This window comes from Heterocephalus glaber, unplaced genomic scaffold (assembly GCF_053883595.1).
Source record: "Heterocephalus glaber isolate CG9 unplaced genomic scaffold, H.glaber_assembly_v1.0 deba00001773, whole genome shotgun sequence".
Classification (NCBI taxonomy): domain Eukaryota; kingdom Metazoa; phylum Chordata; class Mammalia; order Rodentia; family Bathyergidae; genus Heterocephalus; species Heterocephalus glaber.
The window spans coordinates 9,542,784-9,806,095 of record NW_028258463.1 but is presented as its reverse complement, the minus strand read 5'-3'; the positions used below and the strand labels follow the sequence as shown (position 1 = coordinate 9,806,095).

At 50.4% G+C, this 263,312-nt stretch overlaps 10 protein-coding genes, 1 non-coding gene and 1 pseudogene across 28 annotated transcripts; 5 read left to right on the top strand and 7 right to left on the bottom strand.

Annotated features, from left to right (window-relative positions):
* Positions 1-15,867: 15,867 nt before the first annotated feature.
* On the top strand, positions 15,868-23,018 carry Nr1d1 (nuclear receptor subfamily 1 group D member 1). Of its 2 annotated transcripts, XM_021240368.2 has the most exons (9): positions 15,998-16,567; positions 16,890-17,810; positions 19,049-19,390; positions 19,628-19,716; positions 19,815-19,959; positions 20,304-20,947; positions 21,089-21,274; positions 21,689-21,899; positions 22,529-23,018. In XM_021240368.2, the coding sequence occupies exons 3-9, from the start codon at positions 19,339-19,341 to the stop codon at positions 22,726-22,728; spliced, it is 1,527 nt and encodes a 508-aa protein (XP_021096027.2). In that variant the 5' UTR covers positions 15,998-16,567; positions 16,890-17,810; positions 19,049-19,338; the 3' UTR covers positions 22,729-23,018. The 2 variants fall into 2 exon arrangements, with proteins under 2 accessions (XP_004859514.2, XP_021096027.2); XM_004859457.3 differs by lacking the exon at positions 16,890-17,810 and having other exon boundaries at positions 15,868-16,567.
* Positions 23,019-25,865: 2,847 nt separating this feature from the next.
* Positions 25,866-46,093, bottom strand: Thra (thyroid hormone receptor alpha). The gene is made up of 9 exons (XM_004859455.4): positions 45,909-46,093; positions 34,326-34,672; positions 31,910-31,977; positions 30,958-31,058; positions 29,783-29,930; positions 29,046-29,251; positions 27,379-27,525; positions 26,825-27,083; positions 25,866-26,276 (listed from the first exon to the last, which is right to left on the bottom strand). The coding sequence occupies exons 2-9, from the start codon at positions 34,376-34,378 to the stop codon at positions 26,026-26,028; spliced, it is 1,233 nt and encodes a 410-aa protein (XP_004859512.1). The 5' UTR covers positions 34,379-34,672; positions 45,909-46,093; the 3' UTR covers positions 25,866-26,025.
* Positions 46,094-53,847: 7,754 nt separating this feature from the next.
* Med24 (mediator complex subunit 24) lies at positions 53,848-75,422 on the top strand. Of its 6 annotated transcripts, none has more exons than XM_021240002.2 (27): positions 53,848-53,978; positions 54,219-54,325; positions 54,528-54,730; positions 54,813-54,895; positions 63,199-63,237; positions 63,475-63,548; positions 63,869-64,101; positions 65,425-65,536; positions 65,624-65,774; positions 65,855-65,968; positions 66,644-66,691; positions 67,088-67,170; positions 67,346-67,432; positions 68,208-68,319; positions 68,651-68,793; positions 69,442-69,479; positions 69,854-69,936; positions 70,182-70,360; positions 70,450-70,549; positions 70,857-71,032; positions 72,660-72,924; positions 73,006-73,187; positions 73,287-73,377; positions 73,770-73,869; positions 74,411-74,491; positions 74,830-74,978; positions 75,060-75,422. In XM_021240002.2, the coding sequence occupies exons 3-27, from the start codon at positions 54,601-54,603 to the stop codon at positions 75,174-75,176; spliced, it is 2,970 nt and encodes a 989-aa protein (XP_021095661.1). In that variant the 5' UTR covers positions 53,848-53,978; positions 54,219-54,325; positions 54,528-54,600; the 3' UTR covers positions 75,177-75,422. The 6 variants fall into 6 exon arrangements, with proteins under 6 accessions (XP_021095661.1, XP_012933209.1, XP_012933208.1 ...); XM_013077755.3 differs by having other exon boundaries at positions 53,915-53,978; positions 54,215-54,325; XM_013077754.3 differs by having other exon boundaries at positions 53,925-54,108.
* LOC147821047 (small nucleolar RNA SNORD124) lies at positions 69,688-69,792 on the top strand. Its single transcript, XR_015447847.1, has one exon. It is a non-coding gene; the product is annotated as a small nucleolar RNA SNORD124 (small nucleolar RNA).
* A 1,083-nt stretch (positions 75,423-76,505) lies between the features above and the next one.
* Positions 76,506-78,503, bottom strand: Csf3 (colony stimulating factor 3). Its single transcript, XM_004859463.3, has 5 exons — positions 78,279-78,503; positions 77,993-78,150; positions 77,684-77,791; positions 77,454-77,600; positions 76,506-77,285 (listed from the first exon to the last, which is right to left on the bottom strand). The coding sequence occupies exons 1-5, from the start codon at positions 78,316-78,318 to the stop codon at positions 77,121-77,123; spliced, it is 618 nt and encodes a 205-aa protein (XP_004859520.1). The 5' UTR covers positions 78,319-78,503; the 3' UTR covers positions 76,506-77,120.
* Positions 78,504-80,938: 2,435 nt separating this feature from the next.
* Positions 80,939-92,175, bottom strand: Psmd3 (proteasome 26S subunit, non-ATPase 3). Its single transcript, XM_004859473.4, has 12 exons — positions 91,794-92,175; positions 90,595-90,785; positions 88,230-88,367; positions 86,504-86,640; positions 85,248-85,438; positions 84,836-84,939; positions 82,219-82,333; positions 81,983-82,102; positions 81,797-81,900; positions 81,501-81,656; positions 81,342-81,392; positions 80,939-81,258 (listed from the first exon to the last, which is right to left on the bottom strand). The coding sequence occupies exons 1-12, from the start codon at positions 92,008-92,010 to the stop codon at positions 81,181-81,183; spliced, it is 1,602 nt and encodes a 533-aa protein (XP_004859530.1). The 5' UTR covers positions 92,011-92,175; the 3' UTR covers positions 80,939-81,180.
* A 3,387-nt stretch (positions 92,176-95,562) lies between these two features.
* On the bottom strand, positions 95,563-104,867 carry Gsdma (gasdermin A). The gene is made up of 12 exons (XM_004859468.3): positions 104,758-104,867; positions 103,546-103,764; positions 103,285-103,465; positions 101,303-101,468; positions 100,716-100,812; positions 100,238-100,285; positions 99,612-99,638; positions 99,106-99,126; positions 98,499-98,653; positions 97,698-97,812; positions 96,874-96,947; positions 95,563-96,258 (listed from the first exon to the last, which is right to left on the bottom strand). Exons 2-12 carry the CDS (start codon positions 103,757-103,759, stop codon positions 96,016-96,018), a joined length of 1,341 nt encoding a protein of 446 aa, XP_004859525.2. The 5' UTR covers positions 103,760-103,764; positions 104,758-104,867; the 3' UTR covers positions 95,563-96,015.
* Positions 104,868-110,963: 6,096 nt separating this feature from the next.
* On the bottom strand, positions 110,964-113,241 carry Lrrc3c (leucine rich repeat containing 3C). The gene is made up of 2 exons (XM_004859474.3): positions 112,686-113,241; positions 110,964-112,410 (listed from the first exon to the last, which is right to left on the bottom strand). Exon 2 carries the CDS (start codon positions 112,373-112,375, stop codon positions 111,611-111,613), a length of 765 nt encoding a protein of 254 aa, XP_004859531.3. The 5' UTR covers positions 112,376-112,410; positions 112,686-113,241; the 3' UTR covers positions 110,964-111,610.
* Positions 113,242-122,792: 9,551 nt separating this feature from the next.
* On the top strand, positions 122,793-128,567 carry Ormdl3 (ORMDL sphingolipid biosynthesis regulator 3). 6 transcript variants are annotated; one of them, XM_004859477.4, is made up of 4 exons: positions 122,793-122,946; positions 125,723-125,921; positions 126,674-126,825; positions 127,019-128,567. In XM_004859477.4, the coding sequence occupies exons 2-4, from the start codon at positions 125,748-125,750 to the stop codon at positions 127,152-127,154; spliced, it is 462 nt and encodes a 153-aa protein (XP_004859534.1). In that variant the 5' UTR covers positions 122,793-122,946; positions 125,723-125,747; the 3' UTR covers positions 127,155-128,567. The 6 variants fall into 6 exon arrangements, with proteins under 6 accessions (XP_004859534.1, XP_021095738.1, XP_087058753.1 ...); XM_021240079.2 differs by having other exon boundaries at positions 122,819-122,946; positions 125,728-125,921; XM_087202627.1 differs by lacking the exon at positions 122,793-122,946 and adding an exon at positions 123,210-123,355.
* Positions 128,568-134,604: 6,037 nt separating this feature from the next.
* Ikzf3 (IKAROS family zinc finger 3) lies at positions 134,605-260,756 on the top strand. 7 transcript variants are annotated; one of them, XM_087202585.1, is made up of 11 exons: positions 134,610-135,013; positions 135,363-135,530; positions 137,492-137,645; positions 137,760-137,948; positions 202,303-202,356; positions 204,855-204,956; positions 233,644-233,904; positions 235,013-235,180; positions 237,181-237,297; positions 246,212-246,328; positions 256,926-260,754. In XM_087202585.1, exons 5-11 carry the CDS (start codon positions 202,317-202,319, stop codon positions 257,630-257,632), a joined length of 1,512 nt encoding a protein of 503 aa, XP_087058711.1. In that variant the 5' UTR covers positions 134,610-135,013; positions 135,363-135,530; positions 137,492-137,645; positions 137,760-137,948; positions 202,303-202,316; the 3' UTR covers positions 257,633-260,754. The 7 variants fall into 7 exon arrangements, 4 of the variants coding, with proteins under 4 accessions (XP_012933100.2, XP_087058711.1, XP_087058710.1 ...); XM_013077646.3 differs by having other exon boundaries at positions 134,607-135,530; XR_015447827.1 differs by lacking the exons at positions 202,303-202,356; positions 204,855-204,956; positions 233,644-233,904; ... (2 more) ...; positions 246,212-246,328; positions 256,926-260,754 and adding exons at positions 138,630-140,000; positions 142,907-143,005; positions 143,499-148,213; ... (1 more) ...; positions 152,506-152,578; positions 154,434-156,244 and having other exon boundaries at positions 134,606-135,530.
* Zpbp2 (zona pellucida binding protein 2) lies at positions 154,811-165,139 on the bottom strand. Its single transcript, XM_087202586.1, is given in 9 exon segments — positions 154,811-155,276; positions 156,106-156,285; positions 158,021-158,103; positions 158,682-158,733; positions 158,735-158,901; positions 160,920-161,081; positions 162,486-162,611; positions 164,720-164,785; positions 164,937-165,139. Coding segments are annotated over 9 exon segments (981 nt in total). The 5' UTR covers positions 164,986-165,139; the 3' UTR covers positions 154,811-155,180.
* On the bottom strand, positions 195,778-196,738 carry LOC101703088 (serine/arginine-rich splicing factor 12 pseudogene; annotated as a pseudogene).
* Positions 260,757-263,312: the final 2,556 nt, after the last annotated feature.

The window sequence follows — 263,312 nt, the reverse complement described above, 5'->3', positions numbered from 1 at the left end:
ATTGGTCTCTTGGTTCCAACCCAGACCTTCTCCGCCTCAGTCTGCTCTTAGCAGCCAGATGAGGTAGCTGAGTTCATGGTTTTTTTCTGCCCCAAACTCTCACACGGCTTCGAATCTCACTTAGAGCGACTGGAGCCAAAGTAAAATCAACTATCTGCATGGTCTGTAGGCTTTCCACCCCCAGGTATTGCTTGCTCTCTGGCTTAGCTGTTCCTGCTCTTTTTTTTTTTCTGAGACAGAATCTGGCTATGTACTTCAGGCTGGCTTTGAACTCACTACATAGCCCAGGCAGACCTTGAACTCAAAGTGATCTTCTTTCCTTAACCTCCAGAGTCTTGAGGTTACAGGTGTGTACCCCCGTGCCTGACAGTCATATAATATTAATATAAAAAATAATGAAGGGGCCGGGGATTTAGCTTAGTGGTTCCACCGCCTGCCTTGCAAGCAGAAGGAACCAAGTTCGATCCTCGGTACCAAAAAAACAAAACAAAACAAAAAAAAACAGGTAAGAGCCAAAGCTCTGGAGCCAGGTGTGGTGGTGCATGACAGCAACTCCAGAACTTGGGAGGCTGAAACAGGAGGATCACCATGAGTTTGAGGCCAGCTGGGGCTACAGAGTGAATTCAAGTCCAGCCTGCACAGCATACTGAGACCCTGTCTCAAAAATCCTAAATAGTGCCTGCTTGGCAAGCGGAAGGTCCTGAGTTAGATTCGCAGTACTGGAAAAAAAAAATCCTAATAAATGAGATAGCCCATTTATAGTGTGTATTGTAGTTATGTGGCACCTTACTATTTTTTTCCTTCAACTTCGGGGATTGAACCCAAAATGTTCACACTGAGCTAAATCCCCAGCCCTTATTTTTCATTTTGAAGACAGAATCTCACTAAGTCACGAAGTTGCCTGGGCTGACCCAGAACTTGCAGTTCCGCTGGTTCAGCCTCCTAGAGCTACAGGATTACAGCAGTGTGATGCCTCATTAGTGTCAATCAGCAGAATGTATGTGGGGGGGAGGTGGAGGAGAGGGAGGAGTTTATGGTCAAGATTTGTAAGCAGAGTAGGTGGCAATTCCATGAAAAGGTTACCTGTGTGTTCTTCCTCTCCAGACCAAGTGTGGTCCCAAACCAGCATTATTAGCATTGGCGGGGAAACTTGCTGTATATTCAAATTAGATAAGCAAATCTTCCCGGACCTCACAATCACAAACTTTGCCATGGGATTTGGCAGTCACTGTTCTAAGGAGCCAAGTGATTCCATCCGGTGCCCTTGGACTTGAAAAACACTGCTCGGGAGTGCACTGTCACACCTTTTTTTCCCTCCCCTTTTCCAGTGCTGGGATGGAAGCCAGGCCCCTGTCCATGCTAGGTCAGTGCGGGGGTCACTGAGGAGCAAAGCTTTCAGCCCTGCCTACTATTCTTTTTCTTTTTTCTGGTTCTGGGGATCGAACTCAGGACCTTGTGCTTGTGAGGCAGGTGCAGTGCCACTGAGCTAAATCCCCAGCCCCTGCCCACTATTCTTAAAGGACCACAGAGCGACTTCGAGGGCCTTGGGACCTTTTTTGCACTCCTCAGTTCCGCCACTGTGGTCCAAAAGAAGACCCTCACTCCCCACCTGGCTAGTTGAGGGTGGAGCTTTCACCTACCAATCCAGAGGCCAAGAGTTTGATCCCCAGCACCACCAAAAGCAAAAGGAAACAAGCAGCCTCGGTAAAGGACATGAATGTGGCCCTGGACCAGTACAACCTTATTATATGAAATTTAATTTTCATGTCATTTAGTATTTTTCTTTTTTGGTACCAGGGATCAAACTCAGGACCTTGCACTTGCGAGGTAGGCGCCGGAACCACTGAGCTAAATCCCCAGCCCATCATTTAGTATTTTTAAATTTTCAACTACTTAATAGGTCTTAGAGCCAGGAATGGTGGCACACAGTGTGATCCCAACACTCAGGGAGCTGAGGCAGGAAGATCATCGCAAGTTTGAGGTCAGCCTGGGGTACAGAGGGAGTTCAAGGCCAGCCTGAACTAGTTTCTAGTTTCTCACTAGAAACTGCCTCAAAAAACAAACAGAGGTCTCAATAAGGGGAAGACAAGGCCGAGGACACCGTGTTTAGGGGCCATAAACCAAGTCCCTAAATAATGCTCTATCTTATCCCAAATGGGATAACGCATCGTTTTTGCCTTCTGGCTAAGGGTGAGGATAAAGCCAACCCTTTCAGCCAGGACTGGTGGTGTGCGCCTGTGATCCCAGCACTTGGGAGGCTGAGGGTGGAAGATCCCAAGTTCGTGGCCAGCCTGGGCTACACAGTGAGTTCCAGGCTAGCTAGAACTACACAGAGACCTTCTTTTGAAAAAGCCAACCTTGGGCCAGGGATTTAGCTCAGTGGTTCCGCCACCTGCCTCACAAGTGCAAAGTCCCGAGTTTGATCCCTGGTACCAAAAAATAAGTAAATAAAAAATAAAAAAGCCAACCTTGGGGCCGGGGATTTAGCTCAGTGGTTCTACTGCCTGCTCGAAAGCGCAAGGACCCAAGTTTGATCCCCAGTACCAAAACAAAATAATAATAATAATAACAAACCCAATCTTTTCACCATCCCTCTTGAACTTTTTTTGAGATGGTGTTCAAGGCTGGTTTTGAACTTGCTATGTAGCCCACACTGGCTTTGAACTCACGGTGATCCTCCTGCCTCAGCCTCCTGAGTACCAGGATTACAGGCATGTGTCACCACAGCCGGCTCCCTCTCGATTTTGCACAGAATGTCAAAATTCCAAGTCTATGACCTCCATCCATTCTCTGAAAGGAATATGCTCACAGTGTAGAAAAGGCACAGAGCAAGCCCTTTTACCTGCCTGGGTTGTGGTTTTTCCAGGGCCCCCCCCCAAAAAAGTGGCTGGGCAAAGAGCTGGATGCCTGTAATCCCAGCACTGGGGAGGCTGAAGCAGGAGGAGGTCGGCGAGTCTGAGGCACCCTGGGCTACACACCAAGATCCTGTGTCAAGAACAATACATTTTTTTTAAAAATGGAAACAGTTCACCCATAAGGTCTTTTCCAGCTTTGCAACTACGAAGCTGCGGCTTCCCTGCTCCAGCAGAGCAGAGGCAGGGAGTAAAGCAGAGGCTGGCGCTGGCGGTGTCCCAGGCACAGGCTTCCCGGGGCGGCTTCCTGAGGCTCCGGAAAGGTAAACAGGGACCGAGCTGCAGGCTGGCATCAGCCCAGCCCGCAGCCGACGAGAGCGGGCAGGGGGCCCTCTTTCCCTCCTCGCGAGCTGGGGCCGCGGGGCCCGCACACCCGGCCGCAACTCCCCGATCCACGCGCCCCTAGCAGGGCCTCCCCAGAAGTGGCGCCCCGCCCCCCAGGCCTCCCCCAGAAAACCCCGGCAGCAGCGGGCACTGCGCGCCTCCCGCGGCCCCGCCAAAACTTCCAGCACGCCCCGCCCACTCCACGTGGCCTTGCCTTCCCTGTCCCAGCAGCCCCCGCGAGAACCCCAGCCCAGCACGTGATCGATTGTTGTATTTTCTTCTCGGGGCGCCTGGGTAGGTGGCACCCGCTGGCGTTTGAACAAGAGCGCCGCCTTCAGGCAGATGGTGGGACAGCACGCGGGGCGGGGGCGGGGCCTTGAGTACAATAGGGCAAGGCGTCTGCTTCTGCTTACTATGGTTTAATAGCCACTTAGTTCCCCAGTTCATAACTTTAACAATTCACCATTGAAAGATGAGACAGCCGGGCGTGGTGGCCCATGCTTGTAATCCCAGGACTCGTGAGGCTGAGACAGAAGTACCTCGAGTTCGAGGCCAGCCTGGACTACATAATATGTTCAGGGCCAGCCTGAACTACAAAGGGAGCGACTCTGCCTCAAAAAAACAAAAAACAAAAAAAAGGGAAGGTGAGACACAGCCGGGCATGGTGGCATACGCCTGTAATCCCAGCACTCGGGACCCTGAGGCAGGAGGATTGCCGCCAATTCGAGGCCAGCCTGGGCTACATAGTGAGTTCAAGCCCAGCCTGAACCAGCCAGAACTACAGAGTGAGACCCTGTCTCAAAAAGAAAGAAAAAAAGATGAGACAGAGCCAGGTGCAGTGCCCCGCCCTGTAATCTCAGTCCTCCAGGAAGCTGAGGCAGGGGGATGGCAAATTACAAACCCAGCCTGACCAATTTAAAATCAAGGAAAAGTCCTGGCGTGGTGGTGCATGCCTATAAACCCAGAACTCAGGCGGCTGAGGCAGAAGGATCGCTGGGAGTTCGAGCCCAGTCTGGGCCACATAGTGAGTTCAAAGTCAGTCTGAACTACAAAACGAGACCGTGTCTCCAAAAAAGAAAGAAAACACAGTCTCTCCCTCTTTCAGATTGGGAACATTTGTCCTGGGTGGGAAGAGCCCCAGGAAGTCCAGTAGGAAGCCTCGCTGCACTGAATAAACATGCTAAGCAGGAAACGCTGCAAAACAGGTCACATGAAGCCAAGAGGGAACCAGTTTCCTTGGGAAAAAGTCTGACTTAGGCTCTGTCCATTTTCACCCCACATGGTCTGTGGAATTGAGTTGGATAGGAAACTGGGGGTAAGGAAGGTGCCTCAGTAATATGAGATGGGAAGAGTAATTTTTTTTTAAAGACAGGGTCTCACTATGGCCTTGAACTCATGGTGATCCTCCTGCCTCAGCCTCCCCAGTGCTGGGATTAGAGACTTGTGCCACCACTCCCAACACTTGAAGTGTAAATTTAAAATCAGAATTATCGTGGGGCTATTTGTCCTTCCAAAGTCACAGAGATCGTGAATAGCCGATGGCCCAAGAACTTCAAGCCTCGCAGCTCATGGTCAGGGACTTCATTGTGGCCAAGAAACAAACTACCAGGGACCCGTGAGGAGTAGCGCGGCCACGGGAGGCGTCTTGGGGCTTCTGCGTTCACGCGGAGACTGTCCACAAGCCATCGGGCCAGAAGGCTGAGGACTCTGGCGGGGACACTTGTTGCTCCATAACTTAGCACCTGTCAGCGCCCTCATGACCAGGTGCTATTTCCAGCGTCCTGCGCTGGGGCGGGGCTGCGCCGTGCGCGGCTGCAGTTCTCGCTTTTAGCCACGCGGGGGCGTCCGAGCTCAACCACAGCTCGAAAGGAAGGGAGGGCGGGCGGGAGCGCGCAGGCGAGCGAGCCACCGAGCCTCATAGAGGACCCCGGGGACGTCTGGGATAACCCGCGCTGAGAGGTGACCTCGGGGTCATCCGCTGTGCAGCTGCAGACACTCTGCAGGCCCGTCGGAAGCCAGCCAGTCTCAGCCCTCTTCTTCAAAAGCACGGATGGACGTGGGCGCTGGACCGGTCCCCGTGCTCCCCAGCGCCCTGTGCACTGTGGTCACTTCCTGCCCTGCAGCTTCCTCCCCTTCCCCCACCCTCCTCGGGGGACCCATCCCCCAGCCCGCGCGAGTCCCGAGGAATGCTTCTCCTGGCCGGGTGCCAGGGTGCGGACGCTCTGGGCTGCAGGGTGGGGCTCGGCGCAGGGAAGCCCTCTGCACGGTCCTGCGCCACCTGCTGGCTTTCCTCCCCCTCTGCTGAGCACAGAGCTCATCTGTCGTCTGCAGTCAGCACCACCTATAGATTTCCCTGCCAGAGTAAAACGCCCACGATCTGGAGGCCACAGGCATCCTGGGCATTGTGTCTTACAGTGGGCGCTGGTTTCCCACTGCAGAGGCCTGGCGTTGGGAGGAGAGACTCAGTTGCCAGGGTCCTGAGATCGGGGGTTGTAAACGAGCATTCATCCCTGGCACTCCTTCTGGAGCCTTCTCAGAATCTTGGGTCCAAAGAACCATCTGGTCTTTGTGAGTCAGCAGGTTTTTGCATCTCTGACCTCAACTCAGCTTCCATTTCCCTGAAATAAATCAGCTGCAATCTAAGTTCATTTGTCCAGTCCACATCAAGACCAAGGAAATAATGGTCGAGACTGTAATCCAACGCTTACTAGGCTGAGACAGGAGGATCGATGCAAGGTTGAAGCTGGCCTGAACTCCATAGTGAGACTGTCTCAAACACACAAAACTAAGAGCAAGGAAATCTTGTTGATTTCAGCAAGAATGGGGAGTCTCAGACACCACCCTGATCTCATGAACGCAGAGAGGGGCCTCTTCAGAGACCTCTGGTTGCTCTCCAGGGGGTCACTGCGCAGCAATGGTTTTGCATTTGGGGGAGGAGAATACTCGGACACTGCCGATCACTTGATAAGAATTCAGTCCCGTGGCGCCCCCTGTCGCTCCGAGCCACCTCTGCAGCCTGTGCGCCTGACGTCATCGTCCGTGGTCCTGTGCCAGATTCCCAGTTCTCGTCTTGAAACCTCAGCCCCCGCACCCCGCCCTCGGAGACGGCCAATGTAGGTCGCTGCGGCCGAGCCTGCAGGGCGGGCTGTGCTTGGGGCCTGGGCCTTTCGGGCAAGGAGAGGAAGCCTTGCAGAGAAGAGAAGAAACAGCTGTGTTCCTACAAGAAGAGGCAGGAAACCCGGGTGTGGCGGTGCCTGCCTGTAATTCCAGCACTCTGGAGGTTGAATCAGGAGGATCATGAGCTCGAGGCCAGCCTGGGCTATGTATTGTAGATAGTTTAACACCAGCCTAGATTACATAGCAAGAGTGGCTCGAAAAAAAAAAAGAAAAGAAAATGAGCTGAGCGTGCTGATGCACACCTGTAATCCTAGCCCTCAGGAGGCTGAGGCAGGAGGATTGCTGCAAGTTCAAGGCCAGCCTGAACTATAGCAAGACCTTGTCTCAAAAAGTCAAAGGGGAAAAAAAGTGAATGAATAAAAAAATGAATGAATAAAAAGACAAAATGAGAACTAGGAGTCAGCTGGTGGAGCTCAGACACCATCAGGAGATGCCTGAGAGCCACTGGTGATGAACAGGAAGGCAGAGGAGCAGGCTGGCTGTGGCTCCCACCCTGGTCTCCCTGCGTGTCTGCCTGTGGAAGGGAACCCCATGTGCTGCCTGTCCCCCATTCTCCACTCACTTTCCAGGCTCCGCTTTCACTTCTGGGAGCCTTTGGGATTTGCCTTCGGGACCCTCGTCTTCTTCAGGCAGGTTTCTGGGTCTCAGGAAGCCAGAGTAGGCCAGGGCGGTCCCCACCCTCTCCCATTGAAAGGCTTTTCTTGCCTAGTGTCTGGCAAACTCATTTTCCCCAGGGACCTTCCAACGCTCAAGGACCTCCTTCCTTTACTGGCTCTCCCTGCCCCTGCCTGGCTTAGAGATCTGAAGAGTGTGTGTGTGCGCGTGTGTCCCTTATTCTAGTTGTACCAAGGGAGTCAAGAGCCTAAGGCTATAGTCAGCTTGTGGTCCTCGTGGCCAGCAAAAATAGACAAGGGACCCATTTTCACCTCCAGCCTCGAAACACTTGAAACCACAATCAATTACTGGAATAGGAGACTCAGGACAGGAAGGAAGTAGGCAAGATGGAGGGCAACTTAGCCTTCTCTTTCCTGCCTTCTTCCTCAGTACCCCCCACTCTCCTCTGAGGCCCCAGCAGCTCCTGACTCCACGATGTTGTGCCGTTTGCCCCATTTCTAGGATCCTCACACATAGGACGTGCTCAGTGGGTGCTTTTTCGTATTGAGTCAAGCTAAATATGGTTATGTTCTCTGGCTGAGCTTTTCTTTGATACTGGGGATCGAACTTGGGACCTTGGCTTGAGAGGCAGGTGGCAGCACCACTGAGCTACATCCCTGGCCCTGGCTGAACTTTTTGTTTTGTTTTGTTTCTTTTGGTACTGGGAATTGAATGCAGGACCTTGCACTTTCGAGGCAGGCAGAGCGCCACTGAGCTAAATCCCCATGTTTTTTTTTTTTGGTACTGGGGATCAAACTCAGATCCTTGCGCTTGCAAGGTGGGTGCTGGAACCACTGAGCTAAAACGCCGGCTCCTGTTTTGTTTGTTTTTGAGGCATGATCTTGCTATGTAGTTCAAGCTGGCCTTGAACTCACTACATAGCCCAGGCTGTCCTCAAACTCAAAGGGATCCTCCTGCCTCAGCCTCCCGAGTGCTGGAATTACAGGTGTGGACCATTACACCCAGCTCTCTGGGTGAATTTTGAGATGAAGCGAAGACGGGGGAAGGTAGGTCCATTCCCAGATCCTGGGCTACATTCTCAGGATGGAATGAGATCTATTTTGATGGTTTCTCAGAGCCTCAGAACCACCAGGAAGGGCTCTGGCCCAGAATCTGATTCCATCAGAGGGAAGGGGCCTAAGAATCTGCATCTCTGGCAATGCTGATCCTGAGAAGCATCATTTTGGCAAATTCTTTTTTTTTTTGTACCAGGGATCTCGAACTCAGGACCTTGCACTTGTGAGTCAGGTGCATCGCCACTGAGCTAAATCTCTGGCCCATGCAAATTCTGTTCATCCTGAGGACCTGGATGGTTCTGACTGTGCAGTTTGGGAGGAAGAAGCAGGTGAGACTTAGCTCGAGACTGCGCTCGGCCCTCCCCGCTGGGTGTGCAGGGATCTCAGAAAGCTGGGGCCAGGGCGAGCTAGGCTGGTGTCAGGCTGAGGATCCTGCTCTGTGCACTTGGTTCATTGACTCCTTGCTTCCTGAAAATCACTCCCTCAAAACATGTTTTGCCGTGGTGGCGGCAGCACGGGAGCACTAGGAATTTCCTGTGGCGAGGCAGCCCTGCCAGGAGGGGAGGCAGCAGAGCCACCAGACGTCCTGCTCACTGCTCGCTCGGCAGGGCCACGTGCCCCACCCCCTCGAGCACATGTCTCCGCCGCACCGCCGGCAGCCGGCTGTTTATGAGCGAGTTGTTGTGGTAGAAATGGAGCAGGCTGCACATGCCCCGGCCATGTGACCCGGGCGGCCCGCGTGAGCCTGCAGCCGGCACAAACACAGGGCCCTGTCCTCCAGTGGCTGGGAAGGGAGACAGGAGGGGTCGGAGCGAAAGGGCAGGGGGCTCCCTTCTGGCCTCCTGGCCCTGTATCCTGCTCTCTCCCCTTGGTCCCTCCGGAGCCACAGGAGATCAGACACCAGCAAGGAAACAAGATTGACCCAGTCAGATTCTCCTCCCAGACAGCCGCATGGGGTTCACACACCCGGGTCCCCGAAGGACAAAGGGCCTCACCCCAGCCTGACTGTCGGCCCAGAGTCCAGACTCGGTTTCCCTGCAGGGCCCCACATTTTGGGGAGCCCGTCCCTTTTTTCTAGGAAGGAACGTGGCACACACAGGCACCTGCTGCCCACCTCAGGATGAGAACAAAGGCAATTCACAGCTTTGGGGGTCGGGCACCAGAGGGCAAGGCCCTGCCTACAGCAGTGGTTGGTGAGGTCGCTGCATAGGAAGGGGAAGCGGTGTCTGCCTAGTGTCTGGCGTGCGGAGCGAATGCGGTGCACACGGCACCCTAGGCCCGGACCCCACTTGCAGCCCTCCGCCGGCCCTGCCTTGACCCGGTTTCCAAGCCCGGTGCCCCTCGCTGCAGTCAGGCGGACAGTAGGTTAGCAGGAGCAAGCACACACCGAGTGCGCACGACCCACATTCCCTCCGCGCGCCCAAACTTCGCAGATCCTGCATTGCGGAGCTAGCGTTTTTTTCTCATTTTCTTTTTTTGAATCTCCGCTGGGCCCCTACACGCTCGCGTCTGCATTTTTGCAACCAGCACAATTTTTTTTTCCAGGGTGCAAACTGCGCATTCTAATGAGGCGAAGCTCCTTCCTGCGGCACTGAAAATCTCTCTGGCAAATTGCTTCTCCCCTCCCCCCACCCCGTAATTTAGAAGAGGGGGAAGGATCCCGAATTTGTGAAGTTGCATCCTTTTCTCTCTTTTCCCCTGCCTGCCTCCCCGGAGATTCCGCAGCCCTTCCAGCTGCAGGCCTGGGTGAGGGGTGGGAGGGGGGTGGGAGGGACCCCCAGCCCTTCCTTTTCCTCCTCTCCCCGCGGGCTGAGCCTGAGCCTGCGTGGGGCGGGGGCAGCCCCGCACCCCCTCTCCCTCCTCCGCCTAGCCAGTGTTTACGTAAGCCTCCCAGAGCTGCAGCCCTGATGCCTTCCCCGGCCTCAGCTCCTCTGTGGTGGGTCCTCCTCACGAGGCCGGTCGTGAGCCGCCGCAAGCCTCCCAGGGCAGCTGCAGAGAGAGCTGGTTTGAGATGCAGCTTGGGGGGGGGGGGTCAGAGGCAGGGGCACAGGGATCCCAACATCCACACGCATGCGGGTGCACACGCGCGCGCGCGCACACACACGCACACGCGCGCCCCTGCACCCCGGACTACAAAGGCTTAAGGACAGCTTGCAGGCAGGTGCAGAGGCCAGATGATGCCAGCACCCCTGGCTCTGGTTGCAGCATAACAAAGCACAGCGTGAGACTTTCGGCCTTTCGCCACCACTGTCCTGACAAGGAAGAGGAAGCCGGTGCCAAAGAAGAGGTCCTCCAGAGCTATCTCCCATTGCCCAGGGTGGTCCAGGCCTCTTCACCCAGGCTTGGAAACAGGCTCCCCCCACTTGGAGTTAGTTCCCCAAGGCATCTGCTGAAGAAGCACTGAATGCTGAGCACAGTGGTGGACACCTGTAATCCTGGTTATTTGGGAGGATGAGGCAGGAGAATCACAAGTTCGAGACCAACCTGGGCAACACAGCAAGACTCTCCTTCAAAAAGAGAAAAAAACATCGATCCAGGGCGTTGGCTCTAGAAGTGCAGATTGCTCAAGCAGATACACAGCCAGATGTTCCTTCCTCAGGGCTTTGGGCTCAACTCCTGGCTATCCTTGATGGCCCCCAACCAGTACGTTTCTTCAGCATCCCCTGGAAAGAAGTCCCAAGGGGCTCTCACGGGGCCTGACCCCTTCTCCCATCACCAGCCACAGACCCCAAAGTGCAGGGGTTCAAGCAGGGAGGAGTTCAGCTGCCTGCTTCAGCGACACACCTCTAGAGCAGTCTGTTTGGAAGTTCTCAGCAGGTTGATGTGAGTTTTGGACCTATCCTGGTCTCCTACCTTTACAATGAAGAATGTAGGGTGGAGAGAGGGAAGAGCTTGAGAGGAAACGTTGGAATTAAAAGAGAGGCTCTCAGGGCCGGGGATTTAGCTCAGAGGTTCCAGTGCCGGCCTTGCAATCTCAAGGACCTGAGTTCGATCCCCCGTACCAAAAAAAAAAAAAAAGAGAGAGAGAGCGCCTCTCAACTGGGCACAGTGGTACATGCACAGCTGTGATCCCAGCACTCAGGGGGCTGAGGCAGGAGGACCACTGTGAGTTTGAGGCCAGCTTGGAACTCCATAGCAAGACCCTGTCTCAGAAAGGTGGGGGGACTCTGGGAAGCTGAGGTTCTTAAGGGGCTGAGAACAAGGCATGCTTGCCCCGTTTGTTCTTGGTAACAGACCTCACTTCCGAGCACCATCATTACTTGGGAAACACATAGGATGGGTTTTCGGCTCAGAAGGGCCACCTGGAGTTACCGGTCTTTCTGGGAAGGGCGGTGGAATTTCATCTTCAGCACTGCCACGTTCACTGTGACACCAGAGTGGTCATCCCAAGAGGGACCGAGGAGCTTCAGACATTCCAATAATCTCCATCAGCACCATCATTCTTTGATAAGGCTTTTTTTTGGTACCGGAGATCGAACTCACGACCTTGTGCTTACAAGGCAGGCATGGTGCCATTGAGCTAAATCCCCGGCCCCAGGAGGCTTTTTTTTTTTTAGGTCTCACTATAGAGCCCAGGCTAGCCCTGAACTCCTGGTGATCCTCCTGTCTCAGCTTCCCAAGGGCTTGAATTACAAGGGTGGTCAACCATGCCTGGCTCAGTCCTAAATGCTACATAGGGCCGGGGATTTAGCTCAGTGGTTCCGCCGCTTGCCTTGCAAGCAGAAGGACCCGAGTTTGATCCTTGGTACCAAAAAAAAAAAGAAAGAAAGAAAGAAACCTAAATGCTACATAAATAGTTTCAAGACAAATCACCTAGTCCCTAAAGCACCCTGGGCAAGTTACTAAACATCTGTAATTTTCAGTATCCCCAAGTCTAAAATAAGAATTCAACCTACAGCATAGGGTTGTTGTGATTATTATTATTTTATTTATTTATTTATTTTTATTTTTTGGTACCAGGGATCGAACTCAGGTCCTTGCGCTTGCACAGCAGATGGCGAAACCACTGAGCTAAATCCCGGCCCCTGTTGTGATTATTAAATGAGAGACTGTGGAAAAAGTACATAGCATAATGTCCTTATTGTTTATTTCCTTTCCTTGGAAAGAGCAGTTGAGAGGTAAAGGTAGAATTTAAGGTAAAATGCACCCTTGAAGCCAGGTGTGACGGAACTCACCTGTAATCCCAGCACTTGGGAGGCTGAGGCAGGAGGATGGAGGCAAGTTCAAGGCCAGCCTAGACTACATACCAAGATCCTGGGCCAGGGATGTAGCTCAGTGGTTCCTGCGCCTGCCTCAAAAGCACAAGGACCCAAGTCTGATCCCCGGTACCAAAAAAAAACCCCCAAAACATCGCAAGATCCTGTCTCAGCCACCCCCTACCAAAAATGCACCCATGGAACCCCTCCCTGGCTCAGCCTCTCCTTCTCTTTTTCCTTCACCCCAAAGAACAAAGCAGCTCAGACTTGGCCCCTCTCTGGCATAGCTTAAAGTTCTCCCCAGACACTGTGGCTCTGGGTGGGCTACAGAGTCCTGGCCAGCCTGGTACAGACCAGGAAGAGCATTCAGGAGGGCAGGGAAGGAAGCTGTCCTGGGTGACAACTGCTTTCTGTTTGGGGTCATCCTTGGGTTTCTGTCCCAGTTTTCATCACCTGGACGGACAGGTTCCTACAGGTTCAGGGCGGGGCAGGGGCCCCTTGGAGAGAAGGGAGGGGGATGGGAAGGCACCTGTTTCCAGCAGGACCCACCCCAAGTCGGTCCACGGTTGGTCCGGGAAGTAGGCCACGAAGGACCTGCACAGGGCAGCGCCCACTGACACGGAACCACCTACAAGAGTAAGTCTGGGATCCAACCAGCCTTGTGCCTCCAGCCCTGTCCCACCCCTGTGCTGTAGCCGCTGTCTCCCCATGCAGCGAATCCACACAAAGATCCAGTACAGCCACTCAGCACAAGCTCAGCCCCTGCATCCCGGACTGTGGAACCCAGGGGAGGTGTGTCCCCTGTGGGTCCTGGGCTGGGCCTTCCAGAGCAGTTTACTGCGTCCCTTCCCTCTCTGGGCTCAGTCTGGCTATTCGAGGAATGATGTGTGTGTGTTAGAAGTGAACTGGGGCCAGTGTGGTGACACATCCCTGTAACCCTAGCTACTTGGGAGGCTGAGGCAGGAGGATCACAAGTTCCCTGTGTCCAGTCTCCATTATCCCCCACCACACACATACACAAAAGGAGGAGGAGGAAGCAGAAAAGGAAGATGGCCAGAGGATGTCCAGCTGTGGGAGGGGACGGCAGTTGTGTTGAGATATACTAGTTGGCTTAAAGGCTGAGGTGAAGCCAGGCTTGGTGGTGCACGCCTGTAATTGCAGCAGACAGGGGCCTGAGGCAGGAGGATTGATTCGAGTTCAAGGCCAGCCTGGGCTCCACAGTGAGTTTAAGAGCAGCCTGAACTACATAGGGAGACCCTGTCTCAAAAAACAAACAAACAAAAAAAACCGAAAAAAGGAGGGCCCCTATATAAAGTGCAGAGGAAGGCCTTCACACTGCAGATAGACTGCAAAACCACCCAGCCTCCTGTCCACTCAGGCCGCCGTTCTCAGCTCTTGCTGCCTCTGTGCCCTCCTCCTCCTCATGCTGGGGTGGGTGGGTGGGGCCTGGACCCCTGCTCCTTCCCTAGGACTGACACCCGGAAGCGGCCAGGGAGGGGCAGGACCACGGAGCCTGCCAAAGCCAGCAGAGCAGTGGGCCCCGGGGAGGACCCAGGGCAAAGGAACCATGTGCCAGGCTGGGGCTGGAGCAGTGGAGACCTCACTGGGGACCCTGATTCTGAGTCCAGTCCTGGCCCTGGCTCTAAGACAGAATCAGAAGGTCCTAGAGAGCTGGCAGTGCCAGACAGGGACACTCAGCCCCTAGCTACCCTCCACACACACACTGGCTGCTGGGAGGAGAGCCCGTGGGTGGAGGCTGAGCACAGAACCAAGTTTTCCTGAAAAGCCTCTTTCCTTGTTTGTCCTGGCCCCTCCCGATCCCTCCCACACTCTGTAGCTGCTTCTCAACCTCCGACCCAAGGGCCAGGGCGGGCCCCATTTCGCCCTGGAACAAGGAGCCCAACTTCTGCTGAGAGTCCAGGGTTGGTGGTCAACCTTGAGACAGAGTCTCACTATGCTGCTGCAGCTGGTCTCAAACCCCTAGGTGCAAAGAATCCTCTTCTTTTTTTCTCCCCCCCTCCCGCCCTCCCTCCCTCTCTCCCTCCCTCCCTCTCTCCCTCCCTCCTTCCTTCCTTCCTTCCTTCCCTCTCTCTCTCTCCTCTCTCTGCTTTTTGAGACAGAGTTTTGCTGTGCCTTCCAACTCATGGGGATCCCCCTGCCTTAGTCTCCCAAGTGCTAGGATTACAGGCATGTGCCACCTCGCCCAGCCCATATTACCTTCTCTGCCTCGTCAGTGGCTGTCATATTTCCCAGGCTTCCATCAAGAATGCTGCCCCTAGCGTGGCCCATGACCTTGTAGGGAGGGCTTCCTACTGGGGTAAACTTCCCTTCTAAAAACACTGGAACTGAGGACCTGGCAGGAGGGCAGGGGCTCAGCCTTACCTGGGTGTGTGAGGGAGCTCCTATCTTTTCACACAACTCCAGCTCTCAAAGAGGACAGACCTCTGCTTGAGGCCTGGAAACCTGTTTTTCACCCCTGGGTCTCCGGCTGCTCTGAAGAGAAATGCTGGCTGACTTTTTCTTTTGCAGTATGGAGGATTGAACCCAGGGCCTTTGCACTGAACTACATCCCATTTTTCAGGGTCTCACTAAGTCACTAAACTCCTCAGGCTGGGCTTGAACTTGCAATCCTCCTGCCTCAGCCTTCTAGAGTGGTGGGATTACAGGTGTCCACCACCATGGCTGGCTAGAAACTGGCCATTTCTGAGGCCTGTCCAATGTGTCCTTTGGTCATCTCCCCACCATCTCTGTGATGATGTTCAGGGTGAGCCAATGACACTAGCAATGAATGTCTGACCTTGGGCCAGTCCCTTCTAAGCCTCATTTTCATCTTCAGTTGGGGGGGGGGGAGGTGGTCTTCACGCTGCCCTCTAAGTTGCCCTCTGTGGAATCCATAGACTCCCCTGGAGCGCTGAAGGCGGAGGTGGGTGTCACTGTCCCCAGGCCCCTGCTGCACCTCTCCCCCATCACTTAGGGTCTGAAAGCACTTTCACCACCAAGTTCCTCTCTGCTGTCCTTTTTAACTTCCCAGACTGAGGGAAATGACTCACCCCAAAGTCACCTCGAGTGGGTGGGGGTGGAGGTGTACAAGCAACCAGGGAGTCCCTAGGGACATCCCCACCTCCAGGACACGCCTTTCTCTCTGGGCATCCTCCCTAAATGGAGCAGAAGCGAAAGGGGGTCACGCTGCTTTTCTGGGGCTGTGTCACAAGGCAGCTTCAGCTCTTGACTGGGAAACCTTCCCACGCCTTGTCTCTGCCTGTGTCACCAGTGACCTCAGGGCCAGGTCAGTCCTGCAATCACGTTGAAGCCCTCACGTTTCCAAGGTTTGCAGAAAGGGGCTGCTAGCTTTGATCTCCCAGAGTAGCGAGCTTGCCAACAGTTCCTCCCTAGGAATTCACATGCCCCTGCCTCACAGGCTGCCCGAATACGCCACCCTGACTCTCCGGCGCACTCCACCCGGCACCCCACTCCGCTCTCAGCTCCTCCCCGCTTCCAGCAAGCACTTTTGCAGAGTAGAAAGGGGAAACAGACGCGGTCCGCCCCTTTGTCCGTGGACTACAAATCCCGGCAGTCCGCGCAGTGCGCAGGCGCACGGGGCTCAACGTGCCGGCGGCTGGAAAAGTGTGTCACTGGGGCACGAGGCGCTCCCTGGGATCACATGGTACCTCCTCCAGTGCCGCGTGCGGCCCGGGAACCCTGGGCTGCTGGCGCCTGCGCAGAGTCCTCTGTCCCAGGGAAAGGCTCGGGCAAAAGGCGGCTGAGATTGCCAGAGTGAAATATTGCTGCCGAGGGAACGTAGCAGGGCACACGTCTCTCCTCTTTGCGCCTGGGTGCCCCATTTCTCCCATCACCTACTTACTTCCTGGTTGCAACCTCTCTCCCTCTGGGACTTTTGCACCGGGAGCTCCAGATTCGCTACGCTGCAGCGCTGCAGTGGCACCCGGTGCACTGCAGAGAGCCGACCCTCCTTGCTGCTTCCAGTCGGAGGGATTGCGGGCTGCTTCCCCCAACACACTTCCTCTGCTTCTCCCATGCAAAGCAGAGCTCCGTGGCTGGCTCCGCGTCCGACGTCTCTGCAGAGCTGCAGTCCGGCCACCCCGAAACCTTGCGGCTGCGGGGTGCCCCGGATCCTGATCGCGAGCTGCGGGGTCCCCTCCCCACCCTCAGCCAGTGCCCAGCGGGGGACAGCGGCAAGCGCAACCTCCAGTGTGCTTCGAGGTCCGGTTTGAATGACTGCTCTCGGCCAGTAAAGACATGACGACCCTGGACTCCAACAACAACACAGGTATGAGATCCTTCACTGGCCCTCCCTGCTTGGTCACTGTCGCCCCGCTTCCGCCGGTTCCCCATACCCAGAGGAGCTCTGGGAGGACCTGATAACTCCCTCCGGCCCGGGATTTGCCAGGGAGCAGAGGGGCCCTCGGGTGGGGAATGCGCCCTGAAGCGCACCCACCCATCAGAGCCCCAAAGCTCCCCTGAGCCCGCAGGACCAGAATCCCCGGGCTAGAGGAAATGCCGAGCGGATACAGGGGTGAGCTGGAGTTGAGGGGGGCTAGGGGCTGTGGAGCTGTGCCCTGAAACTCCCTCCATCTGTCCTCCCCTTGCAGCTCTGGACCGCCTCGCTCCGGTTCCCCTGCCTCTAGTTCCCGAGGCTTTAGGCAATCTGAGAAGCAGTGGGGCAAGCAAGACAGGCGGGCTGGGGACACGGGTCGTATCTCACGGGGGAATCCTCAGTCACCGTCAGGAGCGGCACTCGAGGACGCCGGAGCGCGGGGCTCGGCCCCGGGGAGGGCACCCAGAGCACCCGCTCGGGAGCGCTCACATGGCTGCAGAGCCGGGGCCACGTGCTGCGTTTGTTTTCATTCAGCAGAAGCCATGGCCGCCACCCTATTGGTCGCAGCCTACCGGCCCGGTTACATAATGAGCTCCGCCCCCGGTTGTCCTGGCAACGCGTGTTCCTTTCTCTCCTCCCTTAGGTTGTCCCGGCCCAGCTTGAGATCTGGGCTGGGCGCACGACCTAGGACACCGAGGAGGGGCGGGGCGAGGCGGGAACGGGGCGCGGAGAGGGCGGTGCCTCGAGTTCTGGGGTTCCTCGTTGGGGAGCCACGTGCGAGGGGCACACGTGGAGCGGGGACGTGAGGCCGGCTGAGGACCGGGCACCCGCCCAGCCGAGATCTGGGTGAAGCGGGCTGACTCACCGCCCCCGCCTGCCTCTTTTTCCTGCCCGCCTGGCCCCTTCCCTCCATCACGGAGGCGGGGTGAGGGAGCCACCCGGACCCCTCTGGGCCTCACGTTTACGTTTCCGAAGGAACCTCACACCTAACCACCTTCTCCAGGGTCCTCGTCCTTTCACTGTATTCTTTCTGCACCTGCTTCACTGTACTGCATTGGGCCCCAGTTTCTTTTCCCGCCTTCCCAATTCTCCCCGTTACTGAAGCACCACACTTTCACCTGGCAAGAAAAAAACAATGAGATCCAGAGAGGAGACCTTCTTTCCCCTAGGTCACAAAGCCCCTTGGTGGCGATAGGTGAGAACTGGACTCTGTCGTGGAGCCTCTTCACTTGAGAGTGGGAAGTCCCTTTCGACGAAGGTCTCACTCCCTTCGGGGGTGGGTAAAGTAGGTCAAGTTCACGTACCAGCCAGCGGCTTCCCATCCCATCCCCCACCCCAGCCCTGAAACTCTAGGAGCTGCTCTGTTGTGCAACTATTTTACAAGGACCTGGGTTCACCCTGACCAACCTTGAGCTATTTTTAAGGCTGCCCTGCCCAGCGGAGTGTGTGTCAGTGGGTGAGCAAGACATGTGCCTCTGCAGACACAGGGGCATGGCATGTGGCAGATCACACGTGTCCTGGGAGCCTCCCTTCTCCCACCCAGCCCCCTGGCAGGCCAAACTAGGTGCTTGGCAGGGATATGGCAGGCAGGTCACCTTTTAGTTCTGCTCATACCATGGGAGCGGAACCCATGCTTGGCAGTGTAGCCAGAGGGCCAAAGTCCCTGAGTGGCCAGAAAACCGGAGTTGTCACCTGGCTGAGACCAGGAAGGGGGAATTCCAGGGCCGGAGGCTGGACAGTTTGTCCTTCACTCCACAGCAGCTCATGCCGCTGTCCTTCCTCGATCCAGAGTCCCCTGTGACTCATCTTTCGGAGGCCGGGGAACCAGACTGGGCTGGTTCCTTCCCTGAGGTATCTTCTGAGAGTGCGCCTCCTGGTTTGGAGGGATCCTTGCCTTTGTAAGACATCAGCTCTTTGCTGCTGGTTAGCCATCCCTTCACGTGTTTGGTCTCATCCCTGGAATGGGCTTGGTGTTAGAACTGGCACCCAGTTCTTGTTTGTGGAGACTGGGCACTGTGTGTGCCCCTTAGCTATTTATCTGGTCCGGTCAGCCCTAGTTCTGCCTCTGGCAGCTCATCGTTGCTGTGACATTCCCTAGGAAAGCGTCCAGAGCAGGGGGTGTGAGGTGACTACTGGGGTCACACCTCACACCCAAAGCAGAAGCTGCTGTGCCGTGCAAGGGCTGTGGGTTCGGCCCTGCTGTGACTTGTGAGTAGGTTGGAGTGGCCGAGTCTGACCCGTGTGGGAATTCCTTACTGCACTTACATTTCGGCCATGCCAGGTCTAGGATGTGTTGGGGCGTTGCTTATTAACTCCCAGGCCAGGGGTCTACATGGTTAACTTTAAGAGGAGCAGTGTTTTGGGGATGAGCATGGTGGGACCCTAGGACCAAAGACACGGTGGCCGACCTGCCCTTCTCCTGTGTTCTACCAGGTGGCGTCATCACCTACATTGGCTCCAGCGGCTCCTCCCCGAGCCGAACCAGCCCTGAGTCCCTCTACAGCGATAGCTCCAACGGCAGCTTCCAGTCCCTGACCCAGGGCTGCCTCACCTACTTCCCACCGTCGCCCACGGGCTCCCTCACCCAGGATCCCTCGCGCTCCTTTGGGAGCATCCCACCCAGCCTGAGTGAGGATGGCTCCCCATCTTCCTCCTCTTCCTCGTCTTCATCCTCCTCCTCCTCCTCCTACAATGGGAGCCCCCCAGGGGGTCTACAAGTGGCCATGGAGGACAGCAGCATAGTGTCTCCCAGCAAGAGCACCAGCAACATCACCAGTGAGTCACCGAGCAGCTGGACGGGGTGGGGGTGGGGGTAGGAGGCCAGGCTGGGCTGGGAGCTGGGCCACCTGGCCTCAGGGGTCTCTCGGGAATGGCACTATGCCCTGTCCAGCGCAGGCTGGGCATTTCAGTGCCCTCACACTCCAGAGCCCCCCCTTTCCTTCCCTATGGGGGTCCCCAGAGCAGGAAGCCTCTTGGGCCACAGAGACATGCCTCTTCCCCCATCTTCTACAGAGCTCAACGGCATGGTGCTTCTGTGTAAAGTGTGCGGTGACGTGGCCTCCGGCTTCCACTATGGTGTGCACGCCTGCGAGGGCTGCAAGGTGAGGCAGGTGGGGGAGAGGGCAGCCCGGCAACTTCCCCCCGGACCTGACCAGGCCAGCCAGAGATGCTCACTGGCCACCCCTGCACTCCCCTCCAGGGCTTTTTCCGTCGCAGCATCCAGCAGAACATTCAGTACAAAAGGTGTCTGAAAAACGAGAACTGCTCCATTGTCCGCATCAACCGCAACCGCTGCCAGCAGTGTCGCTTCAAGAAGTGTCTCTCCGTGGGCATGTCTCGAGACGGTGAGGGCTGCAGCACCCACATCCTCCTCTCCCCTTCCACCCAGCATTTGACTTCATCCCTCCTTTAAAAAATGGTCCCAGACTGAGACCCAGGGTACCAGTTTCGTTTGCATGGAGCGTACCCATGTGTTACCGCTTGGGTAAAAACATCCCTGTCTCCCATTGGTGGAGAGTGGAGCCCCGCCCACTGGACATCCTACTTGGAAAACCCCGGATGGGTGTGGCCTTGCTGGTTTTAGTAGGATGCAGAACCCCAGCCTCCAGGGTCTTGCTCCTCTGAGGAGAAGAGCTGTGTTAGCGTGCACATGCGTGTGTACTCCCTGACACGGCTCATCCTGTTGCAGCTGTGCGTTTCGGGCGCATCCCCAAACGGGAGAAGCAGCGCATGTTGGCTGAGATGCAGAGTGCCATGAACCTGGCCAACAACCAATTGAGCAGCCAGTGCCCACTGGAGACCTCGCCCACCCAGCACCCCACCTCCCGCCCCATGGGCCCCTCCCCACCTCCAGCTCTGGCTCCCTCCCCCCTGGTGGGCTTCTCCCAGTTCCCACAGCAGCTGACACCACCCCGATCCCCAAGCCCAGAGCCCACTGTGGAGGATGTGATATCCCAGGTGGCCCGGGCCCATCGAGAGATCTTCACCTATGCCCATGATAAGCTGGGACCCTCGCCTGGTAACTTCAATGCCAACCATGCATCGGGTAGCCCTTTGGCCACCACCCCACATCGCTGGGAGAGTCAGTGCTGTCCTCCTGTCCCCAATGACAACAGTGCCTCGGCTGCCCAGCATCACAACGAGGCCCTGAATGGCCTACGCCAGGCCCCCTCCTCCTACCCTCCCACCTGGCCGCCTGGCCCTGCCCACCACAGCTGCCACCAGCCCAACAGCAACGGGCACCGTCTCTGCCCCACCCATGTGTACGCAGCCCCGGAGGGCGAGGCACCTGCCAACAGTCCCCGGCAAGGCAATTCCAAGACCGTCCTGCTGGTGAGGGCCCGGGGTACGGAGGGCCAGGGCGGGGCACCTCCAGCTAGCACGAGTGCTGTTGGTGAACCACCCATGCTGGGGGCCATGGCCCCCAGCCCAGGCTGGCCTGGCTGACGCCCTCCCCTCACTGCTGTTCCCCAGGCGTGCCCCATGAACATGTACCCCCATGGACGCAGCGGCCGGACCGTGCAGGAGATCTGGGAGGATTTCTCTATGAGCTTCACACCCGCCGTGCGAGAGGTGGTCGAATTTGCCAAGCACATCCCAGGTTTCCGTGACCTTTCTCAGCACGACCAGGTCACCCTGCTGAAGGCTGGCACTTTCGAGGTGCGTGACCTTGGGAAGAACCCAGCAGAATGGCTGGGTGTCGGGTGGGCGGAGACTCTGAAGGGCCTTGGAACCCAGTATCTGAGGGAAGGGCAGAACACCCTGGACTCCCGCCTCTGGGTGGCTGGGACTTCTGTCATCTCAGCTGGTGTCTGACCGCAACTTGTGACATGAAGATAATGCCCTGGGGTGCACTGCTCCCCCCATTCTAGAAGTGCCTATCCCAAGCCATTGGATGCTCCCCTTCCTTGCTGGTGCACTGATTGTGGATCCAGTGACCCCCACCCCACCCCTCACCCCTCACCCCCCACCCCTGACAAATCTAAGGCAGCACCACCAAACCCTTTGGCAGACCTCCGGGTGCTGTGGCAGTGGCTCCTCCCACCTTACCCAGGACCATTGCCCCAACTCCAGGTGCTAATGGTGCGATTCGCATCGCTGTTCAACGTGAAGGACCAGACGGTGATGTTCCTGAGCCGCACCACCTACAGCCTGCAGGAGCTGGGCGCCATGGGCATGGGAGACCTGCTCAGCGCCATGTTCGACTTCAGTGAGAAGCTCAACTCCCTGGCGCTCACCGAGGAGGAGCTGGGCCTCTTCACCGCCGTGGTGCTGGTCTCCGCAGGTAGGGGAAGCTCGAGAGCCTGACCCGGGAGGAGGCAGACGCAGTCGGATTCAACACACCTTTTATGGAGTACCTATTCTATGCCAGGCCTCGTGCCGGGCACTGGGGATACAGACATGATTGAGACACAGTCTAGCTTGGGAAACAGACTCATGCCCGACTAATTATAAAACAGTGAGATAAGTGTCACAATAGAAGCAAGAACTAAAGAAGCACAGACAACTATTTCTGCCTGGGGGAACTGGGGAAGGTGGTGACACTTGAGTGGGGCCTCCAAGGACAAGGAAGATGGTGCCAGGCAGAGGGGGAAGGGCATCCCAGGCAAAGGGAACTACAGAGCAAAGGCAAGGGCACCGGCCATGCTGTGTGGTCCATCTGCGCTGTGTGCATGCAGGGAGGAGACTCGGGAGGAGGAGATTCGTGTGGCCCAACTTCTCCTTCGTGCAGGGCCGCTGGGGGGGCTTCAGGGAGCGGCCGAAGTGCCTGGCAGGTCCTCGAAGACCCCAGGGTCGTTCTCCGCCTTCTCCTCCGCCTTCTCCTCCGCCTTCTCCTCCTCCTTCTCCTCTTCCTCCTCCTCCTCCTCCTCCGAGCTCAGGGAGCTTGTCTCGCTGCTGTCGTCATTTCCACAGACCGCTCGGGCATGGAGGACTCCGCTTCGGTGGAGCACCTCCAGGAGACGCTGCTGCGGGCTCTTCGGGCTCTGGTGCTGAAGAACCGGCCCTCGGAGACTTCCCGCTTCACCAAGCTGCTGCTCAAGCTGCCGGACCTGCGGACCCTGAACAACATGCATTCCGAGAAGCTGCTGTCCTTCCGGGTGGACGCCCAGTGACCCGCCCGGCCGGCCTTCCGCCGCTGCCCCCTTGTACAGAATCGAACTCTGCACTTCTCTCTCCTTTACGAGACGAAAAGGAAAAGCAAACCAGAATCTTATTTATATTGTTATAAAATATTCCAAGATGAGCCTCTGGCCCCCTGAGCCTTCTTGTAAATACCTGCTCCCCTCCGCCCCTTCACCACGCTTCCCACCCTCCCCTATTTAAACCTCTCTGGCTCTCCCACCCCGACTCTGGCCCCCTGACTTGCTCTGTTCCTGTCTCAAATCCAATAGTTCACAGCTGAGCTGGCTTCTGTGGTGTGTGCTGTTTGGGGGTGGGGGAAACTACTGCCAAGTCTGGGGGCCGGGGGACACCTCTCCATCTGGTCACTGTGTGGGGCGGGGGGTTGGCCAGCAGAGGGGAGGCTGTAGGGAAACAGCACACAAATCTAAGGGGGTGCCCGAGGGGGTTATTTTCATCATATATTTATTACATAAATATATAGTAAAATAGACGAGCAACAATTACCATAAAAATATCTTTCTTTAAAATCCTGACCCAAAACAAACGGGGTGAAAAATCGCACATAACAGACATACTGATTGTCAGCGTGGGGCAGGAGTAGGAGCCCCTCAAGTCACCCCCAACAGTGCCCCCTCCCGGGGTGGGCCTGGCCTCCTTCCCTGTTTCTGGCCACCACCCCCTCCCCCCACCCCAGCACCAGCTTCTCATACATTCAGTAGCCTCTGGGCAGTGTCCCCACCCCCACCCTGGAGGTCCCAGGGCAGGAAGCACTGTCCCCCTTGTGGCTGGCCGGTGTCTGTCACCCGCCCTGCCCTCTCCCAGCCCTGCAGACCCGCACCGCCCAGGAAGGGGGGCTCCCCCGCCGTGCCCTGCCCAGGTCCCAGCAGGAGGAGGCTGGATGAGGTATGTGTATTGCAAGTGATGGGAGGGCTGTACTGAGATGCAGAGGGGTGGCGGGGCAGGTAGTGGTCATGGCTCTGGCACCCCCTTGTCCTGCCTGGGCCCTCAGCCTACTCCTGGCAACCAGTCAGTCCCCCCACCCCCCAGATACTGCACCTGCTGCCCCACCCTGCCTGCCTGCCCTAGTGCCCCGGGCCAACACTGGAGGAGGTGTGCGAAGCACCCATGGCAAGGCCACCCCCCTCCTTAGCACCGATGGCCCCCAGGAGAGGGCCCTGTCCCTCACTCCGAAGCAGGGACTGGGACAGCTGCCTCGCTAGAGCAGGTGCATGGCACTCCTGAGTCCTGGCTCTCCCCATCCGTGTACTCACGCGCACATTCACGCAGAGAAACGCATACATACATCCCGTGACAATGAAGGGGGAACGGGTGGGGCGGGGGCCAGCATGTCTATGGCAGAGGAAGGGGGAAAGCGGACAGGTCAGGAACTGCACTAGGCCCCTCGGCACGGAGCGGGGCCGGGCTTCCCGAGGGACTGGAGGGTACGGGATCAGTGCCCCAGGAGAGAGAGAGGAGAAATAAGATGGCAAAGCGCTGGGCCCGGAGGGCGGGGCAGGCACATGCACAGCTGACACGATGCTCCCCGGGCCCTGGCCGGGCCGGACACCTGATGGAGGGGAAGGACCCTGCCCGGGCTGGTGGCGTGGCATTGCCTTCTGTGTGCGTGTGCGTGTGCGTGTGTGTGTGTGTGTGTGTGCGTGCGTGCGTGCAGGGGCTGTGGCAGGCTGAGGGTCAGAGTGGAGTGGCAGGTTCCCCACTGCTTAAGACATTTGTGCCCCAATAGTGCAAAGCTCGGGAAGCCCTGACACCCCACCCCCCACCCCATTCCCCATGGCTTCCGGGGGCATCTGCGTCCACCCATCCATCCCTGCCGACGTGCAGCCCTGAGCCCAGGGCCCTCTGGTCTGCTCTGTCCCCCTGCCTGCCTCCTCCCTCCCGGCCTCCCCAGAGGAGTGGGCTTTGGCCAGGGGGAGGAGAAGAGGGGGCAGCTCCCCCAAGTGCAGACCAACAGAGTGCTCCTCACCAGGAGGTCGGGGGCTCAAGCCAAAGTCCCTGAATTAGACAAAAGAGGGGGAAGGGGTTCCGGGGGACAGAGGGCAGCAGGCCTAGAGCTTCAAAGAAAACAGGAGGAGCACCCACTGCCCCCTCCCCGGGCTAGTGCAGGGCTGCAAACACCCCTCTTCCGTGTGCCCACCCCAGGCTGGGTTAGTGTATGGAGGGGGTCGGGGAAGAGGACAGGGGTCAGAGGGAGCCCAGGAAAGGGGGAACACAGCGGGAGTCCCACAGGGTGGAGGCGCCAGGAGCCGCTCACATAACCCCCAGCAGCAACTGGATTGTAGCTAATACTGCAGGCTATGAGGTGGGAAGGGACCGGGCCACCGTTCATTCTGTGGGGGTGCCAAGTGGGGGGCAAGGGGGCCAGGGAGGGGCCCCTGGGGCTGAGCACTTGAAAGGGAGAGCTGTGCGGGTGGCAGGGCAGGCTGGTGAGGCGCCAGCTGGCATCCAGCGTGAGAGGTAGATGGAACTCAGCGGGCACGAGTGGCAGAGGGCAGAGGAAGTGCTGGGGGTGGGGGCAAGGAAGTGGGCGGCCAGGCCTGTCGTGCTGACTCACAGCTCCGAGGGCAGCCATACCCCGGGGGGGGGGGGTCAGGGCCTCTCTCTTGATGGGGGGGGGAGGGCAGCTCTCAAAGTGCATGGGGCAGGAAGGTGCTTCCCCTCTGGCCAGCCTCGGTTAATAACTTAATATCATCTCTCTCTATCGCTCGCTCTCTTTTTTGTCTTTTTCTCTCTGTCTAGTTTTTCTTCATTTATCTTCTCCCCTCGCTTGGTTTCCAAAGTGCAGGTAGGATGACTATCATCTTTAACCTCCAGTGGAGGAGCAAAGCCCAGCCCAAGCCATCCTTTACGCCCAGGCCCAGGCGGTGGGGAGACAGAGGCCCTGAGCCTGGAGGGGAAGCCTCGGCCAAGGAGCCGGCGGACTCTCTCCCTCGTGTGCAGGGGCAGTGACAGCACAGTCCCCAGCCACATGGCTCCTCTCCTATGGTCTCCGTACCTTCCCCCACTTCTCAGAGGACAGGGTCCCTGGAACTACAGGACGTGGGTCCCAGCCTCCCACACTAGCCTCTCATAGCAAGTTCATCTGTGTGCCCCGTCCCAGGGCGGGAGGTTCTGGGTGGACCTGGGCAGTGCAGGGGTGTGTGGGAGCTGCATCTATCCAAGGATGAGAGGGGGGAGAGAGGAGGTGGGGTCCCCCTCAGCCCCAGCTCGGCCCCTCCTCTCCAGGCTCCTCCCCACCAGCTCCGCACACCCTCTGGCCGCCTGAGGCTTTAGACTTCCTGATCCTCAAAGACCTCCAGGAAGAGAGGGGGGAAGAGTTCGGTGGGGCACTCGACTTTCATGTGGAGGAAGCGGCTGGCGTGGCAGGCCCCGATCATGCGGAGGTCAGTCACCTTCATCAGCAGCTTGGGCCAGAAGTGCGGAATGTTGTGTTTGCGGTGGTTGACGTAGTGCTCGAACGCCAGCAGGTATGCCTCCTGACTCTTCTCGATCTTGTCCACACACAGCAGGCCCGAGCGGTCTGAGGGGAAGGGAAGGAGGTGTGGGGTAACGCTGAGGGCCGGGGAAGCCATGGTGTGAGTGATGCATGGGGAGAGGGCGAGAGAAAGGCAGAGGGAGACTGAGGCAGAGAGGGGCGGGCGGTCGGGCTGGGCGTGGTGGCACACACTTGTTAATCCCAGCACTCAGGAGGCCGAACCAGGAGGATCACTGCAAATCCAAGGCCAGCCTGGGCTACACAGCAAGACCCTGTCTCAACCTCCCCAAAAGGGGGGTTGGTGGTCAGGGAGGCGGGTAAAGGATGGGGGTTAGATGATGGACAGGAACAAGTGGAGGGTGAGCACAAAGGGGCCCTGTGGGGGACAGAGAGGAAACGGGCAGACAGGAGAAGGAACAGAGTGGGGAGTGGGTCTGGGGACACAGAGGCAGCCTGGAGAGGGGATGGGACAGACGGGTTTAGGGGACAGAGAGAATCTGTGGTGCTCAGGAAGGACACCAACAGGCCCAGGGTCCAGCCAAGCTCTGGGAGCCCTGGAAGCCTCGGGGTCCCCCCTTCCTATGGGCAGGTACCTGTTGACATTAGCAGCACAGCCTGCAGCAGAGCCACTTCCGTGTCATCCAGGTTAAAGGCAGAGAGTGACTTGCCCAGTTCAAAGATGGCATCAGAGACCACACCCAGGCCGCCGTTCTTGAGCTGCTCCCGCTTGACGGCCATCTCCCCACTTAGTGTCAGGGTGTCGCTCTCGGGGTCATAGCGCACGGCCGCCCGCAGAGACATGATCTCCATGCAGCACCCCTTCAGGAGGATGATCTGGTCTTCACAAGGCAGCTGCAGGAGGCAGGGCCACAGGACCACTCAGCACTGCCTGCCCGAGTCCCATGCCCCTCGTGACTCATTCCACACAAGCCTCTGGGTCACAGTACCTCCCAAGGTGCAGGGGATTCAGGTGGCCAGACAGACTCAAGGGGAGGTGGGTGTGGGGAGCAGGTGGTCCTCGATGGGGGTGCCCAGTGCGTGCGTGTTATTCTGCAGCGGTCACTTCCTGTCCAGAGGACCTCACACGGTGCCTCTGGCTGTCCCTCTAGCATGGCACCATGTCTGTCCCCTCCCACCTGCCACTCACCTCGGAGAACATGGGCAGTTTTTTGGCAAAGTCCACCACGCGGGTGATGGCCGGGGTGATGATCTTGGTAAACTCGCTGAAGGCCTCGAGGTCCACCTTGTCTCCATCCGGCATGGAGACGATGGGTGACTGGCCAATGTCATCCGGCTAGGGGGACAGCTGGGGGTCAGCTGGGGCTGCAGACCCCTTTTTCAAGAGCTCACTGAGGCTCCCTGCCCACCAGGGGGAGCTCCAGGGCAGCTCGGGGAAGAAGCTGGGGAGAATTGGACAGGAAGGCTGTGGCCCAGCCCAGACTTTTCCTTCAACCTTGGGGCAGAAGACAGAGCGGAAGGAGCACTCACTCCAAGTCTGCTAATAATAACAATGGTAAGAATGGTAATGCAGTCAGGCGTGGTGGTGCGCTCCTGAAATCCCAGTGCTCCAAGGGCTGAAACAGTAGGATCACAATTGAGCCCAGCCTGGGAAACAGCGACTTATCAAGGTTTTGTCTCAAGCTGGTTGTGGTGGTGCACCTGTATCCCCAGCATACTCAGGAGGCTGAGACAGGAGGATCACTGAGTTCGAGGCCACCTAGTGAATTCAAGGCCAGTCTGGACTATATAGTAAGATCCTGTCTCAAAAAAATCTCTAGGGCCGGGGATTTAGCTCAGCAGTTTCGCCGCCTGTTGTGCAACCGCAAGGACCCGAGTTCGATTTCCGGTACCAAAAAAAAAAAAAAACTCTCAAAAAAAAAAAGGGGCTGTGGGGGGCGGGATTTAGCTCAGTGGTGCTGCCTCCTGCCTCGCAAGCCAAGAGTCCCGAGTTTGATCCCCGGTACCAAAAAAAGAAAATAAAAGGTCTGGGGATCTAGCTCAATGGTGCCGCCACCTCGCAAGCGGAAGGTTCCAAGTTCAATCCCTCATACCAAAACCAAAACAAAATAAAAAGCCACAAATCTAGAATAGTATCAGGAATTAAAGGTATAAATTGAAAACACTTTAAAAAAATAAATAATAAAAAAATAATTAAGAAGGCTGGGGATGCAGCTCAGTGCATAGACCCTGGATTCAATCCCAGTACTGCCAAAATAATAATAATATTAATAAGCAGCTATAATAATTGAAAACATGTGGCCAGGCATTAGGCTACATGTCCTACATATCTCAATGAATCCTCATCACAACTCTATAAGAACAAACTCATCGCCATTCACAGAGCAGGAAACCGAGTCCTGGCACAGCTAAAGAATAAGCTAAAGACCCAGGACCAGCCCTTCACAGACCCATGTGCTGGGCTCTGGAGCACATTCAACAGCACACATTCCACCCCCTGGCACTGTTCCCAAGAACCAGGTGCCAATTGTCCATCTCCTTCCAAACGATCATCCCCCTGGCAGCCGGTTTTGCCAGGGCCTGACACAATGCCTGAGACCCAGCAGGTGCGCAGAAATACTGTTACATGACTGTGTCCCCGAGGTCCCCTCCCGGTCATGTGGGCAGGAAAACGAGGAGAGGTCACCCTGCACTGGAATTCAAGGAGGAAGGTGAGGCCCTGCCCTCCCGGAAGCCTTATGCGATGCACCAGGCAGGATCCAGACAGCAGACATCACACAACCAGGTGTACAGTGTCAGGATGGCTCCGGGTCGCTCTGGGCCCAGCATCCTCCCACTTCCTACCCATGTACTCACCAGGAATTTCCGCCTCTGCTTCCAATGGCTGCCCTGGGCATTGGTGCTGCGATGGGCCTCCGTGGCCACATGGATCAGGTCCCACTCCTCAGGAGTGGGCTCCGGCCGCTGCTGCAGGGACCGGATCATCTCCTCCTTCCGCCGCCGTTCCCGGTTCTGCTCGATCAGCTTGCGCTTGGCCACGCGCTTCGAGTCATCTAGAACCACTGTGGACAGACGGACATGAGGCCCTTTGCCTGGCACACTTCCACCCTCTCCACAGCCTACTTCCTGGGTGGGGAAACCAAGGGCCAGGGAGGCTGAGACTTCCTACATCACCCAGCAGGTGTGTATGGCCTAGACCATGATCAACCACAACCACTGAGGCCACGTCAATTCCAACTGGGCCACTCTGGGGAAGCCCCAGGTCTATCTTACAGTGACTGGTTACCAGGTGATCCGCCACCCGGGCCCTAGCCAATGAAAGATGCCCTCGCACCTAGAACAAGTGTCCACTCTGGGGGTAGGAACACTTTCAGGGTGGCCCTTGGAGTGAAGGCCGTAGGCACTGAGGCCTTGGCAGGCCCACGGAATCCTCTTTCCTGCCCCCTGGCATTGAGGCAGCAGGGACTCAGTCCCTGAACACCCTGACACCACCCAGTCCACGTCAGGCCTGGACCGTCACTACGCCCCAAGGGCACCCTGGAAGGAAGCTGCTAGCTCTGAGCTGCCCGCATTCCCGGGCCTGTGCCCCTTACGGTCCATGGCCATGCCCACGCTGATGCACTTCTTGAAGCGGCACAGCTGGCACTGATTGCGGGTGATTTTGTCGATGACACAGCAGCTGTCATACTTGCAGGAATAGGTGGGATGGAGGTTCTTCTGGATTGTGCGGCGAAAGAAGCCCTAGGATGGGGAGGACGGCACAGGTTCTTAACCTGACTTCCCTCTTGAAGCAACCTCACAGCTCACAGGGGCGGAAAGAGAAGCGAGATGGGTGTGGAATCTGCCCTGCTCTGATGCCCAGCTAGGCTGGCCAGGCTCTGCCAGGCTGAAGAACAGGAGAAGTACACTCCCCCAGCCCGGAGGCTTCGGAGGGCCAGGGGGCTTGGGCTGGCAGAGGGAGCCTTGGGCCTGGAGTGGTAGGAGGTGCTTCACGGCTTGAAGGAAGCAACAGCAGCTCTGGAAGCCCAACTTACCTTATTTTCCATTCAGGCTTCCCATTTGGAGTTAAACGCAACTAAACCCAACACTAACCTCAAAACCATTTTCATACACAGTATGATGCCTGGTGTTCAGTCAGGTAAGAGTTTATGAAACAGGAGGATCAAAAGTCAAGAAAAGACATTGGGCATAAGCTCTAGTACCTTGAAATGAAAATGGAAATTTTCAGTGCTGTGTATCTGGGTTAGTCTAGGCTTTAAAGGAAAACACTCAAAAATCAAGCCGGCACCAGTAGGAAGAGTTAAGCTTTGTTGAATCTTCATCAAATAAAGATATATGCCTTTTTGTTTGTCTATTTGAGACAAGGTCTTGCTATGTAGCCCAGACTGGCCTTGAATTCATGGCGATCCTCCTGCCTCACACCTCCCAGTGCAGGTGTGCACCACCATGCCCAGCTGCACCCTTCACTCCTAATACACTGCCTGGAGGGGTAATAGCTGACATTTATCAAGTTCTTCTCATGCACCTGGCACATGGTAACATTTCGTGTAAATTAATTCTGCCAACAACTCTGTGAGACAGGTAGTACGATTATCCCCATTTTATAGACGAAGAAACTGAGGCTCAGTGAGGTTAGGCAATTGACCTGTGAGTAGCACAGGGAGTAGGAATGAATGAATTGAATGCAGAAAAGAAGAAAGATGATGAAGTACAAGCAGAGTGGAGGGACTCAGAGGGAGGCTGAGGAGGGCGGGGTCCCTGTCCTTACCTTGCAGCCCTCACAAGTGATGCAGCGGTAGTGATACCCGGTTGCCTTGTCGCCACACACGACACACTGCTCGTCTTTGTCCAGGTAACTAGGGATGTACCCTGGGCAGAGGAAGGGGTGGAGAGAGCGGGCATGGTGCGGGGCCTGCAGAGAGCCTCCTCCCAGGCTCCCCCCAGCCCCAGCCTTTCCTTTCTGCCCCATCTCAGAGCCCAGGCTCGCTGAACGGTTCTGTCTCCAGGTAGAAAGGCAGAAGCCTGGAGATTCTTTTTTTTTGGTACTGGGAATCGAACTTGGATCCTTGCACTTGCGAGGCAGGTGGTGGCACCACTGAGCTAAATCCCGGGCCCCCACCTGGAGATTCTTTTCACTGCCCACTCAAGCCTGGCTGGCTGGTTTCCCTCCTTCCTTCTCTCTCTTTCCCTTCCTCTCTCCCTTTCCATTTTTGCAGTGTTGAGAATCAAATTCAGGGCCTTATGCATGCTAGGCAATGCTCTTATCAATAAGCTATATCCCCAACTCTTTTTGTTATTCAGTTTGGAGACAGGGTCTCACTGTGTTGCCCAGGCTGGCCTCAAACTCCTGGACTAAAGTGATCCCCCTGCCTCGGCCTCCCAAGTAGCTGGGACTACAGGCCTAGAGCACTGTACCCGGCCATACCAAGGGGAGAGATGCAGCAGGGAGAGCAGCTCATTGCAGGAGAATCCTGGCCCTTGTCGCCCACTGCTCAGGCCCTGATTCTGGTGGGGCCCCACAGGGAGGTGGCTCCTGGAGAAGGGAAGAGGCCCTTCTGGACCTAACCCCTTATAAAGGCTGGGACGTGTCCCACGTCACTGCTCTTCACCCCAGGCAACCCCCCACGGCCCCTGGGAGCTCTCCCTGGATGCAGGAGGGGCTGGAGCGAGGCCAGGACCGAGAGAGGTATGGTAAGCAGGGAACACGAGGCCTGGCTCACCTGACATGCTGGTTTTCAGGGAACATTGGCCGTTCTTTCTTTTTCGCTTTCCATCTGGTGACCTGGCACTGGATGGGGACAAAGTGGGCAGAGTAACAGAGCAGTCCTGGGGCAGCCCCTTCTTACCCAAGAGGCGCCTGCAATCCCCACGCCCAGCACCTCCATCTTCTGTCCTCGGTCTACCTCCCACCCCACAGCAGCTGCCAAAGCTTAGAAGGGCCTGGCTATCTGGTAGCTGCAGGGAAAGATAAGGGGCTTGGCTAGCCCAAAGCAGGTTCTAGGGCTCCAACACACACACACACACACACACACACACACACACACACACACACGAGCACTGTTCTAAGGTCTCAACACACACACATACACATTGCAGATCTCAAGCACCCACAATCCACAGGACAGCCTCATATTTAAGACTTCATAGATGATAAATATGCTGAAAGGATCCTCAGAATGTTCTCCAAGCTGTGTAACCTTTAGAATACATTCGCATATATGCAGCACACACCCGCCCGTATGCATAAGAACGCAGCCTGCAGTATAAACCCAAGTATGGTAATAAGTCCCGGGATCTGTATCTCTGACACTTCTAGCCACTCTCAAGGGTGATACATGACCCCTAGGATATGCCGTGTGTTATACAACCCGGTGAACAGGCACCCGGCAATCTCCCCTCCCCTAGGGTGAACGTGTTGCTGATTCCAGGCCACGCCCACATGCTAAATAACCCATAGCCACGGAAAATACTGGATCATCCCGCTTGCATTCTTCCTTTAGCAGAGCCACAAACCAAAGTGCACTTGTGCCTGGCGACACCATGCACTGGAGTCCGAGCTAGGACAAGGACCCTGAGCCCCTCCATGCAGGGCATTATTAGCCACCCTCAGCCACGGCACATACATGTTGCCAGGTTCTGCACATACATGTTACATAATCGCAGTACACGCAGCTTACATAAGCCCTCTGCATGCATGCATGCAAGGATTGTATAACCTTCCACACCCACCCTGCGCGTGGCATGTCGCAGGGCCCCTCCTCTTGGAGCCGGATGCAGCTCCCAACACACTGACACAGTGACCTTGGCCAGGGTCACAGTCGCACACAGCCCTGCGCTCCACGCCCCCTGAGGATCACCCTCCTCTGGTTCCCAGGAGGCTGCAGGGTCAGGCCTCCCGCCCGCCTTCCGGAGGGTGCGCGCAGGGCACCTCGCCCACCTAGGCCCCAGCGGCGCTGTCTTCTTCCACAACTACCCGCCTCCTGGCCTCTGGGTGCAGTCCCAGGGACAGCCACGAGGTGGCGCATGGACGTGGGGGAGGGGAGGGGAGGGGAGGGGAGGGGAAGGAGGAGGGGCTGCCGTCCTGGGGCGCTGGGAACCTGCCTTCCCGCCTTTAAGGGCGGCCTCTGCCGGACCCAGAGAAGTCTGGGCAGGAAAATACAGGGGATGCAAGTGACAGCTCTACAGTGACAGGCCAGACGTTCCTTTTCCTACTGGCTGAGGGTCTGGGGGAGGGGCGTTACCACAGTGCTCCGTGTACACAACAGCAGAGCCCCATCACTTCCTCTACCCCTCGGGGGACCAGGCTTGGGCCCCAGGGCTTGGCCTGGCCTCTAGCCTCCTGGCTCTGCATCCGATCTCCTAGGCAACGGGGAGCCACACTGCTCCCCAGAGCACCCCCACCCCCGCTCTTTCCCTGGCCATAGGCACAGGCTGTACCCGGTTCTTGGGACACCATGCCAACTGGGACAGAGCTCTGTGGCACTTAGAGCTGACAGGAGTGGCAGGGACCCTCTGGGCAGCTCAAGGATGGGGCGGGTCACAGATGCCCATGCCTGTGAGTGCAGAGCTGTCGCCTCACCCACGTGAAAGCAAAGCCTTTACACTTGGCATGTGTTTCCATTTCCTGGGAGGAGCCCCAGAGCAGTGGCCGCCCTGAGCGTGAACAAGGAAGAGCTTGTGGCGCTCCCAATAGACTCCAAGTGGAAGTGTGGGCCGTGACCAGTAGTTACTGGTGCGTGTGCCCTGAAGTGTCATGTTCTGGGCGCCACAGCTGTGGACACCACTTGTCTGTGGTCAGATGGGGAGGGACTGTCGGGGAGGGAAGGTCACACAGGCTCCAGTGAGAGCAGCCATGACAGCGAGGACCCTGGGACCTGGAGACCTCCAGCACTGTCAGGGGCGGGGCCACATGTCTGCCGCCATCATCATTCTGCTGTGTGTCGCTTCCCCTCCCACATGGGCATCTCTCAACCCGAGTGCCTACTTCCCAGGGACCTCAGGCCAGGTCCCCTTGCCTGCTGGCCTCATGCCCATCTCCAGAGGAGCGTGAGGGATTCCCAGCTCTCCTCTGCCAGGCAGGGGATGGTGCCTGCTGCCTGGGATTGACACCAGCAGGCTGCCCGGCCCACGCATTACCTGTTCTCCTCTGGGTCTGACCCACACTCCACCTTGCTTGGCTTCTGTTCCATTCACTTCAATTCCATCCAGGATGCCCTCCAGCACGCCAAGAGACTGGGGCAGGCACGCTGGCCCCCCCGGCACACCCACAGGCCACCCACCCCCGCCGCCCAGGCCTTAGGGCCCAGCACCCATGCTACTTGCCCAGCACTCGGCCCTTTCACACCATACCCTGCGCCCCAAGGGGGGCGGGTGGTGGGAGGGGCCAGGGAGTGGCAGGTGGGGAGCTGGGGCAGGCTGGGTTTGGGGGGTCCTGGGCTAGGGGCTGGGGAGTCGCTTTGGAGTCTTGTCCTGTCGGGAGATTCCTGTGGAGAGAAGACAGAGGCTGGGGTAAGGAAGAGCTGGGGGGGAGTGGGCAGAATTCCTCTGAGAGCAACATTTGGGGCTTCTGGGGCCCACAACAAGGTGGGCACGCAGGGCAGGCACAGGCAGAGGACCAGAATAACGTCAGAGCCTAGGAGCAGCAGGTAGGACGGGAGCGCGCATCCCACACCCCAGACACGGAGGATGGAGGGAAAGAATGAGGTTATACGCATCACAGGCAACTTCACACTCAAATACCTTGCCCTCTGTGAGTGTTAAACATCGGCCGTCATGACCCAGTCTACCCCAGTTTCCTAAGATTCATCAGGATCACAGGGCCAAGAGGGGACCAGAGACCAGAAGTTTCCAGAATGCGGAGGGGGCCTCTGGTGCAGGCTAGGGCGCACAGGGGTAGCGTACAGGGATGGTGAATGCTGACCCTGGCACCTTGATGGAGAGAGTCCCCGAAGGCCAGGACTGATCATCAGACTCTGGCATGCGATCCTAAATGCCACTGCCCAGCTTGAGGACGGGACTTCTCAGCTGGTTTAGCTGAGCCACCACCCACCGGGATAGCAAGGGAAAGAGCAAAGGAAACTAAACTATGTTGGCTGAATAAATGTGCTTTCAAAGTGAGCCTCAGAACTCGACAGTGGAGGAAACTGAGTCTCAGGAAGCATGCTCCTTCCCTCTAGTTCACACCGCCAGGACGCAGGTGGCACAGGGACTGCTCTGGCTGTCTCATGGCCAGGCCCTAATGCCATCCTCGTTCTGCCACCTGGGGCCAGGGAAGTGCCAACCTGGGCCCACCTCCCCAACCTGCTGCCCCTCAGGCCCTGGGTGGAGACCTGTGCTTCTGTCTCCATGTTCACAGGCAGGTGCGGCATGTGGGCAGGGACAAAGGGCTGCAGGTCCTCACACTCAACCTCCCCAGGTGGCCCCTGTACCAGAGACCTTGCCCTGGGCCCCCCAGCCCCACCCCAGGAGCTGATAAGGGGCCAGGGTAAGAAGAGGGGGCAGAGATAAGCCAGGGCACCCGGTGGCCCCGGGCTGGGGAGTGTAGGAGGAGCACAGAAAAGTGGCCCATTCTGCCTCTGAGCCCCCCAGGCCAGAACTGGGCACGGGGGCTGAACTGGAGGCAGGGTGGGGGGGGAGTGGGGAGCCTTAGCCCAGGGAGCCGTCAAGAAACTAGGTCAAGTTTTTCTTGGCTTGTGGAGAAATTCCTGTTATAAATTTATAATGGCGTAGCCAGCCCTAAGGGGTGGAGGTGGGAGAGGAGAAGGGCCGGGTGGGGTGGCCTGGGGTTGGGCACTGGGGCCTGCTGCTTGCAGCCAGAGCAAAGAAGGACAGGGGCAAGAGAAGCCGGGGTGGGCCTGGCCAGGGCTGGTCAGGCCGGGCCGGGCTGGGTGGACAATAGAGGCTGCTCTGTTCCTACTCTATAGGCCCAGGGGCCGCATGGTCAGCCCATCTGCATCTAAGCGCCCCGTCTCTCTCCCCGGCTCTGGGTGTCTCCGTGTGGCCCCCCTACGAGCTATGCCTGTGCTTGGCACACCCTGGCTGCGGTGCTGCCCCCGCCTGTCTCCTGCCTGCCTGGCACACCGCCACGACTTGTTTACAGAAGCTGGAAAAATCCACTCGCCAGCCGGAGGCCCAAGCACCCCCAGGGAGGAGAGGAGGCAGGCCCAGGAGTGGGCACAGAGAGGGGCAGCCCTGGGGAGCAGGTCCTGGGGGCAGGCGAACAGGGCTGGGGCGGGTAGGCTTGGGCACTGGCGTCTGTGGGCCGGGCCGGGCTGGGCAGGGAACCCTGGCAGCAGCCACATGGCACGGGCAGTTCCCGCCCCAGGTCATAGCTCTGAGGGCCCCCTACTCCTCCACCCATGGCTACCAGTTGCTACAGGGGAGACCTGGGGCCATGCCAACCTAAACCACCCTCTGCATTTCCCCTTCCCCCTCCCTGGCCCAGCTTTAACTCCAAATGTGTCTGGGCACTCCCAAGGGCTTGCACGTGCCCGCTGGTGGGAGGGGCAGAGTCCTTCTGTCCCACCTCCGTTCAGAGCTAAACGGTGCCCCAGTGCCAGCTGGTGCAGTCCGGGCTATGGTTAGGCCCCTGGCAGTAGGCAGCAGACCAACGTCTGCTCTCATTGCCTGGGGCACCCTTGCCTGGCACCTGGCAAGAGTCTAGAACCCCTGGGGACTCCTTGAAGTCTCCCCAGGGACACCTGAGCCTCTAAGGCAACAGAGAACCCAGGCAGAAGGCACAGCATGCAGAGAGGCACCAACCATGTGACCCTGCATCTGTGGGGGGCAGAGGGTCCTGGGGGTGGTAGGGAAGCCTACCCCCCCAGGTGTCCAGCTTCATATTCCTAAGCTCCTGCCTGGCACAGCCCTGGCAGGGGAGGCCTGGGCATGGAGCTCTGGGGCTCTGAGATGCATCCGGATGGCATGGACAGCAAGACCCACCTGTCAGCTGGCCCGGCCACCCACTCCCCCTGTCAGATAAGAGCCGCCTGGTGGCAGCATGGGCAAGGTGCCCGAGGAGGGGGAAGCATTTCATTAAGCTTAAGTGCTTCTGGGACGGGGGGGACAGGGACAGGGACTGATGTGGCATCCACGGGCACCACGCCACGCTCCCACTGCCGTCTGTCCTGCTCTGCAGCCCTGTGGACCAGGGGACAACCCACAGAATGTCAGGGCTGCCAGTGGGGAGTCTGTGCCCCCGGGATCCAGCCCCGAGGGTACTTAATACGAGGCTGAATGTCTCCACTTGGCTTTGGTCCCACATTCTGAGGCCCCTGAACTTTGGCCCTAGTGCTCTGAAGAAAGTCCAGCCCTCCTTGTCAAGTCCAGGCAGAGGCGAGCAGGAGGCCGAGGGGCTGGGGGAGGAGGACGGAAGAACAAAGAGATGGGGGGGGCACAACTAGGGATGTCAACCACGTAGAGGAAAGGGAAGGAAGGAGAGGTGAGGAGGGGCCACTGGCCAGGTGGGAAGGGGACACACGAGGGAAGGAGAGCACAGGAAGACAGGACGGAGGGGAGACAAAGGGAGAAAGGTAACAAAGAGAGGTGGGTGGGGGTGCTTCGGGCCCTGCCTAAGTCCCACCCCATGGAGGCGGGGGAGGGGGAGCAGGACTGGTTTCCACGGAGACAGCTGGCTCTAGGTGGCCTGGCATGTGGGCTATTAATAGTGCTGTGGGTAGGTTCACACCTCCCTCTCCCCTTCCCCTCTCTGCCTGCTGCTAGGGTGGGGGGAGAGGCCCCCCCGCCAGTCACCTGGCACCTAAGCCCGACTCCGCACCGTGGGAGCCAAGAAGGGCCATGCCACGGGGCCAGGGCAGCCACCACAGCCCAGACAGACGCAGGCATGCACAGGCAAACAGGCGCTGTGTACAGACGCTGCCTCTGTGCCAACGTGGGCTCCCCGGGCAGCCACCAACCCCGCGGTCCCTGAGGGTCTATGGCCACCCCTGCCCCACGTCGTGGAGGGGCAGATGCCTCCTAGGCCCAGGACCTCCGTCTCCCCCCAGACCCCCTCTCCTCTTCTGTTCTCTGGTAGGATTGGGCTCGGCTGCCCCACCCAACTGTCTGTTACCCCTGTGCCAGGAAAGACAGGAGTGAAGCCGGGGAGGCAGGCACTGTCTGGCAGGTGTGATGAAGAATACGCACAGACCTGGGGCACAGCCTGGCAGGCGGGGGCCGGGGGGAGCCAGCAGCCCTCAGCGGGCTCTCACTGGGGACCACAGGATGGAGTTTCGGAGGGAAAGGGTCTTGACCCAGGAGTCTGACCTAGCCGCTGTCGGATGGAACTCAGGGGCAAGGGAGTGGGATTTGGGGTGGGGGTGTGCAAAGGGGAAACTGGCGACTCCAACAAAGGATCCTCCCTGCCCCCCCAGAATATAACAGGAAACTCTCCCCCTGCAGATCAGAGACAGACAGCCATAAACAGCAGCCCTGCCTTGGGCCAGATGCCCAGTACTAACATCAAAGCTCTGCTTCCTACCCTGCTCCCCTAGAACCTCACCCACCTCGAGTCTCCCTGAACCCCAGTCAGGCATCAAGGGGGGCATCCAGGTCTAGGGGTCACCTCCCTGGCCACATCCAGCCCTCATGCCCACTGACGGACAGTTGTGGCCACACCTGTGCCCCCTGCTCTGCACCCCACGGAACTTCAGGCCCTCTGCCCCAGTTGCCTTCAAAAATGGGAGGCAGGATACCTGGGTGTGGTGGCATATGCCAGGAATCCCAGCCCTTGGGAAACTAAGCCAAGAGGATTGCCATGAGTTCAGGGGCCTCAGCTACATAGTGAGACCCTGTCTCAAAAAGCAAACCTTCCTGGGTTGGAGATTTAGCTCAGTGGCGCTGCGCCTGCCTGGCAAGCACAAGGTCCTGAGTTGTTTTGGTTTTGGTTTTTTTTTTTTTGGTACCAGGGATTGAACTCAGGACCTTGTGCTTGCAAAGCAGGTGGCAGAACCACTGAGCTAAATCCCCCACCCAAGGTCCTGAGTTTGATCCCCGGTACCACACACACATACACACACACACAAATGGAGGCTGGAGATCCAAACAGCCAAGGAGACAGAATGAGGAGCACCCCGAAGCTGGGCTCTGCACAGTCCCCCTCCCCCTGCAGCCAGCCAGCGGGTAATTGGAGCTGGGAGTTGGGGCAGCTGAATGCTGGAGGCATGAATGTCACGGGGTCAAGGCACTTGCTGCAGAAGGCGTCGTAACAAGGCTTGGGGTACTCCCTCTGCACCCTCTCTTCCCGGCCTAGGCGGGAGAAATTGTCTGCCAGCACCCGGGAGAGTGGCCTGGAGGGGAAGGAGTGGTGGGTGGGAAGGAAAGGCAGGATGTTCTCCTGGCACCCCAGGGAAGCAGGAGTGAGCCCCCACCCGGCAGAACTGGCAGAGGCAGAGCGAGGGAAAGAGGAGAGGAAGAGGAGGAGAGACAGAGAGGGAGGGAAGGAAGAAGGGGCGACAGGGCTTAAGCAAAAGAAAGCAAGCATGAGCTAGGGGAGAGAGCAGGAGAGGGAGAGAGAGAGGGAGAGAGAGAGAGAGAGAGAGAGGGAGAGGGAGAGGGAGAGGGGGAGAGAGAGGGAGAGAGGGAGAGAGAGAGAGAGAGAGAGAGAGAGAGAGAGAGAGGGAGAGGGAGAGGGAGAGGGGGAGAGAGAGAGAGAGGGAGAGAGGGAGAGAGGGAGAGAGGGAGAGAGGGAGAGAGGGAGAGAGGGAGAGAGGGAGAGAGGGAGGGGTGAGAGGGGGAGAGAGGGAGAGAAGGGGAGAGGGGGAGGGGGGGAGAGAGAGGGGGGGGAGGGGGGGAGAGAGAGAGAGAGAGAGAGAGGGAGAGAGGGGGAGAGGGGGAGAGAGGGAGAGAGGGGGAGAGAGGGGGAGAGAGAGAGAGAGATCCACGACCCAAATGCAGCTGAGTCCCAGGCACACACTCGGACACGTGCAGACACACATGTACCCCGCATGCGCAGAGCTGGGCTCGGCACCCGTTCCTGGAGTTATTCAGAGCCCTCCCCAGCCCACACATGCACAAAAACACTCTCACATGGGTGCGTGCACAACACGCCCACTCACTGATGTGTACGAAATGCTGATAGCCAGCAGCGCCTACCCCTCCCCTCCCCGCGCCTGGAAGAGAGAAAAGGAAACAGGCAGCTTGCAGGGCTCTGGAGCCGAGCTGGAGCCCAGCCTTCTCTCCGTCTCTCCCGGAGAAGGGGCAGGGGAAGAGGAGGAGGAAGGGGCTAGGGGTGGGCCCTTGGCATTTACTCTTAACCCCCAGATCAGCAGGGCAAGGACAGCAGATTTCCTGGGTAAAGACATCCATCCTGCTCCCCGATTTACCTCTGGCCCCTCCCTCTGGACCACTCCAGGCCACACAGGAGGGCAGTCCCTTGGGGACCCAGCTTTGGCTTCCCAGGTGACACCAAGGGGAAACCACATGTGCCCCCACGAGACACCAGCCCCAGCTGCCTCAGTGAGTGGCAGGACTCTGGGTCCCACCAGCACGGGCACCCCAGCCTGGCATGTGCCAGTCCTGGGAGGAGAGAGAATCCATAGGCATTGCCCACCAAGCCAGGCAGCATGGAGACAGATTGAACACGGGGTCCTCCACCCTATGTTCCTTTTTTTTGGGCAGTATTGGGGAGCAAACTAAGGTTTCACACATGCTAGGCAAGTGCTCTGCCACTCGGCTGCAGCCCCAGCTCTAACCCCCTTATGTTCTTTACTCTTACCCTGACCAGGAAAGACATTCTTGTTTCCACCTGATAAAAATCCAGCCCCAAGACAGCTGCTTCGGTGCATGCCTGTAATCTCAGCACTTGGGAGGCTGAGACAGGAGGATTGCTTCCAGTTCAAGGCCAGTCTGGGGTATATAGTGAATTTAAGGCCATCCCAAACTACACAGTGAGACCTTGTCTCTAAATCACAAAAATCAAACCCAACCCAAACCAGGTCCAAAGTCACACAACTGGTGGGCAGCAAAACCCACCTCCCCCAACTCCCCAGGCAGGGTTCTTTCCTCCCACATGGCCACACCTCCCTTGCCCTCAGGGGCTCCCCAGCCCCCCAACACCACAGCAGCCCTGAGAACGGGAACTGGGGTTGCGGCCACCCCACTGTGGGGCACCCCGCATCGTCCTTGCTTCAGCTTGAAGGGCAGGGTCTTGGGGGACAGGGATCCGGGCCATCAGCCCCACAGAGGGAAAGAGGCAGCTGGGACAGAGCAGGACCTCCAGGTACTGTGCCCGCCAGGCCGACTTCCCGTGTCTCAGTTTCTCCCCGCTCTCCTCTTCCCACTGATGCCTGCCTGCTCAGTCAGGGCAGGGAATCTGGCATCTGTCGCCCAGGGCTGTGTCCTGGTTGAAGGATGGAAGGAGGCTGGGATGCTGGGCCTGGCTCCTCCCCAGCCCAGCTCTGTCCGAACAGGTGGGAAGGGACAGGGCTTGGGCAAAGGGCCTCTCTCCCAGTTACCATCCCACCCAGCCAAACTTGGCCCGAGGCAGATGTGGCGCTGTCCTTGGCTGGGGAGGTGTGGCCCAGAGGGTTTGCACAGGGCCCCTTCTGAGAGAAGGTGAGGGTTAAAGGCAGGGAGCAGAGGGCGTGGCTTGGGCTCTTTTCCATACACTGCCTCCATGCTGCCAAAGCACTTCAGAGAGAGAGTGACAGGCAGAGGCAGGGGGCTGCGACCCATGCAACCCACGGTCCCATGCCCAGTTCCATTCCTCAATGTGTAGGACAGCCGACTCTGCCAACCTTCTCCAAGAAATCTGAGGGAAGCCAGGCTTGGCGGCGCATGCCTATACCCATCACCCTGGGAGGCCGAGGCAGGAGGATCACAAATTTGACCCTAGCCTGGGCAACTCAGTGGTTTAGTGAGACCCAGTTTCAAAATCCCTAGCTACTGGGGATGTAGCTCAGTGCAAAGCTCCTGCGATCAATCTCCAGTACCAAAAAACAAACAAACAAGCTAACAAACAAAACAGCTGGGCATGGTGGCCCACGCCTGTGATCCCAGCACTCAGAGGGCTGAGGCATAGGGGCTGGGGATTTAGCTCAGTGCCACTGCACCTGCCTGGCAAGCGCAAGGTCCTAAGTTCAATCCCCAGTACTAAAAAAATAAAATAAAATAGGAGATACAGAAGGCTGAGGCAGGAAGATTGTGGTGGGTTTGAGGCCAGCCTGGACTATATAACAAGACCTTCTCTCAACAAAACAAAACAAAAGGGCCAGGGATTTAGCTCCTCGAAAGTACAAGGTCCTGAATTCGATCCCTGATACCAAAAAACCAAAAAATCTGGGGGGGGGTGTCTTCAAACCCACAGGTTTCTTCAGACTAACAGCCAATACAGACAGCTCCGTATGAACTAAGCACTATTTAAAGCATTTTATATACTTTAACTCCTCTAAAGGTTTAAAAAACCCCACTAAATAAGGTAGACATTATCACCCCCAAGGTAAGGCAGGAGGGAAGCCAGTTCCTGTGCTTAAGGTCATACACCTAGCAAGATGAGGGGCTGGGATTCAAACCCAGGTAGTCTCTTGCTCCTCTGCACCACCCGCCAAGCCAAAGCTGGGGTCCTCATGGGGCCCTCCCTAACCATGATAACAGCTGAGCTGCTGGAGGACAGCTGCATGTCCCCGGGACCAAGCCTCAGTTTCCCTCTCCGTAGCAGCCCATGGAGTCTCCACGGTGGACTGGTTCCTGGGGCCTCCTTATCCAATGGGCGGAAAGGGGGCATTGGCCAGACATGGGTCTCCTGCCCTGTTTGCCCTCTCAGAGCTGCAGCTGGCACTGGCGGGTGGAGGGCCTCACTGGCCCCACACAAATGAGCAGCTGTACCCGTAGACCCTGGGCAGGCTGGGCAAGAGGGCCACAGCTGTTGGGCAGCTCTGAGGTGGGTCTCAGCTGCCAGAGCTGTGAAAAAAGGACACTGGAGGTCCTGCCAACTCCCACCACTGCCCATGGGGACTGTTCTTTCTTTTTTCTTTTGGTACCAGAGATTGAATTTGGGATCTTGTGCCTTCGAGGCAGGAAGGGGAACCACTAAGCTAAATCCCTGGCCCCTGGGACTGTTCTTTCCTATGCTTGGGCCAGCACTGGGGGGACCTGCACACCAAGGGCTCCCCCAGAACTGCTGCCCCCTGGCTGGGCCAGGAGTGGACCCCCATTCCCAGCCCCCTAAACCTGCTGGGAAGCCACAGCTGCAGCCCTAAGGAAGCGAAGGATGTCCTGCAGCCAGCTGAGCCCCCCTACCCCGCCCCCCAGCCCAACCTCCCGCTGACCCCAGAGGCGGGTGGGGCAGAGCTTGAGTATTAACAACTGGAAAAGTATGAAGGACGTCGCCGCCGCCAGTTCCCAGCTCTGAGCAAAGAGGCTGCAGCAGAAACAGACAAGGGCAGGGTGAGAGGGAGTTACGGACTGGCAGAGAAGCAGACACCCCAAGGCAGAGGAACAGAAGAGCAGAGAGAGATTCTGAGTCAAAAATACTCTTCACTCACGCAGACACTGGCAGCCTCTAAGGAAAGCAGTCAAGTGTGCACAGGAGCGCCCAGGTGGACCAAGCAGAGGACTCACGGGAGGGGGGCCAGAGGCTTCAAAGGGGGGCGGCGGAGGGTCCCCGAAGGGAGAGGCCCAGGTACATTGACTGGGGCAGGGGCAGCTAGGTCCCCGTTGCCTTTTAGGGTAGGAACAAGAGCCAGGCTTGCTAGAAGCCAGCTCTTCCCAAGACACCCCCTCCCCCAGCCAGAAGGACAACCCCAGCTGCTGGAAGCCACTGGACACTGCTTCAGGCCCATCACTCGGCCCTCTGGAACCCCCCTGACCCGGTTTGCTCTTGTTTCTCTATCCCTTCGAAGAAAAAAAAGCCCACTGCCCCCTGCCCTGCCGAGTGCAAACGAAGAGGGCAGACGGAGCCGGAGGGGAAAGTCTACATGCACCTCCGGGCACGCCTGACCGCTCCAGCCACAGGGGTCGGATGGGCACTGCCCTCAGCTGTGCCCACCGCCTCACACAGGTGTCCTCCACCGGAGTCCATGGGAGGGGCGCAAACGTATGCACCTGTGTCTGGAGTTCCCACAGCCAATCAATTAACAAGTGTTTACAGAGCACGCCCTGTGCTAGGCTCGGGTGGGATCCAGATCTCTGCGAGTGCTTCTCCCAGGGCTCAGTCAGGGAGCTGACGTCTAGAAACTGGGAGGCAGGAAAGCAGCAGTGAGAGAGACTGCGTTCTGGGGAATGCGTGTCTTGCAGCAGGATGCAGGAAAGTATTATCATACAGAGGAATTTGATTTCCTCCTGGGGGCAGGGGTTTTGTTGTGTACAGAACCTCAGCGTTCCACAATGAGAGTCCGAGAAAATACCTGTTGCTCTGTTGTGTACACAGGGGTTGATGTGTAGCTGCATTTGTGTTCGACGGAGTGACAGCAACTGTCACGGCGGGCGATAAGGACTGCGTGATGGGGCACATGTGAGCACATGTGTGCCTGTGAGTGACACGGTCTTTTGTAACGGTGGGGCTGTGTGCACGCATGCATGCGACAGTGACTCTGTGTGGGTGACAGCGACTCCTCCCTGCCCCTGCGTGTGACGGCATCTCGGGGTGACCCTGGGCGTGAGTCTGTGCACCCACGCCTGCTGTCTCCGTGGGTGTGTCCTCCCCTGCCCCTGTGAGCTCCACGGTGCTGCAGCCTGCTTCTTCCCTTGTCCCTATGTGGGTGTGTCCAGAGCTCCTGTCCTTGAGTCTGCCTGGCCTGCTGTCGTCGTCCTCGTCCTCGGGTGTGCATGTGGCTGCCCCCTCATCTCGCACAATGACAACGACTCCCTTCATCCCTTCCCCCTCCTGGGGCCGGGCCAGCGTGGAGGGGCAGGCTCCCCAGGCGCTGGCTTCCCCCTGCGCCATCCCCCAGTGGGGGGCTCTTTCCATTGCGCGTCACCCTCCAGCCTCCTTTCACGCTGGACAAGGAGGGTCCTAGGCAGAAGGGCAAGGAAGGCGCTGCAAAGGGTGGGGGCACGCATAATACAGGTCCATTTCTCCCTCCCTTCCCCAGCCACGCCAGCCAGCAACTCTGCTGATCATCTGGAGCCCATGGCGCGCGCGCGCGCACACACACACACACACACACACACCGCGCGCGCACACACTGCCCCCAACACACGCACACGCACACGCGCACTCCCCCCACCCCACCAGCCGCGTTTTTGCAATTAAGAGTGTTGCAACCAAACACCCATGCTCCATTGGGGAGGGGAGGGGGCCTTCCTTCTCCCCCGAGCCCGGGCAGCCCCCCAGGTCCCCCTCTCCGCCCCCGCAGCTGGAGGAAGGTTTGCAAAGGCCACTGGCGCAGGCGGCCGGGTGGCGGCGGGGGGGCAGGCCTCCAGCGCACCGTAAACAAACCGCGGCGGGGGTGGGGGGCTCCGGCCGCGGGCCCGGCCCGGGAATGGGCAGCAGCCCGGAGGGACAGAGGCCGCGCCGGCCTCGGCGGGGGAGCCGGGACGCCATCGCGCCTCCGGGCGCACCCCGGGCCCACCGCCCTCCGCGCCGGAGCTCCCTCCCCCACGCCGTAAGTTGCAAGCTCGGGGGCCGTGACAGGGTCACCGGGGCGCCAGCAAGGGCTGAGCCTGGCAGCCGGGACCCTCTGGGCGCCCCCGGCCCCTCCCGCGAGCCGGGCCGGGCCCCGCGGCTTTGCATAATCCATCGCGACATTTGCATATTAATGCCCCCCGCTCCCTCTTCCTCACCTCAGCTTGGCGCGCGGGCCCGGCCGGGCGGCAACGCGGGGTCTCAGCGCCCCACGCCCGGGGCGTCCATCGGGGGCCAGAGGGGCCCGGGCCGCCCGCCTCAGCACCCGGTGCGAGTGCGAGCGCGAGGGGGGCGGGGGGCGAGTGCGGCGGCCCCGCGGCTCCTCGCACAGGCGGCGGCCCGCAGGCTCCGCCCTCCCCGCCCGGCGCCGCGCCGTGGGCTCGGCCGGCTCCGCGCTCCCGGCCGACTCGCGGCTGCTCCCTGCAGGCCGCGCCGCCGACCCGCCACCCCGCACCCACGGCGGGCGGCTGCAGGGGGGCGGGGGGGTGTCGGGGACGTGCCCGGATAGGTGCTTCAAAGCCAGCCTGGCTTGCAGGGAGCCTGGGGTCCCGCTGGGGGCTGCACCCTGGGGCGGGGGGAGAAGGACTGGGGAGCCCCTGCACCTTTCAGATCAGGGAACAAAACCAAGTTCCGAGCGCTCGGAGGTGCGGAGTTTGTTTCGGAGCTCCGGTCCCTTCTGTGCCAGGAACTCGCGGTGTGACCTTGAGCGTATCCCCACCGAAGTGCTCGGGTAGAGCTTGCTGGGCTACCCAGCCAGGGCCAGCAGGTGACTCTGAGGTCCCCTTGACTGCACTGGCTTAGTGCTTAGTTAATTCCCCTGGGGCCCCTTCGTTGTTCCCCCCTCCCCTCTCATCAACACTCCATCCACTGTCTCCCTTCAAAACCTCACCCCTCTTCCTACAGACTCTTCTTGCTCTGCTCGCTGACACCAGCCATTTCCCCGGCAGTCTGCCTCCCCCCCCACTCCGTGAGCTCCGGAGACGGCACTCGCCCTGGCCCCTCATCTGCCAGCTCACGAAGGTGGCATTTCCTCCCAGGTGGGCCCCACCAAAATCCAGAGCATACCAAGGCCAAGCTAAGAAGGGTGGGCTGCATACAAAAGAAACCCCTAAATTCAAGCCTTGTGTAGTGGTGGCACATGCCTGTAACCCCAGCACTGGGGAGGCTGAGACAGGAGGATCACCCTGAGTTTGAGACTACATAGTGAGTTCAAGGCCAGCCTGAGCTACAGAGTGAGACCCTGTCTCAAAAAACCAAACCTAAAAGGACCCTTTCTCCAAAGGAGAGGACTCTGCTCGAGCCCCACCTCTCTACACGAACACGCGCTCGCGCGCGCGCGCGCGCGCGCGCGCGCGCGCACACACACACACACACACACCCCTGTGTTCATGGACATAAAACATGCTAGTGACGCCAGAGCCCCTTTCATCTCGGGATCTCCTAGTGCCAGGCAGAGGTCTAATTACGCCAGCACCCCCCTCTGGCCCTGCCAGTTCCCCCACTGTCATTACCCCAGTTTTACCAGGGGGGGCCACAGCCTTCCCACGGCTGCCAGGGCGGGGCCCTGCCTGCAGTCCACCTCTGGGGAGGTGTGTGTATGTGTATGAGCTGCTGTACTAACACTTGGCACAATCACCGGCCCAGTGGAGTGAGGCTGCATCCTCCTCTCCACGTCGGCTGCCCTTGGACCCTTAGTTCTGAGCTAGCCACTTCCCTTATGGAGTGTGCCATGCATGGGGCAGTGGCGGGTACCTCTCTCCAGGGGCCCCTAGGACCACTAGGAGGAGAAGAGCAGGTAGGGTGAAATGCATGGGGTGTCCAGCTGTTTGGTGGTGCTGGGGGAGCCTGCAGTGTGGAGTCAGCACACAGCCAGCAAACCTGACTTCCACCTGGGCCTGCATGCAGCGGACATGCAACAGCTGGGCAGTGGGGGATCCAGCTGCAACCAGGGCAGTGTGTGCAGTGGGAGGTCCACGGAGAGTGGCTGCCTGCCAGCGAATGCCACCTCATCCATGATCAGGGTTGCCTGCGACCCGGGTGAGCAGGGCTGCAGTGTGACGTCCTCAGGGGCCATGCTGTACCCTTTGTGGAAATCATCACTTGGCGGCCGGCTGCCAGAGGCGTTGGGAGCTGTCTGGATGCTCGAGGTGCACATGTACATTCTGCCTCGACCCAGCCAAGCTGGGAGGCAAGGGGAGGGGGTCCAATAGGACCCTGGATGGGGCAGGGCTGATGGGACCCAGAAGGACAAGATGAAGATGCTATTGTTTCCTCTCCCTGCATTCTGTGAGGACCACTTCTGTCTCTGATGCAAGGCGCTAGATATTGGGGTGGGGGAGACTTTCTGAAATCCCTCCAAAAAGAAACCCTAAATGCAGAGCTAGAAAATGCAGCATTTCCTGATCCACTTCCCCCAGCCCCATGCCAGGAGCAAAGTGAGCCATCTTGAACTCAAAGACAGTGTTCGGCTGCCTGCCTTCTCCTTACCTCTGCCTCTCTCCTGGGTTCCCACTATGGACCACTGACAGACCAGGGCAAGGGCAAAGTGAAGGGCTCTTGGCCTCTGGAGCAAGCATCCACAGTGGATGCCAGGACCCAGCCTGTGTCCTCGTGTGGCACCAACCCCTTCCCACCCCATTCAGCCTGCCCACCTGTTTCTTGAAGTGTTTAGCTCTTCTTAGATTCAGTTCATCCCAGCTCCTTTTCCCTCCTTGCTGCGAAGCCCTCCACCCAGGCTGTTCCCTCCCTTACCCACCTCTGCTTCAGGGCCCGCCCTGCACCTATGCGGGAGTGGAGGGTGGGACAGGAGCAGCACTGTTAGGGACCCTCCAAGAGGATCCGTCTGGCGGCCCCCTCCCCTGCGCTTCCATTCTGTTGCCAAGGAGGCAGCAGGAACAGCCTGTTCTCTGGGCTCTTGTTGGAGCAGCCACGGCCAGGCCCCTCCTTTCTTCCTTCCCGGCTGTTGCTAGGAGGCACCCCGAGATTTCTCGAGGATCTCACCCCTAAGAGCCAGGAGGTCTGGCTGACTTTTTTTGATACTGGGGATCAAACTTGGGACCTTGCCCTTTCCAGGCAGGTCCCGGAAACAATGAGCTAAATCCCCCGCCTGGCTGACTTTTTGCAGAGCTCCCCCCGAACAAGAACAAGTCTGGCTGCTAAGACCCCACACACCAATAGCACCTGTGCCAGGTACCTTTAGACATCTCTGGCTGTGTGGGGACACAGGGCACAGGCCTGGGCCTGGGCCTCAGTAACTCCCCTCCCTATCTCTTCCATTTCTGTATGTCCGGGTGGGCACTGAAGCCAGGGCCTCAAGCACGTGAAGTGTGCGCCTTGCCGTGAAGCCCACGGCCTGTGTCCCCCCAACCCCTGTCTCCTCTGGACCTCCTGGAATTTGGGTGACATCAGCAAGTGAGGAGCTGTTGTTGACACTCCTGTCTCCACCCCACTTAGGGGTGCTCTGGAAAGACAGCTGAGGAAACTGAGGTACTGCCAGCTAAGAGAACATTAAACCCGGACATTTCTCCCCTTACTGATCTCTCAATCTAGCAGAAATGGAAGCCAGTTGTGGTGACTACTCTATAATCCCAGTACTCCGGGTGACCAAGGCAAGAGGATTGCAAGTTTGAGCCCAGCCTGGGCAATTTACAGACTTAGCAAGACCTGGTCTCAAAATAAAAACTAAACTGGGCACAGTGGCACATGCTTGTAATCTAGTGACTCCTGAGGTAAGAGGACTGCAAGTTCAAGGCCAGCCTGGGTACTTTAGTGAGACCTTATCTCAAAAATAAAATAAAATCGGGCCAGGGATTTACCTCAGGGGCACCACGCCTGGCTCGCAACCGAAAGGTCCTGAGTTTGATTCCCCCGTACCGGAAAAAAAATAAATAAAATTAAATAAAAAATAAACTTGGAATGCTGAGGCAGGAGGTTCCATCCATGTTCAACACCAGCCTAAGCTATATAGCAAGACCTTGACTAAAAACAACAACAACAACAACAAAAAACTGGGCTGGGGATTTAGCTCAGTGGTTCTGCTCCCTGCCCCGAAAGCGCAAGGTCCCAAGTTTGATCCCTGGTACCCACCCCAAAACAAACAAACCAAAAAAGCCAAAATAATAATAAATAAATGAATAAGGGCGGGGCCATAGCTGAGTGATTGAGTGCCTCTGGTTCAATCCCCAGCACTACACATAATGTAACAAGTAAATAAGTACAAATTTTAGAAAGAGCAGGGCATGTAGGTAAGTGGAAACACCCTGAGTTCATTCTTCATAAAATGGAGGAAAGAAAGTTGGAAGCAGTCAGTGGAAGTTGGGGATCATGTGGCTGGAAGAAGTGAAAACTGGGAAATTAGCAATTACCCCCAAGACAGTAAAGTGGCCACTTGCCCCCTACCTATCACCTTTGTCCCATCCAGTGCCCTGGCTATGGATTGGCAAAGAAGGAGCGACGGTAGGGACTGGACCTGCTTAGGCTTGCTTTTATTTTGTTTTGTTTTTTGGTACCGGGGATCGAACTCGGGTCCTTCCACTTTCGAGGCAGGTGGCGGAACCACTGAGCCAAATCCCCGGCCTAGGCTTGCTTTTAGTAGTGAAGGCAAGAAGTAGAAAAAGAAGCCGATATCTCCTCAGTCTGTATTTCAGGATTTCTCATACCTTTGTTCAATCTTTCACCTTTGTTTTTTTTTAGACACGATCTTTTTTTTTTTTTTTTGGTACCGGGGATCAAACTCGGGTCCTTGTGCTTGCGCAGCAGGCGGCAAAACCACTGAGCTAAATCCCCGGCCCTACAGGATCTTGATTTGTACTTTACACTGGCCTTGAACTATGTAGCCCAGGGTGGCCTTAAACTCTCAAACTTGTGGTGATCCTCCTGCCTCAGCCTCTCAAATGCTGGGATCTCAGGGTACATCACCACACCAAGTTTTGTGTTGTTTTCTTTTTCTTTTTTGTACCAGGAATTGAACTTGGGTCCTTGCACTTGCAAGGCAGGTGGTGGAGCCACTGAGCTAAATCCCTGGCCCTTGTTTTCATATTGAATACGTGCCAGGTATTGGATCCCCTAAGTGTTCATAGCCAGCAGGAGAGAGGGGAGGTGTAGGTGAGGATCTCTTCTACCATCCAAACTTTTTTTTTTTTTGGTACCAGGGATCGAATTCGGGTCCTTGCGCTTGCAGGGCAGGTGCTGGAACCACTGAGCTAAATCCCTGGCCCATCTACCATCCGAATTTGGGGCTCTCCAGCCTGCAGCCCTCCTCCTACAGTTAGAGGAGAGGACTGGGCAGTCCAGTGTGGTGGTTAAGAGTGTAAAATAGAGCACCTGATCCTGGCCTGGTCACCCATACCTGTGATCCCAGGATTCTCGGAGGCTGAGGCAGGACGATTGGAAGTACAAGCCCAGCTTGGGGAATTTAGCAAGACCCTGTCTATAAATAAAAAAGGGAGGGCTCAATCCCTAGCGCTGCAACAAAACAAAACAAAACACCAGAAGAAAAAGCTGCTGGGGCTGGAGGGCGGAGCGGTATAAAGGAAATGGCAGGCAGGCCTGGCTTCCTGGCCGCTGTCAGGGCCCCAGGATCACAGCACCCCGCTTCCCTCCGTGCCAGGAGTGAGAGCCCTGGAGGGCGCCTGGTCCCCAGGGTGTTGGAGAGGAAACTGCAGGGAAGGCTGGTTCACGTTTGCCTTGCCCTGGGTGGGGGCAGGCGGAAGTTGAATCCAGGGCCGCCCCATAGGCCTCTTCCCCATCCGCCCCTCCAGATAAATAGGAAGCAGGGGCTTGATTTGGGAACTGATAGGGGGAGGAAGTTCGAGTGGAGCCAGCCGTGTCTGAGTGCCTTAGGGCAACTCTCTTTTCCCAATACACCTGCTGCTCAGAGTCAGGGGACCAGGGCAAGCTTCCAGAGGAAAATGCTCTACCTAGGGGGAATGACTCAGTTTCCCTCCAGAGAGATGAGCAGCTGAAGTGCTCTAGGCCTTGCTGCTTGCTGACGAGTTCCGTGTTTCTGGCCTCTGGGTCTGGATCCTTACCTCTGCCCCTTCTCCATTCTCTACTAGCCTGTATCAGGACTATTTCCCTGAGGTCTCCAAACCCTGTTTCTTGCAGCCTCTCACCCCACTCTGGTCTTGATTTTTGTTGTTGGTGGTGGTAGGTTTGGGCCCCTGTTCCAGATGTCACCATGTCCCTCTGCCTGCTTGTTCCCCTGTCCCTCTAGCCAGCACGGTGACCATGTAGGGTGGCAGAGTGGCAGCCCGGCCTCTGTCGGTGTGGAGGGATGGCCGGGGACAGTGGAGTAAAAGGAGGGGACTTTGAGAGGGCTGAGGATATTTCTTTGTATAGAATCTCTTCTCTCACCCTCTTGAGGATTATCTTGGAGTCTTGTCCTTGCTGTGGTCAAGCCAGAGAGCTCAAGGGCATCCCCAGAAGATAAAGTGTGGAGGAAGAGGTGGTGTAGGGAAAGGCTGTTCCAATATTCAAGATGAGAGGCAGGAAGGTCAAAGTAGAGAAACTGAAAATGGCTTTTTCCCAGGGCCAAATGACTGCCTGTATGTACATGTCCAGTCTTGGGGAAACTGGGCCAAGCCTATAGAGACAACTGCTGGGCAGAGGCTGGGTGCAGGATGCAGGGAAGGAAGATGCCCTGGCTCCAGGCACTGCTTGCTGTCACTATGAATGCAGGGGGCACCTCCCTGGAAATCGGCCTGACTTCCTGCCAGAGGGAGTGGTGTGAGGTCAGAGTAGCACCATCCTCGGTGCTGGAATACTCTCCCTTCCCAGGTGAACCGGACCCAACAGCCAGTTACTCAGCAAGGAGCAGCCACAAAGTTGACCACTTCCCTCCAAAAGGGGGATTTGGTGGTGCACACCTGTAATCTCAGCACTTGGGAGGCTGAGGCAGGAGGATTGCCGGGAGTTCAAGGTCAGCTTGGGCTATACAGTGAGACCCTACCTCAAAAAACAGGAAGAGTAGTATGAGCTGTGAGTAATAGAAAAGGAGCTGCAGGATCCACCAATGGCTCGGGGTGGGGTCCTTAGGCTGCTGTAACAGGAAAGGAATAGGAGGCCGGAGCAGGCAAAGGGGGCATGTGGAGCCTGGGAAAGATAGGAAGACAGGCAGGTGACACCCTGCACCAAGTGAATCTCTGGGTAGTGTCAGGTGCAAGTGTAAATGGCTGGGAAGCCTGCAGGTTAGAGGTGAAGAGCCTAGGTTCTCCCTCCTTCCTGCTTTGAATATCTCCCCCTGCCTCGGATTGAACCCAGATGCTTCATACTGAGCTATACCTGCAGTCTTTTTTTTTCTTTTTTTTTTTTTTGGTACCAGGGATCGAACTCGGGTCCTTCTGCTTTCGAGACAGGCAGCGGAACCACTGAGCTAAATCCCTGGCCCATCTTTTTTTTTTTTTAATTTTGGGACAGGGTTAAACTAAATTGCTAAATTGACCAGGATGAGCTGAAATTTTCAATCCCCCTGCTTCAGCCTTTCAGAGTGCTGGGATTATAGGTACGAGCCACCATGGCCAGCTAGAAGTTTTAGATTTATAGCGAAAAAAATTAAAGATAGTAGAGAGTATCTACATACTCCACACCCACTTTCTTTTTGTTTTGTTTTGTTTTGCTTGGTACTGGGCATTGAACCCAGGGACTTAACCCTGAGCTACATTGCCAGCCCTTTTTTTGTTTTGAGACAGGGTCCTGCTAAATCACTGGGTTGCAGAAGCAGTATTCAGAATTAGGAGATTCTGGGCAAACTGTCCTTGTGGAATACAGATGTGGAAAATGTGAATTCTGGTGGCATCAGAGGCTTTGGAGGAAAAAATTTTAGAAAACTGGAAGAGAACATTATTGCTGAGCCCTTGCTGGGCCTGCTAATTAGACTGGAGGGTAACCAAAGGGTGTCAGAATAACACTGAAAGCTCTGCAGTGACGTCATTGGGCGACGCCCGGTTGCTCCTGGACCCTAGAGCCTCTGTAGTGCCCTAGCTCCTCAGATATCCTCCCTTAAAAGACAGAAGCGAAGAGGCTCGGCTACATTGATCTCTGAGCTTCCTCTCCAGCTAAGAAAAACGCGGTTCCAGAGTAAAGACTACTATTCCCAGAAGGGACTGCGACAAGGTTTTTCTCTTGCTCCATTTCTATTGGCTCCTATCAGTAACGCCCAGCCAATAGAAAATGAACTCCTTGATAGGTGCCAACATGGTGCTGTCTAGGAGGTAGAACTCGGTTGTCCGGTAGGCTTAAATTTGGGGAGGTGGTGGTTGAAAAGGAAATAGGGAATTATAGTTTCAGAGGAAGATAGAGGGGATAGATGGGGGAGCGATCTAGATTTGGGGTAGTAGTGGCTGACGGATACAGCCAGAGGTAAGGAAGTAATTAAGCAACTGGGGCTGGTTTATCCCCTTTGTGAACTCTTTAGTCTTTGTATTAGCTTCTTTTACAGTTTTCCTTATTTTTTTGGCTTTATGAGACAGGTCTCGCTATGTAGTTCAGACTGGCCTTGAACTCATTCTGTAGCCCAGGCTGGCCTATAACTCTTGGCGATCGTCCTACCTCATCCTTCAAAGTGCTGGGATTACAGGTATGCCTAAACCGGCCGTATTAGCTTCTTTGACACCTTTTTCTCAGTGCCCTAGTTCAAAGAAGGATGGTTCAGGAGGGGAGACCCTGACAGGACTTGGACTTCGCCCTCTTCCCCTCTTTTCTATGTAGTTCCTCTACCTTGCTTAAATCTTCCCGAATCTCCATTCTGTATAACTTTGCCTTCCCAACCATTTACTCAGGACTCCATCTCTAGTTCCATTCCTCACACATCAAAGCTGACGGCCCCCGGCGCCACATTCTCAGAGTGAAGTCATGAAGGTGGTGAACCTGAAGCAAGCCATTTTACAAGCCTGGAAGGAGCGCTGGAGTGACTACCAATGGGCCATCAACATGAAAAAATTCTTTCCCAAAGGAGCTACCTGGGATATCCTTAACCTGGCAGGTCTCAAGGGAAGTGGGGAAGAGGGATGGGAGGGATAAACTGAGACAAATACCACTTGGTCTCACTTGTGTTCCCACTGCAGAGGCACTATTGGAGCAGGCCATGATTGGACCGTCACCCAATCCTCTCATCCTGTCTTACCTGAAGTATGCCATTAGCTCCCAGGTAAATGGCTTCCACCCTAGGAGCAAGGATTTGGGAGATAAACACTTGGAATGCATTTGTTAGCTCACACATACTGGGTGAATTTTCTTGACCAGATCCTCTCTGAGCTTCAATATTTTTCTTTCTTTCTTTCTATTTATTTATTTATTTATTTATTATTTTTTAGACAAGGTTTCACTATGTAGTTCAGGCTGGCCTTGAACTCACTATGTAGCCCAGGCTGGCCTCAAACTTGCAGCGATCCTCGTGCATTAGCCTCCTCAGTGCTGAGATCACAGGTGTGCGGCACCATGCCCGGCTCATTTTATTTTATTTATTTATTTATTTTTTGGTACTGGGAATTGAACTCGAGTCCTTGGGCTTGCGAGGCAGGTGGCGGAACCACTGAGCTAAATCCCAGCCCTCATTTTATTTTTTGAGACTGGGTCTTGCTATGTAGTTCAAACTGGCTTGGAACTCTACAGGTACCCTAGGCTGATCTCGAACTTGTGGTGATTTTCCTGCCTCAGCCCTCTGAGTGCTGGGATCACAGGTGTACGCCATTGAGTTTCGATTTTCTTGTAAAATAAGAATACTTAATTTGTTGTGATGAATATTACATTCATTTACTCTAGCCATAAATATTTACCAGTGCTTGTATGTACAAGACAGTGGTAGGCCCTGAGTATATAACTGAACATGAATTAGTTGATCCCTGCACAAGGAATGTCACAGGCAATACAGGTGTCTAAATAGTCACAGATGAGTTTATGGTAAAGTTTAGGACTGAGTGTAGGGTTTGTGAGTGTACTTGGGAGGGCACCTAAGCTGGACTGAGAATCAGGAAAAGCTTCTGGAAGAAGTGATTTTTTTTTGGTACTGGGGACCGAACTCAGGTCCTTGTGCTTGCGTAGCAGGCAGTGAAACCACTGAGCTAAATCTCTGGCCCAGAAGTGATGTTTAAACCAGGACCTGAATGTTGAGAGAAACAAGACAAAACATATAAAAGCTGGGAGGCAGCAATCACATGATGTTTAACAATTGAAGAAATTTTTGCTTTCCGAATCCCTTTTTTTTGTGTGCTTTTGCAAGACAGGGTCTCACTATATAGTTCAGCATCCCAAGTGGTGGGATTACAGGTGTGTACCACCACACTCAGTGAGGATCCCTTTGAACCAACTCTTAATTTCTTTTCTTTTTCTTTTTCTTTTTTGAGATAGAGGTTTTTTGAGGGGATAGGCTGGTCTCAAACTTGTGGCTCTCCTGCCTCCACCTCCGGAGTGCTGGGATCACAGGCATGCACCACCACATCCAGCCATTTTAGATATTAAAAACAAATTAAGAAATATTTATAAATTCACCTAAAAGTTATTTTTAAAAACTTTATTATGTGTTAAAATAAATAACATTATAATGAAAAATTACCATATTTTCTGAAGCAAAACATGCTAGGAAAATGACATTGTTTTACATTTTGCAAATCTTTACTGTGTGAAGACAGCTGAATTCTCACATGTGCTTTTTAAAAAATTTTTTTATTTTTACTTTATTTGTTTTTTTTTTTTCGGTACTGGGGATCAAACTTGGGTCTTTGCGCTTGCATAGCAGGCAGTGAAACCACTGAGCTAAATCCCCGGCCCTTTTTTTTTTTTGGTACCAGGGATCAAACTCGGCTCCTTGTGCTTTCGGGGCGGCAGAACCACTGAGCTAAATCCCCAGCCCTAGGACCTAGGGACCTTGTGCTTTTGAGGCAGGTGGCAGAACCACTGAGCTAAATCCCTGGCCCTTGTATAGGCTATTTCGCTTGAAGTATATGAGGAAAATATGGCCTTGCATGTCAGCTGTTTAACTTGAAAGGGCAGAAATACTTTAATAAGCTTTTTAGGTAATGAATATTCTTCTTCAATACTATACCAAAATTTTCCACGAAGCCTTATCAGTAAACATGTTATAGTTTGTTACTTTAAAATCTATTGAACTCAGGCCGGGGATTTAGCTCAGTGGTTCTGTGGCTTGCTGTGCAAGCACAAGGACCGAGTTCAATCCCTGGTACCAAAAAAAAAAAAATCTATTGGGCCGGGGATTTAGCTCAGTGGTTCCAGCGCCTGCCTCACAAGTGCAAGGTCCCGAGTTTGATCCCCAGTACCAAAAAAAAAAAAAAAAAAAATCTATTGAACTCACAGCGATCCTCCTGCCTCAGCCTCCGAGTGCTGGGATTCTGGACCTCTTAAGGTTTTCAGGGCTAGGGATTTAGCTCAGTGGTTCCCTCTCCTGCCTCACAAGCGCAAGGACTCGAGTTGGATCCCCGGTACCAAAGAAAAGGTCTTCGGAGCCTGACCCTGGCATGGTGGTGCACGCCCGAAATCCCAGCACGCAAGAGGGAGGAGGGTCATCACCAGTTTGAGGCTAGCCTGAACTGTCTCAACAAAAAAAATTAACTGGCTTTTAAATCTGTTGTTTTTGTTTTTTGCATTGTAGGGGATCAAACCCATGACCTCACACATACTAGGGAAATGCTGTACTACTGAGCTATACTCCCAGCCTTAAATGTCCAAACACAATCTATCTTTTTTTCTTTTTTTTTTTGGTACCGGGAATTGAACTTGGGTCCTTGCGCTTTCGAGGCAGGCAGCAGAACCACTGAGCTAAATCCCTGGCCCCACAATCTATCTTGTAATCCTTTATTTATCTTTTAAGTTTCCTGTCACTTTTTTAGCTTTGTAATTTTTCCTAGCATGCAGAAATTTTTATGCTTTGCTCTCTCTCTTTTTTTTTTTCCTTTTTCTTTTTTTTTTGGTACCGGGGATTGAACTTGGGACCTTGCACTTGCGAGGCAGGCACCGGAACCACTGAGCTAAATCCCCGCCCTCTCTCTCTTTTTTTATGGTGCTAGGTATTGAAGTGAGAGCTTCCTGAATGCCAGGCAAGCACTTTCTCAGGAGTCTGCTCCCAGCCTACAAATTCTTAATGTTTCCATTGTCACCTTTATCCCTTTTTTGCAATATGGCTTTTGTCTTGCTTAAGGACTTGTCTACCCCAAGGGTATAAATGTAGTCTCTAATTTCTGCCAACCCTTGACTTTATTTTTTGCATTTATTTTGTTTAATCCATTTAGAATTTATTGTGAAGGATTCAAATTTATTTATTTTTTCAAATAAATGGACAATTTCCTCAACTACCTTTATTGAATAGACCATTTTTTGTCATATCTTTTATTTTGTTTTTTTGAGACAGGGTCTTGCTGTGTAGTCCAGGCTTCAAACTCCTAGTCATCATCCTGCCTCAGCCTCCCAAGTGCTGGAATTATAGGCATGCACCACTGTTACTGGGTATAGTTTTGGTTTTTGAGAGCAGTCACTCTGTAGCCCAGGCTGACCTTAAATTCCAGTCCTTCATCCTCAGCCTCCTAAATGGTGGGATTACCCCCAGGGCTGGTTCTCTGTCATATCTTTTTTGTTTGTTTGTTTGAGCCAGGGTCTTCCTATGTAGTCCAGGCTGGCCTTGATCCCCCTGCCTCAGTTCCCAAGTGCTGAGATTACAGGTGTGCAGCTTCACGCCTGGCTACAAGGGCTTGTCATATTTTAAATAGCATTATAGACTGCTTGTTTCTTTTCACTCTAGCATATTTTACTAATGTATCTGTCCTTTTTGGACCAGTACTTTACTGTTTTGATAACTATAGCTTTATAGTCTGTTTTGCTAGCAAGTTGGGCAAAGTTCTCTCTTGGTTGTTTTATTTTTCCAAAACTTCTTGATCGGATGTATTGGCACAGACCTGTAACCCCAGCACTCAGGAGGCTGAGGCAGGAGGATCAGTGTGAATTCAAGCCAGCCTGGACAACATAGTGAGACCTGTTTTTAAAACCAAAAAAAAAAAGAGGACCTGGGGATTTAGCTCAGTGGTTCCACTGCCTGCCTCACAAGCGCAAGGTCCCGAGTTCGATCCCCGGTACTAAAAAACAAACAAAAAATCTTTTTCTTGGCTGGACTGGGTTGCAGCTTAATGGCATAGCACTTGCCTAGCATGCACAGGGCCCTGGGTTCAATCCCCAGCACTACAAAAAAGAGAGAAAGAATGGAAAATTCTCAGGGGTTTATAGGCATGTTGTTTTCCAGATACATTTTAGGATCCACTTGCTACGTTACTTTAAAAGCCTTAATGTATTATTTTTTTTTTGGTACCGGGGATTGAACTCGGGTCCTTGCGCTTGTGCAGCAGGTGGTGAAACCACTGAGCTAAATCCCCGGCCCTGCCTTACTGTATTTTAATAGAGATTTCCTGGACTTTGTGGATGAGTTAGGGAATTTACAACTTGATTTTAGGAGACTCACTGTGGTTGTCCACATTTGATGAGTTCAAGGGAATTAAGACAGGAGGCAGAGACTATTTAGTCTGGTTTTTTTTTTTTTCTTCTGTAAAAGATGAGATAGTAAATATTTTTAGTCTTGTAGGCTGCATAGTCTCTGTAGCCACTACCCTGCCATTATGATTTGAAAGCAGATAAACACAGTAGGTAAACTGGCACATCTGTATTCTAATAAAACTTTATTAACAAAAAAAGTGGCAAGCCAGATTTGCTTTGCAAGTTATCTTTTCCCAACTCCTGATGTAGGCTGTTGCAGTAATTCAGGTGAGGGGTGATACTACCATAAACAGAAAATAGCAGTGAGCAGTTGGGCGTGGTGGTTCGTGGCTTCATCCCAGCACTCTGGGAGGCTGAGGTGGGAGAATTACCAGTTTGAGCCCAACCTGGGCAACTTAAGGAGTCCCTGTCTCCAAATCAAAAAGGACTGGGACTGTAGCTCAGTGCAAAGGCCCTGGGTTCAATCCCCAGCACTGAAAGATAAAAAATGAAAGAAAGAGAATCTTGAGATGTGTAAACACTGGTGAGAAGCTGAAGACAGGGAGAGAGAAATAAATATCCGGGAAGGCTGTCACGAGCTGTCAAGTGCTTTGCAGATTTAGTCATTGATTCTTCCTTCTGTCAAGAGGCTCTTTGGCCCCAGTGTCGGCCTGGAGAGGCCACTTAGGAGTCGCCAATGTTGGATGTGAAGAGGGAGCGGGCGAGGCAGCAGCTGCAGGTTCAGCCTAGGCCAGTCTCCTGTGTGGCACCTGGCTCTGGCCTTGGGGTTTGCCCTGGGCCTGGGGTGCTGGGGTCCATACCCCTGCGCTGACAGAGGCGGCTGGCCTGGAATAGGTCTGAGCATGCCTTGAGCAGTGCTTCACCCGGCGTGGAAAGTGTGTTCAGGTCTTGGAGCAGTGCTTTTTCCACTTAGCAAAAACTTACAGAACAGATGTAATTCAGAATTTGACAGCAGTAAGTTCATTTTGATAAGCAGTGTGTGTGTCTCAGGACAAACAGAATTAGGGCTTCTTCCCTCACAATGTGGGTCCCTGATTTTAGGACAACGTTCAGCTCCCCCTGCCGGTTGCTATAGGGAGATTTGGTTCTTTGCCAAGCTCTCACTATGGGGACATGGGTTATAAATAAACACGAGCCCAGAACACAGGGTCCTCTGCCCAGGCAGCCACCCAGCCTTCTGGGCGGTGTCAGACCTGGCTGTGGCTCCTCAGTGTGTCTGGCTGGGGGGTTCCCAGTGCTGACCGTACCCACACCCTCTTCATATGTTGCTTCTGTCCATCCAAGAGCATGCAGCTCAAGTGATGGAGAATTTGTACAGGGAAGGAAAACTCACCATACTTAGGGCATTGAGGCCGAGGTAGCTTTGTTGCCAAATATTTGGAGGTTTCTACTCTTTAAGGAGAAAAGCCCAAGAGGGGAGTGACTATTTGATGGTTTTGAGATAGAACTCCCTATGTAATTCAGGCTGCCCTTGAACTCACTGTGCGGGCTGAGTTAGCCTTGAACTGGTAGCAATCCTCCTGCCTCAGCCTCCCGAGTGCTGGGGTCACAGGTGTGTGCCACTGTGCCTGGCTTTGTAATTATTTTTTTTTATTATTTTTATTTTTATTTTTTTTGGTACCGGGGATCGAACTCGGGTCCTTGCGCTTGCGCAGCAGGTGAAACCACTGAGCTAAATCCCTGGCCCTATTTTTTTTAAATATGACAACAGGGCTGGGGATTAGCTCAGTGGTGCTGCCACCTGCCTCAAAAGCATGAGGTTCCGAGTTCAATCCCTGGTTCCAAAAAAAAAAAAAAATGACAACAGCTGGGTGTGGTGGCTCATGGCTATAATCTCAACATTTGGGAGGCTGAAGCAGGAGAACCCTCAGGAGTTTGAGGCCAGCCTGGGCCACATAGTGAGTTCAAAGCCAGCTTGGACTACATAGTGAGACCCTGTCTCCAGAGACCACCCCCCCAATATAAATGTGATGAGATTTTCCGTAAGATTTAAATTTATTCAGGACAACTTACTTCTTTTGAACTAGATCACTTATCTTAAGGTGATGAACAGATTTTACTAGCAGATTTGTTTGAAGGTAAACAGTTTTCAGAATGCATCTAGTCATGCCGGGTGTGGTGGCGGCACAGACCTGTAATCCCAGCACTGGCAAGGTGGAGGCAGGAGGATTGCTGTGAGTTCGAGGCCAGCCTGGGCTACATAGTGACTTCAGGGCCAGCCTGAACTACAAAGGGAGAGAACCTGCCTCAAAACAACAAACAAAAAAACCAGAATGCTTCTAGTTAATAAAATTCATCTATTCAAACAATGAGAATTTCCCAAGGCCTGGGGCCATGTGTGAGAGGGACAGATGTAAACTGTCTCTGTCCTCAGGGAACTTACTGTTAGGTAGAATTCTCCCAGATGGATTTGGAAGTACTAGTTAAATGAATTCCGTGGTCAAATAAGTCTGAAGGTCAAATGAGTTTGTTTTATCTTCAGACATCTTAAGAGAGTCTCATTGTACTGTGGGGCCCGGGATTTAGCTCAGTGGCACTGCGCCTGCCTCCAAAACGAAAGGTCCTGAGTTCAATCCCAGGTACACACAAAAAAATCTACTGTGGCTCTGGGAAGCCTTAGAACTAAGAAAACCCTATGTCCAGATGTTTAATCCAGATTTGTTAAATTTGTTTTCTTGTTTTGTACTGGGGATCAAACTTGGGTCCTTGCACTTTAAATTTGTTTGTTTTTTTGGTACCGGGGATTGAACTCAGGTCCTCGTGCTTTCGAGCCATTTGGTGGAACAACTGAGCTAAATCCCCAGGCCTTAGATTTGTTAAATTTATATCACAGAGGCTTTGTGTGTGTGTAAAATGTTATTTTTACATCTTTTCTGTGTTGCTGGAGATTGAACCCAGGGCCTTGAGTGTGCAAAGACACACTGCACCCCTGAACTACGCCCCGGGCCCCAGGAGCCAGCGGGTGATTGATTGGTTGGTGCTGAGCATCAGACCCAAGGGTGTTCTCCCACTAAGCTACATCCCCAATCCTTTGGTACCGGGGATCGAACTAGGGACCTTGTGCTTGCGAGGCAGGTGCGGTGCCACTAAGCTAAATCCCTGGCCCAGTTTATTTATAATTTCTTAAAAATTTGAGACTGAGGTTCCTAAGCCATCAGGAGTGCGTGTGGTGAAACTCCTGGTTTCCAAGTGTAGTCTCCTCCAGTTGGTGCACAGAATATTTGTCCATCTCTATTTTTGCCCAATAAGATCACTCTTGTAGGAGGGGGCCTGGGGATGTTACCCAGGCTGGTCTTGAACTTGTGACCTCAAGTGGTCCTCCCACCACAGCCTCCCAAGGTGCTGGGACGACAGGTGTGCACCGCCATGTACAGCGAGGTCACCCTTCTCTCTGGACAGTGGTGGGCTTCATGCACAACGGGTAGGCGGGCTGCCACTGAGCTGTACCACCGGCCAAGGTCACTTCCTGACAACCACAGGATTGGGACCGGGGCCAGCTCGGCTGCAGAGCATGTGCGCTGTGTGCACTGGGCCCGGGTCCCACCGCCAGCCCTGAAGAGAGGCTTAGAACCGAGCCACACAGCGTCCATTCTTTCTGGATCTTCCGACCACCGGTGGGCCACTCAGCCTTGCTTATTTTGGACATCGAGTAGCTTGTTACCAAGCAGTAGGCAGGCACTTGAGTGCCGCCTAAGCCTCCGCTGCTCCCTCCGTTACAGTGTCCGATGGGCGGGAACAGAGCACAACACATGATCATGGCCCCTTTTTTTTGTTTTGAGACATTCTCACTGTAGTCTAGGCTGGCCTTGAACTGGGGTGGGGATCACAGGTGTGTGCTGCCACTGGTGGCCTCGTGGAAGAAAGGCTTGAGGTTTCTGCGCTGTGGCCACTCTAAGCAGCCGTGTTTGTTCTTCCTAAGCAGGCGATTAGTTGTCTGACCCTTGTCTTCCTTCCCTCTAGATGGTGTCCTACTCCTCCGTCCTCACAGCCATCAGTAAGGTATGACCACGGCCCCTGGAGCAAGGCGGGGTGGGCACCATCTCCTTGCTGTGCTCTGTAGCCAGCTTCCTCTGTGGGGCAGGCCACCCTGCGGGGTGGGGCTGGCAGGTGGGAGCCAGTTCCCAGGATCCTGAGGAAGCTGAGCTGCCCGCCCGAGGTTGGAGGAAAGGAGTGGGAGCCCTGTGTGCCACTGGGGCTGACGGGGCCTCCCGGAGCCTCTCCCCGTTCTCTCCATAGTTTGATGACTTTTCCCGGGACCTGTGTGTCCAGGCCTTGCTGGACATCATGGACATGTTTTGTGACCGGCTGAGGTAAGGGCTGGGAGAGGACCCGCCCCTCCTGCATTCTTCTGGGCACAACGGGGAGACCAGCCTGGGCTCCCACATTCCCTACACTCGCCGCCTGGCACCATTGCCACTCGCTCCCGGAGCACTGGCTGTCTCTTCTCCCCTTGGACCGGTTCCTTTGAAATCCTGTCTGCTGGAAGCCAGCCAGGCTAGGTGTTTTCCTTCCGGAGACTTGGCTAGTTTTCCAGCGCTTCCCTAGCAGGGAGCCCAAGGCTCTGGGGAATGTCCGCGAGGGTCGGGTTTCAGCCTCTGGAGCCTGGACAGACTCGCCTCCTCTCCTGCAGCTGTCACGGCAAAGCCGAGGAGTGCATCGGGCTGTGCCGGGCCCTCCTCAGCGCCCTCCACTGGCTGCTGCGCTGCACAGCAGCCTCGGCCGAGCGGCTGCAGGAGGCCCCAGAGGCCACCTCACCAGGCACCTCGGAGAAGCAGCTGGCCATGTGCCTGCAGCGCCTGGAGAAGACCCTCAGCAGCAGCAAGAACCGCGCCCTGCTCCACATCGCCAAGCTGGAGGAGGCCTGTATGTCATGGCTTCCTGGAACGGGGAAAGGGAGAAGGGGTCCCCGAGGCCATCGGTCCCTTTCCTCCCCGTGGGCAGTGGACACAGCACCCACGAGAGGGGCTTGAGGCCAGTGAGTCCCAGGCTGCAGTTAGAGGGCAGCCGAGTGGCCGCTCGCTCTTGTCTCGGTTTGCTCACTGTGCGCACACAAATGACTCCCAGCTTTGAGTGACCGGCGCAGCTCTGCCTGCCGCTTCCGACTCAGCCTCAGAGGTTAACTAGGGGCCTCACAGAGAGGGGACAGACAGGGCTGTGGGGCGTCTCCTAGCAGGAGGGTCCCCAGGCCACGGTGTGGCGTGCGCCATGGTAGCGTGGAACCTCCTCGGGCGGTGAGGGCATGCCAGGGCAGATGGTACCCATGTCTCTAGGGCCTGGTCGGAGGAGCTGTTATGAAATTAGTTCATTACTTCTGCACGTAGGTTTTGTCTGGGAAAGCTCAGAAAAAGAATCACAGTGTCAAAATGGGTCGTGTTCAGTTTCCTGCACACTGTGAGCACGTGAGAAATGTCACTGGCTGAAAAGTGGATGAATGCTTAATTTTTCCCCCTATGTACTGGGAACTCAACCTGGAGCCTTCACACTGAGCTACATCCTCAGCCCCTTTTTCTTTTTCTTTTTTTTTTTTTGCTACTGAGGATTGAACTTGGGTCCTTGCGCTTGCGCAGCAGGCAGCGAAACCACTGAGCTAAATCCCCGGCTCTCTATTTTTAAATTTTGAGACAGAGCCTCACTAAGTCACTAGGTTGTGGAGGAATTCAGTTTGCAGTCCTCCTGCCTCAGCCTCCCAGACTGCAGGATTACAGTCATGCACCACTGTGCCTGGTAGAATACTTGATTTTAATGAATCTCCGAGCTTGCCTCTTTCTTCTTCCTGTGCCCCGTGGAGGTCACTAAGGGAGCTGCTGCCACTCTTCATCATTTGGCCCTCTGGGCTTGTGAGAAGTGGCTTATACTTCAGGGCTACCATGCGGTAGAGACAGAGTGTGGCCCTAGGAGAGTGGGTTAGCCCAGCCGGGCAGTGCCAGTGGAACTGGCTTCAGGGCTTGGCCTGGCTGAGAGCCATCTCGGCAGATGGCAGTGAGGGCCGGGCCCCATGAGGTGGCTGGTAGGGAGCCGGTGTGCCCGGGGCAGGGGCTCCGGCCCTTGGTGCTGCTCCCCTTGTGGGGACTCCCATGCTGCCCCGGCCCTGCCTCCGTGTCCCCCTCCGGGGATCTGCCCTGTGCAGTTTGGTGGCCAGGGCCCCCGCTGCCTCTGTCCCTGTCACCTTCTGTGTCCTCTCCGCAGCCTCCTGGACCGCCATTGAGCAGTGTCTCCTGAAGCTCGGGGAGACCCTGGCCAACCTCAGCAGCCCCCAGCTCCGGAGCCAGGCCGAGCAGTGCGGCGTGCTCATCAGGAGGTAGCCTGGGGTGTGGGTGTCTGGGTGTCGCCCTCCGCCCGCCCTGCCCACCCTCAGCCCTGCAGCCCCGGTCTGTCCTGTCCCCAGCATCCCCACCATGCTGTCCGTGCACTCGGAGCGGCTGCACGAGACCGGTTTCCCCACGGTGCACGCGGTGGTCCTGCTGGAGGGCACCATGAACCTGACGGGCGAGACGCAGCCGCTGGTGGAGCAGCTGATGATGGTCAAGCGCATGCAGGTGCGGCCTGCAGCCCTCCCGGGGACAGCCCTCCCATGGTGCTGCTTCCGGCGCACTCAGCACAGCCCACTCTCCCACAGCACATCCCGACCCCGCTCTTTGTGCTGGAGATCTGGAAGGCCTGCTTCGTGGGGCTCATCGAGTCACCTGAGGGCACGGAGGAGCTCAAGTGGACGGCCTTCACCTACCTCAAGGTGCCGGGACCGTGTCAGGAGATGCGTGGCGCACCGGCTTTGCCCCGGGTCCCTGCTGCCACAGGCCCTTCCTTGCTAGTTCCCGGCTCGAGTTCCTATTTCACTTCCGATGTCCCGGGCCATGTGCAGCCCCCTCAGCACCTGGCGCAGCTGGAATGTGGTCTTGGTCCCTGGCAGTTGGTGCCCACTTCAGCTGTACCATTTCCCATCCACAGAAGTGAAAGGCCCCACGTCCTGTAGGCCGAGGGGCATTGGGCACTTGGGTGCCCATAAACTTGCTTTTTTCTTTTCTTTGTTTTTCAAACAGGGCCTCCCTGTGGAGCCCAGGGTGGCCTTAAACTCACTATGTGTGTGTTGTGTTTTTTTGGTACTGGGGCTCGAACTCGGGACCTTGTGCTTGTGAGGCAGGCACCAGAACCGCTGAGCTAAACCCCCAGCCCCTTAAGCTCACTATGTGGCCAGCTGGCCTTGAACTTGCTGAGGTTCTCATGCCTCAGCCTCCCAAGTTTTGGGAGCACAGGGTCCACAGACTTTCTGATTGAGCCCTAGGAGCACTGTCCCAGCCAGGGCAGGAGTGTTCCTACTCAGTGTCCAGAGCTGAGCATGGGGGCCTCAGGACTGGGTGAAAGAGAAATGAAACTGATCTCCCATTTGCCCTCCTGCTTCCCTCCCTAGATCCCGCAGGTGCTGGTGAAGCTGAAGAAATACTCTCATGGGGACAGGGTGAGCTGGGGAAGGGGAGGCTGTTTCTGCCGAGAGGGAGGCAAGGAAGGGTCCCTTAGGCCCAGGTGGGCAGCCTGTGTTCTTGTGGCTAGGAGAAGGCAGGAAGCGTGTGTGTGTGTGTGTGTGTGTGTGTACATACTGGAACACCCATGTGCATCCTTGCACATGCACCCAGCGCCAGATGGAAGGTAGCTCAGGGGGTCCCTCCAGCAGGCAGGGTTCCCCCCAAGGACAGGGCTGGGAAGCCCCAGGGGAAGCAGGGAGCTCGGATCATCTGCCCAGCTCCAGGCTCCTGTTTCCAGCAGGCCGTCCTATGAGCCCCGGGAGTGTGCAGTGCACTGTGGACACACAGGAGGCAGGGAGGCCTGGGCCACAGGGGGTCTGTGACTCTTGTAGGATTTCACCGAGGACGTCAACTGCGCCTTCGAGTTCCTGCTGAAGCTCACACCTTTGCTGGACAAGGCTGACCAGCGCTGCAAGTAGGGACGCCCTGCTGCCCTCTGCACCACTCGGGCTTCCGGAGCCCGCTCCTCGCTGGCCCCCCGTGGCTTCGAGCGCCACAGCCCCTCAAGGAGGGAGGGGCTGGCAGGACCCTAGGTGTCTTCAGGCCCCAGTGCTGAGCCGGAGCCGCTCCTCTTGGCCTTGCTTCCACAGCTGCGACTGCACGAACTTCCTCTTGCAGGAGTGCAACAAGCAGGGGCTGTTGTCCGAGGCCAGCTTCGCCAGCCTCATGGCCAAGTGGTGAGTGGCGCCCGGCCGCCCGGGACCCCCTCTGTCGCCCACCGTGGCTGCTGCGGCTCTCCCTCCCATCTGAGGCCTGGGTTGCAAGGGACTGGGACCTCGTCTTGGGGTCCGGGGAGCAGGAGCCAAGAGGACACTGACCTCCACAGGCCAGACTTTTGTTTTCTTTCTTTTAAAACTTTGTTTCTCACTTCTGCGGAATTGAACCCAGGACCTCATTTGTGCTAGACGAGCACTCTGCTGCTGAGCTGCAGCCCCAGCCCATCTTTGGGGTTTTATTTGAGACAGGGCCTCACCATGCAGCCCAGGCTGGCCTCAGTCTCACAGTGCTCCTCCTGCCTCAGCCTCCCGAGTGCTAGAACGACAGGTGTGCACCACCTCGCCTGGCTAGGCTGGACTTTCTCTTAGTTGCTCTTTAACGCACCCTCCTTTGTGACCAAAGGAAAAAATCCTTGCTCTTTCATCATAAATGAACTCTCACAATAGATGCCATGCCTCATGGCAGGTAGAAGTGATTGCAGCGCTGCACTGAAAGCCCTTTCATAAACTTCAGCCCAACTCCAACCCCAAAGATTCTTTTATTTTCATATTTTTGGAGGTCCTGGGGCTTGAACCCAGGACTTCGTGCATGGGAGGCAAGTGCTCTGCCGCAGAGCCGTGTCCCTAGCCTCCCTGGCTTCCTGTGCACTTCGCTCCCGCTCTGCGGGGGCCCTAGAGTGTGTCAGTGTCTCCCTGCCTCTGTTCCTCTCTCACGGCCACCCGGCTATGGCCATAGCAAGTCAGACCGCGAGCAGGCGCCACAGCTGAAGTCGTCAGAAAATGCCAACATCCAGCCTAACCCCGGGCTCATCCTGCGGGCAGAGCCCACCGTCACCAACATCCTCAAGGTGAGCGCCCAGCTGTCTGGCTTCTTTCCACGGTTGCTTTGGAACCACAGAAAGTGAGGCCGGCTGCTACCCCTGCAGGCTGACCTCTGTGTCCCCGTGTCCCAGTTGCTGAGGGAGGGGCCTCCCGAGACCCAGGACCCAGCGGGACTGTGATGGCCCAGTCAGCAGGGGTAGATCGAAGAGCACGGGAGGACTTCAGGGGTGGTTTTCCAGGCGGGAATCCGGAAGGATTGGTTAGACTGCAGAGTGTGTGCCAGGCAGAGGCGCAGGGAGAAGGTGGCTGGCGGTATCTGGGGTCTTCAGAACCCTTGACTTCCTGTCCTGTTCCCAGACCATGGATGCGGACCACTCCAAGTCCCCAGAGGGGCTGCTGGGCGTCCTGGGACACATGCTGTCTGGGAAGAGCCTGGACCTACTGCTGGCAGCCGCCGCCGCCACCGGGAAGCTGAAATCCTTTGCCCGGAAGTTCATCAAGTGAGGATGGCTGAGCCTGAGCTCAGAGAGGAGCCCAGGGCCCGTCTGGGAGGAGGGAGGCAGCTGGCCAGGTCTCCCCAGGGCAAGGCTGAAGCAGAGCCTCCTGGCCAAGGCCCCCTCCCTTGGCCCCAGGAGCTCCTCCCTCATCAGCTAGAATGGCCTGGAGACCCTGATATGCCAAGGGGCTCAGAGCAGCAGGCTGGAAGAGTCTGGGTTAGCCTGGTTACCAGTAGGGGCTTTAGACTCCCGGCTTTGTGTTAACCTGAATGTTTTCTTTTTCTTTTGTATTGGAGATTGAACCCAGGGACTTTGGACTGAGCTACATCCTTCAGCTGTTTTCTGCTTTTTTACTTTGAGACAGGGTCTCATTGTATGGTTCAAGCTGGCTATATAGTACTCACTATGTAGCCCAGGCCAGCCTCGAACTCATGGTGACCCTTCTGCTTCAGCCTCCTAAATTCTAGGATTACAGGCATGCACTGCCTCCCCTGGCAGTTGACCTGGAATTTGACATAAAGGACATTGTTCCGTTCTGTGAGCCATTCGCTAGGCCTTAGAAATCTCGGGAATTGTAGAAATAGCTCTTTCCTGTGGTGGCCTGTTCACCCTGTGTAACCTGTACGTTAACTGTGTCCATCCTTTCCGCAGCCTGAACGAGTTCACAACCCACGGGCCCGGAGAGAGCAGTAAGTTGGCCTGGGCCTGCAGTCCCGTGGTGCCTCGGAGGGCGAGGGCCCCCTGTGCTCTGCTGGGTGCTGGTGCTGGGTCCTCCCCACCCAGACTGACCGGGGCTCTGGAGCCTGGAGAGCGCAGAGCTGTGGAAGGGACTCCGTCTTTGTCCCACGGGCCCCTTCATCACTTGTGTGCTGCTGAGAACGAAAGTTGTAGAAGCCTCGGACCCCAGGAAGGGATGATGTTCTGACTGGCACTCAAGAAAAGGATTCTGAGCCTCCCTCGGGCGCTGAAGGAGCCCTCTGCTCCTGACCTTCCCTGGGCAGCTCCTCTCTGCTGGTCTGGCCGGGCTGGCCGCCCCGGCTGAGCCCCCGTCCCCTTCCCACAGCCAAAACAGCCTCGGTGCGGGCCTTGCTCTTCGACATCTCCTTCCTCATGCTGTGCCACGTGGCCCAGACCTATGGCTCGGAGGTGAGGCGGGAGCTTGGGTGGCCTCGGGTACCACAGGGGTGGCGGAGGCGGAGGTGACTGGCGACGCCCACGGCCCCTACAGCCTGACAGCCCCAGGCCAATTGGGTCTGTTGGGCCCAGTGGGTCAGTGCAACATCTATGGTGGCCACCGGGTGGCAGCAGAGCACCAGGCCGCCTCCCCGGAGCAGGCTGTCCCCAGGGCCCCTTGGGGCCGGCGCCACCCTCGGCACCCTTCCCCCACGCAGGTGATCCTGTCGGAGGCCAGCTCAGGGGCAGAGGTGCCCTTCTTCGAGACCTGGATGCAGACCTGCATGCCAGAGGAGGGCAAGATCCTGAACCCTGACCACCCCTGCTTCCGGCCCGACTCCACCAAAGTGGAGTCCCTGGTGGCCCTGCTGAACAACTCCTCGGAGATGAAGCTGGTGTGAGTGGTGGGTGACGGGGGCAAGGCCTCCCAGCACCCGAGGCATGCACGCCGCGGTGACTTCCCCCGCTCCCCCGCTCACCCCACAGGCAGATGAAGTGGCACGAAGCCTGCCTTAGCATCTCGGCGGCCATCCTGGAGATCCTCAATGCCTGGGAGAACGGGGTGCTGGCCTTCGAGTCCATCCAGGTAGCGACGGTGTCCCCTGGAGCAGAGCAGGCGTGGGCAGCTTGTTGACTTCATAAGGCCGCCAGGGATGCTGGCGGGAGGCTGAGGCAGGATTGCTGTGAGTTCAAGGCCACCCGAACTGCACAGGGAGACCCTGTCTCCAGACAAACAGAGAGAACCTCAGGAGTCAAGAACGGGAAGTCCCTCATTCCAGAGCTCAGGGTTTGGAACTGGGGTGCAGAGGGCCAGGCTCCGCCAGCCACACTGGGACGGGGAAGTGGTGGCCAGGGAAGGGGGAGAGTGACCCAGCCACCCTTCCCTCCCCCAGAAAATCACCGATAACATCAAGGGAAAGGTATGCAGCCTGGCCGTGTGTGCTGTGGCTTGGCTCGTGGCCCACGTCCGGATGCTGGGCCTGGACGAGCGTGAGAAGTCGCTGCAGATGATCCGCCAGCTGGCAGGGCCGCTCTACAGCGAGAACACCCTGCAGTTCTACAACGAGAGGTCAGCCTGCCCCTGCCGCCCTGCAGGTGTTGCGAGCGGCCCGCACCTGCTGTGAGCAGTGGCCCTCCAGCCCACGTCCCACCCGCCCACGTCCTCCTGCCAGCAGCCACCCCGCCTTCACCCCGAGCCCCATGTCCAGCCCTCTGTCCTTCTGTGCTGGGATAGAGTCTCACTGAGTGGTCAGGTGCCCAGGCTGGGCTCAAGCTGTCCGTCCTCCTGCCTCACCCTTAGCCCCTCCTGTGGGCCACAAACGCAGTTCCAGACGCTGCTCCCTGGCCTCAGAGTGCTGACTTTCAGAGAAGTAGCTGAGCGGGGAGCAGAGGGACTGCCCACCCGGTCCCTGTCTCGGGACTGGAGCCATCTGTCGCACACACAGCCCTCCCGGCCCCACAGTCCTGTGGTTGCTCCCTGGGCTGTCTCTGGGGATCCGTGACCTCCGTGGTGTTGGGCTTTCCAGTTGTGGCAGCGAAAACATAGAAAATTTACCACTGTGACCTTGCCGAAGCGGTTGTGGGGGGCAGGGGACACCCACACTGGGGACCAGATCCCAGGGCCTCCCTCCCACCCGCCCTGTGAGCTCCCTGCTGCCTGCAGCCCCGGGCCCTGGTTCCTGTAGCTCCCTCAGGTGTTTGCACTGAGGCAATCTTTTTGTCTTTTGTGACTCAGTTATTTTACTCAGCATAATTTCCTCAAAATTCAACTATGTGCTAGCATGTGACAGGAATTCCTTTCTGGGAATGAATAATGCTCCCTGTCTGTGGGCAGGCCACACCCCCACTATCTGCTGGCCCCTCTCTGGACACTTGGGCTGTTCACACGTCTTGGCTGTGTGGACACAGGTGTGTCACCAGAGTGTCAGCGACAACTCAGGTGGCTGTCAAGGCGGAACCGGCTCAAGCCAGAGATAAAATCATTTGTTTTCCCCTTGCTACCTTTTATTTGTTTGCTAGGTTGGATTTTTTTGGCTTTTTGAGACAGGGTCTGGCTATGTCATTCAGGCTGGCCTTGAACTCACAGCAATCCTCCTGCCTCAGCCTCCTGACCAACATGCACCACCACACTCGGCCTTTGCTACTTTCGTTTTCCCTTTCTTCCCTCTGTCTCCCCCGAGTCGGGGAGCCCTGCTCTGCCCTCCTGGGCACGGGGCAGTGAGAAGCCTGTGGCAGGTGCTGGGCGTCCTCCCCCAGCTGTGGGCCATGTCCCAGTGGGCCCAGGAGAGGGATGATTCCTGGACGTCCCCCATCTGCGTGCTGGCCCAACACCCAAGGCCGGGAAGAGCCCTGAGGGGCAGCCCTCGGCCTGTCCTGGAAGTCACAGTTTACTCTGGAAAGAGCCCAAGTTGGGCGGGGCCCCTGGCTCTGGCTAGGGGAAGATGGGATTTATTCATTCATTATGTCGGGGGAGTTGGCAGAAGCCCGGCTGGGGGAGGGAGGGGGGTCAGTTGCTGGGTCTGCTCCAGGGGGAGACCCCGCCCCAGCCCCCAGCGGTTTCCAGCAGGTGGAGCCCTGCCCAGAGCAGGGAGCAGGGCCCAGGGCCCAGGGCCCAGGGCCTCCCTCTGCCTCCCAGTGGGGTTCGGGGCGCTTCCGTAAGCCAAGCTGAGGAGGAGGCGGCCGGCCGTGTCCCACAGGGTGGTGATCATGAACTCCATCCTGGAGCACATGTGTGCTGATGTGCTGCAGCAGACCGCCACGCAGATCAAGTTCCCGTCCACCGGCGTGGACACCATGCCCTACTGGAACCTGCTGCCTCCCAAGCGCCCCATCAAGGAGGTGCTGACGGGCGTGTTCGCCGAGGTGCTGGAGAAGGGCTGGGTGGACAGCCGCTCCGTGCACATCCTCGACACCCTGCTGCACATGGGCGGTGTCTACTGGTTCTGCAGCAACCTACTGAAGGTGGGGCGGCGGGACAGGGTGCACCTGGGTCCCCTCATCCCCGCCGGCCCGCACGCCGCAGCACCCCATCCCACCCGCCAGGAGCTGTTGAAGGAGACCCGCAAGGAGCACACGCTGCGGGCGGTGGAGCTGCTCTACTCCATCTTCTGCTTGGACATGCAGCAGGTGACACTGGTGCTGCTCGGCCACATCCTGCCCGGCCTGCTCACCGACTCCTCCAAGTGGCATAGCCTCATGGACCCGCCTGGCACTGCGCTGGCCAAGTAGGGGTCTCTCACCACCCCTGCCCCACCCCCCCCGGTCATCCAGCAAGCTGGGCCCGGAGCCCCTAACTGGGCCCTGTTTCCTGCGCCCTCTGCCAGGCTGGCCGTGTGGTGTGCCCTGAGTGCCTACTCTTCCCACAAGGGACAGGCGTCCTCCCGCCAGAAGAAGCGACACCGGGAAGACATTGAGGTGGGGCCTCCACTTGCCAGGCCCGAGGTGTGGGAGGGCCGAGGGGAACCAGGCCCCATGATGGCAGCTGCAGGGCACGGGGGAGTGGGGCTTCCGCTCTCAAACCTGAGCTCCAGCCGGCCTGTGTGGGGCACTCCTGTAATCCCAGCTACTTGGGAGGCCAAGGCAGGAGGATCACAAGTTCAAGACCAGCCTGGGCAGCTTAGCAAGTCAAATTATAAAAAGTAGAAAGGGCTGGGGGTGTGGCCAGTGGCAGAGCGCTTGCCCAGCATGCACGAGGACCTGGGTTCAAATCCCAGCTCCACACACGAAACCCCACCCGAGCCCCGTTCCCCTGCGCGGTCCCCGGATCGTCAGCCGGCCTGTGGGTGCCAGCAACTCTTCCCCACCAGGATTACACCAGCCTCTTCCCCCTGGACGACACGCAGCCATCAAAGCTCATGCGGCTGCTGAGCTCCAACGAGGATGACGCCAACATCCTGTCGAGTCCCAGTAAGTGTGTGGCTCCTGGCGCCCGCCTCCCTGGGACCCTGCGCCCTGCCAGGCCCATCCGCCTGGCCACGGTGCCTTTGCCAGCTGCGCCGAGGACTGGAGACAGGGCTGCAGTCGCCTGGCCTAAGAGTTGAGGCTCTTGGCCCTGAGTCCCCCACCCCACGGGGCAGCAGGGACGAGGTGACTCTGCCTCCCCAGCATGGCCTGTGCCCTGACTCACCAGCCCAGCCTCCCTGCTTCCTTCCTTCCTTCCCCGAGTCGGGGTCTGTCCCCAGCAGGCCTGGCTCCCGTGCCCCACTTCCTCCTGAGCCCCTTCGATGAGCTTTCCCGAGCCCGCAGGTTCCTCCGGGACGGCCACACCCTGGAGCTGGCCATGCTGGGCCAGTGGCCTCGGCCGTCCGCCTGCGGCTCCTTGGGACCTGTTGGCCCTCCCTCCTGTGACTGGCCCCGGGGATCCCCGCTGGGCTCTGTGTGTACCCCAGCTGTGGGGCAAGGCGAGGCCCCCAGAGTGGGTTGGAGCTGTGTCCCCTCCCGCCCACAGCTGACCGCTCCATGAGCAGCTCCCTGTCAGCCTCCCAGCTGCACACCGTCAACATGAGGGACCCTCTGAACCGCGTCCTGGGTGAGTCCCGTCCTGGAGCTGGGCTGGGGCCTGGGCAGCCAGAGGGGTCCTGCCAGCACCCCATCCCTCCGCGGCATCTCCTCACCTCATCTCCACCTCCCCTTGCTGCCAGCTTTCCGGGCTCCATTTGCGGCCACTGCTTTCTCTGCCCGTTCTTCGCTTATTGAGACAGGGTTTTGCCGTGCCACCCAGGCGGGCCTTGAACTCATGGCAGTCCTCCTGCCTCAGCCTCCCGAGAGCTGGGAGTCCAGGCGTGCACCACCGCGCCTGCCTTCTTTTGCCTGGAGCCCCGCCTGGCCCCACCTGGCCCCGCCTGAGCCCCTGTTGCCTCCCCGCAGCCAACTTGTTCCTGCTCATCTCCTCCATCCTGGGCTCCCGCACGGCCGGCCCGCACACGCAGTTCGTGCAGTGGTTCCTGGAGGAGTGCGTGGACTGCCTGGAGCAGGGCAGCCGCGGCAGCATCCTGCAGTTCATGCCCTTCACCACCGTGAGTGCAGAGCCCAGCTGGGGCACCCGGGGCCAGGGCTGGGGCCGGGGCCATCTCTGCCACCCGTGCTGTGTGTGGCAGGTGTCGGAGCTGGTGAAGGTGTCCAGTATGTCCAGCCCTAAGGTGGTCCTGGCCATCACGGACCTCAGCCTGCCCCTGGGCCGCCAGGTGGCTGCCAAGGCCATCGCTGCCCTCTGAAGGCCGCAGATCCGAGCGAGACAGTGAGGATGAGGAGCCATCGGTGCCGGCAACTTCCTCTCCCTCCGCCAGCACCTGAAGAGCTTGGGCCAAGGTTGTCCTCGGCCAGGAAGGGGACCTGCCCTGGGGGCCTCGGACGCAGCAGGCGCTCAGTGTGGACACAGGCTCAGCGCGGCCTTGAGCCTGGGGCTGTCTGTCACCTTGCCACTTGTGAATAAAGACCTTCGGGCGCCTTTGTGACAGGAAGTGCTTGGGTGCCTGGCTCCAGTCTCCCTGGGTTCCCGGGGCAGGGCCTGGGTGAGGAGGAAGAGGGGCTGGGCTCAGGTGCCCACGGTTCCCTGCAGGGCAGAGGGGGGACAGTGGCTCCCTCCCACAGACCTGGCTTGGGGGCATTGAGGGCCACGCCCACTGCTGGCCCCCAGGTACGAGGACGGGTGCCCTGCTCTGTCACCCCGCCCAGTCTGGCTGGGGTGACTTGTTTTTTTTGGTACCAGGGATCAAACTCAGGACCTTGCGCTTGTGAGGCAGGTTCAGGCACCACTGAGCTAAATCCCTGGCCCTGTTTTGTTGTTGTTGCTGTTTTTGTTTGCTTTTTGCTTTTTGATATATATATATATATATATATATATATATATATATATTTTTTTTTTTTTTGCTACTGGGGATCGAACTCTGGTCCTTGCAGTTGCACAGCAGCCGGCGAAACCACTGAGATAAATCCCCGGCCCCTTTTGTTTCCTTTTTGAGACAAGGTCTCATTGTATAGTCCAGTCTGGCCTTGAACTCACTATGTAGCCCAGGCTGGCCTCAAAGTCACAGCAATCCTCCTGCCTCAGCCTCCTGAATGCTGGGATCACAGGTGTAACCACCACAGCTGGCTCTGGGGTGACTGCTGAACCCTTCTGTCCCCGCCACACCCATGGCCTGAGACAGCAGTGGGGTTCCTTGTGCTCCTGGGGGTCAGGGGTGGGGCTGGGGGTGCACCTGGCACCTGAGGTGTGGCTCTGGCCCCTCCGACAGCTACACCCTCCCCCTCCGTAGCTGCTTGGGGCTTCGACCCCTTCAGCGCCGAGGACAGTGGGGACAGGCAGGACAGACCTGGGTGTGAGTGGCCTGTGCCATGCAGGGCCCAGCAGCGCATGCTGGCCCTCTGTGGGCACGGAGCCAGCACCCTCTGCCCCGGCTGTGGGTCCCCGGGTGGCCTCTCCCTCGGTGTGCCCAGCACCGTGCTCCGAGGAAGGGCCAGGAAGGAATGCAGGGAGCCAGGACCTCCCACCCCTCCCCAGCCTCCTCAGCTCCCCTGGCCCGAGACGCAAGGAGCAGGGACACTCAGGAGCCACCAACTTTATTATCCACACACTTGTTACAGCGAGAAGGGGCGGGCTCCCTTTCACCCCTTCCCTGACTCCCCCTTTCATTCCCTTCCGTGGGGGGCTCCAGAGAGAACCCCGCCTTGGTGGAGGCCAGGGGGGCACCCCCTGGTGCTGGAGTCAAAACCCACCCAAAAACTAGAGAAAAACTTAAATTCCAGGGCTCGAGACCTGTGTGGTGGAGTGGGGACAGGTGGCGGACAGGGACCCAGCCATGAGCTGGGAACAGTGCTGTTTAAATATTAAACAGGGATGTGGCCTCCCACGTGGGCGGCCTCCCGAAGTGCCTGGGCCACCGCTGGGCAGCACTGGGGTGGGGGCCGAACTCGGTCCCCAGTGCCCAGGACGGAGCAGGCCAGTGCCGGCTCGGGAATAAATACCTGGTATTTACCTATCTGCCTCCCGCTCGGGGCAGGAGGGCAGAGTTCCTCACTGCTGTGGGCAGGAGAATGGAGCTCGAGATGGGGAGGAAGCACCCAGGAGTTGGGCTGGGCTCTGTCTCCCCTGAGCTTAAATACGAGGGTTAAATAGGCATAAATATTAAATAGAGATAAATACACTGGCGGGAGCCAGCTCAGGGCCCCCTGAGGTAGCGCAGGGCACGGTAGGCCAGCTCCAGGAAGCACTGCAGCTGCGAGGCCACCATCGCCCCGACTGCCTGGCGCTGGAAGGCAGAGGTGAAGGTCAGCATGGTGCCCGGGGTGGGCTGCACGGCCGGGGCTGTTCCCAGGTCCTCCATCTGTGGGGGAAAGACGAGGTCAGGGGCGACTCTCCTCGGGGCCAGCGGCAGGAGGGCCTGGTGGGGTGGGGAGGTCAGATGTCCCTGATGACCCCAGCACGCTTCCCCGATGCCAGGCTGTGCAGTGGGCATCCAGCATGGCCACTGGGCTCGTCCCCCGAGGCTCACCTGCTGCCAGATGGTGGTGGCAAAGTCAGCAACATCCAGCTGCAGCGTGTCCACAGTGGGGGACAGTTCTGGGGAGATCCCCACCAGTGCCCGCAGGAGGCCCCGGTAGAGGACCAGGCCGGCCTGGAGCTGGCGCAGGCAGCGGGTCTGGGGGGACAGAAGAGTGAGGCAGTGCTGCCCAGGCCGGGCACTGGGGTGCAGCCCCCCTCAGCCCACGCCCTCCGGCTCACCGGCTGCAGGTCCTGGCTGGAGCAGCCCTTCAGGGGGACCCATGGGATGCTCAGGGAGTGGCCCAGCAGTGTCAGCTCCTCGGGGTGGCACAGCCTGTACGTGGCACACTGGGGGTGGAAGGATGTGGAGCGTCACTCCCTGGGACTGAGTCCTCCCGGTCTCCATCGCCCAGTGGCCCTGACACCCAACACGGGGTCCCTGCCCAGCTCCCCTCCATGCCTGTGGGTCCTGTGTCACCCTCTGCGCCCCTTCCCGGGCACCTCCTCCCCACCTTCCTCCCTCAGGCTCCCCCAGGTCCCCACACTCACTAGCTTCTGCTGCATCTCCACGGCTTCGGCCTGGACCCTCCGTGCCTGCTCCAAGCACTTGAGCACGAAGCTTCGGGGCAGGGGCAGGGGGCTGGCAGTGTCCAGGGGCGCGGCCTTGTGTCCGGGCCAGAGCGCACTGTGCAAGAGCAGCAGTAGGGCTGGAAGCAGATGGAAGACACTGCCACTCCCACAGTCCCTCCCAGTGGAGGAAGCAGAGTGGCTGAAACCTGGCCGGGCTGAGGTCCCCAGCGCCCCCAGCTCAGACCCCAAAGGCGGCCACACTCACCCATCAGCTTCACAGGCCGCGGGGCAGCAGCGTGGGCCATGGGGGTGCAGGGAGGGCTGGGACTGCTGGCTGTGGCTGTCAGACCCACTTGGAGGACCTTTATACAGAACCCATGGAGCCCTGGGAGGAAATTACCTGGGGCTACGACAAAGACTTAGTAATAACTTCCCAGGAGTTATGCAAATTTGTTGGTGTCCAGGACAATGCAAGGGCGTTGGGACACAAAGCTGTTTGCGAAAGTTTTGTGAAACTGTGGAATCTCTGATCCTTCTTTGACGTCTGGTCCCCCTCAAATTCTCTTCCTCCACTAGGCCACGCCCAGGGCTGAGCCCCCCCCCCCCGGGGGGGTTGACCAGAAACTGACAAAGGCCCAAAGGCCCGAAGTCCGGGAGGCCGAAGGGGAGGGGGAGGCTGGAGGCTGTCCCAGGGTCCTCCATGGGGACCGACGCCCCTCCGAGCTCGGGCGGGAACCCTGCGGAGCCCCTGTGCCCCTCCCCGGGAGTCCCAAGCCTCCTGCCCCCAAGGTCTAATTCTAGGGCCGAGGAAGCAGCTCGTTGCCTCCTCCCGCTGACCCAGAAACTCCCAGGGCCCTCTTGGCCTCTTGTGGGCCGGCCCTGAGACAGGACCCTGAGTTTTCCTTCCCGCACTTGGAGAGGCACCGTGGGTCCTTCCAGGTCGTCCTGTCCCAAGCTGATTATCTGGGAACTCCCCAACAAGCCCCCATGACTCACCCCCTTAAGCCCCCGGAATCCAGGCAGAGGCCAGAGGAAACCGGATGTCAGTCCTGAATGAATCAAGACCCTCTTGGGGCCCTTGGCTCACCTGACCCTGCCCTTCCACCTCCTCGCACAATTGCCCTGGCACATGAGGCTGGCACAGTTGCTCTGGTCCACTACAACACAGTCCCGGGGCTTTGGAATGGGGACCTGGGGCATGACACTCCCCCGGCCCAGGGTGGACCGGGCAGGGGTGAGGAAGGTGAGTCTGTGGGTCCCACGCGCTGGAACCCTGCAGCATTAGCACCGGAAGCAGCCTTGGTGCCCCTGCAGCCTGTGACCTGGGCCAGGAGGGTAGGACCCTACCCAAGGTCACAGAAGCAGACTTGGTGTCTCAACGAGGAGGGATCTGCCTCAGTTCTGAGCTCCGTGGGGCCTGGGGCCTGCCTGGCGGGGCTGTCCGCGCCCAAGCACAGAAGGTGCTCTGGATGCAAGGGGCAGAGCCCAGGCGGGCGTCTCTGAGGCTGGGGCGCCCTCTGGTGGCCATGCGTGGTGGAGCCGTCACCTGCCCCTCGTTCACGTTCTGCCACCTGGTCCGAGTTTGCAAATTGTTTTTACTATCACGTTAAAAACAAAACCAAAAACAAAAACAGCTCTGGATGTCCCTTGCGTCTGCCCCTCTGTACGGGGGATTATCACCCCCTGACCCCTGTGGGCACTGGACTGCCCATGCCCAAGGTCCCGGCCTAGATGACATGGCGTTCACGGGGGCTGACACCCGGTACCACACCTCGCCCGGGGCCATTCGAACACCGGGGGCTCAGTCATCACGCCATGCCGGGGTGATCACGAGGAGTGCACTAGTGTCCAGGACAGACACAACTGACTCCCTCCAGATCTTTCCGGGGTGAGTCCCCAGACGTGGAGCCAGGCCGGACAATGTGGACGCAGGGGCCAGACAGCACGCCCACGTGTTTTAAGCCTGTGCCGAGCCGGCTCGGTCACAACTTCTCAATTCTGCCTTTCTAGCACAAAAGCAGCTATGAAAAATACGTACACGAGCCAGGCACAGTGATGCACGTCTGTAATCCCAGCACTCTGGGAGACTGAGACAGGAGGATTCAAATTTGAGCCCATTGTGGGCAATTTAGTGACTTAGCAGGACCCTGTCGCAAAGTAAAAATGATGTAGCTCAGCACAAAGGCCCTGGGTTCAACCCCCAGTATCACACACAGGCATGTTCAGGCGCACACACCCACGAAGTAAATGAATTATACTTGGACATTGGGACTTAAATGTCAAATGTTTTTGCACGTTGTAAAATACTTTTTATTTTTTTCATTAACCATTTAATAGATAAGCCATTCCTCACTCGGGGTATATATGCCTCACACCAAAAGGCTTGCTCGGCCAACCCGCTTGAAGGCTTAACTGAGAAGTAGAATTGTTTTGTTTTTGAGACAGGGTCTCCTTACATGGTTCAGGCTGGCCTTGAACTCACAGCGATCCTCCTGCCTCAGCCTGTCAAGTGCAAGGATTACAGGTGTGTGGAAGACTAGAATCCTCAGTCACAGGGCACGCACACGTCCACCTTGACAGACAACAAGTGGGCATGCGCAGGCGGAGAAGGTGAGGCCCTGCCGCCTCCCGGGAGAGCTCTGCCGGCGGAGCCACACACCCGCTCTGTGCGCACGGGTCGGGTCCGTAGGGCCCTGTGGTGCCACAGCCGCTGGGATTGTCGCAGGCGGGGCGTGCCCTTGGGGGGGGCAGCCCGGGCAGGGCCTGCTTCCCACCCGCGGGGCGGACGCCCGCCCTCTTCAGTCTGCACTTCAAAGCCGGGGGAAGCGCCCGGCTGTCTCAGAAAACCCAGTCCCCAGGCCCAGAGTGCAGCTGTCGCCCTGCGGCCATGGGGCAGAGCGGAGGAACCCAGGTGATGGCCGGGGCTTTGGAGAATTCTTTATTGTTTAAAAATCGTAACTGATGCTTCAAAAGACATTCCGCCCCATGGACGCCCGCTCCAGGCTCCCGCGCAGGGCCGCCCCTTCCCGCACCCGCCCGCAGCTCAGGCCGCTGCCCGGCACGCATCACCCGCGCTGTCCCTGAGAGCGGAGCAGAGGGGCCCCGGGCTCAGCGCGCACGCGCCCTGCAGTCTGAGCCGCCTGCGCAGGGCCGCCTCCGAGGCTGGCTCAGGGGAAGCTGTCGTCGTCGTCCTCCGCCATCTCTTTGGCGAATTCCAGGTCCTGCTGCTCGCGCTCCCTGCGTTCCTGGGGGGAGGCGGGGAGGTGTCCGGGACCGCGGTGACCCAGGTCCCTCGGTCTACATAGAGGGGAGCCCGGGGCTCACTCACCTCTGCGGACTCCAGGTCCTTGTTGTACGACTTGGGGGGAAACCGCATGGCCTGGGGACAGCGGGAGAGCAGGGGCTGGCACGGAGGCTGTGGCTGCCGGCTAGGGAGGCCCCGACCTTGCGGGAGGGCCGCCCGGGGTCGGCCGCGAGCAGGACGCACCTTGACCGACATGTTGTGGATGTCCAGGCAGAAGGAGATGCGCTGGTGGAAGGCCAGCTGCGGCTCCCGCGTGGAGTAGATGTCGATCATCTCCTTGGACTGCACGTAGCCTTTCTCGTGGTTGATGCTGGCCTCGATCACGCCGTCCCGGATGGCCTGGGGGGGGCGCCGGGGGCGCGGTCACCGGCCCCTCCGCCCCATTCCATCCCCGCCCTCACTCAAGACCCGCCTTCGCCTTCGCCCCCCCGCCCCCCCCCCCCCCACCGCGTCCCCGCACCGCCCAGCCCCAGCCCCACCTTGGCCACGATGAACTCGGCATCCTCAGGGCTGTCGAGCTGCAGCTTCTGCGCGATGTCGGCCAGCGAGATGCGCGAGTAGGAGAGACTGATCATGCGCACGCCTGCGGGAGGCGGAGACGAGATGGGCGGTGGGCGCCGGGCCTCCCCCCCGCGGGCCGGAAGCGCGGGGGGCGGGCTCCACACCTGTTTTGATCACGTTGTGCCGCAGCCGGATGATCAGCGTGTAGGCCCCGTCCGCCTGGAACTTCTCCCCGAACTGATCAAGCACCTGGCTGAACTTGGCCAAGTTGCCGGTCCTGACGGCTGCGGGCGGGAGGGGAGGAGAGGAAGAGAGGAGGGGAGAGGAGAGGAGAGGAGGGGAGAGGAGGGCAGGGCAGGGCAAGGGAGGGGAGGGCATGGCGGGCGGCAGGCGGCCTTACCTTGCGTGAGCAGGAAGTAGGGCATGAGCGAGCGCTTGAGCGAGGGCTGGCGGAACTGCAGGCGGTCGGGGATCTCACCCAGCAGCAGCTCCACTACGATCAGCAGCTTGTGCACCTGGGGACGCGGGACAGTGGGCGGGTGGGCTCCCAGGGGAGCGCCCCCCCCCCCCCGAGGGAGGAGGGCAGTGCACGCTGGGGGTCCCGACAGAGGCGCAGAGAGGGCCTGGCGGACCGGTGAGCCAGCGGGCAGAGGGTATGGACGAGCACAGCCGGCCTTTTATTTACATTTTCTAGGGGGGTATTGGGCACTGAACCCGAGGATTTGGCCTGAGCTGCATCCCCAGCCCTTCATGCTTTTTAAATTCTGAGACAGGGATTTGTTAGGGTGATAAGTTGCCCAGGCGGGGCCCAAACTTGATCTTCCTGCCTTAGCTTCTCAGAGTGGCGAGATTACAGGTGTGAGCCCCAGGCCTTTCTTGCACCAGGAAGTGACCCACGGGTGAGGGGAAACCAGGGACACGGCACAGCTGAGGGGGCGCCTTAGCGGCTCTGTGATGTCTCCGCAGGCAGCAGGCCCAGAAGGCAGGAAGGCGGGCCACGATGGGGTGGAGGGGGCACCAGGAGAGACCCACACCGCCGGCAGAGGGCCCTAGGCAGCAACCCGCCCATCCCATCCCAGTGCGAAGAGCAGTAAGGATGCCAGCCGGCTGCAGGTGCTTGCTGGGCTGAAGGGGCTTCCGGCACAGAGCGCTGCTCAGTCAGCAGCTGGGAGAAAGGGGAACCGGGGAGGGGTCGGGGATGGCAACCCACAGTGTCCGGCAACGGCAGTGGCTCAAACAGGGAGGACACAGAGATGGCAGCAGATGACTTAGTGACTGGGAAGCGGGGACATCAGAGGTGACCCTGTAGGTCCTGCCTGCGTGTGCAAAGTGGGAAGACTCAGGGCTGAGGGTTTGCTAGGGACGAACTAGGGGCCAAATGTCCGGGCCCTCTCCAGAGACTCGGGCAAGGGAGGAGCTGGAGCGGAAGAGGGGCAATCCGGTGTTGAAGCTGGGCATGGGGTGCAAGCCTGTGACCCCAGCTACTTGGGAGGCTGAGGCAGGAGGATTGCAAGTTCAAGGCTAGCCTGGGCAACTTAGTGAAGCCCTATTTCCAAATAACAAAATAAAAAAGGGCTGAAGATTAGTTCAGGGCAAAGGCACTAGGCTCAATTCTCAGTAAATTCTCACCCACAAACCCCCAAAAGCTGCAAATAAAAACCAATGGTGGTGCCGGGGATTTAGCTTAGTGGTTACGCCGCCTGCCTTGAAAGCGCCAAGGACCTGATCCCTGGTACCAAAAAAACCCCCAATGGTGCCCAAAAGCCACAATCACACAGCAAGGACAACCGAGGGTCTCAACATATGACTGTGTCTGGAGATGAGGCCTCTGCTGAGGTGACTAAGGTGAAATGACACAAGGTGGACTGCAGGCCACTGAGGCTGGTGTCCTCTGGGGATCACGCGAACCCGGGAAGCAGCCAGCCACACTGCGCGGTCACCTTGCCCCGAGTGAGCGCTGCAACACCAGTCCTATTGCTGAAGACACCGAGTCTCTGGTACAAGGACCTGGAGACAGACAGGTGACTGTGCATGTGCAGACGCTGCCTGGAGGGTGGGGTCCAGGCCATGGCTGCACCGACTGGTGGGGGGGATGGGACACGGGGGGGGGGGGGGGAGACAACAGGAGGGCAGGGCCCAGGCTCCAGGCGAGGCAGGCAGGACCGAGGCAGAAAAGCTGGCTTAGTGAAGGTGGGGCCAGTGGCTGAGGAGCTTCCTGTCACGTGAGGGCACTGAGGTTGGCAGTGCGCTCTGGCCAGGGGGCTCTCACCAACCCCAGCCAGGCTGTGCCACCATCTTGGACCTCCAGACTGGGGCAAGTGACTTCCTTTTTGTCGGTAACGGTGAGCAGCCCAGGGCGTGCTGCCACCATGCCTGGTGGGCTTGGAACCTTTTTTTCCTTCCGGTACCAGGGATCAAACTCAGGGCCTTGTACTTTCGAGGCAGGCATGGTGCCACTGAGCCAAATCCCTAGCCCTGCTTTTAGCGATTTTTGAAAGACTTTAGTGTGACTCCTGCGGCAAGCAAGCTGCCAGTGCGCCCATCCTTAGAATATTGGTTCTGACATAAGACTAGGAGGCCTCTGCTTGCTGTGTGTGCCCAAATCCTATCTGCCTCCCTCTGAGCCTCCGCGCACAAACAGAAGGGGTCTCCGGGACCCGGACCCCAGGTCACCGCGCCTGCCGGCCTGTGCTGCGGTCAGTGGAGCAGAGGGCTGCGGGGCAGAATGGGGTCCGAGCCCTGGCTCCGGCACTCTGGACTTTACCCAGGCCCGAGACACGCCACTTCTATCCTCCCCGCCCCGCCCAGTGCCCGGCACCTGACCCACAGCGTTTCCGTGGTCAGGTCCAGCTGCCCCGGCCCCACAGAGCGTGAGTGTGGTGGGGGCGGGACCAGCGTGGGGTCTGGAGTACCTCAGCCCCTCCCCCAACAGCAGGGCAGGGCGGGCTCCCGGGGACAGGAAGTGGGCGGAGGAGGAGGGCGGAGGGGCGGAGAGGGCTGGGCTGGGAGGCCTCTACCGTCTGTTTGAAGCCCACGGCCGTGTGCTGCGGAGCCTTCCGGAGCGCATTGGTCATGGTCCTCCGCGCCTCCGAGTACTCCAGCTGGATGGCTTTGATCCGCCCTGGCGGAGGACAGGACAGCATCAGGGGAGCGCCATCACTCGAGGCAGGCAAAACCAGACTGCTGGCCAGACCCACCCTCAGAAAACCCTCCAGGAAGCTGGCTGTGGTGGCCACACCTGCAATCCCAGCCTTAGGCTGAGGCAGGAGGATCCCCAAGGAGCTGGAGGCCAGCACGGGCTATGTAGTGAGTCCAAGGCCAGCCTGGACTACACAGCGAGTCCCTGTCTCAGTAAACCAAAACCAAACAGAGAAAGCGCTTCCCTGCAGAGTGAGCCCCGCACCCCCAGGCCCGCGGGCCGCTGCTCACCTGTGTAGTACAGGTACCTGGCCCACTCGTTGTTGTTGGCCTGCTCGGGGAACACGGACTTGGACACCAGCTTCTCCGCCTGGTCGTACAGGCTGTAGTGCAGGTAGTTCCGCAGCAGCAGGTTCAGCAGCGTGGCCTGCCCGTCGGCGTCATGCCGGAGGGTAGCTGTCCGCAGCCGCGCATGCAGGAAGCTTCAGGGGGGAAGGAGAAAGCTGGCAGAGGCCACAGGCCACAGCTCGGAACTGCCTCTGCCTCTGGCCTCTCAGTTCCTGGAAAAGTGACCCACTGCTCTGAGGGCTGTGCACTCAACACTCAGCTACTGACCGGCCACTGCACAAGTGCTGTTCGATTTCTTTCTTTTTTCTTTTATACCAGGAATCGAACTAGGGACATTGTGCTTTTGAGGCAGGCACGGTGCCACTGAGCTAAATCCTCGGCTGGGCTCTATTTCTTTTTTTTTTGGTACCGGGGATCAAACTCGGGTCCTTGTGCTTGCGCAGCAGGTGATGAAACCACTGAGCTAAATCCCCGGCCCTGCTCTATTTCTTTTTGAGATGGGTCTCACCACGCTGCCCTGGCTGGCCTTAAACTTTGACCCTCCTGCCTCAGCCTCCCAAGTAGCTGGGATTACAGATGTTTCCCCTCATGCCCAACTTTGGGGTGCTATCCTAGCTGCACACAAAGGACAATCCCTATCACTCTGCTTGGGTGAATGTATCAGAATATTACAGATTTAATAAAATCATTGTTCCTCTGAAAAACAAAGGACAAAGGACAATCCCTGCTCTGGAGGGACTCAGAGACAAGTGTACTATGAGGTGTGGCAGATGGAAGCAGGGGAAGGGCTCTGGTTTTCTCTTACGAAAATGGAGCCACTGTAGCTGGGCATGGTGGCACACGCCTGTAATCCCAGCACTCAGGAGGCTGAGGCAGGAGGACTGCTAAAAATTCAAGGCCAGCCTGGGCTACGTGGGGAGTTCAAGGCCAGCCTGAACTGCACAGCAAGATCCTGTCTCAAAAATCAAAACAAAACAAAAGAAATGGGGCTCCTGCAGGTTCTGAGCAGGGGAAAGATGTCCCCAGCCCGTCCTTCCGCCCCTGAACCACTGCTCAGCCAACCCTGGAGGTGGGTGAAGGGGGCAGAGACTGCTCCCCACAGCCCTGGGCTCCCCGCCGCTTCACCCAGCGTCAGCTGCACAGCTCGGGGTCAGCACCATGGGCACCTGCCATGGTCCAGCCGGAGGCTCCCGCCGCACCTGCGCACCACGTCCAGCTTGCCCAGGAACTCCCAGACGCGGGCGTGGTAATAGTAACACTTGGCGGCCACGAGGTCCAGCGCCCTGCGGTTCTGAGTGCTGATCCTCTGCATCAGGTCATCAGAGATTTTCTGTGCCTGAGGAGGAAGCCAACAGGGAGGCAAGAGGAGTAAACCGGAGCATTACACGCGCCTGTCCTAGAGCTAGGCCCGCTCCCCGCCACACAGCCAGCACCGGAAATGGCTTCACATAAAAGTCCCTAATAACTGCAGCGAGGCACAACCATGGGTGGGGAAAAAACACACACTGAAACATTATTCAGCCACAAAAAGGAAGTTCTGACTGACACATGCTTTGGCATGGAACAATCTTTAAAACTTCATGCACAATGGCACATGCCCACCATCCCAGGACTCCGGGAGGCTGAGGCAGGAGGATTCAAAGTTCAAGCCCAGCCTGGGGAACTCAGTGATTTCAGGAGATGCTGTCTCAATTTTTTTTTTTTTTGGTACTGGGGATCGAACTCGGGACCTTGCACTTTTGAGGCAGGTGGCAGAACCACTGAGCTAAATCCCCTGCCCTGTCTCAAAATTTAAAAAAGAGGGCTGGGGATTTAGCCCAGTGGTTTTGCCGCCTGCTGCACAAGCGCAAGGACTTGAGTTTGATCCCTGGCACACACACAAAAAAAAATTAAAAAAGAAAGAAAAAAGCTGGGGGTGGTGGTGCATACCTATAATCTGAGCACTTGGGAGGCTGAGGCAGGAGGATGGCCAAAGGCCAGCCTGGGCTACATAGTGAGTTCAGGGCCAGCCTGAACTACAAAGCCAGACCCTATCTCAAAAAACCAAAAAAGAAAGCCCTCAGGCTTGCTAAGTGAAAGCCAGACACCAGGCCACACAGCTGTGATTCCATTCCCATGAAATATCCAGACCAGGCCCATTTTCGAGACAGACGAGGGAGCCAGGCGGGGCGGGGCAGGGCGGGCAGTGCCTGCTGATGCTGCCTGCTGATGCCGTGTCTTTCTGGGGTGGTGACAATGTCCTGGAAGGAGTGGTGACAGCTGTGCAACTTGTGACAACAGCAGAACCACCGGACTGAACACCTTGGAGGGTGACTTTTATCTTGAAACAAGCAAATAAAGCAGGGAGCAGAGGGGTGGCAGCTGTCACAGAGCACCCTCCTGTGAGAGTGACAAGGGAGCCACCCTGTGCACAGGCTATTCCTTGCTGGAAAAGCTTGGGACCAGAAGTGTCTCAGACTTAGGGTTTCTTTTTCAAATTCTGGGATATTTACACAGCCACAACGAAGACCCAAACCTGAACAGGAAATTCATTTATGCCTCACATTCCTCCGGCGCATAGGCGGGAGGTCACCGTGTAAGGTCGGTATTGTTCGCGTGCCCCACAGTTTGGTGTGGGAGTGTTTGGTCTAGGGATGCTCAATCCGCACCCCAGAAAAGCAGCCGCTGTTGAGTAAAGCGGGATGGGGGGCCTCTGCTTTGGGCCTGTCTTCCTGAACACCTTATTCCAAGTGACAGGACCGATGACCCTGCAAGGTAGGCACTGCGATCTCCACTTAGTGAGTGGCCAGGAGAAATGAATCTGCCTGCGGCACAGCTGGGTGGAGCCTGGGTCTGACTATCATCAGCCCATTCTGTCTTCCCCAAAGAACCCGAGCACTGACACTGGCATTCACGGCCCCTCCCAGCCCACTGTGCTCCGTCCACCTCTTTATAGCGTTTGCTGTTCATCAGGAAGATGACCATGAGCAGCTGCAGATAGGCTTCCACTTCCGGCAGCAGAGGGGCTGACGCAGCTTTCCCTGAGCGGGGTCGGAACTGCAAGTCGGCTTCTGTGTCCATGGGCTACAAGAGGGCAGAGGAGGGTCAGTCAGCCAGGAATGCACCGAGCAACCGCTGTGTTTCCCTTTGTATTTGCTGAGGGGTTACGATGCACCGAGATTTTCACAGGTGCTGGGGATTCAAAAGTAAAGAGTCTCCTTCCTGAGGGAACCAAGGAGGCTGGTAAGGAGGTGAACACAGAAGAGGGTTAACGGATGCCACAGACACCTTTACAGAATACACTGGAGTGGGCCAGGGATATAGCTCAGTGGTGCCATCTCCTGCCAAGAAAGTGCAAGGTCCTGAGTTCAATCCCTGGCACCAAAAAACCCCCCAAAAAAACAGCATACAAGGGAACATAAAAGATAATGTAAGAGGCCCAGGGATTTAGCTCAGTGGTTCCGCTGCCACCTGCCTCACAAGCGCAAGGTCCCGAGTTCGATCCCCTACCCCCACCCCCGTACCAAAAAAAAAAAAAAAGTTGAGTAGAGAGAAAAAACAATAGGTTGGCTTGCAAAGAAATCCTCAGCTGGGCATGGTGGTGCAGGCCTGCAATCCCAGCACTCAGGAGGCTGAGGCAGGAGGATCACTGCAAGTTCAAGGCCAGCCTGGGCTACACAGTGAGTTCAAGGCCAACCTAAACTATACAGTGACTGTCTCAAAAAATGAAAAAAAAAAGGGCTGGGGATTTAGCTCAGTGGTTCTGCCGCTTGCCTCGCAAGCACAGGGACCCGAGTTTGATCCCCGGTACCAAGAAAAATGAAAAATGAAAAATAACAAAGAAGGGTCGGGGATTTAGCTCAGTGGCACCATGCTTGCTTGTTAAGTACAAGGTCCTGAGTTTGACCCCCAGTACCGAAGAGGGAAAAAAAAGCCTATAAATTGAAGTCGAGATTAAACCACTGCACTTTTTTTTTTTTTTGAGACAGGGTCCTGCTACATAGTTTGGGCTGGCCTCAAACTCATGGTGATCCTCCTTCCTCAGCCTTCCAAGTGCTGCAATTACAGGTGTGTGCCACCATGCCTAGCTAAAACCACTACACTTGGAACCACTGTAAACACTATCAGCCAAATGACTATAAAGATAAAATCCAGAATGAGACAAAGAAAATTTTCTTCAGAGTGGAAACAAAGGCAGTCTAGGGGCCTGACATGTACACTGACCTATTTTTAACCTCCTCGCTGACACTGTGACAGGTATCGTGTTAAGTCAGCCCAAGAGAAAATCATGTTTGGTGAATTTAGGGACGCAAAGGTTAGAAAGCATCCAAGGGAGTGTCGGGAGGGCACGCTTCCCCTTTCCCAGGAAACAACTCTCCAAGTGTGGCTTTCAGGGAGTTTTGGAGTTTTCCACACTGCGGGTGCACAGGACGTCAGGGCAGTGCAGGGGGAGGTCTGGGAGGGTAGAGGCCTGGACCTCGTTGCATGAGAGGATTTCACACCTCCAGAGAACAAGGTTGCCCGGGACAGGGACGCGGCCACCAATGAACCCACTGCGCAGTGTATGCTACACATCAGGCACTGTTCTGGAGTCTTGCAGGCTCCTCCCACCTCCAATCCATTCACCACACCCCGAGACTGACTAAACTGAGGCACAGGATATTACATCACTGCCCAAGTCCACAGGAACTCCCTGGTAGGGTTTGGATTCAAATTCAACTCTAGCTCAAAAACCTGTGCTCTTGACCTGTTTTACCCTGCAGCACAGTGAGGCTTCCTCCCAGAGACCTCTCCTAGGACAACAGAGGCGTGACACAGTCAGAGGACAGGGTTAGATGGGGGCACTGGGAGATGAGCGTGGCTCGACGGTCTTGACACCCTGGCTTGGAAGAGTGACACTACCAGGAAGGACAGTTCCCTTGTCACTAAGCAGGTGAGTTTAGAATGGATTGGTAGGGCTGGTGTGGTAGGGCACACCTGTCATCCCAGCACTCAGAAGGCTGAGGCAGGAGGATTGCTGTTGAGTTCGAGGCCAGCTTGGACTACATAGCAAGACCCTGTCTTAAAAAACCAAAAACATGGGCCGGGGATTTACCTCAGTGGTTTCGCCACCTGCTGCACAAGTGCAAGGACCCGCTCGATCCCTGGTACCAAAAAAAAAACAAACCACAAAAATGCTAAAAACAAAAATCCCCACAACAAAAGAAAGAATGGAGTGCTCAGGTGTTTCTACTTATGCTACAGCAGGTAACGGACAGGTCTTCAGGACAAAGCCAATCTGTCCCGGGGGGTCTGATGCCTGAGCCCTCACCTCTTCCAGGAAGGACAGCAAGAAGTCTCGAGTGGCATTGTTGGAGGTGAAGAAGCCATGCACAGCCTTGTAGAGAACATAGTGGTTGAGGCGGCGTGAAGTGGAAGGCAGCATCCGCAGGGCCCGCAGCACAAATCTTGGCTCCTTGCCTGAGACAGCTTTCTCCAGCTGTTTCACATGCTCCTTGATGTCTGAGGACCAAGAAGAAAAAGACAGGGTTGCTTCCCACTCCTATCCGTCCCTCACCACTTCTGGCCAGTGGTTCTATGGGAGACTCATTGCTAGGTTCAGTGGCAAAGGCCTGTAATCTCAGGACTCTGGAGGCTGAGGCAGGAGGATCCTGAGAGTTTGAGCCCAGCCTGGGCTACACAGGGAGATCCCATCTCAAAAGAAAAAAAAAAGGGCAGGGCACAATATACAGTCACGTTAAGCGATATTTATGGATTCTGTACACTAGCTTTTCAGATATAACCAAGAGACAAGGGAAAATGTATGTGTGTGTGAATACACATACACACACACACACACACACAAACATACACACGGTAATGCATCTTTGCCACTATCATGTTATTTTAGGTAACAGGACCATAATATTGCTTCTGTTGTCCAACTTTGGGATAAGAGCTCTGTAGTCAATGGTATCACATTCTCAAAGCTCCACCCAGGAGCATAACTTTGCTTATCTCAATATCTTGGGGTGGCTTCTCAAGCAGTTCAGAGTAAGCCCACTAAGCATTCTGGTCGCACTTGATCGAGACCCCAGAAAACAGCACCAGGCTCACAGTGGGAAGCTTTCACCCTGCCCACTCCAAGTGCAGACAAGCAGCTCTAAGTGGGAAAAATAAAATCAAGAGGAACAAGAGGACCTGCAAACAGGACTGGCACCTAGCAGACAGGGGCTGGGTCCAGCCGGGCGCAGGTACATGGAGCAGGTCGGAGGGGAGGACTCTGAAGAGGGAGCGCCCGGGCCCAGCGAGCCCAAGATCCAACCCCGGCCAGGGCGGGCGGAGACTGGCTTCAGTCATCGGGGTTGAGGTCGGGTGTCGGGCTAAAGGGGCAAACACTTACGACCCAGTCCCAGGGACTGAGCCCGAGGAACGCGGTCGGGGCGGCCGCACTGCGTCCCAGGAGAAGCCGCCTCCCCGGGGTCGCTGTCACCCGCAATCGGGGCGCGCTTCTGACGCGAGCTCCCGTACCCTCCAAGGTGACGGTGTCCAGCTCCCGCTGGGAGTGCTCCGCCGTCCTAGCCGCCTTTCCGTCCGCCTCCCCGGGGGCTCCGCCGCCGGCCGCCGCCTCCTCCTTCATCTCCACATCCTGGGGGCCCGGGGGCGGGGGCGGTTCGGGTTCCCCTCCGCCGGGCGGCGGCTTCGCCTTGTCCGTGCCGCGGCGCCGCGCCGAGCCCTCCTGCTTCATGGTGCTCGGAGTCGCGGCCTAGTCCGCGGACCGAGGCCGGGGCCTCGCGTGAAGCCTCGCACCGAGGACCAGAAACCGAGCCAGGCCTGCAGACTAGCGCGGGCTCGCTGCGGGCCGCACGATGACGGAGCAGCTGCAAAACTCCTTCCCGGCGCGGGGCCTTCTGGGAAACGCCAGGCCCGGCGGGCCGCCGGCCGAGTCCAAAAGGGGAAAGAAATCAACAGCCGAGCTGCAGGGTGGAGGCGGATCTTCGAGCTGGGAGGAGTCTGAGAGCACCAGTGGGGCTTTCTTTGAAGCGCTTAAAGTGTAGCGCTTTCCTTTTGTCTTTCTCTTGGGTACATTTCTGTGAATGTCCACGAGAGTTCCCTTCAGGCTCCAACCTGGGCTACTACGGAATCTAAGAGCACCCCAATGGGTTTGGAGTGGTGGGACCTATCCGATGGCGGAGAGGGTTGACGTCATGAGTTGCCGGGCAGCTTTTGCACCCACATTCACCCAATTTGCCCCCGACTGGGTCCCCTTGAGATCCACCTGGCTCGTGCACAACGGGAGCCCGGGGCACCCAGCGCGAGGGAAAAAAAGGGCTGAGGAGGAAGGACCGGGAGCCAGGCTGTTGGGTTTAGAATAAGCGGAACTGGAAAGTAGGAAGAATGCCATGGAATCCATCCAGACTTTCGAAGTTGTTAGATTTTAGTTTAGCACTGTGAATAAGGCATGATATCTGTGTCCTGGGAACATGGATGGGGAAGAGAGCGTTTGTATACAGTCACTGCAGTTTAATTAAAACAAAGGCTGGGCATGGTGGTGTACACCTGTCATTCCAGCAGTCAGGAGGCGGAGGCAGGAGGATTGCAGGGAGTTCGAGGCCAGCCTGAGGTACATAGTGGAGTTCAAGGCTAGCCTGGCCTAAGTAATGAGAGCCTGCCTCAAAAAACCAAAGTAAAATGCTGGGGATTTAGCTCAGTGGTTCTGCTGCCTGCCTTGCAAGCAGGTACCAGGGTTTGATCCCTGGTACCACAAGAAAACCAAAATAAAATAAAATAAATAAAACCAGGGGTTCTATGGCCAAGGGCTAGCTAGCACTTGGCAAAGGTAGAGATGCCCCATAACTCAGCAACGGTATAGGTAAGGGGATATTGTGCCCTGGGCTGCGGTGTAGTGGGAGGGCACAGGAAAGAGAGTGGAAGCTCCTACTAGAGAGGCTGCTGGGAGTCCGCTGAGGGAATCTATACATCCAGACCAACACTTAAAAATGGGGAGCAGGGTAATGATGACCGTGTAGTCTACGTAAGGGACAGGAAGTTGAACCAGAAACTCCGCCTGCTCAATTTGCAAAGAACTTCCCCAAGCTGGGCAGAGTAACTGGGCCTGGAATCTCAGCAGTCTGGGAGGCTGAGGCAGGATTGCAAGTTTGAGTCCAGCCTGGGCAACTTGGCACGATCACGTCTTCAAAAACAAACAGCTGGGGATTTAGCTCAGTGGCACTGCACCTGCCTCACAAACTAAAGGTTCTGAGTTTGATCCCTGTACCAAATAAACAAAAAACCAAAAAACAAGGACTGGGAAGGTCCTGGGTTCAATCCTCAGTACAAAAAAACAAAGAAACCAACTTCCCAGTGATTCCCCAGGGTAGGTAAAGAAGTTTCTTAAGACACAAAACAAAAAATTCACTGTCTGGGAAACTTGATCTCTTCCATAAATGAAAGTCCTGAGATTTTAGACCCTGGGGGAATGGTCAATGCCCCACTGCAAGGACTGAAAGGGCAGAAAATATCTTTTGACACATTCTCCTTTGTAATATATAAGCTATACACATATGATATTCCACATGTCTTTATACCCTTTTTTTTTCTGGTACTGGGAATCGAACTCAGGACTTTGTGCTTGCTTGTGCGTGGTACCACTGAGCTAAATCCCCGGCCCAATAACCTTCTTTATGTACTATTGGTGCAAATGATCCCCTGCATTAAGCAGCCACTTGCCAAATGGAAAACATGCGCTCTAGCCTTGGGAAAGGCACCTTGCCCAAATCCTCCCTTACTGTTCTCACCCACCTGGCTGGGTGGCTGACAGGCCTTTCGACTCATCTGGGGAATAAACTTGAGGTATCTTCTCCACAATGCCATGTCTGCAGCCAGAGGTGAGGGCGAGTGGTAAAGGCAGAAAGGAGGAGCTTTGTTTGTACTTAACAATGGAGAGTCACCGGTCTGGATGGTTAGGGTATTAGCTCATCTATCTATTAAGCTTACTTCAGAGAGGCAAATGAGCCAGTCAGCAGAGCAGCCCAGTGGGTCATGAGCAACGCAGGAGGCTTTGGAAGGAGCCAGGAGGGGGAGGCTGACCTAGCCCAAAGCCTTTGGCAGTGGGTCATGAATTCTTGGGTAGTGAGCCCAGGCTGGGGGTGGCTCAGGAGGCACAAGAGACTGAAGCCTGGAGCCAAAAGCCTTGGAGAAATTTTTCCACCTATAAAACCACTTTAAAAGCAATGGGTGAAAGGTGTTTAAACCGAGCTCTAGGCAGAGGAGTGTGATATAAACCCAGTCATTTGATGAGATTTGGAACACACATATTAGCAGGTCCACAGGGCAAGCCAACCCACACTACGTTTTCCCATAATCTTCCCGAATTGAGGGTAGAAGATAGAGAAGTGAAAGAAGATAATATTATAATTTTTAAAAAAAGTTTTGGAGTCAGGCATGGTGGCACACACGTGTGATCCCAGCACTCGGGAGGCTGAGGCAGGAAGATGGCTGGGAGTTCGGGGCCAGCCTGGGCTACATAGTAAGACCCTGTCTCCAAAAAAAAAAAAAAAAGAAAAGAAAAACTGGGGAGGGGGGTAATCTGATTCTTAGATCCCATTTAAAAAAAAGACTTACCTGTATTTTATTTGCATTTTATATCAACAGACTTGAAAGTAGTCTTCTTTTTGTTTTGACTGTACCCTGTATCTCTGTCTAGATCTTTCCCTCCCCAACCCTTCAGCCTGGGGGGTGAAGATGCCAAAGGCTCTGAAGACAGCAGCTTTTTGGGGTGTGTGGGGGGGTACTGGGGATTGAACTCGAGACTTTCACTTGCCAGGCAGGTGGATGAACCACTGAGCTAAATCCCATGCGCCCAGGACAGCAGCTTTGATGATCTTCCCACTTCAGAATCTGATTCCAGATCCTATACCCAGTGGTTCCTGAGCATTTTCTAGCTTGTCTGAGGGCAGAATAGAGTAGTATACTGTTCAGATGATCTATAGGTTCTGAGAGGGCATTTATTTCTTTTTCTGGCCCAAGTAAGAATTTCCATATGATAAATTCTTTTTTTTTTTTTTTGGTACTGGGGATTGAACTCGGGTCCTTGCACTTTCGAGGCAGGCGCTGGAACCACTGAGCTAAATCCCTGGCCCAATAAATTCTTTGAAGAAATTCACCAAACGCCATGTCATCCTAAGATTGACACAGAGGGGCTGGGGATGTAGCTCAGTGGCCCTGCGCCTGCCTGGCAAGTGCAAGGTCCTGAGTTCCATCCCTGGTACTGGATTAAAAAAAAAAGATTGACAGAATATTTTCCATTCATTCCTCTAATGCTTACTTTTTATTTATTTTATTTTTTTATATATTTTTGTGGTACTGGGGATTGAATTCAGGACTTTGCACTTGTGAGACAGGCACAGCATCACTGACTGAGCTAAATCCCCAGCCCTGATGCTTGATTTTTAGAAGTACAAGTGAGAAGGATTAGGATAGAAAATTAATTTGTCTCTCTTTTTCCCCCAGTTTTGCCAAAATAGCTCATAATTTAAAGGCCGAGTGCTTCTACTTCTGCAGGATTTCACAGCAGCCCATGAGCTCACAGGGCTGGGCGCAGAGGGCGGGGAGACAAAGGCTAGGGGAGTAGCAGTTGGTTATTGTAGGTGACGAGCTAGGATTTTGTGGTCTTCAGCCTGGTGGCTCTGAAAGGCCCTGGAGTGCTAAGGTCCCAGCTTGCGGGAAGCCGGGAGCAGACAGGAAAGGGACACTAGGGGGACCCGGCCAGGAGCTGGAGGAGGGAGAGGCCGGCGTAAAGGGCACAGAGTCGGGGCAGGGTGTCCGGGTCCCACATGTACTGCGGGCTGGATCTCTGCACTTCCAGGCCACTGAGCCCCATGAGGGCTTCCGTGAGGGTCAGTTCTTCTTCCCTGAGGGAAGAGAGCAGCTCGGGGCGCAGGGGGAAAACACCCTCTTTCTCCTGCAGGAAATTCTGCTCCAGCGTGCTTTCCACCTGCGAGGAACCAGGGCAGCATGAAAAGAAAGAAAGGAGAGTCGCTCTTCTTTCCTGAGGCATACAGGTCACAAAGCAATCTAGCCCCCCCCCCACCCCGTGGCTCCTTGCTGACGTTCAACAGCCCCACACGGTGAGCTATTGAGCCATCCATCCATCCACCCACCCATCCATCCATCCATCCATCCTCTAGTCTTGCTGCACAGTTTAGCTGGCCTTGAACTCACTATGTAGGCCAAGCTGGCCTTGAACTTGCAGTGATCCTCCTGCCTCAGCCTCCCAAGTGTTGGAATTACAGGTGAGTACATTTGTTTTTAACCCTATTTTACAGGGGGAATAAATCAAGGCAGACTCAGAGACATAAGGAATTAGCAAAGCTAGAGTTTTCTGTCTCCTATCTCAAGAGCAAGCTGATAAACCCGGATTAGGGCCAGAAATCCTTGTCCCCCCTGTTGTGAAATAATGCAAAGGAAGAAATGTGGAAAGGAGAGGAGGCCTGAGCTCCTGGGGACGCCGCAGAGGGCTCTGGGACAGTGGCCGCCAGGCCACACTGGGTCTTCCATGGTCCTAGCTGTTCCCTCCCCAACTCTCCCGGGATTTGCTGTTCTTTCTCACCAGCTTCAGTTGCACCGGGAGGATCTTTTTCTCCATGGATTTTGCCAGAAGCTTCTGTTGGGCTTCACTTAGCACTGCAGACAGAAAGCAGAGAAAGACACGGGTGTTGCTAGTGCGGAGGGGACTCCAGACTCCAGGGGGCGCACTTCCGGCTCCAGCACGCATGGATGGTGCACCCGTTCCTCCCTTGTGAGTTCGTTCACGCGTGGCTGGAAGCCCGCTCTCCAGGGGACCCTGTGTTCCCTTCGCTAACGCTGACGGAACTTGCAGTCTTGGGGAGAAGAGGGCGGCGTGGAATCTCAGCACGGGCAGTTGAGCCAGCTCCAGCTGGGGTGCGCTCTGGTCCTGGCCTTGGAGCGCAGCCTTCCCTGGGGAACCAACGCCTCAGCATTCGCGCTAAGCGCTGGGCTCCGTCTACGTAGAGCAGGAGCTCGGCCACCCGCGGAAGGTTGAAGACGCGCAGACGCGTCGAGGGTTCTTTCCCAACCGTTTACCGAGGTTGGCTTCTCAGGTCACCCCAACGTGACTAACCGAATCCTTATTAGGAGTAGAACCCGTTTTACTTTTAATTGTTTTGTTTGTTTTTTGAGACCAAGGTCTTGCTATGGAGTCCAGGTTGGCCTCGAACTTGTGGCGATCCTCCTGCCTCAGCCTCCAGAGTGCTGCGATTACAGATGTGCTCCACCACGCCCGGCTTTACTATAAACTTCTTCATTGTAGTAGAATTGATCTGGCATTCACCCATTCATCCACCTGGGAATTCACTCAGGTGATCCATTCCTCTCACTGGAGAAGTACAGACCGAATAGCTTTACTCCACTGACCTGTTAGGGCTCCAAGAAAATAGAGGATGGCTCCCATAGACTCCTTTGACAGCAGGACATCCTTCGGGAGTGCTTCCAGTGTCACTTCATGTCCCTTGTCTAGGGCCCCTTCAAGCTGTGGGGAAAGGTGGTTATTGAAAACACCATGGGTGGCTGGGGATTTAGCTCAGTGGTTTTGCCACCTGCTGCGCAAGCGCAAGGACCCGAGTTCGATCCCTGGTACCAAAAAAAAAAAAAAAGAAAACGGCATGGATAAAGGGCCAACATGGTCCTGGTACTTAAGAGTTCCTTGACACGTGGCCACTCCATCCTATTTCTCTCTTTTATACTATTTATTATTTATTTAATTTTTTTGGTACCCGAGATCAGACTCGGGTCTTTGCGCTTGGGCACACTTTTTATTTATTTTTGAGACAAGGTCTACTATGTAGCCCAGGCTGGCCTCCAACTCCCAGTGATCCTCCTGCCTCAGCCTCGCGAGTGCTGGGATTATAGTCGTTCGCCCCCATGCTTGGCCTCTTTCTTTGTGTAGTATCAAGTCCTGAAAGTTTTGAGCCCTGGAAAGGTTCTCGCTCCCTTCCCACAGAAGCCTCTTCCGGCGGGCTGCCCACCTCTGCCTGTCAGAAGAAGCAGGCGCTTCAGGGAACCCGTGCTGTGTGCCCTTTGCCGGGGCACTTGGGGGGCAGAGGGGGCCAGCTTTGGGGGCAGGTGCCCACCATCAGCTCCCACACCCCGCTGCCAGCAGGACCCACTTGTCCCCAGCCTCCCAGCTCTGCAGGGACTTGAGGACTTGGGGCTCACCTCAAACTCGAGGTCCTGCAGCTCCTTCTTCTTGCCAAGAAGATTGCAGAGGGAGCTGAGCAGGGAGCCCTGCCCCACCTGGCTCAGCCTGCCCACCTCTCGGGTCTCTCTCTGGACCTCTTCTTTCAGGGTCTTGAAGTCCTCATGCACCTCCCCTATGGGGACACGAGAGGTGACAACCAGCCCTTCACCCTCAGGAGCCTCCACTCGCCTCCTCAGGGCCCTGTCCCTGACCTCCAACTCACTACGATCCTTCTGCCTCAGCCTCCCAAGCTCTGGGGTCACCGGCATCGCCACCACACCCGGCTTCGGCATCAGAGACTCCAGCTAAACATTGGGAGGGGAGCCCTCTGTCTCCTTCTCATGCATCAGTGGACAAAGATGACTTTGGGGGCTGTGTGAAGGCCAGCACCCGGGGCCCCGTGACCTGTAGCAGGCCCTCAGTGGAAGTGGTGCCCTAGGGATGTGACCCTCTGCCTGGGCCAGGGTGGCAGCAGTGCCCCGGACCTGGGACCCAGCCCTTTCTGTCCTTTCCCTCCCTCCGCCCTCCTCCACCTTCTGCCACTTTTGTGCCAGAGTCTTAGGAGAAAGTCACAAAGTTGCTTACCAACATCAGAAGCCTGGATAACTGAGAAAATAAGAAAGAAAAACCATAAGAAGCTGTCCCTCAGGGTGGCGGGCGGCCCCGGGGGCTGGGACGGGACGGGCCCAGCCTCCTCACAGTTCGCTCTACTTCCAGGAGGCGTGAATGAAAGGAGATAAGAGCTAATTGGGAAGGGGGCACCCGGACTGAGGTGGCATCACCATGACTCACTGGCTCCACCCCTGTTGCTGAGAGGCAGAGCAGCAGATGAGTGGGCATGGGTGACAGCCACCACAGGCCCTGGGGCCAAAGGTCCGGGGCATCAGGCCATCCAGACCTCTTGTCCCAGGATCTCCCCCTTCGGCTGCCTTTTCCTAAGCCACGGAAGTCCTGCCACGTGTTGGGGGCCGCTGTCTGCCTGGACCTGCTTTGCCACCTTCCCTGCTGTCCCACACAGGAGGAGGAAGAGAGCTGGGGTCTTAAACCGGAGCCGAGAAATTTGCATGGGAAGGAGGGAAAGGAACACTTACGTGTGAACTTCTCCTCTTCCGGCTTTTCTGCAGACAGAAAGAACGCACATACATCAGCATGGAGCTGATTTCTGCTGCCTTTCTTTGGGTTTGGTTTTGTGTTTTGAGACAGGGTCTCTCTATGGAGCCCAGGTTGGTGTGGACCTCACTGTGCTCCTCGCCTCAGGCTCCTAAGTGCTGAGTGGCATGGGCGCCCCACCACGCCCGGCTGTTTCTGCCTTTTTGACTAAGGCAGGTGTCACAGCAGCTTCACTGCGATCACTGTAAAAATGCACGGCGCTGCTGTTCGCACTGCCACCCCCACACCTTGGGGACATACATTGCTTCCACCACCGGAGATGGAACTCGGGACCTTGTGCCTGCAAGCCAGGTGGCGGAACCACTGAGCTAAATCCCCGGCCCCACCATGGCTTCTTTCTGCTTGCGGTTGTCCCTGCCTTTCTCTTTCTCTGTCCCTCTTGGGCAGCGTTTCTATACCTCTGTCTAACTTTCCTAAAGTTGAAGGCAGATGTTCTTAGGGACTTGGGAAACAAAAACAGGGGTCCTTGGGGGGCTTGTAGCCCCTTCGGTCAGCGGGCGGGGTTTTAGCAGCTGGCACCGGTGGGGTGGCGAGGACATTCATTTACCTCCGGCGGGGAAGGTCTGCATGCTGTCGTTGTACAGGTGTGGGATGTCTGCAACACAGGGAGACCAGACCCAGGTTGTCAGCTGCCCTGCCTCTTTCCCCAGCCTCCAGGCCCAGGGCGGAATCCTGCCCCTCAGATGCCCGGTCTGAGTCCCGTTCTCCGTGGCACCCCAGGACTGGTGCTAGCACCCGCCCTCCCAGCTCCCCAGGGCCCCCCACCAAGAGGCCCCCAGCAGCCGGAGCCACCTCCCCTGCAGCTCTCTCCCTGCATCACGAGGCTCACTCAGTACACTCTTGTGCCTGTTCCCCTACATCACCACGAAGGCGCCTCATGGCCAGGGATCTAGCTCAGTGGCACTGCACCTGCCTCGCAAGCGCAAGGTCCTGAGTTCGATCCCTGATACGGAAGGAAAAAAAAATGAGGGTGCCTCAGCCCAGGAGCGGGTCACCCCCATGTTGGGGGTGCCTGTTTGTCTCACCCCACTCATCTTGGCCACTGATCATCAGCTGCCTCACGCGGAATGCCAGGACGCAGCCCTTGGGGATGGTGACAGCCTCCTTGTGGTTGACGGATCCCTAGGAGAGACGACAAGGAATTGTGAGTCTGTGAGACTCGAGGCCGGGGGGCCAGGCCTGAGAGCCTTTGGGGAGACAGGAAGTTGGGAGCTCTTGACCATCTTTCTGCCCATCCAGACTCTGTGGCCTGGGCTTTGAGCCCTGACGGCGTCCTCTAAGGAGCTGGGTCTTCTTCCTCCTTTGGGCCCGTGGGGGGAACTGGGTGAACCTGCTCCTCCTCACCTGCCTGTGTGTCACTGCCAAGCCCCTGCGTGGGCCCTGGTTCTTTCTTTCTCTTTGCCATCTGTCCCAGCTCACCTCCTCCAGGAAGCCCTCAGTGACTAAAGCCTCCCTGGCTTCGAGACAGAGGCGTGAAGCCCTTATCGGGAGTTTCCCAGCCTGGGGTGTCTGGGCTTCAGCCTCCTCGCTGAGCCTGAGCTCTGTGCACAAAGAGCTCTGCTTAGCTTGGGGTTCAAGAGGAAACACTTGCGCGTGCGTGTTCAAACCCGACCTGCAGCCCCAGCGGGGCGAAGAACGGGAGGGAGAAGCAGCCCTCGGCCTTGCCGGCTCTCTCCAGGGTGACCTCCTGCACGGTCTCCACCACCTCCATCACCACGTAGAGGTTCTCGCCGCGCTCTCGCATCTCCTTCAGGAACGGGTGGTCCGCGGCCAGCTTCCTGACAGGAGCCGCGCAACTAAGGGGCTGCTCGGGCCCCGCCCACGCCCTCTGATCCCCGCCCCTCACTCCCGGAGCCGGAGCCGGACTTCCCGGGCGGGCAGCTTCGGCTGTGCCGCATCTATAAAGCCAGATAATGATGCCTCCCTCCAGGGCGTCCAGATAAACAGGGCAATCACTGGCTCGGGCGGGCGGGCGCCTGCTTGCTTCCTTCTCTGCTTCTGCTTCAGCCCCTTGGCCCGCAGCTTCTTCCCCCTTGTCTCTGTGCCTTCTCTTCTGAGACTCTTTCTCTCCACCTCTCACCCCTCTCCTGCCATTAAGCCCAGTTCCTCTCCACCGGCTCCTTCTTTGCTCTCATACATAAACAGGTCCCTGACCCTAACCAGTTCACTTTCTGACCCTCAGTTTACCGCTCCATTTCTTTCCTTCCCCTTATTGGCAAATATCCCCAAAGATAGGCCCACACCCCTCTCCGTCTTCTCCCCTCTGCAGCCTGTGACTCAGCTCCTATTCCACTGCTCGGCCCGATCCCAGAGACCTCCCAGCATCAGGCTCAGGGACCTCCCCAACGGTTGCTTCTGATCTCCTTGGCCCACTCTGGTTCTGTGCCTGGATTTCTGCCTCCTACCTCTCATCCATTCTTTTTTTTTTTGTTTTTAAATTTTAAAAAACCATGTCTCGGGCCAGGGATTTAGCTCAGTGGTTTCGCTGCCTGCTGCGCAAGCACAAGGACCCAAGTTTGATCCCCGGTACCAAAAACAAAACAACAACAACAAAAAACCACGTCTCTTTTTTTCTCTCGGTACCAGGGATCGAACTTGGACCTTGTGCTTGCCAGGCAGGTGGCAGAACCACTGAGCTAAGTCCCCAGCCCCTCCCTCTTATCCGTTCTGTCTGCACCCCCTTCCCTGGTTTGCCTGGTCCCCTGCATTGTCCCCTGAGGCTCTGTTCTCACCCCTCTGCTCCTGAGTCCCCTTCGAGGCCCCCAGCCCCTGCTGTTTCACTCCCTTCCGAATTTCCACCTCGACGTCTCCCAGGCTCTGCCCCAACTTCCAGCCACCTTTGGACACTCCCAGCTGACACCAGAGCAGGACCGCCAGCTCCCAGCATCCGAAAGGGCCTCACCGTCCTTCCCCATGGATCATCACTGCGTCCTGTTCGCCACCCGCCAGGCGCTGCCTTTCATTCCTCATCTGTATCCCAACCTGGGTCAAAACTTAGAGCCACTCTGGACTAGGCCTTGGGCCTCGCCCTGCTGGCAGCACCAAGTTGAGACTGTTCTGCTGCCCTTGGCCACTGGCCCTGCATCTGCCCCTGCTTTGCTTCCAAATGTTCCGCCTGATTTTCCATCTCTGATGGATGAGTGACCGTGTCCTGCGGTCTTCCTGGTTCAAACCCTGTCGCCTCCCCCACGCGCACTTCCTCCAGGGGTCCCGATGGGTCACACGCCCATCTGTGCCTGCAGCTTGGCCTCCTCAGCCTGCCACCCGGTCCAGGCTCCCCAGTGCTGGGATGGCAAGCGTGTGCCACCTCACCGGGCCTTCCCATCATTCTGCAGCGTAGAAAGCGGAGGTTCCCAGAGATGGGACTCTTCCCAGGCGAAGTGAACTTCAGGGTATTCCGTGTGTGTGGATGTGTGCCTGTGCCTGTGTGTGCGTGTGCAGTAGTGGGAGGAGGTGCCGGAGGGAGTGGATGGACAGGGACAGGGAGGCCTGGTTAGCAAATGGCCTGGATGTCCCCACGGCCCAAGGAAGGGGCATCTTCCCGTCAGGTTGGTGAGGCCCCAGCGCCCCATCCACCCCTTCACCCATGCTCACCTCTCCTTGTGCAGCGACTCCAGGGCCGTGGGGGCCACACTGAGGGTCTGGACCTCCAGCGTGCTGTTCCTCGACAGCCCTGCAGTGCCCTTGACTTTCACCGTCCGGGGCACGTCCACCTCCCCCTCCAGGTGTGCATCCAGCATGTTCTTGAAGCCGAAGCTCCCCGCATCCGTGGGGTCTGCAGAGGGAGAGGAGGGGCTGGGCTCCCGAGTCCCTGGTCCTCACCGCCCGGCTCCCCCAACCCGGCCACCGGCTGACCTGTGGGGGAGGTGCCGGGCTCCAGCAGCCCCAGGAGGCTGTAGTCGGTGCGCAGGTAGCGCGCTCCCCAGAAGAGCGTGCTCTTGCGCTTCCTCAGCACCACGCAGAACGGGCGGAAGCTCTTGAAGTCGATGAGGCTGTCCAGGGGCGTCAGGTCCCCGTGGGGGTTCAGCTGTCTGGCCAGGGCCCGGGTGACATTTTCGAACATGGTCATTGTCACTGTGGGGAGGGAGAGGGAGGCTGTCAGGGTGGCTGCTGGGAATCTTCATTTTATTTTTATTTTTTAATTGTATTTTTTTTCGGAACTGAGGATCGAACTCAGGACCTTGCACTTGCCAGGCAGGCACGGTGCCACTTAGCTACATCTCTGGCCCGGGAATCCTCATTTTATCATGAGGAAACTCTGGCTCCAAAACCCATATGAGCTGGCTTGGTTGCACAGGCCCGTAATCCCAGCACTTGGGAGGCTGAGGCAGGAGCATCACTGGGAGTTCGAGGCCAGCCTGGGCTCCATAGTGAGCTCAAAGCCAGCCTGAACTCCGTGGGGAGACCCTGTCTCAAAAAACCAGAAAAAGAACCAAAACCTAAACCAACGCAATTCAGGCCACTCTGATGACCTCTTTTCTCCGTCCAGGCCTCCTGACGCCACCTGTGCCTCCACAGCTGGCAGCGCACCCCGTCTGAAACACCTGCCGCCTCCCCATGTTGTTACACCTGCCTCTCGCCCACTCGATTGTGACTCCCCCGAGGGCAGGAGTCACTTCCGCAGCCCCAGCACTAGCTGCCCCGCACAGTTGGAGCTCAGCAAATATGCGTGGAAAGGACTGACTGGATGAAGCCAGCCCTGGGCCAGTGGGGTCACAGGGCACTGTGTTCCCCGGGAGCTGAGGGTCCCAGCCCCGAGATCTGTCTTGGAAGTTCATGTCCAGGTGCTCCGGCTGGTGGTCGGGCGTACCTGGACTACCCAGTGGGCGAAAGATGGGACCCCAGCTGCCCTGGAAGTGCCCCCCGGAGGCAGGTGTGCCCCCTACCAGCTCCCAATTTCCACCCCCATTCCTGGGAGGCCAGGGGAAGGGGCAGGATGGCCCCTGGCTCCCCTGGGCCACCACGGTACCTGGCTGCTAGATTCTGGGGAGCCCACATCCTTCTGCCCCACCTGTCTCCCTAGGCTCCCCGAATGCCACCTGCCTCGTCCGCTGTCGGAGTTCTTACCAGGGGTGACGCTGGGTCCTGTTGGCGGCTGGGGTGGAGAGAGGGCCCTGACCCCTCTTCTGCAGGTCCACAGAATGAGTGTCCTCTGCCAGGCCAGGCGGCTTTATCCTGGGTAGAGACAGGGGTGTTGGCTTCGGGCCCCACCCCTACTTCCGAGAGAGAGAACAGCATCAACCTGTTCCAGGTGCTGCCCTGCCAGTGGCCTGTTTCTGCCCTCGGGGTGGGTGGGGAGCTGCTACACAGGTGGCAGCTTAGGTGGGGCAGCCGGGGCTACCAGAGACGGCAGGTAAAGAGTGGACAGAGAGTGCAGAGAGGGTACAGAGAGGTCCTCGAGCTGGGGTGCATGTGCTCACACACACATGCGTGTATGAGTGTATGTGTGACGAAGGCCCTCGTCCCTGTTCTGCTGTCCTCATGATCTACCGCGAAGCATCTGGGAGTCACAGCAAACCTGTGGGCAGGATAAGGGGACAAGACATCCTTTCCTTGTGTTGTTGGTTTTTGAGTCAGGGTCTGGCTATGTAATCCAGGTTGGCCTCGAACTCCTGGTGATCCTCCTGCCTCAGCTTCCCGAGTGCTGGGATTATGGGCGTGTGCCACCTCGGCCCGGCCTTTTGTGCTGTTCAGTGGCCCCCTCCTCTGCCTTTCCTGGGACCCTGGATAGGCCACGCCTAGACACAGAGACAGAGGCACAGCGAGGCAGGTTTGGGAACACCCAAGATGCAAGTCATAGTCTCAGCAGGTCCTACAGGTCCCACTCTTTATCTCCAGTCTCTGCCTGGAGGGAATCTAAAAGGGGAGCTTGCCTGGCGCAGTGGCACACACCTGTCATCCCAGCCCTCGGGAGGCTGAGGCAGGAGAACTGCTGTGAGCTTGATCCAGCCTGGGATACATAGTGAGCTGACCTTGTCTCAAAAAACCAAAATAAGTAAATGAGAAGCTGGAGATGAACAGGGAGATGGGATCACGCCCCACACAGTGAAACTCTGCAATCTTTCTTCTGTCCTCGGCCTCACCCACAGGACTGAGGCCTCTGTGTAGCTCTTCCTTATGTTTTAAGACAAAAGAAACACTTGCCCCGCCTTTCTGGTTCCTGTCCTTTATCTTTTTGGTTGCATTCTTTCCTAGCTACTCCATACCCTCCGTTTGGGGTGGTGGGGATTGAACCCATGGCCGCAGGCATGCTAAGCAAGTTCTCTACCATGAGGCCATATCACCAGCCCTTAAAAAATTTTTTTCTTTATTTTTCTCAGGCTGCCTCAAATTTGTGATTCTCCTGCTTCAGCCTCCCAAGTGCTGGGATCACAGGCATGGGCCGCGACGGCCGGCCCTAATCCGGGAGTCTTGGTCCTTCTGCTCTCTTGCCTTCCTTCATCCACTCTGACCCCTCCACCAGTGCCCATCCCTGGGCCCACCCCACCGGGCCTCCATCCTGGGTACCATTTCCCCAAACTGCCCGATAGTGCTGTAGGCACGGGGCTCAGAGCGTTCAGGGTTGCAGAGCGCTAGTTTATGTTCAGGGGAATTTGGGACCGGATTTAAATGGGATTGAAGAGATTTAAGCAGCTGGTCGGATACACGCCCTGGCAGGCTTTGCTCTCCGTCGCCCTCTGGCGGCCAGTTAGGGTAAGCGATAGGAGGCCCTCATCCTTGATTGGGTTCCAAGCCTGTAATTTGTGCGGGGTTGCGGGAGATGAGGCCCAGAAGGGGAACTGAATTAGGGGAAGAAGCCCCAGACACCTGCTCTTTGGGGATGTTAGTGTCTCTCCGACACACATACTGCTCTGCAGACAGACACAGAGATTGGGATGCAACATTATTTTCTTTCTTTCTTGTCTTCTCTCCGTCTCCCTCTTCTTGTCTTCTTGAGAGTCTCACTATGTAGTTCACGCTGGCCCTGAACTCACTAAGTATCCCGGGCTGGCTTCAAATTTGCAGCGATCCTCCTGCCTCAGCCTCCTCAGTGCTGGGATCGCAGGTGCACACCACCGTGCCTACCCTTTTATTACTGATTTTTTCCCTTAAGAAGGGGCCGGAGAGGGGAGAAGGGTTGGCTGACAGTGTTGCAGGTGCAAGCACAGAAAGCTTGGTGCTCTTGGGGCCGGTGACAAGGAAAAAGTTCTGAAATGAACTTGTAGGGTGTGGGGTCCACTTGTAGGGTGTGAGCTGCTGGAGGGCTTGGGGACGGTGACCCCTCACACTGACATATTCTCAGACCTTCTCTGAGTGAAAGGAGGTGGGAAGGTTGGGGATGGAGGCAGGTGAGAGTCCGAGGGACTTGGGGAAGCCAGGCATGCTCAGGGTGTTGGTTTTTTGAGACAGAGTCTTGCTATGTAGTCCAGGCTGGCCTTGAACTCACAGTGATCTGCCTGCTTCAGCCTCCCAAATGCTGGGATTATGGGCATGTGTCACCATGCCCAATTCCTTCTCTTTCTTTCTTTCTTTCTTTCTTTCTTGCTTGCTTGCTTGCTTGCTTGCTTGCTTGCTTTCTGTTTTGAGGATTGAAGCCAGAACCTTTGCATTGAGCTGCATCCCCAGCCCTTTTGCAATCCTCCTGTCTCAGCCTCCCAGAGTGCTGGAATTACAGCCATGTGTCACACTATGCCTGGCTCACACTTTTTACTTCCTTTCTTCTCTTCCTTCTTTCCTTCCTTCCTGGTGCTGGGGATCAAACTCAGGGCCTCACACATACCCTACCATTGAGCAACACCCTAGCCCTCCATACTCTTTTTTAATTTTTATTTTTTCTGGTACCAGGGATCAAACTCAGGACCTTGGGCTTGCCAGGCAGGAGTGGTGCCACTGAGCTAAATCCCCAGCTCCATACTCTTTATTTATCCCCTAAAAGTGTTTATGTTTCCTTCCAAATTCCTTCACTGGGTTTGGAGCCCAAGCTATTCTTGAGCTCCTGGCTGAGCAGACACTGATGTTCAGGTCAAGTGCACCAAGCTCCCCATGAGACTTCAGTGTCGCCCCTCAGGCCAGTCCCCTACCCACCAGGCTGGGTCAGGCACAAGGGCCAGTGGCAGCCTGAAGGTCAGGATGCCCTCTGTCAGGCAGTCTCCCACACCCGGGCCTGAGGTCGCAGGGGCCGTGGAGCTGTCCTCACCATGACCAACAGGACTCGGCTCCCAGATCCTTGCTACAGAGCCTGGGTCCCAGCTGCAGCCCTTGAGGCTGAGCAAAGCTTGGAGCCGAAGAACCTTCCTATTTTCACCTGCTATCCAGACTTGTCCCGAGCCCTGCCCTGCTTTCCCAGGCTGCGGCTGGGCCAGGCCTGGGGACCCTTGGTGGACAAAATGTCGGGAGAGCCAGTGATGGTTGCCCAAGATCCCAAATGTGGAGAAATCAGCGAGCACAGAGCCATGAGAAGGCTTTCAGCTCCTGGGGGAGGGGGCTGTCCCCCAGTATATAAAGGCCACAGAGTCCCATCAGAGCGTGGGTCACCAACTCTTAGGTCCAAACACCACTGAGCAGCTCAGAGTGAAGACAGCAGGGCCCTGCCCGCCCTGGGGGCAAATTCTGGCCCATTGGCTTCCATCTGCACAGCAGGGGGAAATGATCCCAGGATGCTGTGCATCTAGGGAACCACCAACCTGCGCAGTAAAAATTTAAATTTTAGCTGGGCATCATAAGGCACATCTGTAATCCCAGCTCCCAGAGAGGTCGAGGCAGGAGGATGGATCATCAGTTTGGCAACTTAGTGAGGCCTGTCTAAGAATATAATAAGAAGGGAGCCAGGAGGGTAGCTCAGTGGCAGATCGCTTATCTGGCATTCGTGAGGCCCTGGGTTCAGTCTTCAGTACAAAATCACCTTGCATCCCTCTATGACTCACCCCCCCCCCCCCCCCCGCCAACGCCTGTTAATGCCGGAGAGGAGTCTGGAGGTTATCAGTTCCTGGGTCTGTGCTTCGGGCCCGCAGAAAGCCCCTTAGGATCTTGGGGCCTCGGGTGCTCAGCCATGAATGAGTGTGGGAGAGGCCTGGACGAGCTCAGAAGCAATTTTGCCCTAGTTGCCAGCACCGAGGGTGTTCTGTGACCCCAGGCGCCATGCCAGCCCTGTCCCTCGGGAGCGTCTCCTCTCCTCCCCGCACTTGATCCACAGCTGTTGTTTCTGGCCCAGCACTCCTGGGGTGCAGAAGAGAGGCCTGAGGGCCAGGGGCTGCTGTCTCCCTCCAGGGGCCGGGGCTTTAAGGTAGCACCTCTCCCCTCTGCTGGCATCTCCAATGATAATGCTTAACAGTTTCTTTCTTTTTTTTTTTTTTTTTTTTGGTACGGGGGATCGAACTCGGGACCTTGTGCTTGGCGACGCAGGTGGCGGAACCACTGAGCTAAATCCCCGGCCAAAATGCTTAACAGTTTCTGACAAAGAGCTCCGCTTTCCATTTTGCAGGAGGACCCAGGCGAATCAGGGCCTCACCCATCCGACGCGGGAGGAGGGTGCCCCAGCCAGCCAGGTGGACTTGGCTGGAAGTCTCCGCGCCCCGGACTCAGGATCAGCGGCTCCGTAAGATCCGGGGCGCTATGAGCTACAGAGATAGTGTGCAGTTAGAGGCGGAGGGCCCTGAGCGCCCTCAGGGCGGAGGCCGGGTCTCCTCTCCAGGTGAAAGCCTGGGGCACCTGCGAGACCGAGGGCTGAATCGGCTCAGGACGGCGAGGCCGGTCCCGCCCCAGCTGCCCTAGCCCCGCCCGGACGAGCCCGCCCACCGCCACTAGATCCGCCCCATAGTGTGAGTCAACACAGTCCGCTCCCCAATACCCTCCCCGCCCTCTCCATTTCAAGCTCCGCCTCCCGCCTCCTTAGTCCTGAGATCATGAAGACTCCGCCCCGAGTGCGTTTGCTCCACCCCATCCAATTTAAGCCCCGCCTTGCGTTCCCTTGGTCCCGCCAGTCACCTCCCAGCCCCGCCCCGTTGGGGGGGCTACAGCCCGAGGGCCCCCTGCCGCCCCGCCCCCTCAGCGCCTGGCCGCGTCTGGGCGCCCGGCAGCGAGCGCTTCCTCTCCTCCGCGGCGGCTTCGCACCTGGCTGCCACCTTGCGGCGCCGCTGCTCGTCTCCCGCCTCAGTCTGCAGGGCCCAGAACCTGCTCCCCGGGGCCGCCTCAGGCCCAGTCTGAGCTTGGGTGCAACACCGTGGTGACCAGGACCCTCCCCAGCCCGCCCGGTGATGACTTCGCCCAGGGGCCCAGGTCACCCCTCCAGGGCTCGGGCCTTGATGTCCTGTCCCCCGGGGCAGGGTCTGCGGGGGTGCGGGGCCCCCTTACGAGGGCCTTGGGGTCAGGCTGCGGGAGGGGACCCACCTGGCAGAGCTCTGCGAGCCCGGGGCAGCCCCAGGGACTCGGCCCCCCTCTCCTTCCGGGGGGCATCTTCGGCTTCTTGTCACAGTGGAGGCAGCTACGCCAGGGGCCTGCCTGCTCCCTGGGTAAGCACCGGGCAGGCGCGAGGAGTCCCAGAGGCTCGGGACCCGCCCGTCTCCCGGGATGAGCATCTTCCCCGCGAGTTTTGACTTGGGGACCCACAGGGTGGGCGGAGGGAAGGTGAGTCCTGTGGCAGCTGTCCTGCTGTCCTCACCCCCATGTCTGTCCCCCTCACCGTCGCTGGCCGCCGTTTCTGCTTCCCGGGGCTGGAGAGGGCAGGGATGCGGGGAGCTGGTGGAGCAGCAGGACCCCCCGAGCGGGCCTACGGGCAAAGCCGTCCTCCCTGGGTCCCTTCCTGCCCGAGAATCCCGCTGAGAATCAGGTTGGTGTCAGCGTTGGATGAGCTCGCTCTTTGCTCTTTGCTCTTCCCTCCTCGCTGCTCGCTGCTCGCTGCTCGGGCCGGAAGGAATGGATTCCTCTCTGCCATCCTGAGGCAACAGCCACGCTGCCCTAGGGTGCAGCCCTGGTTCAGGGGTTCCTATCTTGGATTCCAATTTGAGCTTCCAAAGCAGTACCAACCTCCCGGGGCCCTGCTGCCTCTCACCCCGCTCCCGCTGGGCCTCCTTCCGGGCTCCCTCTCCTGCTCCAGCCTTGCGGTTCCATCATCAATAATTCAGGGTCCTGGCTGCCCCAGCACGTAGGGTCTGGTGCAGGGGCGGGGAGAGAGGACGTTGGCGTGCCTAGCGAGGAGCCCCCACCTCCGGGGGCCAGAAGAGTGCCGCACCCCTGCCGCTTGTGCCCACTGCCAGGCCACAAAGTCGGACCGAAGGGGCAGAGAAAGATGGGAGCGTCACGGAAGGGACTTTATTGGGTTGCCCAGCGATGCTGTGGGGTCCCAGCTCCCGCCACCATCCTCACCTCCGTCTCAGAGGAGACCCTGGTCCTGGAAGGGTCGAGCTCGGGAACCCCTCAGCGTACACAGGAGACGGCAGAGGCACGGGGAGGGGGGAGAGGAAGTAGGGGACCCCGAGACAGGGTCCCAACAGAGGGCACAGGAGAGGGGTCCATGGGAAGCGAGAGGAGGGCCCGGGAGAGGCGGAGGCGCAGAGAGGGACCCACAGCGGCCTGCTCCATCCACCCGCACCCCAGCTTCCCCGCCTCTCCCCTCTCCAGCTTGATCAATCCCTCCCTCTGCCCGGGCTCCCCCAACCGCACAGAGGGGGGCCCCCAAACCCAGGGACCAAAGATGGGGTGCGTGTGGGAGTATGTGCATGTGTGTATGTGCATGTGCACGTGAGTGTGTGCATATGTGTGCACGCGAGTGGGTGCATTGAGTGTGCATGTGAGTGTGCACGTGAGTGTGTGCATGTGAGTGTGTGTGCATGGGGGGGGCGGCGATTGGTATTTAAGGCAGCCAGAAGAGGGCCAAGGAGAGAAGGGAGAGGAAAGCGGGTGCCCCCCCGACCCCCCTCATCCGGCCCCGGCCCTGGCCCGGCTGTCAGACCACCGTGCTGAGGGTGGACGAGTTCTCTGAGTGCACGGGCAGCGCGGGTCCCCGCTTGAGAGGACGCCGGCTCTCATCGCGGTTCTGCCACACGTAGCGGGCCACGTAGGCCACCACGAGCGTCAGCCAGCCGCCCATGGTGACCAGCAGGGCCACGTCGGCGCCCCGCTGAGCCCTGCCGGGCCTCAGGCCGCACAGGTCCTCCTCCCTGGCCCGCAGCAGGAACTCCTGCCCCACCAGGTCTGGTCGGGCTCCGGAGTCACACACGATGCCCGTGCCCGTGCCCGGCGCCAGCGTCACCTGCCCGAGCACTTCCTGGAGGGCGCAGTCGCAGCGCCACGGGTTAGCGGACAGGTTCACTTGGGTCTGCAGCCCCACGAAGGCCTCCACGGGCACCGAGGCCAGCTGGTTGGCGGAGAGGTCGAGGCGGCGCAGGGTGCCCGCCAGGCCGCGGAAGGCCGCCCCCGAGAGGTGGTCGAGGACGTTGTGGGAGAGATCCAGCTCCTGCAGGGTGGACAGGTGCTGGAAGGCGCCGGCGGGCACGGACTCCAGCCGGTTGGTGTCCAGGTAGAGCTTGCGGGTGTCGTTGGGGATGCCTGCGGGCACGGCGCTCAGGCCCGCCTGGCTGCAGCGGAACGTCCGCTCACCCGCCTCCTCGGCCACGTAGCAGCCTTGTGGAGGGGCCTGGGCCCGGGGCCCGGCGTCCCCTGTGCTCAGCAGCAGCAGGAGGCGCAGGAGGTGAGCAGTGGGGAGGTGCATGGCCGCAGACGGGCGCAGTCCGGAGCTGGCATGGTCTGCAGAGGAGGAGGTGGCGTGAGAGGAGCAGGGCCAGCCCGCCACCAGCCCGTGCCCCGGGCCCTCTGCGGGGTCTGTGGGCCAGGGCGTCCTCCTCTCTTCCCCCTGAGGGTCTCTACATCAGGGGCTCTTTAAGGTAAAGGGTCCCTGGAAGGCCGAGCCCGGGGCTACTCGCCCAGCCGGGCCAGGGGCCCAGGGAAGGTGGATTTCTGGCCCCACCCCCGTGCCCACCAAATCCCCTTTCCGGGGCCCCCAGCTCACCGGCGAGACCCACCTCCTCCTCCGAAGCCCTGTTTGCTGGTAGCAGTGGCAGCTGGACCCGGGGCCCAAGGGTATTGGGTTTCCTCGCAGGTGACTCTGGGTCCCAGGTGTCGGATACCTGATCCATGGCCAGGCCGGGCGATGGCAGGAAAGAGCAGACCCGGGCCCGTGACCTCTGCCTGGGAGCCAGGCCCAGTGCCGCCCCTGGCCTGGGCTCCCCGCGCAGAGCCCTGTCCTCGCCATCGTCCACCATCTGAGTCCGCGTTCCAGGACTCACTGCCTTGCCCCGAGCCTGGCTGGGCTGAAGATCGCTGCGTGGCAGGCGTCGGGAGCGGTCCCCCGTGGGCGCCTTCTCCATCCACTGCCTCGCGCCGTCCCCTTCCCGGCCGGCCAGGGGCGCCGCTGCCCGGGAAACCCCTCTTCAGAGGACAGCCTCCGCTCCGCACTGTGCTGACGCACTTGTCCGCCAGGGGGCGCCGTAGCTCAATGTTCCTTGGTTCCTGTGAAGGGTTGCTGGCGACTTTATGCCCTGCCCTGGGACAGATCCAGCTTTTCTTGGTAGGGCGGAGGCTTGGGCACACAGGCTGGCACTCTGAACTCTTCCAAGAGGGTTCCACATGCCCCTCCGCTGCCCCCATGTTCAGTGGGTGTTGGATCAGAAGTCAGAAGACCTGTCTCACGTGTGCCTTGGCGAATTGCCTCCTCCCCCACAGCCCCATGGCTTCTGCCTGTTATTATTATTATTCGTGGTTCTGGGGCCGGAACCTCGTGCATCCGAGGCAAACACTCTACCACTGAGCTACACCCCTAGCCATTTAAAAATTTTTGTAACATTTTGAGACACGGAGCTGGGTATGGTGGCACATGCTTATAATTCCAGCACTTAGGAGGCTGAAGCAGGAAGATTGATGCGAGTTTGAGATCAGCATGGGCTACATAGTGAGACTCTGTCTCAAGAAATCAAACATAACTGCTATCATGAAATCAACAAATAAATGTTGGTGGGGTTTGGGGAGAAAGAAATCCTTCATTGTTGTTGGGAGTGCAGACTGGTGCAACCACTGTGGAAATCAGTATGGAGATACCTCAGAGAACTAGGACTAGAGGTCCCATTTGACCCAGCTATTCCCCTGCTCGGGATCTTCCCCAAAGAATTAACAGAATCATACCACAGCGATATATGTGCACCCAGGTTTATAGCGGCACAGTGTGTAATAGATAAAGCTTGGAAACAGCCCAAGTGCCCATCAACTGGAGACTGGATAAAGAAGATGTGTTTTTTTTAATAAAGTGGAGTCCTACTCAGCCATAAAGAGTGAGGAAACTGGAGACACTTGTAGCTAAGTGGATGTACATTGAGGCTGTACTCTAAAGTGAAATAAATAGAACACACATGTGTAAGTACCAAATAGTTTCTCTGGTGTGAAAAACTAGAAGTGTAAATAAGGATCAAAATGTATAGTTGATATTGTGAAATAGGAAAAAAAAGATCTAAAGGAGTAGAGGAAGTAGGAGGGGTGGGGGAAAAAAAGAAGAGAAAAAAAATATGAGAAAAGGAAAAAATGGAAACAAAGTCTTTGTAAATAGGGAAGGGTAGAGGGGGTGCAGGTAGGGTTGGGGACTGGGGAAAAAAATAAGAACCAAGATACATCATGTAGAGGTACAAGGTCCCAATGAGGAATGTAACTGTATTGTATGCCTAAAATGTACCAATAAACTAAAGGGAAAAAAAAAAATAAAATGACCAACCAAAAAAAAAAAAATCAAACATAAAATAAAATTTTGAGACAGGGTCTTGCTAAGTCGCTCAGGCTGGCCTGGGCTTTTTGATTCTCCTGCCTTAGCCTGCTGAGTAGCTGGATTATGGGTGTGTACACTGGCACCCAGGTTTGAGTCTGCCTTTGCGAACAAATACTGCTTCAGGCTCGAGAGAATCCGCCATGCTGTGAGGCTCTATGCAAATGCTGGTTGCTTTGAGTGTCATCTTCAGGTGCTCACAGTGGCCTCCTTCGTGATGTCAGCTCAGGGCAGGTGCCCTGCCCTCCTCTTCCCTTCCTACTCAGGGTCCATGAAGTTCTGGAAGAGAAGCCCCCATGAGCCAAGGTGGTAGAGGGGCCATCCACACCCGCATTCATCTCCACAGCCGCCGTCAACCCTGCCAGAAGGAGGGGCTGCTGTTCATCAGACTATCTTAGATGGCAGGTAGGTAAACTGAGGCCTGGAACGTGACCAGAGTTTCACAGGGAGTCCGAGGCTGACCCAGTCCCGTTGCCGCTGCTCTCTGGTCTCTACCCACATTCACCAGCATCCTGTGCCCGGCCTCCTGACCCCAGGCCCCCGGTATGGCATGGACCCTGACTCACACCTGCTAGGGTCCAGGGTGCGAGAGTCAGGGTGTCCCAAACCATGCTAGATCTCGGAAGCCCTTTGGGGGACCAGAACCAGGCCCATCAGTGCAAATCCAGTGCAGGCCATGGGGCCGCATGCGACTGCACAGGCTGCACATCCATGGAGTTCACCCTGCAGGTTACCTTTATTTTTCTTTGCTTTTTTTTTGGTACTGGGGATTGAACTCAGGACCTTGTGCTTGTGAGGCAGGTGGTGGAACCACTGAGCTAAATACCCGGCCCTATTTTTCTTTGCTTTTTGACACAGGGTCTCTCTATGCAGTTTGGGCTGGCCTTAAACCTACTATGTAGCCCAGTCTGGCCTGGAACTCACAGTGATCCTCCTGCCTCGGCCTCCCGAGTCCTGGGATGACAGGCTCAGGCTGTTCTTAGTTCTGTGAAGATGCTGGCTTTTTTTTTTTTTTTGCGGTACTAGGGATCAAACTCAGAACCTTGTACTTGCTAGGCAGGTATGGCGTCACTGAGCTACATCCTGGGCCCAGATGCTAGCTGTTCAAGGCACTGGGTCTCAAACTCAGCAACATGTTAGAATCACTTGGGGCTTTTAAAAAAGTGCCATGAAGCCAGGTGTGGGCATGCACGCTTATAATTCCAGCATTTGGGAGGCTGAGGCAGGAGGATCACCACCAAGAGTTCGAGGCCAGCCTGGGCTACATAAGACTTTGTCTTTAAAAAAAGCTATTCAAACATCCTTCAAAGCTGTCTGGACATCTGGACAGATACTGCATTTCTGGCAGCTGGAGGTGGCAGCGGCTGTCCCTGGCATCTAAGTAGGAGGTTCTCAACAGGGTTTGATTTATGGTAGGAGAGAGTGGGCTGAGCCTGCCCTCTCCTGCTCTGAATGTGGCAGGGGTCACTTCCAGCATCCAATGACCACAGGGCCAACAAGGCAGAAAGGCAAAGTCATGAATGTCACTGAAGGGCCGAGGATTTAGCTCAGTGGTTTCGCCGCCTGCTGCGCAAGCGCAAGGACCAGAGTTCGATCCCAGGTACCAAAAAAAAAAAAAAAAAAAAAAGAATGTCACTGAAGGGTGGGAACTGGTCACTGAGAACAGAATGAAACAAATCACTGAAACCTTGGCGTGGACATCGAAGTGCTGCCTGGCCAAACGTGGCAGCTGCCTGGCTCCCCATTCAGTGTGTGGGAAAGACAAGCCCTGCTTCCGCCTGGCGAGAATACAGCAGGCTTTGAAAGCCACTCATGCCAGGGCCACCCGGGGCACTCCTGGGATCTGAGACCTGGCACACACCAGGTGGTGTTGGGCAATTCTTTGGTTTGGGTTTCCGTTGCTGTCCACCCGGAGCATGCTTCATTGTGCCTGGCTTCTAGACAGGGGCATGGCTGGAGGGGCTGGTGGCAAAGGCTGCAGGTAAAGAGTAGAAAGGGACCAGGTCCTTGTGAAGAACTGGGACTTGGGCTGAGCATGGTGGGGCACACTGTCATCCCAGCACATGGGAGGCTGAGGCAGGGAGACTGCTGTGAGCTTGAGGCCAGCTTGGGCTACATAATGAGTTCAAGGCTTGCCTGAACTAGTTCCCTGTCTCATAAAAAACCAAAAAACAAACAAAAAGAATTGGGACTGGAGCAGAAGCTGATGGGTTAGACATGGTATTTGATCGTGTTGCCAGTTGGCAGAAGGCAGAGCAGCTAGAGCGACGTGCAGGGGCCTGACGAGAAGGGGCTGAGGGAGGCCATGGCTCCCGTCTAGCAGGTGTGTGTGGCGCTTGGCAGTTTGCTGTTGGCGGGGGAGCGCAGGCCCAAGGTCCTCAGATATTTGTGTCATGGGACGTGGCCTCCTCTGTCCCCGGGGGCCTCTTGGTCCCTGACCCTGCATCTGGGGCCTCCACAGCGGTGGGCAGGGGGAGGCTGGGCCCTCTCAGGTTCCAGCCGGGGAAGGACGTCATCTTCCCAGGCCCCGCCCTCCCTGTTGTGAGACCCCCCAGGTGCAGCCCCGATGGGGTGATTGAAGGGGAGGAGGAGGCCAGCTCACAGAATTCAGGGGGCCCAGACTGTAGGGGCAGACACCAGATCGCCCAGGCTACAGCTGAGGAGTCTGCAGGTGTCCAAGGCCAGAGGGTGGAACAGTGCGTTCTGCCTGGCCACTGGGGAAGGCCTCACAGAGAAGGTAACAGTGGAGCTGGGCTTTGAGGGATGAATAGGAGTCTACTAGATAGAAAAGGGTAGGAGGAGAAGTGTTCCCGGCTAAGACAGGATCAAAGGAGGGCAGGGTGTGTTTTGGGAATGGTGAGGGCTCCATGCGGCTGCAGTCTGGTTACAGGTGAGTGGTTTGATGAGGCTGGGAAGGTGATCCATTACAGTCCTCTGCACACAGCTCTCTGCCTGGAGCTGGGACACGGCCAGCGCCTCATAACAACTGCTGAGTAGCTCCTGCAGGAGATGCTGGCCTTAGGCAGGGAAGGAAGGGGCCTGGGTGCAAGGCCACTGGGATTTCTAGAGAGATGAGGCCTGCTAGGAGTGGGAGCTCATTTGGAGGCTGCTAGGGATCTTGTCTTTTTTTTTTTTTTTTGTGGCACTGGGGATCGAACTGGGGACCTGGCCTTTGCGAGGCAGGCACCGGAACCACTGAGCTAAATCCCTGGCCCCAAGGCTCTTGTCTTAAAGCTACTGATTTTTACATCCTTTGCTCTTTTGCTTTGTACAATTCCTAGTTATTTGTTTGTTTCTTTATTTGAGACAGGGTCTTTCTCTGTAGTGCAGGCTGGTCTTGAGCTCACTATGGAGTCCAGCCTGGTCTCAAACTTGTAGTGATCCTCCTGCTTCAGCCTCCTCAGTGCTGAGATGACAGGTGTGTGCCACCACGCCCAGCTTTTTGTTTTCCCACAGTGAGCTATATTCCCTAGGACTTTATATTCTTTATTTTGAGATAGGGTTGCACTAAGTCACTAAGCTGGCCAGGCTGGGCTTGAACTTTCCATCCTCCTGCCTCAGCCTCCTGAGCCTCCTTTGGGATGACAGGTGTGCAGCACCAGGCCTGGGTAAGCTGCTTTTATTCTCAGGAGGGAACGCCCGATGTCCGTGTCGAGCGACCGGCAGATGAAGGGCTCCTGCGGCACCGGCCCTGGGTTCCCACGCAGGGAGCCTGGCACCCAGGCGTTGGCGAAAATAGCCTAAAATAGCCAAGCAGGCGAGGGGGGCAGTGAAGAGACCTCCGTCCTGCTGCCCTCTGCCCCGCCCGCCCCGCCTGAGTTCTCAGGAGGCTCAGGAAGGCCCCCGGCCCCGCCCCCGCCTTGTCCCCTCTCCCCAGCAAAAACACAAACAACTGTGGAGGAGGCGGGGAGCTTTGCCTTCCAGGTACTGTCTAGGGGCTGCCCTCGCCCCCCCACCCGGCAGGCAGTGACGATAGGAGCAGCCTTTCTACCCCAAGGGTCAGGGCAAGAACTTTCTTTCTTTTGTTTTTTGAGACAGGGTGTTGTTTGTAGCCCAGGCGGGCCTGGAACTTGCAGCGACCCTCCTGCCTCAGCCTTCCAAGACTGACAAGACCAAATTTCTTTCGGCTCCTTCTCTTTGCTACTGTCACCTCTGGGGAATGCATTTCTGGTTTATCCATCCTGCCTGCTGGGGTGTCTATCGCTAGCAAGCCCCCCACGCCGCTGTGTCCCCTCAGTGGGCTAAGCAGCTTTCAGAGGGCAGGGAGAGCCACTGAGGCTGACTCTGTTTAAACACACATGTAAAAGGCCGGGGATTTAGCTCAGTGGTGCCGTCGCCTGCCTTGAAAGCAGAAGGACCTAGTTCAATCCCCGGTACAAAAAACCCCCCCAAAACAAAAAACACACATTTCATAACAAATGTAAAAGTCATATCGCATGACACAAAATTTGAAATGAGAGCATGAAAAAGATCACCCGTCCCTCCATCCTAATATGAGGTCTGCTTTTTCTTTTGTGGAATTTCTAGAACTTAGGAGAGACTCTCCTTATGAGGTGGGATCAGTGAAATAAAGACAATCCTTAGCTTTATCTGTGTGCCAGGAATTGTTCCGTGTTTCACATTTGTTGACCCATTTAGTCCTCACAGCATGAAGTGGATATTATCAGGATTCCTCTATCTGTGTTAGAAAAGAGAGAGGTCATCGGAGCACTGAGAGGTTCGGGAATTTGCCTGGGAGTGGAACCTGGTGTTTGGATCTTACCAGTGCTCCTCTGGCTTTGCTTATAATTATGAACACAAATGAAAGCTTAGAAAAACCTATTCATTTATTTCCTTTTTACAGTACTGAACCCAGGGAGTGCTGAACTACATCCTCAGACTGTCTAAATTTCTTTTTTCAACTTTTTAGACAGAGTCTCCCTAAGTTGTCCAGGGTGGCCTTGAACTTGCAATCCTGCTGCCTGAGCCTCCTGAGTAGCTGGGATGACAGGCATGCGCTGCCTCACTCTACTGAGAAAATCTTTTTATGAACAATTTCAGGCATAAAAAAGTAGAGAAAGTTATAGATGGAACCTCATGTCCACATCAACCAGCTTTAATAATTTCCCTCTTATGGCCTGTTTATTTATTTCCCCTCCCCTGTCCAGATTATTTTGGAGCCAATCACTCTGTCATTTTGTCCATAAATAGCTTAGTGTATCTCTATATATCTTGGAAGGGTCAGATGGACTGTTCATTTAAAAAATGACTCTATGGCAATACTATATCATGTCCTAAAATGTGTACATTGCTCTTTTTTCTTGTGGTACTGGGGATTGAACCCAGGGTTTTTGCTCTGAGCTACATCCCCAGCATTTTTTTTTTTTTTTTGAGACAGGGTCTCACCAAGTAGCTGAATTGCTCAGGCTGGGCTGTAACTTATTATTATTATTATTTTTAGTACCAGGGATCGAACTCGGGACCTTGTGCTTGCAAGGCAGGCACCGGAACCACTGAGCTAAATCCCCGGCCCTGGCCTGTACTTTTGATCTTCCTGCCTCAACTTCCCACAGTGCTGGGTTGACAGGTGTACACTACCATGCCCAGCTCATGTATACTTTCTTTTTTTTGGTACTGGGGATCGAACTCGGGACCTTGCACTTGCAGAGCAGGCAGCGGAGCCACTGAGCTAAATCCCCAGTCCCCTACCCTCATGTATACTTTCTTTTTTTTTTTTTTTTTTGGTACCAGGGATCGAACTTGGGTCCTTGCGCTTGCAAGGCAGGCTGTGGAACCACTGAGTTAAATCCCCGGCCCTAATGTATACTTTCTTGATACCATCAAATATTGAGTCAGTATTCAAATTTTACTGATTATTATTATTTTTTTTTACTTATTAATTTATTTTATTGATACCAGGGATCGAACTTGGGACCTTGGGCTTTCGAGGCAGGCAGCAGTGCCACTGAGCTAAATCCCCAGCCTGTTTTTGTTTTATTTTTTGAGACAGGGTCTCAGTATTTGGTCCAGGCTGGCCTTGAACACATGGTGATTTTGTCTCAGCCTCCTGAGTGCTAGGATGACAGGTGTGGGCCACTCCGCCTGGATCCTGATAATTAACAAAATTTCATTTTTAAAAAGCTGGTTTGCCTGAATCGGTATCAAAGTAAGAGTGCTGTTGCTTTTGATTGACACTTGATTTGTTTTAATCTGCAAATTTTTTCCTTCCTTTTCTCCTTTCCAATATTATTTAAGAGATTTGAAGAGCCGGGCATGGTGGCACATGCCTGTCATCCATCCTAGCACTCAGGAGGCTGAGGCAGGAGGATCACCATGAGTTTGAGGCCAGCCTGGGCTACATAGAGAGACCCTGTCTCCAAAAAACAAAAGTGCTACCAGATGTGTCCTCGTGGCCCCGAGGCATGGACAGTTTTTCAGCCTCTTGGCACACAGTCCCGATTGTTTGTCCTGGGGGTTGCCCTTCATCCTGAAGAGGCTCAGGGCTTGCCCTAGCGGCAAGATGCTGGAAGCCAGAGTAATTACGAGGGCCATGAGCCGCAGAGGGAGAGACAGGTGACAACAGGGACTGTGGCTAAATAAAGCAGAAAGTGACCCACGATGGACCACAGCCCGAGTGAGTCAGAGGTTTGTGTCTCCCGCTGTTGGGTGAAACCCTGGCTAACAGGAGCCATTACTAGGTCACGTGTGTCCGGCCACCTTCCCATGGACTCTGCATTCATCAGAGCCTCATGGCTGACGGGGACCTTGCCCACTCACCGAAGTTCACAGAGATGTGAGGAAATTGGAGAAGGCCCAGAGTTTGGCCACCCTGATGGAGGTGGGAAGAATCCCAGAGAAAAGTCAAAGGCACGGAGCAGGGTCACTTTGGAAAAACTAGAGGCGCTGTCCTTGGTAATGCCAGGCAGAATTCTGTGATGATGTCACTGACAGCTAACTATAAGAAAAGGGGTGTCCATCAACCATTAGGTGCTTTGGGGGACAGGTGGGGCTTTTTCAGGGCCTGGGGTGATGACGTTGATTGTGGGAAAGCACTCTGGAATATTTGAGAAGCTGCCTCCTCTGCGTGATTCAGATACCCAGTTGCCTGGTGCCCACTAGCTGCCTCCGGGGTCCACTCCAGCCTTTTGGCCACTGGTTCCTGGTAGCCCCCTGGGAAGAGGAGGGTGGGAAGTCCTGGGCTGGGTGGCCTGGGCCAGCCTTCATCTTCCTGTGCCCGCACATTCACTTCAGGGTGCGCTTACAACCCAGCAAGTTGGCATGCCACGGCATCACTGGATCCTGCTATTCCAGCCTGGCCACACAGGGCAGAGCGAGGACTGAGAGGTGGGCGGGGAGTGGAAACTACCCAGACAAGGCCCTCTTGTTGATATGCAGAGTGGGGTGACCCAGGAGACATTAGGAGCCATTTAGTTCTGCTTCCTACAATGCAATAGGTGTTTTACACGCATGCTTTGGAATTCACACAGCCTCTGAGGTAGGGTTTCACAGGTGTGGAATTGGAGATTAAGACGAGTAATCAGCTCAGGGTTAGACTATCAATAAAGGGGTGTGTACACCATGCCTACACCGCTGTAAAATCTTTGCCCTCGCTTTTGGAGCCCGTAGACTTGAAAATTGCAGAGCAGACCCTCCCACCCAAAAGCCACACACACGGACAGGAGGGAGGCAGAAACTCCGGCTCCTAAGTCTTCATCAAGGGTTCTTTCTATAACGCCTGGCCTATTCTGATGTCTGAATCGGGGAGACTCAGCATGTGGCCGGGCCTAGGCCCGCCCTGGTCAGGTGCGGCTGAGAAGCAGGCCAGGTCTGGACTCCGGTTCCCCAGGGGCTCCGTTCTCTGCCCTACAGACCCTCATCCCAGCAAAGGTCTGAAAATCCAATCCCAGGAGAGTCTGGCAGGGCAAAGGGCAGGGTGAGCCAGGTTCTGGAGTTGCCAATCTGGGGTTCAGGCAGTGGGTGCAGTGGGGGAAAACCTTGGCCTTAGGATCAGAACATGCCAGCAGGGATCTACTGAAAGTTACTTAAAACTTTCCTCCTCTGCAAAACCCTGGCAAGGGTAAACCACACTTCAAGGGCACAGGTGCAAAAGCTGGAATTGCTACACACGGAAGTAATACCGCCTGATCTCCTTACTGCGTCACGGGAAAACCTTCGGCTCTCAGGCCCTTCGAAGCCAGAGCCAGAGTCCAGTCAGACCCAGGGAATTCCCTGGAGGCGCTGGCCTCAGAGGCAGCGGAGAACTACAACTCCCAGGAGGCGCAGCACAACTCGAGTACAGAGGCCACGGAGAACTACGACTCCCAGAAAGCACCGCGCGACCGGCGCCGGGCGTGACGTCACTGTGGGCCGGCGCAGGGCGCTGATTCGGTGATAGGTGCCAGCAGGGTGCCGCCGCCGCCGCCGCCGCCGCCGGTGGTTGTATCTTCGGTCCCTGCTCCCGGGAACCTCTCCCGGCCCTCGACCTCCCGCCCCGCGCGGTGAGTCCGGCTGGGGGCTCTTGGGGTGGCTAAAGGAGGGGCGGGGGAGAAGGCCAGGAGGCTTCTGGGGAGGCACGAGCTGGGGGAGACCTGGGCAGGGTGGCTGGGGGTCGAGGCCAGCGTCGCCCGAAGGGTGCCCGCCGAGGGAAGGGGAGCCGGAGGCCGGTTATGGGACGCCGGGCAGGAGCGCCGCGGCTGGAGGCGGGGGGTGGAGCGGCTGGCTTTCGGGGTTAAAGGTTCGGCTGGACGCGTGGAGATGAGCTGGGCCCGAGTGCGGGGTCCCTCCGGCTGGGGCTCCCGCTCCGAAAACCCCAACAAAGGCGAGGATCCGCCTCCCTGCCCGGGGCCAGCGAGGCTTCGCTTTCTTTTCCCTCCGCCTCCTGGCGAGGGGAGGCTGGGCCGAGGAGAGGTGAGCAGCTGTAGCTGGGCCTGCAGGTTGGGGAAGCGGACCGAGTGGAAGTGGCCTCGTGGGGTGCTGCTGCGGACTCCCCGTCGGGGTCCCGGGAGGTTGTGCTGGGTGGTTGTGCTGCTCACCCAGAAGGCGGTAAGTGCGCTATTTAAAGAGCCGCTCTTTTCTGCGGGAAGGACTGGGAAACACCAACTGGTCGCCCTGGGGCGCTGTCTGGTCTTGGTGTGAGCCGGGATATTTGTGTGTAGAGCCCAGGGGGAGAAGAAAGGGATAAGAGCTACCAGCAAAAAAGTAGTTAAGAGAACCGAGTTGCTGCGGGCTCTGGTTTGACACGGGTTATGAAACCACATGAAGAGCTCGTGCTGGCAGCCACCTGCCAGCTAAGGCAACAAAACTTTTCAGCCTCAGCTGCTGGGGAGCTGTCTGCCTCTGCCCGCCTCTTCTGTCTCCCCGTTCCTCTACTTCTGGCATAAGGGTCAGCTGATTACTGATAGGAGTGACATGTACCGGTAGGGACAAGAAAGTCTCAAGAGCGCTTTCAGGCTGCCGGTCTTTTTCTTAGTTTACTGATGTTTTGTTTTGGGGGACACCTAGTGTTCAGGGTTCAGGAGGAAGGTTTCCCGGTTTCCACCAGGACCTGAGGCTGGGTCCCTCCTGGACTCATCAAGCTTTGTTGGATGCCCAGTCACAGTGAGAAGGGCTGTGGGCTCTCGGACAAAATGCTGCGGAGGACAGGTCCTTCTGTATCAGCACCGCTGTAGGGCTGGCTTGTGGAGAAGGGGCAGCAGTTTGTGGTGACACTTAGGAAACTCTTCCTAAGCCCTTCAGAGCCTCACATCTCAGGCGGCCCCGGCACTGCCCCCACTGGAAGCTTTTTTGTGGTAGGTGTCCCAGGGGCTGTATTAGGTCAACCAAAGCCCCCGTTCCTAAGAAAGTGAAAAGCTGATTTTCTAGCTCCTTGGGTTTCTGTTAGGCCCAATTACCCAGCTTAATGGGGCTGGCTTCAGGAGCATTACTTCCCCCAGTGCACCCGGCCAGCCAGGTGTGGTGTGTTTGCTTGTTGGGAAACCATGTTCTGGGTCACATTTCGCCTGAGGTCTCCAAGATCAGAGCTTCCTGGGAAAAGAAAACTTTCTCCCGTGATCCTGAATGGAGGAAAGTGGCCCCTGAGAAGTCTGGTGGCTCTGCAGGCTGGGCCAGGATCCTAGCCAGAGGGAAGTGGCCGCTGAGAATGGGGGACTGGCTGTAGCAGCATGAAGGGGTGGTCTCTGGGCAGCCCCTCAACACCTCCATCATCCAGAGGGGGCTGTTGCCATAGTGATCATCATGGGGACTTTAAGCAGGCAGGGGCTGACTTCAGGTAGGTAGGTGAGCCAGGTGCCTTCTTGTCCCACCTCCTGCTGGCACGGGACCCTCAGGGGTTGGGGACAAGAGGCAGATCATTCTCCTCCTGACTATCTCTGCTCGCTTAAGTTGCCGCCCCCATTGGATCCTGGGCAGCAAGTGCAGCCCTTCTGGTTCCTCCTGCTGCAGGGCTTATCCCATCCAAGCTGGAAGGGAGGTTGCGTGGGGATGGGCAGGGCAGAGATCAGAGGAGGAGCAAGGAGGCCACTGAAGGGTTTTGTGTCCTTGGGAGGGGATGTTTAGCGTTCTAGCTGCCTGTGGAGCTGTGGATGTTAGCCATGTTCTCTGTTCTCCTCTCCTCTCTCTCTGGTGGGGTAAAGGGCCATGGTAGTTGAGCAACAGAACTGGTGGCATCCCAAGAATTAACCTGAGTGGCTGCCAAATGGAGAAAATGTCTGGATGTGTTGCTGTGTGTTACCAAAAGGGAGCCTTCCAGGTCTGGGCAGAGGTTGACCTAGGCCTGCTGCTTTGCCTCCGTCCTCCTCTTTCTACCCTGTCACTCCTCCTAGGCTGGGGAAATCTAGGCGTAGAGAATTAAGGGTGGGTGACAGCGGTGACCCCCAAATATTTCATCCACTGCAGCAGCGTGTGCCCTTAAGCCCGGGCTCCCTTTCCTCCCCAGGGACAGCTTAGGGTGGGGGCTGTCTCCTGGCCTGTGGCAGGGGTGACACTGAGAATTCTGGGCGCAGGATTCGTCCCCTCCTGGGAATGCTGGAGGGAGTGGGGCTGGGGACGGACACCTCCTGACACCCTGTCCTCCTGGGGGCTGCCAAGGCATTGTCTGGAAGGCACGATGTGTAGGGCAGCCGGTATTAATCCAGCCCAGCAGTGGCAACTGACCAAAGCCGGGGGCCGCCTCCTGCCTGAGCATCCAAACACTGGATCACTCCGTGGGAGGGGTTCTCGGGTGTGAGGGGAAGGGGGAGTGGCGTGACCTGTCTCACCCGTGCTGCTTGTTTGCAGAGCAGCCGCAGAGAGGGGCGGCAGGATGAACGTGGGCACTGCGCACAGCGAGGTGAACCCCAACACACGGGTGATGAACAGCCGCGGCATCTGGTTGTCCTACGTGCTGGCCATCGGGCTCCTCCACGTCGTGCTGCTCAGCATCCCCTTCGTGAGCGTCCCTGTCGTCTGGACCCTCACCAACCTCATCCACAACATGGTGAGAGCCTCCTGCGGCCAGCCTGGCACAGCTGAGGCACAGGAGGGGCTTGGCAGACCCGGGCCAGGTAGCCGGGGGGTGCCCTGACAGCATCCATCTCCAGAGCCCAGGCCATCGCCCGCCTCTGCCCCATGCTCCTGGGTCCAGCCCCATGCATAGAGTCAAGTCTGCACATGGGTCCCTCCCTGCAGAGTGGGTGGCTTCGGGCGTCAGAAGGTGGCCCCAGCACCCAGGCGTCTTGGTGCCTGGCCTTGTGCTGGATGGCCTGTGGCGCTGTCATCCACTCTTGTCCCTCTCTGTCCCTGCCCACCTGCTGCTGCTCTGGGCCCAGTGGGCATCTGGTCCTTTCTTGTCATGGTGCCCTTTCTGGTTGGCGCATGGAGGGCAGCATCTGTGCCCGTTCTGCATGCCAGGCCTGGCCTCTGCCAGGCTCCTGCCTGTGTCCTGCTGCCCAGTGGAGGGAGGCCAGAGGTCACCAGAAGCTATTACTGGTAGAAAAGTTGAATCGGGGACCCTGAAGGGCTTTCCCCTCCCCTTTTGTGGTATAGGGGATTGAACCCAGGGCCTTCACACTGAGCTATTTATTTTAAATTTTGAGGCAAGGTGTCTTAAATTGCTAAATGCCCAGGCTGGGCTGGAAGAACTTGAAATTCTCTTGCTCAGCCTCCCAGAGTCCTGGGATTACAGTTGAGCATCTCCTCCACAGGCTCCCTTAGCCTTTTGTATCTTCTAAGGAAGCCCTTTCCTTCCAGGGCATGTACATCTTCCTGCACACAGTAAAAGGGACACCCTTTGAGACCCCGGACCAGGGCAAGGCGAGGTTGCTGACCCACTGGGAGCAGATGGACTACGGGGTCCAGTTCACGGCCTCTCGGAAGTTCTTAACCATCACACCCATTGTGCTGTGAGTGCCCCGGTGGGCGGGGTGAGGCCTGGCCTGGCCTGGCCTGGGCATAGCCCCGGGGAATTGCAGGGGTGGCACTGCGCTACTGGGGTGGAGTAGGAAGGCCTCGTAGCCCAGGAGTTAGTTCCAGTCTCGGACCTCGGGACCCCGGGCGCCCTCCCACCTTCCCATCTGTCCCACCCTCTACCCACAGGTACTTCCTCACCAGCTTCTACACCAAGTACGACCAGATCCACTTCGTCCTCAATACGGTGTCCTTGATGAGCGTGCTCATCCCCAAGCTGCCCCAGCTGCACGGAGTCCGAATTTTTGGCATCAATAAGTACTGAGAGGGCACAGGAGGGCAGATGCTCTCACTGCAATGCTGAACACGGAGCTTGGAGCTCAGGATGCTGTGAAGCCAGAACATCCCCGGGCCTAGTTTCCCCTGGCTTCCCCAGTAGCGATTTGGAGTAGTTTGTAGTGGGGTTGGTGTGGGCCCTCAGGCTCTAACCCTTTCTGAATTTTTTGATCTTTCCTTTTGGCTTTTGAGTAGAGACTCCATGGGGTGGTCAGGGAAGGGGCTGGGCTCTGGGTGACCTCGGACCTGCGAGGTTGGGACAGGAGGCCGGGCTGGGGACCCCGGTCACTTATTTACCCAAAGCACTTTACCCCTGCACAGGGAGCCGGGGACGGTACGGTTCTGGATCGTGTCCCCGTAGGTCTCAGCCTTAGGGTAGTGCTCAGTGTTCTTGTTCAGATCTCGGGAAGTGCGTGACACTGCCCAACTCCATGGCACAGACAGCTGTCTAACACGGGCCTCAGGATTCGGCAGCTCCCCTCAGCCTGGCCCGGTGTGGTGGGCAGGGCACAGGGCTGGCATGCAGGGTTGGAGCCACACCGTCCGGTCCTGGTGGAGGCTGGGAGAGGGAGTGGGGCGAGCTGGGGTAGCCAGTTGGGTCTTTGAGGTAGGGGCTGCGTGGATGAGTGTAAAGGGGTTGGGGGGAGCTGGACCCCGTGTCCTCTGGGGTGTGGTTCGGGCCATGGGCTTGGGTGGTCATTTCACCTACGGCATGGAGGTTTTTGGTTTTTTTATTTTTTTGGTACTGGGGATCGAACTCCGGTCCTTAGCTTGCGAGGCAGGTGGTGGAACCACTGAGCTAAATCCCCGGCCCTACCTACGGCATGGAGATGGCAGTGGGAAGGCGGGGCAGCTGCAGGGCTGAGGTTCTTGGGTTGGTGGGAGGGGTGGCCCGCTGGCCGCCCTGGTGCAGGTCTGGTCAGACACCGCCCTCTGCAGTGGTGAGGGGCGTGGGGGTGGGAAGCTGCCACAGAAATGATGGGTGGTGGGTGCCTGCCCAGCCCTGCACCCTGCAATCTCCTCCTATGGGCAGGCTCTGGGGCCTGGCTTCTGCAGGGCACACACATGTGGGCCAGGAAGCCACCCCACACAGCTGGGCTGCTGGACCCCTGCCCAGGTAGGGCAGTGGGGGAAGCATGGAGTGGCCGCAGGTGCTGCCCCCTCATCCCGAGCCCGGGCTGGGCTGAGCTGCCTGCCTCTCCCCCGCAGCTTGGGGCGCTGTGCTTTAGAGCAGGGCCTGAGCGAGGAGGGTGCCCCCTTCCCCAGCTTTGCCTCCTGGCGCCCCCCCATGTAGCATAGGGAACTTTCACCTTCACATCTTTCTAAGCGAAGCGTGAATAGGATTTTTACTCCCTTTGTACAGTATTCTGAGAAACGCAAATAAAGGGCGATCCGTTCCTGCTTCCTGTGTCTGGCCGCTGCCTCCTTGGGGCTCTGGGGAGGGGACTCTGGGATGCCGCAGCCCCGTGGGAGCTGGCGGAGGCTCTGAGCAGAGCAGGACCTGCTGTCAGTGCCATAGGCCTCGAACCTCAGACTCGGAACAGCCGGGCCAGGAGGGCGTGCGGCCCAGCGATGGCTTCACACATGGAGCTGGGGTCCCAAAAGGTGCCCAGTGTTTCCCCCTGGACTCCGTCCCTCTCCTGAGGTCTTCCCAGTCACTGCCGCCTTGGGAGGGCCCCATTTCCTCCGGCCCTGCCTGCCCTCCTCATGGGTTTGGCTTGTTTTGAGACAGGATCTTGCTACATTACGTAGTTCATGCTGGCCTCAAACTTGTGATTCTCCTGCCTCGGCCTCCCGAGTGCTGGGATTACAGGTGTGTGCTACTGTGCCCAGTGCTTTCTCTGGGCTCCAGGGATGTTCATACGTCTTCCTTTGCCAGGAGCATGAGTGGGAAGGGAAACAGCACCCCTTGCAGAAGCCCGGGTGTGGGAGGGGTCCCCCCAGCAGCCTGCCCAGCTCTGGCCCTGGGCCAGCATCGCTACCTCCTCGGGGTGGTTCTGGCCCAGGTCCAGCTGGTGCCGTGTCACCCTGCCCACCCCCACAGGCCACGAACGGCCCAGGAGGAGAAATGCAGTTGGGCCAGCCAGGCCTGCAGGTCACTTCAGCCGCCATCTGTTCCAGTCCCAGCCCTGCCACTTGCTAGCATGTGGCCTTAGCAAGCTCCTCCTCTGAGCCTGAGCCTCCCGCTGTGTCAGGAGACCACCTGCTTGGGATCTGGTGGGCCTCCGCATGGCACCCAGCAGGTAACTTCACATGTGACACCCGCGTTAGTCACCCTAACTGCCACCACTTCCTCGGATGCTCTTCCACACCTGAGGGGTGCGAGGGGGGAAACAGGCTGGGCTGGCTCAGGGTCTTCTCTGAGGAGGCCCACAGGGCTGGCCCACGGGGAGGCGTGTTGTGGAGGAGGCGGGTGCAGGGGTCTGCATCTCCCTGAGAGCATTTGGGAGGGTGCACGGGGAAGAGGCTCTTCCTCCCGTCCTGGGCTGCAGGTGCTTGCAGGTGTCCTTGCCACCCACCTTCGCACCGGGACAGTGCCTTCTGAGGCACTCACGCCGAACGGAGCTGTCTGCTGCCATTCAGCTGGTCCCTCCCCTCTTCCTGCACAAGATTGCATGGCAGCCCAGACTCACTGAGGGGAGTAGATCTCAGGGTCTCCCACCTCCTTGGGTCGAAAAGGAAAGGTGGCCCCTGGCCTTCTGTCTCCACTGCAGCCATAGGTGGCTCACCAACAGGCCTGGGCTGTGGGTGCCAGCCCTGCCCAGGCTTCCAAGGAGTGCCGCCCCCGGGGGCTCCAGTCATTTCCATTCCTGGTGAGTAGCTGGGACAGGTGGGAGATGGCCCTGAGATGGGCCTGTAGTCCCACCGGCTTCCCAGGGTCCTGGGAAGGGTTCCCAGACCAGTGGTGAGCAGCCCCCTGGGCCAGGTAGGAGGGACTGGGGAAGCGGAGCCTAGGAAGCTTCTGTTTCTTTCAGAGGCCACCAGCCCACGTGGAACGCTTGGTAGGAGGCGCCCACCCGACTGCATCAGAGCCAGCAAGGCAGGGAGCCAGAAATTGGCCAAGAGAGGAAGCCACCAGATGGGGCTGGAAGGGAGCTCTGACAGCCTCTCCTCACCTGGGTCTGCTCATCAGCATCGGCCAGCCTGGTGGGGACGGTGGCGCCCAAACGGACATGCAGCAAGCAGGCCTCATCTTCCTGCTTGGGGTAGTCCCACTCCATCTCCTCCAGACAGGTTCCTGTGGGCAGAGCAGGGTCAGCCCTGTGACGTTCACTCTTCCTTAGGATGAAGGCAAACCATTCCCGGTCCTGTTGCCCTATCATCTTTGGCTTTTCCTTGACCCTAGGCTGCCAAAGGTAGAAGATTTAAAACCCTGAACTGGGCCAGGGATTTAGCTCAGTGGTACCGTGCCTGCCTCAAAAGCACAAGGTCCTGAGTTCGATCCCTGGTACCAAATAAATAAATAAATAAAAATAAAACCCTGAACCAATACCCTCTTCTCCCAAATTGACGTACATCCTCTGTCTAAAACCGAGACAGTCACAAAAGCTGTGGACCAGGAGGTGGATGGTGGAAAGGACGGTCCCTGATGCCAGCAGCCTACACTGCTGGTGGCTGGTGGTACAGAGGAGGAGGGTGCTAATCGCTTCTCAGCCTTTTGGCTAAGATCAAGTGTAGGAGGAGGGTGCTATTTGGATACCACTACTGCTGCTTGGACCTCACCCTGCAGGGCATCCTGAGCAGGACCAAGGGCTCCCAGGCCAGTACGAGGCGGTGGAGGGGGCCAGCCAGGGGACCTCGCCTGCTTCTGCTTCATCCAGTTCTTGACCCCCTGATGCCATCACCTACATCACCCAATCTGTTTGCAGTCTGTCTGCACAAGGCAGTCCAAGAAGCCACACAAGAACTGCGCAGTGGGAGGGGAGAGGGAGTAAAATTCATTCATATTGGAAACCATTCCTACATAGTCTTCCTTTCCTCCCTTTCCTCTTTATAAACAATTTCTTTTCAATTAGTGGAGTTCTCCTTATGCTTACACAGAGGAATAAATGGAGGCTCTTGGCTTAATGGCCAAGGAGGATGCAGAACTTAGAGCTGGGGCCACCAGTTCAGAGCCTGGTTCTGCCCCTGACCATCTGGGCGAACTCTGGACAGGTTGCTTCAGCGTCCTCATCTGTTGACTCCAGAAGATGCTTCCAAGAATCAAATGAGAATCAGTTAAATTGATCATTTATTATCACAGGGCCTGGCCCAGAAGGGACATTCAGTAGCAGTCACTGCAACTATCCTGGTGGTGGTGGCTACTACTTATCCTTCCACATTCCTTGGCTATCAGGACTGTGAGGGAAGTTGTGGGTTTGAAGGGGTTTATAGTAGAGTCAGTTATTCTATCCCCGTCTCAGAACTCAGCAATTCCTGGAGTTTCTTGGGTTTCAAAAGCCCCAGGGCGGGTTTGGTTGAACCTTCCCTTGGTGTATTAGGGTTCAGATTCAGTATAAAATGTATGTGTGATTACATAAGGGATTCATGAGGTAAGGTTACAGGATCAGAAGTGAGAGCCCCAAAGGCCATTGGCCAGATCAGATAAGGAAGAATCCAAGATGGTCACGTGGGCGCTGAAGCATGGGAAGATCCAGGAACAATGGAAGGTCAAGGCCAGGAAGCTTGCTGCAGTCACCGGTGAGAGTCAGAGTTTGTCCTGGAAGCCAGAAGGAACTAGAGACCAGAGGCAATAGTAATGAATATTGTCCAGAGGCAATAGTAATGAAGACTGGAGCTCTTCCGAAAGAGGAAAGACTGCCATATTTCCCTGTTAGTCTCTCCAGGCTACAAGCTTATTGGTTGAGTCACCCACCTCGGGGGCGGGACTTCCCTCCTCAGTCTGGGGCCTACCTGTCAATCATCCAGACACACCCAGAGCTTTACTAACCTGCTAGGCGCTTCCCATTCAAATCAAGTTGACAGATGGTGATGAAGGATTACACTCGGAGATTCCTTTCAGTGTCTCCCTCTGAAATAGAGAGGAGTTTACCGTATTTCATGTTAAAAAGCCCGTTTCTTCTCCTTTGGTCTCATGCCAGGAGATTGGGCAAGACTTCGGGCAGCCTGAAGAGTTTTGCAGCGTCCCCCTGTGCCGGGCCCGGCTGTATTGTGGGCAGGAACAGTGCCTGAGGTAGGAGGAGGGGGCAGACCTTTCCACAGGGGACTTTAGTTAAGCCAGCAAGGAGAGGTTTCAGGCTAGCAGTTTTCAGAGCCAATTTTCTGAAAAGCGAATGCTAGGAGCTGATTTATCAAAAGCCAGTTCTCAAGAAATTTGTGCAATGATTATTTCACCAAAAACAACACACAAAAATACTTTAACTTGGGACAGTGATGTTTTGCAACAAATTCCCCAGGGACAGGGGTAAAGTGTAAGTCTAAAAATTTTAACTAGGACAGCTTCAAAGCCCGTTTGTGTACAAAGTTCAGAAGTGGAAGTGCAAACAAACTGAAAAAAATCCTTATAGTCTTAGAAATTTGAATCACTTTTCAGCAACTTGGTTTGTTCCTTTTTTTTTGGATTTTTGAGACAGGGTCTCACTATGTAGTTCAGGTTGCTGGCCTTGAACTCACTATGTAGCCCAGGCTAGCTTCAAATGCTCAGTGATCCTCCTGCTTCAGCCTCCCAAGTGCTTGATTACAGATGTGCACCACCACACCCAGCAGTTTGTTCCCTTTTCAAACAGATTATTTAGTTTTGAACTATATGGCTCTGATGGTGTGGTTAATGTGCACTTTTTAAAAACTAAAGTTTGCTGCCTCGCAAGCGCAAGGTCCTGAGTTCGATCCCCGGTACGAAAAAAAAAAACACAAAAAACTAAAGTTTGAACTTTTTATTCAGAGTAAGTGGTCCTGTCTCCTTTGGCTTCTCTTGGTTCTGACAGTTTCTCAGACTTCCCTTGCTTTTGATGACTTTGCTAGTTTTGAGCAGCATTGCTCAGACATATTTAGGAAGGCCCTCTGATGGAATTTTTCTGATTTTTTTCCCCTCGTAGCTCAGCTGTGGTTGTGGTTTCAGGTGGAAGAGCACATGTTATCAAGGGTACTGCCACCTGCATGCCTTATCACTGCTGACGTGGCCTCGGTCACCTGGCTGGGTAGTGCGTCTTGGCTTTCGGTTTCCCTCCCTCCCTTCTCCACACTGTCCCTCTTTGTGTCCATAGTTTTCTCTCTCTTTTTTTTTTTGGTACCGGGGATTGAACTCGGGTCCTTGGGCTTGCGGGGCAGGAGGTGGAACCACTGAGCTAAATCCCTGGCCTTTTTTTGCTGTACCCAGAGCTTTCACACTGAACTACATCCCCAGCCATTTATTTATTTATTTATTATCTATTTTGGCACTGGGGATTGAATTCGGAACCTTGTGTTTGCAAGGAGGCAGGCACTGGAACCACTGAGGAGCCATTTATTTGTTTATTTTTTATTTATTTATTTTGGTACCGGGCATCGAACTCAGGTCCTTGTTCTTGTGAGGCAGGTGGTGAAACCACTGAGCTAAATGCCTGGCTCTGGAGCCATTTATTTAATGTTGAGGCAGGGTCTTGGTAAATTGCCCAGGCTGGGCTTGAACTTTTGATCCTCCTGCCTCAGCCTTCCAGGTGTGTACCTCCACAGGCTGTTCCCTCTTTAGCTCTACTTTGTCCTGTCTTATAGTGGCCTCTCAAATAGTGAAATAGGACTAAGTCACATGTTTTATTGGAATGTGTGCCAGGCAATTTGCTAAGTGTTTACCTGCAGTATGCTGCTTAAGTTCCCCAGGCCAAGAAAGTAGGAGCTGTTAATTCTCTCCATCTCTGGATGAGGAAAGGGATCCAAAGAGGGCAAGGAACTAATCTAAGGCCATGTAGCAAGAGGTGGCAGAGGGGGTGAAGCCAGGGACTGGGAGACCCTAGTGCCTCCTGTCAGGGAATCAGCCTTTCCTGGGGAGACCCAGCTCTGCTCCCTCAGAGGGGGCGACAGGGAAGGGAGCCCAGGGAAGGCCTGTGCCCGGGAGGCTTTTGTGGAGAAAGGACTTTGGGGTCCGCTCCAGTATGACCTTTGCCCGGTCTCTCCAGGCAGAGGCCCGTCAGCAAATTGTGGACAACGTGGACTTAATGCCAACAGTGAAATCATCCAACCCAGTGAGTCACAAGCACCCTCCAGGAGGCCACAGTCATAACATTAAGATGGTGAAGAGGAAGATAAACCAGAGATGTCTGGATTCCCTTCAGAAAGTGAGGCTGGTGATGGGCAGCAGCCCGGACGGAGAGAGGAAAGCGTGTCTGGGGGCTGGTGACGCCCTCCTCTGGCAGTCCCCGCCCCCCGAAGCCGCGCCCTCCCCAGCCCCGCCCCTCAGTCCCCGCCCCAGAAGCCGCGCCCTCCCTGAGCCCCGCCCCAGAATCCCCGCCCTCCCCTGAGTCCCCGCCCTCCCCTGAGTCCCCGCCGGGGTCTGGACCTCCTTGCTTTCCTGGCCGTTCTCTACCCTTCCTCCCCTGGCTTTGCTTACCCTTCGGTATGGACCCTCCCCCAGCACACATTGGGTCCTCGAGAAAAGAGCTAAAGTGACGCACAACGAAACGGAAGCACACTTGCAGAAAAAGTGCCACCGCCCCGGGTTTTGATAGTTAGAGTAGTTAGAGGGCGGCGTGCTTCCAACAGGAGCGGCTTCGGGCTTCACTGGCTTCACAGCACAGCTCTGCTGCTGGTGCCGGTCTTTCCTGAGAGCGGCTCCCCCGGCTATTTTAATCACAGCATGCATCTCATCGTGGAACCAGACGCCTCCTGAGCCCACGGACGGAGGGGTCGGGTTTGCCGCGTGCCCAGCTCGGTGTGGTAGGCACGGCGCACGCTGTGAACCCCTGCAGAGCAAGCAGCAGGCTTGGAACGCAGCTCTCTGCTTGGCCACCCGCTGGGTGACCTCGGGGCCTTCACACCCTGCACCTAAGGCACAGTTCTTCCTGTAACAAATACATGCGATTCTGCCCGCGTGGCAGGGTCGTGTGAGGTTAAACGAAGTCGGTGTGGCCCACGCATGGATGCTGTTCAGTTCCCTTTTCCGCTGTGCGCCCCACCCGCCCACAGAAGCCAGGGATCCTCTCGAGGAGGAGGAGCTGGTGGCCCGGGAGAGGTGTGACGGGAGGAGGGCCCTGAGTCCTGGCTCCTCCTTTTCCACACCCCCCAGGAAGCTGAAGGAGCAACCACCCTCTAAGCGCCAGGCACTGTCCGGGATGCAAGAAGTGACTCTGGTGACGGAGACCCTGGAGAGGGATCAGCGGGAAACCCTGAAGGAAGGCCGCGGTCTGACATCCGGAGCCGGTTCTTTGGATGCCTTTTCAGCTGCAAACGGAAGGTTAGGGCCCTGGGTCCGGGTAGGATCATACCTCTGCAGGCCCCAGGCTCTGAGCTTTCTAGGGACGCCCTTTCCCCTTTCCTCCAAGCCCTTCAGGGCATTCTTAATTACACGGTGTTTTGCTCCTTGTCTTCTCTCTGCCTCCCTTTTTAGGCTACGTAGTGAGTTCAGGGCCAGCCTAAACTACAAAGGGAGACCCTGCCTCAAAAAACCAAAAAAAAGAGAACGAGTGAGGAATTTTTTTTTTTTTGAGTCAGGGTCTTGCTATGTAGCTCAGGCTGGCCTCAAACTCACAGTGATCCTCCTGCCTCTGCCTCCCAAGTGCTGGGATTTCAGGTGTGGGCCACCACACCTGGCAACCAGGACATTGTTTTTAAACAGAGGACAAATGGTCTGGAACCGTCTCCCAGTCAGGGTTGAAAGTATAGTAGGATGAGCCCAGAGGAGGGGACTGGCGGGGGGGGGGGGGGGATCAACTTGATGGAGAAGCAGCCTGGGTGAAGCTGGGTCCCCTAGGATGACTCTGATTTAAGGCTGTTGGCCAAAGATACACACAGTCGAGCTACTTTCCTGCTGGGCTGGAAGAGTGTTGGTCTGGCCCTGGTCTGTTACTCAGTAGCTTCTCAGCCCACCCCCTAGTCATGGTTTTCCTAACTTTAAAATGTAGGGCCACTGGGTGTTGTGCTGCATACCTGTAATCCTAGCTACTGGGGAGGCTGAGGCAGGAGGGTCACAAGTTCAAGACCAGATGTGGCAACTTAGAGGTACTCTAGCTCAAAATAAAAATTTAGGGTCTGGGATTTAGCTCAGTGGTCCTGCCGCCTGCCTTGCAAGTGCAAGGACCTGAGTTGAATCCCCGGTACCAAAAACAAAACAAAGCAAAACAAATCAAAATGAAAATTTAAAGGAGCTGGGAATGTAGCTCAGTAGTATAGCATGGCACTTACCTAGTTAGCATGCACAAGGCCCTAGAAAAGGAGTGGTGCTAGGCTAGGAGGTCCCTGTGGTTCTGAAGCCCTGGATCCCAGCAGTGCTGTTCCGCTGGAGTCTTGGGAAAGGCTGGAGGGGTGACCGAGGGCCCGCTGTGCCCGAGCTCCTCCGAATTGCCTATCCCCTCAGGCAACTGCTCAGGCTGAACCCCATGGCTTCCAAGCCCACAGATGCAGCACTTTGCTCTTTACACCCCAGAATGGGGTGCAGGCGGCCTCCCTTTCACAAAGGCTGAATCTGGGAGTCAGAATCTCCACCCCTGGGAAAAGTGCATACAGGGGACCAGAGCTGACCCACGAGCCTCTGAAGCTCCTCTTTGGGGATCAGGACAGAGGCTCAACTTGCTTAGCAAGCGTAGTGCAGCCAGGTGTGCTGGGGGCTGCACCCATCCCCTGGGGCCTCAACCCCAGACTGCTGCTCTGCTGAGTGGCGTGTGCAGGGCTGGGAGGGTCTTCCTCTAAACACAACGGGGTTCTCAATGTTTGAATGCTGAAATCCCCTGGGAGACTTTAAACTGGCCTTGTCCGAGTCCCGCCTTGGGAAACCCGGACTTGCTTGGCTGGGGCGTGGCCTGCGCCCTGGGGTTTTAACAACCTCCAGGTGATTTTCAGGCAGCACTGCTTTAAAGTCCTCAGCCCTCCCTCCTCTAGAGTGGAGGATTTTGAGTGGATTGAGTGCCACTGCATTTTGAGAGGCAAGGACTGACTGACCCGGTTTTGATATCGCAGAGGCAGAGAACTTGGGATTGGGTTAAACTGGGGTTGAGTCTGGGAGATGGGAGCGGCATCATCCAGAAGCATTGGTGGTGAGAGGCTGGAGGAGGGTTCCCTCCCACAGGATGAGACTGGAAGAAGGGAAGACACAGGCAGGTGGTCTCTGAAAGCAAGGCAGACAATAATGGGGCTGGAGGGGCTTTAGGAATGAAGCCTACTGGGCTGGGCGGGTCAGGTTCATAACTTCTGCCTTTACAGGAAGGTCCTCGAGTTTGGAGGCTTCCAGAAGCGTGAAGGAGAAGGTGCAGGACACGGTGAGAAGCCTCCGGGGCCTGAATAAGCAGAGAAAAGGTGCTCTGAGCTTCCTCATCCAGTGACTTCACAGGGAGCAGGACCTGCAAGACCTACAGCGGTGAGTGACCCTGGGAAGGACTAGAGCAGGGAGGGACCAGTGGGGAGGCACTTGGCATCAGGAGGATCACCTGCTACAGAGGGACCGCGCTTCCTGCCCACCTCCTGGCTCCAGGTGTTTGACGTCCTGATCTTTGGAGAGCTGCGGCAGGAGGACCTGGCTCTCCAAAGCTGGGAGCCTGGTAGAAGCGCTTGCCAACACCATTGTGGAGTTCGTGGACCCCTTGATAGGTGAGGGAGGATCCGGCTGGATTCGGAGGTGGAGGAACTGCTGCTCAGGGAGGCCTGGGGATCACATCTTGGGGTGAGTGCCAACGGCCCTTTACGCTTTGCTTCATGGGGGTGGCTCCTCACTTGGTAGAGACCAGCGGCTCCCCTTCCCCGTGGTCCAGTCTGTGGTCCCCAACTGGGTAGGGGGAGGAGGCACCTGGACTCCGTGACGTGAGCCTGAGCAGTTGTGGAGGCCCTGGTCCGCTTCATACTCTCCTTCCCAATGGACCTCTCAGAGGAGCAGCAGTTTTGGGGGGAGGCACTGGAGAAGGAGACCTTGCCCATGCTGAAGGACAAGGTGAGAGGGCCTGGGTGGAGGGCCGGGTCACAGTGGGAGAGAAAATGATGTTCTCAAGGGACCCAGAAATTCCAGGGCAAGTTCCAGCCCTTTGTTACTCCATGGTTCCCCGCCAGCGCACGTCCATGTGGCTGGCTGGTTAGTGACAATTCCCTGGACATAGGTCGCCAGGATGATTGGACATGGGTTCTTTAGGCTCTGTTGCTTGCCTGGAGGAACGAGGGGCGGACGTGTGACTGCCAGGGCGGCAGCTGGCATGGGCTGATCAGGGTCACCTGCGTGGGCTCCACCGGAAGGAGCGCCATGACGGTGACTATGTCTGCGCATGCGCTCGCTACTGCGCGCACTGGCCAAGCGCTTGCCATTTCCGGTTTGTGTCGTTGTTCCTAGCTTTTAGGCTGGTTGGTTTCCTTCCAGGTGGAGACCATCCTGGAGGAGAAGTGGGGTGTCCAGGCCAGCAATCCCCAGGACCCAGACTGTGACCCCGAGGCGCAGGCCATCTTTATCCTCTATCTTGCTGTCTCCATACTGCTGCAGCTGAGCGAGCAGCCCACCACTTCTTTTTTTTTTTTTTTTTGGTACCGGGGATCGAACGCGGGACCTTGCGCTTGCGAAGCAGGCGCCGGAACCACTGAGCTAAATCCCCGGCCTAGCCCACCACTTCTTAAGAGCTACTTCCCCACCTCCCGAGCCCACCCTCAAGCGGCCACCACGGCCACCACCGCCATCATCCTGTCACCAGAGGGACCTCATCAGAACTCGCAGATGGCTTTCTTCCAGGCACCCCTTCCCTGCGTGTTAATATCCCCAACCAGCCTGGATTGTATGCATGGATTTCTGGTTAAAACTGGCAGATTGATTTATTAATTTCTCTCCCTTGAAACCTCATTAAATGACAGTAGAGCAATTGGGAAGGTATAAGCCCTCCAGGATAAAAAGGGAGTTGAAGTCGGGGAATTTAACACATCTTTAGAAGCTAGAAAGCAGGGGCCTGAGGGGCGCGCGCGCGCGTGTGTGTGTATGTATGCTGATTTCATCAGAAGTCTTTAGTTCTATTTTATATTCTCAAAGAAAATGTAATTAGAAGTTAAAGAAATAATGTTGGGTACACAGCATTTCAAACATGTCTCCAATACTAAGTAGAAGGTGGAGCTCCTCTGCATCTCTCTTCCTTCGGAGACCAGAGGTAGCTGACGTCTGAAGCTAAGGTGACTTGTGCCAGGTAACAGACTGCTGTTTACAGATCCAGGCACTGGGCTGTGGTTGCCTGGCCTGTGGAACCCAAGCCCAAGGGCCTCCCCGAGTGGGTTCCACTGGAATCTCAAGGGTGCGCCTTCGTAGTAAAGGTGACTCAGCAGTAGATCCATGGCTCTTACCCCACCTCGGGGGAATGCAGCCAAGACTTTTGGGTACTGAATGAAGAAGAGGTTATAAAAGAAAAGGGAAAGCCAGGGATTTAGCTCAGTGGTTCTGCCACCTGCCTCGCAAGTGCAAGGTCCCGAGTTCGATCCCGGGTACCAAAAAAAAAAGGGAAAAAAGTATTCTGAGAGGTTGAGATCAGAGGCACCTTGCTAAAGAACTCAGGCTCCCTGGCAGTGGACTTGGTTGGGGAGGTCTTGGGCCGATCACATGCTCAGGCACCCGTCAGAATCACACTTGACCTTCATTCCCATAAATGATCATCTCAGGCCAATGAGTGCTTCCCAGGAAACTACCAACAACAAAGAATCCAAGGAAGTAAAACCATGAGCAAGAATGAGCAAAAATACAGGACAGCACAGCAGAAAGGTAAGAAAACATCAAATAAATAAATAAATAAAATAAAATACTGGAATTCCTAAACAAGGTTATGAAAACATAATGATGCTTAAATTTGAAGATGAGTCTGAGTGTGGTGGTGCAGACCTGTAATCCCAGGACTCAGGAGGCTGAGGGAGGAGGGTTGCCAAGAGTTTGAGGCCAGCCTGAACTGCATAGTAGGACCCTGTCGCAAAAAACCAAAAAAGTTCAATCAAGGTTCCAAGAGCAGAAGACAATGAGATTCAGGCAGAGGCAATGCTTGATGAGACAGTGGTTGAGAATTTTGCCGAATTAAAGATAATCATAGTTTTAGGAAATGCAGTGAATCCCTAGCAAGATTTATAACACATTCACATCTAGAAGAATCATAGTAAAATGGAAGAATAGCAACAAAGACAAAAATTTTAAAACTAGTCGGAGAAGAAGACAACTGACCTTCAAGGAAGTTACAGACTGAAAACTCAGTGAGGAGCCGTTGATGATGAAATTATACCTGTGTGTGTTGAAAGGAAAGCACTGCTGATTAAATTTTTATAATCAGCAAAACTGTCTTTAATGTAGCGGGGGGGGATGGGAGAAAATAGAATTTATTTTAAAAAAAACTACCAAAAAAAGTTAATATTGCAATATATCAAAAATTATTTGGGAAGGGGCCGGGGATTTAGCTCAGTGGTTCTGCTGCCTCCCTCGAAAGTGCATGGATCTGAGTTCCATCCCTGGTACCAAAAAAACAAACAAACAAAATAAAGGTAAAATTATTTTTAGATAAGAATGAAGAGCCTTTTTCCCTAGTAGGTCCTTATTAAAGAAAAGTCAGGTAAAAGGAGAGACCTCAAATAGATTTGAAGCTGGGTGTGGTAGTATACTCAGGAGGCTGAAGCAGGAAGATCCCTGCGAGTTTGAGGGTCGCCTGGGCTGCATAGTTCAAGGCCAGCCTGACATATGTGGAGACCCTAACTAACCGCCCCCCCCCCAAAAAACCCCAAACCAATAAAAGGTAAATAAAGAGTTAAATCTAAATAAGCAGTAATTGCCAGAGCCTGGTATGGTGGTGCACACCTGTGATCCTAGCACTGGGGAGGCTGAGTCAGGGGGATCACAAGTTCAGGCCCAACCTGGGCCACTTAGCAACTTAGAGAGACCCCCCCCCCAAACAAAAGAGAAGCTGGGGTGTTTCTCGGAGAGAAGGCCTTGGGTGCAGTCCCCAGTAACACACACACACACACACACACACACGCACGCATGCACGGACGGTGATGCACGCCTGTAATTCCAGCACTTAGGCTGAGGCGTGAGGATAGCTAGTTCAAGTCCCACCTATGCAGATTAGTGAGACTCTGTCTCATAATAAAAACTAAAAAAGGGCTGGGGATGTAGCTCAGTGGTAGAGCACCCTTAGATTTAGTCCCTATGTAAACTTATCAAAATGGCATCCTATGGGGTAAACATAACAACTGTAACTAATATAAGCCGGGGACTGTGGCGTACAATCCTGGTCCCAGCTGTTTGGCTTGAGCTCCTATGAGAATCTAAGACCACAGCTGACCTGACAGGAAGTGGAGCTCCAGTGGTGATGTGCAGATGGGGAGCTGCCTAAAAGTTTTCCTCAGTTAAAAAAAAATAAAATTAAAAAAATTTTTTAAAAACAGAAAAAAGATGAAGAAGAAGAAAAAAAGAATTTTCCTCAGTAAGATGTTGTAAGTCCCAAACTGGAAACAACTCAAATATTCACTAACAGGATGGATAAATGTACTATTGTATGTTCATTCAATGGAATATTATACAGCAGGGAACAGGAACAAGCTGAAGTTATTCTTTGGGGAGAATTACAGCACAAAAAGATATATTCAAAAAGATTCTTTCCACCTAATGTTAAAAAAAAAAAAAGAAAGAAAACTATTGCTTAGGAAGCCACACTTTGGTGGTAAAATTCCAAGAAAAGTAAGGCAGTCCTTATTAGAAAAACATTCTCTTTGGAGGAGCAATGGTACAATCAGAAGAGGCCTATCTGAATGCAGGGTGTGAAGGACGCGAGCGATGTTTTATTTCTCTGGGTGGTAGGTAGTTCAAGTGAGAATTATTTGTTAGGCTGTATTTTTATGTGAATATACTTTTCTTCAACTATGATGTGGTTCACAATAAATTAAATAAAAGAGAGAATGGTGGTATTCACTTTTTTGTTTGTTGAGACAAGGTCTCACTATGCAGTCCAGGCTGGCCTTGAACTCACTATTCAGCCCAAGTGGGCTCGGACTCGCAGCGATCCTCCTGCCTCAGCCTCCAGAGTGCTGGGATGACGGACTTCCCACGGTGCCGGCTGGCTCACTGGGACTGTGAGTCCCTGGGCTCCATACTCCGCCTGTGCAACATTTTCCACCCAGTGGGAGGCGTCCAAACCACCGGCCCCCTTTTGGCTTCCTGTTTCCTTATCTTTGTTTTCCAAATACCCCTGCCACTTCTATATTTGCTTTTGGATTCCGCATGTGTTCTCGGATCATGCAGAAGAGCCGGTGTCGAGACGCCGGGGAGGCGCGCTTGGACCTCAGCCCTATCCCTGCAACTCAGGTCGTTCCACCTTGGGAGCGTGTAGGTTTCGGGAGTCTTATGACTGACAGCCACGCTTCTCCGATTCCCTGAGAACTACACGCGGTCTTTCTCTTTGGGGGGTGGGTACTGGGGATCGAACTTGGGACCTTTCACTTGTGAGGCAGGCACTGTGCCACTGAGCTGCATCCCTGGCCCCGCCTTTTTATTTTTTTAAATTACATTTTGAGACAGGTTCTCACTAAATTGCCCAGCTGGGCTTGGATTTGGGATTATCTTGCCTCGTCCTCCTGGTGTGCACTCTCCCATGCCTGTCCTGGGCTGAAAGTTTTTTATTTCACTAATTTCAGTTCTAGGCAACTGGTTCCTTGTGAAGTATGCAGCTTGCTACAGCTGAAAATCATTCCCACGTTAGGCCACACGGACATCTGTACTAACTGGAGCAACAGGTAAATGTTTGTCCCCATTTATTGTAACTTCGAAACACTTTTTCTTGAGATCAGGCTTTGTTTTTGACTTTTAAGCGCCCCCTCCCGCCCCCTGACTGGGCGGTAAAGGCGTGAGTACCAATCTGTCAGCTCCTCTAGGAGGTTTCTTCCAAGGGACTAGAGAAAGTTATGAAACACAGGAGGAGGTGGAGGAAGGCAAGAAGGGCCAGAGGAACATTTATCAGATGCGCTGCAGGGTAAGGTCAGCTGGCCACCCGCCCACAGTTAACATGCAAATAGGGCAGCAAAGCAAAGTATGAAAAGAAACTGGGGGGTGAAAAACAAAATATAAAGGTGAAGATGCGTCCTGGCAGCTGGGTGTGGCGGTGCACACTTGTACTAGGACTTGGGAGGCTGAGGTAGGAGGATTGGCCAGAGTTCGAGGCCAGCCTGGACTACATAGCGAGACCCTGTTTTGCTGAATGAATGAATGAATGAATGTTTCCTTGGCCAGCAGGCACAAGGAAGGCTTTGTCACCCTGGCTCTGGAAGCAGGTTCGTGCCTGGCAGTGCCCGGTGGCCACCAGCTTGGCCGACCTCTCCTGCTGTGTCTCTGACAGACAGCCCTCCTCGAGCCCTGCTCTCTGCTTGGCGGCAGAGCTCTCAGGGACCTCAGCAAGCTGCAGCCGGCCGCGGTGAGGCCTCCGCAGGCTTCTGAGAGCAGTGCTGAAGGTTAGGAGAAAACTCTATAGTACCCCACAGAAGAGAGGGGCGCAGAACAGTGTGCACGCAGAGCTTTGGAGATGAATGTTGCAGTCGCTACACAAGGAACCCATGACAACTGCAAACATGCAGTGAGTAGCTGAAGAAAGAAGCCATAGCTGGCTACTCTTCATATCTGCTATTTCTGTATTCCTTAGAGTTTTCTTTTTATTTTGGCTTGTTTTTTTTGGCTACTGGAGATCGAACTCTGGACCTTGCGCTTGCGAGGCAGGCAGCAGCATCACTGAGCTAAATCCCCAGCCCTATTATTTTGGCTTTTTGAGACAGGGTTTCATGATGTAGTCCAGCCTGGCTTTGAACTCCAGGCAATCCTCCTAAGTGCTGGGATAACAGGGCTGTGCCACCACACCGGGCCTTTCTTTACAACTTCCTAGCAATTCTTTGTTACTCCAATCCCTTGTATAGTTAATTATCCTTTTTATAATACTTCCTCGGATTAAATAACTATTTTCTGTCTCCAGACTGAACCCTGACTAGTACACAGACTTAGTATCAATAAATGGTAGGAAATAATAAATTTCGCTGTTTTAATTTAGTGGAACAGAATAAGAAAGGTGTTAAATCTATACATATGAACACAGAAAAATCTTTTTTTTTTCTGGTACCAGGGATTGAACTCAGGACCTTGCACTTGCAAGGCAGGCGGCAGAACCACTGAGCTAAATCCCCAGCCCCAGAAAAATCTTTTAAAAAATATTGGCTTAGAAGATAGCCTATTTAATAAATGGTGTTGGAAAAACTGGATTTCAACCTGCCAAAGATTAAAACTAGACCCATACCTATCACCATGCACTAAACTAAGATCAAAGTGGATTAAAGATCTAAGTATTAAGATAGAAACACTAAACTTGCTGGAAGATAAGTTAGGTAGAACTCTTGAAGGCATTGGCATAGGAAAAGACTTCATGAACAAAACCTCAGTAGCATGGGAACTAGCACAAAGAATCAACAACTGGGATCTCATCTTATTAAAAAGCTGCACTGCAAGAGAAACCACCAACAGAGCTAAGAGACAATCTACAATGTGGGAAAAAATTTTTAGCAGCTGTTCCTCAGACAAAGGACTACTATCTAGAATATATAAAGAATTGAAAAAAATCAGAACCCCCCAAATTCAAAGGCCTAATTCCAAAATGCACATCTGAAATGAACAGACATTTGTTAGACAAAGAAGTAAAAGCGGCAAATAAATATATGAAAAAATGTTCAACATCACCGGTCATTCGAGAGATGCAGATGAAAACAACGCTGAGATTCCACCTCACCCCACAAAGAATGGCTGCTATCAAGAAATCAACCAATAACAAATGCTGGCGGGGGTGTGGGGAGAAAGGAACCCTTCTCCATTGTTGGTGGGAGTGCAGACTGGTGCAACCACTGTGGAAATCATATGGAGATACCTCAAAGAACTAGGGCTAGAAGTCCCATTTGACCCATCTATTCCCCTGCTGGGTATCTTCCCAAAGAATTAACAGAATCATACCACAGCGACATATGTGCACCCATGTTTATAGTGGCACAGTTTGTAATAGCTAAAGCTTGGAAACAGCCCAAGTGCCCATCAACTGGAAACAGGATAAAGAAGATGTGGGTTTTTTTTTTTTTAATAAAATGGAGTACTACTCAGCCATAAAGAATGAGAAACTAGAGAATTTATAGCTAAATGGATGCATATTGAGGCCATACTCTTAAGTGAAATAAATAGAATATCCATGTGTAAATACCGAATAGTTTCTCTAGTGTGAGAAACAAAGTGTAAATAAGGATTAAAATGAATAATTGATAATTTGAAATAGGAAAAGGTCCAAAGGAGTAGGGGTGGTGGGAGGGGAAGGGGAAAGGAAAGGAGGGAAAGGAAAAACTATGAGAAAAGAAAAAAAAAAAGGGAAACAAAATCTACATAAATAGGGAAAATAGGGAAGGGCACACAGGGAATGGGGAAAAAAATAAGAACCAAGATACATCACGTTCAGGTACAAGCACCCAATGACAAATGTAAATGTATACCTGAAAGGTACCAATAAAAGAATTTAAAAAATAAATAAAAATATTGGCTCAGGACTAGGAGTGTAAATCAGTGTTAGAGTGTTTTCCTAGCATGCATGAGGTCCTGGGTTTGAATTCCAGCGCCACAAAAGCAGACAGGTGGGTAAAAAAATTGCAAAGGATACAAATGACACCTTTAATGTAAACATTAACTACCTGAAACCCTGGATGGGAAGGGAACATACCAATCTCAGAGGAGTGATTACTTTTGGGGGAAGGAAGGAAAATGGTGATAGAGAATTACACAGAGGCCTTACGTGAACCTGCGATGTTTTATTTTTTAAAATCTAAGGGTGGGGTGGGGATTTAGCTCAGTGATTTTGACACCTGCTGTGCAAGCACAAAGACTCAAGTTTGATCCTCAGTATCAAAAAAAAAAGAATAAATAAATAAATAAAATCTAAGGTGAACAAGATCCCTAAGAATATAATTAAAAAATGCAAAAGCCCATAATCAGCAGCTGAAGCAATTTAGCAGGAAAAGGACAGCTTACATTGCATCAGAACATCTCTCTGGTCATGCTGAGCAGGTTACACATGGGTAAGATGAGTAGATGCCTTTCAGCAAGTATTTAGGAATAGTTTACCTTGCAAGGGGTATAAAAATCTAAGGCAGAGTTGGACGTGGGGGTGCATGCCTGTAATCTGAACACTGAGAAAGCTGAGGCAGGAGGATCACTGTGAGTTGGAGGCCAGCCTGGGCTATATAGTGAGTTCAAGGTCAGCCTGGACTACATAGCAAGACCCTGTCTCAAAAATCAAAATCAAAAACAAAAACAAAAAAAGTGTAAGACAAAATGAAAGTGGCAGTGCCAGCCAGGTGTGGTGCTGCAACCTGTAATCCCAGCGTTCTGGGAGGCTGAGGCAAGAGGATTCCAAGTTTGAACTCAGCCTGAACTATTTTGGGAGACTCTGTATCAAAATAAATAATTAAAAAAAAGGTCAGGGGATGTAGCTCAGTATGAAGATCTTGCATTCCTTCTCAGCTACCAGCAAAAAAATAACCCACAAACAGACAAACACCAAAAAAACTAGTGCCTATGCATGGCCTCTTACAAGAAATTTCATGTATCATTGAATAGGAAGGTCTATGACCCCAGTACCCCCACCAAGTAAAGGAAAAAGAAACATGAAATCAAGGGTTCTTAAATGATAACATGATCAGAGATTCTTTTACTCAATAAAACTAACCTTTCACATATCAGCAGAGTGTTGCCAACAGTATCACTGAACTTAGTAAAGCTACTCATGTTTTTGGCTACTTGACACGAGAAGATAGACACCCACAGGCAAGGCCTAATGCTGTTAATGTCAGGAAGATTCCCAAATGCCCGGAAACCAGCAAAGGGAAACCTAGATGCTCCTTACGTTATTGTTAATAATCTACCAGGGTCGGAAAATATTTTTGCAGCAGGACATAGTACAAAATTCTGCTCAGTACTGACTCTTGTGGTAGATATGGTCACATGAAATGTACAAAAAAATGCACGTTTAGAAAACTGGTCATGATGATCCACGCCTGTGGTCCCAGCATATGGGAGGCTGAGGCAGGAGGGTCCCGTGAGTTCAAGGGCAGTCTGGGCTACTTAGTGAGTTCAAGGCCAGTGGGGGCTACATAGCGACACCCTGTCTCAAAAAAACCAAACAAATTAAAAAATGAAAACGTTTACTTAGAGAAGAAAAATAGTGGTGACTTTTCAGCTGCAATTGTGGGACTGCTGTTACAACTTCCATTTGCATCCAATAAGTCAGAAGATGAAACTTTGTTGCAATTTCATTACTAATGCGATAAAGGGGAGGAGGCTCCTTTAATTTTACGTCTGTGTCTTCCCTCTATGAGACACTCATTTAACACATGCTGCTTATTTTGCTGTTATTTAGCCTCATTACTTTGGATTAGGGTGAGCGCGGGGAAAGAGTGAATCAGTACATGGGAGATATTCTCAGGGTTCACAACACACAGCAAGCAGAGGGTAACCAGAAGTATCTCCGAAGCAGTTTCATTACTTCATCCAGTGATTACAGTTAGTTATTCTGTGCACAGCAATGCGGGGGGCTCAAAGACAGTCTGAGTAACTTCCTGCTTTATTAGACGCAGTTTATCATCACATGGAAGAAAGGAGAAAGGATGGGGAAGACAGAAAACACAAGCTATAAACTTAGATCAGCGCTGGAGGAGATATTCTGGTCATTTATTATAATCTCTTCATTTTACAAATTAGAGGTTATTGTTTTTGTTTTGGCTTTTTGAGGCAGGGTCTTGCTATGTAGTCCAGGCTGGCCTTGAAGTTGCAGCGATCCTCCTGCCTCAGCCTCCTGAGTGCTGGGATTACAGGTGTGCACCACCACACCCAGCCCTGAATTTTTACCTCCTTGGGGGCAACATCATTTCCCTTATTCTGTAAGTAATGGGTAGCTGCTAAAATGTGGGTCTGAGTTTCATCTGTCTCTGACCTTTTTCTTTTTCCTTCTCACTTTTCTTTCTTTCCTCTCAGCAACCACAAGCAATACAACTGAATTTTATTTTCTGATACCCCCTGGTCTAATAACAAATAAAAGTAAGCAAAACAAGCCAGGCATGGTAACTCACACTTGTGATCCCAGCTCTTGGGAGGCTGAGATATAAGGATCACTGTAAATTTGAGGCCACCCTGGGCTACATAGTGAGACCCTGTCTAAAAAAACAAAAAAAAGAAGACCATACTACAAATTTTTCTCAAAGAAGTAGAAATTATGCCGCCTGCCTTGAAGGCGCAAGTTCCCAAATTCAATCCCCAACCACCCCCCCAAAGAAGTAGAAATTAAAAATATAAAAAAAGAAAACAGGGCCGGGGATTTAGCTCAGTGGTTCTGGCACCTGCCTCAAAAACGCAAGGTCCCGAGTTCAATCCTTGGTACCAAAAAAAAAAAAAAGAGGAAACAAAACCAAAAAAACCAAAACTCAAATAATCTCATTTTCTTAGTCTCCCTAGTCTTAGTCTGAGGATTCAGTGAGTTTGAACAGAAAAAAAAAAAAAAGGACTCCTACCTTTCTGTCTCTCTTTTTTAGGGTACTGGGAGTTGAAACCAGGCCTTTTGCACTGAACTACACATCTCTTGTCTTTTAAAAGCTTTTCTTTTGACACAGGGCCTCGCTAAGTCACAGAGGTGTCTAGGCTGGGCTCAAAATTGTGATCATTCTGCTTTGGCCTCCCAGAACTGTTGGGATTACAAGTCTGAGCCACCGTACTGGGCTAAAATTTGAGTGCAGGTATTTCTTTTGGGTCAGAAGGACTACTATACTTGTTTTTCAAAATGTTTTCACTGTTCAGCAGCTACAACCAAAATGAGCAGTAGAAATCTCTGCAAATTTGTTAAAGTCTTAAAAAAGAATGAAGTACTTGAAAGATAAGAGACCAGTTCAGGCTGTGGCAAACCTGGCTGGGGGAGTAGATGTGACCTGTTAATTAAGAAATTCCAGGAACCGTGCTCAGAGCAGCCCTGCGCCCGCCTGTGCAGTGCTGGATAGGACAGGCCTAGGCCGGAAATCAGCCTGGGGACTGGGAGACACAAAAAGGACCACGGTCCTTCAGCTCTTCCAACTGTGTTCGCTCCTGTGGAGCATACTTATTTTCCTATTTTTTCTTGCCCTAGACTCACTCTGCAGAGCCAGTTTATTTTCCTATGTTTAATAAATGTTAAAACTCTGCTACTGGGGTGGGAATTTAGCTCAGTGGCACCGCGCCAGCCTTGCAAGTGCAAGGTTCTGAGTTGGATCCCGGGTACCACCCCTCAAACCCCCCAACCCTCCCCCTTGCTTCGAACGCCTCACTCTTCTTGTTCCCTTCTGAAGCAGGGGTGGGAGTCCTTTTTCGTCTTCAGTTGTGCTGATGTGGCTCCCTTGGTGTGCTGAATTGATTCACAGTGTTTCCCTTTCATGGGCACTTTGACTTTTGGGAACAGCCAGAGTGGTGGGTGCCAGATCTGGTGAGTAAGTTGGGTGAGGACACTTTCACGGTTTTAAGAGCCTGCTTTCCCGCAGGATGGCGCTCGGCAGCAGCAGTCACTGGATTTGTAAATCACACCTTGTAGAGACACTTCGGAAATAGGATTTCCAGAGCTTCTTCAGGAAGTGGTAAGAACACTTGGTGTGTTCAAAGCAAGGGAGGGTATTTTGAGGGGAATTAATGGCACTGTGTCTTCTATTGTATTGATTTTTTTTGTTTTTGGTACTGGAGATCGAACTCAGGACCTTGCACTTGGGAGGCAGGCATTGGCACCACTGAACTAAATCCCCAGCCTGACTGTATTAAATTTTTAAAAACTTAAACATTCACCATAGTTTTCAATCACCCCTCGTATCTCAAGTGATATATAGCTGGGCATGGGGCGCACACCTGTGATCCCACAGCACTCAGAGGCTGAGGCAGGAGGATTACTGCTAGTTCAAGGCCAGCCTGGGCTACAAACAAACAGCCTGTCTCAAAAACAAAACAAAACAAATCGAGTGATGGATATTCCATTTTTCCAACTGTATTTTAAAAATGTAAATCAGTAGATACCATACCCCCAAAATGACTGAATTCATTTGCTCAGAATTAAGAAAGCCATGACCATTGTGAAAACGTATACACATCCCTCAAACAGATATGATTTTTCTCCAGTGCATTTAAAGTTACACCTAACAGCATCAACAGATAATTAGAAGTAAAAGAATCTCCATGCTAACATAGAACTGTCTGATTTAAGCGGCAAAATTGTAATATATAGCATGCTTGGAAAGAACTGAGGGAGATACTGGGCCTGGTGGCACACGCCTGTAACCCCAGCACTTGGGAGGCTGAGCCAGGAGGATCGCTGAGAGTTCAAAGCCAGCCTGAACTATAGAGTGAAACCTTGTCTCAAAACAAAAACCAAAAAAACAAAAACAAAAAACCCTACGTATAGATAAGCAGTACTGGTCAAATTTAGTCCCCAATACATGATGGAATTAGAACTACTTTCTTTTGGAAAGATACGGAGATTGGAGTAACCAAACATTTTTATTGATATTAATTAGCAACCTTTCATAGTTATGCAGGGGGAAAAGCCTGCTAACAAAGTAAACAAAGTATCATCACCTTGAAACAAAGTATCATGCACCCTGGCTAGACTTGATGGATGTCTTCATTCAGAACAGCTGATTGTAGCAACTGAGTAGCATTAAACAAAAAAGGCAGAAAAAGAGGTACTATGCTAATACTAATCATGGAAGGCAGAAGTACTACATTTTAGACAAAGCAGACTCTTTATTTATTTATTTATTACAAAGCAGACTCTTGAGCAAGGAAAACTATCAGGGATAATGAGGAATGATAAAGGAGTGAATTCTCCAGGAAGGTATAAGAACCCTTAATGTAAAAGCTCCTACTGACAGTTTGAAAATACGTGAGGCAAAAATGAATAGAACTGTGAAGAGAAACAGATGATTCTTCTACCACCCTGTGCGATTTCAGCGCCTCTCCATTGCAAACGACAGATCCAGCAGATAGAAAATCAGTGAAGATACAGTTGAACTCAACACCAGCAGCCATCCACAGAATCTCTCTCTCTCTCTCTCTCTCTCTCTTTTTTTTTTTGGTACCGGGGATCGAACTTAGGTCCTTGGGCTTGCGCAGCAGGCGGTGAAACCACTGAGCTAAATCCCCAGACCATCCACAGAATCTAACTGACATTTACAGAATGTCCATCCAACAACAGCAAAATACATGTTCTTCTCAAGCTCACAGGGAGCCTTCCCTGACAGACCACATTCGGGAGCACAGTAACCAAGCCAAGTTGAAAGAGCACAGGTCATTCGAAGTGTGCTATCAGGCCATAATGGCATTAACCTAAAAATGAATTAGAAAAAGAGAGCTGGAAAATTCGAAAATATTTGGAGATTAAACACATTTCTGAATACCATGTGAGTCAAAGAAATTTCCCTCCCTTCCATCCTCTCTCCCTCCCTCTTTTCTTCTTGGTGCTGGGGATCAAACCCAGGGCTTTGTGCGGCTAGGTATGCTAGGCTGTCACTGAGCTACACCTTCACCCCTTAAAATGTTTTTAAACAAAAAATGAAAATACAACTTAGAAAAATGTGTAGGATCAGCAAATGGACTGTTTGCAAGGGAATTTATAGAACTGAATTCGTATATTACTAACCTCCCAAGCTGGTTGTCACTGTAATCCTAGGTACTGGGGAAGTGGAAGCCAGAGAATCGATGGCAAGTGAGGCCCAGCCTAGGCAACAAATCAAAACAATACAAAACAAAATGAGACAGGTATGATGGCAGTGGCTGTAATCCCAGCATTCTGGGAGGCTGAGGCAAGAAGATCATGTTGGAGCTCAGCCTGAGAAATTTTTGTGAGACCTTTTCTCAGAATTGAAGAAAAAAAAAAAAAAAGGAAAAAAGGCCTGTGGATGCAGCTTATACTAAAGCCTGGGTTCAATCTCCAGTGCCCAAAACAAAAAACTATAAATGCTGGCGAGGATTTGGAAGAAAAGGAACCTTTCTACAGTGCTGGTAGGAATGTAAATTAGTACAACCCCTGTGGAAATCAGCATGGAGGTTCCTCAAAACGATAAAAATAGAACTACCTTAGGACCCAACAATAGCACACTCCTCTGTATATATCTAAAGGAATTCAAGTCAGCATCCTGTAGCAATACCTCCATACCCATGTGTATTGCAGCACAGTTCACAATAGACAAGATATGGAACCAACCTAGATGCCCAGTAACAGATGCATGGATAAAGAATATGTGGTAAGCCAGACTAAATTACTGCATGTTTTCCCTGGTATGTGGAACCCAAAAATGAAAGTAGAAAGGAGTCTACTATCAGACAAGAGAAAGGGAATATGGAGAGGTGGGTGTTAGGGAAGACAATGGGGCATGGGTAGGATTAAAATATATTATATGCATGCATGAGAATACCACACTGAAACCCAGTATCTTATAAAAGTAATAGGCACTAATAAAAATATATTCAAAAGAGAAAGAAAAAATTTTAAAATTCAAAGAAGAGCTAAGTAAATGAAGGGATATTTTGTGTTCATGGGTAGAAGACTCAATACTGGTAAGGCATCAATTCTCCCAGACTTGATCTATAGATTTAATGCAATCCCAGTTAAACTCCCAGCAAATTAAGTTTTGGTTATACATAAACTATGGAGAGGCAAGAGGTCCAGAATTACTAGGTTGCTACTGAAGAAGAAAGACAGTCAAAGGACTGATTCTACTCAAAAGCCAACACGCTGATCAAGAAAGCACGGTGTTGTCCAAAGGACAAATCAGGGCAGTGCAGAGAGCCCACACGTACACCCAGACAAATGTGGTAGACTGACTTGACACAGGAGAGAAGGCCATTCAATGCAGGAAGGAGAGTTTGTTCAATAAATGGTGCCAGGGCAAGTAGATTTCTATGCCCAGAAAAGCAAATACAGATCTGCAACTTACGTTTTTTTTTTGGTACAGGGGATTGAACTCAGGACCTTGCGCTTTCGAGGCAGGTGCCTGGCGCCACTGAGCTACATCCCCGGCCCGCAGCTTATATCTTTCACAAAAATTAACTCAAAATGGATCTTAGGGGGGTGGGGATGTAGCTCAGTGGTGCCGCTGCCTGCCTCACAAGGGCAAGGTCCTGAGTTCGATCCCCGGTACCAAAAAAAAATATCTTGTATCCAAAATATACAAATAACTCTTAGGGACAGGAAGAGGATAAAGAATCTAATTAAAAATGGGCAAAAAGTCTGAACAGACAGCTCACCAAAGAAAATGAATAAATGGCAAATGTATAAAAAATGTTCACCATTAGATGTTCAGAGAGTTTGGAAATGAAAGCAGCAATGAAATAGAGTGGACCCTTAACTTATGAACTCGATTCATTCCCGAGGGCTGGTTGTAACTCAAGTTGGTCAATGAAGGCTCGGGCTCCTCTACACAGCCTTCACAGTCTCTCTTCTGTACACAGGCGAATCTCAGTGTCCTTAGAGAGACCCTGGCCCGGGATTTCTCAATGAACCCCACACAGGAAAGGATGTTGTCATGTTCCTTCCAGAACTCTTTAAGGGTTAAATCTGTATCTGGAAGCACAACCAGTGGCATTCGAGTTGTCACCCAAGACTGTTTGTAAGTTCAAACTAAAATGCCAGTTGTAGCCCAAGTTGTTTGTATATCAGGCTGGTCATAACTTGAGGGTCCACTGTACCACTGAACCCATATTAGAATGGCCAAAATCTAAAAAATAAAGACAATACCAAATGCTGGTGAGGCGGAACAACAGGAATATCTATTTATTCATTGCTGGTGGGAATGGAAAATGGAGACACATTGGGAGACAGCCTGGTGGTTTCTTACCAAACTAGACATAGTCTTAGCTGATAAACCAATAATCACACTCCTAGGTATTAACCCAATTGAAAACTTATGTCCACAGTAAAACTTGCAAACAAATGTCCATAGCAGATTTATTCATAGTCATCAAAAACTGGAAGCAAGCAAGCAAGATTTCCTTCATGGGCGTGTGGATAAATACACTGGTGTATTTGTCAAATGATTATTTGTCAATAAAAAATGAGTTAACAAGTCATGAAAACACATATTTTTTTTTTGGTACCAGGGATCGAACTTGGGTCTTTGCACTTGTGAGGCAGGCGGCGGAACCACTGAGCTGAATCCCCGGCCTAAGAAAACACATATTGCTAAGTGAAAGTAGCCAATCTGAAAATCTACCCACTGTATAATTCTAGCTATGCGCCATTTTGAAAAAGGTAAAACTACAGAGACAGTGCGAAGAGCAGGGCTTGCCAGGGACTTGGAGGGAGGTGTGGGCAGGGGAAGCTCGGTAGAGTTTTAGGATGATGAACTATTCTGTGTGAAACTGTAGTGGTGAACACATTAGGGTTTTGGCAAAACTTAAACCACAAAGAATGAAACTTTAATGTGAACCATGGGCTATATATAAGTGATTTATATAAGTAATTTCAAACAAATTAGTATATGGAAAGTATAAATTTTTTATTATATTACATTTTGCCACTTTTCTTGGCCTTAGTATAGTCCGGGGTACAGAGCAACAGAGTTAGTTTGTAAAAAACAAAACAGTATCTCATTAAAAATCCATCCTCTAATATTTAAACTCTCCTTCGTTCACTGGAGATACTGGGTTACATGCTTTCCTAGAAATGCCATATCAATTGATTGTTTAAAGTTTCTAAAATGTATGTTTCCCAAGGTCTTGGTCTTACTGATCTTAGTGTGTGGAGTTATCGATGACACTCTGGGATGTGAATAATCATCTTGTGTCCACAAGCAAGTGACAATGCTTTCTCCTCCGGGCTTCACACTGCTGACTTTTCTTGCAAGCTTAAGGGCAAGATTTAGCTCCACAGACATGGACGGAAATGCAGATCTGACAAGTGACATCCACGTCAGGACTGAAAGTCCCAGGACTACAAACCACTGCAAAGGAAAATGCAGAGAGTAGATTATCATAGGTTAGAGGCATTTTACATCAGCAACATAGAACTCGACAGGGATCTCGTACAATTTCTATACCTATGTCATACTTATTTAGCTGATTAAGTTATGGGAGACTATGAGTTTCAGACTTTGTGATTTGATGATCTTAAAGACAGGAGAAAGTTAGAATCTTTTTAAAAAATCAGTGACAAAGTTTATTTGTAAAAGTGAAGCGTGAGGGAGAAACTGGCTCTTCAGAGTGAGCTTGGGCCAAGAAAAAGAGGAAAGAGCAAGATAAGAGTACACTCTGCAGGACACAGGGCAGGCTATTGTGAGAACAGCCACAGTAACCTAGGATCTTATTTTTTACTTTAGTATCAGCATTTCATGATACATGAGTTCCTATTTCCAGTTTTCTAGTTCCTATTTCTTGTTTGTGTGTGTGTGTTTTTTTTTTTTTGGTACTGGGATCAAACTCAGGACCTTGCGCTTGTGAGGCAGGTGCCGGAACCACTGAGCTAAATCCCTGGCCCCCAGTTCCTATGTCTTAGTTCTGTTTTCTATGTAGGACCATTCCGTGTGTATAGCAGCTTAAGTCAGAACACTATAGAAATGTTTTGTAATACAAGAGAGTGCACAGGAAGGATTAATATACTTGAAGAAGATAAGTATATTTAGAAATTTGGTCTTTGAATTTTTACTTCCCCTTAGCAAAATATGTTTTTGTGAGAGAACCAGTGTAAAGATCCAGTTCCATCACTCTAAGTATATTACTCATCTATTCCTCTGATTCTGTGACTCAGATATTTAGATGTTTGTGTTTTATAATTACAACAACTTGCACAATTGCTGTGTAGACCTTCATTTTTTCCAAAGCCTGGTCGACAGCTATCCACCCGCACTACATGAAAACTGTGGTCTACAAAATGCATAGCGTGTCGTGTTTTATTAAAATGATGGTAGAAAATATCTGCTTGGCTCCGAAAAAATTCTTTTATCTGATCTCTTGCCTAAGATTTAAGAATATGAGAGAAAAGAACAATTACTAAACCATGCTCCAAATTCTTCTTGCGTAAGAGGCAATGAAATGAAGTATAAATGTGCTGTGCTTTACACAATAGATGAATTCTCAAAATGCTGGGTTTTTTTTTTTTTTTTTTGGTACCAGGGATCGAACTCAGGTCCTTGCGCTTGCAAGGCAGGCGACAGAACCACTGGGCTAAATCCCTGGCCCAAAATGCTGGCTGTTAAGACTAAAAATGAGCCTAATATTAGTCTCATCTTAACCTTATTAACTATTCTCATTTCATATGTAAAATAGGTAAGAAAAAATAAAGTTAAAAATTTATTAATCTGTTTTTTTGTTGTTGGTTTTTTTTCCTTTGGTACCGGGGATCGAACTTGGGTCCTTCCGCTTACGAGGTAGCTGGTGGAACCACTGACCTAAATCCCTGGGTAAAGTTAAAAATTTATAACCTATTGATTCTATATGTAGCTAACAGGGGGTTCATTACAGTATTTCTACTTCCATATAATTATCAGGGAAAAAATATAAGTAAAATAAAAACCAATGTTTTTCTCTAATCAGCATTACAAACTAATGATATAAATCTTGTTATTTCTCAAGCACAGAGTTTAATAATAACTAATATTAACTGCCTTCTCATAAGGTATTCATATTATGGGCTTAGGAACAAGACCATGAGAGTGAAGGAAACTTTTTTCAGTACCCAGCCTTTCAATTTTTTTTTCTTTTAGACAAGGCCTCACTAAGTCACCCAGACTGGGTTTAAACTTGGGATACTTCTGCTCTCAGCCTCCCAGAGTGCTGGGATTAGAGGTGTGCACCAAAAGCCTAGTGGAGTGAAGGGATTTCTCAGGCTATGTCTTTAGCATCTGAAGATGGCAGACAGCACAACAACTATTTTTTGTTTTTGTTTTTTTGAGACAGGGTCTTATTATATAGTTCAGGCTGGCCTTGAACTCACTATTTAGCCTAGGCTGGCCTCAAACTTGTGGCAATCCTCCTGCCTCAGCCTCCCAAGTGCTGGGATGACAGGTGTGTGCCACCACGCACGGTAATTATTATGATGAGTGCAGATACAATTTTGGAAGAACAGTTGGTTTAGCCTAGGATGACATAATTGTGAAATTGTGCTTAGGCTGCTGTTTAACCATCTTTTAGGGGAACAAAACCAGGGATCTACCTTTCTGTTATAGATAAAATACATAATATTAGCGGGGAATATATATAATATTCCAGATGTACTTCTCAAGAGAGTGCATCTTGAAATATCCAAGAATCTCACAATTTCAGTTTTAAAAACTGAAGCAAAAAAAATCAACACTACTTTATATTTAATCTTTTAAAAAAGAATTTTTTTTTTTTTTTTTTGGTACCGGGGATTGAACTCGGGTCCTTGTTTAAAAAAAATTTAAAGCTGGGCATGGTGGTGCATGGCTGTAATCCCAGCATTTGGGAGGCTGAGGCAGGTGGATCACTGTGAGTTCAAGGCCAGTCTGAGATACAGGGTGAGATCCTGTCTCAAGAAAAAAAAAGATTTAAATTTGTTCCTTAGTAATGTTTACATGAATAACAAATACAATAAGGAGATTTCTGAAGAAAATTTTAACTGATATTAAAAATTTAAAAGTAGCTTTTTTTTTTTTTGGTACTGGGGATTGAACTAAAAAATAGCTTTTTTTGATTATTCAAGTACCTTCCCCTTCCAATGAAATGCTCACTTTGAGGATATTATGGTTAGTGACATCTTCACAATCACCAGACTCATTGCATGCCCCTCTCCACCCAGGTGCAAAAGGGTTAACTGGGGAGGAAAACAAGATAGGTTCACAAAAGAATTCTAAAAAGTTCCATACATCTCAATAAAGCCCCAAGGGCTTAAACCTGTGTGCACGCAGGCATTTAGTCCAGTGGTCTAATTCTCAGAGGAAAGGTGCACAATTTGAGTAACTGTTGTGTTATGACCTTACTCCATCTGGGGGCTAATGGAAGTAACTACAAGGCTTCAAAACAGATTGGGTTTGGTTACTTCCTTTTGTTAAGATCTCAAAAATACAACAACAACAAAAATCTCAAAAATACAATGTAAAATTCTGGAAGAAGTTATCATTGTAATATTAGCTATACAATTAAAGACCCCATTAATAAAATAATTGACTTCTAAATGATAAGCAACAATATATCACCTTTGAAGGTAAATAATTAATATGTTAATTTAAAAAATCACAACCAGGGAACAATATATTTTAGTGCTTAATAAACATTTTAAAAACCTATTATTCATGAGATATCTCATTTTCACATGGTAATTAATTTTGTGATTTATCCTGGCTCAGAACTACATTCACCAAACGAAAGAAATGTTTAAAAAATTGTTTTTACCTTGAAAGGCTATGAATAGCTCATGTGTGAGGTCATGTTCTAGAATTTTAACAACAATGGCATTTATATAATGGTTCTATGATATGGCATGACAAATCAGAGATTAAATTATTCAAGATTTTCTTCAGCAGTCTAAAGAGCTGGTCATTATATCTTCCTACACAAGACTTCGTGCTAAAATGTACAGCCATCTGATAAGAATAATCAGGTTCCCGGTAGGCTTTGAAAAAAGGATGAAAATGAAAACATTTGTGCCTAGCATTAACTTAGTCTACTAAACAATTTTCAAATAACATGTAGTTTTAAGTCTCATCAATCTTGCAAATCAGCATGGAAACTTTACTTTTCTCATAAAATGTTGTATCAACGTGCTCACAAAATATACAAAGCTAATAATTTCAAAGAAAAAAATGTTATTTTCATCTGAGATATATACTTAGAAGAAATGGCTTCTGCGGGATAGCTATAAAGACAAGAGCATTAAGAAAAAAATAAGATGGGTGTGGTGGTGCACACTTGTAACCCCAGCTATTCCAGAGACTGAAGCAGGAGGACTGCGGGTTTATAAAGCCAGCCTGGACAATTTAGCAAGACCTTGTCTCAAGACCTTGTTTATGAACAAAATCTCAGTGGCACAGGAACTAGCACAAAGAATCAACAACTGGGATCTCATCTTATTAAAAAGCTTCTGCCCTGCAAGAGAAACCACCAACAGAGCTAAAAGACAACCTACAATGTGGGAAAAAATTTTTAGCAGCTGTTCCTCAGACAAAGGTCTACTATCTAGAATATATAAAGAACTTAAAAAAATCAGACCCCCCCCCCAATTTAAAGACCCAATTCAGAAATGCGCATCTGAAATGAACAGACATTTCTCAGACAAAGAAGTAAAAGCAGCAAATAAATATATGAAAAAATGTTCAACATCACTGGTCATTCGAGAGATGCAAATGAAAACAACAATGAGATTCCACCTCACCCCACAAAGAATGGCTGCTATCAAGAAAGCAACCAATAACAAATGTTAGGGTTGTGGGGAGAAAGGAAGCCTTCTCCATCGTTGGTGGGAGTGCAGACTGGTGCAACCACTGTGGAAATCAGTATGGAGATACCTCAAAGAACTAGGACTAGAGGTCCCATTTGACCCAGCTATTCCCCTGCTGGGTGTCTTCCCAAAAGAATTAAAAGAATCATACCACAGCGATATATGTACACCCAGGTTTATAGCGGCACAGTTTGTAATAGCTAAAGCTTGGAAACAGCCCAAATGCCCATCAACTGGAAACTGGATAAAGATGTGGTTTTTTAAATAAAATGGAGTACTACTCAGCCTTAAAGAATGAGAAACTAGAGACATTTATAGCTAAATGGATGCATATTGAAGCCATCCTCTTAAGTGAAATAAGTAGGACACATACGTGTAAATACCGAATAGTTTCTCTGGTGTGAGAGACTGAAACTATAAATAAAGATTTAAATGATGAAAATGAATAATTGATAATGTGAAATAGGAAGAAAAGATCCAAAGGGGTAGGGAAGTGGGAGGGGTAGGGGAAAGGAGAAATTATGAGAAAAGGAAAAAATGGAAACAAAGTTTTTGTAAAATAGGGAAGGGTGGAGGGGTGACAAGAGAGGAGGGAATGTGGAAAAAGTAAGAACCAAGATGCATCATGTAAAGGTACAAGTTCCCAATGAGGAATGTAAATGTATTGTTTACCTAAAATGTACCAATAAAAGAAATTAAGGAAAAAAAAAGGGCCGGGGATTTAGCTCAGTGGCAAGGCGCCTGCCTTGGAAGCACAAGGTCCTAGGGTGGCAGAACATTTGCCTAGCATGAATGAGGCCCTGGGTTCAATCCCTAGGACTGCACTAAGGAAAAAAAATAAAATTGTTTTGGGGGAAGGTCTTAATTTGCAATTAAGTCTAAAATCAGTGGAAGGGTCATTAATTTGTTTTCATAGAATTAAATATTGATTTCTAAATATCCTGGCAAAATTGTGATAGTTTGTGGCTACACACCCAGACAGGAAGTAGAGAGCTGAGAGAGGGTCATTTAGGATATACTTACCTGTTAAAAAAAAAAAAAAAAAAAAAAAGAATTTGCCTGGTCAAATTCACCTCTAAATACTTTGTCAATCATAATAAGTGCCTATAACCAACCTATTTTCACTAAATGAAGAAACTGTACATCTAATTCGGATTCTAACTGTATAAATTGCAATGTGCCTATATTCTTACCAAAGACCATGAAGTCATATCTCTTCTTGACTACAGTTTCTTGCTGGGTTTCTGCCTTGATAGTCTTATAAGAAAAAGCACATTTGTAAAGTCCAGACAAATGCTCCAGAAAATCCTTCAGAATCAGCCTTCCTGTTTTTGTTATATTGATTCGATTATTTCCTAAACATAAATGGAAAATGATTTGGTTATTGAACAAAAATAACAATTCAAATGTTACTTAGTAAACCTGGGGTTATGAATTGACAGAAAAACATTTAAAAATTAAGGTACTATTTCAACTTTAGGGGCTGGGGATTTAGCTCAGTGGTTTTGCTGCCTGCTGTGCAAGCACAAGATCCCGAGTTTGATCCCTGGTACCGAAAAAAAAAAAAATCAACTTTAGGAATCCAACAAAGCCGGGGATGTAGCTTAGAGGCACAGCACCTCCCTAGCAAGCATGAGGCCCTGAGTTGGATTTCTGGTACAAAAAAAGAAAAAATTCAACAAAATCTTAATTCTGTCATAGTATTCTATGAAAGCCCACCAGATAAGTACATTTCTGAAATATATTAGTTTTCTTTGATTCATTTCTTGTTATCTAGTTTCAATCAGTTTATGCCAGTAATTCAGTAAATGAGATACAATTTCTTCACACAAAACAGAAAGGAGCTGAGTGTAGAGGGTGCACGCCTGTAACCCCAGCTACTTGGAGGGCTGAGACAGAAAGACCGCAAATTCTAGGTCAGCCTGTCTTAAGACAAGTAAATAAAATTCAGTAAAAGGGGCTAGGGCTGTAGCTTCATGGTGGAGCGCTTGCCTAGCATGTGTTCAATCTTTAGTACTGAAAAGAAAAAAAAAACCCAGAAATCAATTAATCATGTTTTTATTCCAAGCAACTCTTCTAGCACCAAGAAAATTACACACGCACTATTACATCTCCTATTTTTGGTGCTATAAGGATAAATTTTTAGATTTTATAAAGACTTTTGAACTAAGCTGGGTGTGGTGGTGCATACCTGTAATCCCAGCACACAGGAGGCTGAGGCAGGAGGATTGCAGCAAGTTCAAGCCCAGCCTGGGCTACATAATGAGTTAAAGGCCAGCCTGAACTACACAGCGAGACCCTGTCTCAAAAAACAGAACATAGGATTTTTGAACTAATACAGCAAAAGTATTGGGAAGTAGGGTATAAAAATTACCCCTTCAGGGCTGGGAGAGTAGTTCAGAGGCAGAGTGCTAGTCTAGCATGCACAAGGGCCTAGGTTCAAGCCTCAGCACTGCAAAAATCAAACAACAACAAAATTATTGCTCCGTTGTTTTTTTCTTTTTTTTTGTACCAGGGATCGAACACAGGTCCTTGAGCTTGTGCAGCAGGAGTTGAAACCACTGAGCTAAATCCCCAGCCCTATTGCTCCAGTTTTTACATAAGAAGAATAAGGCACAGACCAAAGTATACATGATTTAAGTTTAGATCAAGTGGAGTTGCAGTTAAATTTCAATTTGTTCTTCTCAATCAACAACAGCACTTTTCTAAAACAATATTGACATTACTAAAACAGAACAGATTAAAATCAAACAATCTACCTGTTACTATCTTTTCATTAGGCCCAATGCATAAGTATGTGGGGTCCACTGTTTCTTTACTAGCTCGTTGGGAATCCATACAGACAAGGACTGGACTATTTTGATGTAATTTTACATATATTTTCACTGAAAAAATAAAATACTGTATAAGCACATTATATAGCAAAATTAAGAAAAATACTTGTGTCCCAAGGATACTTATTAGTTCTTCTTGAATTTCAGTATTTTATTATTATTATATTTTTTTGGTATTGGGGATCGAACTCTGGACCTTGGGCTTGCAAGGAAGGTGGCAGAACCACTGAGCTAAATCCCTAGCCTATTATTACTATTTTTGAGACAGCATCTTGCTTTGTAGTTTAGGCTGGCCTTGAACTCACTAGCCTTGGCTAATACTGGGATGACAGACATGTGCCACCACATCTAGCATTTTTTTATTTTTTTGGTACCAGGGATGGAAACTCAGGACCTTGAGCTTGCCAGGCAGGCACTGTACAACTGAGTTACATCTCCGGCCATCAGCATTTAAAAAATTGGTATATTATTATAACATTTAGGGCTGGGTGTTGTGGTGCATGCTTGTCATTCCAGCACTCAGGAGGCTGAGGCAGGAGGATTGCAGTAAGTTCAAGGCCAGTCTGGGCAACATGGTGAGTTCAAGGGCAGCCTTGAACTAAATAGTAAGACCCTGTCTCAAAAAAAAAAAAAAAAAAATTACGGTGCTAGCCTGAAGTCTCTTTTCTTTCTCAAGGTAAATTGTTAAAAGACTGTTTGAGTCATGCTCTTCTTTGTTTTTGGTGTGATAATATAGTTTATAAAAATGTACATACCACATTTTAGAAGTTCATTTTAATGTGCAGATTCAGAATTCATTCAAAACATACTCTTTTGAAGGGATAATGGAATTGATTTAAAGTCCAGAGGACTTGAACTCGATTGCAAAACTAAATATGATGATTATCCTCAAGGGAAACTTGGCATTTCATTTTATTTATTTTTAAATTTAAGTTTATTGGTACATTTTAGATATACATTATGATCACATTCATTATTGGGAATTTGTACCTGTACATGATGCATCTTTCTTTCTTTCTTTTTTTTTTTTGGTACCGGGGATGGGGTATGGAACTCGGAACTTTGCACTTGCAAGGCAGGAGGTGAAACCACTGAGCTAAATCCCCGGCCCATGTATCTTGGTTCTTATTTTTTCTTATTCCGCTTCTCTCTCTTCGACCCCTCCAACCCCTCCATATTTACGTAAGCTTTTTTCCCCCTTTTTGTCTTTTTTTCCCTTCCCCTCTTTCCCTTCCCCTGGGGCATTTCATTTTCAATTTCCTCTGTTGGGAATAATAAGTCTAGACAGGGCATTCTAGGAAGGTGTTCTGCAATTACCTATTTTAACTCCGATTTGGTAGGGGCAGTGGCAGTAGGTTTGGAACCAATGCAGTACCACAAGGTATTAATTTTAAACTCCACTGAATGCCGGGCTCTGAATGCATAAAGACACTATTCGACAACGTGGGGGGAGCAATGGTGTCGGGGAGGGAGAGGTTCCAAACATGCCACCATGAATTGGCTCAAAGTTAGCTAAAAGTAGCTGGGGGGGGCAACTTTCCTGGGGGCGGGGGGGGCTGAATAACAACATTTGAGCTGCACCTTAATGGGTGAATAGGAGGTCAAGTTAATAAGGGGCGGGCTAAGAGCCTTCCAGCAGGGGAGAGGAACTTCCAGCCCTGGAAATCACGCCTGGGTTGGGGCTCAAACGTTGCAAAGGTGCAGAAACATCGATTTGAGAGGCATCACAAGAGGTCTGCACTGAATTGGGCTGGGCTGGATGCACCCTGAGACCATCATGTCAAGTGAAATAAGTGATATACGAGCTTAAATATCTCATGGTTTCACTTATATGAGAAACCCAAAGTACAAATAAATTAAGAGCAAAATAAAAGTTATTGGATGTCAGGGAGGCAGATCTTTTGCAAATGAGGAGACCCAGAGATGGGGACAGAGGGGATGTGAAAACAATGTGTTATGTACATGTACCAACACCCCATGGTGAACGGAATCCGTGTGTACTGCAAACGTGTAGAATAAAAATATAAAGAAAACAGTTGTGCGGTCTAAGGCGAGGTGATACAGCTAACCCTAGGGTCACTGTAAGCGTGGAACGATGCAACCTGATGCCTGGGACACGTTTGCTCTTCTGACGGTCTCGTGGGCAGAGTCCTCATTACCTGGGTGCCCTATCTTGCCGAACACGAGGCCTTTCTCACTGAGTAGGGAGGAGCGCGACCAGGCAACTGCGGAGGAAAGAAGCCAGGCTTGTCAGAGCGGAGCCGGCTCAGAGCGGGCAGGGGTGGGGGTTCGGGGGCGGGACAGGGAATCTGGGCCCGAGGGGACAAGGCTGGGGGCTGAGAGACAATCTTGGGCTCCGCGCGGGGCGAGCCCTACTTCTTGCGAGGTAGCAGAGCACCGCGGAGAGTAGGAGCCACGCTCGCATGGCGGCTCAGGAGGTGGTGTCGCGGGAGGCCTCGACCGCTGGGCTCTTTCCTGCCACAGCCCGGGTCCAACGCCTCCCCATCGCTCGTCCACAGACGGGCAAACCGCCTAGCGTCAAATCCGCTACCCGTCCGTGGCTACTGCGGGGGTGGGGGTGGGGGTGGGCCGGACCCGCTGGACTGCGCGTGCGTGCTTCGGACTTGGGGGGGCGGTCGGGGCTAGTGCGTGGGCGGTGTGCGTCCTGCCTCTGGGCATGCGCAGCCGCTGTCATGCGTGCCTTTCGCGCCTCGCGTGGGCGCCATTTTCCCGCGCTCTGGTCGGCGCCGAAGGAATGAAGAGAGGAGCGGAAATGAAACCTGGGCTTCGCGTTCCGGGGACTTCCTTAGTCTTGGGGGCGGGGCAGGGGTGAAGGGATCTAGGAGAGAAAACCATAGGTCCCAAGGACCGTGATGGGGTAGAGCAGCCAGAGGATGCCATTGTACGAGGACCTGAGGAAGGGAGAAACTGGTGAGACTTTTTTCTCACGTGAAGCAGAGGGCCCTATGTGGGAGTGTTCAATGCCTGTCTTCTCCTGTCTGATGAAACTGTATGCGCAGTCTCTTTCACACTCTTCACTCAGCTGTATGCTTCTGCCCACAAAATCAAGACTCTGAAGAACCCTAGTGCACCAATCCAGACCTGCCTGTGGAGAGGAATGTGGAACCTTCATTTCCAGGTTCAAGTATGAAGTGATGGGGAGACACCTCTTCCTCCAGCAAAAACTGATTTAGGAGAAGCTTTAGCTTCAGTAAATGGGCCCAATTGAAAAGCAAGAGGCCACAGATCTGATTATCCCCTGGCGATGGATGGTAATGTCCGAGACCTCCAGAAGAGATCATGCCCATGAATGTCACGGGTCTTTCACGGCTACTAGTCAGGTGGCCTGAAAGGCCCTACATATTGTCTGTTTCTTAGCAACGGGACACCCCCTCAGTCGTGGTTTTGAGTAGGCTGGTTGGTAGAGAGCCCAAGGTTCAGATAAGGTGCAGAATGGTTATTTCGGGTGAGATCGACAGTTTTCAGTTTTATTTCCTTTGAGCCGAGTCAGTATTTGGACTATCTCAGATGGTCCAGGAGCAACCTTTGTCTGTAATTTCATTTTTAGTCACTGTTAATTTTACCTATAAAGTATGAGCTATAAAATGTGATTCAGTGAGTCAGATCTACCCATTGTCAGTTACTGTATTCATGGTTTAGCCTCAACTGTTCCTTTCTTAAGGCAAAGATAATGAAGACAAATTTAGGCATTCTCTTTAATTCCCTAGAAATTTGTCATTCCGGCTTTAATCAAGGTGCATTATGAATTTGATGTTTTATTGACTTCCTGGTAATGAAATAGTTGATCCTTGTAAGAACTGTGTGGTAAACTTTGACTCCTATGAGAAGAGCCTTTGCCAAACGTGTAGTAACTATTGAAAGAACTATATATCCACACTTTTTAAATAAGTTTTTTCACTTTAGAAGATTTGGATATATAAAAAAATTGCAGAGACAGTACACAATTCTCACATAGCCCCACTCCCAGTTTTTCTATTATTGACATTTTACATTAGCTCGGTGTATTTCTCACAATTAATGAACCAATATTGATACATTACTGTTAACTGAAGTCCATGCTTTATTCACATTTCCTTAGTTTTTATGCTCCAGGATCCCATCCAAGATTCCATATTACACTTAGCTGTTATATCCCATCAGATTCTTGGCTGTGACATTTTCTCAGACTTTTTTTTTATTAGTACATATTTGCAGTACATAATGATTACATTTTTTTGTATTAAATTCTTTTATTGGTACATTGTAGGTATACAACACAATTACATTTCTCATTGGGAATTGTACCTTTATATAAAGCATCTTGGTTCTTATTTTTTCCCCATTCCTAGCCCTCCCTTCACGCCCTCCACCCTTCCCTATTTACAAAGACTTTATTTCCATTTTTTCCATTTCTCATCATTTTTTCCTTTCCCTTCTTTCCCCTGTGCCTCCCACTACCCCTACCCCTTTGGACCTTTTCTTCCTATTTTACATTATTGATTACTCATTCTAATAATTGGTACATTTTAGGTATACAATATAATGACATTCATCCATAATGATTACATTTATCATGAGGAGTTGATACAGATACATGACACATCTTAATTCTTTTTCTCCCCGCTTCCTCCATCTCTAGGTTCTCAGACTCGTTTTTGCTTTTGATGATCTTGACAGTTAATGACAGCTTCGATGACCTTGCCCTGGCCTTAAGTGGTCAAGTAGTTTGTAGGAAGCATCTCAATTGGAATTTGGCTCGTGTTTTTCTCATTACTAGACTGGGGTTATGGGTGTTTGAGAGGAGGACCACAAAAGTAAAGTAACATTCTCATAACATCATATCAAGTGTACATACCTATGAACATGCCTTATCCTCATTGATGTTCACCTTAATCACCAGGCTGAGGTAGCATTTGTCAGAACATTTAAAAATGGTGATTTGTGTCCCATTCCTTGAGGGTAGTGTAACTACATAAATTATTTTACTCATCTACTTTTTATCTGTCCCTGTGGATATCACTTTTTGGAGTCTGAAAAACTCCATGTTGAACCAAGTGTAGAGAAGTAACATTCCACTATTATCTACAGGCAGCATTGTAATGGGAGATAATAAAGTTTCTTTGTAAGTTTAATAACCAAATATCCTCATACCATCCCTGTGAAAGTTTACAGTTCCTCTTCTGCTACTTTTGATGTGCTATTTTTGCTTTTAGAAACTAACAAACAACAAATTTCCCCTTTCAGTACTAAAATTAAACCTAGTTTAGAATATTTCTCTGAAATTGATAGTATCCTGCAAAACTCCAATAGCTATAGCAATGCTACTGTGTTGCTGTGATCTTAAAGCCAGTGCAAGTTAGTCACTCATTAAAGTATAAATATACCATATATATTATACACACTGTCTATATACCAACATACTATTTTAAATAAATTTAAATGTATATATAGTGTATATTACATTGCTCATATACCAGGATTCTATTTAAAATAAACTTAAATTCATAAAATTTTACTGTGCATGCTTTCACTTATAAATATAGGTTTCTTTTGATAAGGTCCACTGATGCAAAACCCCTTCACCTTAAATAATTTTTTTTTTTTTTTGGTACCGGGGATCGAACTCGGGTCCTTGCGCTTGCGCAGCCGGCAACGAAACCACTGAGGTAGATCCCCGGGCCGACCTTAAATAATTCTATAGCAAGAGTGACAGTGGAATGATTCATATATTGGCCATTTAACACATTGGGCATCATCAGGACTCACCTAAATAATGTTCCTTAAGACTCTAATGTGAAGAAAAGTTCTGCTTTGAAAAACTTTTATTGTCACCTCCCTTTCCTCTTACATACGTGTGCTTTACCTCCATGAGGTGCGGAGGATGCTGGGAAAAGATACTGATCGGCACGTGTCTGTGAACAACACCTTTTGGTGCATTTGGCTATCTTACTGCCGACCCCCAAAGCCTACTTGCTTTACTTGCTCTTCTGATATGTACCGCTGTAAGGGGTCGTAGAGGAAGGCTGGGAAGTAGAAATAAACACACAGAATTGTATTTTTGCCAGCAGTGGCAAACTGACCCCTCCCAGGAGGGAAAACAAAAGCGAGACAATTGCTCCCCAAAGTTAAAGCATCGAGGGCCTGGGATTTAGCTCAGTGGTTCCAGCGCCTGCCTCGGGAGCGCAAGGTCCTGAGTTGGTCCACAGCACACACACACACACAAAAGTTAAAGCGTCCAATGGGTCAAAGTGCCAACCTGCTTTTGAACTGTCGTTCTGAAAACCTGGACCAAGACCACTGAACATGTGAAGTGAAAAACTGAGGAAAGAGGACCCCACAAGCTATATATACTTCAGATGAAGGGCGCTCTCCTTGACTCGGAGCTCCGGATCGCCCACTTGAAGCTCTTTGCACTTGAGCCTGCCCAGAAAGCGGTGTGATGCTGGGTCGTCACCGTTCCCCTCCCCACAGGACGCCGAGCCGGTGGCTGATCCGCCCTTTCCATGCTGTCGGTTCCTCGGGTTTGACTTTGACGTTCAAAGTGGGCTGCAGGTGCGGAACCCGCGCGCCGCGGTGAGCGCTGTGAGCCGCCGCCAGCCAGCGCCGCTGTAGCCCCGCGGTGGCACCGCAGTTGCCCGCGGTCCCTTCCCTCTGCGCCCACGCCGATCCCGGGGACTCCCCGCGCCGGGAATCTCCCGCCAGCTGCGCCCGCGACGGAAGGAGCACGTGGAGCCCGAGCTGCAGCCCGCGCCATGGAAGGTGAGCCTCCCTCGGCCCCGCGGGTCCCGGGTCTTCGCGGAGCGCGGCTGGGGCCAGCAGCGCACCAGAGCCTTCGGAATCTCGGTTTTGCTTCCATTTATTTCTTTTGTCAATAGTTAATAGGTATTTCAGAGGGCAACGCGTGAGGGTTCGCGTACATCCGCCTCCCCCAACTCTGAAAAGTAACTGCTCCCCAATTTTGTCTCTTAAGGAGTGTCAGACTCGAGGGGTCAACCCTAAGTCTGGACAGAGAGAGGGCGTTTCTGGGGCGCCCCTGGGTGGGTGACAGAACAGGTGGGAGAAGGAAGGCTTGTGTTGGTTTTCTTTGGTCCATGGCCTCGGTGTCCATTGGAATTGGGCTACTCTGAGTGAGTTGTGTTACATCAACAGTGACTATTGTTTTCCCTAAGGGTAAATGGTGGTTATTGGAAAGGGACATTTTGAAGTAACTGGCACATGCAGTTAGTTCCCTTGGAACTGATCTTCCTAATGACCCTCTATTTTCCCTGAAGCAAAAACTAGGTTCGCATTGAGTTTATTTGAGTTACGTTGGAAAGTCATCAAACTATCCTTGCTTCGAAAAAACAATGTCCATGTGTACTTCCTTGGGATAATTAAAGACTCACACTGCTTATTATAAACTCTTGAATAGTCTTTTCAACAAGTGTTTCTAAAATCTTGAAAATGGCAGATGTGTCTCAACTTGGGAGGAGGTGGTATTTATAAGAGAATTTGAGAAACATTCATTCTACTAAAATAATACTTCACTAATTAAAGTGTTAATTTTATAAATATTTGGAACAACATGAAAATTTTCTTCATAATGATTTAAGAGTCTCTCATTTCCATGAATCTTAATCTTTGATAGCTTTGGTTCTAGAGTATATGATGTTATGAAAATGTGATGAAATGCTTTGAGATGCAGATAAAAATGGTAAATCTTTTGTTTAACAATAAAATTTAATGTAACAATCCAGTCCTATATCCTCAGTTTGTTCACAGATACACTTACAGTTTTTTATTGCCTTGACCCACGTAAACATTTTTTTCTCTAAGTAAAATGCCAAATGATAATTCAACAAACTATAAATATATATATATATATATATATATATATATATATATTACAGAAACTTTTAAGTGGCCACTGCTAAATAATGCTTGAGATGTTTTGTCTTCTGAAAAACTGTTTATGTTTTTTAAAAATTGCCAGGGTTTTAAAAGTACCTTAAATTTGTACTTTGAGCAGGAAAGAAGTTGGGTTGCTGTTAACTATAGGAAAATACTTTTTGACAAAGTCCATGCTTTATTACAAATATTTAATTTTTGTGAAGTGATAAATCACTATTCCAACACTGTTTTTCCTAGTGTTAATTGTATCACTTATCAAGAATAATGCACAGAATTATATAGCTCCATAGAAACTAGAGTGGTTCATTGTAAATGTTATTACTAAATTCACTTATTAAATGTGAAATAAATAAAATAAATATGAAATAAAGAAACTAAACTGAATGATTTAGGATGTTAGTGTGCTAACGGACTTTTACATAAGCCTGATAAAGTCTTTCTGAGGATGAAGGAAATGACAACTTGTGTATTTAATTCTGAATGGACTATAGGAGGAAAGAACTGGAATATAGAATATATACCAGGGATTTTTTAAAAGTTGTGAGTTTAGATTACTAAATTAAAGTCATAGGTCAATAGAGATAGGTGGAATTAGCATGCTTAATGCAAAAATTTAATGATGTGAGTTTAGCTATTTTCACATCAGATCTTTAAGACAGAGTATTTAATGTAGTAAAATATCTAGTTCATTATTGTTCAAAATTGACGAATATGGCCCATATTTTTGATATTTAAAATATTTTTATATCATCTTGGTATCTTAATCTCAATGTAGGATACCAATTTGATCTGTAATATGTACTTCCTTGGCAATGTAAGAAAATAGGAGACTTTGTGGAATACCTTTATTTTCTGCCAAATTTGGGGGTTAAATTAATATACTACAGTTTATTATTTGTGAAATACAATGCTGTACTGTCAGTCATTCCTTCAGTATATAAAGTAATTTTTCATTCATTTGTCTTTTCATTTGCAAGCAGACATTTATCGAGACTTTCTCTGTGTTAAGATGTTGAGTGAAACAAGTTTTTGAAATAGAAATCTTGTCATGTAAAAATGAAAAGAGTTAATGGATGTAGTAAATCAGAAGCTACAGCTTTTAAATTTTCTCACAATCTGTGACCTTATTTTCTTTATATATCATTACATTTTATTATTTGCATTATAATAACATCTTGTCTCTCTGATATGGTTGGAAAATTAAGTGGCTCACAAATAATTTCACAAGTAACTACAGGTTTCTTATTTATTATAAAATCTTTTTATTTTAACAATATTGGGTAGAGACCTAAGTATATGTATTACACAGCTTCCTGATTTATAAACAAGGTACTTAAGAAATAACTTTTATGTCAGTGACTCTGGGTTCCTATTCTGACAACCAGGTAATGTATTGTTCTATAGTTTGTTCTCACAGGGAGTTTTAAACTGTGCAGAACTGAATGCCCCTATACTAAATAATCCTGGGTTATTTTGTAATTTTTGTCTCTGTGTCCTTTTTTCCTACCCTGGGCTAGGAATTGAACTCAGGACCTCACACAAACTAGGCAAGTCACTCTGCCACCTAACTAAGCCCCACAGCCCAGGTTTGTCTCCTTGTTGACATCAGCTCCTGTTTCTCTGGACATGGAGTGGGTGGCAGCCATTTTTCATTTTTGGGTCCCTTTCCCTGTGCTGGGTGGTTGATGTTTACTTCCTCTGTTATGAGTGTGAGGAGATTAAAATGCAACATTTTAAGGAAAAACAGCCACAGAAAGGCTATGGGACCCTGGTAGGGTACAGTTTTTTGAAGTCTCTGTTTGTGCTTCCTGTAATCCAGTACGTTAGTTCACACTTCTGTGTCTTTGCTAACAGTATTTCTACCCCTTTCTTACCTGGTTTCCCTCCTCATCTTCCAGAGTGTGGCCAGAGCTCATCGATGAAGCCTCCATGGATGACTGCCTTCTCCAACCTCCCCCTAGGGCCTTCTAGTGATCAGCCTTGCTGGCCCCTCACCTCCTCCACCTAGCACATGGTTCATCCCATCATAAGTTATTTCTTTTCTTTTCTTTTGGTATCGGGGATTGAACTTGGGACCTTGCACTTGTGAGGCAGGTGGCGGAACCACTGAGCTAAGTCCCCAGCCCATAAGCTATTTCTTTTTTTTTTTTTTGGTACTGGGGATCAAACTCGGGTTCTTGCGCTTGCACAGCAGACGGTGAAACTACTAAGCTAAATTCCCACTCCCCCCATAAGCTATTTTTAAAAAACAAATTTTTTGATTCTTAGGGTCTGTATCACAGGGATTTCAGTTTGTTGGAGAAGTGATGTCTATTTGAGAGATTATTAATTTACTAGAAGATTTGGTACATCACAATAATTTTCCTGTAATAGTGGCTATACAGAATCTGTGGATAAGAATAAAGATCACTCTCATCACCTTAGAGCATTGTTTGCAGATATGGAGTTACATCATAGCTGATGGACAATAGCCCCAGTCTGAAAACTGACAGTAACTAGTATTTATATATAACAGCTAATCATTTTCACTGCCATCTGCTTTTGTCTCTGTAGATAAGGAACCGCTTGACCCCAATTTCTAGCCTTCATTAATTGTCGATTATGTGCTTGCATACAGGGTAGACAGTTTCACAAATGTGCTTCCGGGCCTAACTTGATTTAAATTTCATCTGATTTTCACATAGCATCCCAAGTTTTAATGCATTGAAGACTATCAAAGTATAAATTTATTCTTTGACCTCAACATAGGAATTTTTGCTCACTCTAAAAATACTAAAAGGCTGTAAATGTGGCTTAAGTAGGATTGTGGTTCCTTACTGGTCTTTTTGCTCATGTAAAATTATTTAAGTGAGAACATTGCTACCTTTCCCCTTCCTTGCATATAATTTAGTGCCTATCAAGGCTTAGCTTAGGTGCTTGGGACATACTTTTCTAACAGTGTAGTAATAATCTGCTCACTAACAAGAACATGTAATGTGATACATCATGATTATATATTATAAATCTTTTAAATACTTAATCTTATTAATACTTTAGTTACTTGTCTGAATTTTATGTTCAGAATCAAAGAATATGAATGTTAAATATTTTTAGTGATTCAGCTTTCAAAGATGACTTACCTTTCTTTTTTGAGTGCCTGAGAATTTGGTTAATTAAAAATTATTTTAGGGCTGGGGGTGGCTCAGCGGTAGAGCACTTGCCTAGCATGCACGAGGCCCTGGGTTTGATCCCCAGCACCACAAAAAGAACCCTTCTGAAATAATAAAGTGAAACACTCATAAGTGGGTATAGTTTTTTGTATGTATGTATCTTCAGTTTCTTCTATTTTGGCAAATAAGACAAAATACAGAAAATATTAATGTGTTCAAACTGGTGGATAAGGGTGCAATTTTAATCCACAACTTGAAGCTTTTAGTTTTTGTTTTAAAAATCTTCTTCTTCTCACAGTTTAACTTTTTACTATTATGTATTCAAAATTATTATTGCACATTACTAAGAAATCTCTTGTTCTGTTTTATAGTTCATAATCCATTTATAATTTCACTTATAAAAAGCAAAATGCTTTTTAAAAAGGTTTAAGGTTACTGGTATAGAAACAGATGCTTTCCTACTAAACAGACTTTGAAAGCCAGTAGTGGCTAAGGTGCAGCAAGTTCTATAGAAATTACAACTGTCTGAAATTAAACCCCTGGTCCCTAGACCTGAACAACTTCCTTAGTCACATAAAGCTTCCCAGCTCGCTTTTGGTACCGTGGATGTTGTGGTATACCATTCAGACTTAGAGAAATAGATGGGTCAGTAGCTTACAAGAAATATTTGTCTAAAGCAATTGTGTGCCAGTACATTCAAGGGGACCAGGAGAGAGAGAGAGATTATTCACACATGATGTAAACCACTGCTCTCTACCTCTCTGGGTTTGTGAACCATTTCAGCAGAACAAAAGGGTTGATGGGCCATACTAACCGACACCTTTCTGCTTGCTGTGGAAAAAAAAACCCTCCTAGAATGGACGAGACTATTGTTATGAGTAGATTAAAGAATAGGAGGAGATAGCATTTTAACCTTTTTTCATGTATTCAAAAAATAAAATTGTGAACTTGACCAACAAGAATTCAAGGTGAAATCAACCCTTGGCATGTATGAATGTAACCAGCTATTTCTGACTCTTTGTGAATTACCCTGAAAGAACATAATAACACGTAATGATTAATAGATGTTATAGCTCTGTAAATATTTAAGTAGGATAATGCAGGTAGAAGTCCTAGCTCGACTCCTAGTAGGGCAAGGACCCCAGGATGCAGACAGATGTGCATAGCTTCTCAGTGTGTGTGGCTTGCACACCCCAGTAAAAGGAATCTGGGCTTTCTCGAAGGACCCCATACTTATCCATTGCAGCAGTCCTAAGTTGCCTCAAACCCAAACAGCTAGAAAATTTTAGTAAGTACTCTCATTTGGGGAGGAAAGTACAGTCTGTATAATAGGACAAATAATGATTGAAAAAAATGGTATTAAAGTTCATATAGTGCTTCTAGATCGTGTAGCTATTATCCATCCAGTGACATTTGATTACTGCATGATGAACTTGGGGTCTTCCACTGTCAGCCTCACAGTTCACCAAGAATCAGGATGAGACACAAGAACACAACAAAACTTGTTTAAAGCAATGGGACAAACCCTTCTGTGGGACAGACGCAAGTGTGGCGTTCCAGGTTGGGGATGGGGTGGGGTAGGGTGGGGGGTAAGGGACCACCGCTAGGGCCCCATTTCCTCTGTCAAAGATCAGCGCTTGTGGACACCCTGGAACTGTGCAGTTCCATAGAGCACATTTTGAAAACCACTGATTCAGACTGCTATATATGTATTTTTTCCTACTGGTAATCTTATATCTAGACTTGTATCTCATTCTCTTTTGAAGATTGCTATCAGAATGATATACCTACACTATTAAGTTAATCCCTTACTTGAAAAACATTTGAAGCTACTTCACAATATAGCTTCAATATACCTTTCCACAGGATCCTTAGTCCTCTGTTACATGCCCATCCTGACTCTCCATTTTTCTAATGCTGTTTGTTCTTCCAACTCAACAAGTCCAAAAAAGAACTCATTCTTGTTGCAACACACACCAACTTTTGCTGGCTTCCTAACACTGTTAATAGGACAGATATTATACAGGACAATCGTTACTTGTCCTATTAGCCTCACGACACCCTGTCATGCCAGTTGAAATCCTCATGCAGCCATTATGGTCTGTTCCTGTGATGTCCGGCAGGAGGCCACCACCTCTGATTCTAGAAGGATTCTCTTCCTTTGCTGAAACTTACTGACCTTTTGTGCCTGTCTCATGACTTGTAGACTCTCATTCCATTTTGTGTTTAAACATGAAATATGTTTGCATGGTTTAGAACACCATAATTGGTCTAGAACTGCAACTGTAATGTAACTTGAGGGAGGATGATTTCTTTGTTTTTTTGGGACGCGTATGCTTTAACCATTAGTGATGCAACCTGTATCCTTCTGACTTGAGGTGTTTCAGTCACAGTGATTCTACAGATACACCTGCCTACTTTATTATTCTCTCTGAATACAGACTATATATTTTTTAATGCCTTTTGAATACAGACTATATATGTCTTTATTTTCATTTATTTCACCTTTACATTACAGTTGTGGTCTTACCTTTTTTTTTTTTTTTAAAGAAAACTTATATGTGCTGATAGGTAATATTTAATTCACAATAGTAAAAGAGGTATTATAAAATATTTTTTCTAAAAGAGGGCACTGAGCCTTGGTACAGTTGAGAACCACTCTTCTAAATAGACGGGTTTACTCTAAGAGACCAACCTCAGTTTAAATAAGAGAGTGTATAAGGTCACCTTGTATAGTACTAGACACAAAATTTAGGTCCAGCGAATGGTCAGTTCAATTCACACATCCTCTATGAGGATTCTGTACAGCCTTGCTAATCTAAGAGTGGTCTGTGGGCCAGCAATGTCACCATCAGTTTGTAACACCGGGAACTGTTGCAGCAACCCAGGCCAGACCTAGTTCTTTTTTTTGGTTCTGGGAATAGAACTCAGGACCTTGCACTCACCAGGCAGGCATGGTGCCACTGAACTAAATCCCCAGCCCCAGACTTACTGAGTCAGGATCTGTATTTATTTATTTATTTTTTGGGACTGGGGATCGAACTCAGGTCCTTGAGCTTGCGCAGCAGGTGGCGAAACCACTGAGCTAAATCCCCGGTCCTAGGATCTGTATTTTAAGAAGATCCCCAGGGAATTGTTGCTCATGCAAAAGTTTGACCAGCCTTGCCCAGGTCTGAACAGCATCAGCAAAACCCATGACCATGCTTGTGGCACTTGCTGTATCAGTGCTAGGCATCTTCATGTATGGATTTAGCTTATGTTTTTGTTGTTTAGATGATGATTTTAAGAGATAGCTGGACAATGAAAGCTTTATAACATTTCCTTTGGACTAGTCTTGTAATCCAACATTTATTATACAATATAATTCAAAAGTCAGAAATCTTTATTCATTCTTCATTTAAAAATATTCAGTGAGGGGCCAGGGATTTAGCTCAGCGGTTTTGCCACCTGCCCTGGTACCAAAAAAAAAAAAAAAAAAAAAAAAAAAATTCAGTGAATGACTTTTATGTACCATATATGCAGAGCTGTTGTTACAATAGTGATGAACAAGACAGACAGGGCTTTGGTCCTGATGGAATTCAGTCAGGTAAGGAAGACAGATCAAAAACCAAGTAACAACAGTTGATTTAAGTGAAATCATTGTCTTAGTTACTTTCCCCATTGGTGAGACAAAATACCAGACACCCAAAGTTAAAGGAGGAAAGGTTTATTTTGGTTCAGTTTGTGGAGGTTTCAGTTCATAGTTGGCTGGCTCCAAGTCAGGGTGGCATAGCAGAGGAGAAACAGTCCACGGCAGGCAGAAGGCAGAAGGCAGAAGGCAGAAGACAGCAAGCACTAAGAAGCAAGTATCAAGCAATGGCCCTTACAGCTTGTCCAGGGTACCCACCCTTCGGGCAGGTAGCACTCACACCCTTAATCCTAACATCAAATCCTTGATCCTAGCATCACACACCCTAGATCGAGCCACCTCCATAAAGCTCCACCTATGACTGCATGAGACTTTGAGGGGACATCTAGTTACAACCCATAATAATCATGCTTAGTGCTGTGAAGGAATAAAAATAATGCTAATATAGAAAATAATGATGGGGCATAGAGTCAGTGACCTCTCCTCTAAAGAGGTGATCTGGCTAGAGAACCTGGGCATCTTTAGCACCAAGATGATCTTTAAAGCCTAGAGAATGAGTGGACTCACCTGAGGATAGTATGTGTTGAGAGAAGGGGACTCAAGATAGAGCCCTGAGAAATGCCTCAGTTGGGCAGATAGAGGAGGTGGAGGAACAGAGTAGAAAGCAGCCAGGCAGCTGAGTATGGTGGCACATGCCTGTAATCCCAGCACTCAGGAGGCTGAGGCAGGAGGATGGCCATGAGTTCAAGGTCATCCTGGGCTACATAGTGCATTCAAGACCAGCCTGGACTATATAGCAAGACCCTGTCTCAAAAAACAATAAACAAAACAAAGAAACAAAAATCATGAAAACAGCCAATGAGATAGGAAGAAAATCAGCAGTGTGGTGTAACTGGATTCAAGAAAGAAGGGTATTTGTGAGGGACAGGGTGTGGTCAGCTATGTTGAATGTGGCTAAGGAATCAAGCAAGTTGAGGACAAAAATGTGGGGTGGTTTGGGCCACATAACTTGCTAGTGTCCTTGCCAAAAGTGGTTTCTGTGGAGTGACAGGGAAGGAAACCAAATTTAAGTGGTTAAAGCGGAAATGGGAATAGAAGTAGAAGTTTTGAAAATAGACCTTTTTTTAGAAGTTTATCTATAAGGTGAAGAAATTGATGGAGTTGTTACTGGAGGGAAAAGTAGATTGAGGGTTTTTTGAAAAAATGTATTTTAGTTACACCGCCTGCCTTGAAAGCACAAGGACCCAAGTTCGATCCCCAGTACCAAAAAAACCCCCAAAAAACGTATTTTATGTTTTTTATATATTTTTGTTTTCTCTGAATAAGCAATATTTATACTATCTGTAGTCTAAGTTTATTGAAAAAAATCAAAATTAAAATAGATTTTGGAGTCCCAATTCTCAGGGAGGTTTGGGAATTAGCTACGTCATTGAAAATATTTTCATATTTAGTTAGCACATGACCCTTCCATTAAGTCAGTTACTATAACAAAATACCAGAGGCAGGATATTTATGGAAAGAGGTTGATCTGGGTGTGGTGGTACAGGAGGATCCCTAGGACTTGAAGGCCAGCCTAGGCTACATATATAGTGAATTCAAAGCTAACCTGAACTATAAAGAGAGACCCTGTCTCAAAAACTAAACAAACAAGAAAAAAGAGGGTTTGTTTTTGTTTTTTGTTTCTGCAGCACTGGGGATTAAACCCAGGGCCTAAGCCATTCTAGGCAAGCATTTTACCATGCAGTACACACCAAGCCCTTCTTTAATTTATTTGAAACAGGGTTTTGCTAAGTTGCCAGGCTGGGCTCACACTTGGCACCCTCGTGCCTCAGCCTTCTAAGAAGCTAGGAATACAGGCGTGTACCACCACACCTGGCAAGAGGTTTCCTGAGCTTACCGTTTTGGAGGCTCACAGGCCAAGCCTAGGTGCCCCACTGATGTATTCTCTGGGGAGCGTGGTGGAGACACATCATGGCAGCAGGAAGGGCTCCTATCTCAGACCAGGAGGCAGAAGGAAGTAAGAGACCAGGCTAGCTCTAAAAAAAATTTAAACAAGTATTTTTTGGTTCCGGGGATCGAACTCAGGACCTTGCACTTGCAAAGCAGGCAGCGGAACCACTGAGCTAAATCCCCAGCTCTAAACAAATATTTTTATAACCCTCTCAAGCACTGCAGAGGGCCATATGAGAACCACTTTAATCTCTTCTCAAGGCAGCGCCCTCAGTGACCCGAGGAGCGTCCACAAGCCTCTCCCTCTCCAAGGTACCCTCACCTCAGTCCCTCCACCCTGAGGACCAAGCTTCCAGCACCCTGGGTGGGGAGGATGGCAGTATTCAGGCCACATCCAAAGCACAGCAGCATGGACGGCAGTGTCCTCACTGTGAGGACTTCTGTATGGACCCCATGTGGTGGACCCTTCATGTGGATATAAGGAAGATTCTATAGTAGAACCACAAGAAACCCTTGCTTTTCTGTGTTCTTTTCAAAAGTGGGAAGATGCTGCTGTAATTGCATTTCATAGGTTTAGGATTTTAGATATGAGTTGTGTTCAATAGACTTAAAAAATTTAAGAATAGCGTACAATAAAGTACATGTCTATGTCCATACCTTACTCTATTTTTTAACCTATATACAACCTTCCAGATCAAGATAATGACCACTTACATCACCTCAGAAGGTTTCCTTGTACCTATTTACAGTTTTGCTTTGTTTTTTTTGGTAGCAGGGATTGAACTCTGGTCCTTCCACTTGTGAGGCAGTTGGTGGAACCACTGAGCTAAATCCCTGGCCTCCTACAGTTATTTTTATATGGATTTGTTTATTCATTTTGCAGTTCTGGGGATTGAACCTAGGGCTTTGCTCATCTTCAGTGACTTTCTATTTTGTTTTGAGACAGAGTCTTGATAAGTTTATTGGGCTGGTCTTGAACTCATGATCCTTCTGCCTCAGCCTCCCAAGTAGTTGGGAGCCCATGTAAAGCACGATGGCCAGCAATCATTTATAACTAGTAGCCCCTCTTTCTCTCAGTTAAATGCTGTTCAGGCTTCTGTCATCATAGATTAGTTTCCATGTTCTTGAATTCCGTATCAGTGGAATTATACAGTGTGTGTTTTTATTGTGTGTCTGGCTTCTTTTCCTTAATTGATTTTTGAGTTCTATCCGTGTTGTTATATTTGCTAGTAGTTTAATTTCTTTCATTGTTGAATAGTGTAAAAACACCACAACTTATTTATCAATGCCTAATGAACATCTGATCATTTTTTGTGTGTGGCTGTGTTCTGAACATCCTTGTATCTTTCGGTGGACATACACAGTTATGCCTCTTGAGCTAGCACGTGTGGCCTGGAACACAGATGTATGTTCAGCTTTGATACATCCTGCCAAATGGTTTCGGAAGTGGTTGCATCGGTCTGGTTGGACGTCCCCATACCCGTGTCTGAGAGCTCCATTGTTCCACGTCTTGCTAACCCATGCTATTGTCAGTCTTTCAAATTTTAGCCCATCTATGGGTGGGTGCTCAGTAGTGTTTTATTGTGGTTTTAATTTGTATTTTCCTGATTAGTAATGATGCTCAGTACCTTTTTTATTAGCCATTTGGGTATCCTCTTTCCTGAAATACCTAAAGTCTTCTGGTCATTTGAAGGATTTTGTTGTTTTGGTTGATTATCTTTTTCTTATTGATTTTGTAGGCTATTAAAAAATACATATATTTTGAAAACATGTACTTTGTCAGAAATAAATATTTTCTCCCAGATTATAACTTGATTATTAGCTATTTGGTGAATAGAGATCCTAATTTTTTTGGGGGGGACTGGGGATCAAACTCAGGACCTTGCACTTGTGAGGCAGGCGGCAGAACCACTGAGCTAATTCCCTGGCCCTAGAATTCCTAATTTTTTAAAAAAATTTTTCGATACTGGGGATCAAACTCGGGACCTCACGCTTTCGAGGCAGGCGGCAGAGCCACTGAGCTAAATCCCCAGCCCTTTAGAATTCCTAATTTTAATGAAGACCAATTTATCAATTATTTTTCTTTTGTGATTGAGTGTTCTCTGTGTCATGTTTAAGAAACATTTGCCTACTCCACGAAAATATTCTCCTGTCTTCCTATAGAACTTTGGTCATTTACATTTTTACTTTTAGGTCTATTATATTCTTTCAATTACAGATTCTGTTTTGGGCCTTAGTTATTTTATTTATTTATTTATTTATTTTTGGTACCAGGGATCGAACTCGGGACCTTGTGCTTGCGAGACAGATGGCAGAACCACTGAGCTAAATCCCTGGCCCTATTTTATTTATTTTTTTGAGACAGGGTTTTGCTCTGTAGTTCAGCCTAGCCTTGAACTCACTATGTAGCCCAGGCTGGCCCCAAACTTGTGGTGATCCTCCTGACAGCCTCCCAAGTGCTGGGCTCACAGGCATGCACTACCACACCCAGCTCAGGCTTTAGTTGTTTTATAACAAAAGCTAGGCACTTCACAGTTATAAAATGAAAATCTTAATTTGAATATGTTGGATTCAACCATTTTAGCACATTTTCTTTTAAGTAGCGCTGACATGAAATGCTCCTTTTTCTCTGTATATGTTCATTTAATGGCATATGGTATCCAGGGTAAAATAGGATAACGTTTGGGTAACTTTAGGATAACTGACTTCTCATGGAAAATAACCCTAGCCATTAGCTGGGTTTCAGAGATGGAGAAGGAAGAACTCTGTGGTTACAGAAATTACTCTCACTTGAAAGAATGCTTTTTGATGAAGATTGAACTCAGGTCTCTCAGCCCTCACATTGAGCTACATCCTTAGCCACTTTTTATTTTTTTGGGGGGGGGGCTGGGGATCGAACTCAGGACCTTGTGCTTGCAAGGCGGGCAGCAGAACCACTGAGCTAAATCTCTGGCCCAGCCATTTAAAAATTTTTTATTTTGAGACAGGCTCTTTGTAAGTTGCTAAGTTGCCCAGGCTGGACTCAAACTTTTTTTTTTTTTTGGTACCGGGGATCAAACTCGGGTCCTTGCACTTGCGAGGCAGGCAACGTAACTTTTTTTTTTTTTTGTACCAGGGATTGAATTTGGGTCCTTGTGCTTGCACAGCAGGCAGTGAAACCACTGAGCTAAATCCCCGGCTGGGCTCCAAGTTTTGGTCCTCTTGCCTCAGCCTCCCAGAGTGCTGTGATTGCAGGTGTGTGCCACCATGCCTATTGGTTGTTGTTTTATTTTTCAAATCTTCCTTCCCCCACAAACAGCAACAATACAGTTATAGACAATTAAGGTATTTGAGATTAATTTAACCTAAAGTCTCTTCTAGTTCTAGCCTCCCAAAATCTATAATCTTCTGGGTGTGGTGGTGCATGCCTGTGTTCCCAGTACTTAGGGGCTGAGGCAGGAGGATCGCTTTGAGACTGAGGCCACCCTGGGCTTCATACTGAGTTCAAGGCCAGGCTGAACACATAGCAAGACTCTGTGTCAAATAACAAACAAACATAAATAAAATCTATAATCTTTATAGGAGATATTTAAAGGCATAATTTTTTTTTTTGGTACCGGGGATCGAACTCGGGTCCTTGCACTTGCACAGCAGTCAGCAAAACCACTGAGCTAAATCCCTGGCCCAAAAGGTATAATTTAAATTATCTGAAACAACGGGGAATTCAAGGGAGGAATCTTTTGCTGTTCCTTAATATGTCACTAATATTGTGCCCTTGGACAATTACTTGAATTCATATTTTTTGTCATTCTTTCTGTCTTAGCTCTTGTCTGAATAATAGGGAAAATTCTAAGTTTAGGAGAGAAATTTCATTGCACTACTGGGCTGAGTGGTCAGTGCTGCATTAATTTTCTCTCTCTCTTTGGTCTCTCCCGCTCTCCCCCTCCCTGTACTGAGAATCGAACCTAAGGAACACTTAGCCATGCCTAGTCCTTTTAGTTTTGCTTTTGAGTCAGGATCCCACTAGGTTTCCCAGTCTGCCTCAAACTTGTTGAGCCTCCTGCCTCAGCCTCCAGAGTAGCTGGGATTTCAAATGTGAGCCACCATGCCCGGCTTGAGGGCACATTCTTGAAGGACCAAGTGCAAACAAAAACAGGTCAACAAGACAGCCCTTGGTGTGGCCAAGGAACTATCCTCTGTGTTCCCAGAAGTTAAATGAAAAGTGGACATTTCAGGAATTTGAGTTCAACTGCTTCTATTTTTTTGGTACCGGGGATTGAACTCAGGACCTTGCGCTTGCCAGGCAGGCACAGTGCGACTTAGCTGTATCCCCAGCCCTGAGTTCAGCTGCTTTTAAGGGAGAAGGGTTTTGTTTTTTAACCATGAGAATTTCCTGGAATGGAAAGGAGTCGGTTTAGTATTGTTAGAAGTGTTGAGCAGAGATTTTACAGTAAGGGAAGAGTAAGGAAATGTAGCATCAGAGGAAGGGGTGGTAAGCTAGTTAACACACCTACTCCAATTCTAACAGTCTCGCGTCCTTAGTTAGAGGGATCCATTTCCTCTTACAGAACTCGTCTTGTGGTAGTAGAATTCTAGGAATGGTTGTATGTGGTGGTGGTAAAGAGAACTGTCAAAAGGATTTTCAGATATAGCAGCTAAGATTTCTTGGCCCATTTATAGTCCCAGTATGAATGCTGTAATTGTCCATTTCCAAAGATTTAGTTGAAAGTGGACATTTGGGGGGGGGGGTACTGGGGATCGAACTCAGGTCCTTGGACTTGTGCAGCAGGTGGTGAAACCACTGAGCTAAATCCCTGGCCCGAAAGTGGACATTTTATATTTGAGAAATTTTAAAAACAAAAGACACTCAGGGATAAGGAGTCAGTCTGCTGTGACGAAGATAAAAAAGAATAACATCATTCAGAGACAGCTTTCTGGCACCTTTTGGGCTCGAGTGCCCTGGCAGCTGACAAATTCAGCACAAGATTCTTTTTTTAAAAATTATATATATTTATTGGTACATTTCAGGTATATATTTACATTTATCATTGGGTGCTTGTACCTGTACATGATGTATCTTGGTTCTTATTTTTTTCCCCTTTAACTGTGTGCCCTTCACCCCCCCACCCTGCCATATTTACATGGACTTTGTTTCCATTTTTTTTTCTTTTCTCATAATTTTTCCTTTCCCTTCTTCCCTTTCCCCTTCCCCTCCCACCACCCCTACACCTTTGGACCTTTTCCTATTTCAAATCATCAATTATTCCTTTTAATCATCTTAATCCTTATTTACACATTCAGTTTCTCACACTAGAGAAACTATTTGGTATTTACACATGTGTGTCCTATTTATTTCACTTAAGAGTTTAGCCTCAATATGCATCCATTTAGCTATAAATGCCTCTAGTTTCTCGTTCTTTATGGCTGAGTATTACTCCATTTTATAAAAAAAACCACATCTTCTTCATCCAGTTTCCAGTTGATGGGCACTTGGGCTGTTTCCAAGCTTTAGCTATTACAAACTGTGCCGCTATAAACATGGGTGCACATATGTCGCTGTGGTATGATTCTGTTAATTCTTTGGGGAAGATACCCAGCAGGGGAATAGCTGGGTCAAATGGGACCTCTAGTCCTAGTTCTTTGAGTTATCTCCATACTGATTTCCACAGTGGTTGCACCAGTCTGCACTCCCACCAACAATGGAGAAGGGTTCCTTTCTCCCTACACCCCTGCCAGCATTTGTTATTGGTTGATTTCTTGATAGCAGCCATTCTTTGTGGGGTGAGGTGGAATCTCAGCATTGTTTTCATCTGCATCTCTCAAATCACCAGTGATGTTGAACATTTTTTCATATATTTATTTGCTGCTTTTACTTCCTTGTCTGAGAAATGCCTGTTCATTTCGGATGCCCATTTTTGAATTGGGTCTTTGAATTTGGGGGTTCTGATTTTTTTCAATTCTTTATATATTCTAGATAGTAGACCTTTGTCTGAGGTACAGCTGCTAAAAATTTCTTGCCACATTGTAGGTTGTCTCTTAGCTCTCTTGGTAGTTTCTCTTGCAGTGCAGAAGCTTTTTAATATGATGAGATCCCAGTTGATTCTTTGTGCTAGCAACCGTGCTACTGAAGATTCAGCACAAGATTCTTTCAAAAATTTGTTTGTTTGTTTATTTTTTGGTACCAGGAATCAAACTCGGGTCCTTGTGCTTGCGGGGCAGGTGGTGGTACCACTGAGCTAAATCCCCAGCTCTCTTTCTAAAATTTGACATCTTGGTCTTTAGCATCTACCCTTCCTTCTGGGAAATTAGACCAGCAAGTGGAAATCTGATCTCTGAAACTAAGAGAATTTTAAAAAACAAAAGAAAGAAAGAAACTAAGAGAACTTTATTTTCTAGTATTCTTAATGGAATGATAATTGTTTAATAGTGTTATAAAGACAAATTTATAACCAATTGAGTAAAAACATGGTTACAAATTGTGTTGCCAGTGTAAGCATTTGATTTGGTTCACAAATTAATTCATATTAGAGCTAAGGGTAAAACAGTCACATGTGAGCTTTGTGACATCTGTTAACCAGACTCCTGCCATTTCCAAGTTTAAAATTTGTTTGTAATTTGCCCCTTTCATTTTGCAGCACATGAGATTGCTAGAATCTGAGAAAAAGCTTGACATCCTAAAAATTCTAACAAGTGAATTTTAAAATGTCATCTCTGTCAGTGAAAAGAGAATCTAAAGGGATAAAAAAAAATCTGAAATTTTCACCTGTCAGTGGGAAAGTGATGAAGGCTTGTTTTCCATAGGAATAGAAAACAACTTGAGATTGCTAGTAATGTGGAGAAAACCTCACCATAGTAGAATGCTATGTGAAGCTACAGAAGAAATAAGCTTTAACATTTCCTGTCTACTGCATCTGTCAGTGAGCTCAGTAATAGCACAATTATGTCCTTGACAGGATTTGGTATTTAAAAGGTAAGGTCAAAATAAACCTCGTCTTCAAACAAACAAACAAACAAACAAGCAAGCAACCAAGCAAAGAGGTGTGGTGTTCATGGAAAGCACTTATGATTTAATTAAAGTTTGAAGCCTATTGTAAGAAGGGCAGAAAGGGTAAATGATATGAAAAAGTGTCTAGGATGTTCTGCCAGGTTACAGTTTTGGCTTTTGAATGGGATAAGAAAATGGTTTTATCTAATGTTACCTAGAAATCCCAATGAAAACATCATGTTAAGTATGAATTTGTACGCATACATGTAAGTACATTTTTTTTTTCATGTAAGTACATTTAAAAATATTTTATTTGAATGTTTGGCAACACTTGGTAGATTTTTTTCACCCTCTATAAAGTCACATTAATTTTTCCACCACTGAAATTTGTAAAGTGCTTTGTGTGAAAGATGCTATCTTTGATTATTACATTAATGAAAACCACAACTTTTTCCTGAAATTCCAACTGCAGGGTTTTCAAAATCATGATAGAATGGGTTATTGTTTCCTGGTGTGATTTAAAAAATTTTTTTGGATTGATACTTAAGTTTTATTTTAAAAGTTCAGTAAGATTAAAGTAAAGTTTGATTTTCTTCTTCTGATCCAGGGTTGTTGGGTTTTATTTTGTTTTGCTTTAGTTTTTACTCTCTAGTTTCTGGTTTATTCTACTTAATTTTTACTAATATTATTTTAATGGACAAATCACAATGATATACGTCTGTGAGGTACAATATGTTTTGATCTATGTATGCAATGTGGACTGATTAAATCAAGCTAATTACATATTTGTTACCTCACTTATTCATTTATTTTATTTTGGGGGCTGCCGGGGATTGAACTCAGGACCTTGCGCTTGCAAGGCAGGTGTGGTGCCACTGAGCAAAATCCCCGGCCTTCACTTACTTATTCTTGTGGTAAGACATTTGAGTTTACTTTTTAGCAATTCTGAAATATATTAACTATAGTCACCTTGCTGTACAATAGATCTCAAAACCCTTTTCCTCCTGATGAACTGAACTTCGGGCCTTTGGCTGGCATCTTCCCAGCCACCCTGACCCCAGTGTCTGGAGGCTGCTACTCTCTCTGCTTCTGAGTTTGAGTCTTAGAATATGCGCAGAAGTGAGGGCAGGCAGTGTTTGCCTCTTCCACCTGCTGTAGTCAATTAACCTAATGCCCCCAGGTTCCTCTGTGTTGTCACAAATGGCAAGGCTTCCGCTTTTGAAAGGCTGACTGGTATTCCATGGTGCACATTTACCACGTTGTCTTTATCCTTTCATCTGCTGGTGGATGCTTAGGCTGATTCCGCACCATGGCCCCTGTGAATAAAGCTCTACGGCACAGTTAGTTGTTCGTGTTTGTTTTCCATAGCTTTGCAGTGGTTTCCCAAGCAGCACTGAGAGATTCTACAACTGCCGGCAGTGCTCTTCAGCAGAACTTTCTGCAATGATGATTTGTTTTGTTTGTTTTTGTGGTACTAAGGGTTGAACCGAGGGCCTTTGCACTGTACTACATCCTCAGCATTTTTTCAAATCTTATTTTGAGACAGGGTCTTACTAAGCCATTATGTTGCCCAGGCTGGGCTTGAACTTGCGATCCTCCTGCCTCAGCCTCCCAGAGCACTGAGATTACAGGTGTGCACCACCAGGCCAAGCTGGAAATATTCTTTATATGCACCGTACAATTTAAAGGCCACTAGAATTCTCCTGAGTTCTTAAAATGTGGCTGGCGTGACTGAGAGACAAAACTTTAAATTTTAAGTAATTGCAATATAAATGTAAAAGCTGCATGTAGCCAGTGTCTACTGCATTGGAAGTGTAGTGTTAGTAGCAGATCTGCAGCAGGCTGTGCACATTTTTTCTGTAAAGGACCAGACAGTGACTGTTTTAGGCTTTGGAAGTCGCATAGCTTCTGTGGCAAGGACAACCCTGTTGTTGTGGTACAGAAGCAGCCGCAGACAGTGTGTGAGTGAAACGTTCCAATAAAACTTTATTGATAGACACTGAAATTATATAATTTTACAATGTCATGAGATAGTATTCTGATTATTTCCAACCATTTAAAAATGTAAAAATCCAGCCGGGTGTGGTGGCACATGCCTGAAATCCTAGCACTCAGCGGGCTGAGGCAGGAGGATCGCTGCAAGTTTGAGGCCAGCTTGGGCTACATAGTGAGTTCAAGGCCAGTCTGAGCTACAAAATGAGACCCTGTCTAAAAAAGGGGGGGGGGGATTTAGCTCAGTTGTTCCGCAGCCTGCCTCACAAGCGCAAGGTCCTGAGTTCATTCTCCAGTACCAAAAAAAAAAGAAAGAAAGAAAGAAAAAAAAGGTAAAAAACCATTCTTAGCTCACAGGGTGTCCACAAGCAGGCAGCTAAGCCATAGAGTGTCCGGAGGGACCCAGGTGGGGACATCGAAACGTATGCATCCAACAAGGGTCTATTGAGTACCCAGCAGGAGTGGGTGCTATTGTGAGGGTGGAAGACCCAAGACAGACCCGCTGGTTGCACAGAGCTTCCATTTGGGCGGGGAGAGATATTTTTTTTCTTTTTCTGTTACCGGGGTTCGAACTCGGGTCTTTGCACTTGCGTAGCAGGCGACGGAACTACTGAGCTAAATCTTCGGCCCAAGAGAGATTTTTAAAAAGCAATGGAGGGCAGGGAATTTAGCTCAGTGGTTCTTCTGCCTGCCTCGCAAGTGCAAGATCCCAAGTTCAATCCCCAGTACCAAAAAAAAAAAAGCAATGGAGATGATAAAGACATTTTATGAAGAGAAGTAAAGCAAAGTAGAAAGAGAGAGAGGGACCTTGGAGGTGACTCTCGGGTAGAACACATAGGATACATAGGACAGAGGAGCCGGGTGAAACTTGGACAATGTGACTTCAGACCAGACCCCTGAATGAAGACAGGAAGTGATGGGGGTGCTGTAGGCAGAGGGAGGGCAAATTCAAAGGCCCTGAGGCAAGTACACGCTCTACCTATTCAAGTAACAGGAGGGGTGTAGAAAATCAAGATTTTTTTTGTTGAAATATAAATCTTTTTTTTTGGTACTAGGGATCGAACTTGAAATATAAATCTTGATGTAACCCATTGCAAGATTCTCCTATCATTTGCAACTGATATGTATAAACATCAGTACAGGAAACTTTATCAATAGCAGCCCATGGATCCTGTTCTGTTATTGTTATTGTTGATGCCTTTGCAGCACTGAGGATTGAACCTACTGCCTCACCCACGCTATGCAGCCATTCCACTACTCAGGCGCATCTAGAGCCCTTTTTTATTTTATTTTGAGACGGGATCTCCCTAGGTTGCTCAGGTTGGCCTCAAACTTGCAAGCTTCCTGCCTCAGCCTCCCAAATAGCTGGAATTACTGTGAAGTGTCAGTGCACCTGGCTGTTTTGTTTGTTTTAACAGCTTTATTGAAATATAACTCACATGCTATAGAATTTGCCTATGTAAAGTATACAATTCAGTGAATGTTAAAATATTTGCACATTTTGTAGTCATTAGTATGATTGATGTTGGAACATTTTCATTACCCAGCTCCTCCTCCCCCCAAAACCACACTGTACTTCTTAGCAGTTACTCTGTTCCTATTCCATCCTCCAAAGTTACCTGTTTTCTAAATAGAGGGAGCCTTTCAACTTAGCATTCTGTAGCATTTTGGGGGGAAAGTATTTTAGGCTACATTGACTGCTTATAAATTGGAAAGACCCCAGTAGACTCCATCAGTGGAAAGTTTTTTGGTTTTTTTGTTAAATTATAAAGAAATTACAAAATGAATAATTAAAATCTGAAAGGCTTTGGCTGTACTTAGAAATATTTAACAAACTTCTTGTTTTCAGCTGGGAATTCTTTCACCGTTCAAGCGTTACTGTCTTTGAATAGGCTTTGTGTTCTTATAAAGACCTTGAAGTTGAGGGGAAAGATGTAATTCAATCTATCTTGTCTTCATGTTTTAAGTATTTCTTAATGTCTAAGAAGAACATTTATGTGGACTGATTCAGATGGTTTTTAATGTCTCTTTTAAGTTATGAATGCCAAGGTAGAATCTCCTCTTTATTCTCTTAGAAGCTATATTCAGTTACTTCTGGTGTTATTTACATTTCACACAGGACACTTAAAAATATTATTGAGCTCCATTTAAATGTCATTGTCAAAGGTTTAAAAGGTTCAAGGGACCAGGACCTTTTGCCTTTAGGTTACCAAATCAAAAGCCATCTTGCTATATTTAACTAGAAGCTGTTCCCACATGACGGTTGCTCATGTGAAACCTTTGAACTAGTTTTCTTTCTTTTTTTTTTTTTCCTGTTAAGAATCCTTTGTGTGCAGTAGAAAGTTTCACAGTTAGTTTTTTTTTTAACATTAAAAAAAATAACAGTGTAGTACTTACAGAAAAGTTGCAGAATAGTACAGAAAACTTTTTTTTTTTTTTTTGGAAATTTTGTAAGTTGGTGACATGATCCCTATCGTTCTTGGCTATTTTAGAGAAGATGTCTTATCTTCCCCTGCATAACCATGATACAAGCATCAAAACCAGGAAATCAGTCAGATGCATTGCCGCCATTGAATCAGACCTCACGCTGTTTCCTCCAAGTGTTTCTGTAGCATTCTTTGCTGCAAGAGACTTCGGCTCAGACCCGTGTCCCATGCAGTGGTTGTGTCTTCGCCTCCCCTCAGTCTGGACAGATGCTCACTTTTCAGGACCTGGACACTCGAGCGTTATAAGCCAGTTGCCTGGTAAACTCTCTCATCACAGTTGTTTGTGCTCCTTGGGGCTTGATTCCTGTTATGTGTATTTGGCAGAAATATCACAAAAGTGGTGCTGTGTTCTGTTTGGTGTTGCTGGCACATCGCTGCCTGTCATCTCATCACTGATGACAATTATGTGTAACTTGGCTCAGTTGAGTGGCGCCAACCAGGCTTCTCCGCTAGTTACCTTTTGCCTTGGGATTGGTAACTGTTTTCAAGGACAAGCACTTCGAAACTATAAATATCCTATTTGTCATCAGATTTTCAATTTATTCACCTCTTTATTAATAGAATGGGCTCCTGAATTTTAATGGGCTAATGTTATCATTATCATTTTAATGTGCCCTTGTCCCAGATGGACCTGTGGAGACCGCTTCATGATGGCTTCTGTATCCTCCTAGGATCCTGTCTTCATCCTATTAGCTCTTCTTTGCTTTGTGGCACAGAAAAATGTCCCAGACTCACCTTGTGCTTTCTCTGCCCCAACCCCAGAATCAGCCATTTCTCCCTGGAGCCTGGTTTTTTACAGTGAAGAAGGGTCCTGAGAAGTTAATCCCTGGGTGCCGAAAGTAGTGTCACTGCTTCTGTATGCCTTCAGTGGACACAGCTAGGGACTGTGTTTATGACCATTCATATACATACACTTACACCTGCATTTCATGACTCGTATGTAGCAGGAGCCAAGGCATCAGGCCAGTACCTCTGACTCTATGACAGTACTACAGGCTCCTGTGTCTGTAACTCCTTTCCCTGACAGAGAAACACCTGGCCCACATTATTTTATGACAGTTACGCGTCTGATCGGTCCCCTTTATGAAGCCAGTCATTGCCACAGCCATCTCCTCCTTGACACACAGATGGTCTTCGGGCCTAATGTGGCTGTGCCATTTCTCACCGTGATCGCCTCTTTGGGCGGATTGCTCAGACCCCCACAGGCCCAACTGACTATGGATGCCGGTTCCTGCTTCAGCCTGCTCAGGTCCTGCCGCTTTGCCTGACCACTCCTGGGCAAGGAACTTCTCTCACTGTGCCAGCTCCTGCTGTCCAGAGGTGGGTGCCCCGCTCACTTGGGTCACAGTCTGCAGCCCCACACCAGGCCACCGCTGCTCAGATGCCCTCGCTGCACTCACACTCCCCAGGCTGTCGCTTAGCTTGGACAGTCTCTTCCTCCCTCAAAGACTACAGCACTCCGAATCGGGTGCTCTGGCCTCATGCCCTCCTACCCTCCTGGGCTCTGACTTCCCATGCCCAGAGTGTCCACATGTCCTTCCATGCGGAGACTTCTTCACCTCGTGCAGACTCCCACCCCTCTTCCGGTCCTCAGCAGCCCACTCAGGGCCACACCCCATTCCTTGTGCAGACATCCCTCTTACCCATCTTGGGTGTTTGGTTGTGTTTGGTTTTTTTTTGGTACCAGGGATCGAACTTGCGCTTGCGAGGCCGGCGGTGGAACCACTGAGCTAAATCCCCAGCCCATTGGGTGTTAACACTCCAGGCCACAATGCTGCTTCACTTATCTTTTACATGTGTTTATTTCCCCTGCTTTTATGTTTTTGTTGCTAGCCTCTAGCGGCTAATATATTAAACTTTTAAAATTAAGAGAATATAAGTATAGTGACTGTATTTTTCAAACCAAAAATTGGAACATAACTTGATTACAGTATATACTATTTGAAATAAGTACTACCCTGAAGAATTTTTTTTTGTATTAAATTCTTTTATTGGTACATTTTAGGTATACAACACAATTACATTTCTCATTGGGAATTGTACCTTTATATAATGCGTCTTGGTTCTTATTTTTTCCCCATTCCTAGCCCTCCCTTCACCCCCTCCACCCTTCCCTATTTACAAAGACTTTATTTCCATTTTTTCCATTTCTCATCATTTTTTCTTTTCCCTTCTTTCCTTTCCCCTGTGCCTCCCACTACCCCTACCCCTTTGGACCTTTTATTCCTATTTTATATTATCGATTATTCATTCTAATAATTGGTACATTTTAGGTATACAATATAATAACATTCATCATTGGAAATTTGCACACCCTGAAGAATTTTAAATAAACATTCACTATGAAAATAAAGAAAAAACAAGAGATTTTAAATTTCTAGTTATAGAGGAGTATCTCCTATTGAACCAGCCTTTTCACATGTAACAATTATAAATTCTGAACTAAATATAAGAAAAAAAATCTGTCACCTGAAGGCATTAGGAAAATGATCCCAAGCAGTCTGTTTGGTGGAGTTTTGTCCAATGAAGGGTCCCATTTTAGCCTCAATGTGACTAAAACTTGTATAGAAAATCTGGTCTTATTGGATTTTAAAAAAACATAGCAGGGTGGGTTTGATGGCACATGTGTATAATCCCAGCTACTCTGGAGATTTAGGCAGGAGGACTTCAAGTTCAAGGTCAACCTGAGGGCAGGGGATGTAGCTTAGTGGTACAGCACCTGGCCGGCAGGCACACAGTCCTGAGTTCGATCCCTGTACAAAAAAAAGGGCCAACTTGAGCAACTCAGCAATACCCTGTCTCAAAAAGAAAAAAAAATTAAAAGGTTGGGGTTGCAGTTCAGTGGTAGAGCACTTAAGCATGTGTGAGGCCCTGGGTTCAATCCAGGTACTGAAAAAAAGAAAAAGAAATAGCAACTGGGCAGGGATTTAGCTCAGTTCTTCCGGTGCCTGCCTTGCAAGCACAAGGTCCCAAGTTCGATCCCCAGTACCAAAAAACAAAACAAAAAAACAAGAAATAGCAACTATAACATCTGGGAAGGAAGTAATTTGGGGAAGGTGACTCCTGGCATAGAGAAAGCCAGAGAGGACTCTTTCTGTATAAATTCTCTGGATGACCCTTAGGTACATATGTGTATGGTTATACTCTTAAGCATCGCGCCTGAGACCAAAATAACTAGACAGAAACTTATGCTTCTGCGAAGGTGATTAAATCCTCCCAGCTTCCAAGGGGCTCCAAGAGTTTTATGTCGTGGATAGCCCCTTCCACCAGGCATCTGGGGACATTTGGTCCTCCTAGCTGTTGCTTTCCTGAAATGAGACAGAATTTGAGTTTGATCCCTGGCAAGTTAACCAGATGCTTAAGTAAAACAAAGGAAAACTTCTCTATGCTTCAGAGGAGCATAACAATTCAGAATTTCTATCAGATGTCATCCATAATGTCCAAGATATAATCCAAAATGATTAGATCATATGAAGAAGCAGGAAAAGGTGACCTTTCCTCAAGAGGAAAGAAATCAGTGGTGACTGACCCCAAGGAAACACAAACAAGGTAACACAGACATTGGAACTAACAGACAGGAATCTTAAACAGCTTTCACTATACTCAAAGATGTAAAGGAAAATATGCTGATAATGAATCAATGAATAGAAAGTCTCAGCAGAGAAACTGTACCAAAAACAAAATAGAAATTCTAGAACTAAAAATTATAATATCTGAAATAGAAAATTCATTGGATAGCCTTAACAGCACACTGATATGAAAGAAAGAAAAATAAATAAACTTGAAGTTATAATAGTAGAAACTATTCAATCTGAATAACAGAAAAAACACTGAAGGAAAAAGTCTCAAGGAAGAGTGGGAAAATATGGAAAGGTCTAAAAGACATGCAACTGAAGTTATTACATAGGGAAAGGAGTGAGAGAATTAACAAAAAAGGATTTGAAGAAATAATGCTGAGAATTTCTCATTTGGTGAAAACCCTGATTTTATAGATTTAATAAGTTCAGGAAACCCAATGGGATAAATGCAAATAAAATTACATTTAACCAAATCATAGTCAAACTGCTAAAAACCAAAAGTAAAGAGAAAATCTTAAACATACTCAAGAAAAATAAAACAGAACACATTATAAATGAAAAAGTAACTATACAAGGGCCGGGGATTTAGCTTAGTGGTTCTGCCACCTGCCTTGGAAGTGCAAGGTCCTGAGTTCAATCCCCAGTCTCAAAGAAAAAAAAAGTATCTATACAAGACACCACTAACAGGAAGGAAAAACTGTCAACCAGAGTTCTGTATCTCAAAGTATCCTATGGAACCAAAAGCAGAATAAAAACATCTCCAGATAAGTGAAAACCAGGAGAAGTTGTACCTTACATAGTTGCTAAAGGAGTTCTAACCTGAAAGGAAATGGTATCAGGTGGAACGCAGACCTTCATAAAGAAATGAAAAGCAGTAGAAGTATTAAGAATATGGGTAAACAGAAAGTATTAATCTTTTTCTTCGTCTTTAAAACCCAACACAACCACTTAAAGCAAAAATTAATAGTGTCCTCTATTGTAGGGTTTATTGCATAATTGTGACACAAAGGACAACTATAGCATAAAGGATGGAGAGTAAGAAATAAGATTAAATAATTGCAAGCTGCCTGCATTTTATGCAAAGTAGTATGATTTTTTGTTGTTGTTATTTTGAGACAGGGTCTTGCTATATAGTTGAGGCTGGCCTGAACTCATTATGTAGCTCAGGCTGGTCTTTTTTTTTTAAATAGGAAATTTATTGAGGGAGAGATAGCTTCTGAGAGACAGGAGGGGGACACAGAAAGTGGATTGCCGAGGCTGGTCTTGAATGTGCAGTGATCCTCCTGCCTCAGCCTCCTGAGTACTGGGATTACAGACGTGCATCACCAGGCCTGGTCAAAGTAGAATAATATTAACGTGAAGCAGACTGTAGAAAAGTAAAGATGTATATTTTAGCCACTAGAGCAAGGAGAAATAGACAAGTTAATATTCCTATTTGGAATTTTTTTTTGTACCAGGGATCAACTTTAGGACCTTGAGAGGTGCCACTGAGCTAAACCCCTGCACCTTCCTTTTTTGGTACCAGGGATCGAACTCAGGACCTTGCGCTTTCGAGGCAGGCATTGTGGCACTGAGCTAAATCCCCGGCCCAGGAAAATTTTTTTTTTGTAAGCCTAGAAATTTTTATTTAACATAATGACAGATATAATAACATATTAAAGACTATGTAGTGCTCTTCTGTTGTTCACCAACTGTTTTTATGATGATAACTCTGAGATCTGGAATGTGACCGAAAACGAGAATGGTTTGCTATTTGTGCTTTGGTTTCAGAATTGGTATACCCTTTGGGAGATTTACAGGGGGATCTTGCTATGGAGTCAAAATGTCTTCCATGTGATCTTGATTTTGTTCCTGAGCTAGTGTGCTTTTGAGGTGAAACTGACTGTGATTTTCCTATTGACTTGGACCTTTTTTTGTAAGGATTTGGACCTTGACTGTCCTCTGGAACCAGAATTCCTTCTTGGAGTTCTTGACTGCCGTGCTGAGGTAGACCGCCTTGGTAGCGATTTGGAATGAGATTTAGACTGGCTAAAAGAGAATCGCCTGTGTGAAGACTCTTTAAGGCTTCTGAACACCTCCTGATTCTTCCCCATGAAGAACTTCTACTTCAAGTTCTCCTTTGACTGGGGCTTCTTGATTTCCTGTGATCAGCTGGAGAACAAGGATGCTGTTCTTTCAATTTCATTTGGCCTGGTGCTCAATGTCACTTGATCTTGAACCTTGACCTTTACTCTTTAAGACTTGCAAGATGGACTTTATAAGAGACGCAGAACCAACAAAATCAGACTTGGCTTTGACTCTGGAACTCTGAGTAAATGTAGGAAAGCCAAAGTCTCACAGTTGGCTTTGACTTTTGCTTGATAAAGACTTCCCCTCTTCCAGGTCTTTATATCTGTGTCCACCCTCCCTCCTTACTCCTTGATGCTTGAACTTTAGGTGCCTTTTGTCTCGCCTGCTCAGTTTATGCTTGGATTCTAGCTAACAGGTTGGTTCAAACTGGGGGGTGCTTGCCAGCTACTGTGGACTGCTTTAGACTTTCTGGTGGCGTCCAAGATGTTCCTGATGAACAGGGAGGTGTTGGGGGCCCTCGTGTAGCGAGACATCCCTATTTGGAAATTTTAACAATCTTCTTTGTGCAACTAGACAGCTAGCTAAACATTAGTAAGCTATAGAAGATCCGAATAACATTGTCAGTCACCTTGACCTCATTGACATTTATCAGACAGTATCCTCAGCTGGGCATGGTGCTGAATGCCTGAAATCACAGCACTCTGGGAAGCTGAGGCACGAGGATTGAAAGTTTGAACTCAGTCTGGACAACTTGTGACTTAGTGAGGCCCTGGCTCAAAATGAAAAGGGCTGGGATATAGCTCAATGTGAAGGCCCTGGGTTCAATTCCCAGTACTGAAAACAAAAACAAAACAAAACATATAAAAAAGCCAGGCATTGTGGTGCACACCTATAATCCCAGCACTCAGGAAGCTGAGGCAGGAGGATTGCTGCAAGTTCAAGGCCAGCCTGGGCTACACAGTGAGACCCTGTCTCAAAACAAACAAAGAAACAAACCTAAACAAACCAAAAGCACTATATCTAGTAACTGCAGAATATATGTACTTTTGGGGCCGGGGATTTAGCTCAGTGGTTCGGCCGCCTGCCTCACAACCACAAGGACCCAAGTTCGATCCCCGGTAGCAAAAAAATAAAAGACTATATATACTTTTCACTTATGTATGTCATATTTACCAAGAAAATAGATTTTTTGGAGGAGGGTACCAGGGATCAAACTCGGGTCCCTGTGCTTGCACAGAAGGCGGTGAAACCACTGAGCTAAATCCCCGGCCCGAAAATAGATCTTAATAAATTTAAAAGGACTGAAGTCATACTGACTGTGTTCTCTGACTATAGTGGAATGAAATTAGAAATCAATGAAAATAAAAGAATCCACTAATTCCCCAAATATCTGTGAAATAAACATTTATTAATGATCAATAGATCAAAGAAGTCATGGGGAAATTAGGACTGAATTACAGTGAAAATAATATATCAGAATTTATGAGATGCAGCAAAAGTAATACTTAGAAGATGTACTGCTTTAGAAACTTATAATTAGAAGACAGGAGCCCGGGATTTAGCTCAGTGGTTCCGGTGCCTGCCTCACAAGCACAAGATCCCAAGTTTGATCCCCGGTACCAAAAAAAAAAAAAAAAAAAGATAATTAGAAGACAGAAATAAAATCAGTAACTAAAGTTTCAACTTAAGAGACTGAGGGGGAAAAAAGCATGAATTAAACCCAAAGTAAAAACAAGAAAATAAAGATGAGCAAAACCAATAAAAAAGAAAACTAATAATAGAGAAAATTAACCAAACCAAAAGTAGGATTCCCGGTACTGGGGGGAAAAAAAATTGAGTTCTGATAAAATGTCTATACTAACAAAGAAAAAGAATATACAGGGCCTGGGATTTAGCTCAGTGGTTCTGCTGCCCGCCTCACAAGTGCAAGGTCCTGAGTTTGATCCCCAGTACCAAAAACAAAAACAAAAAAGAAAAGAAAAGAGAATATACAGATTACAAATATAAAAAATGAAAATATAATACAAATCCTAAAGATAGTAAAAGGATAACAACAAAATGTTACAGTCTTACACAATCTTAAATTATAATTTGACAACTTAAAATAGGCAAATTCTTTAAAAATAAAACTTGCTGAAAGTAATGCAAAATGGTATTAACAATATGAATTGTCTTATACCTATTAAAGAAATTGAAATTGTTGTTTAAAAAAAACCCCAAAGGCCCAAATGATGTCACAGTTGAATTTTACCAAACATCTAAGAAGAAAATAAAGTTAATCTTACACAATTCCAGGAAGTGAAGGAGGAGGGAATGCTACAAAACTGATATCCAAACCTAACAAAAACATTAAAGAAAACAAAATTACAGGCCCAAATCATTCAGGAACATGGATGCATAATGCCTTCATAAATCTTAGCAACTGGATCCAGTAGTACATACAACAGAAACTGTATCATGAACAAGCAAGGGTTTATCTCAGAAGTGTAGGGTTTAGCCCACGGTTTGTCTCAGGAATGAAATAATATATTCATCCAAATTGACAAAACAGGTGTGGGAAAACACACTTTGAATAGCAACTAGACAACTAGCTAAGCATTAGCCATAAAAGATTTTGGAATAGGTGCAGAAAAAGTCTTTGACAAATTTCTACATTTATTCATGATTTAAACAAAAAACTCCTACCTCTTAGCAAATTAGGACTAGAAGGAACCTTCCTAGGCTCTATGGAAAACCTACAGTTAGAATAATAATTTCTGATGAAATACTGAGCATTTTCCCTCTAAGATTGGGGATGGGGCAAGGATGTACACTGATATCCCTTCTGTCAGTTGTACTCTCATTCCCAGCTAGTGCACTAACAAGAGAAGAAATTAAAGGCATAAAGATCAGAAAGGAAGATGTCAAGCTCTCAGTTTTCAGATAACATAATTATTTATCTTGAAAATCCTAAGGAGTATGCCAATTATTAAAACTAAGTTAATCTGGTAAGATCTCAGTATATAAAGTTATTATGCAATATATGTTTATATACTAGCTATAAACAATTAGGAAGAAATTAATTGCATTTATAAGAGTGTCATAAAGCATATAACATTTAGGAATAAATTTAATAAAATTCACGCAAAACCACCATATGAAAGTTATAAAATATTGCTGAGTAAAATTAAACATGACCTAAATCCTGAAAGTGGAGAGAGGTATCATATTCATGAGTTGAAATACTCAGTATTGTTAAGACTCAAACTGATCTGTAGATAAAATGCAATTCCAATCATAGTCCTTCCAAAATTTTAAAAAATGAACATTTTATTCTAAAACTTAGAATGAAAAGGATCTAAAATAGCCAAAGTAATATTTAAAAGAAGAACAAAATTGGATGATTGATACTAGCCGACTTCCAGGGTTACTAGAAAACATGAAGATATTGTGATACTCACATAATGATGGTTTATCACTGGATTGTAGTAAAGACCAAAAGTAAACCATACTCTTCATTTACTTTTGGACAAAGGATTAAAACAATTCAATAGAGAAAAGTCTCCTCAACAAATGGCCTTGGGACAACTGAATATCCATATGGAAAGCTGTAAACCTCAACTTCTGCCTTTGCTCAATGTGGATCCCAGACTGAAACATAAAGGCTGAAAACTATGAAGCTTGCAGAAGAAAGCAGGAAATTGTCTTTACAACTTGGGGATGACAAAGTTTTCTTAACTAAGAAGGGGAAAACAAAGTCCATTTAAAATGGATTAGACTTCAAAATTTAAATTTTCTGAGTATCAAAAAACATCATTAAGAAAATTAATAAGCAAGCCACAGACTAGAGGAAAGCACTACTAAAACATGTATTAGACAAAAGATTGATTAGTTAGGCTCAGTGGTCCATGCCCGTAATCCCAGCTACTCTGGAGGCTGAAGAAGGAGGATCACAAGTATGAGTCCAGACTGGGTGATTTTATGAGACTTTATCTCAAAATAAATAAAAATGACTGGGGATGTAGCTCAGTGGTAGAACATCCCTGGATTCCATCCCCAGTACTACAAAAGAGGAGTTGTTGGTATTGGTTATATATAGTATTATTAATTCTTCAGAGAAATGCAAATTCAAATGAGAGCAAGAATGGCTCAAATTTAAAATTCTAATAATACTAAATTTTGATGAAGATATGGGCCAGATGGAAGAATTCACATGCTGGTGATGGTTCTGCCATTTGTTTTTTTCTGAAACAGAGTCTTGCTATATAGCCCTGGCTGACCTCAAACTTACAGTGATCCTCCTGCTTCATCTTCCCAAGTGCTGGGACGACAGGTGTGCACCACCACACCCAGTGGTTCTGCTATTTTTTTTTTTTAACATACTGTGGCAGTTTCTATTAAAACTAAACATATGCCTGCTCTATGACCCAGTAATTCCACATCCAAGTCTTTGTTCAAGAGCTGTGAATATGTATAGCCATTAAAAGACTTTCACAAGGATGGTTGCATGCCAGTCCAATTGTGAGAAAAACAAACAAAGCCCAGTGGGGGGACATTCCACAAAATACCGAACCAGTGCTCCTCAGAACTGCCCAGGTCATCAAGATAAAGAAAGTCTGAGAAGTTACCACAGCCGGGACGAACCTGAAGAAACATGGTGACTAAATGTAACATGGGCACCTGGGACAGAAAAGGGACATTAGCTGAAGACAGAGGACATCTGAATACTGGGATAATTACACTGTGTCAGTATCATACACATTGTAAGATGCCAATAAAAGAGGAAATTGAGTATAGACTGTTTAGGAATTTTCTATACTATCTTCACAATTTGTCTGTAGGTCTAAAACTTGCCTAAAATTTAACCATTTTTTATTTTTAAAAGGAATATCACAGTAGCTTTATTCATAATGGGCCAGGCTGGAAACCATCTAGGTGCCCCTCAGCCGAAAGATGGATAAGTACTGGTGTATCATGTGGCGGAATACTATTTAATAATAAGAAAGAAAGGACCGCTGATAAATGCCATAGAATGGATGTGTCTCAAAAGTGATATGTTGAGTGAAAGAAGGCTCAGGCAAAAAAAAGTGTATCATGTGTCTGTATGGGTTCATTTTTGTAAAGTTCTAGAATAGCCCAAACTAATGGATGATAGAAAAGAATACTGGCTAGGAAAGGCACCAGAGGATTTTTCCAGGATAATGTTCTGTATCTTGATGGGGATTTGCATGACTGAGACATGAATTTTTGAAAAGTCATTTAATTGTACACTACCTGTGCATTTCACTGTATAGGAATTTTACTCTAGAATCTTGTAAAATATGGAATTCTAATTACTATTTATCCTAAAGTGTTACAAGGGAAGTAAACTTGTGTCTGCATCTTTTTTTTTTTCTTTCTTTCTTTGGTACTGGGGATTGAACTCGGGAGGCAGGCAGCAGAACCACTGAGCTAAATCCCCGGTCCCTGTATCTTTTGAAATGCTCCAAATGAGATGGATCAGTGGATGGACAGAGCAACAAATAGGTGAAAAGATGTGATAGAACAGAAATACGTAGCATAATGTCATTAGGGAATCTAATGGGTAATAAGTATTCTCTGTATACTTCTTTTAACCCTTCTTTCTGTATGTTTGAAAATGGTCAGAATAAAATATTTGAAGGGAAGCTGGGGTTGATGGCCCACGCCTGTAATCCCAGATCCTCTACAGGCTGGGGCAGGAGGATCTTGATTTCGAGGCTACTCTGGGCAATATAGCAAGACCTCATCTCAAAAAATTATTTGTATATGTTGGGGGAGAAGAATAAAGGATACCTGAAGTTCTACTGGGACCCTGTTCGTGGTGTAAGTAGATCTTTGGCAGAAAGTTCTGCAGCACTGATTCCTTTCATTCTCCGTCAGGTGCTTTTTGGGGACAGCACAGAGGAAGTGGGATCCTGCTCTAAAAGAGAACTTTTGCTGCCAAGTTTGCCAAGATGGTACCCTTATTTCAAATGCTCAAGTCTGGAAATGTACCCTAAGGAGCTAATATTTGTAAACACATCCTTTCTTTTCAGATATCCAAACAAGCATGGAGTTGAAGACCTCTGAGGAGCAGCCCATGTCCACAGGTAACACCAGGCCCTTCCTCTCTAGAAACCGCCTCAATGGGAAGCACCAGAGGCATGTGCATGCTGGTTGCAGTACAAATGAATGGAGACATGTCTTTAAAAACATATGGCAGGGGGCCGGGGATTTAGCTCAGTGGCACTGCACCTGCCTTGCAAGTGTAAGGTCCTGAGTTTGATCCCTAGTACCAAAAAAAAAAGTATGGTTGGCTCTTGGTGATAAAAGAAAATAACTCATCCATTTAAAGCATGTAAATTCTTTAGCATCATAGGGCCAAACTACACTCTGCCTAATGTTGATCATTGGTTCTCTTTATCTTTCTAAACTTTTCAACTGATTGGTCTTGACAATGAATAATACAGTAGCTTAGACTTGAATGGATCTGTGCTTCACTCTAGAACAGTGATCAGCAAACATTTTTGTAAAGGGCCAGATCCGAAACATTTTAGACTTTGCAGGGGACAGGCATGTTTTAAAACATGTATGTTTTAAATATAAAATGAAAACTGTAAAAATCATTCCTGTCTCCTGGGCCCAGGCAGAAATAGGCCATAGTCACTGACCATGCCCTCAAATAAACTATCATCATTTACTAACAACTTATTTTATTTTATTTTTTTGAGACAAGGTCTTGCTATGTAGTTCAGGTTGATCTTGAACTCCCTATGTAGCCCAGGGTGGCCTTGAACTCGTGTCAATCCTCCTGCCTCAGCTTCCCAAGTGCTGGGATTACAGACGTGCACCACCATGCCTGGCTAACAACTTATTTTAATAGATGTTACTAAAATAATATCTATGTCTTCTCCACTGACTAGCTCACTTGGAAATAAAACTGACATTGCATTAGCAAATATAACCCTAAGTGCCTTTTTGTATTGCTGTGAGTTGTAATCTCATATTACTTGATCCCAAACCTCATATTAATTGCTCAGGTGTACTCTAAATTTTAGTCATCTCAGGTTTGAGAAAAGGCAACCACTGTTCAGACAAGATTGGGCGTGTTCAGGGTGGGATGGCCGTAGACACCCACTGTTCAGAACACTATCTTAGAGTTGGTAGAGTTCATAGACATTACGATATGCAGAAATTAGAATCTCGGGCTGGGGATTTAGCTCAGTGGTTCTGGCACCTGCTGTGCAAGCGCAAGGTCCCGAGTTCGATCCCCGGTACCAAAAAAACAAAACAAAACAAAAGAGGGGAGGAATATTTGAAAAAAAGAAAGAAATTAGAATGTCTCAGTATTCGTAAATCAAAAAATAGTCTACAGTGACTACATTTTCAGGGCCTCTTAGTTATGGATTTTATGAAATGTTTCCATTTCACTCCTGCATTCTGGGAAGAGTCTGTCCCATGTGTTGGTGTTGGGCCACTGCAATTTCCAGTCACCCCCACCTTTTACTTTGGCCCAGTTTATATACCACAGGACTTGGTGTCTTTTTCTTTCTTTTCTTCCTGTATTGGGAATTGAACTCAGGGCCTCTCGCAAGCTAGGCAAGTTCTCTACCACTGAGCTGCTCCTCCAGCTTGTGATTCGTGTCTTTCATTAGTTGTGACTTAGTATCCAGTAGGTATTTTGTTGGGTATTAGGAAAGAGGTTGATACAAAGTAACTTCGCGGGGCGGGGCGCAGATTTAGCTCAGCGGTTCCACAGCCTGCCTCATAAGCACAAGGACCTGAGTTTGTTCCCCCATACCAAAAAAACCCAAAAAACTTCTCAGTTCATTTCTTCTGTAATCACCTTTTTGTTATGCTTATATGTAAAAATAATTTCAGTTACACTGTTCTTTTCTCTTACTTCTAGCATTAACAATGTTTGTTGTACAAAATTATACTTCCCCTAAACTCTATTTTTAACAAGCTTGCCGTTTTGGAGCATTCATCTCCTCCCTTTTGTTCCTTCCATCCTGAGCCTGTCTTGCATCGTGGTTGAGGGCTTTCCTTCTCTATATCTGCAAAGTGTAAGGCCCTTGCAGAGAGGTAGGGTGACTTACACCTATCTATAACCTTGCCAGCACTTAGTTAACGTCCAGAGAAGTAAAGGACCCTGGGCTACGTTTTCCACAGAGTTACATTTATGATGTGAGCAGAAGGGGGACTAGGATTTGGAAATTGGATGATCACAGGCTTCCTCGTAGGAAAGCATGTTTCGCAAATTGGGGTATCCAGTGTTTTCCCCATCCATATTTCTTGTTACATGTTAATACTTCTTGGACACAAAGTAGCAGTGGCAGCCTGCTGAGCTATGCCAGTGGAGAAAGAATTGCTATCCAGAGGCTTTAGCGCAGTTTAACTCAGGTAAAAGAAATATTCAGGAAAGCTGGGTGTAGTAGAGGGATGCAGGAACCCTGGGTGTGGTTCTGTCAAGAGTTTTCATGTACATCTCTTTGGGTGTATGTGAAGGGGAAAGTGCTTATCACTAAGGGATTATGTGAAGCTGAACATAAAATAAAGTCTACTTAATATATTTATAAAAAGCCTTAAAGTTCTTCTTGCCTTTTAGAAGGTCCGGTGGCTTTGAGTGACTACACCTTAACCAAACCTCCTGAAACAGACAATGTGGACAGTGTGGAAGCCCCAGCCAATGAAGATGAAGATCTAGGAGGTGAGGCACAGTGTACAGACTACAGCCTAATAGTTACAGAAATCGCTAAGGGGAAGTCAGCTCTCTGAGGAAAAGTTACCTTTGTGGGCTCAGTGAGAAGTGATTCCAATTTGTTCCTTTCACAAAAATTTGCATTTAATAGTTTCTTACCAGATGCGAGCAAATGCTGAGAATTTAAGACACTGGTTCAGTGCAAGTTATATTAACTTCATTTTCTAAGTGTTCATTTTTACTTTTTTCCATTATAAAAGTAATACACGCTCATTATGGAAAGTAGTTTGTCTGGGCTGTTTTCCAACAACCAGTTCTCCAATTCTCCAGACAATCACTGGGTGCCCAGCAATGTAATTCACTTCTGGTATCGACTCCCAGACTTGTGCAGGGCACACAGGGTGAGGGCTCAGTTCCACTAGACTTCAGACACCAGGCCCAGGTCACCTGTACTTCTTTCTAACTTGGCTGCAAAGTGGAAGGCTCCATCCTTTGCTAGGATGACTCCCAGGATTTGTTATGGTACCCACTTGTCCATTCCTTTTCCCTCAGCTACTATTTCTCTCCAGCTTTTCCACCTTTGGCAGGACACATGAGGCAAGGGCCACTGTCTTGGACTAGACTGTAGGCAGCAGTCCCTGCCTCATAAGACCTGCCCACTCTGTCTACTCTTGCACATACAGGGAAAGTGACACAAGCAGAGAATTAGGGGGCACTTTCTGGCACCGGGCAATATAGCTGCATTCACTGTTCACTCCAGTTTTGCCAGATGGGGTTAGGGCCTTGGGAATACTAACATAAAGATTGTAAACTATAGTTATAGTTTCTTGCTTAGGAATCATCACTGCTTCTGGTACTTCCAGTTCTGGCCCAGGACCTGCAACTACTGCATCTGGCAGGAAACAGAAAGTTCAGATAATGTGTGGGAGGAAAAATAAGGAGTTGTCAGCTGGGCATGGTACTACACGCCTGTAATTCCAGCACTCTGGGAGGTTGGGGAAGAGGATCACAAGTTCAAGCCCAGCCTGGGCAACTTAATGACCTAGGTTGATCCTGTCTAAAAATAAAAAGGAGGCTGAGAATGTATTAGAGAAGGCCGTGAGTTCATCCTCTGGTATGGCAAACAGAGAGAGAGAGAGAGAGAGAGAAAGAGAAAGAACATCACACAGCATCTTCCTTGGGAAGAACTGTACAGTCATACCAGCATCCTCCACCACCCCTGTCTCCCTAGATCCCTCAAAAACCAGAGGAATCTACTAAGCAGGGACACTCCCTTAGCTCATATGAATGTGAGCAGCACACACTCATGAAAATGTTCAAACCAGCCCTTTGTGTCTGCATCTCACCCTCTTCAGATAGACAACCAATGCTTCAATTGCCCACTGCAGTTACCTCTCAGACTGTTACTGAGGAGATGATCTCTTCCCCCATTTGAAATTATGACTATAACCAGTGTTCCTCAGTGAGGAAGAATGTGACTCAGCAGTACACATTGGTGCAGTGCTCTGCTGTCTGGTTTTCTGTGGTACTCCTCCAACTGCAGAGCCCTGCTAGAGTTGGGTCTGTCCTGACCAGAACCCACTTGTAGCCCCCAGGGCTCCTGGCATCATAATTCCCTGGAGGGCCTCCTGCCAGGGAACCTTCCTGGTCTCTTGTGAGTCTCTGTCTCTCTTGTTGTAGGATAGTTTGTGCCCCAGGAGGTGCCAGAGGAGTACGTCTAAGTCCAGTCTGTCTTCTGGATTGCTGCCACATCCCCCATCATCACCATTCCTTTCCTAGACTCTGTGGCCACTGTGATATCCACTCATTAGCTCTGAACTCAGGACCTTGCACTTGCGAGGCAGGCAGCAGCACCACTGAGCCAAATCCCCTGGCCTCGAGTCACCTTTTGAACCCAGAAGCAGGTTCTTTTGCCGAGCATCAACATGTCTGGCTTTAATACCCGCTCAGACTCCCACAGTGGCTTCCATAGGGCTGTGCCTCGTGTGAGAATCCCCTTGATAAGTCAAGTTGTTGTTGTCCTCTGTCTGACCCTATGGCCAGGCATTAGCCATTTTCCGTGACCTACTAAGTAGAAAAACTAAGACATTTATCATTGTTCAGTTCTTCAATCACTGCAAGAAAATCAGTAGGTAAGTCAGCCCAGGGAGCTGATTTGTTTTCACCTTCTCCAGTGAGAAGCTTTCCAACAGGATGTTGTCCCTTTACCTCAGGATCACCGTCCCAAACCTAGTAGCTCTTGATCAGTGAAGGGCGACTTTATATTATGGCAGTTTTTAAGCAATGACAGAATGTGGCACTTCTCACACAGTCCCAAAGTCAGTGCCAGGGGAAAAGAGGCTCCCACTTAAATGTAGCTCCTCTTTTATTCCCCAAGTAGCAGGACCCTCTATAACTCATTTCTGTCTCATGATGGAGCTCTTCCCTGTTAGGGCATTTCCCTGCTACCACCCATGACATTGTGATGTCTTCGGTTTTAAGATTCTTTTTGTCCTTTGATCAGAGCAGCAGTTACCAGCGATGTCTGGAGAATTTCCACTGTCGACTCTCGCATTTCTACATTTTCCAATCTAATGGCAAGAATTGGTACCCAATGTACGGTGCCCCCATGTCGAGCAGTCCCAGGAACTTCTCTTCTGCAGCCCCGGACTGATTTATTCCCTCATGTACAGAAGGCTTTGGGTCCCTAGTGAGGGGCAAAGCAAAGAGGCCCTGGGCCTTTGTCCGTCTTTGTTATTACTCTACCTGTTGCCCAGGCAATTGAAGATTAAATTTCTCATTATAATCTTTGCCTTCTGACTTTAAACCTTTTCCCCAACTGGGAGTAAATAGAGTAAAGTTGTTGTTTGGGGCCGTTTAATGTGGTGAGGCCAGAACGGGGTCCTTTTCATCTACCCAACCTTAAAAAATGCTGTATGAAGACCTAATTTCAACCCAGTATGTCTGTTTTATTTATGCTATTTCTTGTTAACTCACCTCCTTCTGGTTATGAGTTCCTCGGCCTCCTTTTTTTCCCGTCTGTTTCACCCCATCGAGGTTTCATTTAATTTACCTTATTTCTTTATAACTATTTAACCGTGGTGTCCCTCTTGGTGTGATGAGTCCTTTGACTTTCCTCTGTCTCTCTCCATTGTCTTGTTATTTAAGCTCACATTTTCTATAGCATCTGTAAGACCCATAAAGGGAAGGGGAGACAGCAAGTTCAGTGAGGCTGTGCTCTATTTTGCACTTGTCCGTGCAACTTCACTTTCTTAGCATCTCTGTCTCATTGCCATCCATTCGTCTCTGAACTGGTTATATTAACTGTATCTTCTTATTTTCTGTATTCCTAATGTTTGGCATAAAGGGATCTTAGAGGCCCAGGGAGAGATTGCTTCTCCCAGGGCTGGCCATTTCTTAGAGAAAAGCCTCCATTGTGTGGAGGCTTTTCACATACAAGCCAACAGTCCCAAGTCTGTGCCTCTAGTCATACACCAAGCCAGTACTTCCTCTACCCGAGGCCTGGTGCTGGACAGTAGAGTACATCCCTGGGCTCACATCCCACCAGGATTGTTCACAATAGCCTATCCTAACTCCCTTACCCTGCTCTGCCTCACCTTTCCCATGGAGGCTTCAGTAAAGGCTCTGGCCTAAGCTTTTCCCTGTCCTCCTTTCTGCCTCCTGACCAACCTGAGTGCTTCCCCCGTGATCCTCCATGGCATATGTGGTTAGTGACTTCTCTTTGGGACCTGTGAATACAATAGGCTTCTTCCTTCCAAGCCACATTCTCATTTTCTCTGTGGCAACACTGACTGTTCCATACCATATCCAACATGTACCTTCTTAGACAACACCTATATGGCATTCACCATGACCTGGCAATGGGCATGTTCAGCAGGTGAATATCCTGACTATCAGAAAGCCAGTCCCAAATGGCTTACGTGTCTAGCACATTGGCTACTTCATTTGGGGTGTTCCACTTGGCATTTTGGGATAGAGTTGGAGAGTCCCCATGTTAGAATAACTAGAACTTTTAGTGGTCCCCTCTCCCTAGTACTGAGATTTAACCCAGGGCCTTTTCACTAAGCTACATTCCTAACCCTTTTAATTTTTTTTTTTTTTTTTTGGTACCTGGGAAAGAACTCGGGTCCTTGCACTTGCAAGGCAGGTGGCGGAACCACTGAGCTAAATCCCCGGCCCTTACATTTTTTTATTGTTAAAATAGGGTCTTGCTAAGTCGCTAAATTGCCCAGGGTGGGCTTGAGATTGTGATCCTCCTACCTCAGCTTCCCAGAGTGCTGGGATTACAGCCATGCATCACCAGGCCCAAATTTATAGTGGCCGCTATCCAGCCCACCAGGAATAATTTCTTGTGTGCCTGGATAGTGTATAGCTCTCTGTGATTGTTCTGTAGTGAGCTGTGAGTCAACCCAACCATGCTCTTCCACACTGAAGAATTTAAAAACCAAGATACAAGGCTAAATGTGGTTCAGCAGTAGAGCACATGCTTAGCATCAATGAAGCCTTGGTTTCCATCCCCAGCATCACAAAAAGAAAATAGAAGAACAAAGATACTATCTCTAGATTATTTACTCTCAGTCCATTCTAGTAAGGATTCTTCAGAAAGCTGATGATACTGATTTACAAAATAAGTAGTTCTTGCTGGGGATGTAGCTCAGCGGCACCGCACTCACCTGGCAAGTGCAGGGTCCTGAGTTTGATCCCCAGCACCAAAAATAGAAACAAAAACAAAAACAAAATAAGTAATTCTTGAGGGCCAGGGATTTAGTGCAGTGGTGCCTCCACCTGCCTTGCAAGCACGAGGTCCTGAGTTCTATTCCTGGTACCAAAAGCAAAAAAAAAAAAAAAAAAGAAACAAAACAAGTAATTCTTTCACAGTTTCAGTAGTTTCTTGGTTTTGTCTTCTCCTCCTTGAATCACCTTCTTGGTGTCCAGAGATTGTATGGGGTATGCTCTGTTCCCTTTAGATACAAATTTAGGGGCAGCTTTGAGTCTAATATCCACAACTCAGCCAACTAGAATCTGAGCATGGTCAGATTTACTTTCATTTAGCTATCACAGTTAGTAACCAAAGGATACATATTTTATCTTTTTCTCATTAGTTTATATTTCCTTAGGCACCTTGTGAACTAGCTGTCCAGGAATTGGGTCCATTTCTGAATTCCATTGATAACCCTGATCTGTAGTAGCTGAGCACAGCACAGCTGCTGCTCCCTCCATACCATGAGTGGCTGTGTGGCCAACCAGGAGTCAAAGCTTCCTCAGCCCCTACCCTTTCACCCTTTTTCTTCCCATGCCACATGTTCCTGTTAGCCAAGACTGGCGTAGTGAACCCCACTCCTGATACCAACTCTGGTTTTGTTTTCCAGTGCTGATAACCAGTTCTCCAGTGGTTGGAAGTCCAACCACTCAATTCTGATGTTAATTCCTGGAGTTAATGCAGACTTGGCATGTTAGGGTCTCCGTCCTGTAAGTCTCTCCCCCTTCAGACATCAGTCCCAGTACCAGCCAGGCCCTTAGGTGACCCACACCTCCAGACAACCTAGATAGATTCAGAAGTTTCCACAATGCCTCCCTCAGATGTGATGATTTGCTAGAATCACTCAAAGAACTCGGGAAATCCCTTTGTTTGCTATCACTGATTTATAAACAGTATATCTAGAAACAGTGAAATGGACAAGCTGTGTAGGACCGGGCACGAAGAGGAGAGCTGGGCTCTTCCATCCTTCTCTGTGATACCACCCTCCCAGAGCCTCCACAGGCCCCCACCTGGAAGCACTCTGAATCTCATTGCACACAAGTCTCCAGCCCCCTCTTCCCCTTCCCGGAGGCCAGTGGATGGGGCTCACAGTCCCAGCCCTCTAGTTCCTTGGTCTAGCTAATTCTCAGTCCCAACCTGAAACCACCTAAGGTCTCAGCTTATCTCCCCATCAGCCAAGCCCCAGGTGCAGTGCTGTTGAAAGGCCTTGTCTCAAGCAACAAATATGCTCTTCTCACTAAGAAAATTCTAGGAGTTTTAGGAGCTCTGTGCCCAGAACAGGGAGCAGGAGCCAAGACCAACCATACTTTTGTATTATACCGCAGTTTGGAAAGTTCACTGAAATGGAAAGAAAAAATGAAAACCCACCTCTATTCTACCTCCCAAAGATACAGTGCTCTATTAACATTACGGAATACTTTCAGGCTTTTATATGCACTCGTGTGTGTGTGTGTGTGTGTGTGTGTGTGTGTAAATTTTAAGAACTGTATTTATATTTACCTTGTTCATCTTTTATGCTAATAATTATGATAAATCTAATCACTTCTGCTTTATGAATGTCACTCAGATCTCATTAAATATCATTTTTTACAGAAGGTTTCCCTGACAACTCAGTCGCTATTTTAACACGGCACCCTATTTTAATTCTCAGCATGACACTTTTCACAGATGATACAAGGGTTTTATTTTACTGCCTCTCTCTTCTACTCTTCATTGATCAGTATTTTAGGCCTTTTTGTTTTGAGGTACTTGTGGTACAAAGAACAGTATGTACTTGGCCCATAATAGATGTACAATAAATATCTATTCAGTAAATGACTAAATGAAAGTCTTAGGTCAATTATGTGTGTGTCTTAGAGGGAGAAAAACTTCTCAGAATCTTTTTCTTTTGTCTGTGATGGCTCATGACTAAGAAATGAGGCTATTTGTCTACAACTTCTGAGACTCAAATCACAGCTTCAGCTAACATTCCAGCGCTGCCGAGTTATACATTAATTTGTACCAGTTTTTAACCACAGAGACAGAAAAATGCTGCCTGGCACAGGATGTGGTCATTTGTGCTGAGGAAAGGCACATGGTGTGTCAGCTTCGTGCTGCTTCCTGAAGGTGACATCCATGGAGTCACGTTCAGAACAGGGCAAATGACAGCCATGCTTTTGGCTCTCATTTCTCTGAGCTAGGCCCTCTGAGTCCTGATAAGTAATGCCACTAAGCTTGTGTTTGAGCTAGTGATTCCTGTACAATTCTTGGCCTGGGAATTTGTAATTTTTTTCTTTTTTGGTACCGGGGATCGAACTCGGGTCCTTCTGCTTGCGAGGCAGGCGGCGGAACCACTGAGGTAAATCCCCAGCCCGGGAATTTGTAATTTACGGTAGAATTTGCTCTGGGTTCAGAAGTAGCCTATAAGATTTATGTTTTCAGATGGTTGGGGACAGGGGGAGAAAGACTAATGCCCCAACATAAACAAGAAACCAAATAATTTCCATTCCACAATAAGAGTTTACAACAAAAATTAAAAAACACCCAAGGGGTCCAGCACCTCTTTGAGGATCCACTCAGTAGACGGTTGGCCTCAGTGTGTTCTGAGCCTGCTCTGGAAGTGTTGGCAAGGAGTCAGTCTCGGTCCGTTAGGTTTGGGTCCTCTTTGACTACTGTAGCCATCAACACCTTTCATCACCTTGCTTCCAGCTCCATGTCAGTGGACTCATGGAGCATCTATGCATAGAAATTATTATTCCCAGCGGCTAGAGGTCTGGAAGTGCCATCTATTTCTTGGTAGAGACTCTAAGATATGGTAAATCATTCAAAGCCATTTGGGAAAGAGAAGAAACAGTTCTGTCACTATAACAGTCATTTAGAAAGAAGTGAACAGACTAACTTTAGTGTTGAAAGGTTATTCTGTTCTTTCATGATTAACTTCCAAACCAATTACTGTGCTATTCATGCTGACACTTAATCTGGGTCATAAACCTTTAGAGAAGGTGGTTACAGGACTCTGGCTTTTTTTTTCTTGGTACCGGGGATTGAACTCGGGACCTTGCACTTGCGAGGCAGATGGCAGAACCACTGAGCTAAATCCCCGGCTGGACTCTGGCTTTTAAAAAAGATATAATATGACCCATCTGTTCATGTCTATATGTGTTCAAATTATACTCGCTAAATTAGAGAAACAATAGAACTAGAAAGTAACATTGGCTACTTACAAATATACACCTATTGCATAAGAAGGTATTTTCGCCATGTGCAGACTGGAGGTTGGGGTTAGGATTATACTTTTTTTTACAGGTAATTGGGAAAATTTAGCTACCATCCTATAGCAATTATAGAAAAAAATACTTCAGAGAGACCTATGCTATTTAAATTTAATAGAAGTAATTTCATAAGGGTCCTGTGAAAAGTTTTAGAAACTAAGACAATTTCTGGAATATTTTAAATTCAGAATAATTTTAATCATGTTTAATTCACATCCTAAAAAAAGTAAAATCAAATGTGCGTCTTTAGAAGCCTCTAGACCTTAGTGAACTGTTTTATAGAAAATTTCAGGGCCTGACTGAAATACTATTTTTTCTGTTATGTAGGCAGACCATTTTTTAGTGGGGGGTGTCTTCATCTAATTGAAGTTGTTTGAAAAAAATAAAAATATTTGGGAAAAATTGTAAAGAAAGGGATTAACATTTAGCATGAATTCACTTGTTTTCCACTCCACAAATATGATTATGATTTTTTTCAGTCTATTCATAGGAGCCTAGTGCAGGAGTTGGCAAACGTTTTTCTGTGAAGAGCCAGACAGTAAATATCTTGGGCTGTGTGAGCTGTACAATCTCAGTTGCAGATTCTTAGCCCTGCCAATGTAGTTTTAAGTAACCAGAGAGGATACATAAAATGAATAGGCTTGGCTGTGTACCAATAAAGCTTTATTTACAAAAGCAGACAGTGGTTTGGATTTGACCTGCAAGTCATAATTTGATCTCTCCTGAAGTAGTCTATACATTTATTGTGTGATGGGTTAAGAAAGCTGTTGGTCTGTGAAAGGAATGGTGTTCATTTAGTCTTTCCAAAAGGCCTCAGTGGGGACTCTAACACTACGATTTAAAAAATAAGAAAGTCACCTATCACTAACAGCTCTGTTTAGCACATGCATGTGTAGCAGCTATAGCTCTGTGCCTCTGTAACTGACACAAATTAGACAGACATAAAATCACGTGTGAACTGAATGTTGCGTTACCACTTAATTGTTTCCTCCTCTCCTTCTGAAAACTTAAGTGTCTTAGGCAATGCATTGGTGATACTTGCACCAGCTTAAGTGTATTTCCTCCGTGAGGGCTCCTCCTACCATTCCAGCCCCCCGGTGTAGTTCTGAACTTGTTCATACACCTAATTATATTCTATCTGGAATTGTTTGTATATGACAAGACTTACCGCATTCCTTTATACACTTTTTGAAAAGGTTAGGAGCCCATATTCGCATCTTTCTGGAAATACTTACCAATGAAACGGTAGAATCTTAACTGAATTGCAAAGCATAAGGAATGAAGTTCAGAGTTCTTTTTCCAGCCTGGTCTTTGACACCTATGCATGGGCCTGGTCTCTCCTCTTCCTCGTGTCCAACTGCTGCTGTGTAGCCTGATCCTGAGCAGTGGGAAACAACCCAAGAATCCCTGAGTCTTTGTTCTCCCATAGCATCCTGGGAGTCCCGGGAGCACTGTGGCACTTCCCTGAATACAAAGGCTCCTTGGCTCTCCTCTTGCACCTAAGATGTCAGTGAGATACTGTGATGTCAAAAGCAGAAACTAAAGCAGGATTAAAACATCTCATGACTCAGAAAGACAAATGTCAATTGTTCTCCCTAATCTACGGGATCTTGAAAAAATGACAAGACAGTGGGAGCCAGATGTGGTGCCTCAGGCCTGTAATCCCAGCATTATGGGAGGCTGAGGCAAGAGGGTCCTAAATTTGAGCCCAGCCTGGGCAATTTAGGGACTCAATGAGACCCGCATCTCAAAAAATAAAAAAGTGGTAGGGTAGGGCTGTACCTCAGTCTGAAAGCCCTGAGTTTAAACCCCCATACCACGAAAAGAAAGAAAAAAGATAGGAAGATTACTGTTAGACAAGAGGAGGGGAATAAGAGGGAGGTGGAGGGGCGCAAGGGAGGGTACTGGGCACGATATATTATACCCACTGAAACCCCCTCCAAGTCATGAAAGCAGGCAGGAGGGTGGGACAGAGGGGCGCTGGGGATGGACACGAGCCGTGTGTGTTACATGCATGTACGAATCTGCCAAAATGAAACCCATTACTCTGTAACCAGTATGCACTAATAAAAAAAGTTGTCAGAAAAACATATTGAAAATTATAAAATATTTGAAAATTATGAAAAAAATCTCATGAGAAGGAATGTCCTGATTGCTTATATCTGGCCTGTGCTCTCAGAGGAACGGAATAACATAAATGCCCCAAAGATGAAGACTAGAGGTGAGACGTGTACCCGGACATCAGAAGCTGGGGCCGAGCCCTCCCAGTGCGGCCTTGCAGAAAGGCATGGGGCTACGGGAGGAGTAATCGAGGCAGAGCCCTCAGTGCCTGTCCTCAGTCCTTCCTCCTCTGAGATTAGAGTCCCATCTCTGCCATTTCCTGCTCAGAGAACGGAAGTGTGTCATGAGCACCTATGTGATGAGTTTGTGATTCTACGTGCACTTGCTGATAGCACTACTTTCCCCATCCGATGACTTAGGGTCTCTGCTCTGTCAGAGTCCCCATGAGCCACCATCTCTACTTATGCTGGCTCGAGGGGCAGAGAGTATGGGATGCACCTTGGTGCCCGTCCACATCAGCTGCTGACCCTGCCTGAGCTGTATATATGCTCTGCATTTTCCCAGGGCTTCCGTAACAGCCACAAGCCGAGTAGTTTGAAACAATGAAATTTTGTTCTCTCATGGTGCTGGAGGCCAGAAGTCCGACATCCAGGTGTGGGAAGGACCGTGCTCCCTCCGAGCACTCTCAGCAGTCACTGACATTTCTTGTTGGGGCAGCAGAACTCCATTCTCTGCCTCTGCTGTCCATGGCCTTCTCCCCTGTGTGTTTCTGTGTCCTTTTCTCTTACGCAGACAGCAGTCATTGGACTCAGAGCCCACCCTCTTCCAGAGCAAGCTCATCTTCACTAATTACATCTGCAGTGACCCTGCTTCTGCATAAAGTCACATTCTGAGGTTCCAGGCACATGCGAATTCAGGCAGGACACTACTCAGCACACAAACCCTTCCTCTCCTGACTTTACAACTGAATATCAAATGCACCCACTGAGAAGTAGGCTTCTTTTTAATTAGTTTTATAAATTGTACAGCAGTGATCAATCATTGTATGCACTTCATTACATTGCCTTGTAAGAATTGTAGATTTCCCTGGCTTCATGAGAAAAGTTGAAGTTGATAATTTGGTGAAAGGCCTCCAGTTTTCTCTGTTGTGACCCTTTGCTTAGTAGAGATGTTTGGATAAATAAGAATTTTAACTCTAAAGTTTGCTGAGAGAATAATCCTTCCCCTTAGGAAACCTAGCTCCCACCTTTGATAGCTTTCCACAGCGGCATCTCAGTCCCCTTTGAGGGGTACAGCTATTCTGTGCTTGTGAGAGAGTAAATACTGATGCTTCTGAAAGGGGAAGAAAACAAGCCACACTTGCGGTTCATGGATGCTAACTCTGCTCACCTTGCTGGGCTGCGGAGGGCGGCTGGAGTCAGCTGGGAGATATCGAGGCAGCTGGCTCAGCACACGCAGAGACATGCTTCAAAAGGAAGTGCCGTTTTTTATCAAAATATTACATCTCTCAAGCCCAGATCGAGGCCTGCCGCTCATGGGATGCAGGGTTATCTCACAAAATCAGCAGAGCCTGCTGCAGAAGTTCACTCACAGGGGATTTCTGGGCCTGCTCACAGCGGGCAGAGCGTGACAGCTCCCACCCTGGCCAGCGGCTAAATTCTGTTGGTGATAAAACCAAGGCATCTCTCCTTGAATCTTTTCAGCAAAAAACATCTGATTTTTTTCTTTTAACCAAGCTGTGTAATGGTGAACAAAAAAGAATAAGTAAGAAGACATTTGGAGTCTACAGACAACCAAACTGGTTCGAGGGAGACGGATCTGCCCCTGTCCTTGGAGCGTCCTTGGGGAGTTTCCCTTCTTCTCACTTTGCTCTCCTGTCGAGCAGGAGGGCTGGCGTCTCCTTCCCTCGGGTTAAGAGACACCGGAGCGCTGACTCTCACAGCAGCTGCTCTGGCCAGGAGCTCGGGGCCAGAAGAGGAAGTTTGGCACTGCCCTGGAGACCCGGCCACTGTGGGGCCCGCTGCCTTTTCATCAGCACAAAAAGGCACCTGCTGAGGGGAAGAGCTTCCGGGTGTTGTGCCAGCGTAGGCTCAGTCGCTGGTTAACGTCTCAGGAATTCTGTGAGCTGGTGAGCTTGAAACTGGCCGCATGTATACGCCTGCCTTCAGCAAAATACAGACAAGACCCCCGCCCCCGCCCCGCGTCGGCATTCAGCCCTCACCCCTCATGGAACAGAAATCCGACCAGGATCTCGAGGTCCTGAGGGGGTTTTTAAAAAAACTTTTTGGTAATTTGCATAAAGAGAACGGTGTTGAGAGTGAGAAGTGATTATATGATCTCTCTACAATATAGTAGATTGGACCCAGAAATTTTATCTTGCAAAATACAAACGCTGGTCCCATTATTGTAATGTTAATGAGCTGTAGTTGTTTTGGGTGTATCCTACCACAGAAAGCACTGAGTGACAGCAGTGCAGTTTAGCCTGGGCACAGCTGACATCTTTAGAAAGCTCCAGAGGCTCAGGAGGCAGTCACTTCCTGCCCACTCCCATGATGACGAAATAGCTTTGGCCCGCTGTTGTCTGAGAAGGGGAAGGACTGGGCACCTGGAGGTCATCATCGGTCCTGTCACAGCCAAGTTCATTCACTGGTGTTATGGCAGGGTCTTACTGTGGTTTATTGTGGCTCAAAGACATGCAAGGGCAGTCTTTTAAAGTCTCCTCCCCCTCTCCCCTGCTCCCTTCTCCTCCTTCTTCAGTACTGGGGGTTGAACCAGGGCCTTCACACTGACCTACATCCCCAGGCCTTTTAATTTTTTTGGGGGGGGGGTTAAGGTCTCGCTAAGTTGATAAATTGCTCAGGCCAGGGCAAACTTGCAATCCTCCTGCCTCAGCCTCCCAGAGTGCTAGGATCACAGGACTGTGCCACCACACCTAGCAGTTGTAGTCTTCCTTTAAGCCAAAGTTCTGGGCCGAGAGTAAACACTCAGTATTTATCCATTTTCCTCTCTATCTTTCCATCCAAGCATTCTTTTTTTTTTTTTTTTTTTTTTTTTTGGTACCAAGGATCAAACTCAGGACCTTGCGTGTGTGAGGCAGGCAGTGGAACCACTGAGCTAAATCCCTGGTCCCATACAAGCATTCTTTCATCCATCCATCCCTTGCATTGCTCATGTGTACCCTTTAATTGTTGCTTAATTGAATAAAGTGAAAAAGAACACCTAAGTACATTTCGGCAATAGAATCATTTCACCAGTGTTCTTCAGACACTGGCAAGACTCTCCAAGGACTGCATGGGTGTGAATGATTATAAGAGAATTAATTCTGGATTCTCACCTTCAGGACCTTCTCTTCCTGCAACCTATCTGCCTAACAGTGGTGGCAAACCTATGGCACATGTGTTGCTTTTCTTTTAAGACAAAAGATGTTAATGTATGAGTTGTTTTTTTCTAAACTAAAACCTCAGCATTCAGGTTTTACTGTAGTGTTGGCACTTCGTGATAAGTAAGTGGGTTTGGGGTTGCAGTCTGGGCACTCGTCTCTACAAGGTTCCCCATCACTGGGCTAGAGGCTGCTGCCACTGAGAGTCTTCTCTCCTGCCTCCCTTCCTCAGTGACCCTTCTCTGTGCTACATTTCAGAAGGCACACCCCCAAAGGGAACATCCCTCGCCCATCTGTAGGGAGCCAAACCAAGGGCTAGTTAGAGAATGCCTTAACTGTTCTCTTTTCAGTTATTTTTATTCTGTCCTTCTCAGTAAGAGATGCATGGCTGGCTGGGCATGTAGCTCAGTGGTAGAGCATTCACCTAGAAAGTGCAAGGCCCTGGGTTCCATCTCCAGCACCCCCAAAGAAGAAAGACAGGAAGGAAGGGAGGGAGGGAGGGAGGAGAAAGAGAGGAAGGAAGGAAAGAAGGCAGGAAGGCAGGCAGAGAGGGAGGAAGAAAGAGTGCATTGATATTTTAAACCATCAGTATTTACAATACAGGTAAACAAGTATTTTATTTTATTTATTTTATTTTTTTGGTACCGGGGATCGAACTTGGGTCCTTGCACTTGGGCAGCAGGCGGCGAAACCACTGAGCTAAATCCCTGGCCCCTTAATGTCCTCTTAATGTCCACTATATACAAGGGAGAAATATAATATTTCAAGATTCTTTTGATCATACTTGAGGAAAAAGTTTGAGTGTGAACTGCTGGAATATACAGTGTACAAAGTACACACAAAGGCACCTTCCGTGTAACCTGGAGCTTATTTAAAGGCCTAACGCAGAGAAATTCTCAACCTTGTATGTCAGGGCTTGAGAAATTTCTGAATAGTATGTGAAAGTTTGTGCTTGTAGGCAAGTCTATGCTTTTCTGGGCCAGGAGCACAATTTTCCAAGAGGTCCACAATGCCAAAAATGATTAAGAAAAAAATCTGACTGAAGTGTGTAAGGTCTTCAGGCTCTTGGCTTTGCTGCTTTTGTATGTATCATTCTGTGGAATGCCTTCCAACATAAACAATCCTGCTTTAGTTCGGGCTGTGTGTAGAATAATATATACTGATTATGAAAAATTGTGAGATAGATCCACTCCCCTTTCTCTATGCTCATCCTCGAGCCAATCCTGGGGCAACCTTTTAATTTTATTCCTCGCTAATGCAAAGGCTTTTCCTTTTAAATTTTGATGGGGAAAGTTGTAGGTGCTTCATCTCTAGAACAGTGCTGGGTGAAAATCTGCAAAATAGTTTTTAAAAGGATAGACATTACCCTTTACAGCTCTGTCGTGCGGCATTTTCCAGAATTTAATCAGTGCCCCAGCAATAGTTTGACACAGTACTGTACTCAGACTGTTGGGAAAAGTGTGTCCGGAAGTGACTAACAACACAGTGGTTTGAGAGCTTTGGCTTTTAAAGTGTCACATGTCCAGTGAATGAATGAAGATATCAGTGCCAGGTCTGAAGGAGAACCCTAGTAATCCAGCCCTTGGCGTATAACCTTCAAACACCAATAAATGAGATTATCGGGATTTAACATGTGACCTTTCTCATTTTGAATGGGAGGTCCAGATGTTCTCTCATTTAGCTGCCCCGTTGAAATCTGCTTTAACCGACCGCAGTTGGATCTAGATTTATGGTTGTGTGAATGACAGTCTTGCAAACTGTATTCTGCAGTGGGTGTTGCTGTCTAAACAGTAACATATGGAGACCCATGGTTTAATAATTAAAAATAATTTGTGACCTTACCCGTAATAGATTTGTTAATTATGTCAACTGAAGAAGTAAAAATGGGATCACGATAGATATTTCGCTGTATTTGTCAGTCTGGTGGCATTAAAGACATTGACAGGATTCGTTAGAACCAGGCTTTTCTGCACCTGAGGCTACAGAAGCAGAAATCCCAGCCATACCCTCATTTTCCTTAGTGACTCCCACAAGGAAGTTCATAGCTGCCCTAGAGAAAATGGGAAAGGCTTCTGACTGACTGCTCTTGAGTCACTTCAGGCTTGTGGCCATACTTCTGTATCCCCTCTTCTCCCCTGAATGGTCCTTTATTGCCTCTCATTATCGCTTAGATCCCAGAACCATCTCTGGCATTTTTATACGACTGGTTTCCTACTCGCCATCAACTTGATTTTCCAGTTGTAGTTCTTCCGGTTGAACTGGTTCTCTGTCTGACACTGTATATATAGAAAGATCTTTCTTTACAGTATTTTCATGTTTTGCCTCATAAGAGAACTGAGCTCTCACTCCCTTGAAGGAACTGCAGAGGGCTTCCCCACATGCGCTTACACCACTGCTGCCTTTGTAGGTCAGAGATATGCTAGTTAACTAGTAATTGTAGCTTAGCAAAGCACACCACACAGCTAACAGAACAGAAGTGAGATGGAACAGTTCATGAAAGCACAAAATATGGCAACAAAAGTAATCTGCAGTGGCCCGGGGATGTAGTTCAGTGGTTCCTCTCCCTGCCTCGAAAGCGCAAGGTCCTGAGTTTTTCCCTGGTACCAAAAAAAAAAAAAAAAGTAATCTAGTTTGAAAATTGTATCCTTACAGATTACAATTCAATTTAGAATGAGAGCAAAAATCAGTAGTTAGATATTTGCTAATAAAATAGCTAAGTATGAAAGGTCTCCTATTGGACCAACTCTTTCATAATTGTTCTAACCTCCTTTCCCACTCCTTGAGGACATGCGCCTTGTATGTGTTGGGGGTGGGTGTTTTGTTTTGTGGTGCTTGGAATTGAACCTAAGGTCACACACATGCTAGAAAAGGGTACCCTGTGCTTTCTAAAATCAGTTAGTTATTCTTGTTTGTTTTGTTGAAAAGGGCATGAAATCATTTGTACAGATACAAAAGGAGTTAAGGATAAGTGGTTTTGTGTTTTGTTGTTTATTTGTTTGCATTTTGTGGTGTTGGTGATTGGTCCCAGGATCTTCACACTGAGCTATACCCCTAGCTCTTTTTATTTTTTGAGACAGGGTTGCCTAGATTGGGCTCGAACTTATAATTTTCCTGCCTCAGCCTCCTGAGCCACTGGGATTATAGGGATGTGCCACTGCATCTGATTTAAAGATGTTCTTTGAGGACTTCTTTTTTTCACATGAAGCTGATGAGAGCTCAAAAATTACTATACTTGTCATGATGCTTCTTGTAGAAGCTGGTAAATGGATAGCCAAAATCTCCACATTTGCTACAGAGTCAGCAGTATCAGGGTGGTTAGATATCAGTTTAGCTTTCTTTTGTTTGATCCATACTTATTTCTTATTTTTGAACAGAGTTGGTCTGCTTGTAATTTATATACTTATTTTTTTTAAAATACTAGATATTTAACCCAAGGCCTTCACCCTCAGTTATACCTTCAGCCCCTTTTCTTTAAAAAAAAATTTTTTTTGAGATAGGAATCTCCTGAAGTCACTAAATAGCCCAAGCTGGCCTCAAATCTGCAAACCTTCTACCTCAGCTTCCCAGAGTGCTGGAATTACAGGTGTGCACCCCATGCCTAGCTTACATACCTTTGAGTGTTCAGTTCAGTGATTTTTTTTCAGTAAACTTACAGAGCTGTGCCACTACCAGCATGTTTGAAAACATTTTCATCACCCTAAAAAGATCCCGTGCCCTGCTTGTGGTCAATCCCCACTGAGAGCCTCCAGCCCCAGGCAGCCACGAATCTGAGTTTTGCCCTGTGGATGTGCCACTGTTTCTGCATCTTTCGTATAAGTGGAATAATACAATAGGTTGCCTTTTACTTCTGCCTTGTTTTACTTACGTAATGGTTTGATATAATGGTCATCCTCATTGCTGCATGTATCGGTAGTTTGTTTCTTTTTATTTCTGTATTCCATTGCACTGACATAGAACATCTTATTATCAATTCACTAATTGGTGGACATTGGCATGTTTGCACTTTAGTCTACAGGCATACCACCCTGAATATGCCCGATCTCGTTTGATCTTGGCATGTTGGCATTTGGGCACTTATGAATAATTCTGCTATGAACATCTATATCAAGTCTGTGTAAACATTTATTTTCATTTATTTTGAGTAGATTACCTCAGAGTGGAACTGCAGGGTCATGTGGTAAATTTGTTTAATTTTATAAGAAACTCCCTACATTAGTTATCAATTGCTGTGCAAGACATTACGCCAGACGTTAGCAACAAAAAGCAGTACAAACGTGCTAGCTCAGCAGGCACAGCGTCCCTGAGTCCTCTGCCTCAGGGTCCCTGCCATGGGCTTCCATCTGGGCACTGACCCGTTCTGTGGTCTCATACTAGAGAGATGAGAGAGGATCAGCTCCCAACTCATTCTTGGGTGTTGTCAGGACTCGGTCCTCAGGTCTTTTAGACTGAGGGTCGCGTCTCCACACTGGAGGTTGGCCCCTGGCTGCTTACCAGAGAAGCACACAAGAGCAAGGCTACGAATGAGATCCAAGTCCCAGACTCATAACGTAATTGCCTTCACCAAGTTCCGCTCATCAGAGGCAAGTCACCAAGGTCAGCCCACGCTGGAGGGCCGATCGCACAAGGCCAGGGACAGTGGGAAGCTGAGATTCCTAGGCCCATGCAGAAGGCCACACGCTGCCGCACTGTTTTCCAAATGGCTGGACTGTTTCACATTCCCACCCGCAACCTACGAGGGTTCCCTTTTCTTTCCATCCTTGCCAATGGTCCTTATTGTGTGTCTTTGATAATAGGTACTCTAGTGGGTATGACACAGTAACTTGTCATGGTTTAATTCACATTTCTCTATCTACTGATGATGAAGAATATCTTCATTGGCCTATTGTCCATTAGTATAATTTCTTTGGTGAAATGTCAGCTCACATCTTTTGTCTGTTTTTAATTGGGTTGCCATATTAATTTATGAAATATTTTCACTTATGAATCATGCTTTTGGCGTTGTATCTAAGAAATCTTTTCCTAGCTCAACATCATGAACAATAGCATGTGTCAGCTGTTATGCTAGAACTTTACATACATTATTTTGCTTAATTACATTACCGTAACAACCCTGTGAGGTGTAGATTTTATCTTTGCACAAAAGAAAAAATTCACCGAAGTCAGGTGACTTGCTAAGGTTGCCTTGGTCATTAGTGCAAGGCATCCAAATCCTTTTCCACTGGGTAAAAAGAAGAGCTAAATTCCATATTGTCCCTTTCCTGTGCATTCTATTACTTGAATACAATTAGTAGAAACCTCTCTATTTGTGATCATTAGAACTTGCCATTTGCAAAAGAAATCGTGTGATCCAGCTTGTTGGCTGCCTTCCATTCTAGTTTTGCTCTGCCAGGCTTTATTCCCTCTGCACTTTCTGGTTGAGCCAGGATCGGCTTTGCTCGAAGCCTGAAAGTGTGTGGCTGGGCAGCTGCTCATCATTCGTTGTACGTCACCTCCAGGGATGAGCATGTTCCTGTGACAAGATCGCTTGCTCCCCTGTGGCTTTTAGTGCTGCGCGTTCACCTACGAGAAGACAGGGCTGTGTCTCTTCCATATTTCTCAGTGGCCTTGTCTCAGTATTTGAAAACCAGAGAGGGAAGAAGTGATTAGGGTGAGGTTTTGTTTGTTTGTTTGTTTGTCTGGTACCGGGGACTGAACCCTGGACCTTGCGCTTGCGCGGCAGGCGCTGGAACCACTGAGCTAAATCCCCGGCAAGGGAAGAAGTGATTAAACAGAGCGGCCTAAATGTCCAAATAATATGTTACGGATGGTAGATTTTATATTAGTTTTACATATTTTATTTTAATCAACTCGTTTCTTCCATTTTTTTTGACTTGTAATTAATTTAATGTTAATAAGAATCTTCTCATTGTTAATCCTTAGACTCATTTCCATCCTTCAAGAACACTTTGTACCCTTTGCGACTGACCGGTGTGCCTTTAGTTAGAAATACAACTCACTGGTTCCCTCTGCTCTGAGCTAATGTGCCAGCTTCAGGGAAAATTGCAACCTTGCAATTTTTTAAAAAAACGCTATCAACCCTAATTTCGTACTTGAGGCAAAGAACAGAGTAATTGTTCCTCCCTCCTTCCCTCCCTCCCTTCCCACCTTTTTTCTTCCCTCCCTCCTGCTGTACTGGGGAGCAGTCACTGGGCTCTGTAACAAGCACGGTATTTATGTTGGGGGTACAAGCAGAATTATATACAGATGCTGACATCAAGCAGCATTTTGTGGAGGAGCAGTGGGAATGTTATAGAAAGAATGGACTTGGTAAGGGAGGAGGAGGAGAAAGAATGAGCTAGTTTGCAACTTGTGGTGTGTGAAACATAGCAGGAAATCCAGGAAATGAATGGAAGTACAGTATGTGCCTGGGAGACACTGTGGCAGGGAGTCTGTTCGAATTGCATAGTTGGGAGTCGCCAGCAGTAAAAAGTTGGATGAGGAGAGAATGTAAAGTGAAAAGGCAAAAATTTCAAGAAACAAACCCTGAGAACTGGGCACCACCAGGAGACGCTCTAAAGGCCACGTACCAGCTTCAGAATGTTGTAGGCAAATTCGGGGCACCTTATTCTCATTGATTGACTACTTCTTCCCTCTTTGGCCAGTTATGATCGGTAAATTAGCTGAGGCTGCCCAAGGAGTTTGTTCGCTCATTCATTCATTCATTCATAAAGTAACTGTACCTGCTGATAGGTTCTTGGGACACAGATATCATTAAAACCTGGTCTCTGACTTGAAGATACTCCAGGTCTACATGGGGCGTCAGCATTTTGACTGTTATAGGACACAGCACAAACTACGAGCACCAAGAACTCCTAGGCCGTGGACATGGAATACTTTTTCACTCCTTCCTTTCCCTATGACTCTGACACTGGATTATGGCAGTCAGAATTTCTTTGGACAACTTAATTGTATTTGGATGATAATTTTCAGTTCTACCAAGAATTATGTTTTAACACACTTATACTTCTTAGTCAATGCTATTTCTTTTTTTTTGGTACCGGGCATCGAACTCGGGTCCTTGCACGTGCGCAGCAGGCAGTGAAACCACTGAGCTAAATCCCTGGCAAGTCAATGCTATTTCTAACAAAGATAGTGACTGTTCTGTGCAGGAGAATTTTGGATGAAAAGAACTTTTTTTCCTTCTGGATTTATAAATGAAACTTCCACCAGATACATCCTTTTGTCTATGTCTAGCATGTTTAGGTAACATCTAAAACCTCCATGTCTTTGAATGTATCTCCATCCATTATTTTTTGATGGTTAGCAGGTATTTGTTAGAAATATAAATACAGTCGCTTCTCGGCTTTTTGGCTAAGATCAAGGGTAGAAATATAAGTTCAAAATAACATAATACATAGATTAAAATAATAGAAAAAGGAAATCTTTATAGCAGGCAGAATGAAATGGTGCTTTATGGTTTAGAGGGAGCCTTCATATGTCATGTTCTCCAGCCGTTAGAATTCTAGAGGTAAAATTGCACCTGATCCTGCGACCTTTGAGGAGTTTATCCCCACTGAGCAGCTGAAACATCCCCTCCTGCTGATGGATGGTGTGGTCCCACTGTAAAGCTCCTCTTGTTCTAATGGGGAAGCAAAGAATTGACTGAAATTATTTTTAAAAATTTTTATTAGGCCAATGAATGAACTCCTTGATAATCAGGTAATAAAGACTAATGTGTTAGTAAAATTGAGGGGAGTCCCTTGCAAGAGAAACATTTTCTGTTTTCATGCTAGTGCTTTTGCATTTGAAATGACAGGATTTACTGATTACCAGTGTAAATTCTTCACAGAAAAATTTAAAAGTCTGATGAGAACATGTTTTAATGAAAACTTAAACCAACTGACTGTTACCCAGACCTGCTCTTATTTCTCTGCTGTTGGGATATTAATATTGTATCTCCTGTTAGTCTGATTCATCTTTTCCTGATTTTAAAATCAGCATTTAAAAAGTTAATAGCTGTCCATCGTTTTAATTTTAATTTTTTTTTTTTTGAGCTGGGGATTGAACCCAGGGGCTCACACATGCTGGATAAATGTTCCACAACTGAGCCACATGCCCAGCCCTGTTTATTTTCTTTCTTTTTTTTTTTTTTGGTACCAGGGATTGAACTCGAGTCCTTATGCTTGCGCAGCAGGCAGCGAAACCACTGAACTAAATCCCCGGCCCCTTTATTTTCTATTTTGAGACAGTCTCCTAAATTGCCCAGACTCTCCTCAAACTTGTGATACTCCTGCCTCAGCTTCCCAAGTAATTGGGATTGCTGGCAGGGCATTGCATTCCACATACCATTTCACATTTGATAAGAGAAAATGCAAACCAGAATGTGTCTTGTGAATCAACGATCGAAATTCCAGTCTGCATTGAAGCTTTATAATTTTACTAGTTAGGGAATACTAAAAGTCCTCCTTATTCTTTAGCTCTCATAATATCATAGGTTTTTCTCTCTTGCTGCTTTATATACAAAAGTGTGGATTTGAAAGTGAAAATGTCCCATCAGTTCAGTGTTCTTGTTCCTAATACAAAGGGGCTGTGTGGGAAAGACGCACAGACATTAATTTCACAGGGGAATCTGTTCTAGTCATCTGTTTGTGCTGGGCTGGGTGACAGCGACAAACTCTGTAGACTCAATACCTACAAAACATATATCTCCCATTTTGCTCTTTAGCGCTTCAAGCTTCTAAATCCTATTAACAGCTGTCAAAACCCGGTAAACTATTTAGATGCTTTCACAATTTGTTTAATTGGATAGTTAGAAAATGGCACATGAGGAAAGCCCATCCTCCCCCCTTCCTTTTAGCCTGGCTGAACATCTGTAGCATTAGGGCCTCATTATCTCTGAATTGGCATAGCAAATCAGCGGCGTCATTAAAATGCCACATTAAGATGATTAAGCTTCTTTGTTATCCAGTTGACTTTTGCATGTGCTGAGGATTTCATGGTTATGACCCCCGATCCTTGTAAAACACTTCAACAGCATCACCTTTTGTGTCTCGTGTGCCTCACAGCCGCGTTTCGTCCCTTCTCACAGCATTGCTGGCCAACTCGAGGCTTTTACTTCAAACTCCATCCCCGCTGGAGTTGGATCCTGAGCACTCCTAGCTCAGGGCCGAATTCACAGCCTCCTTTTTACTCTAGGCGCCAACCTGTGGTCCAAGCACCCAGGTCGCCTCTTCTGTTTGCATCTTTGATAGGTTCTTCTCTCCAGCCGAGCATTTTATGTGCCTGTAAAAACAAACTGAGGCACAGTTGGCTGAGACCGCTATTGCCCCTGAAGGATTTAGATGTTGGATCTTTTCCAGGACCCATTGTTTTGCAGTGTCTCAGGTGAAACCAAAAATGTCTACTCTGGAGTGTGAGCCTTTCATGTGATAACCATCACCCCAGGAAATGAAACCATGTGCCTCAGCCCCAGAGAGCCAGACCTTTGTTCTCCTCAGCCTACAAAATTCTGTCTGGGGGGTGTGTGTCAGTGTATGTCATCTCCCCACGAGGCTCCAGAGCACAGACAGAGATGGGAGCAGTTGGACCCCAGGGCAGCGCCTTCCCAAAGAAGTTTAGTTTAATCTAATTTCCTATGGGTTAGATTCAATGTAGACGTCTTCTCCCTGCTCTGGGAATGTATCGCAATTACCTTTATCAGCAATTTGTGGTTTGCCATGATCTTTTCTCCACAATTTCAATTATAAAAAAATTGACTTAGGAAGCCTTTAACTTTTTTTATTATAGAGTAGATCAGACAATACAAAATGGCAAATATAATTACATGTACAGTTTAAGGGATAAAAGAACAAAACAACCATCCCCACCACCTGACTTAAGAAGCAAAATTTTGCACATGCCCACGAAGATTTTTGATGGTCTTTTAAGTGTCGATTTAAATTGTATAAGAAACCTGATGCGTATTTTAAGGAGAATAGACTTTACAAAACCAACATAGTAGATTATTCACATGACGAAAAGTGAGTTCAGAATACTGTGAGGCAGTTCCTCAAGTAGACTCAAGGCTTTGTTCCCAGACTGGCATGATCCTGTGCTTTTACCTAGTGGTTCAGGGCTGCCAGTCCCTAACAGCTGAAAATCAGCAGCCACGGTGATGAACATCTCTGCCTGTGTGATGCAGGTCAGTGGGACAAGGCCACTGTTTCTCAGGTAACATTTTGGTCATTTGTCTCTTGCTAAACAAAAACCACGGTGATACAGGTGTGGAGAACAGAGAAACAAGAATGTTTTCCCTGGTTACGAGAGAGCATCAAGGAAGACTGCATGGAAGAAGAGGCTTTTAAGCTGCATCTGAAGTTTGGCTGGGACCGGGAGGTGGGGGGCACCTTGGGATGGGAAAGGCATGATTGGTCAGGCTGCTCATGTGCTTCTCTGTCTCCACTGTACAGAGCAACCCATGAGGATCTTGTTAAACTGCAAACTCTGATTCTGGAAGTCTGGCTTGGGGTATGAGCTTCTGCATTTCTTTTCTTTTTTTTTTTTTGGTACTGGGGCTCAAACTTGGGTCCTTGCGCTTGCGCAGCAGGCTTCTAAACCACTGAGCTAAATCCCCGGCCCCTGAGCTTCTGCATTTCTGATGAGCCGTGCTGGGTGCGAGGCTCTCTGTGGGTAGCAGGGTCCTGGTGTATCGAGAAAGGAGATGAGCAGCTGGGCGTGCGGCAGGCTCCGGGTGGGCTTCACCAGGGAGCGTGACTTTACTCTGCAAGCCGGGTAAAGTCCCGGAAAATTTCTAACAAGGGTTTTGGTGCCACAAGATGGATAATCTGGCAATGGGTGAGGTGTAAGAGGCACTCGCATTTCAGGCGAGTTGAGAGGCTAAGGCCATGGCACATCCGGGTACCAAGGGTCTGTCAATGTCTGCTGTACACAGGGCACTGTGTCAGGCTCCAGAGCAGTTCTCAGAGTCCATCATGACTAAGAGTTACCTGGAAAGCATGGTTTTTGTTTTGGTGGTACCAGGGATCGAACTCAGAACCTTGCACTTGCCAGCCAGGCACGGTGCCACTGAGCTAAATCCCCAGCCCTGGAAAGTATGTTTTAAAATGCAGATTTCCATTTCCCTCACGTAGGTTAATAGGTCTATGGTAGAAGCCACAAATTTCTCTTTTAAAACCATACGACCTATAGTCTTTGCTTTTCTTTTTTCTTTTTTTAGTTAGAATCCTGCTATGTTGCCCAGGTGGCTTCGAACTCCGAGGCTCAAGCAATCTTCCTGCCTCGGCTGCCAAGTAGCTGGGACTGCAGGTTTGCTGCCACCCTGACAACTTCCGGTCTCAGGAGACACAGGTTAAGCAGTATCATAGAGAATATTGAGCTTTTAAAAAAAAGTGTGCGTGTCTGTGCACACAGAGACACCCACAGAGACACACGACCTGTGTAGCTTCCAGCGACAGCTCACTCAAACGTCCTAGAGGAGACAAGGTGCATTTATAACTGGGTCAGAGGAAGAAGGGACAGGTTATTTCCCCTGGGCGGCCAGGGAAGACAGAAGGAGTGGGGAAGGCTAGCAGCTTGACCTTAGATGTGTGGGATTTGGATCTGTTGAGGAAAGAGCTTTTAGGTGGTAGGAATAATATGAACATAACCAAGAATACCTAGAAATTGTTTGGGTTGGTGAGAGACATCTGAGTACTCAAAATCAACATTCTAAGGGTAGGTTTGGGCCAATCACAAAGGCCTTTTAGGTATCTTCGTTTCTGAATTTGGACCTTATTTCGCTGGCAGCGGAAAATACTGGAGAATCCTGAGGGGCCAGAACATGAGCAGGCTGTAGTTTTAGGAGGAGCGATCTCAGGGTAATGTACGAGAGGAGCTGGGAAGGAGAGAGGGGCACTGTGGAGGCTCTGAGGTGAGTGGAGAAACAGACAGGAGAGTGGGTGCAGGGTGAGAACCAATGACTGGTGGAACGAAGGGGCCAGACAAGAACAAGGGAAGAAGATTGTAAGGCTGTAGGCTGAGTACCTGGGAGGACGCCTTGGAAACCTTTGGAAACAGGGCTGAGGGAGGGGAGGGAGTTTGCGAGTGGGAGGCTTGTACTTGGGACTCACGTGTGAGATGCCAGGCAGAGCCCTAAGAATGGATGAGATTTCCATAGGGGAGGGCGGCAGGGGGAGGAGGACAGGATCAAGGACAGGATTCAGGAGAGAGGGACAGGACACGGAGGTAGAAGGAAGCAACAAGAAAGGAAGAGCATACAATGTCATTGACCAAACAGGAGGCTAGAAAGACACGGAACGGTGGTCCATGTTGCCAAGGATTATAAGACGGTGGGAATGGCATCCACAAGTTGCATTCGAGAACCAGGAGATTATCGGTGATCATCAGAGGAACAGATTCAGTGAATTAGGAAGGGAAAAGCCACCTTACAGGGAAAACTGAGTCCATTTTGAGGATGTCGAGGCAGGAAGCATAAGTTACCTGTGTAGTAAGTCTGAGTAGCAAGGAACGTCATGAGAGGTGGATTCAGGGAGGACATAAGGCTAAACCAAATTGCAAACGGAAAGGCAAAGAGGAGCTGGAGAGCCTGAGGACATAGAGTGAGGAAATTTTGGAGACTGACTTGATGTGGAGATGGGAAAGGGAAAGGGTTTCACAGTTTCAAGAATGAAACCCAGAAGAAGGGAGATGCCATTTGTAACTATACACAAGTCACAAATTAGAAGCAAATTTGGGATAAAAAATGGTGTTTGGTCTTAGAAACAGTTGCGAGTATCTTCTAGGAGTATAACGTAGCTTCCTGCCAAGCAACGCCTGCGTCTCCTTATCAGAGCAGCCCAGGCTCCTTTGTGGATCCCTCACCGGACTGCATTTGGGTACTAAGCAGTCATTTCCCAGGAATCCTCCTTGTACCTTAGATCTGACTCATTCTAATGTGCAACTCTGTTTACCTTCACGGAGTGAACCCCAAGTTGCTGACCCTCAGGCACCATGCCGAGGTCGTCCAGGTCGTTTGTCTGAAACAGTTAAATGGGCATCTGTACCCAAAACTGTTTTGGTCCAGTGGTCCCAGGGAACCCCCTGCTCCCTGCCCAGTGGCTCTTCTGCTTTCCCTCAGGGCCCTGGCCTCCCATGCTGCCTTCCTCGCTCTATAGCCAAGTGCTAAAGGACCAGCGCCAAGACCTGACCTTGAGCCAAGTTGGGGTTCCAGGTCAGGCTGGGCACAGACAAAGTCCGGAGGTCAGGAGCAGCTCTCTTCTGTCCTCTGTTCTCAGAAAGACCCCACCCCTGATCTCACTCACTATTTTTCAATGTTCTCTGACTGCGAAGTGGCCTGCCTGTGGTCATATTCACATTTTCTAACCAAAATCAAAAGGATCCTTTTGTGCTGGCCCTCACAGTATGCTGTTTTTGGTTTTCAGCAGCTGAATTTTTCCGTTGAGGTTCTTTTAAACGCCTACATGCAAACTGAAGAGCACTCAACCTTTGGTGGGATATTACCCACAGCTGGAGAGACGGAGGAAGAGGGGAGACTACAGCCTCAGGTGCATCCTTCTCTTAAAAGTTAAAAATAGCCAAACAACTGAAGGAAACAAAATCCACCTGAAGTCAGGCAGGGGCTGTCCAGAGAAAGAAGGAACACACCTCGTTCGGAGTAGGACGTGGCCATCAGCTCATCTAGAGCCCAGCAGCACAGGATGACACATTTGGGACATGCTGGGCTCATCCTTCAGCCTCTGTCCTTGCCTGTGAAGAGGGAGAGGCTGTGAACTGTGAACTGTGAACCGTGGCGAGCAGTGGACGGTGTCACTCCACCGTCAGTGGTTAGGGCCTGCGTTGCTCTATTAAGCAAACACAGTTAATATAGATGAAAGGTAGCCTTGATAGAAGTGAAAATTGAAACTTGGGTGGAAGGTAGCAACCCAGGCACAGCTGCAGCTGAACTTCCTCCTGTGTGGCTGCAGGAGCAACACTTACTGGTGTGTTTTGGGAGGGATGCCGTTTTTAAAAATACCTTTTTTTTCAGGGTGTTTTGGGTTTTCACATCTACCCTCAGTGAAGGGAGGGTGTGGAACAGAGTTAGCAAGAGGCCACTTAGACCTTTTATATCTAATGTGTGAGGTCAGATCCACGCTATTGGGAGTTTGGGATTAAGTTCATCATTCGAACCACTCCTCTGCTAGTACATGGCCACATAAGCTTGGACAAATCACCAGAAACATTGCTTCCACGTCTCCTTATCTAAGAAGCAAGAGGGCTGGATTAGATAATCTCTGTAGTCCCACTGAGCCCTAATTCCATTGACTTGTGATTTCTCATGGGGAAGGACAGCTTTCAGTTTCTGAGGACCCATTTGAAAGATGAAGCATATATATTTAAAAATCCCTTACAAATGTGTATGATTTCAACAGACACATATTTAGTTTTGTTAATGTTAGCATATACATGTGTCTTCTCCGTTTCTTCACCCTAAAAGAGTTAATAGTCCTTATTAAGATGGTCTTGATCACTCGGGTAATTCCTCCTCTGTCCAGCCCTGCAGTCCAGGGTCTCGGGTGGCATCCTCTTTACCCTGGGCCCAGGCGTTTTTCCCCTGCTTAGGCTGAACCCTGTTTACCTAATGTTGATGGGAGGGACTCCTTAGTTTATATTAAATAATCACTTCTCCTTTGTTTCTTTCTCAACACCATTTCATCAGCGCTAACAGCTTCCTTTACATTCAGTGCTGTGTCTTTATCAGTTCCAGAAGAGATGGGGAGATAAGGTGTGTTTCAGTAGTTCATACACGTGGAAGGGGGAGAGGCAAAGCGTGGCTTAAAATCATAAAAAACTGTTTTAACTATTCAACTGTCTTAGTGGCCTAAATCAGATGCATTTGAAGGATTAAAATGGCATTTCCTCCTTGGATCCTAAAGAGCACATCACCTTGCCTGTTTAACTGCAGTCACCAAAAAAGTGCTAGATCTGAGTTGTTCAAAATGCTTGTTTCATGGTCCCTTGGAGCAGACGTAACTAAAACCTGTTGTCTTCGACATTTTGGATGGCCTAAAACACTGTCATCTGTTTTTATGCGTGCGTTTTACTCTGACTGAGGTTCTGAAGTCACATAATGAGTGATTGCCCTAACGATGTTCTCTTGTCTTGTAGATGAACAACACCATGTGAGCTTAGTTTGGTATTTAACTGTCACTTGTGTGTCTGTGCTTTTTGAAATATTTTCATAGCTGCAAATACAGTCATTGTTCATTTCTTGCATTTTCTTCCCTGCAGATGATTCCGTGAAAGTGAAGGATGAATACAGTGAAAGAGAGGAGAATGTTTTAAAGCCAGAGCCCATGGGAACTATGGAGGAGCCTGAAATTCCTTACAGCTATGCAAGAGAATATAACGAATATGAAAACATTAAGCTGGAGAGACATGCTGCCTCCTACGATAGTGGCAGGCCAGGCAGTGGCAAGATGAACTGCGATGTGTGTGGCTTGTCCTGTGTGAGCTTCAATGTCTTAATGGTTCACAAGAGGAGCCATACTGGTAAATAATCTCCTTTTTCATTCTTCTGGGAGCTGTCTGCAGCCACAGAGGAACAAGTGACCTGGTAGAATTTGGATTACTTCCTTTGGCCTTTGCTATAATTCCGATATGTCTCCCCCTCGCTGCCTTGCCAATTATCCAATGATTTGGCAAACGCCGTGAATAAAGAAAGACTACAAGAGCACAGTGTTCTAGGTCAGCCAAATAGTTTTTCTTCAGTTAATAAGTAGGAGTGGCATTGTGTAATTGGCTTCTTAGATATCTCTCTGTATTTTTGTATGACACTTTTAATAAAAGGAGATCTCAGGCCAGGGATTTAGCTCAGTGGTTTTGCTGCCTGCTGCGCAAGCACAAGGACCCAAGTTTAATCCCTGGTACCCAAAAAAGAAAGATCTCTTTACTGTATTGGGTTCAAATTTGGTAGATGAAAGATTATAGTTTTTATCTCTAGTTTTAAGGACGGTATCTCCAGACAGTGACCAGACAATCTATAGGAAAACCTGTGAACAACAGTCCCCCAGAGCCAGTAGATTGTGTCTGACAACCAAACTGAAGTCTAAAAGGAGGCATTTGTGGTCCTCAGCACCTTACTGGGACTTGAGTCTATAAGTCATTTCAAAGGAGATTATATTTAAGAAGAATGTTCAGTAATATGAAAATTCATGTCTAGAAAGCTATCCTAAAACTGACCATGGTCGTGAAAGCCTGTAATCCCAGCACTTGGGAGGCTGAGGCAGGAGGATCACTGAGAGTTCGAGGACAGTCTAGGCTACATAGTGAGTTCAAGGCTGGTCTAAACTACATGGTGAGACCATGTCTCAAAAAAGCAAAAAACAAAACAAAACAAAAAAGCTGTCCTAGAACTACTCGAGTGTCTGCTCTGATTCAGGATGAGACAATACCTAGGATAGTCTCACTGGGTGGGAGCATTTTTTTTTGAGGGAAGATTCCACAAGGGAGTCTCACACAGGACTGGAAATGCAGCTCCCAGCGGATCCTAGCGTGGACAGAGTGGTCAGGAAGATGCGCTTTGCCACAGGCATCTAATCTGTACCTGTGCTTTCCTCCTCCCGGTGACCAGAAATCTCCTTTCTTGTCCTCTGTCAAGGTGAACGGCCGTTCCAGTGTAATCAGTGTGGGGCCTCTTTTACTCAGAAAGGTAACCTCCTCCGCCACATTAAACTGCACACGGGGGAAAAGCCTTTCAAGTGTCACCTCTGCAGCTATGCGTGCCAAAGGAGGGATGCACTCACGGGGCACCTGAGGACGCATTCTGGTAAGTGGGGGCCGAGCATGCAGGGTGAGCCTGGAAACTGCAGAGTTAAGTGCAGAGGCTCGAATCCGTCACTGCAGTTCTGAAGGGTGGCAGCAGCAGCAGAGACCTCTAGGGCTAATTGCACTTCCATTAAGGCATTAATTGCTCTCCGTCTGCCTCACATCCTCACACCCCTGGAGGACAGCAGCCAGACAGGAAGAGCCCACCCTGAAAAATGCCTTTGTAGTTTTTGCAAGAAAATTATAGCCATTGCTATGTTTCTCATGGTAAACTATTGTACACACACACACACACACACACACTTTCTACTCAGAGCCCTGAACAAGTAAATGATGTATAGTTTTTGTTTTGTTTTGCTTTGTTTTGGTACCGGGGATCAAACTCCGGACCTTGTGAGCCAGGCGCCAGAACCACTGAGCTAAATCCCCGGCCCAAGGATGTATAGTTTTGTAAACTACAAAAAACAGCAAATCAGGTATAAGTCATTGCTTGGAGGTCCTTTTGGGCCATTCTGGGCTACATTTCTTAAACCCAGCTTTCCTCTTACTTATTAAGTCTATTTACTTTCAATCTCTGAAAGATGCACAGCAGTAAGAATTGATAGGGGCCTGTGGCCTCTTGATGTTTTTTACTCCTTATTTTGAGCAACCAAGATAGTGCAATTTTTTTTCAACATTTAGAATTTCCTTCTTAGAAAAATAAGACTGGGTTTATTTTCAAATTTGGGACCTCATGTTCTTGATGTTATCGGACAAAATTTTAATTGAAAAAAAAAGTGTGTTTTTTTAATGTCAATCTACATCTACTGCTTTGACTAAAATCCAGCCCCAGTCTTGAAACTGGTCACAATTCAGGAACTAGGATTAAACAAGTCAACCCCAACCAAAGCCACCACGGGAGATCATACATGGCAAAGATTGGGTTTTTTTCTTTTGTGTCTCATGTTTCAAAGTAACAAATTAAAGATGAGTTTGCTGGAAAAAAAAAGGATTAGGATAGTTATCTTCTGTTATGTTTTTAAAGTAAAAAAACAACAATAATAGGAATTTTAAAGACAGATTTTAGAGAACCTCAATTTGTGTAGAAATTTAACATTTTTAGCCCTAGAAACCTGCATTTTATTTTATTTTGGAATTTTATAAGGATATTTTAGTACTATAAATCCCAAGACCTCTATTTTAGAAGAGCAAAAGGACTTAGAAAATCAGTACTTGGGGCTGGGCATAAGGCCTGAGTTGATCCCACCACTGCAAAAAAGAACGAAAATTAAAACTTCAGTTTCTAAAACTCTGACAAATTCTTAGGACATATTTTCCCAACCAGTCAGACAAGTCAATCTTGCATAAATCATTGAAGTTATTACTTACGTGTTTCAAGGAATAAAGTGTTTGGGCTGAGTTGGAAGCTAGAGTTACATGGGTGAGCTTTTGAGGAAAGGTATGCTTCATCTTCAGCGAAGTCATTTCTGCAATTCATTCTTCATTCATTCTGTTGTTCAAAAATATCCTTAGCTTTGATTAAAAAAAAAAATAGCTCAACTTTGATTGCCCAAGCCTAGAGTTTGTGAGAGCCGCTGGACCGGAATGACAGATTTATCCACACTCGTCCGGGCTCTGAGGCGTTCTGAGCCGGGTTAGGGCCGCAGCCCTGAGGACAGCATGCCACAGGGCGAAATCCCTTCCCCTTCCATTCCTACACCACACGAACCTCTTGCCAGAACAAAAGGGGCCCATTGTTGTTAAACAAGAAGCAACGAGATTCAGCCTGGAGCTAGAAACGCTATGCTGACCAACAAATCCAGACCCCTTCTACTGCCACGGAACTGGTCCTTTCAAAGGACCCTAGGCCGGAGTAATCCGCAGCTTAACTCCAGCTTCCTGAATGTAAACATAGCATAGACCCCAGTGTCCACACACCCGGGCTTCACAGGGCGCCAGTCCGCCGCCTGGGGGAGCCCGGAAGCCTTGAGGGCCGCTCAGTGTCCCCTGCTCTCCTTCCAGTGGAAAAGCCCTACAAATGTGAGTTCTGCGGGAGGAGCTACAAGCAGAGAAGCTCCCTGGAGGAGCACAAGGAGCGCTGCCGCGCCTTTCTCCACAGCCCGGACCTGGGGGGCACCGGTGAGTTCATAGCACCCCCTCCGCGAGCACGCACTCGCTCGGCAGCGTCTGGTGCCCCAGCGACCTCGCCCCCATGGAGGGGCGGACTACAGACAGAACGAACAGAGGTTCAGAAGGTAGTGAGTGCTATTGGGAAAAATGAAGCGGACGCTGGCGGTGAGGGTGAGTCAGGTTCGGAACGCTCCAGTAACAGCCCCAGAGGGATGAGGGAGGAGTGAGCCTGGCAGGGGACCAGAGAACAGCAAGTGCAAAGGCCCAGGGGCTCAAATGGGAAAGTCCTCTGTGGCTGGAGCAGAATAAGTAATGGGGTGTGAGGCCAGAGAGGAAAAGTGAAACCAGATCTCATCCTTTGCCAAGTCTTTAGACTTGGCTTTTACTTGGAATGAAACTGAAGAACTTTGGGTTTTGAACACAGTGAGTTGACATCATTGGACTTCTCATTGGAAAAGAATCACTCTTTTTGCTGTTGAGAAAAGGTTGCACTGAAGGAAAGTGAGAAACTGGGGAGTCCAGGTACAAGCAAGTGTGTCTTGCAGTGGCAAAGATAATGAAGTGTTCTGATTCTACGGTCAATAGGTGATAGATAGATAGATAATTAAAGGAAGAGCCAGCAGGACTTCTTGACAGCTTGCTGTGAGATAAGATGAGGAAGGTAGTTCCATAACTAAAATGGCCAGCGGTAAGGTAGAGCAGCTGGCTGGGGAATGACTAGGGAACAGTTGGTTAAAACTACAGATTTGGGCTAGGGATTTAGCTCAGTGACACTGAGCCTGCCTGGCAAGTGACAGGTCCTGAGTTTGATCCCTGGTACAAACACGCGGGCACACACACACACACACACACACACACACAAAACTACAAGGATTTTCTTTACTGATTAGATTGTAAGATTAGATGAAAGAGAGCATCTAATCCTACCTCCTCATTTGTTCGGGGCTCAACAGTTGTATCCTTATCTGCTCATGATTTTGGGGGAGAGGAGGTGGGTACCGGGATTGAACCCAGGACTTTCACACTGAGCTATAGCCCAAGCCTTTTTGAGACAGGGTCTGGCTGTGTTCCTCAGGCTGGGCTCGAACTTGGAATCCTCCTCCCACACTTGGCTCTGTTTATTTACTGTGATGTTTATACTTGGCTGGGGGGATTTCCTGTTTCATTCAGTGACTTGAATTAGAAGCCTACTGACCATTGGTAGAAACCCTAGACATCTCTCCCTACATCAATGGCGGTTTTCTTTCCTTCTCCTTCTTCACTTGGATCAGCCTGAACTTCTTTTGTGTCTCATCTCTGCAGTTGCGCTTTGTCCCATTCAGTTGACCAGCAGCCTGGTTCTGCAGCTCAGAGCAGAACCGTTCGCCTTTGGTTACAGGAGCCATTTGCCTGTTGGGAACAGGTACAAATTCTCATGGGACTTGGTGTCTAACAGCAGCGGTTGCAGCTGAATAGGTTGAGCAGCCTAAAGCCAAATACAAAAATACAACAGAAAAAAATGTAAATCTCAGGGAAAATGGAGTGGAAATCATGAGTATTCTAACCCTGCTCTGGGTGGGAGGAAACTTTTGCTTTAGATAAAGGTCATTTTACAGTTAGGAGCTGGCCCGCTGAATTCTATCGGTTTGCGCTGCTTCTGCTTGTCATCCTGATGACATCTTTGGTTTTTACCAAGGAGTTGGATGTCCTCCTTATATCTAGAGAGTAATGTTTACTCCCTTAAAAAAAAAAACAAAAAAAAACCCGCCTTTTTTTTCCCTAAGTAGTTCAGGCTGGCCTTGAACTCACTTTGTAGCTCAGGCTGGCCTCAAACTCCTGGCAATCCTCCTGCCTCAGCCTCCAAAAGTACTTTTTAAAAATACCCTAAAACTTGGATTTTGACATCAAAGTGTCATGCTTAATGTTGGGCAGTATTTGCCCAAGGATGGAATGTAGGCATTTTTACTTGCAGCTCTGTATTTCAGGTAATAGCCAAAGCACTCCCTGTGAAAAGCCCCCGTTAGGAAAACCCAATTGGAATCAGCAGTGTTTAAAGCCAAAGTCTGAGGGAGAGCATCTGAACCTACTTCCTCATGTTAGAGCCGAGGAAATGGAGACTTGCCAAAATTCAGTAAGCAGCTCTAACAAATATTATAGCCTTTAGTGGCTTTGGCAATTTGCCGTATTTTTAATTTTGAAGTATAATTTATATAGCATAAAATTCACCTTTTTAAAGTATACAATTCACAGGATGTGGTGGCATACACTTGTAATTCCAGTAATCTGGGAGGCTGAGGCAGGAGGATCACAAGTTCAAACCCAAACCCAAGTGACTTAGTGAGATCCTATCTCAAAATAAAAAATACATAAAAGGGCCAGGAATGTAGCTCAGGATAAAGACCCTGGGTTCAATCTCAGTAGTGTAAGGAAAAAAAGTACACAATGCAATCATTTTTAGTATATTTACAGAATTGCATAACACCACCACTGCCTAGCTCTAGAACACTTTATCACTCCCAAGGGGCCCTCCACACCCACTAGCAGTTACTTCCCATTCCGCCTCCTTCCAGCCCCTTAATCTATTTTCTGTCTATATGGATTTTCCTATTCTGGACATTTCATATAACTGGAAGCATACAATGTGTGGCCTTTTATGGCTGGCTTCTTTCACTTAGAGTGAAGTTTCTGAGGTACACCCATGCTGAAGTATGTGTTTAGTTCCTTTTTATGACCAAAAAATATTCCATTGTATGGATTTACTACATTCTTTTTACCCATTCATTTGTTAATGAACATTTGGATTTTTTCCCACTTTTTTGGCTTGATTAGATGTGTTTTTAAAGGTTGTATATGAGTTGTTTAGCAAAAGAAATAAGGTAACATACTAATAGACACAAATATCCATATGCGTGTCTTGATTTTCCTAGAAGTATATACAATATACCTTACTTCCCATTCTCATTACCTTTTCAGCAATTTGAAATTGGGAAAAGTAACAAGAGAAATGTTTTAGCTCTCTTCAGTGGTATTAGGTGATTCAGGAAATGCTGAAATAGAGGTTGAGTTAATTTGCATTTCGTAGGGTGGTTTGATGGATGCATGCAACATACTTTAGGTCTCAGCAAAAAAAAACGAAGGGTTAACCAAGTCAGCAAGTTTTGACTTTTTTTAAACAGAAACATTGTAATGGCAGTTTCAGGTGGCAAAACGTGTGAAGTCACAGCTTCATCAAGTCTAAATACTGCGTGTCAGTGATATATTACTCTCTTTTGCTTTCAGTAGTTCCCATGATTTCTCCTGGGATCCAGAATGTAAAGAAAGTTTACAATAAGCCAATCCTTTCCTTGTGGACACCGCTCGCTACCTGGTTTCCGTTTCCATTTCCTCCGTAAAAGCGGGAGTCCAGTGTGGGCATGGGCTCCATTCTGAGCCTGACCAACCCGGCGCCTCTTAGGCCTTTCCCCTTCACTTCCAAGGCAACGGCGGGTGGCTACCGCTCCTGCCTCAGGTGCTAGCTCAGAATGAAGGACAGGGAGGTGTGGGACCCAGGCCCGGGCGGAGCTGCTGCTCTGGAAGCAGACAGACAAGAAGGCCTGGGAGCGAAGCCCAGCATCCCGAAGATCACGCGGGGGCCGGGTGCTGGGACTTCCGGCCTCGCCAGTCATTTCGTCTGTTGAGACAGCAGCGCTGAGCTCTCTGCGTGCCAGGCAGTTGAGCCCCTACCTTGGAAAACTCACAGCTCTGCAGGACAGTGGAGCTCTAATAGCCCGCCGGCTCCAGTGCTGTGCCAGGCGTTCTGAGTGACATCAAAATCTTCCAGCCTTGTCCTCTTAATGGCGAGTAGATGAGAAGGCAGAGAAAGAGACAGGAGACCGTGGACTTCATTTTCTCATTTGCTTCATCTTTGTTCCAAAAAGGGACTCACAGGTACCGAGCTGCATTTAGCCTCATTTCACACAAACTCCAAAAACTTGGAGCTGGGCATATTTTTGTACAACAATGAGTTCTCGCAATCACAGAATTTTAAAGTAATTGAATATTTCCATTTATTTACGAATTTAGGAGTCACAGCTTTGCATTCTCATCCTTCCAGCTGAGCTAATGCAGGCATGAGGGTTTCAAGGATAGAGTTGGGTTTTTACTAACATAGCAGGCCAAACAAAAAGTGTTTAAAACTTCAGGTCTCTTTTCCCAGCCAGCATTGCGTGCATAGAATTCATTTTACTTGCTCAAAAAGGCAAGAGTTTGAGGTGAGTGTTTTGTTAGAACCTGCCTCCATCCTCGACAGCAATCAATTCTTATTGCTCAATAACCCCCCTTTGTTCCACTCACTATTAGCTACCAACTGACCACACCATGGGAGAGACAGGAAGGAGTCCCTTTTCCTTCCTTCCTTCCTTCCTTTCTTCCTTTCTTCCTTCCTTTCTTTCTTTCTTTCTTCTTTCTTTCTTTCTTTCTTTCTCAGCAGTGCCTTTTATTTAAGCTCCATTTAACACTCAAGACCTAATGAAGGGTTTTGCACAAAAACAGAAACACAATACCAGTCAATGTACAATCACCTGGAGATAAGAACTGCATCATGGAAACAGTTAACTGACAGTATTAAGGCTTCTGCAGAGAAAAAGGCAGAGGGACCCATTCTACAACTGTTACTTTTGAATTACATTTCACTGTTTATTTTCAACATGTCTTTATTTATTTATTTATTTATTTTGGTACTGGGGATTGAACTCGGGTCCTTGCACTTGCACAGCAGGCAGCAAAACCACTGAGCTAAATCCCCGCCCCATCAACATGTCTTTAAAATCACTTTGCCAGTGGAAATGAGCACCCACTGTAGAAACAGGTGACGTACAGGGAGGAGGATCCAGACCCAGCCCCGGCCGAATGTGCGAATTGGTCCTCCTACCATCCCGCATTCCCCACACCCACCCCTTGCAACATTAAACTGCCAAACACCACCCGGAACAGAACGGATTTCCGATTTCCTCAGTAAAGCCATTATCTTGTTCCCTTACTGTCTTGCCAAACTGGTTTCCCTCTACTTACATTTCAGAGACATTATGTGGCAAGATAAATAAGTCCAGACTCTGTAAATAGACAGTGGGGAGCAGGGGACCAAAAGCCAGGAATCCTCCTTTTTGGTTTTTCTAGTGTGCTGCCCAAACCCCTTTTTAATCCCAAAGAGACTGTCCCACTGCAAGCTATTTCTTTGTGTTAAAGTGTGCTCATGACGGGCCTGGAATTCTACGACTCTGGGAGGCTGAGGCAGGAGGTTTGCAAGTGTAATCATAGGCAGAGCAACTTAGTGAGACCCTGTCTCAAAATGAAAAATAAAAAATGGGCTGGGGATATAGCTCATTGTGAAGGCTCTGGGTTCAACCCCCAGGACCACCAAAAAAAAAGTGTTCATTTAGTGGTTTTACATATCAGCTGTCCAACAATTGTGAGGCAAAAGACTAGCAGTTTGAGGGCTGGAGGTTTAGCTCAGTGGCTCCAGTGCCTGCCTGGCCAGCACAAGGTCCTGAGTTTGATCCCCGGTTCCACACATACAAAAAAAGACCAGCAGTTTGGGAAAAAAATGAGAGTGTACCAAATTCAGTCATAAATCAGGCTTTCACCTAACTTGCCGATAGAGAGCAGCTCCTTGCAGGTGGACTGAGCTGAGCGCAGGTGCCCAGGGGCAGTGAGGGTTGGGATGAGTGAGCCAGCAGGATGCAAGGGAGCAGAGGCCCTGGGTTTGTGTGGAGTCTCCTCCAACCTAAGCAGAGCTGTGGAGATGGGAAAGTTTCCCTGTGCCTCAAACGATCTGCCCGCCCATGAACTCTTGGCATTTTATTCTCTTAAATGTCACTCATTTGGTCACTGATTTAGAGTCAGAGGCATCTGGAAATGACTCTCAAGACCAGCCTGGTGGGTGACAGGAATGAGGATGATGTTATCTCAGGAGGTTGCCATTTGGTGACTTGCCCTAATTACGGTTATTTAGGTCAATGTGTCCACACTTCAGCATCCTCCTGAATGTAGAGGATGTTGATGACGTGGCCTCAGGAAGCTGCTTGTTGTCACTGAGGGTGACTTTGGTAAAATGTAGGCAGTGACAGCTAAGAGACAAGTGGGGAGTGGAGGCTGGTGGCAGAGTGCCTGGTAAGTCCTAGACAGTAGTGTGGCCCCGACTGGGGCGTCTGCAGGAGACTTACCAAGAATAGCGGTGATGCGGGGGTGAAACTTCCCAAGTGCTGCCTGTCATTCTCACTTCAGATAGTAAACACTGGAGGGAGGGCAGCTGTGCGTGGATTTAAGCCTCTGAGAGTGGCTCACATCCAAAGAAATGTTACTAGCCAAAGCACAAACTGAAATGTCTGTGCCCTGCGTCTGAGAAAAAAGAGCTCCCTAACAGCCTCGGGGTCTGACTTTCAGATCCCAGGCTCTGACTTTCATCTCTGCTTTTGGGGCTTGGGGTAGTGCCACATCTGGTGGTGGTTTGTGTGAGAGGAAATAATATATATAATAGTTTCCTGTTTGGTCATTTAAACCTATCCCAGGACTGGACAGAATTTGACCTTCACTCAGTAGCAGTATCCTGTCGCCAAGGACCCCAAGCCCAGTACCTTACCACTAGTCCAGCGCTGCCCGGCCCCTTCCGCTGCCCCTTCCTGTTTCCATTTAGAGAACTAGTTAACAAGCTTCCACTAGAGGCTTTGAGTTCTTTCTCTAAGACCAGGATATCTTTGACAAGAAACAAGCTTTAGTAAGTACTGACATGGTCACCATCCTCTTCTTTTATTCATTTTGGGAGCCAGATTTCCTTTTATTCTTGAATTTTAAAATATAAAACAAACCATGGGCTGGGGATTTAGCTCAGTGATTTTGCTGCCTGCTGCGCAAGCACAAGGACCCAAGTTCGATCCCCAGTTCCAAAAAAAAAAAAAAAAACCAGACACTGCGGCACACACCTGTAAATCCGAGCTACTGGGGAGGCTGAGGGAGGAGGACTGCAGTTTAAGGCCAGCAGGGGCATCTTAGCAAGACCCTGCCTCAAAGTTTTAAAAAGGGCTGGAGATATAGCTTAGTGGAAGAGCATCACTGAATTCAATCCCTGGAACACCAAAAAATAAAACATTGAGCTTGCTTGCTTGCTTGCTTGCTTGCTTGCTTTCTTTTGGTACCAGGGATAGAACTCGGATCCTTATGCTTGCAAGCCAGGCAGCAGAGCCACTGAGCTAAATCCCTGGCCCAACATTGAGCTTTATAATGTATAATGACTGGCATAGGGTTTTTATGCTTATGTAAAATTTTAAAATGTTAAGAATTAAGACTGAATTGTGTTAGACAGGCATGGTGGCACATGCCTGTTATCCCAGCACTTGGGAGGCTGAAGCAAGAGGATTGCCACGAGTTCCAGGCCAGCCTGGGCTATGTAGTAAGTTCAAGGCCAGCCTGAGCTAATAGCAAGACCCTGTCTCAAAAAAAAAGGCTGTCTTGTGTCTTCCTAATTTGGCTTTGGTTTTGGTTCTCATCCTGGCCTTGCCTGACTAGCTTACCCTAGAGCTCTTCCTCTGTTACTCATTTACTGCAAAAGTAGCCAGTTTTCTTTTCTCTGGGAATATCCATTTCTGGTACCTCCTGTCTGACAGACCATGGGATCTGTGACATTATTTCTGTGTATCAGAATCTCTCTCTCTCTCTTTTTTTTTTTTTTTTTTGAGACAGGGTCTCACTGTGTAGCCCAGGCTGGCCTTGAACTCACAGTGATCCTCCTGCCTCAGCCTCCTGAGTGCTGGGACCACAGGTGTGTGCCACCATGCCCAGCCCAGAATTTCTCCACACAGCAGATACATCGTATTCTTCCATTACAGAATGAGCCCTGCCACGTCCCAAAACTGCATATACTTGGGGGGAAAATCTCTCCTGCAGCCACCACTTCCTTTTCATTCCAGTCCCTTAGTTTCAGTGTCCTCTTCCTAGAGACATCAGAAATACATGGCCACTTCACTCCAGTTTGGCTTCCCGAAGTGCTCAATAAGTGCTGTATTCTTAAGTCATCTGGGGAACTTCGAAAATGCTGATGCCCAGGCTTTCTTCTGGAGAGCTTGATTGCACCGTGTGAGGGCCTGGGTGTGGTGTTTCAGGCGACCCTCCTTGGGCAGCCAGAGCTGAGAACATGGCCTGCCCTGCTGGAAGCCCTCCTCCCGGAAGATCGTGAGTCTGTCTTCTCAGGCAGTTTTGATTCACATTTTCATTAGAAGTACAATAGAAATCCGTGATAACAAGTTTTCTTCAATTTCAACAGTGTGGCTCAGGGAAATTTTAGCTGAGATGGTTCTGAAATGTGAAGAGCATATGAAACAGACCACATAGAGCCCAGAGAAACGGTGTATGAAAGATAGGAACTGAGAGGAGCGTGCTAAAAAGAGAAAGAAAAAAAAAACCACTCAGAATTTCAATACACAAATCACTGAGTAGATGTCTTGCTATCGGGGTGAGTGTGTCTATTTTCAAAGCGCTATTAACATAAACAGAGCAGTAAATCTGGGGCAGTGTGCTCTTTTTTTCAAAGTTGTTAAGAAGAGTTATGTCAGCGTGCAGGTGTTACATGCAGTTACTCAGAATCAGAAGGCTGATGGGGGTTAGAAGATCTCCATCTATTTATCTTTTTGCAACCAACCACGTCCAGCCTGTTTCTTCAATACTTCCTCTTGCTAATGAAGGCACTGGTTGGGGCTAGGCTGGGCTTTCCCATCTCAGCATAAGACTGCAAGATTTGAATGTGCCTGGTGTGGGCCTCGCTGACCACGGTGGGTATCCCGGACGGACGGGAATCGGCAGTAATAACAGGTAACAACAGCAGACCTTGCACTCCGCTCCTTCGGGCCGGCTTCCTTTGCTCCTCCTTTACCAACGCGTTCTCTTTTCCTCTTCTTTTTATATTTTTCCAAACCAGCAAGTGCGGAGGCAAGACACATCAAAGCAGAGATGGGAAGTGAAAGAGCCCTCGTTCTGGACAGATTAGCAAGCAATGTGGCAAAACGAAAGAGCTCAATGCCTCAGAAATTCATTGGTAAGAATACAGACGTTTCCCCTGCTGCTGTTGCCAGATAGTTTGAATGAGATAACACAGAGATGCTCGCTACAGGCCCTACCTAGCTCAGCCTCTGTAAAAGCAAAGCAATTGGTTTCCATTGTGCGCTTTTATTCTTTGTGGTTCATTTTGAGAGCAAATAGAGTAAGCAGTATTAACCGAAGGCTTCACCACAGAAGACGGGAGCATTTGGTACCCATTTTCCTGGATGGAGATGGTGTTCAGAATGCTGTTCCTTCCCCTTCCCTCTGAATGACACGTGTTTGTGTGACTCACACCAGGCAGAGGTCCAAGATAGCACCTTTGTGATCTTGTGTAATTAGTTACAAATCGGTTCTGTTAGCGCTTGATCTTTTTCCCCACTCTAAAACTCGTTGCCATATCTTCTTGAATTAGAGGGCTTCATTTTAAGGGAAAGTAGCTGGGGCAAACAGATCTAAATAACATGGTTTGATTTAATCATTTGTCTTCTTGAAGTTAATTTTTATGCCATTGGTTTTCACATTGTCAAAAACTACAGAACAAGATGACTAAGAAGTAATTATGATCATTAAAGTGTTAGGACTCCCAAATGGCAAGGATATTTTGCTGAATTCTCCCAGATGTTTACATGCCTGTGACCACGATTTAAAATAGATCTGTAGTTGGGAACTAGACAGCTGAGTTGAATGTATCAGTTTTGTTACAAATTGAAAGTTGGTGATATCGAACAAAAATAATTATCACTTAGAAATAGACCTTTCTCAATATCTTAGACACCCGTCAGTGTTGTTTTCTAAAGTCACTTGCTGCTATTGATTTCATACTTTGGTTTTATTTTCTGTTTATTCTTTTCGATAGCTTTTGTGGAGCCCACGTGCGTGTCTGGTTTTTCAATCTGGCTAAATTTGGTTCTGGTCAACATCATGTTTTTACAAGCAGACATTCTGTGTGAATTATAGGAGCTATTGAACGAACCCAGGCCAGGGATTTAGCTCAGTGGCGCCACACCCACCTGGCAAGCGTAAGGTCCTGAGTTCAATCCCTGCTACGGGGGGAACCCACACATTTCAAAATTGCCTAATTCAGTATTTCTGCTTATTTATTTTTACTAGGTGAAGGTTTTGTATACTTTTAATGACTCTAAGGATGAATGGTGTCACATGAAAGCTGGCTTGGTATATGCCACAAGTGTATTTTAGTTTGGGGGAAGTTTTGATTCTAGAAATGGCTCAAGCTGATCTGGGGAAGGTTGGGGGAGAGAGGCAAGGAAAACCATCTGAAGGGTCTTGACTTCACCCCAGTTTGGGTCCATGCACTTTCCTCTAAGAGAACTAAAAGTGGACAGTGAGTACCTAGTTCTCAGCGCTGCCCTACACCTGTGGTCACTGTCACAAAAGCTGCTGCAGTGTTTTCATGGGCGAGCAGAACATGGGCACGCTTTGAATCTGTGGTCTATGGCTGTGGCCTGTGTGCCTGTCGCCGTGGGGATCCATCCCATGCTCCCATTGCAGTGTTCACCTCCACCTCCGGACCCCGCAGAGATGCCAACCTGGACGCCGGGCCTCACGGATCTTCTGAGCCATTTGTTCAGGGTGAGCGTGTGATTTGAGCTGAGGTAGCAACTTCGGGCCTTCAAGGCCCAGTATAGGTGGGCCCCTTTTCTCTTTCTTGGTAAATTATGATACGGTACAATTTGAAGAGCACTAGACTGGAAGCCCAAAGACCCAGGTTCTATTGTAGCTCTCATTTCTTGGTGTATGTTCAGACAAAGCTCATCACCGTCCTGACTGCTCTGGGTGCTCATCTGTGAAGCAAGGAGCCTCAGAGGCAGTGAGGTGACCAGGAAGGGCTCCTAGCCTCAGCAACCCTGTGACATAAGTAAGGAAAGAACCCTAAGGCAGTGATTATGAATACACTTTGTGTTCAAGAGCCTGTGTGTAACTTCCGTTCCTCTTCTCAAGTCTCTGAAGATGGGGTGTTTAGGTCAGAAACCTTATGATATGTTTGAAGGTGGGTTTCTTGGTTTGGTTTTTCATGTTGGTGGTGCTGGGGATCGAATCAAGGGCCTCACGCATGTTGGTCAAGTGCTCTACCACGGAGCTACATCCCCAGCCCTTTGGGTTGTTTATGAGGAAGACAGTACTAAATCTGAGAATCTAAAATAAGGTTGCATTAGTTCGCCATTTGTGTATTTCACCCGAGACAGCCCTCTTCCTTCAGCCTGGTGCCCACTCCGGCATCGCACAGCTGGTGCAGAGCTCCTGGCAGTCTTGTTCCTGGGGGCTCTTGAGGCACCCAGCACAGCCCTTACGCTGACCCTTCATCTGCCTCCCTGGGTCCCTGAGCCCAGCAAGCCCTTGTGACGGAAGGAACAGTGCTGCCGAAGGCAGGAAAGAACTGCAGCGACCAAACACGTGGGGCTGGCGCTTCCCTCCTCTTCCCGTTCCTCTCCTCCCCTCTCTCCTACATTTCCTCTCCAAGGCACCATTTTCTGAAAAGGCTCAGCGGCCAGGGAAATGGAAGTGGGTGAGGTACGAAGGAAGAATGAGTCACTCCTGAATCCATGCCCTGACCTCTTGAACTGTGAGGGGAAAGGTGAAACTGTACCCCCGGCTCGGCCTGCTGCTCTCCGGCTGGAGATGATTTCTGGGAGGGAACAGTTTCCATCCAGTGGAGGTGAGGCAGGGGGAAGGGACAGATTGGATGCATTTGGGAGCAGAAAAGCTCTGTGAACAAATAGCAGTAAAATTGCCCAAGTAGGAGGAAGATAGAACGGTTCTATTTCTTCAAGAAATTTTGGGGTGTGGTGGTGCACACCTGTGATCCCAGCACTTGGGAGGCTGAGGCAGGAGGGTTGCCAAGGGTTCGAGGCCAGCCTGGACTACATAGCGAGACCCTGTCTCAAAAAAAAATTCTTTTTGTATTGTTTCATGTCAATGGGCAATCAATTGATGCACATCCCCCAGCACTGTATAGCGTCCACACAATTTAGTTCTTTCCAAAAGACAAGCAGAACTCACTTGTAGCACCCTGGCCCTCTCGGGCCTTGCCTTTCTCCACACGTTCTTGTCCTGGTAGAAGCTGTGCAGCTTCCTTCAGCTTAGGCCTTCCTCAAATGCCTGGCTCAAGGCGGGGAAATCGGCCCTCTTGATTTCCTTCGCAGAGGGAGGAGGAAAGATGAGCACATGCCCCATACTGTCTCCTTCCTGGTTTCCATTCTTTCCCCCAAACAGACGTGATTCAGAGCAACATTTTTACCGTAACATCTTATTTTTTAAAAGCTTGTGTGTTACTTTATTAAAGAAAGTTTTCATGTTAAAAACAGCATGCAAAAGGATCTCTCTCACCCAGGGCAAACAGTTGGTGAGTGAGGTTTTGACACCTGAGCAAACACGGAGGCTTCTCCCCTGTGAAGCAGTGAGTGGGAAGTCACCTGCTTTGGCTAACAAAGCAACAGGAAGCGGCACTAGGACCTGTGTCCCTCCCGCCTCTCCCAGAGCCTCCAGGTGCACAGCCCTGTGAGCAGCCCAGGGTCATTGCATCTCTTGGGAACCAGCCAGAGAGCTGCAGGGGACACTGCAGGCCGTGACAGCAGGGCCACACCTGCAGCCCCCTGCCTTCCTCCCCCAGGTCACAGAGTGGAAAGCGTGGGAGGAAAGTCCTGGAGGATGCAGTCGCCCCATCCTGAGGGTCTGTCTCCCAGAGGAAAGGAAGGCCCTCCCTGTGACTCCCTCTGGACAGGGGACAGCCAGGCAGCGCTGCAGGGTCCCAGAGAGCACAGTGGCTTCTGCAGCAGCTACAAAATGCAGTCTCCCCCTAGGTGAAACGGTCTCCTCCCTGCTGCCCTCCTCCCTGCCATGACTGTCTCTGCTGTCCCCTTCCTGAGCTCCGTTTCACCTAGGGGGAGGCCAGAGCCATGGTGCTCATTTCTCTCCCTTCCCTGCCTTATTCTGGGTGTGCGCTTGCAGTAAGGGGAAGCAGTGACGCGTGTGGGAAACTGTAAGGAATAGCAGCAAACATATGCAGGGGACTCAAGAAACTTACAGCCTTAGGAAAGCCCGACCATTTCCCTTTAACCCGGCACGGTGACTGTAATATTGGACCTGTGTTATTTTCCAAAGGTCAGTTCACTTTGCCTCCCTCTCCACGGCTCCCCAGTGGAATAAAATCAAAGCCGCTCAGTCTAGACGTCCCCAGCATCCTGCTCCCTGCTTGGCTCCCCTGCCTTCTTACCCTCTCAGCCAGCTGCTCTGCCCTCTCCCCGTCCTCCCCACTTCTGTGCAGTGGTTGTTGCAGGCCCTCGGTCTGATGTCCCCCTCACATGGCCGAGAAGGTGCTCGCTGGCTGTGTGCCCTGCCCCTCGGGCCTCTGCGCGGCTTGCTCCCTGAGGCGGACAAACCCATCTCCACCTCGTTCACCACCGCCTGAGTCTAGGCAGACTTTGCTCAGAGACCCTGTGGTGTTCTCCAGGCGCAGATAGCAGCACACGTGGGGAGGGTCCACAGTCTCCTCCTCCCACCCCCTTGGCTGCTCTGTTCTGCTGTGTGGCAGCATGGAGGACACTGACTTGCAGTGAGATGGTGCCCTATCACATTGCAGTTACGTTTGCTTTCCTGGAGCAGATGATAACAGTAACAACAATAGCTCTTCCACTTCTGCAGTGCTCACCTAGGCCAGCACTTTGTCTCGGGCGCTTACGGAAATCACAGCTCTGTGCCTCATAAATACTTCTTTCCAGAAGCTGCAGCCCACACCTGTCATCCCACCTACTGGGGAGACTGAGGCAGAGGAGCATGGGTTCAAGGCCACCCTGGGAAACTTAGGGAGACTCTATCTCAAAATAAAATTTTAAAAGGAGTTAGGGGTGTGGCTCAGTGGTAGAGCACTTGCCTAGCATGTGTGAGGCCCCCAGCACCACACATAGACACACACAGACACACAGACACACACACACTCACACACTCACACCTTGAATGCATTTGGAGGAAAAAACCTCACTTGCTGCCACTCCTTCCCTCCTTCCTGCCATGGGGACGGCCCCAGGGGAGCATCTGAAGTCACTGCATGGTAGGGCTGGGCTGCCACCAGGAAGCAGCAGTTAAGGCGCCAGCCAGCAGCTGCTGGGACGGCGGGCTCTGGGACTTCACAAGCTACTCCGTGGACAGGGAACCCACCTGTTATGTCAGCCTTGGGCTCCTCACCTGAATGAGAGATGATAACCCATCCCCTGCAAGGTGTAGCCCCTAACAGCACGAGACCTTCCCAGAGTCTAGCATAGCAAGTAGTCAGGGAGGCCTCACTGCAAAGTGGCTGTGGTTAGCAGTACACGGACACAGAGCCACATGCGGCAGTCAGTGGGGCTCTGGGTCCAAGAGCTCAGTCTGATTCTGTCCTTTAGGGTGCCAGTTAAGAGCCACCAACCGCCTGCCCTCAACTCACTACACTGCATCGCTTCAGGCCAGGCAGATGCTCAGTTTAGAGCCTAGACATGAGAGAGAGAAAGAGAGAGAGAAAGAGAGGGAAAGAGACAGACAGGCAGACAGACACAGCTGGGCGGCCTGGTTCCCTAACTTAGAACATGCCGTTGCCTTTTGAGTTTTCTTTGGAAGAAAACCTCTACTCAGCCTGAAGCTGGTATCATGAATCACTCAAAGGCGTGGTGTGATTTTAACAAGAAGCTGGCCCCAGGCTCCAAGTAGCTTTGGGAGCAGTTACACGCTTCTGGTTTAACTAACCTTTATGAGTGTGTTACTAAAGAAACGTGAGCTGTTGGCTTTTCAATTACTGTAGCTCACTCCCTCTGAGTTTCATACACACTGAGTCATCGTGTGTACAGGTGACTGATAACCATCTGCACTGCTCAAATTACCGTAACTCCTCGGCGACAGGGGGTCTGGGCCCGCACGCTTCGGGCACACGGAGGGCTGGGCTGTTCCTTCCTGACAGCGAACAGAGCAGCGGGCCGAGATCCCCACAGGGCTTGGATGCGTATCTGTCTCCCTCCACTCATCTCTTCCTGCTCTAGAGCCCTGCTGGCCTCTGACACGGGCTGCGGGAGGCACAGGACAGGAGCTTGCAGGCCTGCACGGGGGAAGATGAAGACAGAGTTTGTGACGTGGCAGCCCCACCTGCCAACCCCCGGGGGCTTAGGGAGCTCATCAGTAAAGGGTCAGAAAGGCCCAGAAGACCCACGTCCAGCTCTGAATCACTTGTGCATCGCCCTGTGTCACTCCCAGGGGACTGGGTGCCTGTGGCCTCAGCTGGTGCTCATGTCCCTGCTCGGTGTTGTCCCCCAGGCAGCACCATCAGAGACATGTCCGGGCTGGGAGCAGAAAACAGGGGCACTAATTGCTTCGGCAAAGGTGTAATGTTCCGTTGCCTCCCATCGAATTACCAAGAGAAGCCATTTTTCTCTATGTATTTTTTCCCATTAAGTTTATTGGCACACCTCAGGTATACAAAACAGTTATAGTCCTCATTGGGACCTTGTACCTGTACATGATGTATCTTGGTTCTTATTTTCTCCCCATTCCCCTGCCCTCCCTTCACCCCCTCCACCCTTCCCTATTTACAAGGACTATTTCCATTTTTTTCCTTTTCTCGTATTTTTTCTTTTGCCTTCTCCCCCCCGCCCCCGGCCCACCTACTTCCCCTACTCCTTTAGATCTTTTTTTCCTATTTCACAATATCAATTATACATTTTGATCCGTACTTACACTTTTAGTTTTTCACACCAGAGAAACTATTCAGTATTTCCACATGTGTGTTCTATTTATTTCACTTAAGAGCATGGCCTCAATATCCATCCATTTAGCTTTAAATGTTTCTAGTTTCTCATTCTTTATGGCTGAGTAGTACTCCATTTTATTTAAAAAAACACATCTTCTTTATCCAGTCTCCCATTGATGGGCAATTGGACTGTTTCCAAGTTTTATTACAAACTGTGCTGCTATAGGGGCCGGGGATTTAGCTCAGTGGTTTCACCTCCTGCCTCGCAAGCGTAAGGTCCTGAGTTCAATCCCTGGTACCAAAAGAAAAAAAAACTGTGCTGCTGTAAACATAGGAGCACATATATCACTGTGGTATGATTCTTTTAATTCTTTTGGGAAGATTCTCAGCAGAGGAATAGCTGGGTCAAATGGGACCTCTAGTCCTAGTTCTTTGAGGTATCTTCATACTGATTTCCACAATGGTTGCACCAGTCTGCACTCCCACCAACAATGGAGAAGGCTTCCTTTCTCCCCACAACCCCGCCAGCACTTGTTATTGGTTGATTTCATGATAGCAGCCATTCTTATGGGGTGAGGTGGAATCTCAGTGTTGTTTTCATGTACATCTCTCAAATGACCGGTGATGTTGAACATTTTTTCATATATTTATTTGCTGCTTTTACTTCTTTGTCTGAGAAATGCCTGTTCATTTCAGATGCCCATTTTTGAATTGGGTCTCTATATTTGGGGGGTCTGATTTTTTCGAGTTCTTTATATATTCTAGATAGTAGACCTTTGTCTGAGGAACAGCTGCTAAAAATTTTTTCCCACATTGTAGGTCGTCTCTTAGCTCTGTTGATGGTTTCTCTTGCAGTGCAGAAGCTTTTCAATAAGATGAGATCCCAGTTGTTGATTCTCTGTGCTAGTTCCCGTGCTACTGAGGATTTGTTCATAAAGTCTTTTCCTATGCCAATGTCTTCGAGAGTTCTACCTAACTTATCTTCCAGCAAGTTTAGTGTTTCTGTTTTAATATTTGGATCTTTAATCCACTTCCATTTTAGTTCAGTGCATTTTTCTTTACATAGTTTTGCTCTCAGGTCTTTGTCTAGAAGCTGCCAGGTTGGCCTCTGGTGGTGATGAGCAGGACAAAGCCATCTGAGTAGAGGAGAGCTTTATCCGCCTCTCGGGCTTTCTTCCCTCCTGTTCTGGTCCCTCACACACTGCTGCCGCCCCAAGCCTCCTCTCAGGGTGCATCTGTCCAGACCCAAACCCGGGGCCTGGGTGTTCAGGACGCCCCTCATCAGGCCCCTCCGCGTGTGTTGTTATTGTTTTTTTCAGTGTTTCCAAAATTGTGCGATTCAAACTTCCGGGGAACACACAGAATATTCAAAAACCTGATCCGTACGGCAAGAGAAGCATTTTCTTTTTAGATCTCTCGCAGTCTCCAAGAACACGGATAATATAAAGAGAGACGGAGAGAGAACCTGATGCTGCCGTCCTTCATGCCTCTCACACCTGGCAACCCCGCTCTTCCCTGCGCAAGGGGACTGTGGTCTCCAAGCGCGCACCGTGGTGTCTGATCAAATCCAATAAGGGGCTCTGTTTCACTGCCTTTGTTTTACATAATCACCTTCTACTTGCGGCAAGTGATTCTAGTTTTCCATTTATGTTAGTGATATAGAATTTCTTTAAATTTTTCATTTTAGAAAAAAGAACATGTGAGCTGATTCAAACAAATAATGAAAAAAACCACAAAAAACCCAAAAAAACCACCCTGGTGTCTACCCAGTGTTTTCTCCGTTCTGGACAGTGTTCTGAGCACAGTCCAGTGACCTGTAAGGTTGCTGCGGTTATGGTGACCATTTCACATGAGGTCGCACAACTCGAAACCATCGAAGCCAGTGCCGAACTGAGTCCATGTGGCACTAGAACTCATTCTCTCTGCGGCCACACGGCCCGGAACACAGATACTACAGATGTGAAGGAAAAGTGAAGTTGGGGAAACACTTGATGTCGTATTTCTTGGTATGGCCAGGTGTACTGGTACACGTCTATAACCCTAGCACTAGGGAGGCTGAGGCAGGAGGATTGCCACCAGGTCAGGTCAGGGCCAGCCGGGACTGCTAGTGAGAGCCTGCCTCAAACAAGCAAACAAGCAAACAAATAAACAAACAAAAACGCATTTCTTGGTGCATCTTTAACCAGACTCTCTTACTCTTTCCTATGCAGCCCCAGGTCTCTGCCTTCAGTTTTGCTCCCCCCTCGACTAGGAATCCTTTCTTTCCTCTTGTACAATCTCAATCCTACCAGTTCATCAAGACCTTTCTCAAAATTTAGATTTCCCAAGAAAGCTTCCCTCCCCTAAGTACTTCCAAAGTGTCTGCACACCCTTAATGGGTAGACATACTCAGGCGTGGTAGTATGTGCTGGTAATCCTGGCACACTGGAGGCTGAGGCAGGAGGAACACAAGTTCCAGCCCAGCCCGGGCAATGTATCAAGACCCTGTCTTCAAATACAAAATAAAAGGGCTGGAGATGTGGCTCAGAGCAAAGCCCCAGGTTCGATCCCCAGTACTGGGGAAATAAGATTTATCAATATATCATTTATTCCCAACAGTCTTACATTTGCCTACATGTTACTTTATGGTCCTTTACGGAGACAGATTCCTCCCCTGCTTAAATGTCTCACATGTGGCATTTAGAGTCACATCAAAAGCCTGCAGAGAGCAAAACAGCCCTTTCATACCTTTGACCCCCTCGTTTTTCTCCAGCTCCATGTAAGCAAGTCTTGCTTCTCTCCTGAGAGGCTGGAGACACCCTCAAAACAGGAACTGCTCCTAAAGCCCTGTTTCTCCTGGTCTTTTCTGTCTTTCATTCCTGAACCTCCGCTGTAGGCAGTGCCAGATTCTGGAAGCCCAGCAACCTAGGAAACACCACGGAAGAGCAGCACAGGGGTGAGCAAGGCGCCCTAGAACCAAGGTGCCCCAGAACCAAGGTCAACAGAGCAGCCTTCACCTCACCTCCAGCCCTGAGTCCCTCCCCATACGCTTGTCCCCCTCCCGGCCACTCGGCCACTGCAGTGACACAGCCCGGGTCTTCTCTGTGGCCAGAGACCCCCTCTTTCTCCCCCCCCCACAAAACCCACACTGCCAGCTCTGTTTTCAGAATCTCTCAGCAGTTGAACTGGAGAGGTGACAGAGGGTGACCATGAGTAAATGCCATCATCAGTAGGAGTGAAGTAGACCCCAGAGAGCGGTACCTAGGGTGTCCCCCCCAAGCAGTGTGGAAGGCACTTTGAAGGTTACAGGGGCCAAGATCTCCCCTTCAGAAGGCCACTCAGGAACCGCCTGCATCAGAAGCTGCTTTCCTTCCACGTCGTTCTTGCTGGGGAGCGGGCAGCAGATACTGAAGTTTGGGGGGCCGTCTCCTCCACCTCTGTAAATATTTTCAAGGCTGGTGGCTGAGTGTCTCCATTCACCACAACTTCCCTGCCCCTGGCTACCTGACAATACAAAACAAGAACCAGCCAGAGGAGAGTTTGGGAGTCGGCTCTAGCTTCAGCTAAACTGCAGCAAGCCCCGGGCTCCCTGTCAGCTCTGCGCTGTGTCCTCTGCTTCTTCCCTCTTCCTCCCCCACCCCTGCACCTGCACACCTGCACCTCACATGAGGCCGCACCTGATGACGTCCCCCCCCACCCTCACCCACAGCTTTGGCAGCAGCCTCCCTGACACTGCAGCCCCGAGGAACCAGGCCGCCCCCCCGGGGCCAGGCCACTCCCGGGCAGTGGCAGCTTCTCCTTCCCTGCTTTTCGAGGATGCTGGAAAAACAACCCCACACACTCTTGGTGCTGTTCTCTTTATAACCTTCCCTCTTGCTCACTGCAGGTGAGAAGCGCCACTGCTTTGATGTCAGCTATCCCAGCAGTTATCTGTACGAGAAGGAGGGGGAGCTGATGCAGACCCGCATGATGGATCAGGCCATCAATAACGCCATCAGCTACCTCGGCGCCGAGGCCCTGCGCCCCCTGGTCCAGACACCGCCTGCGCCCCTGTCCTCCGAGATGGTTCCAGTCATCAGCAGCATGTACCCCATAGCCCTGACCCGGGGCGAGATGCCCAATGGTGCCTCCCAGGAGCTGGACAAGAAGAGCATCCCCCTGCCAGAGAAGAGCCTGCCTCCCGAAAGAGGTCTGTCTCCCAACAACAGCGGCCACGATTCCACGGACACCGACAGCAACCACGAAGAACGCCACAACCACCTCTACCCGCAGAACCACGCCATCCTGCCCCGGGCCCGCAATGGGGTGCCTCTCCTGAAGGAGGCTCCCCGGGCCTACGAACTCCTCAAGCCCCCTCCCCTCTGCCCAAGAGACTCCGTCAAGGTGATCGCCAAAGACGGGGAGGTGACGGATGTGTTCCGCTGTGACCATTGCCGCGTGCTCTTCCTGGATTACGTGATGTTCACCATTCACATGGGCTGCCACGGCTTCCGTGACCCCTTTGAGTGTAACATGTGCGGGTACCGGAGCCAGGATCGGTACGAGTTCTCGTCTCACATAGCCAGAGGCGAGCACAGGGCCATGCTCAAGTAGAGCACACCCGATGGGCGACAAGCTCTCAAAAAACTGAAAATCCCCAGTCGATTGCTTCTGAGTCCATTCTCTCCATACCGTTCTTAGTTTGCCAGGGGCATGAGGCCAAGAAACACCTTTGTTTTTCCAACAGTTGAATTTTATGAAAGTTAAAAGACCAAAAAAAGTGTTTAGTCATTACCTTTCTTTTTCTTCTTTTTCTTTTGGAGACAGTCTCACTGTGTAGTCAGGCTGGTCTTGAACTCACAGCGATCCTCCTGCCTCAGCCTCCTAAGTGCTGGGAGTACAGGTGTGCACCACCACACCTGGCTTAGTCCTTACCTTTGGCAGCAATAGAGTTGAACCAGTTTTCCAGTTTCTCACCGTGAAACTTTCTCCTTTTTGGGGGTGGTACTGGGTTTCAAATCCAAAGCTTTCACACTGAGCTACGTCCCCAGTCCTAATTTTTTTTTATTTTGACACAGAATCTTGCTAAGTCACTAAATTGGCCATGCTAGACTTGAATTTCAGATCCTCCTGCCTCAGCCTGCCAGAGTGCTGGGATTACAGGTGTGTGCACCATGATCCCCAGCAGAACACATCTTTTAATCTTTCTATTTTTAGATCTCACGCCTAGCTCCACAAAGAGAAGAGCTGCCCGGCAGCCTGGCCCATCCCCCTGGCGCCAGAACTCCCCACCCCCCCAAATGACAGGCTTTTCTGTCATTACTGGGCTGTGTTGCAGTCGGTCACATTCCTCAGCACATCTCAGCTCCTTCCCTCCCCTTTCGCTCTCCACCTCCTGTCCCCAGTCCTGTCCTCAGAGGGTTGGCGCCCCTGCTGTCTCACAAAACCAGGGGAGCCGCCAAAGCCGCGGTCAGTCCCGCGGGGAGACCGGACCCGAGGGTGCGTGCAGGGACAGAAGAGCGGGCTGGACCCCAGCTGCCAAGCCTCTTCCTGCCGGGTGTGGAGCTGGAAGCTGAGGAGCCCGTGGCCCTCTGCGGAACCTGGGCGGGCTGGCTGGTGCGCAGGACTTGTGCACGCCTGGCTCTCGGCCCGAACTGCTTTCTCGTTCCCACAGACCAGTGACCAATCCAGCTGGCGGGTTCTGATGTCCAGGACGGGAGTCTTGGAGCTCGGCTACCTTGGATTGTGCTGTCTGCCTGCCCTGCTGTGGCCCAGCCGCTCACAGTGCCCAGGGCTCTGTAGGCTCGGCTGGATTCGTGACCCAAATAAGAAGCACCCTCTCAGAATCATTTCTTCTCTTGGAGCTCAGATTCTTAGGGGTTCCACCCTTGCCAGTCTAAAGCAAAGTCTCCGCGTGAAGAGGAACGAACTGGAAGGGTGGCGTTTTGCCCGTTGTTAGAACTGCTGGCCCGGCGCCTGCCTGCCATGCAGGACAGTGACCAAATCACCGGTTTCGGGCTTGCAGGAGCTGGGGGAGGTCCGGACGCTCAGCAGCCAAGGGGCACACGCTGGGGACGGGGCTGTGGGCCTGCTCTTTCCGTCTCCCTTGATGAGGAAAAGCTGTTACATTTTTGCCAGAAAAACTTGTTCTTGTTTCAGACATCGCTTTGAAGTGTGCTGCTCTCTTTACCTATACCCCATTAGGATGTATAATTGCCACAGTGTGTTCCGAATAAATTGGGCAGAATTCTTCTCGCTGGTTGTGTGTGGATGGACTGTGGCTTATCCAGCGGGTCTGCTGGCCACTTCTGTCTTCTGCTTTTACCAGTGGGGCTTTAGCATGGGTTTGGGAGGCCAGATTGGGGCTGTGTGGCCTAACACCGCTGAAGTCCCGCCCCTGGGTGTTGTGCCGTGTTTTGTGTTCACACCCGCAATGTCGATGACACCATCCAGGAGTCCATCCGGGAGTCCGTTTCCCTCTCCCAAAGCAGGGACTCCAGGTGTTTGCCGATGTGATTCTGGGAAGAGGATCTCAATACAGGCAGCACTCACCTGTTTATGACTGAGGCGGAGCGTTTTTCACATGGTGCAGGCCCACACACACACTGAAGCATTGTGAGGCTCCGGCGTCCTGAGGCTGCAGTTATGGGGAAGAGCAAGGCACGGAGGAATCTGTGTAGTGTGCCACCTTTAGCTTAGGGGGAATAGGAGCTCCAAACAGAACAAATGGTACTTGCTTATATTTTCAAAAAATAGTGGAAAGGAAAGTCACACTCTAATGAAAATTGTAACAGGTAAGGTGAAGGGGCGGGAAGAGGGGGAAGCCAGACCTGTTTGAGAATATCTGGTTTGATAGTTTGGCTGTAGGACCCTGTAAATGTTTAACATGTTTAAAATATAAAACAAGCCAGGGGATGGTGGTACACGCCTGCAATTCCAGCACTCGGGAGGCTGAGGCAGGAGGATTGCCACCAAGTCCAAAGCCAGCCTTGTCTACACAGTGAGTTCAAGGCCAGCCTAAAACTGCATAGTGAGACCTGACTCAAAAAATAAATAAAATACAAAATAAAATTTAAAAGTCACTCCTAAAATGGAAAAACAAATAAACAAACCTTTTCATTTGTTTTGTTGTTTTTTTTTGTTTTTTGGTACGGGGATCAAACTTGGGGCCTTGTGCTTGCACAGCAGGCAGCAAAACCACTGAGCTAAATCCCTGGCCCTTCACTTGTTTTTGTTTTTGTTTTGGTACTGGGGATCAACTCTAGACCTTGCACTTGTGAGGCAGGCAGCAGCACCACTGAGCTAAATCCCCCGCCCTGTTTTTGTTTTGTTTTGTTTTTTAATGCCATCAAATGGGCCTTATCTTTGACCCTTTACCCTCCCATCACCATGGAATGCGAGCCATTTTGGCCAAGCCCGGTGTCTGGGGGAGTAATTCCACACCCTGGTCGCTTTGCAACCAGTTCTTCGGTCCAGGGAGCTGTCCTCAGAGGATGAAGGCGTCTGTCTCTGTGCAGATGCCCAGCCGCTGCCTCACGGTCCTGCTTCCTCCAGTCCTGCTTCCTCCGGAGTGGTGGCATTTCACACACAAACAGGAGGGACCCGAAACACACTGTCCCTTCCTACTGATGAGGACTTGGACAAACACACATGTGTTGTTCAGATCACAGTCGAGCTCCAGGACGGGGTCAGCAGAGGGACAACTTTAAAAGTAGGCTCTCTGTGATCAAACAAATATGAGCTTCCACACACAACCTTTTTGTGTCTCAGACAGTCTCTATGTAGCCGAGGTTGGCCTCAAACTTGAGGTGATCCTCCTGCCTCAGCCTCCTGAATGCTGGGATTACAAGTGTGTGCCACTGCACCCAGATTCCCCCATTTTAAGCGGAGCTCTAGCCTTGGCTGAACATTCCTGAAAGTCCACTGTCGGCCTGCAGATGTCTCCGTCCTCCTGGTCACTATTGATGGGCACAGAGCTATGGAGAAGTCCTGTGACAATCCGTAAATCCAGCACTGGATCAGGGGTCCCTAAGCCTGTTTGCTAATTGCTTTGCCACTAAGTAGTGGGTAAGTTTCTTTTCTTTTTTTTTTTGTACCAGGGATCGAACTCAGGTCCTTGCACTTTGGAGGCAAACGATAGATCCACTGAACTAAATCCCCAGCCCCCAAGTAGTGGGTAAGTTTGACCAAAGTACTGAACCCCTAAAGCTAAGTTTCCTTGCCCCTAAAATGAGTCAGATGGTCCCTTCCAGCTTTAAATTTCTATGTGATCATGCAGCAACCACAAATTCTTTTCTAAACCTTGAATGTTTGGGTACTAAGCAGAAGTGTCTATATATAAAAATGTTTCACATTTCCTTGGTGTGAAAATGTTAGCGTGTTAAGTTTTTCCTTTAACCACTGAGTTGTGAATCTGAAGACGGTCGGTGGAGAGGAACAAAAAACAGGAAGGTATTTTGATCTTGCCCGAAGTGTACACACACATTGGCACCTGCAGCTACTTGCCAACCCCCTTTTTTGCTTTTTTGTTTCCTTATTTCTTCTCTCTCTCTTTTTCAGTTTTTTTCTTTTTTTTTTTTTTTTTTGGTACCAGGGATCGAACTCGGGTCCTTGAGCTTGCTCAGCAGGCGGCGAAACCACTGAGCTAAATCCCCGGCCCTGTGTCTTTTTTGGTTTTTTGAGACAGGGTCTTGCATAGTCCAAGCTGGCCTTGAGCTCACAGCGATCCTCCTGCCTCAGCCTCCTGAGTGCTGGGATGACAGGTGTGCAGCACCACGCATGGCTATTCTTTTCCTTTTTATTTATTTTTTTTATTTTTGGTTCCGGGAATCGAACTCGGGTCCTTGCACTTTCAAGGCAGGCGGCAGAACCACTGAACTAAATCCCTGGCCCTTCTTTTCCTTTTTAAAGAACTTGTGTTAGGGAAAATAAATCCTGCTTCCAAGGACAACTTCATGGAGCCTATTTACGAGTCTAGAGCCAGATTTATGAACGAGTTGACTGGAGCCAAGACTCCCAAATTCCTGGTAGATTCCCATTTTATTTCGAAAGGGCTTATGCATCAGGCTCTCACTAGCTCACTCTCATGCTGCCAGTAATTAAAATATTCCACCTCACACTGCACAAATGGCTTCTCCTCCTTGGTAGCCCGGTGTATGTCTCGGGAAGAAAAGCCTTTATGAAATCCAGAACAACTGTCCTGACATGCTGCAGCCTCCCACCACAAGCTAGGTGCTGGCTGGTGCGTCTCCTCGGCCTCCTGCAGTGCTGTGCTCCGGTAGGTCACCCACACCCCCTTGGGAAAGATGTGCTGCCTGTGCATGGGTTGGACTGCCGCATACCCTGCTGACTCCCGGGGGAACAAGAGGATTGGGAAGCAGGGATGTTGAGGAGAAGTGTCCCCGCCCGCTAGGGTCAGAGCCTGCAGAAGAGGCCACCTTATCCGTCCTGAGATGGTGCACAAAAGCCCCTGGTGCTGCCCTTCGTCCTGTGACAGATGGACTTGCCGAATGACCTCCATTCTCCTGAGGCCAGCCTTCTGTGGCAGGGACCGCCCACAAAGCCCACACTTTCATGGTAGCATCCTGAGCCCCACTGCCCCCAGAGAGAACGCATATGTGGAGACTCCAGCAGGGCGTGGTGGTACAGACCTGTGATCTCAGCACTCTGGAGGCTGAGGCAGGAAGATAGCAACAAGTTCAAGGCCAGCTTGGGCTACATAGCAAGACCTTGTCTCCAAACACATACGCACCAAAAACAAGCCCCACGTTCTTAAATCCTGCAGCTGGATGCAGGCACATGCTGTGGTCACCACACACAGGGAACGCTTCCTCCACTGCAGGGCCCACCACAGGGGCAACCTCAGGCCACACGCCTGCCTGCCAGGCCTCCCTCCCCCGCCCTTCCTTTCCCACCACCCTCCTGCAGGCAGGCTCCCCCCACCCGCCCGGGAGACCACAACTGGGGGCCAAGCATACCCACAAAAGCTCCCTCCCAGCCAAGCTGCAGAGCCGGGGTAAGGCAGGCGGGAAGAGAACCCACCGTCCCCAAGTCCCCTGTGCTGATCGGAGGGGTGCACAGGCAGGGAGCGGAACAGCAGCCTTGCTCCTCAGAACCAGACCCTGGCCCAGCCTGCGGCCTCAGGTGCCCTCCCGGGAGCCACCGCCCTGCAGGCTTATCTTGTGCTTGTGCCCCTGTCCTGAGCTGTTGGTGACTCTGCTTCTAACCTCGACAGTGAAAAAATGTCTCACCCTTTATTTTATTTATTTATTTATTTATTTTTGGTACTGGGGAT

Bases quoted from the DNA above. Each gene is read 5' to 3' on its own strand.
- Nr1d1 (XM_004859457.3), top strand. From the start codon at position 16,537: ATGACGACCCTGGACTCCAACAACAACACAG. The intron at 16,568-19,048 runs GTATGAGATCCT...GTGTTCTACCAG, and splicing joins GGACTCCAACAACAACACAG to GTGGCGTCATCACCTACATT. The intron at 19,391-19,627 runs GTGAGTCACCGA...CATCTTCTACAG, and splicing joins GAGCACCAGCAACATCACCA to AGCTCAACGGCATGGTGCTT.
- Thra (XM_004859455.4), bottom strand. From the start codon at position 34,378: ATGGAACAGAAGCCAAGCAAGGTGGAGTGTGGGTCAGACCCAGAGGAG. The intron at 29,931-30,957 runs GTAAGGACAGGG...TCCCCATCCTAG, and splicing joins TCACTTGTGAGGGCTGCAAG to GGCTTCTTTCGCCGCACAAT. The intron at 27,084-27,378 runs GTGAGTGGCAGG...TGCCTCCTGCAG, and splicing joins AACTGCCCATGTTCTCCGAG to CTGCCTTGTGAAGACCAGAT.
- Med24 (XM_021240002.2), top strand. From the start codon at position 54,601: ATGAAGGTGGTGAACCTGAAGCAAGCCATTTTACAAGCCTGGAAGGAG. The intron at 65,775-65,854 runs GTGCGGCCTGCA...ACTCTCCCACAG, and splicing joins TGATGGTCAAGCGCATGCAG to CACATCCCGACCCCGCTCTT. The intron at 68,794-69,441 runs GTGAGGATGGCT...TCCTTTCCGCAG, and splicing joins TTTGCCCGGAAGTTCATCAA to CCTGAACGAGTTCACAACCC.
- Csf3 (XM_004859463.3), bottom strand. From the start codon at position 78,318: ATGGCCCACGCTGCTGCCCCGCGGCCTGTGAAGCTGATGG. The intron at 78,151-78,278 runs GTGAGTGTGGCC...ATCTGCTTCCAG, and splicing joins GCGGCCTGTGAAGCTGATGG to CCCTACTGCTGCTCTTGCAC. The intron at 77,792-77,992 runs GTGAGTGTGGGG...TTCCACCCCCAG, and splicing joins TGGAGATGCAGCAGAAGCTA to TGTGCCACGTACAGGCTGTG.
- Psmd3 (XM_004859473.4), bottom strand. From the start codon at position 92,010: ATGAAGCAGGAGGGCTCGGCGCGGCGCCGCGGCACGGACAAGGCGAAG. The intron at 82,334-84,835 runs GTAGAGGCCTCC...CCGCGTCCCCAG, and splicing joins CCGTGGGCTTCAAACAGACG to GTGCACAAGCTGCTGATCGT. The intron at 81,393-81,500 runs GTGCGTCCTGCT...CGCTGTCCCCAG, and splicing joins TCCACAACATGTCGGTCAAG to GCCATGCGGTTTCCCCCCAA.
- Gsdma (XM_004859468.3), bottom strand. From the start codon at position 103,759: ATGACCATGTTCGAAAATGTCACCCGGGCCCTGGCCAGACAGCTGAAC. The intron at 103,466-103,545 runs GTCAGCCGGTGG...CTCCCTCTGCAG, and splicing joins GCCCGGCACCTCCCCCACAG to ACCCCACGGATGCGGGGAGC. The intron at 100,286-100,715 runs GTGAGACAAACA...CCTGTGTTGCAG, and splicing joins CAGTGGCCAAGATGAGTGGG to ACATCCCACACCTGTACAAC.
- Lrrc3c (XM_004859474.3), bottom strand. From the start codon at position 112,375: ATGCACCTCCCCACTGCTCACCTCCTGCGCCTCCTGCTGCTGCTGAGC.
- Ormdl3 (XM_087202625.1), top strand. From the start codon at position 124,609: ATGAAGGGGTGGTCTCTGGGCAGCCCCTCAACACCTCCATCATCCAGA. The intron at 124,716-125,722 runs GTAGGTAGGTGA...GCTTGTTTGCAG, and splicing joins CAGGCAGGGGCTGACTTCAG to AGCAGCCGCAGAGAGGGGCG. The intron at 125,922-126,673 runs GTGAGAGCCTCC...CTTTCCTTCCAG, and splicing joins CCAACCTCATCCACAACATG to GGCATGTACATCTTCCTGCA.
- Ikzf3 (XM_087202584.1), top strand. The intron at 233,905-235,012 runs GTAAATAATCTC...TCCTCTGTCAAG, and splicing joins TCACAAGAGGAGCCATACTG to GTGAACGGCCGTTCCAGTGT. The intron at 235,181-237,180 runs GTAAGTGGGGGC...CTCTCCTTCCAG, and splicing joins GCACCTGAGGACGCATTCTG to TGGAAAAGCCCTACAAATGT.